Source organism: Excalfactoria chinensis, chromosome 5 (genome assembly GCF_039878825.1).
Source record: "Excalfactoria chinensis isolate bCotChi1 chromosome 5, bCotChi1.hap2, whole genome shotgun sequence".
In the NCBI taxonomy this organism is placed as follows: Eukaryota; Metazoa; Chordata; class Aves; order Galliformes; family Phasianidae; genus Excalfactoria; species Excalfactoria chinensis.
In genome coordinates, this window is record NC_092829.1 from 44,161,081 (window position 1) to 44,435,284 (window position 274,204).

General features: G+C 40.7%; 4 protein-coding genes across 5 annotated transcripts; 1 reads left to right on the plus strand and 3 right to left on the minus strand.

Moving 5' to 3' along the window:
• Positions 1-13,133: 13,133 nt before the first annotated feature.
• CAT (catalase) lies at positions 13,134-30,014 on the minus strand. Its single transcript, XM_072338642.1, has 13 exons — positions 29,768-30,014; positions 25,267-25,438; positions 24,015-24,125; positions 22,556-22,686; positions 21,770-21,874; positions 20,775-20,900; positions 19,624-19,815; positions 18,927-19,079; positions 17,979-18,117; positions 16,828-16,958; positions 16,074-16,181; positions 15,411-15,497; positions 13,134-14,965 (listed from the first exon to the last, which is right to left on the minus strand). The coding sequence occupies exons 1-13, from the start codon at positions 29,831-29,833 to the stop codon at positions 14,900-14,902; spliced, it is 1,587 nt and encodes a 528-aa protein (XP_072194743.1). The 5' UTR covers positions 29,834-30,014; the 3' UTR covers positions 13,134-14,899.
• A 14,162-nt stretch (positions 30,015-44,176) lies between these two features.
• On the plus strand, positions 44,177-174,084 carry ABTB2 (ankyrin repeat and BTB domain containing 2). The gene is made up of 17 exons (XM_072338589.1): positions 44,177-45,369; positions 125,451-125,597; positions 128,163-128,373; positions 152,453-152,605; positions 155,963-156,128; positions 157,732-157,821; positions 158,297-158,398; positions 159,885-159,981; positions 161,173-161,308; positions 163,101-163,327; positions 164,057-164,235; positions 164,849-164,954; positions 165,083-165,185; positions 165,847-165,937; positions 167,701-167,769; positions 168,561-168,674; positions 169,997-174,084. Exons 1-17 carry the CDS (start codon positions 44,505-44,507, stop codon positions 170,192-170,194), a joined length of 3,054 nt encoding a protein of 1,017 aa, XP_072194690.1. The 5' UTR covers positions 44,177-44,504; the 3' UTR covers positions 170,195-174,084.
• Positions 174,085-177,618: 3,534 nt separating this feature from the next.
• NAT10 (N-acetyltransferase 10) lies at positions 177,619-198,637 on the minus strand. Its single transcript, XM_072337572.1, has 28 exons — positions 198,402-198,637; positions 197,736-197,827; positions 197,080-197,251; positions 196,651-196,773; positions 196,005-196,066; positions 195,079-195,193; positions 194,318-194,425; positions 193,343-193,476; positions 192,880-192,973; positions 192,392-192,490; positions 191,872-192,008; positions 191,232-191,356; positions 190,742-190,892; positions 190,167-190,263; positions 189,198-189,314; positions 188,222-188,323; positions 188,043-188,117; positions 187,521-187,637; positions 187,199-187,332; positions 185,444-185,492; positions 184,724-184,817; positions 184,526-184,636; positions 183,310-183,482; positions 182,636-182,755; positions 181,563-181,661; positions 181,057-181,130; positions 179,259-179,342; positions 177,619-178,368 (listed from the first exon to the last, which is right to left on the minus strand). Exons 1-28 carry the CDS (start codon positions 198,507-198,509, stop codon positions 178,275-178,277), a joined length of 3,060 nt encoding a protein of 1,019 aa, XP_072193673.1. The 5' UTR covers positions 198,510-198,637; the 3' UTR covers positions 177,619-178,274.
• Positions 198,638-202,218: 3,581 nt separating this feature from the next.
• On the minus strand, positions 202,219-232,987 carry CAPRIN1 (cell cycle associated protein 1). Of its 2 annotated transcripts, XM_072337256.1 has the most exons (19): positions 232,802-232,987; positions 232,301-232,500; positions 224,238-224,300; positions 222,358-222,444; positions 219,836-220,074; positions 219,635-219,717; positions 217,600-217,737; positions 216,303-216,355; positions 216,130-216,216; positions 212,905-213,060; positions 212,014-212,122; positions 211,523-211,584; positions 210,429-210,539; positions 210,011-210,160; positions 209,666-209,816; positions 208,500-208,694; positions 206,668-206,768; positions 205,813-205,876; positions 202,219-204,888 (listed from the first exon to the last, which is right to left on the minus strand). In XM_072337256.1, exons 2-19 carry the CDS (start codon positions 232,496-232,498, stop codon positions 204,824-204,826), a joined length of 2,112 nt encoding a protein of 703 aa, XP_072193357.1. In that variant the 5' UTR covers positions 232,499-232,500; positions 232,802-232,987; the 3' UTR covers positions 202,219-204,823. The 2 variants fall into 2 exon arrangements, with proteins under 2 accessions (XP_072193357.1, XP_072193358.1); XM_072337257.1 differs by lacking the exon at positions 216,130-216,216 and having other exon boundaries at positions 232,802-232,936.
• Positions 232,988-274,204: the final 41,217 nt, after the last annotated feature.

Sequence of the window (274,204 nt, forward strand, 5' to 3'; positions counted from 1 at the left end):
GTGTTATCTAAAACGCACAGTCCACTCTCCTCTATGGGCCTGGATTTAATATGTCCAGTCAACCTAGTTAACAAAAAAGTAAAACTCAATTCTGAAATATATGTATCAAGCAATTACCACCTTTACCTACTAATTCCAACTGTGCAAAGATGTAGAACGACACACATTTGATGTAATTTTTTTTTTTTTTTTTTTTTTTTTCTTTTAATGAAGGTGAATTCAAGTTGCTTCTGCATTTGGAAGAAGCAGTTCTGGATGGGGTACAAGAATTTGCTGAAGTAGATTAGTTTTGAAATGTAAATGAATATTTGTGGAGAGGTTTCTAAAGAGCTTTTGCCCACATCTATGCAGACATCAGTCGAACACTTCAGAGCAGCTTACGACACAGTGCTGTACATGTACCAATAAAATTAACGTGTGGTGTGTGCCCTCAGCTGCTCCATAGATCAACCTTACAATAAGCAAATTTGTTAGACTGAAAGGCAGTATATGAGAATTCAGCTGCGGTTTTTCAAAGTATCATAACTTTCTGTAGTTTTACAAGGATTGCTTCTTCAACATAATAAATTTAAACTACAACTGTAAATGTATCAACCACTTTAGGATTACCCTAAGTGGCATTCAGGGAGGTTCAGTGGTGTTCTAATCTTGCTTTCCAATGGATAGATCTGCACACATTACTCTGCATAATCCAACTCCACCAAGGACTTCCTTAACCCTAAAGCCTTTCTCTTGCAACTCAGAAAACCATGGTATTATTTGCGATAGGAATTAGATTTCATGGCAAGTGCCTGTTGGAAGAATTGGGATTATTGAACCAAGCGCTGATGCAGCAACCCCCATTCCAGGTACCGCACTACATGGGAATAGTGGGTAACAGCTGGGATTTAGGTTACTGACTTCAGAACTTAGATCATGCCCCAGCACTACCAATAGCCATCAAAATTCACAGGAGAGATGACTACCAATGAGGTTTCTTCCAGAAATTACAGATATGTGTTTGGAAAGACTCCACTTTCTCCTATTTCACAGCCATTTGTTTGTTTTTATCTGTATAACAGCTACAGAGAATCTTTCTGGGAAATAAATTCCTTAGGGATAAAAACACAGCATAAAGGGCATGCTGTGAAAAATGCTCAACATTTACTGCAGCTGTCTGTTTCCCAATACGGGAAAACAACTTTGCTGAAGGAAAAAATCATCAGTCACAACCAAAGCAAGGCACTAAACTTGACATAGAAACACATGACATATTGACCGTGACAAAATGTAGAAGTGAGGGATGTTGATTTTCAAATATATCTAATACCTATGTAATTTAGGTAGTAAAATAAAGTACAAATATACTGTTTAGGCTTCTAATTAAAATAAAATAAAATAAAATAAAATAAAGAAATCAAGCCTTCAAACTCTTTAAAGCTAGCAGGAATTACCAATATTCCACCACCATTACCTGCAAAACACAGCCAGGTGGCCCTCTTGTGCCACATCCAAAGGAGATTGACACGCCTTTAGGCTCCAGTACAATTATGAAGATTTACTGTAGAGATGTCCTTAAAATGTGAACTGTTAAATACCTCCTCTTAGGATTGTAGATTTTCCTGCCCACTGCAACTTGTTAACAATGTGAATGAAGATGCATGCCTTTCTTCCTTTCAGGTTTCTATAACTCATACCAAGAGTTCCTAGAACCATTCCATGTCTCTTGTAGCCTGAGCCTGCCTGACCCATCACTTCCAAGTGTGGGCCAGGGCAGCACCAGACACCTCCGTGGGGCCAAGCCCAGGGTGAGACCCAGCCCTGATATCTATGGGGACAGGGCAATCACTGGGGCCTTGGTCAGGATCACCATGAGGGAAGTCAGGCGGGGACAGTCAACTCAAAAACATACAGCTGACTCCAGTTCTGCTATAAGAATGGAAATGCAGAAGACAAGATAATGCTAATCCAAAACTTTAATCCATCAACTCAATCTCCTTCTTGAGCAGCCAATCCAGTTACAGCAAACACAGTGTTTCAGATAGTGTTAACCACAAGTCTGAGCACACAGTGCAGAACAGTTTGGAAGGGAGCAGCCTGTTTAAGCACAGTTTAGAAACAATCTGATAAAAATCTGAAAGCCTTAAAAAGGGTCAACTACTGTAAATTGTTAGCATTGTAACTCTAACTGCACTGACTTAGCCAGGAAAAAACATTGCCCAGCTATTCCCTCATGCTCATGAATGCAGTATACAAGCAGCAAGGCAATTTAATACACTTCTCCCAAGGTGGATAACACATCAATTTCTAACACTAAAGCAGGACAGAAAAATGTGTGTTATTTTTCATACATTGCCTTCCTGTGCCACTGAAGGCATCAGTGGGCAACAGAATCAAGATCCTAAATAGCCACACGTGGAAACTGTTCACCTACTGACATTTACAATGCCAATTCAAATGTCCATTTTTAAAATGAGATCTCCAAAGAGATTGCAAAAGCCATTTTATTCAGTAAGAAATAAACCTTGCGTTACTACTAAGGCTCTCAGACTCTCAGACAAAAAAATACACCATCTTTTACACCCCGATGCCTATGCAGGACCATCCTAAGCTGTGGAAAGGGAGCACCCTCTAAGGCAGGCACAAGCACTGCACAGGATCATTGTACCTTCAGATAGCACGTAATTCTGCACACCATCTTTGTCACTTGGGATTACCTTGCAAAGCATCATTTAAGATGAATCAGAGCTTTTCAAGAGAAATCCCATACTTTCTGCATGAAATAACAGAATTTTCCACACTCCAGCAACACCTAGGTTAAACCTGCACTCTACCTGGTATGAAGCAAAAATCAAACCCAGACATCAGCCCTTCCACGTGCCAGAAAAGCATCTTACCCTATTTCAGCAACAAATGATACATATTTTACAATTGCAGCAAGGATTTCAGGCCGATTATGCCTCTAGACATCATATAAATGAAGGAGTTCAGTTTCACCATTTAGGCACGATAATTCTCACCTCCACCTGCTTCTAGCACAGTGCAAATGCAGAGGCCAAGGACTTTGTTATGAACCACAGCACTCACCAGTACAAATTGGAAGAGCCTTAGCTCTCACAGTCTGTTCCTTAAAATCCTGCCAAGTCTTAACAGAACAGATACCTGATTATAAGTCAACTACTTTCTGTCACAAATTGAAGTATGTGCATTGCATATTACTGCTTCAAGCTTGGAAAAATATTAGATTTCTAAGCAGTAGTGTCTCTGAAGGTTCACTCTACAAGTTCAGAAGACAGCAAGTTTGAGCAGTCTGATCTTGAAGAATGTGCTTTGAAAGTTTTAACCTTGTCCTGGAGGCACAAAGTGTGAGAAGTGAATATGCGCTAGTTTTTATCATAAGATCCAGCTAAATCATCTTCAAGCTGAGCTACAGAAGAATTAGGAATGTTTGTGTAGAACATTTCTTACTACATTTTCCCTGATACGCAAGTTCTCATTAAACAAAAAGGGAAATCAAATGTCTAATTAAATTATTATTCATAGTTATTATTTTTTCTTTTGATCTATTATTAGTAAGCAAGGATACAACCTAATTATATTACCTTGAATATGTGCTGTCACTTCTCAGAATAAATATTTCTAAGTAAGATTTAATTCAGACTGAACGTTGAAGTTGGAGTGACATTTTCATACTGACAATTTTCCAAATACTTATTTCTTCTTATTAAACAAAGCATTAAAGTCATTAAAGGAAAAAGCCTCAGAACAAAGTCAGCTGTTTATCCAGTGAAAATCCTGTAAGGGAAGATTTTCATTCACCCTGAGGAGGCCTCTTCAGCACTATTTATTCCAAAGAGCTTACACACAGGTGCTGTTGCCAGGCAAATATTAGAAGAATTGTCATCTGAAATGCTAAGTCAAAACAGTATGGGAACAGGAAGAAATTTTCTTTAACAGCTCCAAACACATTCTTGGTTGTTTCTCTATCTCAAGCTTTCTGTGCTATACGGTAGGTCAAAAAAGGATAGTAGTGATGAACTTCATGCAGGTCCAGCTGACCAGAATATCAGACCAAGAACAAGTTTTAGACATGGCTTTATGTCTTTGAGGGCCATATGTTGATTTTAGCAAATCAAGTTGACATTTGCATGGAAGAGAGAAGGAAGATGTATTCTATTTTTCTCAGCAGCATGCTCACTAGTAATCACAGATGCCAGCATCCTACCTACAAACATGTAGCACCTGCAGATTTCTTTGGAGATCTCTAGGACATTCAGTGCATTTCCAGACCTACGAAGAAATTATTTCCATCCACATCCATGGTGGGGGAGGAGGAAGGCACCAAGTGTTTCTCTATCACATTCTGCAGCAAAATGTGCAGCTCCTGGATAAGATGTGTGAGTAAGGCAATACTAGATAGACAGCACAGCATCAGAAATGAATTATTTTCTGCACAAAACTGAAACAAAGAAGAAAAGCAGAATAATTTTTTGTTATTATTATGATGATTATTATTTGAGTTACATGGTACTGAGCATTCCTTATATTAAGAGCTACTTTATATTTATAAAGAACTACTTTATATTTAATTACTCCTATATTACAGTAGGACCACTTGTTCCTAGGAGTGCAATACTTCATTTCAAATTCGTAACAGATGTTTAAGACAGCTTATTTGCAATGCCAGAATTCTCCATCAGAGGTCACAGTTGAGCTAAAACAGTTTGCACTGCGGTCTCAGCCAGAGCTCCAGCACTCTGAGCACTCACAACGTTTTCACGCATGCTCGTAACATTTCGCTTTAAATTATTTCTTCCTCCACTTTGAAAGATTGTTATGTGCCACAACTAAATTGTAATAAAAGGAAAACAGGCAACCAGGTCTGCATTCACTATTTGGTCTTAATCACTGACCATGGGAGAATAAGGGAAGGACAGGATCCAGACCCAAGGTTTAAGTGAGCTATAGGCTTGTCTCAGCATCAAGATGAAGGCAGCTTCAAGAGCTCAAAGTGAACCTGGATTAACTTGAATTAGCTCAGAGGACTTGGACTTTGGCTCTGCCAGTCAGAAAGCGAAGCAGAGAAAGGGGCTAATTTAGGTACTCTGAATCACCGTTGAGAGGAGCCAGTGTGTTTTCATGAATTAGTAAGGGCATGCATCCACTGTGAGTGCATCCTCAGACCCTGAGATAAAAGGGTAACTTCTAAGAAAGAAACTTCGAGAACAACAACAACAAAGTCATCTGAATATCGGCAGTTAAGACTGCTTACTTATAATAATGTCAGCAAAGAGGTTAATAAATGGAAATCTCGCCTGGTAGAAAGAAAGATACAAGAAAGCCTGTGATTAGATAATGAATGGACTTTGCATTGTTTGTTCAATGATTGCCTGAATTACTTACTTCCAACTAAGAAACACTCAGCACTGAGTTTTTAAATAAAAACCTTTAACCTGGTATGATCAGTCAGAACATAAGAGATTTGTTATTAATTAAACTATCTTCTGCTCTGGGAAATGTACAATCATGGTTAGAGGTTAATAGCACAAAGTGCTATTCCAGAACCACGGAAGTAAAAGAAGTGATTCTTGAAAACCATGGAAGAAAAAGAATGGAGCAGAATGCAAAGTGTTGTCTCTTTTCTCCGCTGTTGACCAACATTTACTCATAGAATCACATCATTGAGGCACATTAGCATTAATCTGCAAGTCACTACTTCTAATAGCCTTTTAAAATCACTTGAACTACTCATTTAAAATAACCTCCAATTGTGAAGAACTGCATTTGATTTTGGACCTTGGACATTATTGGGCTCCTAGCATGATTTGCAATAAGTGGAGGTTCAATAAAAAAGAATGAGCTGAAAATGTGTCCATTCGTTGAAGACCATTTGCACAGGACAGAAGGTTGAGTAATATTGTTATGGAGGGCTGTGGATAACCATGGAAGAAAGCCTTAGCAATATGGATCAGAGCCAGAGCAAACAGGAGAAGCTGCCAAATTCTTCCACAGCTATCTCCTATCAATCTTATCAGTACTTTTAAATGATAAGTAGCATAGGTTTGGAAAAAAAAGGCTGCCTCTATTACCTCAGCAGAAAATTTAATAGCTTGGTGAGATTTTACACACAAGATAATCACTGCAATGGCTAAACAATAAAACACGTACAAATTACAGTTATGCAACTCAACAGAAACACATGAAAAATGACTCTTACATAACAAAGTTATGGTACATGAAAAAAACTGAGTGGAGATAAAATTAGCACCACTGCGAGATTGCCTTTTCTGAACATCTGAAGAATGATGGATGCACAATATGGTCAATGGACAGTCCAAAATTTGTATCTTGTTGCCAGTGGTCATGTCTTGAAATGGGGAATGAAGGACTAATTCCATTATAAATGATGTTGAAAGTTTAAACTTAGTATTTTTCAGAGAGAATGTACAGGAAGAAAAAATTCTGTTTTAAGAAACACCGGTGTTGGTGCCAAGCAATTTATAAATGGTACCCCAGATCAACAGCTAGAAATTAATGAAACAAACATGTTCAGTGTCTTCTGTTGTAGTGCTGAACGGTAAATAACAGAAAACCTTAATACTCAAATGTGTGCTTTGAAGCAAAAAGCTGTATCTATTAGAGTACTGACAAATCCTAGTTGAGGTGAAGAGTACAACAGCACTTCTATTTTATAAGTGCTGAAACTATTCTTTATCCTGCATTCTTCATAATGTCATACATATTCACCCGTCATATGGAGAACCAGTAAAAAAAGCTTGTGATTTGTTTTAGACCTCAAGAAAGATGAGCCTCTGAGACAACCTCTGTGCCCAAAGTACCTTTGACTGCACAAAAACAAGCAACAAGTAAAGCAGGCAAAATGGCTATAAGTTTCTTCACTCTTTCCCAACTTCCCTCCACAACATTTGGAACACTGTCAAAAAAACAAACTGTATGTGGTGTGAGAGCAATTAGGTAGAGGTATGCTGCTGTGTGGTTTCTCCCTTTCTTAAGATGTGCCAATTTGGATTTTTACCTCATCTCAGTCCACCAACTTATTTAATCAGGCTTACCACCTTATTTATCTGCATTTAACTGAAAAACCACAGGGAAAAACAAACAAACAAACAAACAATGTGAGACAAAATATATTAGACTTTAGTCAAAGGTTACAGCTTTAATCAGAGCAATGGTTGCATAATTGAAAGCAGTGCAGGTTTGGCCAGCTTACTTGCCAGAGCCTAGCACCTTCTACTTCAGCAGAGCCTGGAGGGAACAGGTTGTACAGACCTCTGCCCAGACTGAGGGTTAGTTATTGCCACATCTGGGCAGACTTTCACTAAAGCAGTCAAACAAAAGGTGTTTGGTCAGGCAGTCAAATACTGTGCTTTGCTTCCTTTGATCTATTGTGTAAAGACAACATCAGGGTGAAGAAATGTTTCAGAGAACTATTTAATGTAGGTGAGGATGAACAACAAAAAAGTCTGGATACAATCTAGGAGGGTAAAGTAATTGCAGTGGACTGAATAAAGCAAGCTGAGGGGTAGTGGAAAATCAGCGATTGGGTTCTGACCACAAGGAGACTCATCTCCTAGAAACTTCCATACAGTCTCACACATCAGTGCCATCTGAACATAGACAGTGATATATCAGCTTCCACAAGAGCTCAGCTATCCTCTTGTCCACACATTTTCAGTGGTCATTCCAGATGGCCACTACCCTATGAGAATCTGCAGCTGAGAGACAGATGGACTTCAAGCTGAAAGTGCACACCTTCCACCCCTAACACTGAGCCAGGGAAAAGTGCTTTAAGGCATTTTATATTTTCAGTCTGTTTGGGAGTGTTGCAACTTAGTTTGTGAACACTATCTTCCATCACTCCTCAGTAATCCTTACAAAATATTTACACAAGGTCAAACAGGTTCTTGAGATCTAAGTGGAGAGAATGGAAAAGAAATAATGCTTCCCAGCCATTCGCATGTAGACAAACATACTAACTTCTGTCAATGCTGAAATAACCTCATGTTGAGACAAAGGCTTATTGTATGAAATAAGATATTGAAAAAAATAATAATAATAAAAAAATATCAGTAAAAGTCAGCTTAAAAATGGTAACAACTGAGAGGAATAAATAAAGAATAGGTACTGATGTTAACAGCCACAGCAAATATGTACAGAACATTTTTTATCATATACTATCAAACAGGGTGTGCAGTTTTGGCTCTGACTTGTTTTAGTATTTGAACTAAGACTGAGGTGAACACTTCAAGGTTTTCAATAAATTATCAAAACACTGTGCCCTGAAATTCCTCTGAAGGAAAGTTTGAAGTAACACACATCTAAAGTCTCCTTTCAAAGTAAACTACCGTCACTTAACAGAACAGGTCAGGCTGTGACTTCTAGGAGAGAAAAAATAAATAAATAAAAGTACAGTTATTCTGCTCTGGTAAGCAGGATGTAAAAAAATAAAGAAAGAAAAACACCTGCAAATAAGCTTCAGCAAAGCTCCTGAAGGCCTGTTTATTCTCAGCATGCAATGAAGTGAGACCTCCAATTGGACTAGAGTTGAAGTTCAACTTTGGGTGGAACTTCACCATGACATAGTTCAAGCTTTTATCATTCTACTGGGAAAACAAACAAACAAACAACAACAACAACAAAAATCAATGGCACTTTTCCCCCCTCCTCTCAGCACCTAAGCAAAGTAGGCTATAAAGGCCTGTTGTAACTCAGTGAACACATTTTTTTTCCATGACTAACCATTCGTTGTCTGGAATTCCTATCTGTGATGTTAAAAAGCAGCTCTTAGCACACCTAAAAACACATTTTGCAAGAAGGCCCAGTCAAGCTACATGCATCTTTGAAGAAGTTTTCCTCATGCAAACTTCTAGATTAAGGTCTCAAAGTTAGTATTAGCTATTCATACAGCCTATTACTTAACTTTGAAACACAGCAAATGGAAAACAGATAGATAGGTACAAGTTCACAACAACTTCATTGTTTACAGTCAATAAAATATTTTCTTAGTATCACAAACTGATGCCCATAATATTTAGTGAGAAAGTAGATATTTCTTCACATTCACTCACTCAATTATCTTTTAAATCGCAAACAACAATGAATCAGTTTAAAAAGAAGGATTAATAGAGCTCCAACTCAGAGGGTACTCAAGCTCTCACAGGTGAATTGTGGATTCAACTCACAACAACCATTTCCTCCTGTGGCATCTCATAAGAGAAGACTCTTGCTTATTTTGTGGGAAATAGTGGCTTGCATGCCTGTCAGCTTATGCGTCAGCTCTCCAAAAGAACAGTACACAGCCATTTTCTCTAAGATGAGCAGGTGTACAAAACTACTTTGCAAATCAGCAAGACTGATGTTTTGGATGCTAAGTCATAGGTACCTGCACCAAGCTTAAGCAGACAGTTCTCATGAGTGGCTTTCACCAGACGCTTCTCTGGTTGGTTCAATAATAGAATTCAGGATTTACTTTTTGTAACATACATGAAGCAATAACTACCCGATCAAAATCTACCTCACCCTTTTCCCAGAGAAGATGTAGCAATTCCATATACTCAGTCATCTCTTGCTATAGCTCACTTCAACTACTATCTTCTGCAATACTAGAATCTGCTACTTTGTTTTCCTTTTCTTAAATGTTAGCACTCTCCCATCTAGCAACAAAGGGAACAGACCCTGGAGAAGCTTTAGGTTTTGAAACTGTCAAACTCATTTCTCCTTCCATTGTTGCCAATGAGTATCTAAAAAACTACAAAGAAATTGAGTAATTCTTAACACAACCGAAAACTGTACTGCAATAGCCTAGAAAACAAATATTTAATTTTACTTGAGCAGAACACAAAGTCAAAATATGAATAAGATCGTGTCATGTCACATAAACTGTCACAATGTGTAGTCATAAATAGATCTATCACCTGGGTTACTTGTACAAATAGCATTATTGTTTGCTCAGTGCTGCCTATCTCCTAATATCCCACTCCAGAGCCTTTAAAAAAAAAAAAAAAAAAAAAAAAAAAAAAAAAAAAAGCAGATTTTACTTTGTAACACCCATCTTTGTTAACTTGCAGCACCAAAGGTGGTCACTCTTAAGCACAACTGCTCTGAGTTAAAGCATAGCTGCAACTGTTAACTATCTATCCCAGTCTACTGTTGCACAAGATGTTTCCTTGGTCTTCATGACCCAGAGCTTAGTTTTACTCTGACTTGATGACATTCAAGTTTTAGCCTATCCTCTACTCTAAACTAGTACAAACTGCAGCACAATTTATTAACTACAATCATTTATTCAGACTGCCTTTATCTGTCCATGCCACTGAGGTTAAGGAGCAGCTGTTTGTGTTAAACATTTTATTAAAACCACTATGAGTGCTGTGTCATAATGCCCTTTCCAACTCACAATCAATAGATGTGTTTAGCCACTGTTTTGCGAAGGTTATCTTACAAAATGTATGAGGCATGCAGTTCACAGAACCACAGGGGTTGGAAGAGACCTCAAGAGATCATTGAGTCCAAACCCCTTGCTAAAGCAGGTACCCTACAGGAGGTTGCACAGATAGGCATCCAAATGGGTCTTGATTATCTCCATAGGAGACTCTGCAACCTGCTCCAATGCTCTGTCACCCTTACTATAAAGAAGTTCTTCCACACGTTATTAGAGAATTTCCTGTGTTCAGGTTTCAGGCCAGTACTGTGGTTATTCCATCCCAGGAACAAGATTCTACACTTGCTCTTCTTAAACCTCATCAGGTTCCTCCCTGCCCAATTCTTCAGCCTGTCTGGCTCTTGCTGGATGGTAGCACAGCCTTCAGGGTGCGTAAGCCAACCCTCACAGCTTTGAATCATCAGCAAACTTTCTAAGGGTGGACTCTGTTCCCTCATCCAGGTTATCAGTGAAGATGCTGAAGAAGAACAGACCCAGAACCAACCCCTGCAGAACACTGCTAGTAACAGACCTCCAACTGGACTCTGCACCATTGATGACAACCCTCTGAGCTCTGCCAGTCAGCCAGCCAGTCCTCAATCCACCTCACCCCACCCACTCATCTATCCCACATTTTCTAAGTTTCATAACAAGGATGTTGTGGGAAACAGAGACTTCAATAAAGACTGAAGCAGAAAAGGCATTCAGAATCTTTGCCTTTTCAGTGTCCTGCTATGAAGGCACCCAGACCCTGTATTCCTTTTACTGTTGATATACTTTAAAAAACAACACAACAAATGAATAAATAAAAAAAAAAGCATAAACTTTCTCACTACCCTTTATTTCCTTTGTAAGGCTTAATTCCAAGAGGGTCTTAACCTTCCTTGTTGCACCCCTATAGGCTCTGACAACATTCCTATAATCTTCCAAGGTGGACAGGCCCTTTCTCCACATTTCATGGACTTTCTTTTTTCCTTTCAGTTTATCCATCAGTTCCTTGCTCACCCAGCAGGTCTCTTGCCACATTTCCCTGATTTCTTACTCTTAGGGATGCAATGATCTTGAACATGGAAGAAGCGCTATTTAAGTGCCAACCAGTCCTCCCAGGCCCCCCTTACCTTCTAACACTCCAGTCCACAGGATACCTCCAGGTACATCTTTGAAAAAGTCAGAATTGGCTCTCCTGAAGTTCAGGGCAGCAATTCAATTCACAGCTCTTTCTTCCACACAAAATCTGGAACTCCAACTCCATCATCTTGCAGTTTCTGCATCCCAAGCTTTCCCCCAACTACCAGCTACCCTGACCAGCCTTTCCTTTTTAGTTTAAAAAGAAAACCCTCCTCATCAGCCCCTCTCACCACCTGTCTCAGAAAGTTATCATCAACACACTGCAGGAACCACCTGGACCTTGTGTGCCTGGCCATACTGCAACAAATATCAGGCATGGTGAGGCTACTTCCAGATGCTTGTAAAAGGCCTCATCCACTTCCTCCTCCTGATCAGGCAGCCTATACCACACACCCACAACAGTATCACCTATGTTAGCCTGCCTCTTCATTCTTACCTATAAGTTCTCCACTTGTTCACCATTCCCCTCCAAGTGGTGCTCAATACACTCTAGTTGAGGTCTCACATAAAGAGTAACTCTACCACCTTGCCAGCCTGTCTTTTCTAAAGAGGACACAGCCATCCATTACAGCCATGTGAGCAGTCCCAACACATCTCTGTTCTTTGCCCACGAAGAAAAAGTAGCAAGTAAAATAAAAGGAAAATTTGGGTAATATATATTGAAGAACTATACTGACAGCCTTTCGAAAGGCTTCATGGTAACACTCAGACGTATTTCAAGCATTTTATTTCAACTGTCTGTGCTTTGTTAATAGAATCCAACAGAATGAGTTAACTCCAATGAAAAACTGGATGAACTTAGGGTTATTCTGTAAATTGTAACTGAAGATTTTAGATGAAAAATATCAAAAGGTTCCTTAATATAGAACCTTAAGGAAGACTCCATCAACAAAAACCACAGTGAAGTTCAAAAGCAATTTTCTTCACTTTCACAAGGCACGCAGTCTCAGGCACTGCTGTACCACAGATTCAAGCAGCATTCTCTTTTCAGAAGGCTTTACAAATTAAAGAGAAGGTTCCAAACAGGTAATTTGTCATATCAGTACTGAATAGAATTTACTCGTTGCCACCCTCGCATGAATTTGAAGTGTCAGTCTGAGTCTAAAGACTTTGTTTGCTTACGCAGTCTTCATCAGAGCTTGTGCAGTCCAAGTAACTTGTCTAAATAGACATGAACTCCCCTGAACTTCAACAGCTTCTACACGACCTCCAAAACAAAACAAAACACCCCTCAAAAAACCTGAATTAACAAATTCATACTTTCATTTAAAATAAACTGATTGAATAGATGCTCACAAAAGAGGCAACATGTAGCTAAGAACTTTTTAATCGTTTTATTTCAGAAATAAAAGAAAGGCAACATAACCCATTTACCAGAGATCACAAAAATTACAGACTAAGTCTTGCTCACTCTTTCCCAAAACTCATTCCCTGTGCCAGCAAGAAAAGCTCTTTCGTTTCCCACCAGCCTGATCACGCAACTGCCCAGACAAACCCCAGGATAAAACAGACCATCGTTTAGTATTATTTTAGTTTATCACACAGATATTGGAGTAGCTTTCTACAATGTTTCTAGTTAACTGTATTTTATCATTTTTTTTTTTTTTTTTTAAATCTATCTGTATCATTTCCCATAGAGCTAATTCATGCTTGAAATCCAAATACAGAAGTACACCTACTCAAAATATAATTCAAGGCAGATCTGCAAACGCACCAACTGTTGAAACTGGTATAATATTTGCTTAAAAGCTAGTAGCTGGGCTCTGAAATCATTCATCAGCATTTGTGCTTCTTCCAGTCCAAATGCTAGTGAAGCAACACTGGCAGGCAAAGAAGGCAAGGATATATTTCAAATTGAGGGCAATGTTGTGTAACTAAGATCTGGACTGATTACATATATGCACCGATCTTTCTCTCTGGTAAGGGAAGAAGGAGAAGTAACAGGCAGAAATATTAACACTTGATGGAAATATAGATACATGGCAAATCGCCTATTGAGCACAGTTAGAAAACATTTTTACTCTATTAGGAGTAGCTTAAATGTGTAATGAGTATGACAAACTTTTATTCTAAATTTCAGCCATCACTTTGAACACCAGTTACACCATAACTGGGTGATACTTTCAAGTTAATTGAGAAAAAATACTTGTTGAGATTTTGGCCTCTAGAAAAAAAATAGCTTCAGCCATGGCTTCGTTGTATGAACACACTGCATATAGCTAAAATATAAACACTTTCATTATGTCTCAGTTCTCACTACTGTAGGTCATACTCCAAAATCATAGATGAAACATCAATATGCTAAACAAACTCCTTTGAACTATCAGAATAAAGAATACTTCTTAATCCAAATGGTTTCAATTTCTTTTTGTACCAATTAACTAAATTGCAAACAGTGCACAACATACCAGCATGCCTAAAACCAGATTTTATCCCTTTTATTCCAGTATAGATACATGCATATTCATACAAACATACCATTTTCAATTAGACTTTCAATTCTGAAATCCAGCTCTGGCTTAAGCAACAAACAACAACATCAGATTACAGCAGTGAAATAACTTCAGGAGCTATTGGGAATAGTTTAAGACATCTAAGCTTGTAATTCAATGTATTCAGAGGTTAATATTCCATATGCTTGGAAAATCAATGTTTTTCAATCTAAATTCTTGTAAATGAGAAAAAACATTTTTCACCCCTTACAGAAGTAACTGCCCTCACTGTCTCCCTCAGATCAGTTATCTCTCACACCATGTTAATAAGTAGAGATTTGCTACCTTCAGTAAGTGTTCGAAATAAAAATTACATATATGAGATAAGCTTCCTATTCAGCCTTATTTTTGACAACAGGAATTAGAAATAACCGGTATTTTACCAGAACTACTCCATAGGTGTTATTTTAATTCAGGAAGACAAAACTGAAATTCAAAAGGAAGAACCTACAAATACACACATTACTAGAAATACTAAATGATCTCAGCTTTTTAACATGAACAAGGTTATCCATAAGGATAATCACAGTATCACTATTTAAGTCTTATTGTGCACTAAACTAAAAAAATGGAATAGAACTTTAAATTACGTTTTCTCTTGGAAATGAAAACTTTTTAATTAGTTTCCTTGAAAACACCATGTTTTTAGCAAGCAGTAAAGCACTAGTGTTGAAAGGCACTAGGATTGTTAGCTTGTGTTACTTACTGTTTCCAGTACAGATACAGGCACTTGAAAGCTTAATAAATCAAGCCTGTAAAAAAATTGTGAGGAATTCTGCTACATTCAATAACATTTTCAACAGGTTGTCCTGCAGTTGTATGGACGCAAAACTCATGTGGTAATTCTCTGTAGCACGCTTTACAAGTTGGATCTCTCTTTGGCAGATACACGAGAAGTGGCTTGTGTGTATGTCCTAATTACATCCTAGAAAGTGATACAAGAGAAATATTCAGAGCAAATTTCATTAAAGCAGTTGCAGAAATTGCAGGGGGGAAAAAAAAAGTACAATTGAGCAACAATATCTTATTCTGTATAGTCAGACAAGTCCCATTAAAGTGTCTTTTTTACCACTAAGGAAAATAGAAAATCATTTGGTATGAAGAATCAACCTGAACACCTTGCAAAGCATTTACACTTATTTTCCAAGCCTTTGAAAAGCAATTAACTACATTAAATTTAATGTTGATTAACCAGTAATTTTGTTGTAGAACCATGTTCCCTCATTTTGTAATTCCACACGCACTGACTTCTCCCATTTAAAATCAAATGCGAGTTAAAATAGATTCTTCATTCTGGTAAACATAAGAATAAAACTAAAATATTTGGTTCAACAAAATTCAGCAACACAAGTCACAAGTCATTAGCGCACCTTTTTCCCACTTTCAGCATTGTATTTGTCCAGCAGTGCCTGAATACGTGCGCCATAGTCAGGATGAACATCAGTGAAGTTTTTCACCTAAACAGGAAGATAACATGAAATACAATAACTTTATTTCTCTATTTGAGACATTCTTTAACATTTCCCCTATTCTGTGCGCTATAATCATAACACAGAAGGAAGAACAGAGGGATGGAAAAGCATTTTCAAAACTAACAGTCAGATTCTCAGCAACCAGAAAGGAGCAATGAACACAATGAATCATTGTTTCTATAAGGATATATAAAAGGCCTGTCCTGAATTTAAACAAAATTCCACTAGGAAAAAGCTCTAGACCCACCCTGAAACTCATCATCTCTTCCTTAACTAGAGGAAAACGTTAATAAACCAGACAACATCCCTGATGTTCAGCATACTTCTAATTTTTCTCATTGGGAATAAGTCCTTCTAACACACTCTACATTATTGATACATATTTACACATTAAAATGTTCTGTTTGCAATTCCTGTATAAGAAAGGTCTACAAATCATCTAGAAGCAGAATTCCTTATCTTCATTTCCAGGCATGCAGTGCTACTTTGGCAAAGTTGCTAAACTGCCTGGAAGAGTGTGGGGAAAAAAGATCGAAGACTGAAAGCAAATAGACTACTTACAGCTCTCTTCTGAATGAAAGGTTGAGCATCTTTAAGATGATCAGCGATATTTTTACACAGCCTTTGGCGTTCATCCTCTTTCAACACTTTGAGATAGAAGTCTCGCACCTTATAATTAGAAAATAAATTATTTTGACATTTCCAAAAGCAAGTCATTCTACCAGCAGCAGCCTGACATTTAGCTACTACTTCTTTGATAATAATGAATCCTACCTGTAGTAGGGCAATATTTAAATTCACCTCCATATGCAACCAATTTTTGCTGTTCCCACTCCCACCCCCTCGAGCAAATCCACTAACAACCCTTACCATTTCTAGCTTAAAATCACGGATACTTACCTAGTTAACAAAAACAAGTACATACTGCTGCACCCCAAATTAAGAAACTGGAGCTCATTACATTACGCGCATATTCTAGTTTTGGTATCTGCAGAGACCAGTTGCAGGAAAACTGAAAAACTAAGTATGAAGGCTCAGAATATGGTGCAGGAAAACTGTAAACTAAATATGAATGCTCAGAATATGATGTCAGAGTTCTATGAGAACTCATTAGTGGTCCTGTCAGAAAGAACTCAGTCATTAATCATTATTAAGCTGTACAGAGATCTTCCAAAATTTTATAAGCACTTAATTTTAGGTTATCCCAAACGCATCAAAGATATCCATGTTTGATTGATCCTTATTAATATCGTTCATACAACCTATATGCTCATCTTCTGTAACAAGCAGTATAACATCCCTTTATGCATCATACCTGAGACACGTTATCTTCATTTGCGCTACTGAAACGCTGCACATCTCCTGAAACAGACATGCTGCTCTCCTTCAGAACAGGCTGATCTTCTGGACCAGTAAAGCTATTTGGATAATAGTTCGGGGCACCACCTGAAGAGGGAACACAAAAAATATCAAGAAAAATAAAATAAATAAATAATCTAAAAAACAATTACCCAATTTTGATTCACCTTCTTGAAAAGAGTTATCCATATACAGTTATCAACAGTAGCATTCTTCCAGCCAGCATTTAAAAAGCATTTAGTACAAGAAGAATTTACATAGATCTCAGGATTAAAAAAAACCCGCTTTGTTTCAAAAATTAGGAGGCCCGACCACTTCTTCTACACCATTGCTCAGAATTTTAATAAAGTCATGGGAATCATTCAAGATTTTAGTCTAAAGGCAATGAAAACATACTTCCGCCTGCTTATTTGAAATCTTGTTGAATTTGACCCTTACACAGTTTATTTTAAGCACAATGAACTTGCAAAGTTTCTTAGAAGTGGGAGCTGTTCTCAAGTTCCTGTTTTCCAACACTTTCACTTCCTCCTTCATGAAGTTTTATTCATAGCCCAGAGGAATATGTGGATTTGGCATGAATTGGAGCTCAAGTACATACTTGCTTATATTTAGATACAAGTCAGTCAACAGTGGGCAAACACTGACAGAACGTATCACAAAGTAGAGGTGAATTTAGAATTCTAGTCTGGGGATTTACATTCCTGCCTTTCAGTTTCTTGGAAACCGGGAGAAAAAAAAATGGATTAATGCAAGAGATATAGAGCCATTATACATATGCATATACAACTTGTATGCAGGCATACAATGTACAACGTGTGTGCACTCAAATTGCAAATGAATATTTTCCACAAGTGACTATTACACACAACATCTGAAAACCCAATTTGGAACGATCAGCTTCTTGATACAAGCCAGAAGTTGTAGTAACCAAAATCTATATACTTCTAAATAGGTAAAAAAAGACATCTATGTTAACATAGTAATGTTTCTCACTGTGAAACAAGGAAGTAAAATTAAAATTGTTTAGAAAATATCTTCAATCTGCTGTGAAAATAAAAAGCTGCTGTACCTTCAAAAATAGCATATTTTAAGGATTTCTTTTAGTACCTTGGTTGTCAGACACACACATGGGCCCGTCCCTCTGGTAATTGGCTATGCGAGCCCTGTAGGGGCAGTTCACAGGAATCTGCAGATAGTTTGGTCCCAGACGATGTCTGTGAGTATCAGGATATGCAAAAAGACGACCCTAAAACACGCATCACAAACATGAAGAAAAGCTCTTTCAGCAAACAGCAGCTACGCAGTATATCCCAATTAAAATCGTTATACACTAAATAGTAAAAGGCAGAAGACAGTTTCCTTTGCATATTTATATATTCCTCACATAATTTACAGCACATTCAAAGTGAAACAGACAAACTGACTTCACAAAAATACCTGTGAAAAACAGCACGCAGAGTTGTATTTACACAACTTGGTATTTCTTACCCATTACCAACAAGATTTGTTTCAGAACACTAACACTATTCTGACACAGGTGAAAGGTTACATGTCTAGAACTGAAAAATACCACAACAGTGCTAAACATCAAGGAACAATATCAGTATTTTCTCACTTGTAAGCAATTTTTATATTTAATTTTAGATTTAAATTTAAGATTAGTTCTCTCTGTATTTCAGAGCACTTGAAGTCCACTTCTCACACTCAAGAGTTCCTAATTCCAAAGTATTCTATAAAAGTATAAGTAAGCAAGCATTGCTGCTAAGGCCTTACACAATTCTTCTTGTCAGACCAATAAATTTCGTAGCAAGAAGTTACTGCAGATGCCCTCTAAATTTTGGATTTTCCATTCCTTCAGTTGTTTCCATTCTGTTAATATTTAGACACTGGATAAGCATATCAACAAATTGTGATTATTTAAAGACAAAAAAAAAACAAAACAGTTGCTTTCTATCCGTCAAGTTATTTTACTGCTGTTACATAAAGTGACTGCAATGCTTTCATAAACAAAACATGAGATTTCACCCAAGGAGCACTATACAAATAGTAGATTACCTGCAGCATCTTATCAGGGCTAGGTTCAATACCAGGTGGCATGTTGCTAGGATCAAATGCCATCTGTTCTACCTCCGTAAAGTAATTGACAGGATTCCTATTTAACACAATCTTGCCCACCGGAATGAGAGGGTAGTCACTGTGTGGCCAAATCTATATGAGAAAATGAATGCGTTAAAATAAACATGATCAGTATTATGCAGCTTAAATAACAAAACAGGCAAGTGCTGCTTAATAAAGTCTCAACTGAGAGAAAGTACATTATTGAAGTATTTCCTACTTTGCTAACAGACATTCTGAGGAATTTGTCCTTTGAAATTCATATGGAGCATTTGTGCATATGATTTCTTCATGGCATAATCCCAGCACCTGATTGCTTAAATGAAATACCCACAGGCACTTGAAGAGATGCCTCGGAATGCAGTATTGTATGTGGAACTGGTAGCATGATTGTTCTCTGCTACTAAGAAAAAGCAACTGGATATACTAGCCTTTCTTTTGTCATGCTGCAGTTTCAAGGTCAGAAGTATTTAGACATTTGGGGAGGTCAATATTTGAGAAAAAAAAGAGTAAATTTATATTACTACCTTCCAAAGTGCCATTCTTTGGAACAGCAGCTGGAAGTCTGACATAAAACAAGACCAACATCAAGACTACACAGTGCAACTGTTTCAGCAAGGGAGAACAACAGAGATACCTTAGTCAAATCAAAAGGATTAAATGGGAACCTCTCTGCTTCTTCAAAAGTCATAACTTGAATGTAGAAAGACCAGGAAGGATAGTTTTCATTGGCTATGGCGTTGTAAAGATCACGAATTCCATAATCGGGATCAGTAGCAGCCAGTCTCCCTGCTTCTTCAACAGAAAGATTTTTGATGCCCTGATCAGTCTAAAAGCAACAAAAGCAGTAGAACCAGGTATGACATGCAGAAATTAAAGGAAATAAATAATAATAACAACAATGTGTTTTAACAAGACTCAAGAACTAAAAGCATGACTGTCCCAGTCGACAGTAATACCAGTCTGGGTAACAATACAGCTGGCTTCCAAGTAAAAGTGAGTTCTCTTATAAAACAGAAATAAATGTAATGCTGTACCACATAAAAACAAACATGAAAATATGATCTCTACATCACGTAAAGTGAAGATATTTCTCCTTTCCCCCCATAGGATGGAGTGCTCCTCTACTGTCCCATCACCTCATCTCTTCCCACAGATCACATGCCAAAATAAACTGATGGAGGGTTAGCAAATACTGAAAGTCCAAGATTCACATCTTTTTAGTCCATCTTTTTAGATATTCTTCTGAAATTTCTTTTCTTCTTCAATTTCTCTGACATCTTCAACAGGAACTATAGTGCTGTTTTAATAATCTTCTGACAACTCAAGGACTAAAATCTGCTATGCAGTCCCTCTTAGTTTAGAATAATGGTTTCTCAAGCCTTGCTTCAGGGGTAAACATCCAGGCTCCACTAGCTGGAGTTTAACAAGTTAAACAGCTCCACTGTTTTTAAAACAGAGAAGTTGTTTGCAAGTGGGATGTGCCACTGAGTTACTTCCCAACAAAGTAGGAAAGTTCTACAAGCTTCAGCCGCAGAGATCTCAGAAAGAGGATTATATTCTTTGACCTTACATACATCAGTGTAGTAGTTCTACAGAACATCCTCTACATATATTAAATGCATGCAATCAATTTGAAATCACGTGCACAAAATATATGTTAAGTATATGCACTAAGTAATTATCTTCTGAATTAAAGTAGAGGTAAAATACAGAGCATTCAGACAATCTTCAAGTGGAATTCAGTATGAAGTCTACTTCCAATAGTTAAGTGGAGAAAAAGCACACCTTAACATGGAATTTGCAGTAAACAGCTCCCCCACTAGCATTAACGAGTTTAAAAGTATGAGATCCATATCCATTCATGTGACGATATCCATCAGGAATACCACGATCACTGTATGTGAAAGACACCTAAAGAGAAGAATCCAACAACATTAGCTCATTTAATTGCTCAGTTAAACAACAACTTGAGAGTAGGTCACTTACTATATGATATGCATCACTGTAAATATTTAGTATTAAATACTGTATCAACATCATAGAGAAATTTCAGTTTCTAATAAACTAAGACTGCTTAGATTTTCCACATGCAACAAGGGTGCAAAGAGTTACACCCACTTTCAATATTAAAGGAAAAATACATCAACCTAGTGAAAGTGTTGTGATTTTCTCTGTAACACAGAGCAAAAAAGCATAGATATTTAAATAGAAATAAGATTTTCTATAAAATAAAGAAAATCTGAAATTTGAAGTCCTAAATAACTAACCCTTCAGTGTCTTTAGGCAATAAACATAGCACCATCGTTACTCAGAATGCTGTTTTTCTTTTGATTTACAATCAAACAATGCTTGTTGTATCTCTATTCCCAAGCAGTAGTAACTGGAAAACTTCCATGTATAGGAGTCCATCTCATTTTAAAAAACACAACTGCATATCAATTTTCCTTAGCTTTTCATATAGTATTCTTTTTCATATGCTGACACTAATATACAGGTTCGTTGTTAATCAGCTCTCCCATGGGCTTAGTATTAAGGAAACATACAAACCTCCTTTCCATCTCTATGTAAAATATGACCACAAAAATGAGAGAAATCTAGCTTTTTCATACTCTTTAAAAGAAAAAATGCAAAACTAGAAGAAAGTGCTAATAGCCTTAATATCAAGGGTATTAAAGGCCTTTGAACACTACTGTGCCTAAAATATTAGGCACAGGCTTCCAGAAAAAAGTTCCAGCTAAAAACATGCTGCCATAATATGAAATTCAAGAAGAGAAGCTTACTTGATGCAAAGACTCAGGGCGAAGACTCAAGAAGTCCCATACCATATCTGGATCCCTCAAATGAGTCTGAGGGTTCCTCTTCTGGCTATGGATGAAGGATGGAAACTAATTTGCCCAGGGAGAAAAGTGAAGAGATGAAAAAAAAGTTTTATTTCATATCCCCAAATACATGGGATATAATAAACAAAACCTTGTTCAAAACAGGATTGACAGTTTTAGTCAGTATTTTTAGCTATGAAAGGAACAAAACACTGAAGAATTATAAAGCTTTAAGAAAAATCTTCTGTTGCTATTTATTTCCTGCGATCAAATTTGTTACCCTAATTTTACTGATTTGACTATGAAAGCAGAATATTTACCATTAGGATAAACAGAATGTTCAAAGACAGAAAATGCTTTCAACTTCTGTCCAATGAGAGGCAAACGCTCTTAACTTTGCATATGAACACCAGTGAAGCTGATCAAACTGGAAGGTTAAAACCACTATTTGTTTACCTGCTGGCTGTTATCCTGTAGGATGTGCACTAGCAATAACTAGGCAGGCTTGCTATTGAAATAACAATGTAAGTAATAAAGTATTAGCCTTTTTTTTTTTTTTTTTTTTTTTTTTTTTTTTTTTTTTTTTTTTAGCATCACCTTTTCAAGGCAAAACCAGTTGGGAACACCAAACAGATAGAACTTAAAAGTATGTCTAAACAACTTTTGCTTCTCAGTAAAGCATGAACAAGGTATGAAAAAATTTTGGGTCTCTTCCACAAAATACCATCATCTTCAGTGCTTACTCACCAACATTGCATCCCGAATAAAGAAGATAGGAGTATTATTTCCTACAAGGTCCCAGTTACCTTCTTCTGTATAGAATTTCATTGCAAAGCCTCGAGGGTCACGAACTGTATCAGCTGACCCAGATTCCCCAGCTTGAAGAAACACAAACATATGGAAGTGTTATGATAAGTAACCAAAGAATAAAACTAAGATACTAAGAAAATGGTTTTTGTTGTTGCTTGTTTCTAACTAAAATCTATTGCATTCCAAGAATGTTTTGCAGACTTGCAATAATACTTCAGGGAGTGTCTGAAGCAACTGAATTAACTACAAGTACATTACTTTATAGCATTAAATCCCATTTTGAAAGCTCTCACTTAGAGAACAGCAATTAAGTAATATACCCAATGAAAATTCAGCTTCTTACAGAAGACTTGCAATGTTTCATTAACCCCTTGCTTTATCCAAAGTAATCTTTTCAGCAAGTGAATTTATACCACAGCAAAAGTATCCACCACATGTCAGCAAGTGTTCTGGAGAAATTCAGCAACTATTAATGTTAGCCATCATTAAGAAATAACTAGGACATCTATTTTCTCTTGTAAAATGATTCTGTCTGCTACAAAATAGAAGCATGTTCAAAGTCAGCAGGAAAAGGAAAGGTAACACTGCAACTCCCTACTTTAGCACTATCTATTTATCAAGCTCAGCTACATGCCTTTTCTCTCCGATAGAGCATTCCAGAGAAAGGCCAGTAAGCCAGAAACTACAGGTCCTTGAGATTTGTTTGTTTGTTTTTTCTTTTTTCCTTCTCTTTTCCAGTGCTACTTCCAGAACTAAATATTCATTAGAATTTATTTTAAATATAGATAAACTAGTCTAGTAATACACACCTTTAAAAAGATCATTTTTCTATCAGGTATACTGTATTGCTTTATAACGCATACGTATCATAGCCAGTTCATGCATTCACTTCTTTAGCAAAAGAAACAAGATGGTTTACAATACTGACTATTCCCACTTGCCTAAAACACACTTAGCAGCATTCCTCTCCAGAGCATTCCTACAGCATAAGAGATTTCAGGCTTTCAAATTTAAAGAGTAAAGCTGCTGTTTTAAAGTGTTGACCATGATCCCTCCAGAAACAAAGCTTTCATAAGAACCAGAAATAGTACAGCCCACCCTTTCTTTCATGCTCCAGTGGAAAAAAGTATCCACAGTGGGCTGGTGCCTGGTGCCGCAAGGCGTAGAACCAGTTTGCTATTGTTTAAGGTCTTAAAAATTAAATAAAATTCTCGGAGGAGGGATTTGGTAACAAAACATCTAAAACATCTTAAGGACAGCATAAGTGCTCTGTAACTCAAGCACTGAAATCAGTGCTAACTATGGGATATATAGATAGATAGATATAGATTTTATATCATACATACGCACACACATATATATATAAAAATAAAGATACACAATTTTAAAGTCTTACCAACAGTGGAGAACCTTATAGCAATTGGAGTTCTTTTTCCAATGTGTTCAAACACTTTTGCCTTGCAATACTTGGTAATATCATGAGTCACTTCAAAATAGCCAAAGGCACCTGAAGAAACATAGTTTCAAAACATCAGATCTACATAATTTCCTTCCACTCATACCACATATTATTCAATTATGGTTAAACACACAACATTAAGTAAAAAAACAAGCAAACAAATATGAAAATACAATGGCTTAAAATCTATGCACTAAACCACCAATTTGTTTGTACAGATTCAAATTTACAACAAAAAATCTAGTCTTCCCACTGCATACCCCTGCCCCCATCTTAACAGACTGCTAACAGTTCCTGGCAGCAATACAGATCTCACTTCTACTCTACATAACAATAAACAGTAACTCTTTGAGTGCTCTTCTGCCAAGATTTTATACATTTACCTCAGAGGAAGATAATATTTCTTTGATCTTGGTAAATGTTTCAGAATCAATGGTCTGTCTTTAAGCAAAACAAAGCAACACAGTTCTCCCCACCCTACAAGAGGACCATTTCTACAGATTTCTATTACAAGATTCAGTCCCATATTTAACTGTTTTAGAGCAACATGCAACAGAAACCAGTGGTGTCAGTTCTACATGACTTTTTTTCTAGTTCAAGTATTAAAGATCATCTATCTTCGGCAGATAGATATGTCAAGTATTAAAGAGTGAAGTTTTTAATCAAAAAACACAGAAACAAATACTAAAACTCAGATGCTTAAGACATCCTTGCAGAGAAGAAGGGTAGTTGGAAACAACAGACAAATGAAGCAGAGTACAGTGAATAGTATAATATATAAAAGAAATTAAAGGGCTATAATTACATTTCTATATTTTTTAATAGTTTCAGTGCTTCAAATTTCAGCTTTGACCCTTGGCATAATGACTGGTATAAATGTAATCAAGTACTGCAGACTTATAGCACTTTAACTGTTTATTATAATTGAATTACTACAGGTATTTTTTGTGGTTGGCTTTGTGGGTTTGTGGTTTCTTGTTTGTTTTTAAATTTCACACACTTGATCCATTTACCTTTGGATCAAAAACCTACACATAGTTTTTCTAAACCAGGCCTTACCTGCCGCTCTCACTGTTGTTAATTAAATGATAGATTATAATACAATTCAATCCAACTGTATTGATATGCCAACTCAAAAGCTTCTTACTACATGATCCCACAGGTAGAAAATCATACTTTTAAAACATACCCGCTCCTTTTGCATGCACAACTCTTTCAGGAATCCTCTCTCTGTCAAAATGAGCCATCTCATCAGTGAAAACAACATCTTGAACAAGAAGAGGTCCTCGTGGCCCGACTGTCATAAGATTAAGCTTATCTCCTATTGGATTGCCAGCAGCAGTGGTCAAGGCATCTGGCTTCTGAAAGGAAGAAAATTACTATCAAGACTAGAAATTGAAAGTCTTCTATCTAAACTACATAATGCATGTATCTGTTTAACTGTTGTGTCACAGGACACCAAAAAAAGTGTGTATCATGGTTTCAGCTAAGTTTTCTTCACAGGGGCTTATATGATGACATGGATTTTTGAGGAAAGCACTGAGAGCAGGTTGATGTTTCAGTTGTTGTACAGCAGTGCTTACTCAGAGCAAGTACTTCTTTAAAAACAAACTTCTCATGCTGCTCTGCCAGCAGACTGGGATGCACAAGGACCAGGGAACGGACCCAGCCAGTACAGCTGATCCAGACTGACCAAGGAGACATCCCATACCACATAGCATCATGCTCTGCAATACAAGCCACAGTAAAAGTGGAAGTGAAGCCATTTGTCCTCCCAGAGAACGTTTACACACAATGAGCTCTGCTTTCCTAAAGTAGCTGAATATCTGCTAGCCAATGGAAAGTAGTAAGTGAATTCCTTGTTTTGCTTTGCTCACATGCATGGCTTTTGCCTTAACTAGCAAACCAACAGCACACAAGTTCACTTTCCCAGTTTCCTTTCCAAACCCATTCAGGGAAAGAAAGCAAGTGGCTCTGTGGTACAGGGCTACCCACTTGTGACATACCATAACTCCATCTTTTCAGCCACCCAAAGTGGGGCATAAAGGATTCAAGATGATGACAGATTTGATAGAGCGGGAACAGCACTCACACCAGATACATAGGTGCTTCAGCTGTTTAGCTGCTAACAGGGCTTACTTGACTTACTGCATAGTAGGAGTTTGGTGCTTGTTAGTGGTTGTTTTTGCTTCTGCCATTTGCTCTACTCTTTATCAGTTTGTTTTGCTGTGCTTATGAACATTCTGATAACACCTACAGCCTGGACTGGACAGGCCGGGACTCCAGACTGAACTCTACTCAGAGTAATTATCAAGGAGGTGGTGGAGTCACCATCCCTGGTAGTGTTCAAGAGGTGTCTGGATGAAAAGCTACCAGATATGGTTTAGTGGTTTGTGGTAGCAACAGTAATGGAAGGACGGTTGGACTAGATGATCTTATCCTGTAGGCCCTTTCCAACCTTGTGATTCTATGATTGTGCCCTGCAGATGAGCCCACATGAGAGTACATACAGCCCAAAGCATCTGTGGCCATGGGGAAGCCTGAACCACTGCAAATACACCTCGCAGTGTCTGTGGATAAGGCCTTGTGAAAGTACCTCAAAGCATCTGTACACAACACAGCAGGCGTGCCAGAAGTGATCTCTAAAAGGACTGAGGCTCATTGAAAAGGCCACACCACAGCAGGTACTCCTCAAAGCGACTGTGGATAAGTCAGTGCCACAGGATGTATGCTCCTGAAGAGGCTACACCCTGTTAATAAGCTCACAGCAGAACAGGCAGACCTCAAAGCACCTATGGAGATGGATAAGTCCACAACATAGCAGACAGACATCCGAAGGGACTGTGGCTCATGGTAAGGTCAGGTGGAAGCACGTACAGCTCTAAGGGACTAGTGGCCAATAGGTAACAGTATAGCCTGGTTTGAAAGGAATGAAGGTGGAAACTGTAACAGACACAGCTTTAAACTGTTGCAATCTATGGGTTGAGTTGTGTGTTACAGTTACATCCAGCTGCAGGAATCACTCAAACCACAGGACTAGCCTAAGTACTTCAAGCTCAGCAGAGACCCAAGCAGAGCACCCATTGTCACACAGCAGCTCCACACATCAGCACCCCTTTATCCTCAGAGCTAATGTAACACACAGAAGCTTCCACATTCCACAGGAGCAGTCCACAGACCAAAGAAGTGGTATCTTTGTATTAGCAAAGCGTGGTCATTAGTGAGGATATGTTAAAAAAAGCGTGGGACTTGAGCATGGTATGGAGGAAGGGGCAGTTATGTCACGGTTTTGACTAGGATAGAATTTATTTTCTTTGTAGATATTCACGTGATGCTGGTATTCAGATGTTTAAAATGAAAACCTTTATGGCAGCACATCCATGTTTCAGTTGCTGCAGAGCTGTGCTTGCACAGAGCCATAGACTTTCTCCCTTCTCGTGTTACCCTGACAGCAGGAGCTGGGAAGATACAACTAGGACAGTTGACCCACACTGACCAGAAGGATGTCACACAACATCTGCTCGCCAAAGGGAAGCTAAGGAATGAAGTCCTTGTTCTGCTTTGCTTGCACATACAGCTTCTGCTTTACCCAGTAATCTGTCTTCATGCCAACCCACGAGTTCTTGCACTTTCACCTTTCCAGTTCTTTCCCCCATATCACCTGCAGAGTGAACAAGTGGTTGCATCTACTGGAATTCTACAGCACATTCAGTCTATACTTCCACTTCCCTAAATACATTATATACATACATACATATACGTATATATATAAATAACACATAAGCTTTTTTCTACTGTGTGTATATCTGCACTATGTATAAATACGCTGTGCCAAAGATGCCAGTGCTATTTTACTGAGTACTGCACAAAACACAAGAAAAGGAACATTAAGCCAAAGGAATAGATGCTTTAATTAAAACATTATCTCTAGCTCGTCAAGAGAAAAAAGGAAACGCAGAAACTGTTCTCAATATTATTTCTTCTGATTCTCATACTTATATCTTGCTCAGTTTTCAATCAAATAAAAGGATTTCACTGCTCGCTTTGAGAAGCCGCCTGTTCAGACTGCATAGGAAGTTCTCCTATCCTGAATTATTCTAAGGGTTTAGTTTCTTAACATGATGATATTCTAATATGCAGACCCCATACAATTTAGCACCCCTAAAAATCTGCAGGATAGAGCATAGTTAAGCAGTTTATAATTTGAGGTGATAGTTTAAGTTGTCATTACAGCTGATTTTTTTAACTACAATTTTAATACATTAAGTAAGTAGAAGAACACTGCCATATTCAAAGAACTTCAGGAAAAATTCACTCATCCATTTCAGTCATTCAGCCTAGTAAATGTCAAATACTCTGCTTCAAGATATTCACCTTGCACAAGTCAGTGCAATTTTCCAGCTCATTATCCTGAACCATTTTCCATACTTAAGATTTTTGTGACCGTAAGGTCTTTTTGTGCAGGCAAACTTTCCAAGAGGTCCTTTACAATAGCGACACTTGAAGTATAAACACTTCCAACTGGCAGGATATATATAGTCACCTTAGTTTCAGGATAATGGCATGCAGGGCACACAAAACAACCTCCATCTCTGTGAGGTGAGAGAAAGAACACCACTTTAGCTTTAAGAGAACTCTCAGACTGCTTCTGGAGTTGAGCTTGCCTGTATTTTCAAATGGTTGGGAGCTGCATACAGTCAAAGCCTTAAGAGATAAACACGCAGATTTGAAGCACAGAAAGGAAAGAAACAAAGCCAGGAGGATTTTAGCCACAGCTGTTGTAAACACCATACATCATAGTGTGTTCTCCCAGGCATTTCTGATACTTTGCACCTTATATATGTCACTTTAAAATTCTAATAAGTCACCCCTACCTTCTCTCTTGAGGTCTCATGACTCCTTATGAAACACAGACTCCGTGTTACCTCCCAATCTTCACATTAACCTTGGCCTATATTTAAATGCTGTTTCATTACAGAAAAGCTGGCACTAATACAAAAGGCATTAGCTGCAGTACATGAAAATACTATAAAACATGGTGGAATATGATGAAGCCACAACCGATCGTGGGAACGTTGCCTATATAGAGTGCTGTTTAGAACAGAAAAAAGACTACAGATAACTATGAGCAGTGGGAACTATGGCAGCCACCCATGTTTAGTAAGGCTGCCATCCTATTCAATCAGTAGGAGTGTTTAATACCATATACATATTTCTGTCAGCAGATACCGAGCAGCAAACTGGCACAGGGGTTCGCTGAAAGGGAACGGCAACCAAACGGTGCAACATTTACACCCTCAGCCAAGCACTCTGGCACACACTCTGCCTTTGGAAAGCAGAGTCCTGTAGAGTTGTTTACGTGATTTCAACCCACCTTTCACCCCAATCCAACCCCCCATACCCTACTTTCACCGAGTTCTACCGCTGTGATAACAGGACACTCGATCCCTGCCAGCCCTCCGCATAAGCAGCGTCCTCCAGCCCATTGCCGGGCACCGATCAGCTTCAGCCCTGCCCAGCGTCCGTGCCAGCAGCACCGGCGCCCGGCTGGCAGCCGCCCCTCCTGGCCGTTGGGCACCTCACCCTCCCCGTGCCCCGCAGACAACGGCCCGTGGGCCGGCTGGCAGCTCTCCGAAAGCCGCGCTCCGTAGCCCTCCGTAGCTCGCTCCCGTCGTAGACCCCAGCGATACCTGCGAGCCTCGTTGGCTTTGCCACCGCTTCAGCTGTTCCGAGGCAACGTCCCGTCCGTCAGCCATTTTGTTAAGCTTAGGAGACCCCCGAGCAGGAAGGGCGTTGCGGAGCGAGAGAAGCACGCGCAGGTCCGGCTACTAAGAATAGACGCTCAACTGCCAATCTCAACAAGCCAACCCAACCGAGCTCCGCTGTGCCAGCGAGTAGCGGGAGCAACCGCACCCACGGCACCTACCCCAACGCTGCGCCCACCCCCTCGCCGTGCCGACCAATAGCCCCGAGTCCAGCGGGCAGCGCGAGCTCTGAATGGCTGAGAGGAACGTCAGTCGGGAGAGGGACCCCCCCACCCCCCCGCCGCCCCCGGGCTGAGTCGCCGAAGGCCGCTCTCAGCGCCTCACCCGGGGGAGGCGGGGGGTCACGTTATTCCTCCCCGTGGGCTGTGAAGTGCTGCCTCGTTAGTTAAAGCGTCTAATTAGCTGTGTGTAGACACCGTTCTGTTACGCGTTTTTAATCTCGAGGTCCCCCAGCTCTGTAGAGTCACTGCCCTGGAGCTGTTAAAGGCAGATGTGATACTGCGGGACAAGGTTTAGAGCTGCCATAAGCATGGTCTGACTATTGGGCTATGTGAGCTTAATGATGCAACCTTGATGGTTCCATGATCCTATAAAGTGGGGAAAACACTTTTCTGCAAGGTATTACTTCTTAACGGATATTAAAAGTAGCCTAACTCAATATCTCAGTCAGAAAGCTCTCTATCGGGTAGATAGTTATTTAAGGCCCCCAGTTACAGTGATCATTTCAGACACTCATTCAGACTTTAGTACTAATCTCCTTGCAAGCTTGTATGTTTTTAAGATGACTTCCTCATATAAAAACAAATAAAAAGGTCTTCCCGTGGAGACTTAACATTAGGAGAGCATCTACGCACATGTTAAAATCAAGCAACTTAAATATGATTTTGCTTAACCAGCAAAATGGAAACGTGGATATCATGAAAAGCTTTTGTTTGCTTTTCCTTTAAAGTTTAACACTTTCTGCAAACAAACGTGTGTATATAAGCCTGTTGGATACAAACCTGCTTCAAAATAAGAGTAACTTTAAAAACAGTTCTCCTCCCTCTAATAAAACCTCCTTGTTATGGTTGTAATGCTAGAGAAAAAACACGTACGTATATATGCATGCATACCTGTCTACAGAAAGAACAAGAGGAGATGAATTATTGGCTTGTAAAATATGCCAAAATACAAGAGAAAGCATCTGGCACGTATTTTCATAAATGTTTGTTCTTTAGTTTTATTTAAATTAAGTAAATGCATTTGATAAGAAAGGTTATATCCAAGACTAAGTTAAACTTAAAGCAAGTATTTTTATCTCGCGTTATGGAAAAACAGTCTGTATTTTCAGTAAGGAAAGTGGTGAATACGAGTTTAAATTCCACAAGTATCTTGCTGTGGATACATTAATTTATTTCCTCCCCCCTTCTATTATGATATGTGATTCCTGAGGCATTTCATTTGCCTAGGAAAGCCTCCTATTATATATGTATTATGTAAACAAACTTCAAACAATTCCAAATTAATCATCTTTGTTTACCTGGGGAAGACCGGTTCTCTGTTGCTGTGTGTCTTTCTGAGACACAATCCAAACCACACTTCATCCTTAATTGAGATTTTCTGAGATTACCAGTCATAATAGTTTAACATTGGTAATTTTTTTCCATATATAAAGTGAGTTTAAACATGAATAAGCTAATCACATACTTATTTTTTTCTCCCAACTCCTAATGATACTCAAACTTCACATCTTCAAGGGAATCCAAATCATCATCTAGAGATGGGGCTTGGTTTTGTTTTCCACCTGAACTTACTTAACGCATCATTGTGTTTTGCAATTTCTTAATTTGCATAAGCAGTACTTCTGATCATCACTGACAAGAAGTTGTTTCACATTTAGCGCTGAAAAGAGCTGCAGTGTAATTCTAGAGATAACTAAAATAAAGGCAGTTGTAGATTAAGAAACACAACCCTTTTCACATGCTGAGGCTCTCAAACACATATTTAGTTGGATATCTCAGTTTTCTATTTTTATTCTTAGAAATGTAATAAAATCATTTTATTAAAACTATTTTATTGAGTATCAATAAAAATATCCCACATCACGTAAATCATATAAAAACAATTTTATTGTGTTAATGTGTTTTCTTGTCTTTGATTTTCAAGTTAAACATCAAAGAGTAAGCTTATGAATGTTTGCCTGCATTTGTTCTCTGTATTGTTAGCAGGACTGTATGAAGCATTTAGTTAATTATCAATGAAAAACCTATTTGGAAACTTGCTTTAGCCCTTTGATATTTCATTCTTTGTAAGAAGAGACTTAAAGCTGAACACAGTAATGATTTTTACTATTGTTAAAATCAGAAGCTCTTAATCTTTTAAATGGGTCACCCATCCAGAATGACTTGTGCTTTGAATTAGTCAAGTGCTTAATTGGTTTGCTGGATGTTTTCAGGTATTAATACAGATGCTTGGTGTAAGAGAGACCTTGATACAATAGTAATTTTATATGATGGTTTAATTCTGTAGCAAGAAGATGATTTTTTGTACCAGGAATAATACTACACCTGTTAGCAAGTGAAAATAAAAGAGTAGGCCAAAACCAAAGAACGTCATCATTTTACATCAGGAATAAAATAAATCAAGTAGGACTCAGAGAAGTTTTGAGAAACTCGGGTAATTGTAAATATTTACCAACAGTCCTTATATAAAAATGAATAATTCTGGTTGAGACACTAAAATTGAAATGTTGTTATATAAGCATAGTTATTTAATACAGAAAATGGTTATAATATTCTAAAAGCCTTAGCTACCTACCTTTATTACATGACTCTGAGTACTGCTGTGCAAAATGTGAACCAAACGAAAGAAGCTGCATATATACCTAATAAAGCCAACATTACTTATTATTTGAGCATTCTATCTATCTGGAAAGAAAAACCCACATTATTGGTATTCTCAGTGACTGATGTTTACGTTGTGAGGTGAACAACACCAGTAGTGATGACTGTAGGCAGGCATAGTCAGTGTGTCAGTTTTAAGTTAATTTTGGTACTATGACTATGTTAAAACTTATCATTTGGCCACATGGCCCTTGAGAGTGATTTCTGATTTATTTTTTTCTGTGAATGGTCATAGTTATGACTGGAAGAAACAACACTGTGATCACCTGAAGTTTATGAGGGGAAAAAAAAGATAATGAACCAGCCAGTGGAATGCCAGCAAATGATTCAGATTTGCTGTAACAAATCAACACTGGAAAACAAGAGGGGGCTGAGAGGACAGTACAAAGAATTTATAAGGGATGAATGAGTAAATGTGGCGGCCTTTAAAACCAGTAGGGAAGTATCTAGAAATTATATGATCTAGTCACCAAGTCAAAATTATTACACCCTAGGGATCTATGTTAGAAATCTAAGTAGCATTTAGGTGTCTAAATAAAGCCTGGATTCATTTCTTTTTTTTCTTTAAGTAAGCTGTGAGTGTCTGTGAGCAGAGATACACCAAGAGATTTCCATTGCACATGACAAGCACATCAGGGATATGTGATTTGTTTGCTAGAGTGTCACATAAACATTTTACATATATAATAATCCAATGTGCTGACTTGATGGTTCCATTTCTCATGAAATCACCCAAAGGTAATTGCTGCAGATTTCTAGTGCAGAGAATACCAGTCACAATTCCATTACAGATAATTCCAGCATGCATATAAACCACTTGTACTGTTCTCTTTCAACTTTTTGTCCTAAAAACACAAATACACTCTAAAATATTTCATGGAAACGAGCTGGTCACTCTGATTCATTTTCACTACCTTTAAAGTAGCTCATCAGTAGATGCTGAGCATAACTCATTTTTTAAGCTAGTCTCAATGAATTGTGGAAGAAAATGCACTTTCTAAAATCTGCTTTATCAAAGGGAAAGAATTGTGGCTGTCTCTAGTCACCCTATTTAAAAGGGCTAACAGCAATAGATATAAGATTGTGAGGTTTGCCCCCTTGAGATGGTTGCAAATAAGAACCAAGGGAATAATTAATCCTAGGGTACTAACACACTAATTAGTGTTCTTTGAAGAGATAGGAATTCTAGGTTCTCAATTCCTTTGAAAATCTGTTTTATTTTGGTGTGATTTTTTTAGTCTCTTTTCCCCCCATCTTAAGTAGCTGTCGTTCTCAGTATATTTTGCATAATAATAGGAGGGAGGAAGCTAAGGATGGAATACTGGGGAAAGGCCTGCATACCATCTGCTTACATATCTTAATTTTGACAATAAAATAGAACAAAAAAAATTACAGGGTTCTTATGAGATTCAAAGAAGCAAGTCAGAGTGAAACACAGTGGTGTTAGTAGCGTATTAGATAAAAATAAAATAGCTCTTCTAGCCTGGAATAATTGGTTCATCACAGTGTCTGCCATATGGCCAGCAGCTTGCTGATACCCTTTGCTCCAGCTGTCTTGTGTAATGACAGCGTTTGAGTCATTCTCATAAAAGCAGCTTTTCATATTGACTAGTTACGTATCATTATGAGTTGCAAAGATAGCCTTTATTGTTGTTTAAGATTCAAACAATTGCCAGGGTCTACTTCTGATATCTGCTGAAATAGAATAAGAGGCTTAATAAAAGTAGAATAAAAGCCTTTGACTGCTTAGGCTACAGATGAATGCATGCAAAATGAACAGAGGTGGTTGTTTTCCTTTGAGTTTAGTTCTCTTCCATAAGACTGACCAGAGTTATCTATGGCTTTCTGTGGTTCTCTATAAGAGAAATTCATCACCTCAGATTGGTAAGTTGAATGAGAGAAGCAACCAACAAACTAAAAAATGAAAATGCTTCAGTAACTTCAGCAGTCTTTACAGCATTCATGTAAGCACTGGGATCATCCAAAAAACATTCAGGTTTTGAAGTGTATGGAGAGTTATATCTTAAAAGCATGATTTGTTTTATAAAAGTTATTGGTAGGCAAAATAATTACTTTGACATATAAGCACAGAACTTTGTTTCATGACATTTAAGAAGTGGTGGAAAGTATCTTGTAGTTATAATAAATAATTAGAGTGGGATTGTGTTTACTGTTCCCCCCAGTGGTTGAATCTAAGATACTGGTTGGATTATACTGATAAGTTTCTAGCTACTAATTCTCTTAATGCACCGTGGAAACACATTTAGAAGATAGAGGTTTACAAGCCATTTACATTGTCAGGAAAATCACCACGTAGAGATACAGATGAAATGCACATTAACTGTTGTTACAAACCACTGTTTCTTTTGTCACAACAACAACCAGAAAAAGACTTCAGTGTAAAAAGGCTGAAATAAAGTTTTAAAGTTGTGCTACCTACGTCAATTTTTCACACTCAAAGGAAAGTTTTGTTAGAAAATATAAGAGCTTCAGCCCAGCTAAATAAGCTTGTGTCCGGTTATAGCAAAAAGGATGTAGTATCTTCAATTCAAATGCTCAAATATCTCAGAAAAGCAATGCTGGGGATGCATGTGTAACATCCATTCAGTACTTTTCATGTATTATAGTAGTAATGATATTTGATAATCATACTTATGTGCATGTATATATACACTATGTCTTACAGTCATCATTAATTACATGATCATATCTCTTTCTCCCATTATATTGAAAAACTGGGAGAGAAATTCTCTCAAGTTCTGACATGTCTTGCCAGAGTCGAGGCTGCAGAAGGAATTCCAACGTGAATTCAATTTACCCACAGCATCCCTCAGATCATACATTTTCTGAAGAGCCTGCCTTTTGGGACTGAATTTACCAAATGTTGGCTTCTAGCTGGAAACCAAAAGAATTCCAAAGAAGCCGAAGGACTAACAATAAATGAACCCCACTAGAAAAATGAACTATTTAGTACAGCAATATTAAGTTACAGTAATGCAGTGCACACACACACAACGAATGTGAATTATCCTACTTACAGTTTTAACAGAAAGAAAGACATCGTAGTACTGTGAGTGGATAAGATATAACATAATAAACACCAGTGGGTGACTAGCATGCTAATAATAAGTCTCATCCAAGTTTCAGAGTATAAGCTGCAAAGAAACCAATTATATCACTAGGGGCAACTGGCATACTGCACAAAGTTAAGCTTGTCAGAGAGAGGCCGCATGCTTTTACTAGCTACTACCCTACTACATTCAGTTCACTAACAGCAAAGATGTTATTTTTCCATTGTCATTTTATCCTCTGGCTGAGAAGATTAACTTATTATTATTATTAGATGTTTTTTGTTTTTATTAACACTGATCTAACTTACAAGCATTTTTCTATGGATAGGAAAGCCCTATATTTTAAGGCATTTGAACAAGGAGGTTTTTGTTGTAATACAGTTCTAATGACTTATCCTGTGACTTCCACCCAACATTTATCATTCAGTTTCATCATTTTGCCAGCCTCTGATACATCCCTTGTTCATCCTTTTGTTGATTTCTTACAGGTCCCATAATTAAGAATCCTGGCACCAGCCCTGCTCTTACTGAATCACAAAGACTGTTCTCCTGGTCGGTTTTTCTTTTTTTCAGGACAGGTTAACTAAGATGTGCTATGCATATAGGGCATTATACGGCACTGCGAGACTTCTATTACAGATGATGTGTCACAGGTATATCCTCCCAGTGACGCAGGTGGAAAAAAAAGGAGTTGGTAATTATCTACTTATTGCCTATAGTGTATGTTTCAACCTGAGTGGCAATAACAAATTGGCCGATGTCAGTGGTCTCCTTGTTAGAAGAATGTTCCTGTGCTATTATGAAGTGGTATAGAGTAAAAAGATTTGCTGAAACTCTTACAGAACCTTTGAGAGAGAAACAACCTCTTACTCTGTAAGCAGTGGTGAGAAGTGACATTTCAAATCTAAGAAAAATTAAAGGAGCATATATGTAAGTTTCATTGGCACAAGTTAAAGAACTCATGTTATTTAATATATAGGAGTACTGTATGCACTTCTCTCAAGACTATCAGTTGCAAGGTAACTGTACAGCACCTCATGAACTGGCATTGGATCTAGCATCTCTTCCTTTTCTGGCTGACATGGACTCAAGATAGGAAATTGATAATTTATAGGAAGGAATGTATAGGAGAAAATTTGATAGCTGTCAACTCTTTCAGGTACAAGTTAGTCTTGGGGTCTATGCTGTACAAGAGTAAGACAGCTACTAGGTATTATTATTACCACAGAGGAGACCAGCACCAGAGAAAGAGAGACCAAAACCTTGCAGCCTCCTAAGCTCTCTTAAGATACATAACAATTTTAATCAGCCAAAAGAAGAGACTGTGACCACACTAGATACAGTAGGATGCACATTCTGGAAAGAAACTCTCTGACAAATGCCCATACATTTCCATGCACATATGTTCAGCTTCACTGAAAACTTTTCTATACAGCCTGGGTACAATCCTCATTTCACCCACACATCATATAGAACCAACACCAACAACATGGAATGCAGTTTATAGAAACTATGTGACAACGTCAGTGTGGTGAAATGCCAGTCACTGCTCCTCCTGTCTTTTCCCACTGGTGTTTTCCTGTACACTTCCTATCAAAATCCCACCCCTCCCAAGGTTCCTAATTTTAGAACATATATTCTCGTGGTCCTCTCACTCTAACAGACTCCCTGAGCCACATACAGCATACCAGCATGGATAGGAGAGAGAAAAATCCAGGCATTAGAGAACATGTAGTGTAAAACAGAGTAGGCACTATTGACATTTTAGTGTAGGACAGTCTCAGAATGCAGACAGAGATGCAACAGTTTAGCACAAGTGTCTTCACTCCTTCAGCCCAGGATTTCCATTTCTGATTGGGATACTATCTACCAGGTGACTGAAAAGCTCACACAGCATAGAAGATTCTGGTTTATTCCTTTTACAGTAGACATTCAAAGTACCTGCATACACATGAGTTAATCAACAGCGAGCTCATGAAGGCTCATCAGACACTGTATTAGACACAATTGTTAGTCGACTGTGTAGTGACTACCAGCTACACAATAGACAAGAACATACCCTGCTAACCACCTCAAAGGCATGCTCCAACTCAAAGCAAAACACCTGAAAAAGTTTTTGATTCACTCTTCATTGAGGATTAGTTAAAAATAAAGCAGTGAAGTCCTATTAGCACATTGTACATCTCATAATATGCATCAGCTTGCTTTTCCTTACCTGTACTCTATTTTCCTGTACCTTTTCTCTTTGTTTAGCTGTTTCCTGCAGTTGTTTTTTCTTTGCCTGGAACATGCTGCTGCAGAGATGCTGAGGTCTGTAGACATCATTTCTTGTTGTTATGAGCCATCTTATCTGGTTCTCCTCTAAGGGCATGACCTATCAGAAAGTTTTAAGACTCCCACTTTTCTCATGCGATATCAAACGCTTTGTCTTTGCGAAGATGTCTGCAGAAAGATGGGCAGTGGTGCACAGTGTTGTTTTTTTCATCAATACATTGTGAACCAAAAGAGGTGCTACCTCATCCAGAAGTAGGGAATAGGGAAAGAAACCAGACCTCTATCTCAAACTTCCTATTTATAAAGTCAGAATCTTCATTACTATGCAGTTCAAATGTTATTCCAGGCAATCCTTGCAACTGTGCTAAGCAATTACATATGCAAGGTATTATACACTTGTTGACTACTCTCTGTGAGGCAGGGCAAGTTGTGTTTATAGTGCCATATCACAGAATGTGATCTGTATGAAACTGTGCCACATGCAGCATCTCATCAGTGTTCATGGGCAGCCCCATTACGTGGGGTGTGTCAAACAGCAATTGTTCACACATCAGTGGGAAACCTGCTATGCATCTTTCTCATAGGCAAATATGTAGGCATATGATGGACGTCCTGAAGCACAATACTGTTGTTGTGTTATTTCCATACAACGAAGATGGGGTAAGTGGGTTGCTGTGACACAGTGAACCCTTCTGATCCTACTAAGTTTGTTACTTTCAAGAAAAACAAAGCTCTAAAACCACCCAGAAAGAGAGGGATTTGTGCAGACTGTCAGTGTGGGCCATGATGGGTACCCTTGTGAGGGCTTGCAGGACCCATGTAGAACGAGATCCTGTATCAGCTAAAAAGCTATTGTTAGATTTATATATACCAGTGCCATGATAAATACTATAGCTATCATCCTAAGGATATAAATTGTCCACACAAAGTAGAATAGACTCTTAAGGTTTTGACCTTGCATTTCCCATTTTATTGCAGAGTTAGAAGATGAAGTATCATGAAGTATCCTGCTAGGGGATAGTGACAAAAACAATATTTAACCATCTATACATCTATCCTTCCCACTGACTCAACGATCACAGTTATAGACTCTTGATAAATGTAATTTTCAACACTATATTACTGACTAGTAAGAGAGACGTCAGGATATAAACATTACTTCAGTAAACATGTGCCAGGAAGCATGACACGCATCCGTTCCAATCTGTATATGTGATTTGTTCTATCAGGTGTCTAGTGAGACATAAATATTACAGCCAGTGAATGGCTACAGTAATTACTGTAATTTCGGTGCACAGAGTTCTTCCAAATACACAAGCACTCTGGCACACGGGATTGTAGCAGGTTTCTACATGTACAGGCTATGGTAGTGGAAATATGATGTGTGACCCCATTATTACTGCAAGTGTCTCGAAGGAATTATTTCCACTGGCAACAAATCACATGCAGACTTGTGAGATCTGGTGTTACAGCAGAGCTAGGTATCTAGGTAGCTATGAAAGTTTATCCTGGTGTCAGTTTATAGCTGGATCTTATGTATTAATAGCTGATAAAGAGCCAGAAAAATAGCATTATTTGCAGCTATTTTGGTAAAGCAAATAGTCTTCTGTTTTCTCCCCTTCATCTGGTTTCAAATTGCCTAGTATGATTGCCTGCCACCAAGCCTTGCTGTTAAGAGACCTTGCTGCTAGCGAATGAGAAAGTTTGATATTGCAATGAACCAGGAACATAATGCACTGTTCAAATGCTACTCTCTTACTCTAAGAGCTTTTTTTCCTCACCCTTACGATCATCTTATTCTGCAATTCCTGGAACAAAAGGATGAAACAGATCCATAATTTTCATATTTCCCACCTCCTAGAATAATCTACAGTAATCTCACTGTAACACTCGTCCAGCTGCGTGGAAGACTTTTAATGTCAGATACCGTATTCACTCACATGCAAAATGTGCAGCTTTTGGACAGAATTTTCCTGTTTGTCGAGGGTTACATTTTAAATTAGATGAGATCTTACTGGCTATTTCCAAGATTAATTTCCTTTTCCTATATCTACAAGTGGAAAAAGCATCTTCAATGTTCCTTTCATTCTTAGATATTAATTGGATTTTCTAAGGCATCTCTCGAGGTCATCAAATCCAACCCACAAAGCAGGGTCAGGTATGGCACTTTATCTAGGACTACATCCAGTGTGGTTTAGAATATATCAAGGTTGGGAAGCACCCAGAAAACCTGCTCCAGAGTTTGACTGCCTTCACAGGAAAAGAGCTTCACATATTTAAACTGATTTATTTGTATTTTAATTTGTGCCTGTTACTGGGCACTACTGAGAAGAGCCTGCCTAGCTCTGCATCTTCTTCTCTGCTTCCTATCAGATACTTGTTCACAAAGACCCAGCCTTGTCTTCCCAAGGCTAATCAGCTTCAGCTCTCTCACCTCTTCTTATATGACAGAAACTCCACTCCCTTAATCATCTGTGTCTCCTGTGGTTGGATTCTCCTGTACATCCATGTCGTTGCTGTACCGGAGAGCCCAGAACCGGACCCAGCACTCTACATGTGCCTTATCAGAGATGAGTAGGTGTGAAGGGTTCCCTCTCTCCACCTGCTGGCAGTTCTCTTATGCAGTTTCAGGATGCTGTTGGCCTTCATTGCCACAAGGATGCACTGCGGGCTCATATTGAACATGCTCTCCGGTGGCACTCTATTTCTTTTAATGCATGTTTTTCTTTCCCAGATGGTCCCAGCATGTACAGAGGCCTGGAATTATTCATCCCTAGATGCAGCACTTGGCACTTACCTTTGATGAACTTCAAGGGACTCCTTTCTGACCGTTTCTTTAGCCTGTCAAGGAGCCCTCAACATTTTTTAATCAGAAACTTGTTGTTTTAATCCATTTTCACAAATCTGTCTTTTTAATCACCTGCTAACTTTCAGCAGAAGGTTTTTAATGTTGATCACAACTCTTTAAGTGCAGCAGCTCAGGCAGCTCTCAGGCTACCTCCCTGACCACTTATCTAGGCCATACTTCATCAGTTTGCCAATGAGGACGTTATGGAACAGTGTGTCAAAAGCATTGACAGAATGAAGATAAATGATATCATCTGCTCTTCTCTCATCCATCATGAGAGTGGTTTCCTCACTGAAGGCTGTCAGGTTAGCCAGGCACCATTTCCCCTTCATGAATCAATACTGGTTAGTCTAAAGCACTTCCTTTTCCTAGTACATCTGCAAGTTGTTTCTAGGACTATCAGTTGTACCCAGATTCTAAGAGTAAAAGTGGGAACGACAGAGAAACTAATCGGTGCTAATTCCTAAACAAAGGTAACTTCTGGGGAAAAATAGAAGTGGAAAGATCTGCTTTGACAGTCTATGAATATCCATGAGACAAGAGCTGTGAGGGAAACAGTCACAACCAGACAGAGCAATCCCATGGGAAAGGTGCTACAACAGAAGTGTGGTGATGGAAGGACCAGCACAACAGAAAGGTGCTATGAAGGAAGAAGGTTGCTCACCCACATCAAAAGATCCCAGGTTTGCAGGAGAATTTCCTTTAAATTAAGGAAAATGGGGGTCCTAGAGCGTGAGGGTTTTGTTTATTATGGGATTTTTGCTGTTACATACTTGGAGTCCATGCCTACGTACTTGGGAATGTTTTGATAGCTTCTCCATTCTTAACACTTCAGTTCTAGAGAGAAAGTTGACTTTCAGTGTCTAAACCTGTGATCCTTGATGGCTCCAATCCAAAAGCATACATGAAGAGACCATAGTGCTTATTTTGTCTTTATAAATGAAGAAATGTCCACTTGTTCTTATCGGTGCTTTGAAGTCTGTTGCTTTGGTATTCTGGGGGTTGGCCAGAATAGTAATTGCATTCTGGAAGCATAACTTGGTTTTCATAATGTAGCTTGTAGTTGAGTTATAAATACACGTGTCTGGTCTGAAAGCAAACCATTTCCTTTTCTCTTAATGTAAAGGAAATAATTTGATTGTGTCCTTCCGTGCCCTGTTCTTCATTTAGCTGTTCTATGGCAGTGAGTTAACACTGGCAAACACAGGCAATGCAATGAATTTATTCTGCTGTGGATAAATAACCTGTGGGAAATTAGGAAGTGCTGATAGAAACACAAATACATCTCATCATCATTTCTTTTTCCCCCCTCTTCCCATGTCCTGTCTCAGAACATTTTGCTTTTATCACACGGGACACCTTCAGGTTTAGATCTCCAGTAAGGAATATCTCTTCTGCCTTCGAGGGGCTTCTGCTGTGTGATGTCTGCTCTGGGAGAAGGTTGATGCTCTCACTTCATTGAAGGGAGAGAAGGATTTACCTGGCGGAGTATTGTCCTATAAGGAAATACTGCCTGTGAAATTCCCAAGATGGCAAGGAGTTTAACTTCTAAAGGAGAGGAAATACTGCATGAGGGAGTGGAGAAGGCAGTTAGTGCTGTTAAGCTGGGTGATTTTTGTGGTGTTAAATTACTTGGCATTGTAGGAATAACAAACTGTGTGGGAGGAGTGGGGAAGTGTGATAACGAGATGTAGATGTAACATGCAGAAATGTAAAGCTGTGCACAAATGTACAAGCTGCATTTTCTTCAAATAATGAAGTTTCCACCGGTCAACCAGGTAGCAGTTCTCAGCAGTTCATGCTTGATTTTGTAATAGCATGAGTTGGTGGAAAGCAGACAGAGCCTTAGAAATGTAGAGCAAGCTTTGTGAACGGGCATCACAGGACAAAGCACAAAGGCCTTTTAGTGTGAGAGATGACAGAGATTGTTCTCCCTGTCTGATTTCTATTCCTACAGGGTTAAGTGAGGAGATGGGGGTGGAGGGGAAAGGAGGACGTGTATGATCTGATGCGTTGGGTAAGGAATTACTGCGTGGCTGTTGTTTTCAGGAGGTAAGGGATATGTAGGGGAAAGGAAGGGACAGAAGTGAGCAAGAGGACTTCAGTAGCCATGGTCTGAATGGGCCCAGGCACTGCGTGGGAATAAAGCAAATCTAAGGGGAAGAACTTTGCAGTTAGTCCATACCTAACACGCAGGATTAAATATGGATGTAAAAGTGGGAAGACTGTTTTGTGAAACAAGTGTACTGGCCGAATGCACAGGACCTACAGCAGTGTACTTTGAATCAGTAATGCCTCGTCTTACACTTAGGTGCTTTAGGTGCTTATCACCACCTGCTTGGCCAGCTGTGATGGCTTGAAGCTCTAAAATACAGCACTCAAGCCTGAAAAGATCCAACAGAAAGGAAGGGTTTGAATTGCTAACTGAGGCCTTAGAACGATGCAGAAATAAAAGTCCCATTTCTGAGCCACCCGTGGAGCACAGATGAAGCGCTGAGGTGTTACGGTAGTTCTTTTTCAGGGCACTGGAAGAAGGTTCAGGATGGCGTTCCGCCCGGCTGCCGATCCTCCCTTCGGGGTGCAGCGCCGCGTTCCGCGCCGCGCGCCGGGGGCTCCAAGCGGTGCTGCCGCGCACGTGGCGCCGTGCTGCCGCCAGGTGGCGCCCTCGTCCCGCGCTGCCGAGCAGAGAGGACTGGGGGGGCGCTGCCGAGCGCCGCTCGCACGGCGCGGTTCAAGGTCGGGGCTGTGTAAACCGCCGCACAAAGGCTCCTTTCTACGCCCGGCACGCCGCTCTCCCGCAGCCCGCACAATCCCCCATTCAGCCGCCGGTCCCAGCGGAGGAGCGGGGGGGGGGCAAGAGAGCGAACCGGGCGTGCGCGATCCTCGCTCCGAGACCCGAAGGAAAGCGAGGAAACAGCGGGAGCCGCTTTGGAGGGCTCTTAAGAGGGGATGGCGAGGGCGGAAGGCGATGGCCACAAAGGCGGCTTTCCTTCGCGGTTCGGACGGAGCTGCGCCGCTCGAGCCGCCCCGAGAGGCACGCGCCGCCCGACCGAGTGCAGCGGAGCATCAGCCTCGCGCCCGGCTGTCCTCGCGTCCCCTCGGCGCCCCGCCCACACGCGGCTGCTTTGCATACTGCCCGCCCAGCTCGGATTTCACTGGCGGAGACCATCCCCGTCGGCGCCTCTGATTGGTGCCTCTCCCCGCAGCTCATTTGCATGCGGCCGTGCGGGGCGCCCGGCGGAGGCGCGGCGGAGAAGTTGACTGCGAGCCGCCGCAAGTGTCCCGCCGCGCGGCTCTGCGCGCTGCCCGCCCCGCCCGCCTCGCGCCCACCCCGGAGCCTCGCGAGCCGCCCGGTGCGCCGCCGCTCCGTCCGCCGCCAACGGCCGCTCCGAGGCGGAAGATGGCCGAGCGCTGCCGGCCCGCGGCATGGAGGTAGCCGGCCCTCGGCGTGCCGGCGGAGCTCCTGCCCTCTGCGCCGCTGCTCGGCCGGCGGAGGGGCCGGCGGCTCCGGGTCGCTGAACGCGGGAGGGATCCGAACCGGCCTCACCTTTTCGTGCGCCTGGCGTTTGTCCCGCCCGTCTTTTCCTATGGCTGGGATATACAGCTCTACTCTGAAGACCCTGGAGGATCTGACTCTGGACTCTGGTTATGGGGCAGGGGATTCCTGCAGGTCCCTCAGCCTCTCCTCGTCCAAGTCCAACTCGCAAGCCTTCACCTCTTCTCAGCACAGGGGCAACTGGTGGTACTACTCGGGCTCCATGAACAGTCGGAATAACAGCTGGGATACGGTGAACACGGTGCTGCCGGAGGACCCCGAGGTGGCGGATATCTTTTCCAAGTGCCCGAGGCTGCCGGATCTAGAGGAGTACCCTTGGACCGATGAAGACATCGGCAGAATACTCCGAAAGGCGAAGGGGGACGGGAGCGGCAGGCCCTTCTCTCACGAGGCCGTCCGACGGCTCTCGCAGCTGCTGAGGCGAGCTCTGATCCGCGTCTCCAGGGAGGCCCAGCGCCTCAGCGTCATGCACTCCAAGTGCACCCGCTTCGAGGTGCAGAGCGCCGTCAAGCTCATCCAGAGCTGGGCGCTGGCCGAGAGCTGCGTGCTGGCCACCGTCAGGGCGCTCTCCCTCTACAGCATGAGCGCCGGAGACGGGCTGAGGAAGGGTAAATCGGCCAGATGCGGGCTGACCTTCTCGGTGGGGAGGTTCTTCAGGTGGATGGTGGACACCAGGATCTCGGTCAGGATCCACGAGTACGCGGCCATCTCCTTGACGGCGTGCATGGAGAACCTGGTAGAAGAAATCAAGGGCAGGGTTCTGGCCAGTCAGAGCCCCGACGGCGGTGCAGGGGAGATCTCGGCTGAGATCCTGGAGATGGTTATCAACAACGATGCTGAGCTCTGGGGAGTGCTGCAGCCCTACGAGCACCTCATCTGTGGCAAGAACGCTAATGGTAAGGTCCAGCCTTTGTGATTGTCCTTTGTCTCGGCAAATGTCGCATGAAAATAGACTCTTTCCACGGGCTTCTTTCTTTTTTCTTTTCTTTTTGTTTGTTTTGCTTTTCATCCGAACTGTGCCCAAATAGCATAGCGTGTTCTGTGCACGCGTACAGTGGATGTCTTTACCAGACAGGAATGGCACTGCTTTCTTAGGGCAAACCAGTTTGTATGAGGTGCAGAGGTGGTGGGAAGCCAAGCCCTGCTGACTTAACAGATGTCTCCTGACTTTCTACCAGCTGCTGCTGGGAGTGTTCCTGCTCAGACTGGCATGTGAACACGCTTCTTGGCGCTCAGGAGGCCAAATGTGCGTTGTGAGACCAGCTCTTCTGAAAAATACAGTTCGTGTTTGGAACAAAATTTACTTTGGTCTCCCGCCAATGTGCAATAAGTCACACTGACAGCTTCGCAGCTTCATCTTAAAGATGCTGTTCCCACATACGGCCTGGAGAGGGAAAACAACCTTGAGGTCCTTTTTTTTTCCCTTTGCGGTAGTGAAATTCAGTTTCTGAACAGCAGTGTCTAACTGCGTCTTACTTAGACTTGCTTCTAGCTCACCAGAAGTCTGTGTTATAATTACGCTCATGTCATAAACGAGCTTGTGCTTGGCTTGCCAAAATGAGTATGTGGGATGGTGCCCTGGTAATGGGAATAACACGGCATTAAGTTACGTCTGTAACTTGTTCAGAAAACAGTTTTGTGTTGTGTTCTTGGTTTTTTTTGAACAGTTGAGCAAATAAGCAGACAGAGGCCTCCTCGTGTGAGAATGAGGAGCAATTTGAAAGGCTTAAGTCTTGACAGTCCTGTTGCGAACCTGCCCTGTTTGTTTTGCATCGTCACACTGAGGAGCGCCAGTGTTTTTTCATGGAAAGTTTAGAGAAGCATTTAATTTGGACAAGTAGTCTGTGCACCACACACAGCTTCGTGACCTTTGCTGGCTCCGTTGTGATGGTCAGATGTTCCATGCAGCATACCTTCCTGTTTTAACTGTGTATAAAACCAAGTGTCTCGATCCTCTTCCAAAGGTAATCTCATAGAAGGAGACAAGTAAAGGAGCAGATTTTCTTAGGAGCAGAGATACGTTGGGTGAATGTTGCTAATGAAATGCTTTGACAGGGAAAGGTTGACTCCGTTGACTTCTGCTCCGTGGGTGCATTGACCGCCCACTGTTACCCCGTGTCCAAACAGTGATGCTGATCCCTGCTGTAGAGGTGCAGCGACTCCTCGGTGCTGCACCATCTCGGCATCAGCCTGCTTAGTTCTTAATGTATAAGAGGATGGCTGCTCACATACCCTCTCTCGTGTGCTCTGTCTTCACTCTGTCCAGTGGTTAAATGTATGTGAAATAAATGCCAGGAGCCCGGCTTGCACTCCTGGTGCTGGTACAAGATGTAACCATAGCAGACAGACAGACAGACATCTACTTTTTGAACTACAAGTTCTTTGATACGAGTCTATAAAGGTATGGGGATGTCTTGTCTTCTGCCAAAATGCTTACCGTAATCGTTTGCGTACTGTGGGAGTGTTTGTCGCCGGGTACAAAAATAGGACTCAGTTCTCTCTCTTGTTCATCGTAAGGTGGAGTAAAATACTATGGTTCTATAGGTGCACTCGAGCTGTTCTGCATTCAGTGCTCCTGCCTGTTTCTGAGTGTAAAAGGAAGTCAGTCCTTTGCAGCGATTTCTTCTTCTTATATATGTTTTTTTCCTCATTCTTAAGAGAGATCTTACTTGGAAAAGTGGCAGTGAATGAATGGAAGCTGGTGCTCAATGAAAGCGTGAGTGACTGTGCAGGGAATGCTTATAAATATTCAAAACAGCAAATGGTCAGTTATGATAACGCTTGTGTAGTGCAATACCAAGCAGTCGCTGGCCATGGGGGGGGGGGGGTTCAGCTTCTCTGCTGTCTTTTGTAGTTCTTGTCTTTCAGATCAATTCTGTCAATAACTGAATGCATTTTTTAAGTCTGAAAATTGGATAAGGTGGGTATGAAGGTACGCTGTGATTTCCTGTGACAGTCTGTCACAAGTATTTTACCTGACACAAGACAGTGAACCTTCTAAATGGCTTTCCTTGCAATTGTAAGGTCACAATGTGGATGTCAAAGGCTTGAAATAACTTGCTTATTCTTCCTCCCCATAGGAATTGTAAATTACTAGTATTCACATCGCTCTCCGCGGTGCTCTCTAATGATTTTGTCTCTCATTTAAATCTGAGGTAGATCTAGTAGTAAAATAACTGGATTTATTCCAGAGTAAGGAATGGTCTTCACTGCTTTACTGTCATCTTGGTTTCTTTTTACAGTAAGAACATTTTAATGGTGTACTTGTAAATTCCAAACTTGGCACATGTTTGTTGGGCTTCGTCTTTTAGTACCGAGTTTGATGCTAGAGATAAAAAGCTCTTAGAGGTTGAGTTCCAACTCCAGTCAAGCATTGCAATCTCTGTATGAAATCCTTGGCAGTGTGCTGTGTAGAAGATCGCAGCGGATTATCATAATGGACCTTTATGGCATTAGGTTCTGTTGAATACGATTTTCATTATTAGATCAGCATAGCATGCTTCCTTGGAGTCTAAGAAACAGTAAGTGAATACATTAATCTTTCTAAGTTCCTGAGAGACTGGTATTTAGACCTGTTCTCCTTCTGCAGCTCATCTCCCATCAAATAAAATAGTCCAGTAGATATTCTTATGGCTTTGGAGGCTGAAAGCTTAGTGTTTATTATAACAAACGTTTTAATTAACACCTGGTGTGTGAAGAGTGAAGCTTAACGCTCTCGATGCTTAAGGGGGATTTCAGCTTTATTTTTAAATAAACAATCATCTAAGGTTTGTTTATTTATTTGTTTTACCCTTTCTGTGAAGCTGCTCTTTAATCAACAAATCTGTAGCATCTCTGAGGTAGTTTCTGCTGTTTGCTTGAGTCCTGCCTTGGAAGGAGCAATGCCACCTGAGCTTGTGGGGCTCTGTGGAGTTCTCTGGGTATGCTTACCTCCCAGGGCTAAGTGTTCATGGAGCCTCAGTGGGATGTTGCAAAATAACGCAGTGGAAGTTGGAAGGAAAATGAAACATCTTTAAAGGCAACAAAAATGATAAGCAGCTGCTGAATAGCAACATAGCAACTGCAATGTTTGTTGTTGGTTCTTTTTTTTTTCTTCAAGTCTCATAACTTGGCATACATGTTTCTTTTTCCATTTTAAACTAGGTGGAGATGTATGATAGCCCTGGGTTGATAAAGTACAAGTAGAGAAGTGCATCCAGTAGTTTCACAGGGAATTTTACACGTTCTAATTGGAATATTAGAGTCAACTCGTTTAAAACATTTGCTGGGAGACAAGGAGAAATATGAACTGGCCTTGGAAATGTGATTCTTCTACTTGAATTGATCTGAACTGTCAATGCTTCAGATATGTTTTGATATTACTGCTCTATTAACAACAGCAATTAGGTTGTACTGAAGTCTCTGGTTATTGCTGAACACTCCTGTGGCAGCCAATACACCTGCTGTGCTATTTTATGCATCAGCACATCCTGATGTTCTGTAGATGTAAGTGTTGACAGATGTTGCAGCAAAAAGAAAAAGAAGATGAAAAAGAAGAATTTAACTCAGTAATGCTGTTTCTTCACATGCCTCTCAGCTGAAACACTTTAAGGTCTCTGTGGAGAATAACTGACTTGGCAGAGTTATTCCACAGATGAGTTTTTATTCTGTGATACTCAACACCACAGGACTGTCTACCAAGTATTAAGCATGGATGTTGGGTTTAGTCTCATTTACAAACCTGATTTTCTCTTCTATATCTTATTGTGCTTACATAGGTTAAAATTTAGTGCTGATTTTAACGTTGAGATTTTTATTTTTTTTTTTCTTTAGAGCAATGCAGTTCTGAAAAAATTACTTTCATAGTTATGTAGCTGGTGTGAAATAAGTTTTATTTCAGTGTCGCCTTGGTGCTGTGCTGAGATCCGGCGCTGAGAGAATAAATTTGTGACTTCTCTGTAAATGTCCTTTTGTTATCTGAACTGAACAAACCGGTGTGCTCATAAAGAGCCTCATCAATTTTAATAAGCTATCAGCTTCACAAGTACTGAGCAAAGCTGCATGCTGGGAGGGGGTTATTTTGGGGAGGAGGGCTGCAACTGCCGTCAGTAAGAAGGCTGAGAAGAAATACAGCTGTACCTCAGCTTGTGTACAAATCATTTAAAATCAATAAACCACCACATCTGTCCTTTGTGTCGTATCAGGCTCTAACAGAAATGTGTACATCTTAAGCAGTGGTTTGAAGCTCCCTGGTCTGTGTCTAATTTCTGCTCTGGCCTCCCCTAATACCTAATCAGCTTGCTTGGTAGACATGGGACAGGATTTCATTTGCACCTGCTGGCAAGCTTTAAGCCATCTTCTGTTAACATTGCAGTGGGTGAAAGTGTGCTCTGGGTTGGGGAGCCTCTCCTGCCCTTGCTAATGTGAATAAATGTCTTCGGTCTGGAACGCTCTTGGATTGTGCCTCTTACTGTGTGGGGGTACATTGGTGGAAGAGTGGATAAAAGGAAGGTGTCCTTTGAGTTCCTGGGTGTCTGGCAGCCTCATCAATGCATTGGCTGAAAGTCCAGAAACCCAGAGAAAGTGGTAGGATGAGAGGAAATGCTCTCAAGGTGCACCAGGGGAGGTTCAGATTGTTACTAGGAGTATTTTGTTCACAAGAGGATGATCAGGCATTGGAACAGCTGCCCGTGGAAGCGGTGGAGTCTTGGCAACTGGAGGTATTTGAGGCATGGATGTGGCACTAAGGGACATGCTTTAGTGATGGGACTTGGTTGGTCAGGCTGATGGTGACCTTGAAGGTCTTTTCCAGCTTAGCTGGTGCTGTGATTTAAAAATGACTGTTGACTTTTCAGCCTGTATACAGCACAACTGATGCATTGGCCTCACCATGCAACTTCTGTTCATTGGATCAGGTTGGGTGCACTGTACTCTGCTCACATATATTCCCTACTAGGTTTCCTAGGCAGGAAGGTGTTAGACCTTCATGCATGTTTCCATGGCAAATGAGATGGCTGTAGCTATGATCCTGTTTGAATTAGAGCTTCATTCCCCTCTGTACCAACATACTTCAGCATATCTTTTGTGCTTCTACTCCTACTTGTTCAAGAACCTGGATTTGTATCCACAAACCCACAGGGACAATTTCTCTGAGCCTAATGCTGGTGCTTGTATACACATGCTCGTGTCTGCTATAAATGCAAACCACTAGATGCACAATTAAAAACATAAGCATCTGCAGATATGAATCTTATGTTAAAGAGGGAGATCAAGTAAAGCTAAAATACCTATTACTTCTTTCTTTATGGAGGGCTTATGTGTATGTATGTATTTTTCAGGTAGTAAAAGAAACAACATAGTTATGCTGGCTTAAATTATTCTTTCAAATTGCTGATATTACACAGTGGCAATGAAATTTGGATCCTTTCAGTTCATTTGGTTGCTGATCAAGTGCTTAAACTCCCTTGGTATGTAGTTGCTATCTACAAATGCTGATGTTTGGATTTCAAGTGGAATCAATGTTGGTGACAACTGATTCCTGTGAAACTGAGGAGCTGGGTCTGTGTGGAAGGAACTTCTGGAGGAAAAAAAGAAGTCTATGTCTCGTGGTATTCAGGCTGATGTCTATTGCTGTTTGGATTGCTGCTAAAGCAAGGAGTATGAATTGAGTTCAGAATTTTCTTAATCATCTAATCCAGGGAGAGTTGATGATTGGCAGCGAATGTCCCTAATTAATTACTGTCATTACAAATTTCTTCCTCCTTCTTGAGCGCTCACCCAGTGCACGGATGTTATATATGTTAGGATTGTTCAAAAATCTTAATCCTACTTGGTTAGATTTTCCTAAACCAGTTTCAGTAGTACCATAGCAGGTAGTGCTTTTTGAATAAATTATGTTAATAGCATTGAGGTGAGATTTCAGTATTAATGTTGTAACACTTTCCTGCTTCAATAATTGATTTCTGTGCCTATCCCTGGTATGATTCAATTTGGTCCATCCAGAGCTTCCTGCTTCTTCTCTTTCATTTTTCTGTCACTCTCACCAGCTGGTGTTGGAACATGTGGGTATGCAACACTCTAAGGCAGTTTAAGTTCATAAAGCCTTGTGTTATAGGGAATATACACAGTGAAGTACTGAAAATACCTACTTAAAATAGACTGAGTAGAATTCACTTAAGCAGTTACCAAGTTGCAGAGGGACGTGCTTAGGAATGAAGTATCTAAGTTACTTCTGAAGGGAAGGAGGCTCAAAAAGTGCTCACATTTGGAAACTCCAACTGAAGATCTTAAGGTTGAACTAGAAGTGAATTCATGTTTGAAGATACTAATGGCAGTGTAAGAAAATGGAAAAATAAGGCTAAAGGTATTTTTGCTTTGCTATGGTGTCCTTAATATAAAATACAAAGTCAGTAGGTGTTTATCTTGACCAACTGTCTTGAGCCAATGAAATTTAAAAGAAGATTCTAAATAAAAAAACCCAAAAAACTCTCTAACTACTCAGAAGTGCCCAGCAAATTCCTCAGCAATCTGTATTCCCTTGAATGTTTGGAAACAAGCTCTTATTTAGTAAACGTTAAGCTTTTCAAGTTAATACATGTGGTCAGTGTTTATAAACACCTTCACACCCCCATAGGCTGAGAAATCCTGCCTTGCAGTCTTATTCTGGGCACTGAGTGGTAAACTACCTTGTGTAGTAAATTCTACTCCACCAGTTGGCAACATGAGAACAACGTTCACATTGAACGCTTAGAATGCAGGCTGATAAACAGTCGGTTATTTCTTATGCTCTTGTTTTAATGGGATTAATTTGCATGTTGTTTTGAACATGTAAGTGCCTGACACTTGACATCTGCTTCAATCTAAGTGCGTTTGTGATAATAGTAAAGCCAGGACTATGGTGACTTCATGATTTCTTAATTTATTTGTTGTGACTCTGATTGCTTCCCTTAGACACCATGAGCTTAAAGAAATACTACTGCTAGATATAGTTTGGAGCATTGGTGACAATTTAAGGACAAAGCTGTGCATTTATGAGTGAGGAAAGCCTTTTAAATGAAGTGTTGTTGACAGTTCAGGCCTTATCAAGGGAAAGCAACAATAGAGGAGAAGATGCACAAATGATGATAGAGGAAGTTAAGGTTTGTTCTTTCCACCCAAACACATCCAGACTTGCCTTCTGACTTAGGTCACAAATAAAGCTGGGGTTGTGATCTCATCCTAGTACTTAGGAAGTCTTTGGCTTCAGTAGGTATGATTTAGTACAGCTGGCTCATTGACTGAGGAGAGCTCAGCACTGGGACTGGCCAGTTGTGGGCAGGGCATGGCTGGGTCTCTAATTAAAGTGTCTGCCTGTGCTATACCTGCCTGTAGCCTGCTAAGGTTGTTGCACCTTTTGTGGGCATGAAGTATGTGAAATAGAATTAATAGTTTGAAAATAGCTTCTGAGGGAAGGATGTGCCGTAACTGCTGTCATTTTCATGACTGGAAACTAAGGCTCAGCCCTTTAAATACAAGTTAAATGGAACTGCAAACTAGTAAGTCCTTCTCTATTAAAACCTACTTGCTTATGTGTTATGTGCAGATGAAAGTAATTTAGAATTGTTAACTTCCTACTCCTTTGCTTGAAGCCTATTACTTACGTGATTTCCAGAGCTGTAGTCTGGCCAGCTGTTTTTGTGGTGGTCCTCTAGGAGGCAGTTGCTTAGAATAGATCTTTACTATGGTCTTATCTTTGAAGTAGATGCTCAGCAAAACCCAGACTGTGGTCTGTAATCCATGAGAATAATTAGCTTGGGTCACATGAATTGTTGTGAATGCATTTAATTTTCTATTGAAGAAATAAAAACTGTCTGGTGTTGTATATGCATTTACTTCAGATAACCCAGATCAGTTGGAAGCCAGAGCACATGTAGGTCTTGTGCTTGTTGTCCTATTATGGCACCTCAACCAATTCCTTTTTAAAAATTGTTTGATGTTTGCCAGGCTACTTAACCTGCTTCACGCCTCAGTTCACATCACCACCTTCTGGATCCTGCCGTATGGTTTTGTTCATTCAGTTGTGCAGAGAGCTTTCAGGAAAGATAGGGTCAGTAAATGGGAAAACACCTTCTTAATCATCTTAGGTTGGTGTACATGGCTCATATTTTATATGAGGCTTTCCCTCTCTGCAAACTATGCTGTCTTCCTCTTAGAAGATGCATCTTGGCTATTGACAGGTGTTCTGCTGGGCGTGTGGAAGTGAAATTGAAGTCTAGACATTGCTTCTGTGGAATGGTTCTTTTGTTTGTTTTTAGGGGAGAGCTTAAAAAACAAAGCTAAAGCTGATACATTTTTGTAACACTGCAGTCTGCCAGGAGGCTGCATTTCTCTCTCCCATTGAAGAAATGCAGAATTCTTGATGTAAACAACAACAACAAAAAAGAGAGAAACTGCATAAAAACATGCTTAAGTAATTGCTGTAGCTCTCCTGTAGTGACACCAAAATGCTTGTGATGGTTAAGGATATCTGTGGTATAATTGTGAGCTGAAGACTGAGGACTGGAGCCAAATAAACATTTCAAATGAGCTTTTCAGTTCATGCATGTAGATTTATAACAACTGGTGAATTTGCTAGGGGGTTATGCAAGATCAAAGTAAATACTGTTTATGATATTACAGGGATGAGAGGGAAGAAACACCATGAAAGACATAATCCTCTTGTCCTTTTCTGTCGTGATTATAATCTTGCAGCCCATGTTGGATGCTTTTATCACTTTCATTTTTAGCCCAATTTACAGACTTCTGACTGGGACCTGAAGAATAAAGAAGAAAATATGATGGTATGTTTATGCTGGAACTTCTGATACATTAAAAAGCTAAACATACAGAGACTTAATTATTATTTTCTTGGCTTTGTATAGCTTTGGATTTATTTTATTTTATTTCTTAGTTCCAAAATGAGAGTGAATTGATTTTCCCTAGTATTTACATTTTACTGCTGTTGAGAAAAACACATTACATTACTCTTTCAGCTGAAGGTCAAGAGTTGAGTATTGGCAAATTGCAGAAGCAGGGAAGTGGGCCAGTTTAGACTCTTATTCTTTCTTCAAAGTTTCTTTGTTTTGCCTTTTTTTTTTTCTTTGTTTTTTTGCTTCTTGTTGTTTTAATAGAATTTATGGATTTATTATAAATACAGTTTTTTGGTCTTTTTTTTTTTTTTTTTTTTTCCCTTTATTTAAATGGCTATCTAATACACCATATCATACAGACTGATGACAAAACTAGCAGATTAAAGCAAAAAATCCCTGAAGAACAGCAGTTGTCAAGTTGCTTTGGGACAGTTCACTCATCTTTAGCTTTAATTCTGCTTGAGTAAGCCAGTGGCTGTCCTGCAGTCTCTTTTAATCTCTTTCTCCCAGTTGAAATAGTGTGGGACTCAGGCAACCCGAGAAGCAGCATGTTTCTGCCATAAGAATGTGTAAGTTCAGGAAGGCTGAGAGCACCTGTCTGCACACTGTTACACTGGAGTGCTATCCTTGAGGGTGTCCTTTTGTCATTTGTGAGTCTGACTCTTGCTGGGTTTAATGTGGAACCCCTTATTGCCTTCTGAAAGTGTTGTCCCAGCCTGGGTAACTTTCTCTCAATGCTAAGAGGGAACCTTGCCTGTACAGTGTGTATTGCTGTAGTAGGAGCAGGGGAAGTATCTTGAATACAAGGAGAGTATTTTGTTTATCGTTTCCCTCTCTCAAGTTTTTTTTTTTAAAGCCAGAGAGGAGTGCTTGGCCTTTTCAGGTTTCTGAGAGGATTATTTGATTCTAACGATGGGAAAATGATTTCAAGCTCCATTGGCTCCTCATCCCTTTTAATTCTTCAGTGTTTGTGGAAGAAACCTTAGGAGGAGATCAATAGGAGCATACCAGATGCCTTGGATTTTACATTCATTTTTATCACAGATAATATTTTGGAGTGTTTTATTGTATGCTGAGATTGGGAAGAATCATTAATTGGAACCACGAGAGACATTACTGTTGTGCACCATAAATTGGTCCTGAGAAAAACTCATCTGTTCATGCATCACAAATGGCTGAGAGATTTCCTTTCTTCCCTCATTTTTTATTATTTATTTATTTTTTTTCCCCAGTTTCCTGAATTAGTACCACAGATCTAAGCAAAATGTTGAGGATGTAGAATAAAACAAGAGATCCTATATAACAAAATTTATTTCCTTTTTGGGCATAGATGTAATGTCTGGTTAATTGCATACTGAATTTCTGCTCTTTAATTCTGAATGTTGTCTTTCCTCACAATGTACGTGCCCTGTTCGTGTGCTGAGCTTAGACTAAACAAAACTGCCAGGATAAGGATCATAAAAACCTCTCCAGATTTGAACTAGTACAGCTTTGTTATGGTCTTAGTATGGGTCCTAGTACTTCTAAGTTGTTATTTCAAATTTATAAGGTGTCTTTGGATGCTTTCACTAAAGTGATTGTTTAATTTAGAGTGGGAGGAAGAACATGGAAAGCTATAGTAGTAAGCAATCAAGTCATATTCAAAACAACTAATAAAGATAAACCATTTCCTTCTATTATCAATATATGAAGACATCTAAAGCTTGTCTATGGGTTTATGGGTTTTCTTTCAAGAAGTGACATGCAGAGTTCTCTTATGTTTTGACAGTACATGTAGAAGTTTTGGCTTCAGTGAGTATTACTTTATCAGTTTTGTCTAAACCGATGTGATGCTTGAGGGTGATGACAGTAAGACCAGAAAGTAGGAAAACTGTCAGAATTGTTCACAAGGAGCTGCTACTGAAAGCAAGCTCAGTGTCTGAGAAGTACCACTTAACTTAAAGCTTAATTTTGACAGAGAGAAAGAAATTGCTTTCTATAGCTTTAATGGGCCTTTGATCAGTATCCAGAGTAGCAAGTACTGCCCCTTTTGTCCTGATTATTACTGCGGGTTTTTCTTTTTTTGAGGTAGTACAACTGCAATTAGGGGGAAAAAAAAAACAACAACAATGCAACTGCTCTGAAAATGTTCTATTCATCAAGAAGTTTCATGTTTCTTTTGACTTCAGCGGTGAGTATTCAGGACATGATTAAATCAAATTCTTGTTATTTGTGAAAATGAATTGAGATGTGCAGAAAAAGAAATCTGATTATTATTATTATTATTATTTTTCTTAAGAATGATCAACTAAATTATTGGTGAATCTGAGTTTGTGAGGCTATTTGATCTTGCTGTGACTCAGTTTACTGTGTTGAATATAGAGAGGATTTTCAGTTCAAGCATTTGGCATGGATAAAATTATCCTGGTTCCCTGCACAAATACAGGTCTTCAAAGGTACACTCATAAATCTCTTGTCAGTGTGCATAATTGCACTCATGACTGTAACTAAATTATGACACACTGAAATGTTTGTTTCCTGCACTGCGTGTGCATGAGTAGAAGAAAGAAGGAAGGATGGTTGATTTGTTTGTTCTTGTCTAACTTCTGAGGACAAACAGGCCTTGGGGAGGGTGCTGTGGACCTTGCATTTTCTCCCAGAACATAGTTTTGTGAACCTCTTGGTTCCAAATAATGATTACATCTTTAGTGGTGTAAGTAGAAGAAGGCGAGAAGTCAAGAAAATGGATAGGAGTTGAGAATCAAGCTTGATGGAATCATACGGGGTAAAAGCTGGTTCTCTGTACTTTGTTTATTTACCAGTGCTGTGAGACCAGAGACTTTCATTATGGAATATGGCAGTGGCTCATCTGTTTTACTCTGTAATTCATTGTAATAGTGAAGGTATGATTTTACTCATCAGAAAAGAGTAGATCGTTTCCTAAGCAGTTGCACTGAAATCAACTGGATTGAGGCCACCTGTCTGCCTGAGGTCGTTTTGTTTCAGTACTTTGCATCGAAAGCTGCTGGGCTTTACACCTTAAAGTGGGAGAAGCTTTGATGGTTGTTATGAGTAATACTTCTGTGCCAGGGGCTGGCAGGAGTTAAAGCATCTACATGCTGGTGTGGTTCTGTAGATTCACTGTGAGCAAATGAATCCAACAGTGTGTGCTTTTCTAATATTACTCCTTGAAAAACGTGTGTGGTTTTCTTTACACCCCCTAAGTTCTGTCAGGGCAGGGCAGTGCAGAGTCTTTTATGAAAGCCACTCAAGGAAGATTCATGCTAACACTGTATTTCCTGTTGGAAAGCAGCTCCAGAGTAGTATCTGGCACCTTTTCCCTGCGTATGTAGCCTTAGCTCTCAAAGTTTTGTTGCTGATATGAAATTGCAGGTTTCATCACAGGTTATTTTGTGGACTGATGTATGTGCTGTACGTCAATAAATCAGGGGAGGGGGGTATTTTGCTTTGTTTTTAAGTAGTCCCAGTGAGTTGTCACCTGCCGGGAGGAAGTGATAAAACCATGAGTTTCCTTATTCCTTGATGGCAGTTCAGAATATCATTTTCCTTTTATAGCATGATGATGTATTTGTAAGGCTGTGTGCTTGTGAATTGTTTTGATATATATATATATTTTCTTACAAACACTGCAAAAGGCCAGAGCTTCCCTAAGGCAAGCACAGTTTATAAATCAAAATTAATATAATTTATTAGCTGGAAGGTAACCCTTCCCTGTAGCCAAGACTTAGATAACACATATGTTACGGAAGAAGATACTAAGTTGGCACAGGGCATTGGGCCTAGCACCATCTGCAGAGCCTGTCCTCCAATTTTCTGCTGTTGCCATGGGCTGCAGACTCAGACAGGAAATCATGGTAGGATGGGAAAAGGTCCAAAATATACAGAGCTAGTATAAGGTTTGCAGTTAAAAAGAGAGTCAGAGAACAGGCTATCTGTTCTACTGAACAGGCAGGGTAAAGTAAAACTGGCTTGTGTGTGCACGCGCATGTGTACTTTAAATGTCTTTTTATATTTTATATGCTTATTTTTTGAAAGCTTGAATTTTTTCCATGTAAAGTAACTTGTATAATTTCAAATGATCCATTTACATATGAGGGGCCTGATTCAACCGGCAGTTAATTGGCCACATTGGCCTGACAGAAGAGTAAAGCAGTGGAGAATCAGGCCTCCAAAGTATATGAAGTACCCTCGGAGGCTTGTCTCTGCATGTCAAACAAAAGAGCAGTCCCTCACCACTGCTTCCTTTCTGCACATGCTGTGGAGACGCACAGAGGGTATTAGCTTAGCAGAGCTGAATCTCTCTGAAGCTGTCTGTCTTACTGTGGGCTCCCCAGGAAGCCCAGGGAGGCTTGTTGCCTCATCTGGTATTTGCACAAATGTTTGTCCTCAGCCTTAATGTGCGGCAGGAACTGCTGCACAGTGTGCAGAAAAATATCTTGTGTGTGAATTCTACCAGGGATCCTGCTCACCCGGAGTTGTAATTGGGTATTTGGACTCGCTAAATGTAATGGAGTAAGCTCAGAACTCTCTGTTTGCATGCTTGATCAGGATTTGTGTGGCAACATGGACAAGAAGTAGTGCTGAGCATTCCAGTGGACTCCAAATCTTATGAGAGTATTGTTCTTATGTGGATCTCATTTTTTAGCTTTTTAGCAGTGTAGCAGCATTTCAAATACATAGCAAGTCTTCTATCTCCTGGTCACTCTGCATCTCCTTTGTCACTCTGCATGCTTGACATCAACAACTGCATAAGCAAGATTCAGTGGGCAGTGTTGCTTTATTCTGTTAAACAGTTCTTCAGTATATGCAGTATATGTGGAGAGGAGTAACTCCTTAGCTTCCTAAAAGCACAGCAGTCTTCAAGGTAAATGTATTTGGAAACAAATAGCTAGGCTTCCAGGATTTCCCAGTCATAAGCATACTTTCTAGCAACTTTCTGTAGCAAGAGATGAAGGTGGAAGCATAGGAGATATTAGGCAATACTTACGTTTAACAGATGTAGCTAAGAAGTAGTGAAAGGCTCCTGTGAGTAGTTTCCAATATGTGATACTAATGTGATTTTATTAATCTCACTTAGTACGTTTTTCAATATTCTGTCCTTAGAGCCTGCATTTCAACTAAAGCTTTCTAGGGCTGGTTCATCTTCTGATCCTGAAGTGAGGTACCTTATTTTCACTTTTCGTAGCAGTTGAGGAGCTATTTAGTGTGAATGTGAGGACCTAACTCTTTAACTCTTAATGAATTTGTTCAAGGCTGGTGCAAAGCATAGTTTCAGGTACATAGTTTAGGGAGGAAACTAATGTTTCTTGCGAGAGAATAGCTCTCAATAGTAGATACTGAAGTATATTTTTACAAAGTGAACTTTAGATCAGAGTTCTAACTCCTAAGTTCTCCTATGTCTCAGGCCTGCTGTAGAGAATTACTTTTTGGAAGGAAATGAAGGACTTTGTAATAGTACATAATGTGACCACTTTAGAGCTTGTTTAAAGTTTCTGGTATAAATTTGAGGATGTGGGGGTCTGGATGATCACTTAGCATCACTCTGAAATATTTCTTTCATGGTGTAAGTCACCAGGGGAGAAGATGAGCTTTTCAACAGCAATAATTTTTATTTAATGGCAATTTCACATTCTTGAAAGAAAGAAAACTTAGGAGAAAATCAGCAAAGAGGAGAATAGTGTGTAATGTCTGCCAATATAACAAGAATATCACTGCTTACATGTGAAACTTGATTATTGGGAGCTATGAAGTAATTACCAGGTGGAAATAAAAGTGGACACTTAAGGGAAAACCAGTGTTGAATCCACTTCAGATTATTTGAAATTCAGATCTGCTGATTTGTTTCAGCAAGGCTGAGTTTTGTGTTGTGTGCAGCTTTCTGCAGCAAAAGCTGATAGTGAGTTTTGTTATCATTTTTGGGGGGATAAAGAAGAGTTAGAAGTAATTGACTGTACTGATAGCAAAGCTGCCAGCATGCCTGGAGAATAGAGCACAACTCTTCAACTTGCATTCTCTTAGCAGATGAAGGGAAGGAATACTTTCTTCATCAGTTTTTAATTTAATCTTTGAAAATATGATGTTTCTTGATTGAAAAATAACAATAAGACAAAGTGATGTGCTAGTGGCATGTTCTGGGCTGGCAGAATAGAAGCTCAGCAAACTTGTGATAAAAACTTGAACTGAAACTTTTCACAGGCCCATACATATCTCGTAATTCTGACAGAAGGGCACGATACAAGAGGCTGGTTCATTCTTCAGGCACTTTCCAGCAGTAGTTTTCCTCTGTCTGTAAGAACTGCTTCCTACTTGCCTTAGGTAGTATGCGTAGTCCCTTTTTTGCTTCAGGACAGGAGTACGGTGAGTTCTGCATGTTACAGTGCCAAATATTGCCATACAGCGCTGGATGCACCGGTGATGTATTTGTCAAGGAAGAGACTGAATCTACCAATTAATCTCTGTTAGAAATAAAAGCAGACCTAATCAGGGTATAACCCTGAGGTTGGGATCAGTGAAGAAGTCTGCTTCATGATGCCGTTCTTTCTAGCTGATGTATTTTTGAATGTGTTGATTTTTTGTTTGGTTGGCTTTTTTTGTGTGTATGTGATATAAGCTGGAAAAGGCTCACTGAATTTTTCTTTTTCTTTTTTCAAATTGCAAACTATCTCAGCCAAGCCATCTGCCTGAGCCTTCAGCAGCGTATTGTATTGCTGAAAAGTGCTCTAGTGAAGCATCCTAATACTGAAAAGTTTGAGCTGATTCTACATTAACAGAAGTGATCCAAAAAGCTGCTGATGATTTATATGTGAATGCTGCCAAGTATTTCTCTGATGAGAGTACATAACAAAGAAGTACTCGAGTGATTGAGTAAGGCTGATTTGAACAATCTGTTGTGCATTATAAGTCCCTCTGATATTCCACAATTGTGAGAAGCTACTGTCACTTGTATTTTCAATCTCTGTTTTGCTTAGGGGGGCAAGATCTTTTGTTCTCATGTCCCTTGAGCCAGCTGGAGGGGAGCACACAATACTTATTGCTTCAAAATATTCATGAAGCTGGCCTAGCTTTGTCTGACTTTGTCACCCATAGTGATTTCCACAAGAAGACAGTAAAGTTGTACTTGATATTTGTCCTAGCTAGGGACTGCTAGACAAATTCTGATTTGAATTTTGTGTCTGGGGGTGTATATGTATTAATAATCAGTTCCTTTCCTAGCCTGAATACTTTCCTGGATGTTTGTGAGGAAATCGCTCAGTGAACATCTGTGAAAATATATAATATTCATTGTATAGAACTGGTTCATCTGAGGACACTTTTCTGTTGCTCAGGGGCAACAGGTTACTTTCTGTGCCTGCTAAGTGATGAACAGTGTGAGCTTTAAAGGACTCGTGTGGGAGTGATTTCTTTCACTTCTTGTGATTTGCTGTTGAAGAGAAATGAAGCTGTTTATATAAAGCAGCTGCTTTCTTTGGAAGAAAATCAGCATAACACATTAAGGAACCCATTAATCACTAAGTTTGACCTTCATTTATTATTTAAAATACTTTTTGCATCTATTGTTCAGATCAGAATGCCAAGGATGCTAAGAAATACATTATGTATTCAGGTCTGCAGGTTAAGACCATTAAATTAGGATGCAATCGGTAGCAAACCTAAAAGGAGTTCCTTTTGAAGTGTTCGTTCTCCTTTTACTCATTTATAGGAGCAGAAGAAGGCTGTATAAATACCTGCAGTAATAGTGCTGCTGTGAGTTCTCATCTTGTTCTGGACTTGTCATGTAAACATTTTTGTCCTGGGATAGAAGCTTCTCTTTGTTCAGTCCTTGCCAACACAAAAGCCTTCTCTTTCTGTCAAGTATATCAGTGGAAAAAAAGAGGAATTAACCTCTCCTCAAAACCCCCTTCTTTCTATTTACAAAAGAGTTTGTTCTGTATTTAGACTCCAGGTTTTGCCGGGTAGCGCCTTTCTTATTGCTGGGTCTACTCAGGGAATACATATCACAAGAGGTTACTACCTTGTAATTGTGTTAACTTGTTGTGGAGATATTTTTGAATACTGTGGGTAAATGCTAGGTGATCAACTATTAAAGCACAGATTAGTTCTGAGATGGGGGAAGGAGTCAGTGGGCAACGCTTCGAAAAGATTGAATGGTTTGTGCAGAAACCTGTGCTGTGATTGCATAGGAGCAAAATACAGTCTGCTATTCCTGCAAATCAAACTGTAATGATGACCATACGATCAATCTTCATTCACCTCCAAAGGAAGGTACTCAGCATTTTCATTTTATTCGGAAGGTACAGTCAGGTTTCTGGTGCTGTTTAATATATAGTAGTTCATGAAACTGATGGCCTTCATTGGATGTAACAGTTAGTAGAAGCATATGGAGTGAGCCAGAATGAGATCTCTTGGGGTCTGAATTGCCTCTTCTCTTAAAATACTTACGGCTTGTTGCAGTTAGTAGCCGAAGTTAAGACCAACATGGTAATAATTTTGTTTGAATATTGGCATTGGTGTAGCCATGCTAATGAGCTTTTGTTTGCTGTCTATGCTACACATCGTGAACTGGGCTTCTGTCTGCAATAGAGGTTGTCTGGCTCTACAGTGATGTAGTAGATCAGAATCTGACCTTATAGCTCTGCTTTCCCACAACTGTTGTGCAGCAATAACACAGCTGTTGGTGCGTTGTTTTTTTTCCCAACTGGCTGCTTTGAGAGACATTATTTTTTTGGATTCAACTTCCTAATGCAAGTAATCAGCCACTCTTTGATAACAACACTCGGACAGAGTGGCCTGTGGTACTGAAGGCATTAAGTGTTGCTTAAGTATGTGTTTCTGCTCCAAATGTTCAGGCTCTTAATGAATATTAGGTTTATTTTTGTGGATTTCAAATACTGCACTTCCTCCCTCTCTTTACCCCTATCTTTTTTGCAGCCTGTGATAAACTAAGACAAAAGTAGCACTTGGAGAAGGAATGAAGTGTTTCATATTTATATATTTTGTAGTTTTTTTTCTCTTTAATGTCATTGATACACGCTGTTACATCCTGCATCCCCCACAGACATCAGAGAAGTTGTATGAACGAGCAGTTCTTGGCAAGAAAATCTTTTTAAGTACCTTTGACAACTACTTGGTCACATTAGAATCACTGGAATGCTGATTAGGAGGAACTCCTGCAGGTCATCTTGTCCAACTTCCTACTCAGATCTGCACTCTTACTAGAAGAAGGTCATATAAGCAGTGGTTTAACCTTGCTAAACCTTGAAAATGTCCATATGGAAGATGCCACAGGCCCTGAGCAGCCAACTCATTTTTTAGAGAAGTTTCTCCGAGTTCAGCCTGAGCCTCCAAAGCCGTGGATGGTGACTGATGCCCCTCAGTGCACAATTTGGCACTCCTGAGAAGAATTTGACTGCCTAATTTTTATAGCAACCCTTCTGGTAGCTGTAGGCTGCTTTTAAATCACCTATTAGTGTCATCATACTCAGCCTATACAAGCTCAACTTCCTCATGTTCCCCTTGAGGGCTTTTCTCTCTAGGTCCCTGGCCATCTTCAGGAAGAACCCTGTGCTCATCTCTCTGTGGTTTATCTGCATCCCTCTTGATATTGGCAGTCTAAACCTGTCATTTACTGAATGCCTCATATAGTGTTTTAGTGTCACGTCATCTTTGTTAATTTGGCATGCTGTTGTTTGTACCAGGGGAACACCCAGTAACCCTGGCTGCAGAGTATACTTGCCCTGACTTGGACGCCAGCCTTTCATTTGGCATCATCTTAGGGCCCAAGAATTTCCAGTGCAGTCAGACAGAAACAAGTGTGGGAGGATGAAGTGTCACAGCCCTGTGGCAAGGTGAGACTGATTGGGTCCATGCCTGCTGCTTACAGCCTCCTCCAGAGCTGGGATGTGACTTGTATGGTGCTGCTGAGTTCCTAGGCTTGATAGGCTGTGGTGGGCCAGGTTATGGCTTTGTGAACAGTATGGCAAAAGAAAAAGCCAAACAGGCAGAACTGTCTGTCTGCCTGAGCACAACACTGAGGCAGTGTGTGTCTCCTGAGAGAAATGAAATGAAATCATCATTGAAGTGAGCATACATTTGCCATGAGCAGTGTTTCCTGAGTTTTCTTGTAGCCTTTCATATAATTGAAGCTATTTCTGATATTCAAAATTTAAAGTTTTCTCAGTGGCAGACAAATCCTATTACAGACTCCTTGCAGTCTCCTTTACCTATTTCAGCTGAGTACAGTTATATTGTCAGTTTATTGCAGTGTATCATAGCATTTTTTTAGAAGATGAGGCTGCAATATCTGCCATCTTCTCTGTACACCAGCTGCTGACAAAAACAGGTACTGGTTTGTTATAGCCTCTTGTGATCCTAAAATATAGAATAGAATATCACTCACAGAAATGAAGTTGTTAATATATGGATAGGCAGGTGCAGAGAATTATGTCAATTGAAACAGCAGTACTGTGATTGTGCAAGTTACAGTGTACTCACGCCTCTCCCTTTCCATCTCCCTACTTATAAACTCATGCCCATCTTTCTCTAAATGAGGTAAACTCTCTGCGAAGTTGCTACTCAAGAAATGACCTCACTGAGGTTGTTTGCTCAAGCTCTTGGCAGTCGGTTTTGAATACTGAATGCGGTAGGCAGAATGCAGCAAAAAAACCCTATAAGCTAGGGAATAAATGAGGTGGTGTTGTCCGTCATCCCAAAACATTCTCTAGTTTTTCTCTGCTTTTGATTCAAGAAATGATTAAAATGGTATTTCTTATGTTGCGTTTACTAGTTGCACCCTACAATCCAAAGAAGTAGCTCTGTATAGAACACTAAAATGCTATGAGGTTAACTGTGTTTCAGTATTCTATATTGACCAAATAACTGCAGTAGGTTACTTAAGTACAAACATTAGGGAAAAAAAAAAAAGCCCTTCACTATTCTAAGTCTGCTGCCAGAAAGTCTTTGAATTTAGGTAATTTCATGAATCCAGAGGTAGAATTTATTTTTCCTTCATCAGCTAAAATAACAATAAAGCTGAACTTGGTGTATTTATTTAACGAAACACAGGATCCCTGCCCTGATGGTTTTAATCAGTTCCCTTGCTATGTGGTAATTAGGGGTTCTCTCCCATGGTTCTGTTTTTACTTAACTCTCAAAATGTGTAGCTGGTTTAAGTTCCCAGAGATGCTTGCAACTAATGTTGTCTCATTTACATACAGATTATCCAGAGGGGACTCTTAAACACGCACTCACATTACAGAAACACAGACTTTTTTGTCACTTTCGTATTCAGAGAATAATGTTTTTAAGTAAAATGCTGTCTTTTGTGAGCAGCTAATTCATTCCACTTGGTGGATGTGACCAGCTCTTTCATTTCTTGCTCACAAGGATTCAGAAGCTGGAGAGGGCTGAGAGCCAAGATTGGCTCTTTGGTGTGCCATGTGTGTAGATTTGCTAAGGAGAAACCCATATGCACTTCAGCTCAAGGAATGGTCTACCGCTTTCTCTGACTACCCGCATATCAGTGGAGAAGATGTTGTAGCAGGCTTCTCATCTTTACGCTTAATAGCTAATTCTCTCAGTGTGCCCTGAGAAACATTCACATGTGTGTACAGCTGGTGCTGTTTGCTCCTGGCAGTTATGGAGTTACTGAGAAGACCTGAGGAGGTAGAACAAATACATACGGTTTCAGGCTTGCTAGAACTGTTTCCTTGCTTAGTATGTTAATGCTAAAATACTAGGTGGTAGTTTGGTCCGATATAAAAGTTTTATTGGTATGAGTTCGGGCTTGCCACATTACTTGGGAAACCACTACTGAGTTTTCAAGTCATCTGAAGTGTGTGCTTGTAAAAGGTTTATAAAGCAATACAACATCATGCAGTCTCCCTGAATGACTAGTCATCTGTGTCCTGGGATTGAGCTAGTGGAATGTTTGTGATTTGAGTCTCAGTTGCTGGTTTATACAGGTATATTGCTCATAAAACCAGATGGAATAAGCTTTTCACAGTCTTTCCAGGCTTTAGCTAAGAGATTACAGAGAAACCTCCTTTGTATTATGCTGAAACCTACTAATTAAACATTTATTATTGCAGAACTGAGACTTGGTGCTAATTCCTATCCCCCCACTAGCATTAAGACTTAGAGGGAACTTATCAGAGTTTACACAGAGTGTTGTGCACTTTAAACTTCTGTGGAATCAGAAGCATGTCTCACCGTGGGCATCTGGTGCCATTGAGCCATTCCATTGAGCAGAAGTACCAGACTGCCTTTCCCAAGACATGACCACTGAAGTGATGAAGCTGAGATTGGGTAGGGTTTGAGTGTAACCATTTGAACTTTTGGGTTATGAAGAAAAATTATTTGGTTGTGCCCTGTGTGTGTGTCAGAATAAACTAATCTGAGAGATATAAGCATTTTGATTGCAAACAAATGCAAGTCAGCACCTAGAGTGAATTTAGGTCAGGACAGAAGGAGGCTAGCCTCTGTAACTGGCATGTTGGAACTGCTTCCGACATGCCAGTTACAGTTCCAGATTGTAGTGGGATCTCTTATTATTTGTCTGAGAAGGTATTTAGATTGCTATTTAAACGAGCCTCTTTCTAGGCTTTTCCCCCCACTGCTTTGATCTGTCTTGGCATGTTTTTATTCTGTTGTCATTTTTTTTCTTTGCAGCTCAGCAGCTTCTTGAAGAGCTGATGTGTAAATATAGACTGTAGCTGGGAAACCCATAACAAGCTTGAGATTTGGGGGGGGGGGGGGGGGGGGAAGCCCTGAATTCTTCTCTGCCTTCATGTTCCTCGCTAGAAAAGGAGATGAATGAGTGAGGATGAGAATTATTACAAGAGTAAGCAACCACCTGCTGGAAGGATTTTCTGTGTAGCATTGTACTGTTCTCTCTGCAGTGATTTCTGTAGGTGTGTTCCATGAAGAGCTCAGAACTGAGGGAAAGGACATGAATTGTTTCTTGCTTTGCAAAGTAAAGGATCAGGTATTGTTCCCACTTTTCTTTTGTTTGAATTGCCAGCTGGTCACTGGAATCAATCAAAATATTTGCAGATCTCTCCAGGCTTGTTCACATTGTTTCTAAGCCAGTGTATGTGGAAAGCTGTGTGTGGTAATAAATGTGACAGGTTACAGTCAAGACTTGAAAACATCGGACCTGTATTCCCTGATAGGGCTGTGCTGTTGGAGAAGTGAGATAGGAAGTAGACCTGTTTGAGAGGCTGATAGAAGCTCATTAAAAGAGAAATGGAAGTGAAAGTAAGACCACTTAATGGGATAACGCTGGTTGGTGTTAGCATTTTTTTTTTCTGGAGAGACTTGACTTCATTGGAGTATAGTAGCTAATAACACAGCATCATGTCTATTTTATTGTTGTGGCACAGAGTTTCCAAGGCTGCCTTTCAAGTCAGTGTTAGAGCTGGGATTGAATTCTGGATGTCCTGCCTGTTCTTAAAAGTTTTGAGTTTTTGTGCTCTCTGAGTTCTTTGCTGCCCAGCTGTAATTTTGCAATTAGAGAGTGTAAGACTCACTTGGCACAGCACCAGTTGGCACTGAGTTTCTTCAGCAATCCAGTGAGCTTTGAGCCTTCGTTGATACTACAGGACTTCACCGAAGCTTAAAATTGTTGATGTTTGGAGTACCTTCCACAAGTTCTTTTAACTGATGGATTATCTGATTGCTTTTTCTCTAGGCTTGTGGGCTGGGACAGTGGACTCGGGGAGCAGTGAAAATGCTAGCAGACAGTAAACTCAGAGAATTTACATTCTACTCAGCTGTGGCATTTTGTCAGAAACAAATTCTGTGTATCATGATAAAATGTTTTGAGGAATATTTCTCGCTGTGCTGTCACCCACATTTGAGTAATATTCCCATGTTGCAGGAAGGCAAACCACTGTGCGTACTCATTACAGAAACTTGTTTGTGCAGCTCACCATAGATTGTATCCAGCAACAACTTACACATACCCGTCTGGTGACATATGATTGCTCAGCCCTGCAGCAATCTGACTTCTGTTTTATGATAAACTGAGGTGGCTTCCTTATTTCACAGTATGGGAAGGTCTCTTTCTCTTTCTTTCTGAAGTACGTAGACGTCTATTTTTGGATTTGGTTTGTGTCACAATAATGATGACTCTTGCTGGGTACGTCAGAAGGCTTGTCATCATTCTTTTTTTAAATATTATACAGCTGAGTAGAATTAGGACATACCACACACATGATTAAACCCTCTCTCTTCTCCCTTTCAGCTCTACTGAAAAACAATATTAGTTCACTGTTTTTTGTGCAGGTCACCAAGCATTGTAGGTAGTGTAATAAGAGGTGGACAAGTTCTTGTGAAGATGATGCATGAGTTTCGGTATGCTGCTTCTAGTTCACACCCTGCTTACAAAATACTCAAGCCAGGAGCTGTAGTATAAAAATCTCAAGTTATTTATTAAAGTATCTTTTGTTAGTATCTTACAAATGCTAGTATGTCTTGTAGCACCTTAGAAAGGCAGAAAAATATGTTGCAGTTAAAATGAAAAAGATTAACTTTCAACCTGTGCAGGTGAAGGGATTTGTTTCAAGTCGCATCAAAACAAAAAAAAAAATCCTAAAGCTCATCTCAACTGATAACCACCCCTAATGGACAAGTGTGTTATCTGTTTGGGGCTTTGGGCTGGCTTCACCATGAGCTCCTCATGAGCTCAAGCAGATGCAGCCTGATTGTGTCATATTCTCTGTTCAGCACAGCAGCCAATGTGAAACTGTAGCAAAGGGGAAGATCGGCTCCAGGACTGCTTGAATTTGCAGACCAGTGAATGAGGGTTGGGGGTGGTAGCAAAGCATCTTTAGCATTTTGTTAGAATTCCAAGTGAGAAATGGGGTGATGTCTTCCTGGAATGACTTAGGATACTGAGTAGTTATTAGAGGGGGTGGTCTCTCTGAGTCCTATGGCAAAAGACTGTGTCATGTCTAGTTCATAGACTGTTCTATGGAATTATTAAACACATGTAATTTGGTTACTTCATTCTGTGTTGAAAATGGAAATTTGTATCCGTTCAGGTTCTTCTAGAAGAAGCAATCATTACATGGTAATGATTCTTTGTTGTGTTTACAGCTTCTTTGATGACCGGAATGCAATTTAGTGTTATGTTAAATGAAAACCACTTAACTTAGGTAAAAACAGTCTCTGTAACCAAACAGTTATGAAACTAAAATATATTTTTAACTACAAATATATAAAAAAGAAAATAAAAAATCCAAAGGCCTGAGGAGTTGACAGTTGACTCACATAATGTAAATATACAAACAAGAAAAAAGCTGCTGTTTATTACTTCCAAATCAGTCTTGAACTTCAGGAAGAGGTTCTGATGTTCATCTTAGTTACAGTGGCTTATCTAAAATCTGGACTCACATCTCTTTTCTGTGGTGAAACTTGTTTTAAGTAATGGTCCTTGAGACCAGTACAGAACCTTAATAAAGGTTACTTAGTAAAGTTGTTTATTTAAGGTAAAGGGCAAGTTTTACTTCCAGAAGCAGAGCAATTGTAGCTTTTAATATGGTTAAAGTGTAGTTGAAAAAGAAGTGATTATCTTCATGGAGAATATGGAGTGAGCCCTGTTATAAAATAGGGAAATTTAGGCTGATTCCAATGTACGTGACTGTAAACTTACCTGATTTAGTGAATTTATTTCTAAAGTCATATATGAGACATTTTGAAGAACAGATTTTAGTTACAATATTATCAACCTGGTAAGTAAGAACTTGGTAAGTAGTCTCATCCTCCTTGCACATCCATGATCCATGGTATTTCTGTCTCATAGTCTGTATCTGGGGGAATGCTTTTCCTAGTGAAAGTTTCTGGTGAGATTTCTTTCAGTAATATGTATTGAGCAATGAAAAACCCAGGTAAAGTTGAAGTAATAGGATAACAGGTTGTACTGTTCCTCTTCTGTACTGGAGGAGTTATTTTAAAGTAATGTAACATGATGTTAGTTTAGAGGGACTTACGTTGTCTGTCAGTATAATTGATGGTACAGGTAGGTTGCTCTGGAAGTAATGTGTCCTGTTTATTTCTGTGGAAACAACAACAGATACAAAGAGCACTATAACAGTATGAAGTCTGATAAGCGTCAACATGTTCTCATTCAGTTGTTCTGCTAACGGAACAGAAAAGCAAGAAATGCTTGATGTGTCATAACTGATGGTCTGGCTCAGTACATAGTATGAGAATGAACAGAGCTGTTGAGTAAGAGCTTATTTCTTTGTAGTAAATTTTCAAAGTAAAACGCTCTTCAGCTGACACTTCAAGAGTCAAATGCCACTGGAACCAAAACTAAAAAACCATTTCCAAAAAAATAAAGTGAGTTAACTGTGCTGCAAGTTGAACCTTGCTTTGAAATTAATGAATAGTAGGTTTTGTCCTTATAGCTCAAGTTGAGTTTGAGTACTGGTGAAATCTTTATCAGTGTTCATCATTGTTCGGAGTCCTTTCCATGTGGAGATTTTCAGTAAGCACCAGTAAGGCACTGAAACACATTAGGTTATCTTAAAGCAGTCTTAAGTGATGCTGCTTTGCATATTTTAGGGCTGTCCCCAGGAATACAATAATATACAGGTTACCTATATTTATGCAGCGGCTTGATGATGAATACTACTGTTTATACAGTGTAAGGTCTGAAATATAAGCGAACTCTGTGGTTGTGGGGGGGGGAGAAATGTCATTCAGAATATTCTTAATAACAGTGAACAAAGAGAAAAGATCAAAGCCAACCAATCAACCCTATTTTTTGTTTTGTTCAATTGATTTCTAAAGGCCCTTGTTACTATAGTAACTCCAGTGGGTCTTTTAATTACAAAATTTGTAAAACGCATCAATTATTCAGAACTGCTGGGGGGAAAAATGGTAGCAGAAAGCCTACCACTGCTAGTATTGCAAACAAAGCTTGACAGACTTCCCATTAAGCATGACAGGGAATAATACACCATCAGCATAAACACTTTGGGTTCAAGTTCTCGAAAGCAATCCCCTGACAGGGGTTTCCCCCTTTGGCTAAAGAGAAAAAAAAATCCCCATTGCTATCCAAATAAAATACTTCCCTCTCCACATATGCAGATGGTAAAGGTTGTTCTCCATAGACCTGAATGTAATTACAGTGTATCTGAGAGGGTTGTGTAATCACATTAATTAGCAATGTAGAGAACTGTTCACTACTGGAAGCACTGAATACCAGTGTGTGTTGCAGGTACTAGTTCTATCAAAGAGGAATCAGTTAGCTGTAATGAGCACCTTTCAAAGAATAATCGCATTCAAAGTAGACGCTGTCGTCATTTGTAGTCAGGTATATTTCCAGAATGGATTTATATATATGTAATGGTTAATGCTTCCAATTGATGGAGAGAGTTGTAACTTGATGGACTGAAAGAAAAAAATCTAGTAAATTTTCTACTGCCATTGAGTACGTATTTTTAAAGAAAGGAAAATGTACCTTATCTTAAAAGCATTCAGCATGAGCACACGTACCAAATAACCTCTGTCTAACCTTTAGTGTAATATTTAGCCACCCAAGAGTTTGTTGCTCTGAATTTCACTTGACAAAATAGTATCCACTTCCTGAAGGCTCCTAAGGATCTCAATGCTCCGAGTCTCTCTGGGTCATTCACAAGGGCTGTGGGAAGTAAGACACATTGCAGAATACTCCCTCTTTTCATTTGGGGCTGGGGCAGCCACACGAGATCTTCATTATTAACATCAGGGTAGCGGTGTGCCCTGACAAAGCTGTGAAATAGTAGTAATTAGTTTTGGTGCCACTTCAAGGTGTTCATATTTTTATGGTCTTGCGTTTGTTTGTGTCTGTGTGATTGCTTTGGCTTCACTTTTACTGTCCTGCTAATACTTTCTTTTGGGTGACAGGAAAGGTGTTCTATTTTTCTTTATGCACGACATTGTAAGCAAACAAACACTGCCCCTCAGAGTGGAGGAAACAGGTGGTTGCTGAGGATAGTAGTTCCAAGTAACTGCAGGAAAAATCCTTCTGTTTTCACAGGCCTTTTTTAGGCCCAGGAAGCTACAGAGGTATGTTTATTTGGGTGATGATGGAATCATTACTATCTCTTTTTGAACTGTTTTAAATCCTCTATTCTTTCCTTCATGTCTGTAAAAACCTCTCTGAAAGCAATTTTGGTACCTTGTGTTCCTCATGAAGTTCAGCACAGGGAAGTGCACAGTTCTGCACCTGCCCCAGTTTATGCTGAAGGCTGACCAGCTGGAAAGCAGCTTTGCAGAAAAGGACCTGAGGTTCTGATGGACTGTAAGCCGTCTGTGAGCCAATAATGTGTCCTTGAGGCAAAGAAGGCTGATGGCACCCTGGGATGCATTAGGTGAGGAATGTTGTGAGCAGGTGGAGGTGATTCTATCCCTCTCTAGTCAGCAGAAGAGGTACGTGGAGCTACTGGGAACAGCCCAACAAAGGGCCACAAAGATGATGAAAGTTCTGAAGCATCTGTTCTGTGAGAAAAGACAGAGGGCTGGAGCTGCTCAGCTTGGAGGACACTCAAGGGGTTCTGATCCATATCCATAAATACTGAAACAGAGGGTGCAAAATGCATGGAGGCACGCTCTTGTTAGTGGTGCCCTGTGCCAGGACAAGAGGTGCCATGGGCACAAACTGGAGCACGGCTTCCCTCTGAAGATTAGTAGCATTTTTATTGCTGTGTGGGTGCTGGAGCACTGGCATAGGTTTCTCAGAGTGGTTGTGGAATCTCCTTCTTGGAGAGATGCTCTTAAAGGCACTTGGATGCAGTTCTAGGGCAGTGGCTCCACTTGAACAGGGAACTGGACTTGATGTCTCCAGAGGTCCCTTCTCACTTCAACCAGTCTGTGATTCTTAATTATTTAAATTAAGAATATGTATCAAATATGAGAAAGGTTAGAAATTTTAGTACATGTAGTTCTGCTTATCAAGATTTGGAGTTTAATTAAGCTTTGTTTTCAAGTGATTTATATGACTAGTAACCTATTTGAATCCGTGAGGAAAGGGAAGAGGGAAGGAGAGACTTTTACCTCATGTTACTCACCCGCAAAACTGTGAAACTGGATTTATTAATACACAATGGTTTTTAATAATAGCTAGCAGTACTAAGTTTCAGGGCTAATTGCTAAAAACTCCTTGTCTTCCCTTTGTCTTTAAAAATGATATTTTTCTCCCTACGAGGTTTCTGTGTGAAGGTTGTAGTTGTTCTTGCCATGAAAGGAATGTACAAAAAGAAAGCAACCACTATACATCCAGAACAGTGAAAACAGCAAATGGAATTGTGACTTTTTACAGTTAAAAGGAGCGCATCTGTTGTGTCTAATAGCATGACATCTTTAGGTTCTAAGCTGCCATTAATGATGAAGTTTCCATTAAAGGATAATAAAGTCTAGATGTCAATGTGACAAAAAAACTCTCTTATCTCTCTGAAGTAAGAATCTTCTTTGAAGAGCTACATATAAAGGACTGCAGCATGAAATAAGTCAATGCTTATTTTGAATTTCTGTAAAGTATGTTAACCTAAAGGCTAAAGGGACTGTTGGTGGAGAAAAAAGCATCAAAGGTGGACGCTTTTCTTCTGTGTAGAGAATGACGTCACGTAGAAAGCACAGGTGTGAGTTGTTCCTTCCAGCAATGGTTCAAATCAGGTATAATTCACTGAAATTAGTGGAGCTTTTTAGATCTAAGTGATACATCTGCAACTGAAGGTATCAAATGTAAGCATATCTGCTACTGGGATTGGAACATCTTCCTCTGAGCTCTGTCAATATTTTTAGGTGAACTGAAGAGACCAGGAACAAGACTGGATGAGAATAAGCATAGCCATATGTGGACTTACTTAAGGACTGTTCTTCCTAAACTAACTCAGTATTTGCAAAGTTGAAAATTTAAATGGGTATTACTGTTCATGAATTAGCTAATAAGCAAGCTTTTTCGCAGAGGCAGATTCCAGTGATCTCTGAGTAACTTGGTGAGGCTGAGAAGAGAATACAGTTTTGCTAACTATCAAATGTATGCATAAATTGAGTGCATATCTAACAGGAAATGAGAAATTACTTTATTGCTTTTAAGATCTGGTGTGTTAAACATTTCATGACTAGGGATGTAAGTTTTTTTTTTCTGGGATTGAATATGGGGTATTATTATTATTTTTTGTTTTCTGTTGTTTGGGAAAATCTGTTTCCTTTTCATAATGCCATTTAGGCAACAGAAGCTCTTTAACGATGAACAGTTTGGCCAGTGAGCAGTGTTGTAGGTCTGGTGAATGGCTAAGTTTTGTGCTGACTGGTAGCTGGCCAACATTAAAATAGGGCTTTATCTGAGAAGCTGCGTGTTTTATGTAATGAAGATGATGGAAGGAAAATTTTTATGCTGCACACAGGAAGGCAATAGAAACAAAACCAAAAAGCTTTGGAAGTAACTGCCAAACGCTGTGCTTTTATTAAGTGTGTATCCACTGAAATCAAAAGGAATGTAAAACTTTCCTTGGGCTGAATGGCTTCTGTCATCACTGATGAGTCTGTATCTTTTCTGACTGCTCTGGAGCTCCTTTATCTTCTAATCGCCTTAGCAAAAAGCAGGCTGAGTTTAGCGGGTGAGAGGCTTAAGCACAAAAAAAGCCTCTGGAAATGAGCAGAAGGGGAGCAGAGATGGGTGGCACTGGTGGATTGCCAAAGCTCAAAGGTATTAAAATATTTGGATGCTTCTGGTGCTATTTCGTTCATGAAATGCCAGGGCTGTAGGGGAAAAATAAAAATGTGAGTGAAAGCTGCTGCAACTCAGATGTACAATCTCCTATGATTCCCAACTATGTTTGGCAAATTGTGGAATAATATGAATGATGCCAAATTATCTGTCTCTGCATTGTGTGATAGCTTAACTATTTTAGCTATTTCAGTGTTGTAAATTATGAAACTGATAGCACAATAATGTGATCCTTTCAGGTTTCTCGTTTATATTAATGAGTTTTAGTCATCTAAGGCAAACTGATAACTACTGATTAATAGCTCAGCAACTTTCAGACTAACATCAAACACTTTTCTTTCCCTCTTCTAATTCCTTGATGTCTTATGAGTTAAGACAGTTAACAATTAACTCCCAGCTTAATTGAAATCCAGATGTTAAGTTCTTGAATTTAATTTTGATCATAGCTTTAGCTGATTTCAGTCTGATTTTTTTTCTTTAGTACCTTTGAACTTAAGGAACGAGATTTGGTTCACTTTTTTTTAGCGTTTGCAGTCTGAAGAAGAGGGATTGCTAAGCTAATTCTGAACAAAGATAAATTATCACAGGAACATCAAATAGCTGCTAGCCAAAGCAATTAAAACCCATCAGAAAAAAGCTCAGTGATCAAGAAAAAGCAAATTATGAAGTCTTTCAGATGTTTTAAAATTCTGTATATATTTTCAGGAAGAAGAGATACGATTTTTTTTTTGTGCAGTTATAACAATGGAGATTAGAAAAAAGAGCTACAGGTATGCACACATAAGAAGTCAAGTAACCATCTATGGTTTAAGAAGACAGGTGAGAGAGTGGGAAAAAATATCAAGATTGAAATGACAAATACAAAGGCAGCCTCTGGATTGTTGAGTGCAGGCAGCTGCCTACAGGTAATATCTTTTGAAAGCCTCATTGTGTGGCACTCAGTCTTTAGGTTTTCTGTCATTCATGGACCATGGATGATCCAAACCTATTGGAACAGTCAGTGAGAATAACACACCACGTTAAAATGGGACAGACTGTGTTAATATGTACATGCATCTTCAAAGCATTCCAGTTCTGGAACAGAAGTTTTCAAAGACCAAGCAGACAACAAGTTAGTAGAGTGCACAATTATTATTACTAATGCTTTGCATTTACTCTGTAGTTCTTAGTAAAAATTATATTGGGCAGCTGTAATTCTTGTTCTGACGCTTAGGTAGTCCAGGTCAGTTTCTTCTTTTCAAATGACTGCTTTCTTTGTTTTCCAGAAGGAATATATTGTGATAAAACTATAAATAAGCCATTTCTCCAAATATAGAAACCTGATCTGCTGAGAAATCTTGGCCTAGAGATCAGAAGGTCTATTGAGTAAGCGGGATGACTTTAGAATATACAATAGCATTGACACTTCCTCCTGGTGCTTTTTAAGCTTTAAGGCTGTCCCACAGATGGCTCCACACATTTAGTGTGCAGTATGACTGGAACTAGATAGTGACAAACCAATGTCACAGAAGAAAGAAAGACACATTTTTATTCTTGTTGAGTACATTTTACAGTCTCTAGATACTCCAAGCAACATCTGCTAGAAAGATAAATCTATTATAGGTGTAATTAAATGCATATTTTAAATGCAGACAGTTTTCTATTGCTGGTGATGGGTAGGGGGAAAAATGATTTTAAAGCCATTTGAAAAGGTTGTGTGAAACTCACAGGTTTGTTACAGGGTGTTGGGCATTAGATGCTAAATCAGGCTTTCTTTGTCAGTTTGGCTGATTTATTTCTAATTTTGAGAGTAATTTTCAGCTTTAGAAACTGAGTTTAGAAAAGGACGTTCAGATATTGCAATAGAATGATGCTTCTAAGTAATGAGCATCTGCTACAGTTTAAGATTCCCATTTTGCCATAAGAGAGTGCTAAAGTTGGCCTGCTTGACAAGATTCTGTTCAGACTGTAGCCATCAGACTAGTGGTTCATGTTTGTTAAACTTGCTGTGGCATCCTTACCATATTCCAGCCTAGCTTTCAAAAACAGTGCAAAACTGCTGTCTTTACTCCATTTGCTACCAGTTTACCTATTGCTCAGTTTTGAAGAGATCAACCCAAGTTCATCATATCACTTAACTCAAGCTCTAGAGCTTTTTTTACTTTACTAGAAGTAAATTACATTAATTTGATGAGGAGTGTTAAGTGAAGATCTGCCTAGCCAAAGTAAAGGAACTGCAAAGTGAATTCCTGAATTCCAAGTTTTCTCCGCAGAACTGACGTAAGATGCAGAAACTAAAGCTATAAAATAACAGATGGATGACAAGATAAAATAGATTTCAGTACCCAGAAGATAGGAGTCAGAAGAAAGGAGCACTAATGCAAGGGGATTTAATGTAAGTCTCTGAAGCATTTCAAACCCAGATAATTTTAAATCCCAAATCCCAAATCCCAAACTGGTTATTCAAAATTAAGTGTTGTTTGTTAGTTAGTTAGTTAAAGTAAAATAATTAAATAAAGAAACAGTTTTAGCAATGTTTGCTTTCTGGTATTTTTAACTTACACTGTGTAGTTATTTTTCTCAAACATAAAGAATGGAAGGATGTTCTTTTTGTTGTTGTTTTAAGGAACATTGTTCTGCTGAATTAATGCAAAAGTCTGGGAGATGAACTTGAGAAAATCACCAACTTCCTTGTTTACAATAGAATGACAAGAATTGAGAAAACTGCTGTACTGAATCTTGACTTTGGAGGATGTTAACATGCCCTATTGATAATAATACATCATTCATTTATTTGTTTTACTGATTGTTAGCCTATACTAGAAAGATGCTATTTTTACAGTATGTATAACTGCTTACATACCAAAACTGTTCTAGCAGATTATTTCACATGCATCTAGATTTTCATTCGAATTGAGAGGAAAAGGAATCGGCAACATACAAACAGCTGCTACTTTATAGCAGTCTTGAGATATAATTCAGTATTCTGCCAGTCACAGAATACAGCTAGGAAATGGCATCTGTTGAAAATTCAACATGCAGGTTTGTGTTGCTCTGAATTCAGCCTAAGTCTGTGTTGCCAGTGAAATGAGATCCCGCTCTCCTCAAGCCAGCCATGTGCTTCCACTGTTTATGTTTGCTCTGGCACTTGGTGTGATTGTGGGTTAGTTGGATCAGTTTGCTGACTTAATGGAAAACTTTCTTTCAGTCATAAAAGATAGTTTTCCATTGGGTGAATTGCTGACCCGACTGAGATGTAAGGCTGCATAATCCTGAGCAAGACCAAGGGTAAGAGTATGTACCTTAGGGAAAAGGAAAATAGGACCTTCCAACAGCAGCCAGCATGTGTTAAAGTGTGTGCTTAGATGGAATCAGAGTTTACAATCTAGCTTAAATATGCAGAATGCTTAAGATCTTTTTAAAAAATCAGTTGGCACCTACAGGGTATTGATTTTGTGTTATTGGATATGAACTACCCTGTGTATTTACAGCATTGCTTGTCAAAACACTGAAGTGAGCAGAATGTGAATTGCCTGGTAACAGCCCTGGTATCACTGATTCAGGCATTGGTGATGTGTTACTTGCAGTACTGAGTATCTGTCATACTAAGGGTATTTCCCAAAGAAAAGGAGATAAACATAAAACTTCCCTTAACCTCTTATCAGAGGGTGTGGAACTAATCTTTAAACACTTCTATTTGACTCAGACTGGCAGGAAGGCCTGTCATAGCCTGGGTTATTGTTCTGGGTGAATGCTTCTCTTTTCAAGTTGATGACTGACTTAACCAGTAGGAATGAACTGGAGGCAGAGTCTTTGCATGGCTGTGTTGGTGATGTGACAGTATTGCTAAGGGATACGTTACAGGTTTATCAAAGTAATAGAAAAATTGGTTTGTTTTATTTCTAATTTCAGGAACAGATTTGCTTCCACTTCTCACTACAGTAACTAACGTGTATAATGTATTTATTAATCAATCTATTGTTTGAGATAGGTCAACAGCATAAACAGCTCTTCAGTGTTGAATAAGAAAGTCAAATAGTCTTGTCAGCTTGTACAGAAATGAAATTCATGTCATCTTACAGTGCAGCGTTATCTAGATGCTGTATATATTGGAATTGCTTCTATTGGGATATGTGAAATTGACTTGTGATTTGAAAATCATTCGTATACAAGTTATCACAGAAAGACTTGGGTTGGAAGGGACCTCAAGGATCATGAAATTCCAATCCCTCTGCCTGGCAGGGTCATCAAACTTCCACGTTTACTAGATCAGGTTGCCCAGGGCTCCATCCAACCTGGCCTTGAACACCTCCAAGGACGGGGCATCCACAACCTCCCTGGGCACCACTCTCCTAGAAAAGAACTTCCCCCTAACATCCAACCTAAATCTAGCCTCTTTCAACTTAAATCCATTTCCCCTTGTCCTGGTATTATCAGCCCTTTCAAAGAGTTTGCTCCCCTCCTGGATATAGGTTCCCTTCAGGTACTGAAAGGCTGCAATGAGGTCACCCCACAACCTTCTTTTCTCCAGGCTGAACAAGCCCAGCTCCCTCAGCCTGTCCTCATAGGGGAGATGCTCCAGTCCCCTGATCATCTTCGTCTCTCTCCTTTGGACCCTTTCCAACAGCTCCACATCTTTCTTGTACTGAGGGCTTCACACCTGGACACAGTACTCCAGATGGGGCCTCACAAGAGCAGAGTAAAGAGGTAGAATCACTTCCCTGTCCCTGCTGGCCACCCCTCTCCTGATGGAGCCCAGGATACCATTTGCCTTCCGAGCTGCAAGAGCACACTGCTGGCTCATGTTAAGTTTATTGTCCATCAGTACCCCCAGGTCCTTCTCCGCTGAGCTGCTCTCAAGGGTCACTCCTCCCAGTCTGTACAGATGCCTGGGATTCTTCCGGCCCAAGTGCATAACTTTGCACTTTGCCGTGTTGAATCTCATTAGGTTCACCCAGGCCCAGCTTTCAAGTCTGTTATGGTCCCTCTGAATGGCATCCCTTCCTCCCTCTGTATCAACCGCACCATTCAGCTTGGTGTCATCAGCAAACTTGCTGAGGGTGCACTCGATTCCATCATTGATGTCATTGATAAAGATGTTAAAGAACACCGGTGTTATAAGGAGAAGACCATCAGAATATAGAAAGTACTGAAATATTGTTAGAAGGAATGGGTTGTATATTGTCTTCAGAATCCATTTCCAAGAATTACACAGGTTGTAAATAGTACTTTCCATGCAGATGCTACAAAAGCCATCTTTGTTCTTTTACCTAGTAAGGGTTGCAGGGGTTTCAATAGGAGGGTTTTATGCCCTTTTTCCAGTTAGAGTTCTCTAGATTCCTGTACAGTAATGGCAGTTGTAACCTCTGTTATTTTATGTTGTGTTGTGTCAGGCCTCCTATGCAACAAGGCTTCAGCAACCAATCCAAGTGTAATAACCTACTCTTTCCTGGTCTCACTCCTGCTTTGTCGCTCCTGTTCTGTCTTCTCCTGCTTCTCCACTTAGTCATTTTCCTTACTTGCAGACAGTTGCATTTGCTGTAGTGCTGACAGCTGATCATGTGATTTCCACCACAACAGTATCTTAGTGTTCTGAATCACAGTTCTTTTAAAACTATTTCTGATAATCTCTGATTTTATTCCACAAGCATCAGTTGTTTGCTGGAAAAAAAAGGTGGGTCATCTGTGTCCAGTGTGGTGAGGATCAAGTGTGGATTGGTTTTAGACATCTGTACTCCATCAGCCTGGAGTGCCATGTCTTTGAGATTGTCACATAGCTTCCCTTATCTATTTCTACTGGTCTCTGCAGGCGGGGAATGTAAGCTTGGTGGTGTCTGGGAGTGGGGGTGGGCAGTGAGCACAGAGCTTTGTGTGGATTTTACATGGTTTATTATCCTTTAGCTTTATTCATGGAACCCTTCAGGTTACGTGCTGGGATATGCACTGCAGAATCAAACCTTGAGTCAGTGACATCTAAGGTTTGCTGGACTGAGTTGTATTTGTGTCCAACAGAAATACTACGAAAATAATATGCTGCTACAACCCTGTTACAGTACTTGAAATCGTTGCCTGTTGTAAATACTCTGCATCGTTCTGCTGCCCCTTGACAGTGGAAAATAGAATAGAGAAATTCATTTTCCACATTCAGGAGAGGAATGGCCCTACTTCCATCACTGACCTGTTCCCAGAGCCAGGCTGGTATGGCTCACCAGGGAAATTCTTATTGCTGTGAGGAGCAAAGCCGTCCTTGCCAGGTCTTGTTTTTTTTTCAGGAGGACCGTTAGAGAAATTCAGTCTGTTTTGTGCATTCAAGAGCTGGAGCTCTGCAGATCAATGTTCTTTCTTACAGTAGCTAATAAAAAGAGCTTTATCAGGTTACCTTGCTTTGTGGCTGGTTCTTACATCTGTCTCTGTTAAGTGTTTCCCCATTTTCTGCAAGGGCAAACCAGTCGTGTGTCTCTGAGGGCAGTTGTGTAGCAACAGAAGTATAGATGCGTCATGCAGGCTGAAGTTTGCATTGAACAGTATAGTGAGAGCTCTTTAGTAAATTGTCAGCTCCGCTTTTCAAATGAGATTGCAAATTTGCTGTGCCAAAGCGTTCATTTTAGCCATCCTGGACACGTAAATCTCTGTGCAAGAGTTGTCAAAAATGTCAAAACTGTGATATCAAATAGGAGCTGACTACGCACTGGAAATCAGTATATGCAGTCCCAGTTTGGTGTGTGTCTTTGCAAAAGTGTATTATGCTGATGGCTTAAAACAAAACAGCAACAAAAAAACAAACCAAGCCTTCTACGTAACTCCTTCCTTCAGTCACTAGAGTCAAGGAATCAAAATAAGAAACTGCCTCTTATGTTATTAATGTACATAGTCACATTTTTCAGGCTACATTTTAATGCTGTGGGGTAGTATCATTCATTATTGCTGCACAGGGAACAAATACAAATATGAAAGCCAAACTCCAGGCATTTTTATGATAGTTTTAAACAGAGAGGAATCAGACACGGCAATGTAAACAGAAGCTGCATGCATGCTTTTTCTCTTGAAAGAGAATAGTAAATTCAAATGGATTATTTTATCTTATTTTATTTAATCTTCTGCTCGCCAGAATATTGGGAGTACCAAATTTTTCTGTAGCATTCAAAATATATAACAATTGCATAAAACTGTGGCTTTCCCCGTTGTGTCTGTTTCATGAGTCTTTTCCCTTTCAATTGGAAGTTTTCATTTTTCCATTCTGGTCAATGAAAAGAGTAGGAAATATAGAAGTTGTTTTGATTTCTTTTATTTATAACCTCAAAGATGTGTGATGCTTCAAAATAGGAATTAAAGAAAATGAGAGAAACATGAAAGCTATTGATGTTCTGTGTGGAAGCCCTGCTCCCCAAAGAATAAAGTTATTTCACATTCCCCTTTTCACATGCAGCACTGCAGCATATAATGCAGCAATTATTTTGGGGGGTAGGTGTTTCATTACCAACCTGGACCTTGGAGATGATGGGAGAAAATTTGTCTTGACCTTCCAGGGAAGACATAAAAGAGAAGTGATGTCTAAATAATAAATGTCTAAGAGAAACATGAAATGCCTAATGGTGTTGCACTTAGATTTTATGATGTGTGCGTTGTAGTATAAAGAGCTGGTGTATGGCTCATTTCAAAACCAGGAATATTTTCCATCATTTCCTTTGCATTTTTGACCTTGCATCTTCTCCTGGTTCAGTCCCTCCCAGATATGGTCCAATTTTTGTTGCTGTTGATCTGGTTTTCACTTGAGACTGGAGCAAATCACAGAAAGCAAATTTGGAAACAACACTGATTCCAAACAGAGTGTGATGAGATCAGGGTTTTATTAATTGTATCATAGTATCATAGTATCATAGTATTGTGCGAGTTGGAAGGGACCTTAGAGATCATCGAGTACTTGTCTTATGTGCAGCATTTGGTATTGGTAGCTACACAAGCAAATCTTGCCTTCTCTCTTTGATCTTATGGCAATATGGCTGATAATAGTGTGGATGAGAACAGGTGGGAGTAGCAGCTTTGTCATGTGGCCCTGCTTTGTACTGCTGCTCAGGATTTGGGGGCATAAGTGCCAGGTTATGGTGTTGTGGGGGTGTGTTTCCTCATCCGCCTCCTTCCACTTTCCTCATATAGATTTTTAGCTCCCAGAACCAATGGTTGAGACTGCTGTTGATCCTAAGTTCTGATACTTTTAGTTCTGTAGTTGTGTTGATGCTTTCTATCTTCCTGCTATTTCCAGATGCTTTGCAAAGCTGGCTTTTTTTCATTTATGAAAAATCTAAAATAGAAGTGACAAAGGGAAGAGACAAAGAACAAAGACAGATAGCAAAAATAAATTGCTTTGGAATAAACAGACATTTAAAAATCTTTCCTTCTAAGCAAGTATGAGCGTTGCCATGTGTTGGTCTCCCTATTTTATGTTCCTCTAGATCTGACAGAGGTTCCCTTTTGCCAAGTGAGTGCAGTGCTTCCAGTGAATTGCTGATCCGAACAGATAAATGAGCATAATGTTGAGCTTTATTAATGTTCTGAAGAACCGTCATGTAACATCATCCGTCATACCGGAGCATTACTTCTGATTCTATCCGACTTGAATGATCTGCCTCATTTTCTATGAAACTTTACATCCTCAACAGTTTCGGATGCTGATTAATCAACTGTGGTTTTCCTGGGTGCGTGTGAATGCTTGACAAGTCTTTCTTTTACTCCTAACTTATAACTTAATTGTTTTTATTCTTGTACAGAAGCAGTCTATTACTGAGGTAAATGCTGAACAGTTTACCTCTGCTTTGCTGTACCCTTGTGTCTACTTAGGTCTCAGACTTTGTAAAGTTTGTAAAGGTATCTCTGAGGTAGAGGCTCTTTGCTGCTGAGTTCAGAATGTACCAACAGCTGAGAGCTGCTCTCTCTTGGAAAGACAAAGAACTATTGATAAGGAAATTAGCAGGATCTTGCCTGTTTTTGAAGTCAGCATTTTCCTTTATATTTCCTTTGGGAAAGAAAAATCTAATCTGGTACACTGGTCCCAAAATGTTACTTGCACTTACTCTAGTTCAGCATCTGAGAATAAAAGCTGCTGCTAAACATTGCCCCAGAGCCTCTTTTTGACACAGAAGCTAGTTATTAATCCTTTTTGCCAAGCTTGTTGTGATGTTAAGGTATTCCCCTCCTGCAAAAGTTGGTGTTTCCCTGCCTTCCTCTCCCTTATCAATCTCATTTTTCCATAGCTAGTAGTGGCTTCCCTCTCAGCACAATTACAAACCCGTTGCATTTTGGAGATGTTTCAAGCTATGTACCCTTAGTCTGAGCTGATCTCGGAGACCTTACCAAAGTTGTTCTGTCCTTAAGACTTAAAACTGGGATGCAGCTTTCCTTCTCTTGTAGGCTTCCTTTCTTCACTAAACTCTAACCTTTTCCTAGCTCTTTTCCACATATTGTTTCTGCTTTGTTTTGTTCTTTGTCTCTTCCCTTTTGGGTTCTCTTGCCAATAAAGAGCCCTCGGTGATTGTTTGTGTGAAACATGCTTACTCTAATAACACCTTCATGTGCCTGCCAGCATAAAGAGTAGAGATGATGTGCTTCTATGATTTCAGCCATAGCCGACAAGTGCTTGGTTTTGTACTGTTGGTCCAGTGGTGTGCTATTTTAATCTTCTACTCATTTAATTGGGGAAAAAAAAGATATTTAAAGTGATTTAATGAAAATTGGTTTGTTGGAGATTTCAGATGACTCAGTGTGAAAGGCAGGTCTGTGAAGACGCACAGACACGATGAGTTGAAAGGACAGTAAGCATGATACCTTTCTCGGTTTACATCATTGTCATACACCTAGAAAAATACATGAGGAGCAGCTGTAGCTTAACTGATCTCAACTGCAAATTGGTTTTGATCTATTTATGAGCAAATACACATATACGTATGTATTTTATATTTTGTATATGTATGTTGGTGAGTTTAAAACTTCTCTTGCAATCCTTTATTTCTCAACAGATTTGCCTTGCCTTACTGTGTCTCAGGGTAGCAGTACTGCTGTTGGAATATTTTCTCTGCTCTTTTCACTGCCTAGCAGTGTCTCAGTTCTGCCATAAAGAGGTGTCTTTAAAAATTCTAGCAGTGTCTATGTTTAGATGCTCACATCTATGCATGTTTCCTGTCAGCAGATGGTTGGGACAGCAGATGAATGCTCCTTGCGTCTTGTGATTTTTGGAACAATCACAGCAGTCTTTCAGCATTACAGTGGCAGTATGGATCATAACAGCAATTTGTTAGGTCCTATTTTGTCAAATTGGCTATGAAAATGCATATGCATATGTGTACTGTATTGATAACAGAAACAAAAGAACATGATAAATGTGGAGCATGGCCAAGCATAGCCCCCAGATGTAGAGGAGACGTGCAAGACTGAAGAACAGGATGGGGCATAGTTCTGGTGGTTGTCCTCTGGTCTGTAATGAGAATTGTCCCTAGCCATGCAGTTTGAATAAGGATGTAGCTGTGGCTCTGTCGCTCTACTTGCACTATCTATGCCTAACAACATATGGCCTAGTACTCATGTCAAAGGCTTGAGCTATGACTGGAAGCTGTCAAGGAAAAGAGAATGTGCTGCCTTTGGTGAAAACATGAAAACTATAAAACTGTGGTGATTAACCTAGGAACAACTCCTCACATTTTTGGGAACTGAAAATGAGGTCTTAAGGAACCAACAGAAGTTTCTCTGGTTTTCTGTAAAGTCATGTGTTTTTTGTACCCCTGCTTAAATCTTACTTTGTATACCTTGGAATAGTTTGACCACCACCCCCTTTTGGGCATATATATATGACTGATAATAGTCATATAGTAATAGTAAATTATATATGTATACATAAGGCATAACATTACCCAACCTAATTTACTATCCTAATTTATCTCCCCTCACACACCCCCCTCTCCCTTGGAATACCTATTAATCATAGGCTAATATGTTATTTGCTCAGAACGCATGTGGTTATAGATTATATACACAACAGCTTGCTTAGAATACACTTAATAAATTGTGTTGGTGCATGTGATCTGTGCCAGTAAAGTGCACCATAGTCAGTATCTTCTTGCCGGGTGAAAGAAGCCAGGGACAACAATGATTTCCTAAAATGTTAGTTCCCATTTTAAGAGGCCACTCAATTGTGTTCATGTATAACACATATGTATCTTGATCATGAAAACGCTAAGATACAATGTTACTCAACTTTAATACTGACTTAGAGCTGAGGAAGAATTACACAGATAATTTTGAGGGAGTGACTCATTTATAGATAGACAAAAAGACGTGGCTATATAGCTATAAATAGGCTATTATCTTCAAGTAGCTCATAGGGAAGTTAATGCTGGGAGTCAGACAGTCAGATACATTATAAGTTATTAAAAGTTAACTCTGTCTTATAAGATTCACCACAGCTCAGCTGGGCTTGCAGCCTTGCTTTGCTGAACTTCCTGAACAAACTGAAACTGCCTTGGTGTACATACTGAGACCTTTTCTTGAAAGTCATTTTATCCTAAGGTTTAATGTTAGAGCTCTCTTGTAACTTTATTCAGTAGCAGTCATGGACTCAGGTGCTGGGAAAATTTGGTTCTTTTCAAATGAGTGTCATGGAGTGTATTTGTGTTGTGGTCCCTGTTTTGATATGAGAATAGCAGAATTTGACCCAGGACGAGAGAAATGTGTGGAGTCCATCCATCTAGACATGGGAGGGATACAGGAAAGCTATTGGGAGTAAAAACACAATAGCAAGGAAGAATGGAGAAAAGATGAGAACCAGTTTTTAACCTATAGGGCCTGGCTACCTAACAGGTAAAGACTTGGAATTTTCCAAGTTGCTACTTCTCAGAAATGCAGTGGTGATTGCAGAGCCCCATGTAGTCCTGAGGAAAGAATTATCCATCCCTGCAAAGCCCTTCAGATGCCGTCTTGTTGCAGACTATAAGTCAAGATTTGTTCTTAATAGTTACAATAAGCTGTGGTCACATGCAGGATTTTAGTTATGGGTTTGTCCCACCTGTAAGGCTAATCAGAGCTATAGTAGAGTTAAACATCTGTTGTGAATTAAGCTGCTTTGTGCAGGCCAGCACTCTGAGTTTTACTTCTTTTTTTTTGTTATTTCTCCTAACTGTGTATGCACTTCTGTTTGTTGATGGTAAGCGCCTTCCACAGTATGTATCTCTGAAATGCAGTGTCAGCACAAAAGCCACTCTAGGATAGAAGGATAAGATTTAAAAACAAAAACAACACAAAAATACCCCACAAAAAATCATGTGTAGGCAGGAAGCATCTTCAAAGGTATGCTATGCAGAGCGTCCTTAAGACCTAACTCCCCTGATCAGTGAAGCGAGCATGGAATCAGCCAATTTTTCTGGTCAGTTCACAATGTCTTTCTGAAGTTTCTGTCAGGATCCTTGAAAGATGTGCTGGATGTGGACTACCTCGTGTGTTTACTGTTGGTTTCTGATAAAAACAGCAGTAAGTACTAGTGCTTCAGCTGCTGTCAGCGCCTCATCTGATGTTTGGCTTCTGTCTGCAGGAGTCTGATGGCCTACATAATTAAGCCAGTTCAGCTTTATGTACTGGGGTGCTAGCCAGCACGATTTATGTATTTATATCATATTGCCAGTGTCCTTTCTAGCAGACCGGTCTATCATGACTGGTGGTGCTCCCTTGGAGGGTTAATTTTTTCCTCACTTTCTGAGCAGAAGGGAGTAAACCTTCGCCTCCTTATTCTTTTGTCCCTTCTCTATTGCCCGTGTTAATTTAATTTGACAGCCTGGCGAATAGGATTTGTCAAATACTGTAACCTTAAGCAATGCAGATATTGAAAACTGTGCTTTAAATTTATATAATCCAGATGTGAGAACCAATAAAATAGTGTGATGAAATAAAATGTCAGGCTTTGTTGGGAGAGAAAGGGAGAAATAGTGTTTGCTGTTTATTTCTCCAAATGGCATGAAGTACAGAGCAGGGTTCAGTCAGTGATATTAGCCTCCAATAATAGAAGTATTATTTGTCATCGCAGTGCTGTGGTGGGTGTTAGTGAGTTGCAGGGTTTTTAAATCAGTCATATTTATAAGACTCGTTTAGTAAAAACAGGTTATGCTTGGGCAGTGAAAAGGCTACTCTTGCTAAGTTGCTGAAATGATCTGCTGCTCAAACTTGTAGTGACTAATTGCACAGACCCTGTAGTATTGTGTGTGAAATTGATTACCTTACTCTTCTCTTCAAGCGGTGCATTACATTAATGGGAAGATGTTTTTTGTCTTAGTAGTCTTAATATAAAAGCAATGGATGTAATGATTTTAGATCTGCTGGAGTTACCCAGGTGGATTAAAGTAAAGAACTCCTAAAAAGTAGCTGAAAGAGTGAAAGCTTGTAAGCATCTGCTCCACGTGTCCAAAATGAGTAAGCTGCAGCATCCTGTGTAGGAATTTTACTACTACAAAATTACATTCACAAGCTATGTATCTAAAACAAAACATAAAATGACAAATTATGTGTATAGAACAATCTCTGTTCCTACAGTGTTTCTTCTCTTCTGTGTTGGAAGAGATTGAAATATAATAGTTAAAATAATGTTTGGTTCAATCTCTTCGCTCTCTGGTTACCATTCTTTGGCAGAGGGGAAGAAATACTAACAATATTTTTCAAGTAATTTATTCCCCAAAAGTGAAATTCCTTGTTAGCTCAAAAATGGGCGTTAGAATTAGTATTCATCAAATTCAGAGCATAGGCCTAATATGTAGGACAAAAAGTTAGAAAATTTAAAGCATTTCAGTTTGATATTTACACTTTTATTTGTGTATTTTACTGCACTTAATATAAAAGCTGAAGAAACTTGCAATCAAAATCGCAATTTTTCATTTTTAATAAATATTCAGATAGTAAGACAAAGAAATCATGCATATAACTCAGATAATATGTGATCTCAACACCAATATTGGCTAACTTGATTTGACAGTTCCATACTGTTGTGATATGATAACATGAAATAGGACTGTTCATAGATTTATTTCAGTTCTGTTCCATCCGAATTAGGTGTCCAGAAATAGATTAGAAACTGAATTGTATTTAAGCATCACCCTGAATTCCATTCTGAGAAAGAACACTTTTCCTCTTTAACTAGAGCTAGACTGAATCCAGACCATCTCTGGCTTTGATTACGCAAAATCAAAACATATATAATCAGATCTTATGAAACAAACCCAACCACTGGCTTTGTGCACCTCTGATTTCCTTAAGTCGAAAGCTGTAGGAAAAAAAAAACCTCAAACATTATACTGGGATCTATTTATTTATTTATTTCCTTAAAGTGTGAGATATAAGCAAATGTATGCATCAGAGTTTTTCTTTATTCCCGAGACTTCAAATTAGAACTGCTGTGGGATGCAGCTCCTAATGTCACCTCAGTTAATGAAACAATTGCACACACGGGAGCCTTGTATATTATAGACCGAGTCATATGAAGCTAGAGAATTACTTAGGAGGCTGAGATGCAGCAAACCTTAACTATTACTGCATTTTCCATTGACACAATTCTTTGTCTCAATACAGAACAACCTGTTATTCTGTATCTGTAATGTAAGAGTTTGACTGCTTACGTTCTGAAGGGAAGCTTATTATTTTAAGCTGATGAGCCCAATAGGTATGCTTGTGGAAGATCATCTTTAGGCTGATATAAGGGTAAAATGTTATTTTTATCATCGTGCAAATGTTGGAATGCCAGTTTGGGCCAACTCTGTAGTTTCTGCCAGAATATCCTGGTAATCCACCTTTTCCAAGCTGTGCTTTTGGGTACACTTTGTATGCAGCTAACTTAGACATTCAAGATGATGTTATTATTAAAAGGGCAAAAATTGAACAGACGAAATTGTGCAGCTCTGAATATTTTCCAAGAGATGTATTCTGCATCTTGGACTTTCAACAACCGCTGTATTTCAGAGAGAGGATTCTCCCTGCTGAGTTATTTTGTCCAAAGTCTTGTGTATGCCATCAAAGAGAGATTTCTGCATCAGTCACAGCTAATTTGGATGGAGACAACACTGCTGAAAGATGTCAGGGAAGACAGATCCATTCTGAAGATCTTATGTTTTTTAAACAATGCAGTATCTGTCTGGATTGTAGCTCTTTGAAACTTTAGTATAACCAAGTGCGAAGACATAAGTAATAGAAGTTCCATTTAACAAACTCAATCCTGTTTAGTTGATCATATGATCTAGCCTCTTGGGTTTGTTTGATTCATTCATTAGCTGTGTAATCCATTTGTTTCTGCTTTGGTTCCATAAATCACGTGCTTGCTGGAGTAGAGAGAATTATTTGAAAGAGTGGAAGAGGCATTAAGTAGAAATAAGAGTATCTGTAAAATGCTCACCCGGTATAGCTGGGGGGAATGAATGCTGGCGTCTCTACAGTATGGAGCTGAAAGACCAGCTAAACCTCAGCTGTTTCCCCTCTTTCTGGCTAATATACTAAACGTGGTACTGGTCTGTTCCCAATAGGGACATACTGCAGCTTCCAAGACTGGCAATAGCTTTCTTCTGTCATGCTCAGCCATGGCTTTGTATGTTTTTACTCCAAATTACAACATGGTTTTAATCTAAACAGACATCAGCTCTCTACGCCAACCACATCAAATATATATTGCAAGGATAACAGAATGGAAGAAAGTAGTGTGGCAGAGTGGCTGTGTGATAGTGTGAGGCAGAGGAGGGGGCTGTGGAGGAAAGGATTGAGCAGAGAATGGACTTCCTAAAGCAAAGCAACTAATGGAAAAAGTGGCGAATGAATAGAGGTATTGTATTCAACTTAGTGAAATGGATTCCCCAGGGATAGGTTAGGTTCCAGGATAAATGAAATCTCCCTTCAAATAGCATTCTACTCTATCCAGATATAGGCATGACAATAACCTGTGAAGAAACGGAATTCAGAGCATTTATCACTTCTATTCTAATTTATTTGTTTTTAAAGGTGTTATTTTACCTATACTGGAAGGGAATATACTGGAAGTGCTATCAGGAAATTCTGTCTTTCTGGAATATACTTTCTTCTAGGATTTCTCAAACGTCTCCTCCATTATTATTATTTCAGTTCCAACTTTTTATACTTAATACTGTTTGGAAGATGTAGGCTTTTTCCACATTCACTGCAGAACGCAAGTCTCCATGGCTTGGTACTTCTCTTTCTTCTAGGGGAACCAGATAGCAAACAAAGTGGACTGAAAGGTCCATCATTTTATTTTATTTTATTTTATTTTGCTGGCTTCTTGGGGTTTCTTGTTGTAAGCATCAGAAAATAAGGGGTGGGGCTTCCCACAGGTAGACTGAAGGGTGTTTGCTTCTTACAACAGGGTTGTAGTTGTTGAATGAGAAGCACTGATGTGACAATGCTACAGAAAGAAAACAGTGTTTTAGAAAGAGAATGTGAACAGAGAATGCTGGTTTAGGAAGCCTTGAAACTATTTGCTTTGTTGTGAGGTCACAAATAAGAGCAGGTGGAGGATATACAAATGCTTAAGAAGGCTGTCAAGAAAACTACTTGAGACTGAGGTGGGAAGAGACAGATGAGACTCCTGCAAGCTGCTCCAAGGCCAGAAAGCTGTACAAAGTTACAGTGCTTTTCCTGTGACATTTTGTTAGGCTCTGCTACTTTGAGAGTTGTGTTCCTTTTTATTTAAGTGAGTGCTGCTGTAGTTAGTCACAGGACAATTTCAGTTTTCATTGCAGCAATGTGTTGGCTTTTAGTTCTTGTGATAGCGATAACAAGTTTAATAACACAGAGTGTAGTCTAGAGATGCAGAAACCTGCAAGAACCTGAATCTTATTTATAATTACAATAAATTCTGTATTATTCCTTTCATCATGATTTTTCAGCTCCTGACTGTGAACAATATTTGCAGTAATGAAATACATGTTAGACAGACAGGGGTACATCAGATGTGTAGCTTGACTGCCTTCTTCAGCCTTGGTGTTTGTTGTCATAGTTCTTCAGAAACTCATGCCATGCTTGCTGCTTGTGGAGGGCTTCTTCTGGGCATTCAATTTCTATTATCAAACATACAGATAGAATCATCTACTTAGGAAGTATGCAGTTGTAACTAATATGGTCATATTGAACTGCGATATTTCTCTTGTTGCTGTGAAGTTTTGTTAACGTTTTGGAAAAGACACATTACAGAAGTAGTCATACGTGAAACAGGCACAGAAAATATTCATTCTTTGAGTGAGCGAGAGCACAGAGGAAAGAAACAAACTGTGTAGAAGGTGTAGAAATGGCTTAAAAAGAATAAAAGTCAAGCTAAGACTTGTTCTCTTTAGTGCATAGTTTTATGCTACAGCTGCTACTTCGTCAGCCAGGCATGCAACAGTTCCACTGCAGAACTCCCTGAGGACTTGCTATTGCTTAGGCTGTCAAGATCAACAACAACACAGCACTGCTGAAAGTATGAACCGCTACTTGAATAGTGCCAACACTTTATTATGTTACAGTTACTAATGAAATAGAAGGATCTTGCCTTCATGTTGGGTTCTTTTTACAAATCTACACCTCTGATTTCCAGGTTTTGAAAAACATATTTACTTGCACTGTGGCTTTTCAGAGATGCTGCATGTTCTCAGTCTCATGCTTTGATGTACTATATTTTGACAGTTGCTTTAAAGCTTAAGTGGATTGGGCTGCTGAGGGTTGTAGATTCAGAGTACATGTTCAGATGGATGGGGATGAAGGAAAGAAGTCAATTGTCATAACAGCATCTGAATCCTGGGAATCAAAATGGTACTCAGTAGCAGAGCCCATGGAAGTGTAGAATTACAGGACGATTAAGTCACTACTTCATAAATTAAAAAAATCTCTGAAATTGCTTGGGTTTATTTTATAGAGCAACAAAAATGAAGTAAAGTCAAGACTCGGGTAAATGCTGAATTTCGACACAATTCTCACTCTGACTCTCTCACCTTGTGGCCATGGGTAGAATGTTTTGTTCCCAGTCTGTAAAACAGGTTATGTGCTTACCGTCCTTTGTCAGAGAGGTGATGTGGGAATTAGTTTTCGTTTATGAAGTTCTTTAATGTGCTTTATTTCTTTATGGCTCAGAATGGACTTCAGTCATATGGATTTTCTATGGCTCAGAAAAGACCTCCTCTCCTGTTGTGCTCTCAGCTTTATTCATTTGAACTGCCAGGAAAAAAAAAAAGCTAACAAATTGGCACGAGCTCCAAGGAGAGTAGCAAATGACTCAGGATCTGGCTGGAGGCATTAAATTAACAGTGTAAGATTAAAAAAGATAAATATGTGTAGCTTGGTGAAAGCTGTTTCCCTGGAGCTAATTATGCCATATTATTTTAAAGATGTAAATGTTGATGGATTTGGTTAGTGTGCTCCAGAGAGGTAATTGGCAGAGAATAGAGGAAGCAAAAAGGAATTTCAAGTTGAATACCAAGGGAAGAGGGTTTCCTGACAGTGTATCTCTTGCTCTGTCAAGTAGGTTTGCAGGGGGTGCTGAAAATCCCATTGCTTGGAACATGAAATTCTGCTATGAGAGGAAGAAGTGCTGAACTAGGATAAAGATTGAACCCACTGAGGCTTGTCTGTTTCAATTCTTGTAATTGGAGAGATTCAGATACCATTATTGATACAGCATTATTGTCCAGAAACTCTAATCTGAGAGGAGTGCTGTAGGAAAACACAAACAAGCTTTCTGTATCTTTTACTAAATCTGTAGAACAGTCAGAAAGGTCTAAACCAGCTCAAAACTGAGTACTGAGGAACCACAGCCAAGACAGCTGTAGATATTCTACCTTTTTCTGTTTCATACGCAGCAGAGATGTGAAGACAGCTCCTTGTGCACCCATTGTGGCAGGGATACCCTTGGAGTACCCAAGAAAGCAGCAGTGAGCAGCTTCTACTGGGCCACCCTCCTTGCACAGTGCTGCAATAGTATGAGCCTTTTGAGTTCACAAACACAAAAATACTCCCTGAGGCTTTCAAGGTCCTCCTGATTTGTTATTGTAAGAATAACTTATGGAAGGTTCAGCAACTGCAGTGAAACTTCAGTTCTTAACTCAAATGAAAACAACAGTTCAACTTACGTGTTAATTATGAACATATTCTTTCTTTGTTTCTCCTAGATTGCAGGTGTTCCTATGCTGCAACACATACCAGAGCTGATCTGAATATTTGAGGCAGAGTAGTTGTAGTACATTGGAGTTCCTTGCAGGCAAATGTATCTTGGTAGTCCTAGCGGCATGTGTTAACCCATATTTAGTGTTGTGCTATTGCAATTATTGTGCTTCCAGTCAGACTAACTCATTAGACTTACCACAAGTATCTCTACAATGCTCAACAGTCAGCTAAGCATTTTGCCTGGAAAACAGCATCAGCAAAGATAGCAGAAATAATGGATATTTCTGTCAGTTATTTGAGACTGAGACCTAAAACCAAAATGTCTTTCTTAGATCAGGCAAATTCTGAATTCTGGTCTGTAAACTTAAGGAATAAGTCAAGTTGATCATGGCACTTGGTTTGATCAGAGAACTGGATCAGCTGTCTTTTGTAAGCAAAACGGTGCGTTCAGAAACCTCACGTGAGAAACTACAATTAGGAGTCCCTGATTCTATTGAATGGGGTCAAAATTCTGCTAAGAATATGTTCTGTAGCTTGTTGATGAGTTGCTGCTTTGCTTAACAAGAGGCCTCTTTAACATGCATTCTCAATGAAGTGGAGCAGTCTCCTTCAGGAATTATCAGACATAGGAGATCCATGGACTTGTCAGACTATTCTTTTCACGTTTGCATTTTCTCTACCCTTTCAAAAAATATCTAGGCCTTCTAAAGGCTCCCAGAATACTGCTGTCAACATAAATGGATCCAAAATTTGAAAGCTATCATATTTTGCTTTTACTGATCTCTCTACTTCAGACTTGCTTCTTACAAGAAGAAGGTGCGGTGTAGACCTTGGACAAATTCAAGACAACACAAAAATTCTATATCCAGGAGCAGCTCTGGAAGTGAGGCAGAGGACCTGGCTTGTCTGGACTGTTTTAGCTTTCCTTATCCACACACTGCCACGCGTGCATCAGAATGCGCTCTCTGCATCCCATCAGTAACACGGCTCCAAGGAGAAATGCTGTGATAATAAGTAGTAATGTGTCTGTTTCATTCATTAGATATATTGTGACTTAATGATAACGTTAATTGAATTGGCTGAATAAGTGCTGTTTGGGCATTATGCCAGTGTTGCTGGGAGTTTGTGTGACAAACATGCTTCTGAACGAATGCATCTTACAGTAGGCACCAATTTAGCATCTGTTCTTGGGATTCTCATCATCTTACAACTCTGAAGTGATACATTAAAATAAAGTAAAATTGTATGGTTGCCTGTTCAATGCTCGCCAGCACTGTTTCATGTCACAGTGATGATGACTGGAATTAGCAAGTGATATTCCCTTCCTTGTTGGCATATTCACCACCAGCTAAATTCTTTTTATTTGGTTTTTGGTTGCTGTGTGCTCCCAGCCTTGGCCCAGAGAGATCAGCAGCTCTTACCTCCACCTCTGTCTTTACTTTCTGCCCACTTCAGGGCTCTGACATAAGAGAAATTAGAAGGCAGAAAATATTTGTTTTCTTTCAGGTGTTCCTGACAGCAGATGCTATCAATGTTCCTTTCCATTTATTGGTCCTGTGTGTGATGCCCTGCTTCTCTCTGTAGTTTTCACTTCGGGTGCAGGGCTCAGCCTTTCCCTCCCGTTGTTATATCAGTAAAGGATACGTTAACTTAATTGTCGGTGTTGTTATCCTTAAAAGTTAAGAAAGCTCTCTAGTCTGTGTAAGTGTGCAGTCTGTGTATCTTTTAGCAAAATCTGAGTTCTTTCATTATTTAACCATTATTTTTACTCAAGCATAGGTGTATATATATATACAATGAGATATTTCAATTATTGATGTTGCTTTAGTTGGTTACAATTTACTTGGCCTCAAGACCATGAGAAGACAGAGGGAAGGAGTGGTGTGTCTTTTAAGGTAATCTATTGTATTAGAACACAATTCCCCCTCCTGCCCCCTCCTAAACCCCTTTAGTCAAACTTGGAGCTTCGGCCAGCTGCCTCTAACTACTAGCATATGTCTGAGATGGGGAAAGAGATGCAAGAGGGAATACTCTGAGTACAATAGTATTTCTGCTTTCTCTAATCTAGTGATCAGCTGCTTCAGTTGTAAAGGCAGAAGAATAAAATAAATGATCTGTAAAGGAGCTGCAAATCTGAAGCAGAGAGATTGCCCCATCCATCTAGTGATTTTATAGCAGATTATAGTGACAGTATTTTTCTTCGTGTTTTCACTACAAAGGAGGATCTTGAAATACTTCAGTGATTTGCAGTAGTGATTCAGCAATGGAGTGGGAGTTGAAACTGTGTCTGTAGTGATGAGGAAGGCTTATCATAAATCTAAAACAAGGACCAAGATTTTTTTCTTAATATATTCTTTGAACTCCGGTATCACATTCAATTTTGTATTCAAAGACAAACCACTGCCTGTCAACAAACTGCACTGCTTGTTGCCACCAGACAGAAGCGGTTCTCACTTGAACTTCTTGAAGTGCCTTTGTTGAATCTGCCTTGACGGTGATCTCAATCAGCTGTCAGAGTTTGTGTTTTATTGCTTTTGTCACTAACAGTGCAAAGTACTACCTACAGGCCACCTTACCAGCTTATTTTCCTGCCTCTGTATTTGAAAACTCAGGAATATTCTCCCTGGCTACATCAGGGGAAGACAGATTGCTGTAGAAATAAGAATATTAATAGCTTTAAAATCAAATTACTTTAATGTATGGTATGTGTGCAGTCAGTTCCATTAATTTTTGGTATCATTTTCTGTGTGGGATGTCTGTAACAGCTCTATGACTATTGTAGGAAGTGAAAGGTGTGAAACAATGTCTATAAGGAATAGATATAAATCTTCCAGATTATTGCAATCAAGTCTGAAGTCTACCTTTACTGCAGAATTTAACTTACTGCTTCTGTGCATTCCTTCATTATGTGTAATTTCTGTGCTGCACGGAAACTGACTGAGGCTTTAATTCAAGTCTCATTTTGAACGTGTGCTCTGGTCTCTTCCCACCCCTGTTGTTTTGTTAGCCCTCCAGCCCCTAAAAGAAAAAAAAAAAGAAAAAAAGAAAAAAACAACAATACACACACACACAAAAAAAAAAAACAGAAGAAAATGGACAAAAAATAAAAGAAAAACATAACACTTCAGTTACAAATCTCAGTGAGCAAGTCTTTAGAGCTATGCTAATTGCTTCTGGAAGCTAATTATTGTGTGCTAGTAAACGAACCAGTTAGAAAGAATGTTAAATATATTCGACTTGCAACAACAAGTCTCCTGTCAAAAGGGAGAACACGAACTGCTCCCTAGTTCCATGTGAGATAGCAGCAGCTACAGCCACCAGCTGGCAGGAAGGTGAGAAATAAAGTAATCCAGGAATAGATTTTTAGGCATTATCCAGTCAGCTTTTTCATTGTATGAGCTCCCCATACCACACACTTGGTTGTGTGCTGCTGGTACAGTAAGCAAAGCCTCTTTCCCCTTGCTGCTCCCCCCCCAACCTGTTCCAGACTTCGTGAATGCTGAAACAAAACAGGAATTTGCATGCTGACTCACAGCCATCCCCATTTATTCTGTCCTGGTTGCTTTAATTCCTGCTTTTCCAGCTATAGCAGGATTTCTACAAAGTTTCAGGATCTCAAAATGCATCCACTTGTCCAGGGGGGAGTAATGAAATCCAGAATGTACCAATTCAAAACGTTCCTGATTCCAAACCAGTCTCCTGGGTCATTCAGTGCAAAGAACGCAGTTGAAGAGAGTGAGCTCAGTTCAAAACAAACCTGGAGTTCATTATCAATTTGGGTTGATTTAAGCTTGTGGGATTTTTTATTTATTTATTTTTGTCTGTTTGGTCTTTTTCCCCCCTTGGGACTCTCTGAGGTGAAAGCTGTATCTTTTACTGAAGAGAGAAAGTGTCTCGTGTCAGTGACATGCTGCATGGCTGCTCACATTTCACTGACAAACTCCAGGGCTTTGCAGTCCCAGGAGGAAACTCTTGTTAAGAATAGGGTGCTGGAAATGGTTTCCCAAAAGTCAGAAAGCTTCTTCTACCTCATTGTTTTTAATCATAAAATGAATGTGACAAAATATGAAGTGCATGACTTTGAGATTAAATACACTCCTCCCTTCCCTCTTTTTTGTTGTTTTTTTCCTGCTTCTGTAACTTGCCATGTGAGGTTTTGGCTTTATTGGGCAGATACTGTGCCAAGGTAACAGATGTTGAGATGGTATCAGATATCCACAAAGTTCTCTCTTCTCAAAAGAGCCTGGTCTTGTAAGAGTATAGCTGATACTGAATAGATCTCAGGTGTCAATGGCTGTACTGCATAATTAATTATAACTTTATATGGCAGAGAGAGCAGTGCTGTCTGAGTGTATCAGTGGTAATGAATGGATCTGTTTACTAGGCATCTAGTTTAAATGGTTTTAATCTTTCCACTGGCTTATCATTTTATCCAGGTCTTTTCCATTAATTAATTAGATGATAGTTCATCCTTGTTGCTATTCAAATATCTGTTCCTCCTGAGAAAACTGGTCTCACTAAGCTGACTAAAGAACCAAGGTGTTTCTGAGCACCCATCTATGCAAAAAAGTCATGCTTTCGATCCTCTGGGTGTCAGACACTTCTGCTACCATGAAGTACATATACTGGTGTTTCCACAATATGTCTTAATCTTTACATATATACTGCACATCTGTTTTCAGTGCAGCCTGGCTGAGATAATGTTAGTGTCAGCGAGAAGCAGATGCTGTGGATGTGGCATGCCACCTGCCCTTTGGCTGGAGTGATGGCAGGGAGTTAGGGGTTTCCCCTGCAGGTTTATCCTCAGTGTAAGCTGGAAAACCAGAGGACAGCACTCTTATTCCTGCGGGCATTGGGTGTTCTTCTCAGCCACAGGTTTATGCCAGATCCCTGTGCATGGGGCTGGTGGTAAGATGCAGTCTGCTGATGCAGTGTAATTCTTGCACATGAGCAGCAAGTGACAAACTGTGTACAGAGAGCTTTGACCCTAAACTGTGGCCCTTAGAGTTTAGAAGGTGGGGGTTATCATGGGGTTTGGATTAGGTTGTCTCTCAAAAATGTGATATATCCTTGCTTTAACCTGTCCCTCATCAGACAGTAAATGTATTTTAGATACAACCCAAGCTTTTCTAAGACTGGGAGACAGCTAAAATATTACGTTTACACCTAGGAGCTATGAACCATGTGTTTCCCAGTTGTAACCTAAGGATGTTACTTAATCTTTAGATTCTCCAGGTGCACAGTAGCCATGCAAGTCTCAAGTAAGAGTTTTATTTTCAATACAGAAGGAGATATTTGCATTATTCATGGTGCCAAATGTAATGTGGTAAATGGTATTTCTGTTTTCATTCAGGTGAGTTATTTGCCTCTCAAAAGCGTAACAAGTAGTAAGTTGGGTTTTTTCCCCCTCTGCTGATGACACTTTATCCTCTTTCTTTATACCTTTCTTTATCTATTCCTAATTCTGTACAGAAATGTGTACTGAACATCAGATAGATTTTTAATACTCAGGCTTTCTGCATGGGTTCTGACATTCTAAGCGGTTGCTTTTGAAGACCTATATGTTGATTTACTGTATAGGAATAATCTTACCTTAAACATTTACTTTTTATCAAGAATAAAGGCGTAAGAACTGTAAAGAAAAGTTCTTGTTGAAAATTGGAGTGTGAATCATAAATTACTTCTAAGGATATCTTAGTTTTCATTGTTTCTAGCAAGTGCTGCGTAGTCAAATTTTGATCTGATTTAAAACCCTGGTGAGCCTTTGATGTAATGCAAGGCTTACTTTGCCAGCCTTTCACCATTTCCTCCTGCCATTACAACCCAGACTCTCAGTCTCTTCAAGAGGAGCAAATAGTTCACTGGGAAATTTACTTAGTTTCCTCAGGGTTTTCCTGTGCTGTGTCATGCAAGTAAGGGAGAAAGGAACACCAGCCATTAAAAGCAAGTCTGATATGTTAATTCACCCCTAGCTGTTCTGGAAGCATAGTGCTGGCTGGCTGAATGCCCAATGAGTGAGGAGAGATGGGCAGGTGTATCTTTACACCTCCTCCCCACCTAACAGTGCTTTTAGGGAGATTCTCCAATTTTGAGAGGCAAGAAAAGTGCATCTTTAGCTTACCCTCATTTTGGATTTTTAGGGTAAGAGGTTGCTAAAGCTTTAACAAGCATACTTGCAGACAGCAGAATGTACTGCATAGTGCAACCACTACCTATGCTTTTTTGCAAAGCCTTTCATTTACTAGAAGAGTGTGTGAGCCGTAGTCTCATTTTGCTCATTCTGAGGTTGGTATGTAATTTGTGTAAGTTCATGGCATCACAGCATCCTGTTGTACATGTGAGGAAAAGCAGGTCTTTTATACCCGTGTTAAACATGAGCCTTCATTTCTCAAGCACTGCTGTTAGGTAGTCTTGTTGTTACAGTGGTCTGTCTTAAATGCGGTGATCTTTCTGCAATTAGCATGCTGCATAAATACATCTGTGGTTCCATTTTGGATAGGTTAGGCAACATGTTTAGTAGTGCAGTGTGCTCTGCTGTTGCAGTGGAGAAGGGACCATCAGTGGATTAGCTAAGCATGGCAGCACCATGTTAAAACATAAGCTGTTCTACACTGTAAGCAGGACCATCACAAGTTCCCCACCAAATCCAAAGCTTGCTTCGGGACTCTGTTGCTGTATATCAAGTCCCACAGTACAAAGCAGTGTTTTCTCTCCCAAAGAGCTCTTGGTGTCAGCTGAGCTCTGATACCCAGCTCTGACAACCACAGAAGAGGATAGTAAAGAAGTAGGTTGAGTAAAGATTGAGAGGAGAAGAGGGGGGCTGCATATACGGAAAAGCAGAATTCAGGGTGCTTGTTTGGGCAAAATAACTGAACTAATTGTTGTCAGTAGAAGTTAGTCTTGCTTTTTTCCAGGGTATGTCCCTAGCTGGTGTATGCCCCATGATCTTACCAGTGCTTGTATTGTAGAAATGCAGTCAGTAACTTTAATCAATCTCTAGCTTGCACTGCAAGCTCTCACTGGACTGTTGTATAAAGTGTAACAATTTGGGATTTATTTGCTTTTATAGCTTCTGGATATGGCCTTTCCTGTAGGACCCCCCGTGACTCTTGAATGTTCAAATACGAAAGCCTGAGGCCTCAGGGGCTGCTGATCACACTAGCCTTATAGTGTGGGCTAACAGTGGTAGAGTATGTATGTGATTTTGCTTGTAAAAAGAAGTGGAGCATGTTTTTTGGAGAATATTTCCTCTCTGCCTCCCCTCAGTGCATACAGATGTTATTTTAGAGAAAAACTGTGCAGCTATGCTGGTTTGTAGAAATCAGGCTGTACTGTTTACTAAAACCTTCTTCTGTGTCTCTTGCATTTGTCCATCTATATACTCCTGTAACTTAGGGCTGTTCTTATAGGTTCCACGATGAGATTTATTTTCTGGGGCTTACTGGAAACATTATCAGAGAAAAATAAACACCATAGAGAACTCATAGCTGGTGACCTAGCTACGTTGTGTTTTTTCTGCCTGTTTTTTATTATGCTTGTGGTTTTCACTAGATTTGCTTCAGCTGTGATTTATTTTAATGTTGTACTCTGGCTCTGGCATTTGCAGTTTAAGTGTGTACGTTCCTTGTGTTTTGTTGAATGTTACTGCTTTTCTGTTCCCCGAGTCGTGGGATAATTTTGAGGTGACATCCAGGCCTTTGTCTTTCCTTGGTATGGGCCTGGTTGGGCAGGTCTTGTTCAGAGCTGGATTCCAAGGGGCCTAAGTAGGGTGTCTGGGCTTTTACTTATCCTAATAAGTAACTTTTTGGTGGTGCTCAAAAGTATCCAAGAAGATCTTTAAAGCTTTTGTATTTACTTTATTATGTATAAGGTCTGGGCCAGCATCACAGAATCAAAGGGGTCTGAAGGGACCTCTGGCTATCACCTAGTTAAAGCCCCCTTCTAAAGCCGATTCCCTAGAGTGACTGCACAGGAAGGTGTCCAGGAAGGTTTTGAAGAACTCCAGAGAAGGAGACTCCACCACCTCTCTGGGCTGCCTGTTCCATTGATCTGTTATCCTCAAAGTAAGAAACTTTCTTTCATGTTTGTATGGAACTTTCTGTGTTCCAGTTTGTGCCCATTGTCCCTTGTCCTGGGGTGAAAGTGGAGCAAGATTTCTCCATAGATTTTTAGGTTTTTCTGGTTTGCAGGGGCAGCAAAACACAACTACTTCAGAGCCCCGGATATCCTTCATGTTCTGTTGTTAGATGTGTCTGCTAGGGGCTTCCATAATGCCAGTAATGTTGGCTTTTTCTAGCTCTCAATCTATGAGCTCAGAGCTGCTGCCTGCAAGACCTGTAGTCTAACACTGTGTGTATTGTTTGGGCAGGAACTTCTCATTTGATTACCATATGATTCACAGGCATGCTGTGATACTGGCTGATGTCATGTGTCCTGCTCCCACGCCCACAGAGCTCATACAAATCCTGTGCTTATATTTACTTTGCTTGTTTTGTAGTGAAAAGAGTGGCTGCAAACCTCAGTTGTGGAAAACAAGTGTGGTCAACTACAGCAAGGTTTTCTGGCTTTCCTTCCTCTCTTCCTTTCATGTGCATATGCTTTGAGAACACAGCCTTGTCTTCCCTTCCTGCGTTGGGACCTCATTATGCTGTATCCTCTCTCTGTTCTCTCTCTCGTAGCTGCTAATGCAAAACCAGTTATTAATATAAGCTTTGAGAGTGTTCTGTAACTTGCTGCAATCTCATCTACGAAACTTGTGCAAAAGATGCTGTCCCTCACTGCCAGTGCTTCAAAAGCACACATGCAGCCATTTAGCACTGCAGTGCTAAGCAGGCAGATGTCAAATTGGTGACATAGTCTATTTGTTTAAACAGCCCGTGCTACTCTTGTATCCAAGCTTAACAGCTTTATCCTCAGTCATTCCTATGTAGCAGGGAAGTGCAGTGTTTCACAGAATCAAATATTGCCTGCCAAGCCCTGTTATCTTGGAGCTTGAGCTTTGTACATATTGCCTGCTTGTCAGATGGGATCCTACTTCTTATCTTCAGTAAGCCAGTTGGCTGTCATTTAGGGCAACTTTAAACTGAAGCTATAGCCTTGGGAATGATATTGGTGCAATCAGCACAAGTCATGTGGCCACAAACCGTAAGTCTGCTACTGGTGGGGCTCTGGGTACAGTCAGTGTCATCCATCACAGCTCCAAGAGTCTTTCAGCTGCTGGCCAACTTCCATGTCTAATTCTGGATTCACTGTCAAATGTAAAGAATATTGGTGTAAATAGCAGGATGCCTCATCGGAAATGAGCAGCATGATTAGGATGGGCTATCATCTGCTACATCAGCCAGAGACTACCCGTAAGGAGATCCAGGCTTAGAGCTCCAGTAATGGACTTTAGGACAAGGCTCATGTACAGATTTACTGGCCTTACCTTGCCTAATGTGAACTCTCATTGGAATTTTATGGTTTTCTTATTTACGATGAAACTCCGTGTACCCATTTAGACCTTTTTATTCTTTGCAAGGATCTGTATTCAAGTATAAGCACAGAGAAGCTAAGTTTTAAAGCAGAAAAATGTAACTGGTGAGCCACAAAAAACTGGGAAAGAATTAAGGGTGTGAATAACACTTTTCTCTACTTTCTGTTAAGCTTCAGTTTGATACAATCTATTTAGTTAAATACAGCAAGCACTTTTTCATCAGGAGGGTTTCCCTCAATGCTTTTGAAGCTGTACCACTTTATTTTAGCAGTCTGATGTGGTATTACCAGCTGACTTTCAGGTAGACTTTTGTTGTCTTAAGGAACTTGAAGGGAGCCACTCATATTGGGGTTTGTTATTCAGAAGATACAAGGAGATCTCCAAGAAACAGTTTCACTCCTAGTTTCTGTATAAATAGGCCTGAACCGCACAACTCCTACCCGCTATGGCTTAGTTGGTGAAAGATTGTTTACCAACATAATTTGGCTTTTCTGTGTTTAATGTGTAGCAGAGACATTTTTTATTGGAGCTGATGTAGTGAGTTGAGTGTGGTAGCAAGTGGAATACACAGTTGTGACACTTGCACTGCCAGTGTGTGGCGTCTTGGGAAAGTGACAGGTTAAATACAAAGCCTCCAAAGTAAAGCATCATGAAAGAAAGACTGACATTCCTTGTGCCAAGCTGAGGAAGACTGACATCTATTCTGTCCTCCTCCTAAATATTTGCTATGGGAGAGTCACCAGTAATTGTTGGAATGTAAAGGAGGTGTTACAATTTTTTAAGTAACTGTGATTATTGTTATTATTTTGTGGGAAGGAGACATAACTTGACAGAGTATTGATCTCTTTCTGTTGTAGGAAATATGATGATTAAAATGTTACTGATATTTTGAAACACTACAGATATGAAAATAGCTGCAAGGACTTTCTTCTTGCCATTCCCTCAACCTTGGCTTCCAGTGGTATGAGCTGCAGCTAGTGCTTGTTCTTTTATTTTCCTTCTATTCGTTTACAGATAGCAATCCAGATGTTATACGTGGCAGGCTAAGCTGGTTGCGATGTTAGGCTGTAAAACAAATTAACAGTAAGAAAGTTATTTCAGACTATTTTATGTGGTGTGATTTATGGGTGTTCCAAAGTCACTCTGTTTCCATCATGCAGGATCAGACAGATGATGCTGAATAAGAATATGAACAAGGGATGTTTATTTAAAAAAAAACCAAAACAAAACAGATGACTGCAAGAGCACAATTGCTTTCGAGTTGGATGGGAGAATATATGAATGTTGAAAAGAGATTAGAGGCATTAGGGTGAGCCAAGATGTTGTGCTTTTTATAAGAGCAAGGAGAGGAAATTCATCCATTTCAGAGTCTGGCTGTGAGCCTGCCAGCCCTTAGTCATGGCCTTGTGAAAGGCAGCAGAGAGGCTGTACTGACCACTTGCTTGCCTTTTATTCTTGGAAGGAATGGGCTTGGAATAATTTAAAAAAATAATAATAAAAAAAAATAAAAATCAGTCTCTCTTACATGATGAAACAATCCATTTTATTTTGGCTATTATTTGAGAAAAGATGGCTCTGCCTGTCACAAACTGGGATGCAGTTCAGACTTGCTGTGCCAGGGAGCCCCAGGGGGAAAGGCCTATAGGCCCCAGCTGGCCTCATGTCACTGCCATCAGCTGAAGCTGCTCAGGGCCAGGTAGATTATGTAGTGTATAACTGCAAGGGAAGAAATAACTTTCATTTAAAGATGACAACCTAGCTCATGAATAAAGTAATGTGTAGAATAATAAGTGAGTGGTGCTAGGCAGTTTCGGTAGGGATTGGCTTCATGAAGGAGGTGACAGTGGAACACCTGAGCATAGCTCAGCCAAGTTTTTGTTGATGCCATCCAGTGAAGCATTGCTGGAAAAAGGCCTTTTCATCTGCTAAGAAGCTCTGTGGATCACATGCTTCCAGCTGGAAGCCCTGTGGGTTCATTACTTGCTGCAAAGTTGCAGTAAATGATCCTCTCTGGAGCCTCTGCTGTCTGAGTACCTGCAGGAACCTACTCCCCTGTGGGACACACTGGGACTTTTACTTAATCCACCCATGGCCCTCCTTCCAGGGTTCTCATTTTCCTTTCTCTATTTAACCTGACTCATCCATTTCCAAAGTAGTACAAATATGAAGCAGAAAAAGTCATTGGTCAGAAGCTGCTTCATAAATCTACAGAGAGTATCCTTCCATGTTAGGTGCCTTTGAATATATGAATATATAATAATAATGTCCATAGTATTCCCCATTTCAAAGGTGGGGGGATGTCTCCCTGAAAGTCCCTCTGAGCCAAAGACCCCCTTGGGGTTATGATCTGAGAAGTCCAACACCCTGCTGCTGTGCCTGGAATAATAACATCCTTCCATAGCTCACTTTGTGGCACACCCAGCCTCGTGCTCCTGCAGGACTGGGCATTTCAAACACAGTGAAGCTTTGTGTAAATCGTGGTGTGATGATGGCTGCTGAAGCTGTGTCTTTTAGTCTAACCACAATGGATTTTTTTCTCTAGTCACATGCCGGCAATGAGAATTTCCCTTGTGTGTAACTGGTGACATTACAGATGCATTGCCTGCTGCCATTGCTTGCCCAGACTTGCCTTTCATCTTCTGTCAGCCTACTAAAGGCCAGGAGAGCACTGAGGGGTTTTAGCCTTATCTCCCGGCTTATTGTAAAATGACTTATTTGTTGAATAAGTGGTTTTGGAAATGTTTTCAATCAGTATGAAAAGGCGGTGCTTTCATCAGGCCATAAACGTTACCACAAGCACAGAGGCAATGTTCAGCTACAGTGCCCACATGGTGGATCTGGCCAGAGGGCTTCTGGGATGATGGTGCCTGTTTGCTGAAGGTGGTCTTGCTGTTTGGGTTGTTTTTTCTAAGAATGCTTTCTGGAGAAACAGTGGAGTTATGAAGTAGATTTGAGGCTGATACACAATGCTGTGTTTTATATAAAGCACTGAACTGGCACTTGGCTTTTAGTCTCAGGGGACTGTGAATTCGGTGTTTATAACAATAGGATCTCACCTCTGTAAAGACTGCTCTGAGAGCTTTTGTCTGCCATACTGCTTCCTTCCTCTGCCTCTTAGAGCATTTTCCAGGCATCTCTGAGGCCTCATAAGTGGGAAGCAGTATTGTTAACTGTTTAGCAGATGAGAAGACTGAGGGAAATGCCTTAGTCACATGATTGAACAGCAGACTGGAATAAATTCAATGTTTCTGCTGCTGTGTCCCGTGAGCTATGTACTAAGCCTACTGTTGCCTTTCCAGCCTACTAAGTCTTTTCCCACTATAACCTCTGTTTCAGCACAGCTGGATGGTTTATTATGCTACTTCAAAATAGTTTTCCTTTTTCATTGAGAATAGCGAAGTTTTCCTTAAAAATATCTACCCTCCCCCAGGCTTTATTTTTCATTGTCCCCTGCTGAAAAACTCTACGTCAGTCTGATCTCAGCTTGTCCTTCCAGCAGGAGAGAGGGGTTTGCATAGGCCCCATTGAGAGCAGGGAATGTCAGCGCCTCTCGGGGTTATTTAAGATACATCTACAATCTAATAAATCTCATGTTGTCATTCTGATGGTACAATAACTTGGAAGTGAAAGAAGTCAGCTGGGGGAATATGTGTGCACTGGAAAAATCATCCAGAGGACTGTGCTGGGCTTGGATACTGTTGTGGAAAAATCTTAGAAGCTGTTAGTCTGGTGCACAGAAGCAATGAGGCTAAACAGCGACGCTCCTTTAAACAAAGGGAGTGAACAGGAGAAATGGCATACTTCATGTTTGAGTTCTTTCTAAACTCTTTTATTCTCTTTTTGTAGTGAGGCAGTTCGCGATAGCTCTATCCCTTAGGAGAAAGTGAACATAAAGTAAGCCAGGAGGTAACCAAGTTAATATTAAAGGGGACTTGAGGTTTGAATGACTTGTAATTATTGTTAATCTTTGTTTTTTCTTGTTGCTCCAACCCGTAGATGCTAAATAAACTACATATGCATAGAATTGTCCTGATCTTTTAGGCTGTAAACCTGGTACAATGTAGCATGCTACATGATGCTGCTCTGCAGAGATACATTTTTCCTGGATACTGATAACTGCCGGAGTAGTTAACAGAACATCTAATACAGCAAAATAGGAAAAGAGCTGTTGGATAACCCCTCCTGTTCTCCCACTTTCTTTTGTGGAGCACGCCTGACTTGCAGAGCACTGGATTTCCTGCTCTGCCTCAGTCCTGACAAGTGATGTCAGACAAAGTCTTTGATGCCTGTGCCTCCTTTTCTACAACTGCAAAACAAAGGTCCCATTCTCAGATTTGAGGCAGTATGCATGTGTGGGCAAAAACATATTTTCTTTTTCAGTACTGGGGAAAAGGGAAATACAAATATATCTAACAGCACTTCCTTTCATTATAAGATACAATGGGCAAATTTGGGAATAAAAACCTGGTGTAAAAGATGCACTTAACTTCTACTTCTTGACAAGATATCTGGCAGCATAAATCAAAAAGTCTAAATTAAAAATATGTAGCGTCTTTGAGATAGGTGACCTGTATATACTGCATGGCTCAAATATATATATGTGTTTGTGTATGGTGTATGTGTGTATGTATACACATACACAATATGAGCTGTGGTATGATTTAGACTTGACATGGACCTTAGGGATGGTGAGATCAAGCTTGTGAGTGACAAACTCTTTCTGAGTTGATTAAACAGCTCTTGACTCGAGTCAGAGCATGAGATTGCTTACCTGTAATTGGTGAAGGCCCAACAATTTCAGTAAGTCTGGCTGAAATGTTCTGCCATGCATACTTGAGAGCTGTATTTTTTCATCTGGAGATACTGTTGGTATTCATGGAGGTATTTGATGGAGAGAAAACCTGCTGATAGCTTGAAGGGATTCTCTTAGTCCTCAGCAGATTTCTGATGATTTTACAAAAAACTTAAGCTCAGATATTAAATGTTTTTGTTTCAGTGTTGTATGCTGGATCTTCTTCCAGCCCAAAAGGATTAAGAGGTGATTATATTCTTTTGCAAAATGTTGGCTCTCATGGGAGATTATTGAGCGATTACTGGAGCTTTTTAAGAGGATTCACCATTGTAGCAAGTGTATCTTCATAAGATGAACACTCCTTTCATCAGAATGCTCTAGTGTGCATGAAATGTGGGAGAGAAAGAGGGAAGATAGAAAAAAATTATCAGAAAACCCATTTTGCTGTTGCCTGGAGATCTTCTTTCTGAAGAATGATATATTATCAAATATAACTTATGGATAAACAGAAATGTTTGGAGAGGAAAATGTGCACAACTGATGCCAATAAGTTTCATGGAAATGGGTATTCCTTTATCCTGGCATTTGCACTGTGCTAGGGAACAAACACAAAAATCCTCTGTTGTGTGAACAGAGGATTTCCTACCTCCTTTTCCTTCATTGCAGACTTTTTGTTTGTTTGTTTCTGTGATGTAACCAGTGGTGTTTGTACTTCCACAGCTTTTTACCCAAGTATTGCAACATATTTTAAGATGATGAATGCATCTATATGAGTAATGTGAAAGGTATGTTTTTTGCTATGTGCTGCATAGTAGCAGGGCTTAATATAGCAGTTGTTAAAATCCATTCAGGCCAGGAAATAATGGAAGCTGTAAACTACGTGTGTCACAAGTGAGTTAAAGCAGTTGGAAAGGTACTGTTGATGTTAAACTATACCAAAATGCTTCATTAAAACTTCAGTTTTTGTAACATAAGTGACATGAGCTGAACAGTTGGACATCTGAGAATGTGGTATGCAAATTTACTACGTTAATAAACATAACTTTGAGTGATTAGATAAATTAAGCTCAGTTGTAAATCCTAAGTCTGTGCAATTACATGAAAGTTTTGACTTTCATGTGAAAATGATGGTATGAGAATGTGCTTCAAACTGTTATTGAGGTGTTGTAGGAACATCTGCCTGACTGAAGGTTATGAAATAATTGCTCTCTCCCAAGCAACTGTAAGATTCTTAGAGCATCATCAACACATTTTTGTGATGCTGGACTACGCGTGGCAGCCAAGTCTGTCTTGTTACTAGATGCACTGACTGACCATTGAACAGAGATGCTTCCATACTGCCATCTCTCTGATTATCTTTGTGTGGAAGGAGAGAGGAGGAGACCTGAACAGAGCTAGGGCTTTAATGAGCTGTGGCCTTGGGATATTCCTTGGATTTGCCATCTCTCATTTCTCAATGTTCCCCATATCAGTTCTTAAGAATGGCGTAACAGCTTATATGCCCATAGGGGATAGCAGTTTTCTTTTCTAGGTTGGTGTGTGTGTGTGTAGCTACTGTTTTTTTCTTTCACCTCAGCAGTGGGCTGTATTTCCTTTTTCCAGGAAGTACTGCCTATGAACTACTTTGCTTAATGCCTAAAGATAGCTCAAGATAAAAAGTATCTGTAAAGGTGTTATAGAATTAATGATCTCATACCAGCTTCTTCAGAAAGTTATGATTCTTGGCAACTTAGGCCCTCATAAAACAGGTAATCTATCAACTGTGCTAAATGAGAGAAATCACCCTGTAGCTTAAATCAGGAACATGCATGCTTTAATTGCATTGACAGGCAAAGATCATTATTGCATCAGCTGTTGTTATATTGCAATCAGTTCAGCACAGCATTTTGTTTTGATGTTTGATGTTACTTTGTCTGAATGTTGGAAAAGTGTGCTCTCGTATGATCCTTAAAATAATCAAGCATCAACTACCCTTTTTGCGTGTGTTATGTTGTGTTTTCCTTATAAACACAGCACCATACATAGAATTCCTTTGCACACTAGCACTGATGAGTCTAATTTCTCATCAGCGCCATCTAAAATGGCCACAGTATCTTTTGGATTGGAAGCACCTTGCATTCATCCATCTTTAAGCAATAAACAAGAGTGTTCACCTCCAATTTCATGTTTATAAGCACCCTCAAGTATTGGGGTTGTAAGTAGTCACTGCAAGTTAAAGTGGGAACCCTGAATAAGATAAAATTTTGGAAGTGGTATCAAGTTATACTGTATGTCCTGACTCTTTTAAGACCTTTTAAAATAAATAAATAAGTAAATAACTAAGGAGTAAAGAAAAAAATGTCTTTTTTTGCTGGCTACAGCTAGTAAGTTGAGGCAGACTTGCCCATGGTCCATAGCAGAGCAAGGGAGGGAACCCAAACCTGCTGCAAAACCCTCTCTTCCTGCCTGGTATGCCAAGCAACTTGCTAATTTGAGAGTAATATTGTTCCAGTTCTCAGGCTATCTAGGCTGATGTAATATTTTGGCTGCAGTCAGGTGGATCATAATAAATTTTCTGGAACTATTTCTAGTTCTGCTTCTTTTGTTATAAACAACTTCTTGTACTTGGCAAATTCAATTTGACTCAGACCGTCTGAACTGTGGGTAAGTTTTCTGCTATTTTCTAAAAGTAAATCTTTTCCTATTTTTTTTTTTTCTTCTAAAAACAAAACTAGTAAAGTTAAAGGACCCTGATTGTTTCTCTGTGTTTTGGCATTTTATATTGCTTCTGCAAGATGTGGTGGCAGTGTAGGGGTGTGCATTCACAGCAGCTGGAAGACAAACTAAATTGGAGTTGCTGCAGTCTCACCCATCCCTTTTTGCCCCAAGTGTGTGTTCCCATTGCCTCTTTTAGTCCTGCACTGGTATTTGTGCGTTTATACAGTACCCATACTGATTTGGGGAATTGATGTGACTAAAGCTAAGCCTTCTGTGTAGGGGGGATAACAAGAGAGACATCTTCTTGTTTCTTGAAGCATCTTCTGAAACAACTGCACAAATGCCAGTTGTGACTAAAGCAGATGGCAGGAGCACAAGCCCAGGGTCAGGAGAGAGAGCACTGCAGCTCCATTACTGGAGATAGTTCAATGGAAGTTTAAAACAATGTAGGTGGTAATGAGAGTCCCAAGCCTTCAGCTCATTTTTAATGCCATGGCTGTCTTTGAGATGCTACCTTTTATTTGTGGCAGTCTGCATGGAATGAGTAATGCAGTGACACATAGATGCAATCTGGCCTGAAGGATGTTATAACACTGATCTTTTGTCAGGCTGGCTCTTCAGAGAGGGTGAAAGGTGATCCTGTCTTCAGACAAAGATAGCAGGTTAGATGAGTGCCAGTTACCTTTGGGTTAGGTTGGTGTGAGAGCTGTGATCTGAGTCTTCCTTGCTGTTTGTTTGTACTGCAGATCCTGACTTGGCTGTGAGAACAGCAGAAGGGTAAAAAGCTTGTTTTTACTGACTCCAGTGTCCAGGCACCTCGTCTAAGACATAACACAGTGGCTCATGTTGCGAACACAAACATAAGGAAAACATGGCTCATTTCTGCTCTTGACAATTTTGGACAACTCTTGTTTTTTGGAAATGAGAATAGTAGAACATATGATAGCAGCAAGACTTAGAAGTATTTTCTGTTTCTGAAAGCTGCAGCTTTTCCAACCTGTCAGCTCAATAATGGTTTTTAAGCACTACATAATGCAGTTCTGGATGCTGCATATTTCAAAAGAAGTAGAGCTTTGGACTTGACTCACATGGATTTATTTTTGCTCTGTGTTTACCAGGTTTTGTAGGAGACTTCATGCTTACACCTGGGTGAGACACCCAGCAACATACAGATAGAATAACAGAGCAGGAGATCAGCATTCCTCCTGGCTTAACTGAGCACAGATATTTGCACATTAGTTGCTGTCAGCACAGAGACCTCTTGACTTTATTAGGTCAAAGAAAGGTGCTAATCCATCACAGAAAATAGCTCAGCACTTGATTTATATTAATTCATCTTTGCTCTGCACAAATGCTTTGTTCCTTATCCTTCTTTGAATCTAGGCAGCCTAATATATTGGCATCTCAATCATCATTTGGCTCCCACTGAGATGAAGCAGCAGTGATCAGGCCTGGAGGGCCGTAACAGTAGATCAGTGATTTATTAGCAAGAATGGGGCAGAAAGGTGACAACAATGTCAAAGAAAATAGGTAGTAAGGAGATTGTAGCATTTTTCTGTTAGTGTTTGGCTAATTATTTTACCCTGAACTGTAAAACAGTAAATAAATTAAAAAACAAAACAAACAAAAAACAAACCAAAAAACCAACAGAACAACCTATGAAAAAAACAGGTATATTCAGGGTCCAAAGCAGAATTGATTTCTTTATCTTTGTGTCATCTTAGCTGATCTTGAAATTAACCCACAAGAGGTGCATCTGGAAACTGAATGAATTTGTGCAGACAGCTTCAGTGGTTATCAGATTCCATCAGTATTAAGAGCCAGAAGTCCAAACACTGCTATATCACCCTTTATTTTTTATGTCACTTTTCAGAGAGCAATGTGAGAGGAAAGGAATGAAATGATACTGATGGTTAAAGGCTAGAGAGCATTTTAAGTTGTACAAAATCCTGAAAGACCTAGGAAAATAAATAAATAAATAAAGGTATATGCTAAGAAAGCAGTGGTGCTTTGTTATTCAACTGTTTTCCAGTGCTCTCCTGTTCTTTCATCAATTCTTTCATCAAGGAATGGTTTGTTTGTTCTTTTTCTCAGTTCCTTTCTTACTACTCTTCTTCCTCTCATCTATTCTCTGCCTCTTTGAGTTTCCTTTGCATTTCATTTTGTTACCCATCTCTGTTTTATTTCTGCTTTGGAAGAGATGAGTCTAAAACAAAATATCAACCCCACACACTCTGTGTAGCACCAAGGTTTTGGGGCCAAGTGATGTGTTCTTCATTCTATTCCGTCCTTTACTCATTCCACATCTGCATTTTTGAGTTCCCTAAATGGAATGGCAGTGGAGTATAGTTATAGCCTTTTCTAGCTTCACCTGTTTTAAAAGAACAGTCTCTTACTCAAATTGTTGCTTTACTAATTTGGTGAAGAGAGCAGAGTGCCATTTGAGGAGAAGATTTTTAGGAAGCTGAGCCTCCCAACACTTGCATCTCCCACGGCTGTAGCTTTTGCTTTCCTCCATGACAAATTTAAAAAGCATCCTAAGACATTTTCCTTGGCAATAGTCAAAGCTATTGTTAGTAGAACATAGTGCTTGCGTATAAACAGCTGGATCCAAAAAGTGCTTGCTTATGGAGTATGGGATTATTTATGTGGTATGGACCTTTGCTTTTCAAGTATTTCCATGCTGCACACCTCTGCTACGCAGCTGTAGAGATGCTGCACATTGTTGTCTGAGAGAGAATTGCATTGCGAAGCAGCATGGCCTAGCTTCAGCAGAGAACTGACAAAATGAAAAATAGCAACTTTAATCTTATGGTCGGATGAATATAGAGGCTTTATATGCAGTGAACTCATTTTGTCAGTGAAATTATCTAAGTATCTTCTTCTGAGATGTAGTTTTCTGTTACTTTCCTAAGAATCGTTGCAAGGTTCTCTGTAATCTGCTTGCCAGGCACTGTCATAGAATGTCTTCACAGGAATTTAGGAGCATCCCTGTTCATTGTTGGAACACCTCTGCCAACTGAAAAATGAAAGAGCTCTGCAAAATGAAGCATATCCGCCTGCTTTTTTGGTTGCAGCCAGTTTGTGTCCTCCATCAGGTTGTCCCTATTATTATGATTCAGCGTTTGACTGTGAGCAAGCTATTTTATCTTACAATATGCTTCAAGAATACTCAAAAGATTAATTGGGTGTTCCTGATTTTGCAAGTTGTGTAGAAGAACAGGTCTCACAGTCTCAGATAAGCCTGTAGGCACTCCAGAGGGTTGCCTACTACCCTGTGGATCCCTCAGAATTTGCCAGCAGTGATGGGCATGGGACTGAGCTTCTCTTGTGGAAGATGCGAAAGAAATGCCACCTTCTTTTGCAGCTAGCAGCAGGGATTCCACAGCACTTAAAGGAAATAAGATTTTGGTTCTCTCTCTCTCTCTCTCTCTCTGATAAAAATCACTGAATTATTTTTTCTTACTGTCTGTTTGAACAACCACTTCTGTGTTGGGAATGCTGGTGGCACTCTTGCCAGAGCTGTTATGGCACATGTGCACTCATTCTGAGAGCTTTTTGGTGCTACTGCTTCTGGGGTAACAGTGCCAGCATCCTTCTGTGAATGCAGTTGTGTTAAATAATGAGAACCTGTCTTCTGCTAAAAGAATACTTTCCTTTTCACTTCTGCAATCAGGCAGTTTTTCCTGTTTGTTATCATCTATCCTGAAGGAGGTTGGTCACCTCTACAAATCATTTTGTTCCAAGCGTCAAGAAAATAATTGCTGGCAATGGCCTGATTCTTCTCCCTGCTACTGAATTTGACTTTGTTGGATGCTGCATGGTGTAAAGTGGCATAATTGGAATTACTGTGTGCAAGAAGCTGTGGGAAGATAGCACACTGGCAAAATGAGTTTTTACATGGCTGAATCTGTTACAGATACGGTGCATGTGTGTAATAAAGATATAAAAATGCATCCTCCTTATTTAAAAACATCAGAACATGGAGATTCTAAATGTCATCCTCTGCACAGATGTAGTTTAAAAAAAAAGGAACATGTGGCAGTGTTTTGAGATTCTTTAGAGAACCATGCCCACCCCGTCTGAGAACTGTAAACTCTGCTGCTATTTATGCTTATGCAAAAAAGATGCTGTTCTATAATAAAAACAAAGGCAACCTGCTTTTCTTCAGAGCTATTTCGAGTTTTAAAACAATGCTGGGGATCCATCAATCTGAGCAGTTTTCTAACCAAGATCTTAATGTAAATTTCTATAAATAATATAATGGCAGCAGCATTTTGTTGGAAACAACATTCAAAGAGGTACTGTTTGAAAAGTGAATACTTGCTTGGGGCAGTTATATTTAGGGCTCTAATGGAAGTGTACAAGTTATGCTTTTTATACAAACTATAAATGGCTGCAACCAAGAGACTTTGAAATGCGTTTGGCACTTATACAGTGTGAGATACAGGGCAGAGCCTTGTAGTGGAGATATTTCCCCCCCCACACTCCCTCCCCTTATTTTTTTCCTGTGGACTTTAAAACTGTTGCCAAATTCTTATGTTGTTGCTACCCCCAAAGACTGCTTTCAAAAATAGGTTTTGTGTCTACCCTTGTTTGTAATTGGTGCTGAGCTGTAGAAAACTGCGAACGTGGTGATGATGAATAGATGATGGATGAGCTAGAAAGAAGGATGCAGGCAGCAAAATAGAGAGTAAAACAGGTGCTAGAAGCTGGAGCAAGTGGGATACGGCATTGAAGAAATCCAAGCACGAATGTAGATGGTAGGAGCTGGTTCTTGACTACAAGACCATGTGTGAAATAGTCTTGCAAAGATGGAAAAGAAAATTCAGCAGCTGTGGAATTCCGAAGTGGAATAATAAGTGGAATTCCTCAACCACACTTCTGCTGTTGGTCTTTAGTGCTAAATGTCTGGTAACACTACCAAAACACTCTTAGAAAATAAGCCCTGTCTGAAGGCACATGTCAAACACAAAGAACTGCTACCTGTGTGGTGGAGGTCTGTGTTTACACTTGTCCTAAAAACTTAGGCTGACCAAAGCTAATGTTAGGCAAAAATGATTAAGAAATTGGGGTAAAAAAATGGCAAAACGATTCATGCAAGTTAATATTGGTGTAGCCGGTACTTTATTGTAGCTGTGCTGATGACAGCATTGGAGATGAGGTCTACTTTGTTGCAAAATAGCAAGGATACCCATCCTATGTTTTGTGTTGTCTGCTCAGTGAGTCAAACCCTGAATCATTTTCAGCTACAAGCATAGTGTGTATGTGAGCAGTACTCCAGACCCATGCCCTCTGGAGGTCAGACTTTATGGTCTTAGGACTGAGCTTAGGTAAAATGTCAATTTAGAACTAAGTGACAGAGGCCTGTTTTGGCCTGGCCAAAGTCAAAACTGTTCAGATGTGCATCAGAGGACCTCTGTTGCTGACAGCTGATGGAGACAACTCCTGGCTCACATAAAAAGTCCTGTCCTTTAGAGCAGTAGTTTCCTTACCATTGGGTTCCTGTTTCCTCATGACTTCTTTAAAATAAATAGAACAGTAGAATAAATGGCTCTGATATTTTAAGTCATTGACTCATATAATTGCAGCCTGGATGTTTGTTAGTAAGCAGCCACAGTACCTAGAATTTTATCTTAATGACATGTTTACTACAGCCAGGAAGGTCTAATGGAGGTAGACTTTTATTGGGCCATTAGCTTACTTATACAAAGTTTAAGGGCAGGGGATGTGTAGAGTCCTACTTTCAAAAGATGACCCTGAAATAGCTGTATGGTGCCGTGTGGGCTAGTGGAGCACCAGAGCCTCCCTTTCACTACCCTGCCTGTGGAGGCCTACCATGGGCTGGACACATGCAATGTGCCCTGTTCACACAGCACAGGGCTTTATTCTGCTCCTAGGGCACTGACATCTGCTCTGTGCTCTGCTCTGGAAAAAACATCCTCCTACTAGAAGGAGTACTTGGTGCCAGTAGTAGATATACTGGAAGGGTTATTCTGGAGGACTGTCCTGGACAGATTATCTATCTAGAGATTTCCTGAGAAAAGGAACTGGGAATGACAGAGGATATAAGTTTACTATCTTCCTTGTATTTGGCAAGCATACAGATCATGGGATGTATAAATAGAAGAATTGAAGGCAAATAAAGAGGGGTCATTATGGCATGTACAAAGAGCTTAGTCAGACCACATCTGGAGAACTGGGCATGATTCAAAGACCATATTTCAGGAAGGACAGTGAACAATAAGGAGTGGTTTAGAAGGGAGTATTGTAAGAGGATATTGGGGCAGTAGCTAGTGCCTGCACTTTTATTAGGCATAAGCTACATTCCTCCTGGTTAATCCAAGTGAAGCTGTTTTTATGGTAGAAAGAACTAAATTGGAGACATCTAAGGAATTCCAAGGTGATTGAGGAAGTGATAGTAAACTCTTCTCACTGATGTCCATAGTAATGATGCTGAAGGATTCAGTGTTTGAGGAGATACAATTGTGTATATAAATATTTTTGTCATTTTTACCTTTCATATATTCATACAACATGTTTTGCCATGTTTGTCAGAATAACTCTCCCACCACTGTATCCACACCAGAATCTCTATTAGGTTAGAATCTATTTTGCCTTCCTTAACCCCATCATTTGGATAAAGCTTCTCTTCTTGTATCGTAAGCCCCATTGATGTGGAATTACATGTTGCTGTAATACTGTGTTCTTTCATCTCAGTAGCTGTTGTGTCTCAGAGCACTTTGGGATTGTTGAAGGTATAAAGAGCTACATAAATGAAAGACATACTGTCTTTCAAAAAAGTCCTATTGACACGTGCAGGAAATGGGGACGCTGCTGTTAAATAGCATAAAGGAGTAAGATCAGAAAGAACTGAAACAATAAAGTTGTTCTGTCAAAGTGCCCTTAATGGGAATGAAGCAATATCCCCATTTTACAGAAAAGTGAACTAGGACACTGAGTAAATTGGTTGGTTGGAGTTTACACAGCCAGTTAATGGTAAGTCTTCTCTGCCCGTTGGACTGTGCTCATTTTTTTGGCACAGCATTCTGGTTTTGTATTTCTTCTTTGGCTCAGTGCTGGACAGTTTCATGCAGGAAAGGTCTAATGCCAAAGATTCTGAACTGGGTGATCTGGACTTTTTGCAAAGACTTGGTTCTGATGCATGAGCTTTGGAAGTTGCTTCCCCTCCTTTTGTCTCTGTTTCCCTATTGAAGAAATGGAAATGAGGATAATCACCAGTTCATAAAACCACTGATACCTTTTATCTTGCAAAGTATGCTGCTGCTACTAACGATAAAAATTGTACTGTTTTTTGGCAGTCATTACAATATAAACCCAGGACATATTCCCTTGAGCTCGTGTTCAATTAAGCACTTTGAGTCCAAGCCAGGATAGCGGTTGTCCGGAAGACCACAGGGATATGGAAGTGGGATTAATGACTCAATAAGTACTGACTCAGTACTAAACCCAAGCATTTCTCTTGCATTTATATTTACTTTCAGTGCTGCTTGTCACAGATGAATTCAAGTGTAGTTGTTCTTACAGATACTTCCTACCTTCTCCACTCCAGCATTCAACCCAATCCGGTTGGTTTCCTAGCAAAAATGAGGCAGGTTTGCATCATGTTTGTAGATGTGGTTATGAATACACAGTTACTTAGGAGAAAGGAAACATTTAAAGATTTGTAGTAACTGTAACAATAGTCTTTTGCTCTTCCTCTGGTGGCATGTACAGAGTAGTGATTCCCTAGCTCTTGCAGTACTGGGAACTCCACTGCTCTGACCTGCTTTTGGAACATGATGTACTGCAGTGCCCTAGACTCCAGCAAAGGGGTAGTGGCGTGTGAGGGTACTTTAAAACTCTATTTTGGACTGTTTTGGTACTTAAGCAGTGCCTGCTGACACTGAGGAACAGCAAGGATCGGAGCCTATACTTTGAGACAGAGCATCTCTGGTAACAATCCTGAAGTCCAGGCAAACAGTGAGTGGGCATGTTTGTGTTTCAAGCCCAATGTCTGTGTGAGGGTGTTGTACAAGTTTCTGTATGTTCTTCTGCCTGACATCTAAGCTTTTGTTTTTCACCTCTTAATTGCTTGCTGCTGTCTGGGCTTATGCTGTGTATTTGGGCATATGCGACAGCTGAGTTGGTCTCATTCCATGACTTGCTATGCTATGGTGCACCTGAAGTCCTGGTTCTCACAGATGGCATCACAACTCTGAGATTTCCTTCAAGGTAAACTGATAATTCTGTCTAGTTGTGTTTGTGAATAAGGACGTGGAAAAATTGATTTGAAGGGGATGTTGTCCTTCTGGGCAGTTAGACCAAGACCAGGGAACTTGTGTTAAAGGCTGTGTGAGTGAATCCCTTGGATCCTTCCAGAACTATGCCATTAGGATAGTGGCTCTTCAGCAGGGAGATTCAGCTCAGGAGTTGAAGGGTACTTAAAAATCTTCTTTCTGTGTTTGGGATTTTTCTATTCTTTCTCTTTTTCTGCTGCTTTCAATTCAGTATTGCTGTTTAGTGTGCATGTAGATACAAGGAACTGTTTGATTTTTCATACTGCTGACAGAGACAAACTGAAAGGCTTTCCTGCCTGCTTTATAGCAGCATATTATTTTCCTATGTTAGTAATTATACGCATTGTTTCCTGATCAGAAGTATTTCTCACAATCTGTAGCATGACTGTACTTGATTATATAGCCTGATGTGTTTAGATTTCAGTATGCTCTATCAGGAACACTTTTATTGCTTGTTATTTCAAGTTTTTGTTTGTTTGGTTTCTGTCAGAACAAACCTGTCTTATTTCATAAAATAAGAGGGTCAATCGTAGCAGTGTGTGATAGTAGTTTGGCAAGGAGGAAACACAGAGTGTTAGGAATTGGCATTAATTCTAGGTAGTACTGTGTGCTCTAGGTCTGTACTGAGTGGATTGGCAAGAGGAAACTGCATGGCATTGTGTTGCTTGGTAGAATGGGAAACAAAAACCTGAGGAAAAGCTTTGAATGCTCCTTTCCATGAAGAATGATAGGACTTTGTGCAAGGTGACAGCCATCCTGGTGTCGCAGCCAAATTCCAATGTGGGAACTACAATTGCAGTTGGGTGAGATTTTTACCGAGTGCATTGAAATGAGTGAGATTTGGCTGTTCAGTGTAGTCAGGTCATTACTGTCTGCCTTCAAAATTCCAAATCACAGCTCAGCTCATTGGGAGCAGATATCATTCTCACCTCTGAGAATGTTTCTTACAGAATTTATCACAAGCCAAATGTTGCAGAAATATGTTGATGCTGAAAACTGAGGCCATATTTTTTTCCTTATGTTTAAGTTCCTAAGACGCTTCTGTGGCACTGCAGTCCTGCTCTTATTGACAGCAGTTCTGACTTCACGTATGTGACTTTTTGCAGTAGGGGCATTTAGAAACAATCCAAATGTTCCAATGACTTTCATTTCTAATTGGTTTTGTCAAATAGAATTGTGTCTCCCGTTCTTGTTTGCATTGTGGTAGCATTCAGTAAAAATTCCCACTGTTAGACGCAGTGCACATACAATTCACAAAGAGAATGCTTGCCTGTAGAACTCACTTCTGTTCTGGCCAAAGGGAAAAATCAATGTGCATTGTATTGTCTCATAGACTCTATTATGTTTATTATAGGGGGAAAAAATGTGTACTTTTCTGGCTTGGTAGTTTGCAGTGTGAGCTCCATCCTAATTATATTTCTGATTCTTTGCCTAAGCTGTCATGAATACAGCCAGCTCCTGAGATCTTAAGTTGTGCATTTCTGAAATAATGGAGTTAGTACCCTGGGCAATTTCCGTGAGGAATCCCAGACTGCAGAATTGGAGTGCTTTCCAGACAAGCCTCGTTGGCCCTTTGCCACTTGTGAGTGGCCCCATCTTAACCTCCAGACGTCTTGCAAGTGTTTGAAAGTCCTCAAACAGCTGACGTGTTAATCTTTAGGAAGTTGTGTCCCAGCGTGAAGGATTTAGGTTGAAGCAGAGAAAGCACAGAGAAAATGATTACAGCAAGGTAAAAATGATGGATAGTTCTTTTTCATGAACGTAACGTGCAAATAGCATAAAGTGTGAAGATAACATGGCTACTTTAAAAATTAATTGGATAAAGGTTTTTAAACATTCCAATTTTAATAGTAAAAGTGTTTGAATTTCTTTGTATTTAGATATCAAAAGAGCAGAAGTCAGTGCCAGCTTCTTAATCACCAGAGAGCGTTGGGCTTAATGCAGGGCACTTTACCAAAAGATCCTTGCTTGAGGGTTGGACCGATTGCCCAACTCAAGCAACATTGTGTGCAACCCTGGTCATCTCATGAGTTGTCACGTTACAGCCAAAGTGCTCGGCAGAGCTGCTGCATCTCTTGAAGTAGAAAGATGTCCAAGGCTGTGAACAGACTTTTTCCCTGGACCTTGCTCAGACTTTGGAAACATTTTGAGTTGCTGTTAAAAAGCATCAGATTACAGACAACAATTTCAAAATCTGTGGGCAAGCAGAATAATTTCAGCTTAAAGAACTGTTTAACTGGAATTTCACCCAGTTATGAAGCCTTTTAAGATCATTGGCATGCCCATGAACAGGTTTCATATATTAACTGTGGGAGAATAAATATGTCTTTATTTCCAGCTGCTATTTCAAAGGCTATGGAAATAGCAGAAGCAAATTGTTAGCCAGCTGTGCCTTCATCACAGCACTGCAAACGTGCTTTCAATCGGGCTGTGGGGTGTTGCTGCACACCATCCTGAGAAGTGACTTCTTAACTCGTGCTCTTTAGGCTTATTCCAAGTCTAATTAATTTAAAATTAATACTTCCCACTTACTTTGCTTGGGCTTAGATTCTTATTTCAGATCTTGAGTAATTAAAAATTGTGACTGGAATACCAGGATAGAGCCAGAGAAATGTATAAAGCACAACATAGCCCACATCAGATAATATAAGAAGGGGGGTGTACATGCCTGAATGGCTCATTCCTGCACAGTAATTAGGTGCTGTTCCACACTGTTGTTGTGTGGGGGGGAAAAAATGTTCTTGAATATCAGGATGTAAATCAGCAGTTCTGCCATGATCTGAAACATAAAGAGTGTTTAGATAATAATGGATGTATTTCAATTATAGTTTTCCTTATTTAGTTAACCATGATTGAGATTAGTGTTGCTGCAAATGTAAAATATACAGAAATGTGAATGCCGGGTATAAATAGAGGCTGTCTCTACAGTCATGATATCTTTTATCTACAAATTGTTTGGTTTGAGTGGGAGGAGAGCTGATAACACCATTTGGGGTACAGGAAGGCATTGCAATGCAATCGTTAATGTTATCAAATAATTTTTAATACCAATTGGGGGTGGAGGGAGGGAAGTTGTGTTCCTAATTATAATACCAGTAGTCCAGGCTTGACTACAGATGATCTTGTGCCTGAATTTCTGATCTAAAGAATGACTGTGATGCTTTTCCAACTCTGCAGTTAGTGGGAATATATGGAAAGAGAAATAATGATCACCTCACTGCAAGCTCTTCACCAGAAAGCTCTTCAGTAATAATTGTGGATTAAATTTCTGCTTTGCTGCCTATTCAGTGTCTGCTCTCAGCCCGTCTCAAATGCAGCACTGAGATGTAATTTCCACTTCCCGGGTTTGCTCAGAACCTAACAAGACCTGCCAGACTGGGTGAGCCTCCGGGAAGCCTTCTGTAAGGAGGGCCTGATTCATCCTCTACCACGATCCTATGAAAATCCTGGGTGACATCACAGGGCCAGAGGCTTAGTAACTTCCTTACTTCTCCTTGGTACATTGAGGATATTCCTCAGCGGTAACGCAGCAGGTGAGAGCATAAATCTTGTCCGCAACTATCTTGTATGAGCAATTTCTCCAAAAGTAAATAAATCATCCCTGCTTCCTCTTGCCCACAGCACCTGGAGAACAAAGAACCAAATAACTGAGGGTGTAGTTTCACATTTGGGCCAATCTAAACCATTCTGCAAATCTTTCTTTTACATTCCTTTTTAGAAAAAGGAACCAACTGAAACTGGCTGGCAGGGGAAATAACACCCCATTTTTTTTGCTCAGAGTGGTTTAATAATGTAACTGCCAGTTTCTGTTTTCGCCTCTGTAGAATTATATGCCTCTATTTGAAACTTTTGACAAATCAGTCTATTTTTGTTCTCCCTCTGCCATAAATCCAATCCATATGTCTTAAAACATCCTCTCATGGCTCTAACGTGGAAAAGGAAGTGGCTTAGGCTCTGTATAGGCAGCTACAGTGTAGTTAGCAAGCTCTTGTACTTTGAATGCATCGCTTCTGCTAGCTCTTAAAGCCTTGAATTCCTAATTATTCAGGTTACAGAGGGCATTGGCAGAGTTTTCCCCATTAACTAACAGTGGTGCACAGTGAAGAAACACAACGGGATAAATCATTCCCTTATCCTCAGATTGTCCAGGAAGTTTTTGATGCAGACTTTGGCTTTAGCACCAAGCAGGATGCGAAGAGGATGTGAAAAGAGTAGGAGAGATCAATTCAGCATACATACCGTTTCAAAAGAAAACTTCAAGACAAAGAAACAAAGGTCTTGCCCAATGCGCTGCAGTTCAGCTGGCAAGAGCTTTGTTTGACAGGCTCAGCACCTACGTGACAGGAGGTCACTGCAATATGAGCAAAGTGTCTCCACATCTAAGACTCAGCTGGGGTCAGAAGGTGAGACGGGAAGGAAATGTAGATTGAAACTGAAATATATTGGTATGGTTGTTCATGGATCAAAATGGAAAACCCAAAAATACAGGATGCGGCAGGGTAAGAGTGCAGGCAGAAGTGGCTATAAAAGCCCCCTTGCCTAAAATCACAGAAAATTTAGGCTCAGGAGATATGCTACTGCTGCAGTTGTGGGTTGATTCATAATTAGCAGTATGGCTGCAACTGCACACACTGTGTTACGAGAACACTGGCTGAGCTGACTGCAAAAAGCTTTTGCTCTAGTGTGGATGCAGTGTTGTGCTGGGTGTCATTGGATCACACTGCAGGGTGCCTCCAGAGGAAGCGGGTTTCCTCTCCCATCCTGCCATGGTCACATATCCCTGCTCCCTTCCTCCCGTCAGATGTAGAGGTCACAGTCCCCCTTTCTCTCTGTACCACACAGAACAGTTCTGTGGCCACAGGGCAAAGCAATTCAGCTCACTAATTTGAAGAAAAGCCAATCAACTGATGGTTTTTTTTTTGTTTGTTTGTTTTTTTGGAGGAAAGCAGGGTAGGCAATATATTTTGGGGATCTGTGTGAGCGCTGATTTGCGATGTGGCTGCAGATTTGCCATGCTTGATCAAAGATATAGGGCAGAAAGAGTGACTGGGGGAAGGAAAATGTCAGCCCCTTTTAGAGATAACTTGCAAATTAGCATGAAACTGTCTCATAGTTTTGTTTTAAGTATCCCTGGTCATTGCTACTACACTTCCCAGCCTGCTCATCTAAATACTCTCTAATTTGTCAACAATTCAAATGAGTTGTAAGGGCAGACACGGTCCAGGTAGGATGAGGTCCCACTAACAACTACACAAAACTGCTTGTAAAGCCTTAGTTCCATTTAGTTGATGTGCATTAACTGTCATGTATGCAAGAAGATGAAATCCTTCAGAATGGAAGGAGTGTGTGTGCAGTGAAGGCATGTGTGCGATACAACTACCTTCCTAATCTCTCTCTCTAATATAGGGGTCATTCATAGAGAATATAGTCAACCTCAGAACTTGTGGGCGTAGTTTGGCAAAGCCAAAGGTTCACGCTTGTAGAAACCACAGTCTGCATATTTGAAACTGCACGCAGGTTCAAAGAGCTGGCATGGCCTATGGCTTTATTTTTGGAGTTACAAAGATTACAGCTACTGTTTACCCCAGATGGACTTGAGGTTATCTTCTATACCTTTTAAAATTAGGCCCTTATATCTAGCAATCTGCATGCAGCTGTTCAAAGGCAACTTGTATGTGCACAGCTGAGTTTTTGTATAAACAATATGAGGGACTTCACTAAAGCTTTTCATGTAGCATTATCTCAACTACAGTGTCTAGTTTTTACAAGCTGTAGAAATGTCCAGCCTTGCTGATCCCAGTTGCTCTGTATCATCCATTTCAATGATTTTTATAGCACTGCTGGATTTTGTTTGGTCTGTTCTAAAGAGCTCAAGTCCTTTGACTGAAGAAAATGAAAACATGTTTGAGCTCTGCATCACTGCTATTGGTACGGGGACTTGCTTTTCTACTCCCAGAAGTTCACTAGTAACAACTCTGTTTCTTGCTCTTTCCCTAGGTGTGCTGTCTCTGCCTGCTTACTTCAGCCCTTACAACGATGGCTCTGTGTGCAGCGATGGACGGGCTGATGCTTATGCCCAGCTGGAACTCCGAACTCTAGAGCAGTCTTTGTTGGCAACTTGTGTTGGAAGCATCTCTGAATTGAGTAAGTTTCAGTTGTAACTGAGTGTGTGTTCCTTTCCATGAAGCAGGAGAGCCGGTCCCTCTGCTGTTGTGGTCAGTGGGAGTGTTGCCACTGTTGACAGTGTGAGGAGTATTTGGCCAATGCTGTGTAAGGTTTAATTGCTTTGTGGTGCTGTTTATGAAAATCAGGTTATTTCATTAGGCTTCCTTGTATTTAACTCACCTTGGAGATGCATAAGACGTGTTTTTTCCAGCCTCTTGGTAGTTAGTACAGCTAGAACCAATAGAAGACAGATGCTTTTGCCTGGATACCTCTAGAGGCTGTCTTGTACTTTTGTGGAACATAGCAGCAACACCTCCTTTTGTGGCAAAAAGGGTTCTCTTTATTGTTTATGCAGTGGAAATGTCAAGAGTGTGGGTTATTCAAGGAAAAGCTTTTTGGTTAATTAAAAAACAAAAAGTGGAGGGAAAAAAACACCTGAGAGCACTTCAGTAACAAAAACTTCTTCAAAACTTTTCTTTAATGCTAACGAAATGAAGTGTTCCATTCCTACACTACTCACAAAGCCCTTTTAAAGTAAACAAAAATGATTAGTGTTTTCCTAGTCTACTTCTCTCTTGCAGCGTTTCTGCTGGCATCATTTTCTTAGTTTCTACCATGTGAATGCTAATGAATGTCAGGGGCCAGCAAGGAGTTTGTGGGTTTCACCATTTATTTTGCAACCTGCCTTAATTTTGAGGTTTTGAAATTCCTTTAACACACCTCTATTTATCCTGAAACACAAGAGAACATTTGTAGCATGGGTCTATGATTGAATACAGCTTCCTCTCTCTCTTCCCCCAGCCCTGCTTTGGCCAACTTGGTCACTACACCTACTGAATGGATCTCCTGATACAGTTGCCTGCTGATTTTTTTTAAATTTAATTTTGCTGAACATTGCCAAAAAAATAAAGAGAGTGAGTGTGCAAAGGAGAAGGAACGTTATTCTGTACTGAAAATTTGAATTCCAAATGCATTTCTTCTGTAATGTTTCTGTGTTGGTACCAGTGCCAGAGCATTCATGATTTTCTTGTAAAATTAGAGTGCAAATAGTCTGGAGCTACTGACATGCAAAGGCAGAGCCGTTAGAAGGTTTTGGCATTCTGAAATGGGTCCTTAAGCTTGAATGTACTTTGCAATGAACAAGTGACATAACTGAATGTGGAGGTTTTTTAGTATTGCATTGATCTCAACCACTAGTAATGTTGTATAGACATACAGAACCGCTGTGGGGGTCTCCCCCTCACCTGTGCAACACTAGAACTCCATGGTTTCAGCTGGAGGTTGGTTGGCAAATTCAGTGTCTTGCTGTGATATAAAAGAACAAATGACTTCCTAATAATTTCAGAGAGAGGTGAGAATAACTCATATTTCACATGGGTAAGTTCAAGGCATTTTCTCAGGATCCAGCTTTGAGATGGGGTAACTATTTCAATTCCATCCTTTCCCAGTATTGTAACTGTAGGGCACAATGGAGTAACATTTCCTGTGAGAGTGTAAAGCAACAGAGGATTCTCTCGAGGAAAAAAATAGACTCTAGCTATGTATAGTAATCGTTCAGACCAGTGGTATGGTAGTCACACTACTCAAAGATGTAGTGTCAGAAGCCTTTGTTGCAAAGCTCATGTTGTTTGTAATGTACCACAATAAAAGGCGAATAAACAGGGTGTGCCCAGAGCAAGTATATTACACAAATGTCAGCTTTATGTGACTAAAGAGTTTCTGCATAGCTGCTATCTTGGGGTTACTGCTCAGTGAACTTTTTGTAAGTCTGTAGCCTTGAATTCTTTTCTTAGTAGAAACTGTGTAATGCAGGTTGTCTTCAAGGCCTCTCAAGTCCACCAGTACTCTGAAACAGAGGCATGTTGACTCAAATTCAAAGCCTGAGAGGACTCAGCAGCTCAGAAAGCTTCTGGATTGCAATTCTTACAAGACTTGGGGGCAAATTCATGGTACAGCTTGTGACAGTCAACATGATAAAGTTCAGCTTCTTAATAGGGGCAACATGTCTTATTGTTCTGGAGAAAGCTGAACTTCAGAGCCCAGCTGAAAGAAATGGGAATAATCTTTTAACATAGAATAGTGATTGTGGAGATTAGAAAAAAAGGGATTCCTATTGGTACCACTGGCTTTGCCATGTGTAAGCTATGCTCCCAACTCAGACAACAATGATTTTACTAAAATATAAATAGTTTTTGTAGGCAGGCAAGAAACATTTTTTACATGGTAGGGAAAGGGAGAAAAGCATTAAAACAGGATGGAGAAATCACTGGAAGGCTATTATTCTGAGTGCATGGTGTCTGAGAGGAGTTTCATTTTCTATTTTCTAATTCATCAAGTTTTGTTTGAAAGAAAGCTAGATTCCTCTTAGAACAAACTGCAAGAAGCAGCATCTTGGGGGCAGTTTTTAGCTTAGTGAAATAAAAAGAGTATCTGTACACAAAGAGCATTTCTGTAAGCAGTGAGAGATTTTACTTAGCTGAAGGAGTACTAAAAGAGGACTGTGGATGAATAACAGAGACTTTTGCATTCTTTCTCTTTTTGCAGGTGACTTGGTATCACGGGCAATGCACCACATGCAGTGCTTGAACACCATTCGCCCAGGCATGAGCCCCATTCGGCAAACTCGGCAGCAACAACCCATCTCCTGGTCCCCTGATGCTCTTCACACCCTCTATTACTTCCTACGTTGTCCTCAGATGGAGTCTATGGAGAATCCCAACCTCGATCCTCCAAGAATGACCCTGAACAATGAACGGTAAGTAAGCTGGTGAACTGTTAGTAGACGGGGAGTTGCACTAGGAAGGTTTCCTTTTGTTGAGGAACTGTGTGTGCCTGAGCAGCCCTGGCAGTTTTGCAGGATGCTACCTATCAGGCATCAGTTATTCCTGCAGTCAGGCCAGATTATGCTGTCAGCCTTGCCAAGTTTACTAAGCCTTGGAATTGGAACTGGAAAGTGAGCTGTTTTTTCATGCAATCTTTCCGAGCGAGGCATATCCTGAATGCTGCCAACAAGGCTCGTCTGGAGACACTGCCAAAAGCACATGTGGTTGCCTAAAGCAGTAAAGACCTTACCAAAGAAAATTTTACCTTCTGAATAGCACCAATTAACAATTGTCATCATTCTCAGGAAAAGCAATGTCATTTGCTGTGTGGAATTTCAAAAGGATTTATGGCCAACCTTACTTAAAGATTTACTTCAGTCGGTGCTGTGTGTCCGGTAGAGAAAGAAATTTATATAGGAAGCTAGTAACTAAATGGAAATGCAGTGGGTTGCCATGCCTTCTGCCAGCATCATACCTGACTCTGAAAGTAGGCTCATTATTAGAGTAGGTCAGAATATTTTCCAGTGGGACGTTTTTTTCTGTTAGAAACCTCCCCAGTTTCCTTCCTGCATGGCTCCTTGGCAGACTGCCTGACAGGCAAGTGGCAGCACAGAGCCTAGGAGCCCTCAGAGCCCTCACCACAAGTTCCTTGACAGGTCAGGCAGATTGTGCTCTTGTGCTCCTCAGTTCAAAGGTAGACAAATAACTGGTTAACTTGCAGTTGTTTCCTGCAGAGAGACCTAGGTCTTTCAGGGCATAAGTTTCCCCAGTTTGAAATGCATACCAAGCTATGTATTTATTTCAGAAATGTTACCTAAATTGCAATTTTTTGTTTCCAATGAACAATAGCCACTACTTAAACTAAGTTACTTTTTGGTTTTCCTTTAGCCTGCTGGACATCAAGCAGGTGGCTGTTTCCTGGTCCATCTCAAAAGCAGCCTGCGGTTGTGAAGTTTTGTAGGATAGTTGAAGCCTGGGGTAGAAACCACATTCGCAGACTAAGAAAGCAGGGTGTCCGTTGGATGGATGAGCAAATAGAGGAGAACATCTCTGCAGATTTATGAAGTGCCTGGTTTCTTTGCACCTTATGCTTTACCAACAGCCTCTGCTTCTAAAGTTGATTTGAAATCATGGTAACGTGTGTCATTCTTAAAATTTATTCTAAAAACCTAAAAAAAAATTAAACCAACTTTTTCTTCTTGCTCTATTCTATATGTACATGGGGATTATAATACTTTTTCCTCTGCTCCTTGCTGGGTGGCCTGTGGGTGTTGTTTGTTTCTTTGTTAATTATTATTTTTAATTTTTATTGAGCCAATTTGTTTTTGCTGTCAATCTTCACTGTCTTCAGTCAGTATGTTTCTGATGCTGCAGGTCAGTCCTGTCTCCTACTTTGGACTGTACCAAGCCTGCCTCATTTATCTGCATTCCTCACCAGCAGAGCTGTGGTTGATGGCTTAAGCTGTGGTCCTGATTGCTTAGGAGTGAGATGGTTTCCCGAGAATAGCAGTAGACTGAACTGTCTTCTTTTAAGGCTCTTTACAGACTGGGGTGCAGAAAAACCTGTTGGACAGAAGGTAGCTTCTATAACTGCAGTCTCAGTAAGTTACTTTAGTAAAGGAAAACTTGAGATAAGAAGAAAAGTACAAAGCTGTCATCTCTAGGTTGACTATTCTGACAAAGTATTTTACATGTTACTGGTCTGTGTAGCTACCTCCAGTTTACTTGCTTTTATTTTCCTTTGGTTGCTGAACTATCTTTGTGTACTTTCTCGCTGTTTGTAGTGGACTGACTTCTTTGAGGTCTCATCTGGGAGCTCAGCTGTTTTGCAGAGTAAAAAAGACTTCTGTTTCTGTCTGATCATTCCCCAAAAGAGAATGCAGTCTCAAAAAGATGTGGGCATAACTGCACATGAGAGAGGGAACTGATTACCTGTGTGAAAACCAAGGAGAATTAGGTAAATTTAAATAGAATAGATACAGGAAGATGTATGGCTGCACAATGAAGAGCCTCTTGGCAGCTCTTTTTTTTGGGGGTTCACTGATCAAATGCTCTCTCTAGTGCTAAATGATTTTGCGTTTCATGTTTGCACACTGCAAAACATGAGCTTTCATGGGGCTACATTCTGTTAAGTTTTACGACTAGTTTTCACAGTTGAACAGCTGAATCTGTCAAGCACCTTGTAGCAGAGATGTAGATTAAGCTTTCTATTACGCGCTGTGTTCTTTTCAATACTCTTGTTATAATGATATTACTGCAGCTACTTGTTTTGTACCCTGGTAATAGACCAGTTCAATCAGAAGGGCGGTCGTTTCTCCAACGGCTCCCAGCCATTTCTCTTTGCATAGTTTACTGGAGTTTTTCTGGAATTCAAGCTACAACTCTATTCTATTTAAAAATCTGTACTAGATCCTATAACAGCTGCTGTCAGGGAAATTTCTGCCATTTTTTTCTGACCAGTACTGAGCTGTAAAGGAAATTAAAGGGGATATATTGAAATGGAGGAAAAATGGCATTAGGGAAGAAAAAAAACACCAGAATCTGAGGCCCACTGAGTTAAACAGTTGGCTATGAGAAGTTTGTTAAACCTGAAAATGAAATTTATACTGCCCAGTATGTCAGAAAAGAACTTCCAGCCTTAACTTTCATGTGCTTCGGGGCATATTTGTATGTGACTTAATATATTGATCTCTGTGAATATAGCCAGTGGTAAAAATATTGCTGGTTCACTTTGTACAGGAGATAGTTTACTCATCCCTAGCTTAAGAGGAAAAATAGTTGAGGCTGCATACATGATACCTGACTTATGGCTTAATAGATGAGAGCACTGATTCACCTAATGTGGGTTGGCAAAGCTGTGCAGTTCTTTTATTCTTTTTTGAGCTACATCAGCTGCAAACTCTGCAAATTCTTTTGTGCGTTTGTGCCCCCTCTCTGGAATATTCTTGTGACGTACGTTGCAATCCTAGTTTGTTTTCTACTGAAAAAAACCTCTGTCACAAACAAGGGCCAGTAATGCTGACCTGATCTGTATTTGCTTGTGCTTCAGTTTGCAGCCTGCTTTGTAAGTCTCATTGTTGAACACGAATCTGAAGTTTAGCAAAGACAGGGACAGCTAAAATACTGAGGACAATAAATCACAGAGCCCTGCAAGAATGGGGTAGATGTAGTTGTCTATCTACAGCTCGGCAGATAGAGGATCTTTCTTGTTTGGCCTCCAGTATGTGAATGATTTGGGAGACCAGTAGACTGAAGCTGTGGGGAGTTTGTTGATTCTGACACTATGTCTGGTTCTTCACCTCCAGGTGAAGGCACTGAAATGGAAAGAGAAGAACAGGCAAATTTAGACAGAAAGCACCTAGATATACTTAGCAAAAGTTTGGAAGTATTTCCCTGGTTAATATAGCTGCTCATTCTATGGCCACACAGAACCCCAAACTGACTGAATTTGCTGCATGGGCAGTAAACTATCTGCTGTTTGGTGTCAAATAAAAGCTACCTGAGGAAGAATTTTGCAAGTAGCGTGCAACTTGTGCAATATGTTACCAAACGAATTAGACACTAAGGTTGAGACCAAGATGCTTTATTCACTAACCCAACTGCCTGAAGGCTAAGATCTTGTCTGTGCCAATAGAGGGTACATCTGTCTTTGCTGCTTTAAAAAGTCTCTCTGATGGGTGGTGCCTTATTTATTTATTTATTTATTTATTTATTTATTTTTAGTTTCTCGGGGATCTTGGTGTATATTGTATCAGAGATCAGACAGTGTGCTTCTGGGCCATGGAGAGCTAGCAGCCTTGTGGCACTCCCTCTCTCCTTGCTCTGTTTCTACTCTGCTTTTTCCCTACTGCTTATGTCAAGCTAGCTGAGCTTGGGAATGCTCTGCAGTGTGAGATCATGTCCCAGAGCAGTAGAGCATGTTTGCTGGCATTCTTTATGGGATACTATGATTTGAGAAGGGCCATCCAAAGGTAAACTAAGTTTTTTCTTCTCTCTTCATTTTTTCCCTGTGTGGAATATAAAGCTTTTGTCTTACTTTTAACAGTGTGTGCAGACAAGATTACTCTCTGATTGATACTTATCTCGTGGAATATTTGCTCCCCATGGAGCACAAATTGAGGTCAGCATTCTAGTTTCATTTTACAGCTGGATGGACTAACCTACCTAGGATTAATTGACAGCTAGGGCAATGGAGCAGACTTAAAGCTAGAAATAGAAGCCATTGACTGCCTTCATCCTATCTCTGTTTAGATTCAAGATCTCAAAAGTACAGATTACTGCGTGTGTACAGCATGTATAGTAGGAATGTCAGTGTAACCCAAAACCTAAGAAAAGGTTTAAAAAAGAAAAAGTTGGATCCTGCATTCCATTGTGTAGCTGATTATCTGCATCTTATAAATCACTTTTCTATAGCCAATATTGTTGGTCTGTAGAAGGTTCTGAAGGTAATGCTAGACTTGTCTATCAGTATTCATGCATCCAGTCACATCAGTTGGAGCAGATCCAGAGGAGAGCCATGAAGATGATCAGAGGGTTGGAGCACCTCTACTATGAGGACAGGCTGAGAGAGCTGAGGCTTTTCAGACTGGAGAAGAGGAGGGTCCAGGGGGACCTTATAGCAGCCTTCCAGTACTTGAAAGGGGCCTACAGGAAAGCTGGGGAGGGACTTTTTATAAGGGCAGACTGGGGAAAAGTGGCTTTAAACTTTTTTCTTTACTGTGAGGGTGTTGAGACACTGGCACAGGTTGCCCAGTGAGGCTGTGAATCCCCCCTCCCTGTAAGCATTCAAGGCAGGCTGGATGGGGCTGTGACTAACCTGGTCTAGAGAGAGATGTCCCTGCCTATAGCAGGGCGGTTGGAACTAGGTGATCTTAAAAGTCCCTTCCAACCCAAACCACACCATGATTCTATGATCAGAGCTTTCTGAGCTCTCTGAATAGCTGGCATGCCAAGTTTTACATGTCTGAGTTTACTGGTGTGTTATTTTAATCCAAAAGTCAGTGAACTAAAAACAATATACATCAGCAGAAGCACACAAACAGTACCCATCAGACTGGTAGTGAAAATCCAGCAAAATTCCAGAGCCAGTGTAGAATTGATCAGCCACCAACAGTAAAATTCAAGGCTTGCCAATTTGATGGAGTTCCAGATGGAAAAGTTGTGGACTTTTCAGGAAGACAGTTGTAGTCATGGGCAGCATGTATACCATATCTTTTAGGAAGGGTCAAGCAGGAGCAGTGGGCTAGAGTCTAATCTCCTGTGTTGTGTTAGCTGGGTAGAAAGAAGGAGCTGAGCTATCTATTTGTGTTCTGTGGAGAATTTCCAGAAATGCCTGCTCTAAAACATTATTTATTGGGAAGGGATCTGATGCTGCCAGGAGAATGACTGTAGTTCTTTCATGCTATTTTTGAGTACTGTTTGCTCAAAGGCTATATTCTTCCAGTATTTGACCTATTGATTTAAATGAAAACATTCGATATTTGTCTTGTGGCATACAGTCCGAATTTACTCTGGCCAGCATGGAAACCAGAGATGGGTCTACATTAAGAGTTCTTGATAGAACATCAAAATCCTGTCCAAGCATCCCTGAAATTGATGGTGTTCAAATTTGTATCTCAGCCTGCTCTGCTTTCAGATTCAAGCACTCATACTCAAACCAAATAGAGTGGAGCGGTGGCCTTATGATCCTGTTTTATTCTTCTCACTTTGTAAAATTCAGTCTGTCTTCACATACATCAGAGACATGCCACTGACTTGTATGTGGCCATTTCTAAGTCCTTAGTGACTACCTGATGAAGATGGCCTCCTCATATCATTTTTTATTTTTTATTTTTTTTTACAAAATTCTTAATTTGGAAAAGCGTTGCTTTGATCTTGGTATGTTTCTTTCTTGATGATCTTTAGGTTCATCGTTAGGAATAATTGGAGCCCTTAGCTCTTTCCTTCACAATTAGGTGCTTCCTTCCCCTCTGCTCATAAAAGGCCTGGAACATTAGATATTAATTCTGTGGTGGTTTGAGACAGGAGTGATTTGATCACATGGATTGATTTTTATAGCGGCTATCAATTCACATTAAAGAGCATACTAACAACTCAATTGCATGGGCATCCAATAGCAGAAAAAGAAGGAAAATCAGGAATAACCTGCAGAGCATGCTGCTGAGAACTGTGATTGCTTGAAATGCATCATCGACATCACTGGGAAGTATCACTGCTTTCAGAGCTAGTTAGGAACAAATCTTTTCTCCAGATGGATGTTTCCAGACTCTTGAGTGGTCTGTCATGAGGCTTTTTTCCCCTCTACTCTTTTAAAGTGCAGGTTTATGGAATTTTATTAAGTGGAATGGCTACATCATTGTCTGTCTTTTAGATTTATCTGTGGCCTAGCCTTTCCTAATTCAAATTTTATATATTTATGTCTGAATTCTTTTCTTTTACAGCCATATCCTATTGTTGCCACGATTAATCAGGAAGAGAACTTGATATACATAGTTCAGTGAGATGTGTTTTTTAAAAAGCCTGCAGTGAAATAAATTCTGGGATCTCTTGTCTGAGAGATCTTAGTATCTTCCTGCTCTTTCTGCAGCTGCATCACTAAACACATGAAAGACTTACTGCAGTTCTTCTGTAAAACCAGCTTTCTGATAAATGATCCTTCATTTACTTTTCAAGTCCAGTATCCTCCATTAAGAGTGGGGGCAGCAGCCTGCATTGCACTGTGCTCCTTTGGGTCCTCATCTCAGTGTCCGTCATGGCTACAAACAGTTAGCCGTGCAGAACTGTGTGGGTCTGCCTTGTCAGCAGTACTGTCTGGGGTTTTCTTTGTCACTGTGATTGTTCAGAAACACAGAGGTCACCATTTTTTTTTCCCCCAGCCCAAAAAGTTGATAGATTTTATTTCATTTTTCCTCTTTAAAGCAAAAAACAAACAAACAAACAAAACCCAACTTGCTATTGATGGGGGGTTTAATTTTGTAGGTTTAGTAAAAGAATAAGAGTTTATAAATGAGTAATGGTGAAGGAAACTGATGTTATACAGGAAAGATGCTGCTAGTATCTATTTTCTGCCTGTATGAGACATAGACCAGCTAATGTTGGATTCAGTTGTGATTGTAGGATATTCATTCACAAGGAAGATAGAGTGAATGGCTGTATTTCAGAGGCTAATAACCTACAGTTGGCATGCATCTATTGACTAAACTTAATTGTACATCAGTAGTGCTGTTTCTGGCCCACACTAAATCGCTACACAATGTATTTTGACATTTCCCACAGTTCTGAGAATTGAAAATGTGTATATTTTATCAGGAGGAGTCAAGTCATTTTATTGTGCTTTTGGTGAGTAATTTTCACCTTCCTGTTTTGTATGGTTATATCTCAGCACATTATACAGTAGTAACATCTAGCCAGAAAAAAAAACAACCCAACCCAACACAAAACACTCAAACTACTGACTTCTTGTTGGAGTGTTGGATCTCGTGCAGATGGGACATCTGCATATAAGCTCCTGACATCCTATCTGAAAGACTGAAGAGAAATTCAGGATGAAATCCTGGATCAGCGTGGGGGTTTTTTCTTGTTTGTTTGTTTTTTTCCTTGTCATGGTTTTGTAATGTTGCTGTCAGTATTCCACATCATAACATCATGTGCGGTATAGACCATTAAAAACCTGAATACTCAGCTCTCAGAAGAAAACTACATATCCCAGAGGACTTTGTGGTCAAAGATAAGTCACAGGAGGAGGACATATATAATCTCACTCCCAGGCTGGAGTTCTCTCTCTCTCGGACTCTCAGAGAGGGAGAAGCATTCCAGCCATGTCACCTAGAGTTCACAGTAGGCCTCTTGGTTTTCGGGGACTCTCTCTCTCTCTGTTTTGTTCGATTTATTAGCCTCAATCATATTGTATTATATTGTGTTATCTTGTATTCCGATATCATATTTAGTAAAATAAGTTTTCCTCCTTAGATTGTCGCTGCTGTTCTCTTTTCCCATTCCCCTTTTCCTTTCCTTTTTGGGCCGGGGGCCCTATGGAGCAGCTGCCCCCTGTCACAGGCACAGGTAAATCTAGGTAACCTGTGACATTTCTTTTTTTTTTGTAGTTCATTTCTTCATGTTCAAAGATTATAAAATCGAAAAGTGAGGAGTGACCTTGCCAGTAGTGAGGGGAATTAATTGCAAACCCTGAGGATCAAATTAATCCAAGTGTAACTGCTGAAGTTGGCAATGCAGTCTACTGGATTCTTTTTCTGTCTTTTATATTGTATGTATAAACAAACACTGCTCAGTTCTATTTTTTAACTTTGCACCTGGAACAGACTAGCCTTTCTCCCATATTGCTGGCTGTAAGCAATTTGTAACATTAACTAGAGCGTTTCTAAAGTAGCCTGTATCTTCTGATCTTCTGAATTGAAATAGGGGTGTGGTATAAACATAGGTTATTTAAATTCTCAGCAGAATTGCAAGAAGAACATCACTGTAATACCAAATCAAGCAGCACAGAATAGGCTTCATAGAGAGTAAGGGGACTGCCTTCCCATGCCAGCCTTGGCACGCAGGGAAAGTGTTACAGGTGAACAGTAACTTCCACAGTGAAACAAATATTTGGTTCTAATAACTGTATCTGAAGCAACACACCAAAAAGTCAGCCTATTGAAACCTTACTAGTGAACATGTATTGGATTCTGTGAACAGTAGTTAAGGATTAGTATATGAAGTCTCAGATGTGAATGTGCAGAGGCACAGATGACCTAGAAGATTAGAAGGTGTGAATATGTGACTTGATATTTAAACACCTTTAAGCAGATTATCTGACTTGCCTGGTCCTCTGACTTGGAAGGGCTGCTGTGTCTCTGAGGCCTGAGTGTGTGGACAGTCTGGGCCAGAGGAATGGATGTGTAGGTACTGCAGCAACAGCTGGTGCTGGTTTCATGCCAGCCAAGCGTTCATATTTCTTATCATAGATAATCCACCTCATCTCTGAGCTTGTTTGCTGCAATTCTCAAATCTCTTCCTTTGATCCCAAGAGGATTCAGTTCATCTGACACAACAGGGATTGCAGGAGGTAAATAAGGAGCACTCCAGTAGGGATTACTGACAGACTCCGTGAGAGTCACGTGAACTGCATTTGCTGATCATATCTCAAAATTGTTGGTAAATTATCAAGGTGCCTACTTTATATTAAAATGTAAATAAAAATATCTGATTTGTGCAGCTGCAAGTGATATTAAAATATTATATTAGTATATGAACTGAATGAATGTTAGAGCTGTGAATACCCAGGGTTGGACTGGCCAGTTTCCAGTGGTCCCTTTCAGATTAGATGGTTTCCCTCTGTTGGAGCACAGCGAAGTTTTAACAGAACACCTGTGCTTAGTGAGTGCTATGGAACTATCGGTGATGACAGATTGGTAAGGAAACAGTGGTTTCTTGCATAAAGATCTAGCATCCCTGGGAGCTCTTCTTGGAGTTATTTCACCAATATAACTTATGCTGAAATGCAAACCTTGTCTATCAATTTGCTGATCTGAAATGATGAGCCAGTTGGATAGAGCAGTAGAGGAAAATATACGCTGCATATCCACAAGATACTGGGCAAACAAAGGGAAAGTAAAGTGGAGGGATCTTAATGTCATTCCATTTTGCTGTGAGACCATAGTGCTTGGCTTGGTGGAATACCAGTGAGAGTTATACTGTGTTTTCTTAGGTGATTTTCAGTGAGAAGACTCTGATTAGCCTCATTTCAGACCCTGGGTAGGAGGAAATAATCATGGAAACTATTTCAAAACATGTTGATGCCAAAAGAGTGGGTGGGAGTAGTTGTGGATTGCAAAGGGGAAACTTTTGTGATAACTTGGTGAATGAGAGGAGAACAGTGGGCACTGTGTGTCTTTTACTTAGCAAGGCTGTCAACACTGTCTCCCACAACACTCTTATAGACAAACTTGATGAGGTATCAGCTAGATGAGTGGGAAGGGAGCTGCTGGGCTCAAACATTTGTGATGAGCATCACAAAGTCCAGCTCACTATTGATATATCCCAGGGGTCAATGGTGGGATCAATACTGCTTAACAACTTAATTAATGACCTGGATAATGAGACAGAGTGCATCCCTAGCAGGTTAGTAGGTGATATGAAACTGGGAGAATCTTTGATACATCTGGTGATACATGTGGTGACTGTGCTGTTGTTCAGAGGGACCTCAGTAGGCTGAAGAACTGGTCAAACAGGAATCTCAGTTAGGATAAGCAAAAGGAAATGCTCAGTCTTGTGTCTGGGAAGGAATAACCCCAGGCACCAGTACATGCTGGAGACTGATAAGCTGGAGTAGGTTTGCAGAAAAGGAGCTCGAGGTTCTATCACACAGCATATCAAACATAAGCCAGCAATGTGCTCTTGCTGCAAAGGTGGCTGATATTATCCTGGGCTAAATTAGAGGATTTACAGCAGGTGGAGAGAGAGATCCTTCCACTCTGCTCTGCAGGTACAGTTCTGGGCTCCCCTGTAAAGAAGAGAGGTGGATATACTGGAGAGAATCCAGCAAAGAGCCACAGAGATGATGAATGGAATGCAGTTTCTGTCATTTAAGGTGTGACTGAGAGAGCTGGGGTTTCTTTGTCTGGCTAAGAGAAGGCTCAGGGAGATCTTATCAGGCTCTATAAATATTTTCAGCAGGGAGGGAAATGAAGATGAAGCCAGACCCTTCTAATTGGTGTGCAGTGAAAGAACAAAGACACAAAGTAGAATACAGAAAATTCTACTTTAGTGTGATAAAGCTGTACCTAGCATGATACAATCATAGAATTACTCAGGTTGGAAAAGACCTCAAAGATCATCAAGTCCAGCTGCAGCCTAACTGTAGTACCCTAACTCTAACAGCCCTCTGCTAAATCATATCTCTGAGCACTACATCCAAATGGCTTTTAAACACATCCAGGGATGGTGACTCAACCACCTGCCTGGGGAGCCTATTCCAGTGCTTAACTACCCTTTCTGTAAAGAAGCATTTCCTAACGTTCAACCTAAACTTACCTTGGCACAACTTGAGGCCATTTCCCCTCATCCTGTCACCTGCCACCAGTGAGAAGAGACCTGTCCCACTCCCACTGTAAGCGCCTTTCAGATACTGGAAAAGAGCAATAAGGTCTCCCCTCAGCCTCCTTTTCCCCAGACTAAACAGCCCCAGCTCCCTCAGCCTCTCCTCATAGGGCTGATTTTCCAAGTCCTTCACAAGCCTCACTGCCTTTCTTTGGACCTGCTTTAGTACCTCCATGTCCTTTTTGTACTGAGGTGCCCAAAATTGAACACAGTACTTGAGGTGAGGCCTCACCAATGCTGAGTACAGGGGCAGGATGACTTCCCTAGTCCTGCTCACCACATCATTCCTGATACAAGTCAGGATGGCATTGGCCTTCTTGGCCACCTGGGCACACTGCTGGCCCAGCGCCGAGCCCTGGGGGGCTCTGATAAGAACACTGTAGCAAGTTGTTACTGTTGGTTGTATAATCTCTGTCCTTGGAAGTAACCAGAAGTCCACTGGACATGGTCCTGAGCAACCTGCTCTAGCTGACCCCAGTTTGAACAAAACCATCTCCAGGGGTGCCATGCAGCCTCAGCTGTTCTGTGGTTCTAATGGCAGTTTTTGTGCCTTAAAGTTGCTTGGTGTCTGTCACCTGGTAATTTCCCAGACATTGATAAGTGTCAAGAAATACTTTTGGAGATCTGTTCTCTTAGCAGGTAATAACTATTCCTTACCACCTACCTGGAGAAGCAGTACCACCTTTTGACAGTCTTTGCCCTGGTGGTTACAAAAGTTTCTTCTGAAAAACACTGTTACAGTAGATCATCATAGTATCATAGTGTCCTGCGAGTTGGAAGTGCAAGATGTCAGTGCTTGCATTGTGTCTTTGACCCAAGCCATTTCTGGCACATCCCTTACTTGTAAAAATGTTTGAGAACTACACAGCCAATTGTTGGCTCATTTCTTTAGTAACAAAAAGATGATAGCCGTTGTGTGTGTGTGTGTGCTACCACTCCACAAGTGCTGTAACTACAGCTACAGTAATTACCGTAACTGCTGTGAAGATTTCACTGTTACGTTCTTGGCTTCTGCACTTAAGTTTCCATCTGCTCAGATCAAAAAGAAGGTAGGAGAAAATAAGAGCCTGTTGAATTAGTTGCTTGTATTTTCCAGGCTAGTACAAACAAATGCTCAGTGCCTGTAGACCCTCTATGTTATGTGTTGTTTATTGTTTGCTATTCCATCATCAGAAGATTAAGCGGCAAAGTAGCATAAAAAAAATAAGGAAGGAACAGTAATGCAGGAAATGTTAGAACAGAACTGTTATAGTGAGTGTTAAGAAAAAGGTATTTTACAAATACAGAGGAGAATAAAGCAAGGTCTCCTGGCTTCATTTTTTCATCTTTGGGACAGAAGCTACCTGTTAAAGTTGTAGAGGACTGACTAAGACTCTATTTGTCATTTAATATCAATCTGTCTCCATTCTTCCTAGAGATGGTTTTTCAAAGATAACCACAGTGCTCCTGTAAGTAATATAAGCAAATAGTAGTGACTCTGCGGATGAAAGGTTCTGAAAATGTTGCCAAGAATGATGGTAAAAAGCCAGCAAGTTTCTTCTTTTTCAGTAATTGCTGTTTCCAATCGAAGTTAATATTATTTCCTGTTGGACTAAATTACAGACGTGCAGAACTTGCCTGTTTCCTGAGGAAGGAGTTAGCATGGCCCTTATTAAAGCATCAGCTAAATAAAGACACAGTTTGGGGTTTTTGCAGTGCAGCAGCCATGGTTGGCAGATTGTTGGGGTTTTCTCTCTTATTGCTCCTGACGTCTTTGTTACAGAGACCTGAGAGCTAAGCTCTTCTGAAGAGTAAACGTTTCTGGGTATAATTTATGATAATAGCAACAATCATTCTTTCTCTTTGACCTTGTGGGGATTAGAAACTAAGCTTTCCCTGGGGTAATCCTAGATTGTATGTCTCTGCTTTGTCTCCTTTTAAAGGAGACTCTGGCAGTTTGTGTTTCCTGGTCCCCTACCTACAAGTGCATGTACAGCCATGACCTGGTTGTCACTTAGGATGCTAAACTGTGCAGTTTTCATCAAGTGTTCTTATAGTAAATGCTGAGCTGACTGTTTTTAAAAGTATGCCTGCTCTGCAATACAAATCCTATTCAAATGAGTTACATGTCTAAGCAGATTCAGCTCTGGTTTGTGGATTCTTCTGGGGCTAAACAAGCACGTGCTGATACAATGCATGCTGGTCTGATGTGTTTGCTCAGAGAGGAAAGATGATGAACCGTATTTTACTCTCTGTGCTTATCAGTGTAAATCTAAAACAATGCTGTTGAAAGAGGTACATTAAGTCAAACTGCTGGGATCTTCAGTTCAACTGAAGACTTTGTATCTTAAGATCTTTCTTGCATGGTTTAGAAAGTATATCTTAAAGGCTAGAGAACAGGGCAGAGAAACAGAGGCTGTAAGTATTTATTCCTAAGCTTGCTGGAAAACTCTGCTACTATAAGAAATTCACTTAGCCATTCTTCACCTCTTCAGCTCCCTTTAGAGACAAGATATACTTCTGAAGAGGTGTAGGATCTTCTGATACAAGTGCTTTAGAACTGCTAAAATTTTTCAGTACAGAAGTATGAGTTATCCACAAGATAACACTAAGAGAAGATAGACAAGCTATTTGAGAGGAGTGTAAGTAGTTCGGCACGAAATTATAACAAGACTATTGTAAGCTGCTCAGAATGCATCTTGCTGCAATTATATTGCTTCCAGTATCCAGAATGTGCGATTAAGAGTTACCTTTGTGCAGCACTGCACTGTGCCAGGTAGCTGTGCTGAGTTCCCTGATGTGGCTGCCAAACTTTTTGGGAAGGTTCTCTCTGAAGAATTTTGATGCATTGGAACACCACAGAAACATATGTTCCTTAAGTGACTTTCCATCTGGGTATCCTATTCTTCCTTATACAAGAAATGTTGCAATAGTTTAATTAACTCACTTTGGATCCTCTTTTTGTCTGCAAAAATCTCTATGTTGAGTTGCTTATTTTGCTTAATCTTTGTTCAGGGGTAGATGACCAAACTAACTTAGTTTGACTACGTACAGAAAAGGCATTTACCCAGGTGTAGTGATGCATTGTCATTCTCACTATGTACAGTTCCAGCCATGTACTCAGGGCTCAGAGGTAACAAAGGTCAAGAAAGGCAAGTGAAAACTACTTTATTCCTCAGAAATTTTTGCTGCTTTGGTTTTCTTTCAGGTAAAAACTCTGGGAAGAAAGATTTTGGTTTGTCATCTTCCATTTGCATTTTATTCTTCCTTTGCATTTGAAATGCATAGCAATGAGTGTTGATAAGGAAGGCTTATTCAAGCAACAAGTAATGAAATGGAAAGTGGACCAAGATTTTGAATTATGTTTTTTAACAAGCTGAAGAAAAATAATTGTGCACATTGCACTTGGCATTAAAATTGATGCATATCATTCATTGATGTTTCTGTGTTTTAAGATCTGCTTTCTGACAGCAGAATTTTTGTGAAAGGAGTGCTGAAAGGAAAAAAAAATCCTTCTAGCTTGGTATTAGAAACAAAATATTCTAATATTGGAATGCCAGCCATTAGTAGTAGCCACAGAGCTGTATGCTTGGCAGTGGTCAAAATGAAGCAGGCTAAGCCTATTGCAAGAGGGAGTTTTAGCTGTGTATAGAAAAACTGCATATTTCAGCCTTCCACTAGAACATAAATCTAATTGCTTTATGTAAGATAATTGAAGTGTCCCTTATTGGAGAGAGGTGGGATTAAAAAAAAAAAAAAAAAAAAAAAAAGCATTAACATAAATGGTTGGATGACAGTTTTTTCAGTCTACTTCCTATCCTGTGCTGCACCGGTGCACTCAATCATTTGTAAACTCAGCATAAAATATGCAACTCTGTAGTGCAGAGTATATAAGAGGCAAAACTTCGGTAGCAAGATGTTGCTTTGTAGAAAGCATTGCTTATGCCACAGTGCATGCTTCCGGCTGCATATTTGTGCTAGCAGTCCTAGCAGCTACACATATGATCAGATCAAGATTTTGAAGGTAAGCGCCTTCACACTTTTCTGGTTTGCTAGATTGTCAGTCGTGAAGATTCCCTCAGTTTGTGATGTAGAAATGTATGTGTTCTGAGAACTGGTTGCAGGTTACCTGCTAGATTATGCAGGGATAACATTGTGCTCCTGGAGAAAGCGATTGAGCGAGTTATCCTTATGGGCTGACAGTGTCTGAGAGTAAAGAGCAGCCTTGTTCATGATGTTTTGTCAACTATGGCCATAGTGTGCAACACAACATTTCATTCTAATGGGAACATCAGACTTACAGACCTTTTCCTAAGAGGAAAGGACACTTCTTACAATTCAGCAGAGGTGAGTCACCATCCCTGGATGTGTTTAAGAGCCTTTTGGATGTGGTGCTCAGAGATATGATTTAGCAGAGGGTTGTTAGAGTTAGGGTATTCTGGTTAGGCTGCAGTTGGACTTGATGATCTTTGAGGTCTTTTCCAACCTGAGTAATTCTGTGATTCTATAACAAGAGACTATGGATACCTAAGGTGAAAAAAGATTTTTATTTTAACTTTAACTGTGTAACTTGTTCTTGATTGGAGCAGGCAGGTATATATTGAGGTACTGAAACACAGAATTATAATCTACATTCACTAAATGTGTATATACTCTATTTCTGTACAGCAACAGCTTGAGGAACAAAATGAAAGATCTTTGAAGGCATGAGAGGAGTATGTTCATTGAACAGCTTGCTAGTAAGGCTCGATTTGTGTTCTCTCACAAAATAATTTTTTAAATGCTGCAATTGCATCTATTTCAGCTAGCAGTGATGTAACTCCTCGTCATAATCTTTCATTAATGCTCTGTGCCATGTGTCTTACCTGGCACTGACTTAGAGAGGTGAGTACTGCCTATTCATTCACAAATGCTACACACTGTGGACTTGATTGCCTTTTATTCAAGAAAATGGGTTCTAAAATTTTGGTTATTTAGTGAAATCTTCTGTGATTGTAGTACAGCAGCCAGAACCTGAGTTACATAATTACACCACTGGCTGGAGTGAATGCCTGATTTTTGTTTACCTAAGAGAGCTCCAAAATCAGTTCTCTTCATCTGCACGTATTAGGGTGTTTCTCATGCCATCATGAGAAGCTTGCATGAATTGAAAAAGCCTAAAGATTATTTACATTTTCATTAGGAATACATTGACATTGGTGTCAGGTGAGATTAATTTACAAGGAGACCATGCGCACAGTACCATGACATAGCACAGAAGTATAACATCAGTCAAGCAGTAGAAATAGAAGTTTCATCTACTTTTTGGCTGTTCTGAAGTATGAAAGAATCATCTTTTAGTCTTTAAATGTTTAGCGTCTATCTACCTGTACAGTAACAATAATGAAAAGATGGTAGTTGTAAATACCCAAAAAGTTATTTACAGGAAAAACTCACCTGTATGGAAGCCATCAGTCTGCTGGGAAACACTGATGTAATCTCCACCAAGGAGCAATCTCCAAAAGATGCTGCATTAGTGGTCAGCCCTTAAATGGGGTCTAGAGGAGGTGGAGTCAACCTCTACCCCTTCTGGGGGCACAGCTAAATTACTCTCACCTGTGCTCCCACAGCTGACCCAACACTTGCCTCAGCTGATAAATCAGAGGTTCAGGCTGTGATTACCAATTTCCCATACACCACCAATATTTTATGCTTGAAAAATTGTCTTATGAAATATGAATCAGATTTTAGTTTGTGCTGTGAAATAAATGGAAATGTTTCCCTATTTATTGTTAAAACTGTGCTTTGTTCGGGTTTGTCTTTGTTCAGTGGAGCAAACTTTTACAGCTATAATTAAACAGTTCTGAGTATTCCAGAACTGCACCAAAAATATTTCTCTTACTGGCTCTTTGTTCCCACAATTGCAACTCAGGAGCTTCAGGCAATTTTCGTAAGCATGGCAATGCTCTGCATTCAAGATTTTACAACTGGGCCCTGAAAATTAGTTCTGTGATTGAATCTGGCAGATTGGTTTTGGCTTGAGAAATCAGCATATGTTTTTAACATATGCACATTGCCATGACTGAAGTTGTAACTAACAGGCCTGTTATCTCCATCTGAGTGTTTGTAGGAATTAACCATAATGGGCAAAAAAAAAAAAAAAAAAAGATGGAGGAGGAGTCATAGCACTGCATAGTGAAGAATCACACCGATCCCAGGTAAATCTTCTTGCAGGTAGTGCACTGCAGTTTGCTTTCATTTTGCTAGCCTAGCACCTGGAATGAACCGTAAGAGTACCTCTTGGTTTTTCTGGCCACAAGATCAAGGTTAATCCAGGAATAATAGACAGCCCATTCTGGCTTTCTGCCTGTGTTTATTTCTGCCTATCACAGAACATGTTGTTACAGGCTCTTTCAGTTAATGCTTGTAGTTTGCACTCATGTTTTGCTCCAAACTGGATCGGTGTTTTCTTTTGCAGTAGGAATTGTGCTTGTAGCACATGGCAACATCTTTTCAGTCAGTCTGCTTGGGTGGCTCCTGATTGTGGGGCCCTAAATATCAAACTGGTCAGGTTGGAACAAACCACACCAGCCTCTTCTGATTGTTCTGCAAATTCTCAGGGCCCCTTTTGACTGAATTACCCAGAAAATCCACAATAATTGACTCTCTCTTTTCTCATTTTTTGGTAGTCAGTGCTAATGGCTTAAAAACACAAGTACCAGGGCACAAAGGGAATTCGTAAGATTTTACACACAAATAGATTGTTAATGACAGCTGAAAGGTTGGGGCAGATTGTGACCAGTTGTATAACTAAGGACAAGCTGTATGGGCCTTCAGAAACTTGAACTGTAACACCACAAGCAGCAGAGAGTAATGTGTGAGAGGCATGCAGAAGTGATGTGTCCTTGCAGAGGGATGTAAGCTTCCTTCAGAGCAGCTACAGTGAAAGACCCTGTCCTGGCAAAATGGGGAGGCTTGGAAGCCAGCACGGTCACCTTTTTACAGGGGAAAGGCTCAACAGCTGTGATGCAAATGAGCAGTTCATTATGAAGTTCAGTCCTGACCAGAGCTGCTGATCTGTTGTGTGAAGAGCTGGGGAAGCTCACAGCCACTCAGATGCTGCATTTGAGACCCAGGGCCCTCAGGGATGTACAGAATTGGCCTCTGCATGTCTGGTGTTACAAGCTCACACATGCATCATTGGCAAGCGCTGTTTTCAGTGTGTAGTATGAGATTCAGCAAATCTGTCAACAAAGTTGCATCTAACCTTCATGCAAGTGATTTAAGCATAGAGCTGTCTAATGGTTAGAGCTTAAGACTGCAGTTAGGTTCAGAGTAATGCAAGAATTTGCCCCTCAGTTCACCTGCCTGATTGTTTGCAGTAGAGCCTTAGCATTTGGAGAACTTTAGGATGTCAAAGAGTGGGGAGGAGCAGAAGAGCACATGCAGTGGTATTTCATTCCATGATGTCTCCTCTGTTGAGGTGATTACTTGCAGTGACAGGGATCAAATGGCTCTGTGTGTTCTTGAGGCAGATGGAAGTAAGTCACATCCTTAACTACATCATTATGGCAATGTTGTTATACTTAAAGCTATTGTGTGTATTTATCTGACTCTTATCATCACCTACGTACAGTTTAAGTTGGTTTTAATTATTTTACATCTGCCTATAAACTGAGTTCCTTTTGCCACAGCATACAGATGTTACAAATGTGTTTCTAGAGTACACATGGCACATTCTAGAACAACAGGAGTATTTGCTTTCAGTCTGAAAATTGTTTATCCCTGTTGCTAAAACAAGAAATAATAAGGAAATCATACACTAAAGCATCTTTTTAGGATTCTTAGAGAGTACCCATGTACTTCATGCTTTTTTTTAGTGAGCTTTTTTTAGTGAGTTTTTTATTGTGATTTGTAGCTTATGTAGAATAAAACCTGTCTCATTTTTCATTGAAGCTTGCAGACAAGAACAGAAAAAATGATTTCTGTGGTTGCTAGTAAAGATCAGAACTGCCATTTCTAGATTAAAACTATTCTTTTACTGTTTTATGCTCTATCAGCAGAGGAAATTGTGGAGGCAGACTCAGTGCAGAAAGGATCCCAATAAATGTAATACTATCCAGATGTTTTTCATTCTGTTAGTGTCCCACTGAAGGATAACTCACTAAACTCTGGAAGTTAGTGTTGTGGCAGAAGCAAGCCAAGACCTTTGCAGCTTGATAATGATCCACTAAAATCTGAGAACTTTTTATCTTCTAAGACATGAGCCAATCATTGTTTCAAGGGAATTCAGAAGAAAACTTTCCCTTTAGGCCAGTTGGCTGCTATTAGATTTTTTTTTCCATTTCTGTGAAGTGCTGGGACTGTTTGCTTTGAAAGACGTGGCGTTAGTTGAGATGATCTTCGGATCAGAACCGGGATGGCAATTCCTGACTTTTCTTTGTAAATGTGGTAGGTTTTTGCAAATTCAATAAAATATCTTGAATATGAAAGGATGGCTCCAGGCTTAAGCTGGTTGTGTTTTGGAGTAAAGATTTTGTTTCTCTTGTTACTTTATTCACATAAAATTACATACCCAGTGAACTTTTTTTGCTGCAACTTGCAGAATGGTTTAGTGTTTGAGAATCCAAGCTTTAAGTTTGCCTCTGTTTTCTACTTTGACATTAAATGGTTTGGTTTGGGATACTCTGTCTTGCCTCAGAGTCTTTTCTTTCTCCAACACATTAGACATTATTCTTTTTTCTTTTTGACTCTGCTGTCATACTTGAGTTCTTTCTGTTTTGGTGTAAAGTTCAAACAGTGCATCATCTAGCTGCCTTCCTACACAAATCACCATATACCTGTAGATCAATCTTATTCCCATCTTTTTTTCCCCTGCATAGTTCTGCTCACTGTATGTCTGTCTCCCAGGACCCCTCATTAGGAGCTTGCTTGGCCACAGGACAGTCACCAGTATTCCTGCTTGGCACACTGCTCCTTTACCTTCCTGCACATTTGCAAAGTGACTTTTAAGCTCATTCCTTTTAAAAACAAACAAACAAACAAAAAAAAAGATGGGGGGAGAAAGGGAGAAACAAGTAATACTGAGAGCTGTTTCAGTATCGTATGCTGTAGCTAAACAGAAGGAAAGAGAAGTGGCAGCAGGCAAAACGTCTCCTCCTTCTCCATTCCCCCTTTATTCACACAGTCTTGTCACTGGACCCTCCAGGCAGGAGGGAGGAATTTGGCACCGTGCAAGTTCCCTGTAGGGAGACTTACTCTTTTCATCTGAAAAGCCAGGTGTTCCTCACCTCCAAAACTCCACAAGCATTTTCTTAGCATTCAGTGGTGAATGGCATACCAATGGCATCATCTTCTGAATCCTGTGGAGGTCTCGCCTTCTCTGCACACAATTAATTTCCCTCTGCCAAAAATGCCTTGGCCTTAGGGTTCTTAAAAATCCTGACTAGAGCTTGCTTTGGAGACTAGTTTCTTTGTGATGAATGACCTAACACTGAAAGTCTGTGATCCCGCAGCATATCCTCAGAGACTGCCACCCTTGGTCCCCACATGCCAGTCGTGTCCTAGGCAATTGTAACCAGTTAAGTGCAGCACATTGCCAGGGAAAAGCTACAAACCCATTCAACAAATGAACTTGCTGTAAGTTCTCTGCCAAGTGTGGCTGCCACCATCCTTCTTGATTATTTCTTCATAGAAGAATGCATTTTTGTTCATATGAAGGGAAAACAACAATAGGTTCCATTCTTTCTCAGAGCACATCTCCAACCTGATCCACTGGCAATGGCAGGGCTGACCGGTTCAAAGTGGAGCAAATGTTAAGCAAGTGATGGATAAAATAGTGGTGCTCATGGTGTTCTCAGATGCTACTGTGTTTCTTTACAAGGCATGTAGTGAACGAGGAGCGTTCATTTCACTTTGTACTGCTGTATACTATCTCAGTTTACATGTAAAATTGCTCTCTTATAAGGCAGGATGACAAGAAACTGAACAAAGCAGTGATGGCATTCTTCATAGAAAACACAGTGTGTGCCCCCAGTGAACTGCTGCTGGGAATACGACAGTTTCCCAGGGCTGGATCGCTTCATGTGCAGAATTTAATGAGCTGCCAAATGCTTCCAAATGTCAGAAAATTATGAGGATAATGCACTGTCCAGAACATGGCACAGACAGAAATACATAGATAGAAATTCATTTTTTAGCTTGTGGCATCTTCCCAGTTAATTTTCCATGGAGGTTTCACCCCTCCATCCTCCTCCAGTGTTTTTCAGACTGTGAAATGATCAGTGTTTCCCTAGAGGCAGACAGAAGCCCAGGTTAAGAGCCATAGGGATGACAGTTGCATTTATTTTCTAGAAAAAGAGAATAATTGCATTTATTTTCTTAGTGCAGTGCAACCCAGCATTGGCATTTACTTCAGCTGAACTGCATCTCTCCCTGCTTAGATCATGCTGCTTATGTAATGTATTGTCAGGGAGAAAATGAGTGAAAAAGTTCTGCTGCTAGCCTGCCCACAAGCATACTGTGAAGAAAGGAAAGAGTTGGGTAGAAGGGGGGGAACAGGAGGAATAACGGAAATTCCATCCTCAAGCTTGCAATTTTCTGGGGAAATAGAGCCTTACAGCAAAATAGAGATTGAGCTCATTACTGATAGAATAATGATTTATTTGCTTGCATGGTGATGTGAGTGGTCTGACTGGGACAGATTAGGACAGCAGCAAGAGAAACTCATCCTTTCTGACACTTATTGCAATCTGAAGTATGTTCTCCTTTGATGCAGGGTAACTAAACGGCATATTGAAATGAATTTTAAAGCCTTTGGGAAAATTTCTTGTGATTTAAAACAAACAAACAACTTTTCCTTCCCTTTCCTTCCCAGATAGACTTTTGTTGTTCAAGATCTGCATGTGCCTGCAATCCATTTAGGATCCTGGCACATGCCAGTGTTTAAAAAATGGAAGATTCAGAAGATTCTTCCTAGTACGTGTTATTTCTGGTGCAGACTCAATGGTATTTTCTGCTGGCTGAGCACAGCTTATTGCAGCAGCATAACAGCTACCCAGATCTGGCTCACTACCTGGGAAGGCAATCTGGTCTCTGCTGGATTGGCGTGGTTCTCTGTCCAGTGATGATCCCAATTTGAAAGCTTCAGGGATGCTGTGATGTGGCCAAAATTGTGCACAGCCACAAAAGGTTCCAGATACATTTACTTGTAAGATGGGTGATTAATTAATTGCTCTTGAGTATTTCATTCTAGTCCTTTTGAGCACGTCTTTCTGTGCTCACCATTTTGGGAGGAGACTAGAGGCTCTGCTAAACACTGAGCCAGTTTAGATACTGAATTTAGGCTCCTCCCTTCGATGCCTGAAGCTAAAAGGTGTAAATGCTGGCTCTGTTGTAGGCCAGAAAGAAGTTCTCTGGAGCCAACTGCTGAATACATCTCCCAAACACGAGTTGTCTGGATTGCTGTTCTTCCCTCAGGGCAGTCAGTCAACTCTGAGCTGGCCGTGCTGCGGATTGGCTGCAGTGATCATCCCACAGATCTGGAGTGAGTTAGTAAGCTTAAATGGGCTGGGGAATTAAAGCTGAGCTTCAGGGTCTCTCAGCTGGTGAGCTACTGCAAGGTTTTCATAGTGAAGGATGTAGGAGCCCTAATATTACAGTTGATTGATGTAGAAACACAGTGGTAAAAGCAGCAAGTCACGTTAAGTCACTTCTCTTGCACTGGCGGTCCTGGATTGATCAGATATTTAGACAGACGTGTGATTTTGTAGATATTTCCTTGCCACTGAGGAGAAGGAAAGGAGCAGAGGGAAAATAAGCAGGCTTGTTTGGGAGTAGCAAATAGCAACTTATTAGAGTGTGCTTCGCAACTGGTAAAATTGAAAGAGCTAGGACATATTAGATGGGGTAGAATTATTCCAGCCTGAAGGATGTTCAAAGCCATCCAAAGGCAGTTCTGCTTACAAATCTCATTATTGATAAAATGATTTCTAATGGGATCGGCGCTGCTCGCTCTCACTGTGATGGCAGATGTGCGCACACATATACGTGCGCTGCTTTGAAAATGCCTTTCATGGGTTCAGCTGCTTTCATTAATATCATTTTATATTTTCTGGTATGCATCTTTTTTCCTTCAGCTTTATAAAGGAACTCGTACCTTATCTCCTCGGTTATTTTCTTTTGAATGCTTAAATGAAAGGGGCTTTTTTTCAGCATGAGTAAATTCATTACTAGAAATGGGAGAGGTGTTTCCAATTACAGCTGGCACTTCTGAGCCTCACATCACAGTGGCAGGTATCCCTGGGGGAAAAATCAAGCAAATAACAGATCACTCTGGCTGTGTAGTGGGAGGAGAGATGAGATATGCTGTGTATGAGTGTTATGATACCCATATATTATTGGGTAATTTTAGTGTTGTTTTCATTCATGGGAGTGGAGAGGGCTGTTCATAAGCTAGCCCAAAATGGCTGTTGGCACTGTTGTTATTGCTATATTTATGTTGCTTTATTGCCTTGCAATTCCTCATATAGACTAAAACCTCACTGTGTGGGTGCTGTACAAATTAAGATCAGGTAAATTGTTTTTTTCTGAAAGATGCTTACAATTTGTTGTTTGTTATACGCGTTTTCTTCCTCAGAGTTGTCCGTTGGTTCTTTGATTCTACTCATCCATCCCTAAGTCCAAAGTGTTGCAAGTTTCGCTGGGGAAAATGACATAAAAGCCAAGCTGCAGCAGTTCTGCAGTGGTCTCAAAGTGTCAGCTGTGCATAAGTGGTCTCTTACCTGCTGACCTGCTGCATTGTCGAGCAGGAGGACAGAGCTACCTTCGCAGGATGGGCTTTATCTGACTGCCTCTCACACGCAGGCAGAGGAAGCGATGAAATGTGCTGATGCTGAATCCTAGTAGAAGACAGCAGACCCACATTAACCATGGCATGTTTTCTCCTTGTTTGTGTAGCCCCTTCATGCTTCTGCCGCCGCTGATGGAGTGGATGCGAGTGGCTATCACTTATGCTGAGCACCGGCGCAGCTTAACAGTGGACAGCGATGACATCAGGCAGACAGCCAGGCTGCTCTTACCTGGACTGGACTGTGAGCCCAGGCAGCTCAAGTAGGTGGACTGAGTGCTCTACTTTCCCTGTTTCATGGGAGTGGGATCTGAAAATACTCTATATGTAATATACAGTGCTCAAGGTTTTAGGAGGAGATAGACCTTTGGCCTAATGCCACAGTTGGGGTAGAAGGATTTTGTCTCGCCAGAAGTTGTGCAGGAAGAATGAGACAGAAAGATTGCTATATAAATATTCCATCATTTATGCCTCAGTCTTAATTATAAGATAATCTTTTGCTTTCTCAGATGCCCTGACGAAAAGCGTAAGTACCTATTAATATCCTCCTCTCACATGTATACTGAACAAGGATTTATAATTAGCCTGGTTCATTAGCACATCATAGGTATTTTACTCACTGTTTGTTGTCTTTCAAAGTTGCTGTCACTAGCACTACTTTTGCTTCCAGAGTTATATCTTGAACAGTACTGCAGGTTTTCTTGAGTGAATTTTATCTGCTATATTGACTATGGGTTAAATGAGTGGGCTGGACACATAAGTAATGATGAATGCCACTTCTGTCATGTTCTGCAAGTGATTAAGTGCTGTATATGTATCCTTTCTGATAATCATTTCTCTTAGAATTCTTTTTTGTGAAGCAACAGGAGACTTAATCAGGACTCCTTGATCTGTTTTTGTTGCTCTTTTTTCTTCTGGCAGACAGGAGGGCTCTTGCTTTTAGCTAATATCTCTGTCTCCCCATTTGTGCAACACAGGATACTCCTTGCTATCCATAAAACCTAATGCAAAGTGGAATTAGTTGGCAAGCGTGCTGGTGCAATTGAATGACTGAACTCTGTTCCAAGCTTATTGGTGGCATGTCTGCTATTTCCTAACTCTGCCTGATATGATAATACAGCTAAGACTGTTCCGCATAGCTGTACCTTAAGGGGACATAGCTATGGAAGCTCCGAGGTGGCACCCTTTTAAGCTTTATTTGTGCTGCATCTGCTCACGTAGCACTTCTCCCCATACTCTGCCAATGTACATGTGCTCTGTATCAACTGAAGCCCTCCTTTCTCAGGCTTGTGCATGGATGGTAGGTGCTAGCATAGGCTGGTTACTATGGGCTTTTTGCTTTCAATATGAGGTAAAACAAAACACTTAAGAGACAGCCTGTGCTCTCCATCCACAGGCAGGGGGAAGCCAAGCATACACAGGAGCTGCCATCTGGGCATTGCACGGGTGCAAGCTTTACCCTAGGAAGCGTGTGAGTTTGCCTCTCTCTGACAGGGTAACAACTCACGCATGGAAAACCTGCTGTGGGTACAGCTGCTGCACAGCAGTTGTGTGCGTGTGAGCTCTTTCCCTGGCTCATGGAGAATGCTGTAGCTTTTATCACACTCTAAAAGAAAAAGCTGCTTTGCCTCTACCACAGAAGTGCATGCTGTCAAGCAATTACTACAGACCAGCGTGTATACAGCATTTTTCTATTGGGAAGTTTTGCATGGGCTGAGCTTGCAGGTCCCTGAGGAGCAAAGCCCATAAATAGTAACTTCAGATTGCTGCCTCCAGATGTGCTCCCAGCACTTCCACACCAAGAACTGCAGCCCACCTCTTTGCTCTGTCCCTCTGACAGCTCTGCACAATGCCTTGCTTTGCTCTTTGCTTTGCAGGGCTCAACAGTGCATAGTGCCCCCATCCCCTTCCCCTTGCTCCAGCAGCGCAGGGTGGCTCATGCCTGTTAGCAAAATAGAATCAGTGTGCAAAGACAGATACCTGTGCTTAAAAAAACATCATTTATTCTGTAAGGATCAACAGCTTTCAAGTTTATAATGTCTTGTTTCACTTGTTTGCATAGGATAATAATAGTGATTATATAGAATATACCATTACTATATAATAATATTGTGGCATCATTATACTGTGCCAATTTCCTTACTAAAGCAAGATGATTTATTGCTTAGGCTCTATTTAGGATTCATATACGTCTAACAGTAAGCCTTACTGTACTGCATGTGTCCTAACCCAGGGTCTGGATAGCTGGGAGATCTTTTCTGATCAGATCTATGCTCACTGCCCGGGAGCTGCATTTTATTTATGGATGTATCTCCAAAGAGCGGGTGACTCCAAGGCTGTCACTCTGCTTCCCTGCTGACTGCTCCTCAAATTCCACCCTGATGCAGCTGCAGTGATGCTGCTTTCCCACATGCAATGGGACTGCTCACCAGGCTGAGGAGTGTTTTGTGAACTCAGCATGTTTATACATTGCAGCTGGGCCCCATTTGTCATCAGCCCTGATGCAGTTCAGAAGTATACATAATGTGCAGTTGAATTAATACTTGGGTTCAATTCATCCCAAGTCTTTCTTCTGTTTTATTTATCTGGCAGCCTATACAGAGTTTCCAGGTTAGCCTCCTTGAAAGAGTCTCACTTTTCAAAGGAACTTGGCGAACTACTATCTCGCTCACTGACAGTTTGCACAAGGAGCTTGTGCTGAAACCAGACAACTAGCGGAGAAGGCACTCACCCTGAAATAGCATCAAAGGGCTGAGCGTATCAGCTCACCTCCAGTTTGGGAGTGTTTGGTCAGCAAGGGAGATAGGCCTCCAGCTCTGGAACTGACAGCTCTCAGCACAAGCAGAGGGATTGACATTTCTGGACTACTTCCAAATGAGATGAAGGCTATCTGATAGTTACCTGGAGGATAAGGAGTTAACAGAGCCTCACAGAAACATTACCTCATTTCCTTTGAGGAACTGGAGAAGAGATGAGATTTGATAGTTTTTTAGGGGTTTTGTTTGAAATTTGTTTTTTTTGTTTTCAGAAAACAATCTGAAAAATAAGGATCTTCTTTCAGAATAACCATCCAGCTGTCAGACAGCCTAATGGTCTCATTATAATACTACTGCTTGGCTGGCGTTTTGTACATGTGTAACCTTCTCTACATCTCTTTCTCCTCCTTGGAATATGTTCTTGTCTATGTATGATGCACTGTGATGTGACAACCACGTCCTATCATGCAGCAGAACGAATGATAACTCAGTTGCTGCAGGTTTGCACCCTGTGAGCCCTCCCACATCACTGCTGCAGTAGTTTGGTCCACAGGTGCCTTTAAACTGAAAGGCTGAATGACAGGGAATAAGGATTTCTTTCTGCCCTTCCCACAGAAAGCACTGATGAAATTCCTCTACTTGGCACCATTTTTTCCTGTAATATTAAAGGAATTTATTGTTTGTCCCTAAGAACTGAAACTGCTATTTCCAGTATGACTGAAGTTTAGCCAGATTGCTTCAGAAATGGTTACATGGTGCGCAGTAGGTAAAACCATGACATTTCATATGCCTGATTTCTGTAGGAGATGATATTAAAAAAAAATAAAAAGACAAAAAATCCATAAGTTGTTTTGTCCTTCACAGACCTGAATGCTGCTTTAGTTCCTTCCGGAGACTGGATGCTAAGGCTGCTACTGAAAAATTCCAGCAGGATCTGGGTTTCCGAATGTTGAACTGCGGAAGGACGGATCTGATCAATCAAGCAATAGATGCACTGGGAGCTGATGGAGTTAATACCATGGATGATCAGGTATGTCATATAAACATAAGCACGCACAATTTTTGCATCAAATTATGTGTTCCTTTCCATGTAGGTCTTAAGCATTAGTCGCCTTTCCAAAACTTCTCTAATTCTAGCTGATGTTTTATTGTGGAAAATTTAGCTCTTCAAAATAAATACATAAATGAAAATTCCCCTCTCATGCAACCCTCACAAGCCAGTCAGAGCCCAGAATGAATTGTTTATCAGCTGAAATGCAGGTCTGCTCTCTGGCTGGTCTGTCTCAGAACAGAAGACCGGTCTGATGTTGTCTTAATGTTAAGACTATGTCTAAACAAAGTGGTTTTTGCCAGCATCACTCTTTTCTGGTTTAACAGCCAAAATCCCATTTGGTTCAGTGGTGAGGGGCCAAAAGGTATTGCTGTCTGATGGTTGCCTGTTTGAAGTGAACTGTCTGTTCTCAGTGCAGTGTGGTAGATGAAACAGCACAGAGAATCCCAGTAGCACTGATATCTGAAAGTATTAGCTTTGCTGAAAGCTCATTGTACTTTATTTTCACCTGTTCCCTCCTCAGCTGCATTTAATCTGGGAAGTCTTTAGCTGCCTCTGTTTCTGCTGTCAGTCCCATCAAGTAACAGCAGTTTGCTCTCTGGGACATCATTCAATGGACTGATTTACCTTCTAATTAAAAATAATAATAATAATAAAACAACCATCCACCTCCCCCAAATAAACATTCATTATAGATGTCACAGCAATGAGAAAAACCTGTCATGTCTCAGAAACAATACGTTATTTAACAGTAGGAAGGATTTACATGCAAGTAGAGAGGTTTTCAGAGCCAGCTGTGAAATGAGTAAATCTTCCACTGTATTTTCTAGCATCCTGCAATTTAAAAGGTATATGAAAATGCATACAAACATGGGCAGAACTGCTCCTGCAGAAGACTACATTTAACTATGCAGTCACCTTATTTGCATATCCCACATCAGTTGTGTGATCACAGACATGTATCATTTCACTGGTGCCCTTGACATCGACTTTGTTAAAGTGGCAGATTTATATTATGAAAGTCTGCCGTTTACTTCCCTGATTATTTTTTTTTCCTTAAGTTTTTGTAGTTTCTGCTCATGTAGCCCTAAGGACTTCTGTACTTTCAGAGCAGAACTGCCCTGTTCTCTAATATTTTGCCCTGTGAACAAGCACTGTAGTATCATGGCACTCCTCTGCAGCCAGCCAGCAAACTGGGAGAAGTTTTGCTTTTTTTCTGTGTAAGGACCCTGCACTGTAGGCAGCTTTGGAAAGGTTGAGGACTTGCTGCTGTCATTTATTTGTGGCTACAAATGATACAAAAAAAAAAAAAAAAAGAAAAAGAAAAAGCTATTTCTTTTTTGCAGCCTATGAAGCTCAGTAATTGTAGCAGTCTTGACCTCTGATTTTTGACCGCAGTGCCTTTCCATATTAGCATGTTGAGCCAGCCCTACACTGAAACCAAAACGTTTTCAACATATACCTATGCACACACGCACACACTCTCTCCCACACCCACACTTTGTATCTATCGTTCAAAATCTGTGTCCATGACAGATCTGCTGTTGATATAGAAAGGTAACTTTTTTTTCTTCCCCTAAAGGGTATGACTCCGCTGATGTATGCCTGTGCTGCTGGAGATGAAGCAATGGTCCAAATGCTTATAGATGCCGGAGCAAATTTAGATATACCAGTGAGTAATGGAGTACCTCCTCATCATCATCATTCATCCTTAGTCTGTAAATTAAGGAGAGCAGTAATTAAATCACTATCAAATTTCTCCTACCAACTGAGGTCTTTGTTTCTGGAAGATTCTGCCACAATCTGACGGCAAGGCACTTCTTTCAGAAGTTGCTGCTTCAGAGGTTTGGGAGAGGGGAAAATACCTTCAGGACTTCTTGGAGCGCGTACTGGCAAGCCTAATAGGCATGGTGGGGGTGAAGGGGCCTCCTTCCTTAAAGAGTTGCCACTAGGAGAAACCAGTAAGCCCATTAAAAATGCCCAGCGGACCGGACAGAGTGAGTTGTGCTGGCAGTGTTTACTAAACGGTATTTGTTACTGTTCCCTGGGGCCATCACTTACAAAGGGAGAGCCAGTTATGTGGAAATCTGAAGATTATGGAAGACAGATGCTGCAGTGGTTAATAACTACCTGGTTTCCTTGCCCAGGTTCCCAGTACCTCTCCACGATACCCTTCTGTCCATCCTGACAGCCGGCACTGGACTGCTCTCACCTTTGCTGTGTTACATGGGCATATATCTGTTGTTCAGGTAAGCAGAAGAAAGTCTTCGGTCAGGAATCTTTGCCCAAGATACTGAGGGACTGAAGTGCTTAAGCATTCACCCACCCTGCTCCCTCTTCCATGGAATGAATGCAAGGGCAGCAGAATGGAGTGGAATCCTGGATATTCTGCTCAAACTCCAAGGGGAACTCAAAACCAATACCAAAACAAGACAGTGACTGCTGAATTTAATTTACCTTCTGCTCAAAGGGGAAAAAAAGTTGTAAGCAAATGGAGGTTGTATAGTCACGTTTTGTACATGTTTGTAAATAATTACAAAGACTGGATCCCAACTGGCAAATTGTCAGCACAGCCTTTGGTACTGCAAGGGCTGGGCAGCCTTAATTTACATGAGAGATAAGGGTGTGATTCTCCTAGGAGCTGTAGCCAGATGGATCACAATTCCTACAGGACTGCATACCCACCATGTTTGTTTGCTTTAAAATTATTAAAGATTATACAAAATCGTTCCTTTGGCAAGCATCCTTTAAAGGGTAGATGTGAGCTTTCTCTTGATTCTGTGTATGAAATCACTGTTCCAGGTAAGGCCTACCATAGGATAATTACCTGAAATAGCTGGCATCTCAGCTATTCATTGGCAAACCAGACAATGAACCAGTTGTCATGCCCTACAAACACTTTTAGTTTTATAATAAAAATGTGAATGTATGTGCCAGTGCCATTAATCAGGGATGGCTGAAACTGCTGAATTGTGACAGCGTTACCTGTTACAGCCATCTGGACACGCACGCTCAGAGGAAGAACCTCTGCTGCTGGCTGGAGCGCAGTGCTCATCACTGTTGCTATAGTGGTGCTGCTCTGAGTGCATCTCTGCTGCTGAGTGCCAGCACTGCTTGGCCATAAGAGATGCATAACCTCTCCTTTATCCAGGAGATGTGCAGTTGCCTTTGTGAGTAGCTTGGTGTGTTCAAAGAAAGCCACTTCTGTGCATGGCAAATCACTAAGGCTGCTAGAGACTTCTTAGACAGGCTCTGCAGGGCTTGGGAGAGACCAAGGGCTATGTTTGGCCTCCAGGGCTAATTCCCTGAAGGTGCACCCTGCTTCCTGCCCACATCATGAAACTAAATAAGACAAACTCCCTATGCTCAAAAGACACTCTGACTGCAGAGCTCTTTTGAGTTGGGAAATTACAAGTAGTAAAACCAAGTTCATAATAAGAGAAGTCAGCTGAAAATTATTATTTTTAAGCATAAACTCAATGCTGAAAGTACAGTAAAGGAAAAGAAAATAAATCTCTGAACTGACATTTGTGTAGAGGCTTTGACCCTAGGCTGATCAAAGACACATATGAGAAACTTGCCCCACAAAAGGGCTTTCGCCTTTGAGATGTTCCCTTTGTGTGCCTGCATGCATCATGAATCTTCTGGTTTTCCTTCCTAGCACACAGCCTTTTCTGGTGTGCATCGCTGAACTGCTGTTTTCTCAACTCCTCGTTTTTAACATGTCTGTTGCAGCTACTCTTGGATGCTGGTGCCCACGTTGAGGGCTCTGCTGTCAACAGTGGAGAAGACAACTACGCTGAGACCCCACTTCAACTGGCTTCAGCAGCAGGTAAGTTATGCGCAACCACGGCACGCTCTGTCTTTTGCTGTCACAAAACAAGCACTACTGATTGATGCCTGGCTCAGGGATCTGTAAAATGCGTTAGGATTTGCCCTGCACTGTGGTCTGCAGGTACTGTAAGATACAGCAAAAATACCAAAGGGGCAGCACCAGGAGCTATATAGTCAGCATTTTTTCTTTGTCATTTCTAAGCCACTAATATGAACTCAGCCTGAGTTGGCAGTGACTGACAGCAATCATGTGCAACAGCTGATGGGCACTAAATGAGTGCCCACTTCTGCCAGTAGTACCAACTATTATCTCCTGCCAGCAGCCTCCATGCTTAAGCTGAAACAGCTCCTCCTTTGCACAGGGCTCTGTGAAGAAACATAAAACAGCTACTGTCTAGCCTAGGCACGTCTTGGATCTAAATAACTTCCAGATGCAAAAATTAACAAGTTTAAATTCAGCCTGAGGAAAGAAAAACTGCTATATAAAGGCATTTGTTTGATTAATTTATTAAATATGAGTAAAATTCTGCATTTCTTCTACCTAGCTCTGTAAAGATTTTAGCATTCTATCAACAAGTCTGTGCTAGTCTAAAAGTACCTGTTGTTTTTCAGCATGTCAGTTCTAGCCTTTTTTCCCCCTTTTATTTCCTTCTGCTTTATTTTTGTGCCTTAAACACAAATCTCTGCCTTATCTGCTCCAAGCTTTACTAAAAGAATAAAAAAAAATGGTCTCCTTCCCCCATGCCATAGTGAAAGACACACATTGTGCAAGGTCTCTTGCCACCACTCACTGCTGTATCTTATGACAATAGTGGAAAAGAGCCCAGGTGAATGTGAACTGCACCAATATACCTGTCTGCAAGGTGGCTTTATGGAAGCTGTGGTCAGCAGCCCCCTTCTGGCCTTCTCTGTTAACCTCACCCACCAACTGAACAGCTGGGGCTGCTTGTGTGCACTGGAAGTGCCAGACCAGTTTCTGCCTGTAGCTAGTTGCACATTCTTGTGTTGTTTAGCTGCTTTGTGACTCCATTCTTCTCAGAGATGTCATGAAGCCTAATGCATGCTTACAGGGTGCTTTGAAAGCATTAGTTGGTAGCCTAAAAGCTGCCTGTACACTTTGTCTGATAACAGTCCTGAGTTACGTTTCAAAAAGGTAAGAGACATGCTACTTCTGTTAATTGTTCCCTAGGGAACTACGAGTTGGTCAGCCTATTGCTAAGCAGAGGCGCCGATCCCCTCCTGAGTATGCTGGAAGTCAATGGCATGTCATCTTCACTTCACGAGGATATGAATTGTTTCAGTCATTCAGCTGCGCACGGACACAGGTAAAGCTCCATTCATGTTCAGGCAAAAACCTCTTGTAAGGCTAACATGCTGTAGGTGTATTGCTTATCTTATGCCCAAATCCATGAGTGTGCAGATCAGAAGATGGTGTTAAGGCTGTGTTGATAGCAACCATTTTTTTTTAAGCACTGCTTAGTTTCTTTGATTATTCCAATTATGATGCAGGTAGTACTGGGGGGACTGAATAATTCTTTAAGCCAGTAGCTGTTTTCTGTTGCATCTCTTTGAGGAAAAATAAAAAAATCATGCAAGATTTTCACTATTCAGTAACAGTAACTTTGAAAAAGGAAAGGGGTTATATTTTGATCAAAAGCACAAAATGCAGCAGCAGAAAGGTCACTTGTTTTTTCTCTACTTTGCTGGTCAAGCTCTGCAGCACTGGGAGGGGGGTAAAGAGAGGAGCTGGTTCTAGCCCATACTTGAACAGATTAAGTTCCACCTATGGGTTAGCTTCAAAGATAACAGTTCATGATATTAAGACAGATACCAATCATACTAAGTAGTGACAAAAATAAACAGCTACAGAATTCAGTTGAATGTATCATTGGTTTCTGGATGACCGACCAAGAGATCAGTCACTGAAAAGCTAGACTAGGCCTTCTAACCCTGCTTGCAGGGTGGTTATTTAGAAATAAGACATTATGTACAAACTCATCCAGAAATTCTTCAATTCCCAGAAAAAATGTCAGCATAACGAGCCAATTTAAACAGGCTCACACCGCCCACAGAGATGGGCTGAATTGATATCCAGGGGGCTCCTGCAGTGTTACCACACGCCTTTATGGCAACGTGCTCAGTAGCAGCTACCTTGTTGGCACACAGGTGTTCTTTACAGCAGAGCCAAAAGCGCACCTCCAGGCACACCACACATCTGGCTACACCAGGGAAAACATCCCAAGTTCAAATGTGGCCCAAACTCAGCAGAGCTGGAACAGCCTAATGCTGTTAGTTACAGTGTAAAACTACGGAAGCACTGTTCTGATCCCAACTCCGTTCCCCTCCCACAACCTGCTGTGACATCCAACCATACAAACTGAAATTCAAGGCTTATTCTCCAGTCGGGTGGGAGAGGGGTGATGGAAAGCCTGCAGTTCTGGTCACATGGAGTCGTGTGGGTGCAAGGAGAGCACCAGCTAGTGGCAGTGCGGTGTCACGGCTGCGTGTCTGGGTGGACTCCCAAGGATGAGAATGTCCGCTGCAGATGGCTGCAGCTGTCTGCAGGGAGACCAGTGATGCAAGCAGCCTAAAGTGGGTGTCGGTGAAATTCCAAACCAGAAGATTCTCTCTGGATTTAGTGAGGCAGAACTGTCTTTTTTTTTTTTTTAAATGGTTTCTATTTACTGGTACAGAAAGCAATGCTAACTAAAACAACAATGCTGAAGTTGGTCAATCAGTAACAGAGAGCTTAAGGCATTACCACAGATAGAGTTGGCAGAAGGAAGCGTGCTTCTAGAAGTTTGCCAAAGTGTAGGCTGCAATAAAAATCAGTTTGCCCCAACCCTCTGAAACGTGCCCTGCTACTGCTAAGGTACAAGAGCATATTGCATTAATTTGTCCCAGCTATAGGGGCATCAATTTCTATCTTGTGGCTGGGGGAAGGAAAGAGTCTTAAATGCTGCTCTGTATCAGTGAGATGCCTGTCAAAGCCCAACTCTTATCTTCCGGAAGATCTTCCATTTGCTAAGCCATACCTCTAAATCCAAATCACATCAGTCCTGCCTGAATTACTGCTGCTTCATTTATTAATAAGCAATACGACTCGTTCCTCCTCAGGAACGTTCTGCGCAAGCTCCTGACCCAGCCTCAGCAACTGAAGGGAGATGTCCTCTCACTGGAAGAGATTTTGGCTGAGGGAGTGGAGAGTGACACCTCCAGCCAGGGCAGCTCCAATGAGGGCCAGGTGAAGTTATGTAAAACAAGAATGAAGGCCCTGCAAGAGGCCATGTATTACAGTGCTGAGCACGGCTATGTAGACATCACCATGGAGCTCAGAGGACTTGGTAAGGTGTTCTCCTCATTTATTAAGTCTTTTGCACACTTTGAAGCGAAGCTTATTTCCCCATTTCATTTGGACAAATGCCTGCAACCCCAACTGGAAATCTATCCTAAGTTTCTGGGAAACAGCTGTATGTAATTTTAAACAAGATTTAAGGCTTCTCACTAGTTTTTCAAATTCCCACTGATTTGCAATGTCACTTCTGTTCCTAATAATCAAAAGCAAGGGGCATCTCTCTCCCTCATGTACTCTGTTTATAAGGCTAGCCCCTTTAATATAAAGGTAATGTCAAGGGTTAAATTGGATCTGATCTACAGGTGAAAGAACAGATTTGATCTGAAGGCAGAAAAGAGAAGCTTTTCTTGTGGTTGACAGTAGACACACAAACGTCAAAGACCTCATGCTATATGTAGAGTCAAGTATTCAAACAAGTTTAGTACAAATTTTTCCATGGTTCTGACCAATGATGAATCAAAATACACAACAAAGAACATTTGGTACTGAGCAGTCAGCAGAAGGTCCTGGACCAGTTTACCAGTCCTCTGCTGATGTAGACAAGTTGCTTAATCTGTCAGTGACCCAGTTCAGTCACCATTAATGACAAAACAAAAATGTATCTGCAATAGGTAAAGATCTACTTCAGTGCTAACACTTCAGTGTTATTACATCCTAACAGAGGTATCCACTCACTGTTCCTTCCATATTCATTACTTTTCTTTTGGTCTGGCTACAGGAGTCCCATGGAAGCTCCACGTGTGGATTGAATCACTAAGGACAACCTTCTACCAGTCTCGCTATTCAGTTGTACAGACCCTCTTACGGGAATTCGTCACCATTAAGGAAGAAGACTATAACGAGGAGCTGGTTAACGAAGGGTTGCAGCTCATGTTTGAGATCCTCAAAACCAGCAAAGTAATCTTTAGTTTTGTAACAGTATCAAAATCAAGTGTTTGAGCCAGGTCTTTTGCTATTGTATAAGCCAGGACACATCGAACAGGAGCGAGCGCATACACCAAGTACCTGTTACTGCAGCGTGAAGATGGCCCCGATAGCATTTATCTAAATTCACACACAGCCTAGTGCCAGGCAATCATAAAAACAGCCCTCACAGTTCAGACATTTATTTCTGTATCACTGAAAGCTGTTCTGTTAAAAGTGCAGTTCAGCAACTGGATTTTGAAACTGCAAATAAAACAGGAAGCATTACCAGTACAGTACCGAGCAATTCAGGCTACTTCAGTAGTGTCTTCTAGGAGCTTTCTGAACAATGCTTTTGTTCAGCAACATTTTCCTTCTTTTCTCTCATTTAAAGACTGCCTACGACTATTTCATGTCAGAGGGCTGGCCTGTAAGCTGTTGCTGAGAGCATTCTTTCAGAGCACATTTAGATCATGTGCTGGTCCTTCTGTTTTGAGGCTGTTCTTATAGGGAGCAGTTGCTATAAACCTTGAGAGAACTGTTACAGAATGCTTGAAACTTTCTCAGAGCAAAGTGCTGATTGTTATCTGTTCTGTTCTCCTCACAGAATGATTCCATCAATCAGCAGCTTGCAACCATCTTCACCCATTGCTATGGCAGCAGTCCTATACCCAGTATTCCTGAAATCCGCAAGACACTGCCAGCTCGGCTTGGTAAGATGCTCACCCAAACACTGAAGCTTTTGTAATATTTCTTTTAAAGCACATATGGTTTAAAAAAAATAAAAATAAAAAAAAAAAATCATCAAAAAAATCTCATTCATGTTTTCTTACCTTACCAGATCCCCACTTTCTAAACAATAAAGAAATGTCTGATGTGACTTTCTTAGTGGAAGGAAAGTTGTTTTATGCGCACAAAGTCCTGCTGGTTACTGCATCTAACAGGTAAACAGCTCACTTTCTACAGCTCTGTATGTAATACAAAAGGAAGCTCTGGCTCTTCTTTATTTTTTTGTGACTAATTCTTAATCAGTCACTGCAGTACTGCAGCTGCTGCAGATACAGAATACAGACATAATTCAGGGCTGCAGGAGCAATCCCTATCATATTTGCTAATGTTAAGTACACAGGAAAAGGACGAGTTTTTCTAGCCATTCAATTTTTCCTTGTCATTCCTAATACATGTTAAGGAAGTCCTGGGCTGCTCTGACATGGACTGACCAGTAATAACCCCGAGAAACCAGCACAGTAGTTGGGAGTACACAGACCCAGGCATTCCACACCTTTCCAATTCCCCCCTCAGTTTCCTAGCTAGAGCCACAATTGTTCCATGTTTCAGTCATGGCTGGTACACACGCATCTTTCTCACACTGGCAAAATAAGTGTTTTCAACTATTATGACGTGGAATTGAAGGAGATTTATGCAATTTACTGGGTAATTTGCCCCTGAAGTTCCAAATCAATTATCTTTAGATTAAAAGAAATGTGTCAGTTGTCAGCTTAAAAATGGTAACAAAGGAAGCTCTTTCACCTTGCTTATGCTGCTTGTCAGAAGGCAGTGAGTGTGCGAAGTAATAATACAGAAATCTGTTAAAATTATTCTCAGGTTTAAGACTCTGATGACCAATAAAACGGAACATGACAGCCACGGAAGCAAGACTGTTGAGATTAGCGATATGAAATACAATATTTTCAAGGTATGTAGCATATCCCACCTCTTCTTTACTCATCATCTTCTCATGTACTTGGAAAGCTGTGAGGGCTGAGACTTAATATTCATGATAATCTACAACTAGAGATGGGCTTAAATTCAACCTCTCTCTATTTCACGAGTCTGATGTCTGTCTAAAGCTTTTCAGCTAGGACTAAATCCAAACAAAAACTTACAGCTTACATTTTTGTAGTCTCACTAGACAACTGGCTCTTCCATAAAGCCGGTGGAACATTCTTCACTTACTTGTAAAAGGTTTCTGAGCAAATCTCGTGTTCTTTTAACCAAAAGGTAAGCTTACTTGCAGGCAGACTACCAGGCTTCATATTAATTCAGATCACATTATCAGAAATTAGCGACATCCTTTTAAAGAAAGGCTCAAAATCAAAAATTTCACTTCACTTTTGTGACATTTCTGGGTTTAATGGGCCTAAAATTCATGATGGAGATTAAGATGGTTACTTAACACATACCCAAGGACAAAAACAAGCAGAGAAGTGTGCCAGTTAAATTATTCAGGCTTTCCAGGTCTGCACTTCAAATTTGGATGAAAGGTACAGAACAGAGAAATCTAAAGTGCAGAAAGGGTTGCTTCATTGCTTCACGACAGAGCTGAGGCTCTTTCTATGATGCATGCAAAGCTGTTGTTCAGCAGTAACGTCACCTCACATTGAGAGAATGGAAGTTTCCTGTTGGAACATCCTGGTCCTACTTGAAAGGGGGTATAGAAGTTTGGATGTCATCTATCCAACACCAAACTATGCAGCTCCAGAAGTAACAAGAAGTAAAATAGAAGCAAGGGAATTAAATAAACACCCTTAACAAATTTTTACATCAAAAGGTTTCTGAAGATAAAACTTCTGCTTCACTGAATAGCACAACTAATTAAAAAGTAGTAAACCAGTGTAAATACTTCCTGAAGCTAGATGATTTGATGGTAAATAAAACCAGACTAGTTAAAGAGGTTCTGACATTCTACAGTAATCTCAATTACATTACTCAGAGAATGGGAGAGCAAACTGGATCACTGGAGCTCTAGGTTCTGTTCAGGGCTCTGCCAGAAAACAGCTTGTCTTCCCTGTGCTTGCATTGCTCAAATAAGAAAACTTTACAAGTACAAGCTTAATTTTGTTACCACCACTGTCAGAAGTAGTAAGCACAGCATGCATCCATACCTGCTTTCACAGTATAAGAACAGGGGAGTGACTTCCCTTTCCAGTACCAAACTGAGCTGTTCCCTAGATAAGGCGGTCCTGGTTTAGCTGGGGTACGCATATGGAGATCAAAGAGCCATTGCTGCAAACAATTAGGCTTTTTCCTCCTGCCCCAATGGGGGTTGGAGGGGGAGGCTGGAAGCTGATTAGAAGCACAGCAGGGGAGGCAAGTGGCTGGGGGGTCCCTGCAACACACATGCTCATGGCATGGCAGACTCCATGCTCCAGCTAGCTGGCAGCTGTGTGACCAGCCTGCAAGGTTTTACCAAAGAAGAACGTTTGTACAAGGATGTTCATATCGGAGATGCACTATCACTCTCTCAGCTTAAAAGCTTCAGTAGGGCCCTCTTCAAAGCCCAAGAAGAAATAAGTATTAGAAAGTAGCAAACTTGCAACACCAGAAAAAGAGCCAAGTGGAGATTGGAGCCAGCACACTATGCGATCCCTGTCTGCTCAGGAAGGGGAGTGCAGTCATTCACAGCCCCCTGTGACTTCAGTGATAACAGCTTCATGGCTGGCCTTCTTCCCATTCCAGATGCTGATGCAGTACTTATACTATGGAGGAACAGAATCCATGGAAATTCCCACCACTGATATCTTAGAGGTGAGAATATTTTCTTCTAATCTCACGAAATGCACTGGGACATAAACAGGTTTTGAAAGGCAAAAACAAGGAGCTAACAGCAAGCTTGCAATCCAAGAGTAGAGAAGTTCAAAGTTTCAGTGCAGCTGCTTGGAAATGATAATTAGCAATTATTTGAGCTTATGTCCACAAGATGCAAGGGGGAAAAGAGACAAACACACCACTGCAGTGCTTTTGGTACTAGAGCTGGGTGAAAGCTTCCTCTACAGGTCCTCCTCTCTGTGCTGGGAAAAGGAAGCAGGCAGCAATAAAGCTGTGGAGCATCTTTGGTGGGGCACAGAGATGGTGTAAGCTGATGCCACAGCTCTGCTGCCTGCAGCAAGCCAAACAGTACAGGGCTTAAAGATCACAGAGAAACAACTGAAACAAGCGGAATTTCTGCAGCACTACTTAAGATTCAGCAAAGATCAGGCTAAGAGCACTTGCCCGTTACAAACAGGCCCTCTTACAATAATGCTGTTTAGTCACAAGCGGTCTGGTGAGATTGAAGTTTGCTGCTAAGGACTACGCACAGCTGTTCCACTTTGTTTTGACAAAAGGGGGTGTTCAGCAGTTTAGGTCTTGTCTGTCATAGTGACAAAAGGCAGCACCGATGCAGGAGAAGCAAGCCTGTGCTAGTGGCCTTTCTGCTCCTTCGTGAGGACTGAGCCTTTAAACGAGGCAGTCACAGACTGTTCAGAGAAGAGATCGTCAGTTGTCTGTCCACGTTCCTTAACTCTTTCAAGGCTCACGAGCTTCTCTCCTCCTAATAGCTGTTGTCGGCTGCCAGCCTGTTTCAACTGGACGGCCTCCAGAGACACTGTGAAATCCTCTGTGCCCAGACGATCAGCATGGAAAACTCTGTTAGCATCTATAAATATGCAAAGGTACATGCCAAACTGTCTTATTTAAGAATCACAATGAAGCAGCAGTCTAATTTCAGTGACTAAATATAGTGGGCGTAGAATAGGTACCTGCTATGCTGGTAACTGCCCCAGCCACAACCGCAAATGAGATGATGTATTATGTTTCAGCCTGTGAAGTCCTACACAACACTAGTATGTTTTTCCATCCAAAGCACTCATGTATGAAATCGATGAGAGATCCCTACAGAGCTGTGTAGGGATGACTTGGGGCGCTGAAACAGCAACATTATCCAGCAAAGCCTGAGAGATTCACATCCTCAGAGCAGCAGAGGCACTTGGTACTGCAATTAAGCAGGAAACCCTTTCCCTGCACTCCCACTGAAGTATGTGTTCTATAGCTCCAGAACTAGCAGAAACCTTTATATCAAACAACCCAACCTACATTATCAATAAAATCATTGAGGAAACAGCTGCCATTCCCACAAGTTTGTCAGACACAGGATCAGATCTCTTCAAAGACAAGCAGAAGTATTAGGGGCAGTGATGTGCACCCTTACTTTGCCCATTGTGGTGCATGGATTTTTTTTGTTGCCTGGCTATCAGTCTTGGCCTTTCCCTCCCCACCCATGGAACTCAGGCTGGTCCATTTTACAGCCTAAAATGTAACTTTATGCAACAGCGGAGAGGTGGAAAGGACCATTCTTCCCTTGCCTTTAGTACTTTTCATTAAATAACTATTTGCACAAAGCTCCCAGAATCCCATTGTGTGTACACAGTGCTTCCAAGTACTGAACACTTCATTTTTCTTCTGTTACCCAGCTGCCCCCAGCAGCTCTGAAGGAAACTGGATCACAGCCAGACTGCCCCTCTACCATGTTTCAGAAGTGCAAAATCCCTGTTTTCCTACAGTCTCCTCCTTTCTGTAGCAGAACCATATTTCCTATTGCCACGAGTTGTGCTCACCATCTGGCAATGCATTACTTTATGTTGTGGCACGCACTCCTCGCCTGCGCAGCAGAACAGGTACCTTGGCCACTTCATCAGCCAGCTGCTCTCCTCCTTTAAGAGGAAGCGACTGGCTTGCAGGCCCCATGGCTCTGCCAGCAGCAGGCCACCAGGGGAAGAAATTAAAAAAAGCTTAAATGCCTCTCTGCTCACACCTGTGCCTGCAAAAGGCATCAAAAGAAATCACCAGTCATCACTGGTCCTTCCAGAGTTCTTTTCCATAGTCATTACTGTTGTTTTTTTTAATCTCAGCAAACACTGGAAATGAAATTAGGTCCAGGCACGTTCTGTAGGTCTGTGGCATAGAGAAAGAGCTAACTGACTGTACTCTTCTGCAGATTCATAACGCACCTGAACTAGCAGCTTTTTGTGAAGGCTTCTTCCTCAAACATATGAGCTCTCTTCTAGAGCAGGACTCGTTCAGACAGCTGATCTACAGCAGGAACAGCAAAGTGCAAGGCTTGGACCCTCTGCGGGACTTGCAGACAGCCCTGGCTGGCCGCCTGCATTCTGTGTATGTCACCTCAAGGGTATGAAGCAAGAACAAGGCTGTGGCAGAAGCACTGGTTCAAACTGCACAGGGACATGGCCTCAGGCAGAGCTGAGGCTTTCCTGTCTGCCTTCTGGAGTCATCAGTTCTCGCTGGAAGTCCCCTACAACAGATACCCCATCGGCAAGGGGGGGGTGCCTTGTCCCACTGAAGGAGGGGAGCTGGCTTCTCTGTGCTACTACTGTCAGAGCTACACTGTGTGAACAGTGTGATCAAGAATGGGGGATGCAAGCAAAGAACTCCAACTGAAAGGATCAATGCTGCCATTCAAACAAAGTACAATGCAGGCCTGTAGAGAAGTGAGGCAACTTACCTAGATCTAACACCTAATATGCAGTCTTAAGCATCCGTCTACATACCATAATGGCCACCATGTTCATATGCGTAGATATTTTACTTGTAGAAAGGCTGCACAGAAGGAGTTTTCTAACCCTATGGACCACTGCCCATTCAACAAGTCATCAGTCTGAACACAGAAGCTGATGTATGCAGACCCCTTCACTGCAGTAATAAACACCAGTTTCCACACATGGCAGGAGACTCTGGCATAAGTTTTCCCCCGAACTGTTTGCACCTTGAGGGAGAAATTGTGTAGATGTATGAGGCTGAGTAGGAACTACTAACTCTGGAATTACACTCTTCACACCTAATATGAAGAACCGAGCTGGGGCAGGGAAGGAAGAAAACTTTTTACAGTATGGTTTCACTGTGCTAATTGTTTAATCCGGATCCAATTTGAGAGGAAAAAGTACTGTCTACCCTTTCACTGTAAAGGTGTGATAGCCCAATTCACTGTTACCTTAAAAACACATTTGTGAACATTATCTGCGAGACCTGACATCACAAGAGATACTTTCTAAAAGACTCAGGTGTAGAAGCAGCTATCGCTAAGCTGAAAAACTGCCTGATAGCACAAATAAGCAATAAAACTCTCCCCAAAACCATGAGAAACATACAGCTTGATGCTTTGTTCTCTCTCTGGAGAGAAGCTGGGGGTACAAGCTCTGAAATCAAGTCTCTGCCTCCACATCCTCATCTGTGGGGTGATGTTTCCGCTACCTCAGGGAAGACTGTGCACAGCACACTGCTGACTGCTGCCTCGAGGTAGGCTGCACTCTGACATTTGGGCTGCAGCACTTACACGAGATGCCTCAACCGAAATACTCAAGATTCACGTTTTTCCTTGCTCACAGCAAGTGGATGTTTCTGTTCAGAAAGACCTTGCGCTAAACGTTCTCCTAGTTGACTTAAGTGGAAGGAAACAGTTCAAGATACAGTTTTGTGTCTGAGGCCACTTACTTATCTTTCTCTTTTTAAATAAGAAGCTGGTTAGTTGTATACAGCCACACACCTTGCTCTCACCAACCTTCTGCTGCTCCCCTGATCTCTGTAAGCACCCTCCAGAAGTATGTGCTAAGATGTGCTCGTTGGCTACAGGTGGATGAAGAAGAGAAAGCAACACTTCAGGTGGGAAACTACCACTTAAAAATCCAACAATTAATACTGTCACTAAGCACACTGGTAGAGGTAGGCTCAACTGGGCACAAGCTCCAGTGCAAGGTGTGGACTTGGTTTAAATAGATGGAGAATGAACAATAGCATCCTTAAATTCACCAAAACCTGCCATCCCTGCTTTCCTGAGGGGTTTGCATCACAGGCAAACTGCACGCAAGGAGAACACAAGGAGCCCATGATCAGTCATCTGACAGACATGCTGGTCAGAGCACACACACCAATTTGTGTACACATCCACTTTTGAAGATCACCAGCTTCAGTAACCCTATTTATTACCAGAAAGCCATAGAGATGCTACAAAATTATCACTGTTCTGCCTGAAAACCACCACAAAAGGTTCTATCTTGGAAGGTATTTTCAAGCAGCTGCTCCAGCTACCTGTACAAAAACATAGGTCCTCTTTTGTTGCTGTAATGTTACAATGCTTTGTTAATTGTACATTCCTGTTGTCATTTATGTAAATGTACCGGGGTTTTATTAACAACATAACTTTAAAATACAGAGCTGCTGTTATTTATTCTGCTTCTCTAACAACGACAAAAACGTATTTAAAAACTTCTGTGGAAAAGGCAGTTGCACTTCTACCACCTTGCATCGCTTTGGTATACGTACCTAACTTGCTGCTTCAAAGCAAGGGATGAAGAGGCATTCATTCCCCTGTCCTGGCTTCACACTTTTTTTTGGCATAATAAATGAAACTTGCATTTTTCCTTGCTCAAGAGACGTTTACCTAGGTGCCCTTCATTGAAAAGAAGCAGTTGTGAAAGTGAAACCCTAATTCTGGGATTCTTCTACACATTTCAGTCAGACCTCGGGACTTAAAGGTCTGACCCACTCCACTCTAACAGTAACAAAGAAGAGGCGATGGTGCAGGGAACACTTCCTCTGTCAGCCCCTGGCACCCACAAGGCTGGGATTGCACTGACAGATGTGGGTGGCTGCTGTTTTGTTCTGGTGGTAGCAGGACTCATTCCAGAGCACAGTGTTTGAAGACCACACTGGCAACCACCTGCAGTCAGGTAAGCAACAGCACAGGGAGCTCTCCTGAACTCTGGCCACAAGCATCACCCACACGCAGTTTCCCCAGAGACAAAGGCTAAGGAGGCAGCCACAGCTGCATGGGTTTCATCCCTGACAATCAGATGACAAAGCCAGTGATTTCAGCAATGACCACGAACAGAATACCTGAAAGGAAAGCTGCTAGACTCACTCACAATCTCTTCCTCTTATTGTACTAATCAGAAAATAGTGGCTTGCCATAACCAGGCTGCAAAGAGCAAGGGCATTTACTCATCTGTGAAGTCAGACGTACAGAGGTTTCTTTCTGCTGACAGCAAGAATTTGACCCAGAAATAACTATTTCTTTCCCTCTCTAAGTCTGCCCCATAAATCTTTCAGACCCCTGTGGTGTTCGGATAATGCCTGAACTGTAACTCTGGATTTAGTGTTACCCTGCAGGAGGACTCAAATACTTTGCTTCTTAAAACACTGATTCTGAGGACTTCTTCAGAAGAAGCCATTAGTACAGCCAGAACGTGTGTGCAGCTGTCGAGGACCCATTAATGGTTGCTTCTTTCCTTCAATTTCCCAGCACACACCTAAACAAAGGGTGCTGTGCAGCACACCTCTCTGCTGAGGCAAGACCGGAAATCCAGTTCTACAATACATGAGCCAAATAAGCAGTTCTAAGCATTTGATTGACATGATCTAAAAGCATTCTGCTGGGAAAGATGCACGAGGGATGCTTTCCCTTGTACTGCACCCTTACACCAACCAGTGCAAATTCTGAGTTGTTCTCAAGAGTCACAGAAGACAAAGATCTAAGATTCCCTTCGGAGCACTTCTGCTCTAGAAAGTAGATTAAGCAGAATCATTTCATCTAACTAGTTCACACACCTCTATTTTATGCAGCGCTGCTCTTGGAGTCCTAGAACACGTTGGCACAAAACTTTGCTGGTCGTGGTTGTACAGTTTCACAGAGCAGAGGAAATAGCATTTACACACCTGCGTGAACACTTCTGAGAGGCAAATAAAACCTTACTACTTTATGATAAGCCCTTACACAGCAGGTAAGCACCAGTTAATGTAGTGCTGCTACCAGCTGGCCTTCTGCCCTCCCCAAACACTGTGCAAGCAACCAGATACTGCTATGTGCACCTGCTGTAACAGACACAGCCAGGGAACACAAGAGGAGAGTGACAACTCCTTTGAAGAATGGGGGCTGTAAGCTGCCGCCTCCACTGCTGGTGACAGGGGATGCAAAAGGTAGATTTGGCTCCCCCAAGAGGATCTGAGTAAAAGGTGCACAGCAAATACAGTATACTGCTCTCAGTACTATTTGCCCATGCAGAAGAAAAGGACAAAAACAAACAAACAAACAAACAACCCACAAAGCTGCTGTTGCATGATGAAAAAATCACAGCAGAGCAAGGAAAACAGCCTTACTACTATGGGTTGGCACAGTCTCAGAACTAGAGCCATTTCCAGCTCCAGAGCTGCCTGTTTTCTTACTGCTCATAACTAGAAAGCAAACCAGCCAGTTCAAAGCCATTCCTACCCTCAGTCGGAGGGCTCCAAGCCCATTGCTTCACAAAACACTTACAGGACAGGCAGTACAGAACAACACACAGCTCAACTCTGCCTCCAGTGCCAGCTCAGCCATGAGGGTACAGCTGTGTTTCCACATTCAGCCTTTGCACACCCAGTACAGCCACCTTTACCTTCCAAGCCATTCACAGGAGCAGTAGCACAGCCATGGGAGCTCACCCTCCACCCACAATGCAGAGCCAGCTCCCAGCAGCAGGGAAGGTCCTCAGCTTCACTGCTTTCACTTCCTCCTAGATACCTCACAGAGGTCAGCTCCTTCCAGCTGTCAAAACAGCTCACAGGCTCCAGCGAGCAGAATGATTCCACTGACAACTAGGTCACAGCTACCCACCACCTGCAGGGTGCTGCTCACTAAACGTGGCTTTTCCTCTTGCTTCCAATTAGCCCCAGCACTCTGTCACTGCAGGCAAACAAGCTGGTGTGGGCACAGGAGAGAGCTGACTCACAGCAACATGCCAGGCACTCGATGAGCAGCCTGGGAGCAAGGCTAAAAAGCTTTAAGCTGACCTGGTGTGTTTAAAACAGCCTGAAATGCTACCGCATCTGGTTACAGTTGTCCAAGAAACCATCCCCTGCACAGGAAACATGGAGCACAGAGAGCCAAGAGGGCTCTGCCTTCAGGTACAAGCACACACTGTGACAACAGCTTGCTTCAGACTTCTTCACACATACACAGCCACTCTGTAGGGGGACTCTGGTACAGAAGTAACATGATCTCAGTCAGAGGAAAACTTATTGCGACAAAACAAAAACAAAACAGACCCTAACATCTGGAGATACAGAACCCCCTCCCTTCTCAGCTTCCATGCTGTGTGACACCTTGCTGCACCCCAGCTACTGAAGGGACAGACAGGTAGCCCTGCCCTGCTGCTGGAGCACATCCACCTGGCCCTTCCTCCAGCTGGGATTGTAAACCAGTTCATTTGAGCTAAAGCACAGACAGAGGAAAATGTGGTTTGACCAGAGTTGGTAAAACAGAATTTAAAGAGAAAAAATAAAACCACCTCTCTCCCTTATTTTAGAATGTGAGATCTTTTTTCCATTTTGCTGTTCAAAGAGCAATTGACAGGCAGAGGAATCCAAGAAGCTGCCAGGAATCACAAAGTGTACACGGAAAACTTGAAGGAGAATGGTTCAGCTCTGAATAAAGTCATTTTTGTAGAAATAGCGTAATTCTGCTCCAGTACAACTCCCACTCTGGCACGGAGGGGCACAGTCATTAATAACCCGAGAAGTGCAAGTACAAACACAAAGCTCAAAGCCCTCAAGTCCTTTCCTCCAGCTAAAGGATAAACTCACAGGTAACAGAGCAAATACGACTGCAGCCCACAACAGACAGCAAGCATGAGAGACAGCTGAACACAGATGCTGCTAAATAGTAAAATCCCCATTTGCTTGAAGAATCCATTTTAACTTTGCCTACTACCTTCTATTTTGACTTAGAACTTACAAGAAGCTTTGCCAGACTATGTGAATACATTCACAGATCACCTCCTAGCTACTGGCAGAACACACCAGTTTCCTATTTTCTATTTTGTGTCACAATACTCAGTAGTAAAGGTTGGCAGAACTTGGCTTGAGGGGGAATAAAAAGCATACAAGGGGACATGACAGGACCACCTTTCTAACATCCTCACCTCTATTTCAGAAAGCATCCCACACCTCCCTCCCAGACCTCTGAGCACCCCTGGACTTAGATAGGCTCAAAAATCGCTTGTTTCTTCCCCACTGCCAGTCTGGCTCCTGCGTCAATAAGTAAATGTACCTTCCCCAAGACGGTGCCAGTAAAACACACAGCCAAGTTTTTACAGGCGCTTGCAGCCTACCAGCATGAGACCGTATTTCCTGAAACAACCACCGCCTCCCTCCGCTTCAGGCATGGGAACAGCTTTGTATCAACCACAGATAAAAGAGGGGTCCCCTGAGCTGTGCAGGTCACAGCTCTGGCACAGTCACAGCAGAAGCAAAGGACAGTCAAACAATTCCCAAGCCTTAACAACATGCAGATACCTGTAATAAAAATCCCCCTAAAACTTCATTTCTTATCTTTAAGTAGAACCAGACTTTAGCAGTACTCACAAGATACACGTTGTAATTTACACCACTTTGACATTTTAAGAAATTGATGTTTTCTTACTACCAAAGTTTAACACGCAATAAAAAGAAAGCATTCTGACACCATCATCTGTACCCAAAGCACAACACTACCACCTACATGAACAAACCAACAGTCCACACAGAATCCAATTAAACTGCTGATGCTGCGTCAATGCTAAGTTTTGGTGTGCTTTGAAGGGACTCTACAAGCATCAAAAGCTTTCTCCTGCAGCCTGTTAGACCACTGCTGCATCTCTCAAAGGAGAGCATTGGAAGTAAGCAAGCCGACATTATCCCACTGCTAATGGCAGCAACAGTAAAAACAGACAGAATTCACACTCACCTTCCTGAAGACTTTCCAAAGACAAAAAGGCTCACACTTCCTATCTGCTCCTTTCCCAACTTCTTCAGAGCCCTTTCAAGGCAGGCAACCACCCCCCCCTAATTGCTGCCAGGTGCTGCAGCCACTTGGGCACAGCTGGCTGATAATCAGGCTCCTCATTAAGCCTTTAAGAGCTGCAGCTGCAGATCTCAGCTGCCCCCCAGTGTGGGTGATGTGCTGTTGCTGATTCTCACAAAACAGTCTGTTAACCAAAGGTAGACGCAGGCTGTGTTGTACAAGGCCTACACTTAATTTAGATCTTTTATAAAAATCATCCTAGAAAACAAATACTGTGTTAACTAGGAAGAATTTTCTCCTTTAAGGATATACTGGAAAAAGATGCTCTGAGATCTACAAGTACACAGAATGCAGCTACACACTGCCTGTAGGTCTTTTCTAAATCTTGGTGCTGGTACATCAAGCCAATGCACCAGGGCAGTAAGGTTCGGAACAGGGAGAGTTCTTTATCAGAAGTCAGCCCTGGTTCTGAAGTCTCTGGAGTCTGCAGTCACAAAAAATCCTAGTTCCAGACTGGTGCACATTTATTGCCAAGCAGATAGCAGAGCTGGAGCTTACCTACCCCTTACAAAGATGGCTGGGATCAGGTGTTGGTATGATAGATGATAGTGCTGATTTCCTGGCAACCCTCACAGAAAACTTTCCAACAAAACCAAGTAGCATCACTCGGTGAACAGACAGCAAGACAGACAATAGGCAAAGACACTTTTCCAGCAACTGTTAATCACTCTATCCTGTTTGAGAGCTAGGAAATGTAGGTTACTGAGCAATGGGAATGCTGAGACCTTGTAAGCAAATGGGAATGTAAATGAGCCTTTTATTACAGCTGTTTGAGGAGCACAGTATGCAGAAACTAAACACTGTGTTCCAAAACAGAAGTGTTCTGAAATTTTTTGAGCAGGGACCGCCTCACTAACAATATGGTTAGGGCTCAAAGTAGCCAGCCCCAAATGAAATGTGTTTCCCATGGTGGCACCTCCCCACAGCTACAAAGGAATGGTTTTACTACTGACCAGTATCTGAATATATCCAGCTGTACAGCAATGCTACACCACAGTCGTGTACCAAAGGATAATGCATTTCCATGCTTTGTTATCCAAACTCTATTTTTAATAGACATCAACCATTAAGAAGCAGGAAAGTTTAGAGATTGATCTGTCACTCTGAATGGAAACTGTAGCTCCTAAGGCACCCCTCATAATATCCCAGTGTTTTGCAGAGTGCTTCATGCAAGCCCTGCAGTCACACTTCATAAAACATCTCCACAGACGGTCTCCTGACAGTGTCACTGCTCTTCTCTTAAATACAAACACTTTGAAAATGCCTCTTAGGCTTTTCCTTCCCTTCAGTGCTCACCCTCCTGCTCCTCAAGAAAGTCTTTTGGTTTGAAAGGAGAATGGTACAGACCCGTCACTTGTTATTTCAAGTTCACTGATTCATTTTAGAGTCATTTCTTCCGCTTCTGCTTTATATCTTTAGTCTTCTTAAACTTCTTCTGCTGCTTGTGTCCTCTTACTGCTTCTAGTTTTCTTTTCTTCTCACTGGGAAATGGGAAGAAAATATCTGTTAAAAGTACACTGGATGCCCACCTAGTTCTTTGGAGAAGTGGGGAGAGCCTACACAGAAATGTTTGCCTCAAGACTTCTGGGCCAACCCCAAGAAAGTGGCTGGAAAGAAATAATTCCCGTTTCATGGGTCGCTCAGAGTCTTTTACAGAAAGCATGAACAAGAGTACAAGCTCTAGACACTACAAAATCTTTAGCCTGACTTCTATCTCATAAGAGATCTTTATTTTTAGCTGTATTTTGTCATTGCTTTTGAATACTGTAAGACATGTTTCCTAAAGGCTATTCACACAGGGCATCTGCAAGTTAGACTGACTAAAAAAACACACTATTATCACTGACAGTTGTAGATGTAAGTACACAATTTCACTCTAGATTCTGACTAGATCGAGTATGATGGAGCTCCAGTCTTTATAAGTATTGATACGACTCCCTCAATTCTGTAAGGCTTCTAGAAATTCAGACCTTCCAGCATTCATGAAAAGAATATGAACACACAAAAGGTGAAATAGAAATGCAAGAAAGATCACAGTTATTTAAGGTGTCAGTCACCATGGAAAGGGGAAACAAGCAAGGGGAACAGACAAAGTTTATAAACCCCCAAGGTGAAGGAAGCCTCCATGCTGTGCAAGGTAAAAGAAGATGGACTAAAAAGAAGGAACAAACTGCAGAAAGGCAGACTCAACATCTTGCAGGCGTAAGCTCAAATTTGAAAGAATCCTCCACCAATTTCCCTTTTTCTCCAATGGGAACATCAGAGGCTCCTACAGCAGCAGGACAAGGATGTGGAATGAGTGCTGTTCATTACACTAAAGCCAGCAGGGAAGCCAAGAGAGACCTTTCCACAGTATTTCAACTTTCCTAACCTTTTCACACTGACGATGGAAGCGTTCTGTCCTGCTTTGCTGAGCACCTCATTCCATTCTTCATCATCACCCTGGATAATGTATCTAAGTGAAAAAAGGTAAAAGAAAATCAAGTAAAATTTTCAGGTCTAAGTAGAATGGGACAAAAAGGCAATTCTGCGTTCATACACAGACAGTACTCAACTTCAAACAAAGCCAGGGCATCGCACCCAACCAAATCAGTATTTGGAAATACATACAGACAGTATATAGCTTGTCATGACTCTGTTAGCAAACAAACTAGTCCACAGGTTAATAGCAACCAATACTAGTGTTCAGCCAAAGCTTGCCAGTGGCAGATGAAGCTTTTTCTCTCAGAAGACAGTGCTGCAAACATCACAAAATTACGCTTTGTTCATACAAGGCTGAACAACTCTGGACAGAGCCAAACCAAACAGCTCGGACTTTTCTTTAGCTTCCTATGATCTGTATTCAAGTGTTCAAAATAGATTTTTGAGAGAGCAATGGATTTATGAGACAAAAAGGGTGGAAAGGAGAAGAGAGAGAAGGGAGATGATCCAAACAGCAGGTGGAATTCCTGTTGGTTCAGAGAGACATCTGCTGACATTTCAAGGAAGTTCAGCAAGCAACTCAGTGTTGTAAAAGCATCCGTGCACACTGCAGTGAGCGAAGGAAGCTCTTGTTGGTTGTTCTTTTCTGTTGGCTTTGGGGTGTTTTTGTGTGTGTGGTTTTTTGTTTGTTTGTTTTTGCATGGGTTGTTTTGTTTGTTTTCCTTTTTAAATACTAGAATACTAAAATTAGCCAGCTACTATTTTTACTGGAGTTGAAGACGGCTGCACATGGAAAAGCTGGCCATCACACAACACAACCCGCACATCCAGATTTGAGGAAACTAACGACTGTATCAAATTATAAAGAGTCCACACTCAGGAAGCTTATTTTATTACTCCCTATTATAGTACTAGGTAAGTTATATACATATAACACACATTCTCTACACAGCCAGGACCAAGAGCTGCATATGGATACACAGTATGAGTTCTTGCCAGAGTAACATAATTTACCATATAAAGAGACAAAGGAGACTGGAAGCACTCAAGCTAATGCCAGAGGTACTGGGAATTGAACCAGCATTTCCACATCTTCTATGTGCAGCAGTATAATGATGAGCTCCACCTTTAATAATTCAGTTCTACAGTTCCACAGACAGACCTTACTGTTGACCAACTGCTGTTTGCAAACTTACCACCTCTTGCTCTTTGTTCAAAACATCAACAGAAAAAAGGAAATCAGTACCTTCACGCTTGGCAAAAAGTAAAGTTGATGCCCGTGCCACATTTTTGAGGAAAACAATGAATGTACTGAGTTATACAGGTGAACGACCCTGAACAAATAAGCTCTGCTGCTGAATTTACCTTCTACTGCAAATTATGTAATAGGTGAATAGGTGAACGGTTGGACTGGATGATCTTTTAGGTCTTTCCAACCTCGGTGATTCTATGATTCTTTGTTTTGAGTGTGAAACAAAGCAACTGCCAAGAGAGCTGATGAAAACAATGACTGTCGATCAGGACAAAAAACCCAAAGTTTTCATCAGAATAGAGGCATATACCTATCCAACCTGGACAATACTGAAAGACGCTCATTGCTTTTTCTCATTTATAGATGGTTTGCAATCATATTGCAACCACAGCCTTGCGCACAAGTCTCAGCAAGATGTGCCAGAGCTGGTAACCCAGCATTCAAATAACTAGCAGGGAAAAACTGGGAGTTGAGACTCATACAGATAAATTCTTACTGTGTAAGGTCCATTTCCTTCAGCTTCACCACTTCTTGCTTGTGTTTTTCTTGGAATTCCTTTGCAGCTTCTTCCTACAACAGGACAGAACACAGATGTACAACTACGTGTAAAGTGCAACACTAATCATGCAACTAACCATGCAATACAAGCAAAAATCTCTTCCCATTCAAATGGAACAGCACCTTGTAAAACAAATATCACATGGTCTTGTAGTTTTTATCTTTTATGTACTTTCATTTTGATTTAATGGCTATACATATAGTTGTAATACATCACTCACTCCAAGAACACCTTTGTACGTTCTATGAAAATCAGTATGGCTGATTAGCAAAGCGTGACTAAGAATGTAATATAAAGCTGGCTGGTTCTATAACTACCAAAAAGTGACAGACGTGACATGGAATATTTCTAATCCAACAACATTTTGATTACAAGGTTTCTATGCTTGAGAGAGCACCATGAAGAGTGTTTATGTGTGTACTAGGAAGAAAATTCATAATTACCAAATCATCATTTAAAGATTTAATTGTTGGCTCCATTACAATGTCCTTTGTTGCTACCATCTGTTCTTCCACAGCCTTTTCCTGGACGGTGTTGAACAACTGAAAATGAAGTAAGCCCGCACATGTAAAACACTGTATCTTCTACATCGATGCTTTAAAATAAATAAGAAATGCTGGTTGTCCCCAAAGCAAAAACTCTTCTAACCATGCAAATATTTCAGGCAGTTGTTTATTTCTGATGAATACATTCGGTCATACTGAAATAAGAAGCTCAATGTTGCTTTCTTAAGAAAAAATTATGTAACAGCTTTCATTGAAAAGTATAAAAACTAAGAACAGTTAGCTAACACTGCCACTCGCACAAGCTCAGAAAGCTGACAGTTAACAATACTCTTTATTAATACACCATGATTTGATTACAATTTGTAACTAGAAGTTGTATATTAATTTTCTTGTATGTTACTTTCGTTATGCTGAGCAAATCACTTCTCCAGTGATCAGTGTGGTAGGCTGCAGAAGCTTTGCTTCTGTTCCTTGAGAAGTAGAAGCCCTAGGCTGAGCAAGCAACAGCAAGCGGTTGGCAATTTTTGTCTTGCCATTTGGCAACTCATCACGCTTCTTACTTGATCACAGACTAGGGAGAAAGAAAACCAGACCCAAAGTTTCTATAGTGATTTCATTGGAGTTCGAGTCCATCTCTAAATGATACCGGAAAAGTCTCACATTTGTTTGTTTTTTGTTGTGATGCCACCAATGCAGTGAACCACCAGAAACAAATGGCTAAAGCTCAGCTGGCATCATGGGCTGCACGCTCAGCATTTTGTTACAAGCACTTCGATATTTAAAAATATAACAAGCACTCTCACTTGGGAAAACAAAGTACAAATCAATGACATAAATACCGAAGTTTCCACAAGGATTTTCCCTTCTCACAAAACAGGTTAACAATCATTTTTTGTGGCCACATTAAAAATACACCGTTCTAATTCAGTATTCTACTGGCACCATGCTTGGTACTGGAATTACTCCTTGGACTGATACTACCAAGAGAAAGATTGTCACGATGCAATTACCTGGACTACTTTGCGGATGATTCTGTTGAAGAGACCCATCAGCTGACTGCTAGGCAGCTCCACCTCCTTTTCCAGCTGGTCTAGAGATTTATGCTGTAGGCCAATCCCTAGAAGAAGGGCCTGAAGAAATGAAATATATTTCAGTTGCAGAGGCTTTTAGAGCAAACTCTAGCAAATCAACAGTATCCTTTAACCCCCTGCATTTTACCAAGTCCTCACTCTGCTCAGACAATATGAGGCTTCTCTGGTACACGCTGAAGCTTTGCTCAGATGCAGTGGAACACCTCTAAATTATTCTGTAGTCAGCGGGCATCATTCCATACTTAATACAGATGACTACATCTTCCCTGAGGCATAGGCTCAAGAAACAAGACTTTAAGGCTTTTTTCAGCCATAGTTCACAAAATATTACAAATAAATGGGATGCTTCACTGAACATACAACAGAATATGATTCTCTACTGATTTTATTCAAAGCAAAAGCTAAAAGTAGAATAACACTATAAGCAGAAGAAATCATGAAAAGGATCACAGAAACAGCAATCACCTAAAGCAAAGACTTTTCAAAAATGCCATGAAATGGGAAACCACTCCAAAATTAGGAGACAGCAGGGAAGTGAAAAGGGGGGAAGTGAAAAGAAGTGAAATATGGCTTGTTCTCATAGTGAAACATACCGACTGTGCTGCAGAGAGAGAGATATCACCCAACTGGTTGAGAAAAAACATCCTGGCAATGGTAGGTACCATGTCCATGATAAGATGATAGTCCACCATGTTGCGAGAGTACATCTCTAATCTCTTCAGGTCATACGGGATGAAAGCAGATTCTAATTCAGCACGGCTGATGGCTGAACAATAAAGAGACATCAGTATCAAGACTGTTCCTCATAGCTGTCTACGGTCTCAGTATTTAACAAATTCCTTTTACACATCATTGACTGAAGTCCAAGCACTACCCCAGTATACTTGCAGAAGGCAAGACACTAGGAATACCACTGCTGCTCAGACTGGCTTGCTTATTCAAGAGCATTGCAACTGTCAAAACAGACCAGTTGATCAAGTCAAACATGCCAGAGAGACTAAAAGCAGTGAGAGCTGACTGAGCTTTGGTTTGCTCTGTGTTTCCCTGCTTGCTATTGGTTATTGCTGATTACAACCTTTTCCTTGTAACGACAACCAAACCTCTTTCAGCAAGACAGATACTAAAAACCCACAAGAGGCAAATCACCAAGTTCTCTTCAGAGAACTCTTAGGCTTACAGAGAAAACAGCAACTTGCTTTTAAGGAGGACTTTTAAGCCTTGATGCTTAAATTAGAATTGTCTTATCTGCCTTTTTTATTACGTCATCTACATGTTTTCCTCAGCAGGTGTTGCACTGAATCCCACAAACACGCAGCTGAACTAAAGTCTCTCTTTTAGAAAGTCACCAAATTCTAATTTCCAAATTTCTGATGATAACGTGCTCCCTGCTCTGCCTATTGACGCTTGCTACTCAAGGCTTCCATTTCAACTTCATACTGGATTTAGCAGGCCTCAGTGTTTACCCACTGGCTTTTGTTTTCTTGTGCCTTTAGCTGCTAGCATCAAGAGCCCTCCACTATTGGAGCACTTAAATCTTTGATTAAAAACAAACAAACAAAAAAAACACTGGAGAAAAAAAAAAAAAAGCAAAACAGCACAGAAATGATACCTATTTTCAGTTGACAGAAAATGTTCCAATAGGTTTTAATCAAAAATGCAAGCGTTATATTAGACACAGAAAATGACTAAAAGCAATGCATAGCGCTTCACAAGAGACTTCATATAATGCATAGATTTGAGAACTCTGACAAATCTATACAAAGACTTTAAACTGCGATCTGGATAAATATACTGAGTGTGGGTACTCACGGGGTTGTGACTGCTGCTTGATATTTTTGTTCTGTAGGATATTCAGTGCAAGCGAGGGAGAGAATGTGCTGAACTGGTAGGAAAGCAGAGAAAGGAACCGCCTCCTAAAATCTATACAACAAGATGAAAAAACAAATTAGTCCCGTGAACCTTCAGAATAAATATTGCAGCATTTTTTCCTAGTTTTAGTTCAGTTACCTTTCCAGAAGGCAGTAAGCCAAGGTTCCTGTTCAGCATCCTCTTCATTCAGCATCTTCATCATGATGCACGAATGCTCACCGGTCAGATCATTCTAATAATGAAGATGCATTTCCCATCATCAGCATCAACTGTTTGCATTCTATGCTAAACTGAAGAAGGCAGAGCTCTTCTAAATCAACAACTCAAATATCCATTGCTACTGACGACCACCACAAAACGATGAACTTCTACAATTTGGTAAACCCCCATGCTGAGGGATTTTGGCTCCTTGAGATATTCAACTAATGTTGCAAATCCAACGTACAGCACAAGAGCCAGGAAAACTGAAGCAAAACACAATATGAGACAAACAAACTGTTGTCTCCAAACATACAATAATCACTACAGCTACTTTAGGCAAATATCTAGAAAAATGATGGCAGTCAGTTCAAGGACAACTTCCATATTTTACCCATGACTACAGTAATAACCCTGACCAGCTGCACCTTTGCTCTATTTCTTTAAGTGCAAATTACTTAGAATTCCACATTCACAACCCTAATACTTGATTCCTTTAGTAAACAATTAGGTCAAAAGGACAAAAAGGAATATAAAACAAACTCCAAGTGTAGTCTCAAAAAACGTTTTTGCCCAAATGAGACCTCACAGAAACCAATGGAAATATGCCCAGTGATTTTAACAGGGCTGGATTTCATTCAGAAACAGTATGCTACTTACTGGTGTCTGCCTTAGGTAAACTGGCACAAATCCAGCACGTTTCCAGAACCTAGGGAAAATGACAAGAGAAAGCACACTGAGAAATATGGAGCTGTTGATTTTGCAATAATACTTGCATTTAAATAAAATCTATCTACTATACAACAGCAAATGTTGGAAGGTAGGCACTACCCAACCAAATAATAAGAATTAATACTGACAGAAAATACCAACAGGATATCCTGGGGAAAGTGTGAAGGATTTATAGTTCACTTCAGAGACTCCACTCCTCTTCAATAATCACCTAGGGACCAGAGAGAGCCCCAGACAGACTTGAGAAATCCTGCTGATATCCCTTTCCATCCTCCTCTCCTGCATCTTGGCTGTGAACTGATACTAATTTCATTTTGCCCATGAAAAGGAATACTAGTGTAAAAGTCCTGCTGAGGTGAAACATATGGTGTCTCAGACAAAAGAAAGAAGTCAGGCCCCAGAACAACTGTCACTGGCAATCCACCTCCATGGCCTAAAGGATGACTACTCATCAGCCATACAGGTTGTTGCAAATTTCAGTAGCAAGCCCTGAATGTGCACCCCAGCAACTCTATGCCATTATTCCTCTTTGTTTTACCTATTCCTACCACACCTAACAGTCAAATAATGCAAAAAGCAGTAAACACTTTATCCTTCCTCCTGTCCTGAAAGGAAATTGCTCAATAATGATAAACCATTTGCTTTGTAATTTACAGAGATTAAGACTTTTTCAGAACTATTCAGTTTGGATGCTCTATTCCACTAAATAAGTCACCCTCACATTTTGGTATGAAGACTGCAGTGTGCTTGTCATGGAACAAAGCCAGCTACAGTCTCTGTATCTGAAATGCTGACTGGCACACAGCTGTCTAACAGCACTCTGACTGGGACGGTCACAAACCCGCCTCCATGGGACTTCTTCTGTTGGACTCAGTCTCATCTTTTGCGAGACGGTCCTCTGTTAAAGGGGATAGGCCAGCACAGAACTGAGGTTTCAGGTGGTAAATTCCTGCTTTGCTGTTAGATTAGTAACAGGAAGAATTCTACACAGTTTTGAAACTGTCTCCCAAACTGTGGATTCACAACTTTCCATACAGAGTCTCAGAAATGTAAATGTGTTACAGAATTGCGTAATATTTTCGTTAAGTTAAAATTTATTATAAAAGTTTAAGTTCTTATATAAAACTACGACACAGAGAGCAAACTTTAGTAAAACTACTCAGTTATTTATTGCTGCAGTAACTCAGTTCCTCCTTGGTGAGAAAAATGAGAAGCAGCAGAAATTTCTGTTGAAATGTATTTACACTGAGAAATTGAAACAAACAGGTAACTTTGAAGTTAGCAGCAGCTCGTGTTTCTAGAGGTCACAAGAAGGAGCATTTAACTCATCCCTTCTTATTACAGGTTGTTCTCGCTGTTCTAGTTAGAAAAACCAAGCAGTTCCTGAGCTGATAGAGAAGAGAATGGGTTTTCCTTCACAATGAGTTTGAGGAAAAACTACTCTGGAGGACGCACTGAGTGATTAGGTTCAGCTACACTGCACAAGAAAAGATCTTGCAGGAGTACAAGGCTTGGAACTGCCCAGATTGTGAAATCAATGGAAGCACGGAAAAAGGAAAAGAATGCCTGAGAGGTAAAATATTTGCATCTATATTTATACTATTTACAAATTATAGATGTTCTACTATCTACATAGATACACTTTTACACTGGGTGTACCTAGTAAACAAAACAAGATCTTACTTAAGTAATCTTGGTGTTAGGCCATACGATACCCCAAGGTAATCCAGACTCTCAGCTTGTCTCTCACTCAGTTTGAGAAGTAAAGGTGGCAAATCTTTCCGAGGTGTCACAACTTCTTCTAACAAACTAACCGTCTGAAAGAGAAAGTGGAAATGAGTTAACAGCATTGCTCAGGGCAATCTGCAAATTAAATCCTTTATTCTGCACAAAGGATAAATAGGAATATTTTGTATTTGCTTAGAGAAATCAATACTGAGTCTCACAGTGAGAAGTAGATAGCTTAGCACAATGGGAAATATGATATATGTACTGAGTTCCATACCTCACTGCTTACAGTTGCAATTTCTTTTGGCTTTTGAACTGGTTTTTCTTCCAAGCATGGGAATTTGCCTTCATAGTACATCTGCAGTAAATTCAGAGCTCTGCTGCCATAGCCCATCTGTGAAATAGGAAAAATACACTATAAACAAAAAGACAGATCTATTTCCTAAAGCAGAACAACATATTCCCCTTACAAATCCATTAACAATCTAAGTTTAAAAATTACTCAGCCACTGCAAAAACGTATTTTGATTACAGCATAGGAGCTCCGTGAGTAATAATACCACAGAACCAGCTGGATGACCAAAATCACAAGAGCCCAGTCAGGAGTGTAGGACAGAACAATAACTGTCACTGCATACCTCTGGCGTTCTGAAAATATCAAACACCAGCATGAACATTTGGTACACTCACAATAAGTGTAATGGGATCTACACTGCATACTGGGACAGACAAAGCTCTGGTCTGCCTGACTGGTAGTACCTCTGCTGGCTATTAATAACTGGGTTTCAAAATACTTTACCCCTTGATAATCTGGATGAACTGCAATGCGAACAACGCGCCCGCCAGACAGAGCCCCAAAGTCTGGATCCTGGAACTGCGTAAGAGACAAAAGTCAATGTGAATTACTCAGGACACTTTGGAAACAAGCAATAGTGATGAAAGGCATCACTGGTACAAATACACAGCCAAATTATTTACCTGCTCTGAAATGGTCCAGGGAATAAGATCGCCAGAAGCTTTCTTTCCCCTAGAAAGGCTGTTCATGATAGACTGGCGAGAGATCTCTCCTTCCATGCACACCTGCCAGGAAAGGTAAAAGGCCATGAATGGAGAAAAAGTTTTTCTCCCACCAGAAAATACCAAAATCTATCCTCAGCTGCTGAGTTCACTATGCAGAACTGACATGTCACCCGATGCCTATGCTGCAACATGGCGAGCTAATAGATATGTGCCACTGAACTGGCTCTGTCCCTAAAACACTGTCTCAGAAAGCACACTAGTGAGCAGGCATGACGGTATGGTACAAAAGAAGACAAAAGAGATTAAAGCACAGGATGTGCTCTATGTATTTTCTGTAGTCTGCCAGCAGCAAACATTCAATCTCAGCTCCCAATCCTTCTCTTTAAGTACCATGTATCTCTCATGTAAATGGGCCTTTTTTTTTCTTTTAAGATACAGCCAATTTAACTAGCTGCACTGAACACTGATAATTAAGAATCTGTGTTCTCAAGGAAAGAAGAAAGCATCCTGTCAAGTACAGTCAAGGACAAATATTTCTACAACTGTGGGCATCTCTATCTGAGGAATTTGTATTTTTGCGGTTCTATTGCAAGTAAAAAGAATGCCAGACACACAAAGGAAGCATAACGAAGCAGTGAATCAGCTCTCCTTGGCAGGGGTTCGAAACAGCAGGATGATTTATTGAGCCAGCAACTGAGCTTCTCAAAAGGCACAAAAACATTTTACAGCATCACAATGTACTCATGTAGCAATTAGCGTTAACAGAACAAAGTAAAGAAAACCAAAAACAACCCCAAACATCCTTAATACACTGTTGTGGTCCTTAAAAACGCAGCCTTAAGCTACCTTCTGCTCCTGGATAGTACACTGCTTCCTCACAGCGTGTTATCCCTGCTCCATTACACCACAGTTCACAGATACAGAATGCACTCACCTGAACAACAGCAAGTACTTCTGGTAACGAATTCTGGGTAGGTGGAACAGGAGGCAAAAGGCAAAAAAGATGATGGGCAGGTGCATCAGATAGCATCTGGAGGTCATTGGGAGAGTTCTAGAAGGTAAATGTGGATCAGAAAGCTCAAATATTATTTCAAGAGAAGAGCTCTAAACAGTCCTCCACTGTCTGTATTTAGGGCTATTAAGAAAGTTGGAACTAGAACAATATATATTGCTCAGAGATATGACGTAGCAGAGGGTTGTTAGTTAGAGTACTATGGTTAGGCTGTGGTTGGACTTGATGGTCTTTGAGGTCTTTTCCAACCTGGGTAATTCTATGATTCTATGATACTGGCAGATGAATCTCCTAACAGGGCAGCTTGTGGCTGTTATGCTACCAAACAACATCTCTTTTGCTAAAGTGAAAACTCATGTTCTCTCATATATTAAGCTGAGCTTTCTATTTTTATATATCTACATATCGTTTAGTCTACAGAACCTGAAATATTTTTTTTTCCATGGGTCAGATTTTTAGTACTCAGTACTCCAACGCTTCCTCACTTCACCAGCCACGTTACTAGTGACCCACGGTCCTGAAACTCAAGCGATGAGTTATTAATTTGTCAGTAGTACAATGATACCGCTCTTTTGCTTAGTTTGATGCTACTAAAATATTGTGAAGAGAACTGCAGAAGAGGGTTCATCACTGTTACCCAATAGTAGGGTAGTAGGCTCACCTAGAGTTTAGCCTCCAGAATTTCTCACGAAAAAATATTTCAGATAAATCCAGTGCATTCAGCTAAGGCTAAAGATTCTCTTTCTCAGGAGAATACAGTTATGTACATAACAAAAAACAACTGACCAGAAATTCTCAATAGCACCAATTCAATTAGACATCCTGAAACAAGCAGTGCTCCCTCCACAAAATTCCTAGGTGAAATTTTGACAGGAGTAGCTGGACCTTTACCTTGTAGTGCGAAGCCACATAGAGGGCCATCAGTCTCTGCAGAAAAACTTCTGATGCTCTGTGGTAACAAAAGAGTGTGTCTCTGTTTACGTAATATCTAAACGCAGGGTTAAGGAATTAAACACCCTGGAAAACAGGGATAAAAAAACACCTCCTTGTTGGTTTAACAGTTATATTTTCCATTTAGCCCCAGGTTATGTGCTGGCTTAAGCAATTAGGAGTCTACAGCTCTATCTACATGAGTGAATAAATGACTGGGTATCGTTCATACTTTTCACTCCTTTAATCTGTAAAGCTTAACGCTGCATAACTCTAATCAGGATTTCCTTCTGCTCAGCCCTTCCTTAGTTACTGCAATGATAATGAAGTTTAGTAATGTCCTGGTAACACAGACATCGTATCAGGCAGTGATAAGAGCTCAACTCCAGAAGCATGGTCTTAGTTTACTTCTGCCAAAAGATCATGCTCTGAGGTTGTCACGTTAGCTTGAGAATTCACTATACGTCAGCTTGTGAAAGCCTGTATCACCCAAAAGCAATATATTTTACCAGAACACATCACTTGAGTAAGGATACAGGTCACAGGCCTCAGGCAGTGGGCAGCCGGAGATAATTCTGGTGATGTTGAGACAGTCCAAACACAGCAGATCATTCAGCCACTTTTCAACTGGATCACCAGGTGCATACCTGATTGACTCATGGAGGGAGACCTCATGCAATGTACGAGCTGCAAGAAAGAGATTAGAAACACACCCAAATCTGAACAGTAGAGAAACCACTTGAAAAGTAACTGCTCCAGCTGGAGCCTTCACAGCCTGCTTCTTCTTATAACATCAGGAGGAAGGTACAATGATCACTATTTGCATAGCTTTGATCCCCCAAAATGCCTTGACATCTGAAAATCATGAGGAAAAAAAGATATGAGAAGAGCTCCCTCATTTTCCCATACCTCTACCTTCCTACAGCTGCACAGTACACGGACATATGGGACACCCACAGGGTGTTGTTGAGCAGCGACACCAGACATCAGTGTTGTACAGTGTAGTCCAGAAATCAATGGAGTTACCTGAGGCAAGTTTGGCTGTAGCTGTAGATTTGTTCTCAGCTGTCATGGAGACTTGGGCTTGCGCACTCTGTTGCCGGAGCTGCTGAATAAGCTTCAAAGACAGTGATCGACCAGTACCCTCATACCTGCAAAAGAGAAGACAAAGGTCTGTAGCAAATGACCAAATGGCAATTCTGTGCCATGAGGAAGCTCCAACACAGAACTATGCTGATATGCTGAACTATGTGCCATTCTGAGGTCTGTAATGGCTTCAGCCATCTGTCAGAATTGCTGGGTTTTGTTGTTGTTGCACATATAGGACAGAGCAACCTACTCCATCACATTTTTAGTCTCATCATACTGGAAAGAAGTTTTCACTCCTCTCCTAACAGACTGTGTAATCTCATTCATATGCTCCTTTCAGCAGAACAGAAGAGGTGTAAGACAAATACTCAATGAACATGCAGTGGAACCAAAAGGAAAGCAGCAAGTGTTAGTACTGACTTTTTGTCATTCTGAAGAGCAGTTCCACATGATCAGAAATCAGCAAGACCCAATTATGATAATGTGTAGTATAAAAAGAAACACAGTAGACACAATACGGTCCATTAGCAGTCACAAAACTGCTTTCCCAGGTAGACCAGCGATGCTCAAGTCTTACCCATTGATTGTAGAAGCCATGAAAACAAGGTAAGGGCCTAGCAGTTTTTTCACCAGGGGGAGAGGAATGGCAGCAGCTTCATCAATCACCACAAGTTCAGCCTGACCCAGTTTCACAGAATCAGCTGGGTGTATGTACTGCAAGGAATGAGAGGACACCGTCAACAACACAGGGAAATATCAGAGATGGCGAAGCTTGAGATCTGACAATCTGTTTGTTATCCCTATTCCTCATGAATGAAGAAAACCCACGGGAAAGGGTTCATGTTATCCTAAAAAGGGGAGCATCGATCACACATATTGTTTTAAACATTTCCACACACGTTTACCTGCACAGATCACCAAAATACCTCAATGATCTAAAATATTTTGTGACAGTCACACAACAGATTCAGGGTCTGTCTCAAAGCAAAACTATCCAAGATAGTTACACGTTACATAGAACAAACTACAGCAATCAATAAAGCCAACAGTCGTGAACCAAAAGACAGAAAGGCCAGCGTGCAAAGAAGGCCAGCTACCTGAATGGTCTGTCGGTGCTCCTTGAACACATTCACTCTGACAACAGCTTTGTTAAACTCTGGGTTTAAAGACTGAATAATCTCATAATCTAGGTGTTCCTAAAAGAAAACATTGTAAAATCATATGAACAGGCCAAGAGCTTAGAAAAATACTGTTTATCATTACCATCAAAACACATTTGCTACATGTGCCCTGGTATTTCAGATTACAGTTGAGAAATCTCATAGCAAAACCTTCAGGAGCCCAAGAACTGAGAAGATTCATCTGTTAAAAACTATTTTTACACAGAAAGGAACCAAATTTCCCAACCTATAAATACAGAGGTAAATGCAATCATACTATGATTCGCTTTCACAGAGCATTACTAAACAGGCTGGTGGGGGCAAAAGCTGATAGCCAATATACACAACAGACAACGGAGATAAGATGCAAGATCATTCCTAAACAGGGACTATGAAAGCGTTGTAAAACTGTGTGCCCTCCTTACCTGATACTGCAGTGCATCAAAGCCTTTAAATATGAACTCAAAGAGAGTGTGAAGGTTATCAGGACTTGGAGATGTGACAAAAATATTGGAGTAACTGCAGAGAAAAATAAAACAAGAATTTAACTCTTTTTCTACCAAATTTACACACAAAGGATTTATTTTAATACGAGGGGTTGATTTTACTTAATAATCAGATTTCTTTCCTACTTCATAACAGCAGATTCTTTTATATGCTTATCTCACTATTTACTGTGTGATAAATTTTGAAAGACTGAAGATTTCTGATTACTATAAAACAAAAAAACTTGCATATCAGTTTACACAGCAACTAAAAGATATAAGAACAACAGAAGGGAAGGATGTAGGACTGGAAATTGTAAATATATTAAAAATTTATCATATATATATATATTTATAATTCAATGATGCAAATAAAACTTGGGACATGGGGGACTTTCCTCACCCAAAAGCTACTGCTCCAGCAATAGCCAGTCCCAAAGCAGCGGATTTACCACGTCCCCTGGCTGCTGTTAATGCCACAGTGCTCCTCAGGGTCTTCTCAGAAATGGCTTCAATAAATTTCAGAACTGCTTTTGCCTGATGATCAGAAAAATACAACAAAAATACAACAAAAATTTCACTAAATTGTTTTCAGCATTACTCAGACCTACTGCTACTGCCACATGGATTTTCCTTAGGGAAGGAGGAGAATTAAAACAAGATGAGAAAGCTGAACGTTAAAGCCCAGACAAATGATATGAAAGAAGCTTCTCGACCCATTGAGTTCTTGAATTTGGTCAGGCTAAAACACACATGAACAATCAGTGCGGCTCAATTACTACTCCCAAGCCAATGACCACAAAATACATTCAGAAAGACAGGAAGAGGTACACTGCTAAGGAGTTATCAGAGGAGGAAGATGAACGTATCTGGACAGTGAGAAGGCCAACTATGAAAAAGCCTTAAAGCAGTGCATAAGTCTCGGAAACTCTTTGCTGAACAGCAACTTCTCAGTGTCTATTCTGAAACAGGAAAGAAATTACAATGCTGCCTTCCTTTGCACTAGTCAGTGATTCTCAAACAGGACTAACAAAAAGTGTCAGGGAAGCAGTTATGAGAGTACATTAATACAGACCGTTAACATTTATTTCCTGCTTATTTCAACCCTTGAGTTATCATCAACTTTTTAAATGCTGACTTCTCCAGATCAGCTTCCTGTCTCCATTTTAGCCCTCTCACTTCTTCTCAACCTCATACAGAAAGTCACCAATATAATAGAGCTATTCTGTCCAAACAATTTTTCAAGCACTCTTTCTAAGACAGCTCCCATCGACGTTTGTGCTTTCAGACTTGGTTACTTGAGAGATGAGACACAAATACCTGCTCCTACCGTGATTTGTCAAGCACACAGGATCTTGCATTTAAGTACTACACCAACCTGATCCAAGGTTTTACAGCCATCCACCAGAACTCCTACAGGCTGTGTATCCTGCAGGCTCTCCTTCAGCTCTTTCAGCTCCAAGTCTTGTGGCCGGAGACTATCTTCCTATAAACACAGAATTTTCCATAACAGGATTAGTACGGGACACCTCAGCGCAATTATACTTTTGTGACGTCCAGGGATATCTTTCATCAGGTAAAGAAAGATATCTGAAAGAAAGCGTTACCGCAAGTTGAATATGTTCTCTAAAGACAGGAAAGTTTAAACGTGTAGACAGATACTTAACACTTCACGCCTGGTTTTGTACTCAGCGAATGTTTACTGAGATTTGGCACGTATAACTCACTCAGAGACTGAAACAAGTATCACAGCTTGGAGATATCAGGCATCCCCAACCTTTTAATATGCTTCTTTCCAAAGAGTTTTCCCACCTTCCAGCCTTTGAGAGGTCTTTTTATTTGCCTCATCCTAACCGTTCATCAGCTTGTATCTCTCTACGCACTTCTGAAACAGTAACCACAGCAATTGAGCTTTAACTCACCAGGTGAAGTGAAAAAAAAAAATGAAAGAAAAAACAGCTTCCCAGTGCTTCACTCATACAAGGTACATTCTTGGCAGAACATTTTGCATCCTCTCTACAATGCCATTATCTGATAGCAGTCAGTGTGAAAGGAAAGCTTCCTCTTTTTCAGCCCTTTAACGCTTTTCAACTCAGACTAGTTTCTCCCAGCAAGAAGTGTCTGTCATTGCTTACTGACCTGTGACTGTGGTGGAACGGGTGTGATGTTTGCAACGTGACTGGAGATGGGCAAGATATTCAGCTGATCATCAATCACGATGCAATTCTTGCATGAGGCCAGAGACAGAATGAACCTGAGCAGTCAAGCAAAGGCAACTCAGTAAAAGCGCTAGCAACACTTCTGCATCTTGATGATTAATTAAACCTCTGTTCTAAGTATTTACAGCAACAGCAGCTTAAAGCTGAGACAAGTTCACATAACTGGTCACGTGCCTTTCATCAGGATAGTCTACGCAGAACAGACATCCACTCACAGGGGAACACGCCTCCAAAGAAAACTGCTAACATACGATGATCCACCAAGAGAACTAGGAAGCAACTTCCAGCATTTAAGCGGGAGGTAGCTGCATAGAAGTTCAAGACAACAACTGTGACAAACACTGACCAGCAAAGACTGCGGTCAGTGCCTGGTTTATTCATCCTTCTCATTTCAGACACCACAAAAATATCACCTGCGTGCAAAAGAACAAATTTTTCCAGTGGCTAGAGCAGGGGCTCAGTCACTCAATAACAACTTCATTTATACAACAAAAGGAGAGGAATCGCCTTTAAAAGGAAGTTCTAAAGCCACAGAGCAGACTCCACAGTGAGCAGTTTCATGTTATCTAGAGTACATGTTTCTACGTAGCATTTCAAGAACGGAACTCAGAAGATTTTACAAATCTGGGCACATTTGCACATCCTTTGTAATATACTGCTGACATTTTGTATACAGTTCCTCCAAAAAGATATAACATTCATTTCCAGGATATTACATACAAACTTCACAGAAGCAGCAAAGAAGCCTTATTCTCATGTAAACTTACAGGATACTTTCCCGATATGAACACATGATGTTGCTCTAAGGAACATTCTTAGACACGCTTTGAGTGCCCGATAACATACCTTTCATTAAAGCGTCCTACCACGTCCTGGTGTGCCTCTGTTCTGTATCGAGAGTGTACATCCTGAAACAAAAAGTCAGTCTGGAGAAGGAGCAGCAGTAGCAGTGACACTTACAAGATTATTACCTCGTGGGACAACCCCATATGTTTTCCACCCTTGTGGACTACATTCACTCTCTCCATCAATGCTGCATCCCAGACTGGATTCTGACTTTGTTTGCTGAGACAATCAGATATTCCAAATACTGCTTTAAAAACATGCTTCTCCCAACAAGACTTTTCAGTATGGTCTTATGTCTTCTTGTCTGATTTAAAGGCCACATCTACTACATACAGAACATTTAAAGCAGCACAGGGATGCTAAGTAGAAATAATGCAATGCTTTAATTCGCCTACTAGCATTATAAATACAGGAATGGTGAGGCTCATCTCACTTAGCACTGGGCCAGAAAACACAGCTGTGTTTGTTGGCAGCACGAGGGTTGGTGTAACAGCACAAACACAAACCTCATTCCAGGTTAAATGAAAGAAGGAGCAGCAGAAGTAATGGAAGGAAGACTCCAAGCCGTAACAAAAGCAAAAAATAAGCACTTAACATCACCAAGTGTACCTGCCTATGTAAAACAGACACATTACTTTGAACTTACCATGGTCATTGTATAGAGCTGCTTCAGTGAGTTCATTGTCCTCAGCAGAATTACTACAATTCCACCCCCTTCCACTGTTTCTACAGTTCTAGCCAGCAGGTTTGGAGTCAAGGCTTCAAAATCCTTGGAAATGAAAAAATAAACCAACAACCTTAAATTTGCCTAGAATTCTCAAGTGCAATAGCAGCTACTAAAAAGAAGAACTATAAACATTTATCAGAGTTTGAATTAAACTTAACATTTGCATTAACCAACTTCCCATTAAAATTCTACCCCGGAAGGCTGTGACCCCCCACAAAATGCATTTAAGATAAGTAAAGCCATCAAAACTTTAGTAAAAGAAGCAACAAACAGAATTACTGCAGCTGTTGAACTCAAAGCAATCAATTTTAGCACTGCATCCTTTATGTAAAATGCTGAATTCCGTACCTGAAGCACACACATGCCAAAAGTGTTACCAAGGATCTTATGAGTTTCATTGTAATAGCAGTAGCGAATGTTTGTGGCTGCTATAAACAATTCGAAAGGATCGTCGTCTTTTATGTTCAAGGTTCCACTTTTAATCTTCTTCTGTAGCTGCCTCATTCTCTTCTTCCGGTGGCTGGAGAATAAAAACCTCACGTAAGTTTTAATGGGAAAAGGTTTGAGAAGACTCTGCGCTCATTCCTAGGTTCAAGGCTAAATGAAATTCAGAGCTCGGGCTCCAAGGAGAAGTCTTGCATTACACACACTGTATTCGGGGTATGTTTCCCAGTGCCTTTGGCCCAGAGTGGCACAAACCACACCAAACCAGCTGTTTTGGGAAGAAATCATCTGGTTGGAATCACGCAGTTTCAAGTCACCCTTCCTGGCTTTGTGCCCGGACTGCAAGTATGCTTGCAAATCTAAGAACTGACGTTTTAAGCCCCTTTTTCAAATGAAAGCGACTGTAATGCCTAATCTGTATGCCAGCTGTACAGTGAAAGTAAGACTTGTTTACCCTGATGACCAAATCAGGCCATGCTAAGCAGAGCAGCCACAGAGCTTTGCCTTCACACAGAGCACTCAGACTTCTACTGCAGCACAAGATGCAAAAGGCCTCTTACCTGCTAAAGCCCAGCTCCTTTTTGTAACACCACAGGACGGACGGCCTGGCCTTGACAGCTGCTTTAGACAACATGTGGTGAAGTATAACCACCTGCCAAGACACAGAAATATCAATGCATGACTGTACTCATGAGCTAACAAGGAGCAACGTACTTTTCAGCAGGGTCTGCTCAGACAAGATTTCTCACCAATAGACTGGATGAAAGAAAGGTTTTTACAGTAAGGGCGGTGAGGCACTGGCACAGGTTGCCCAGAGAGGCAGCAGATGCCCCGTCCCTGTAGACGCCAAAGGTCAGGATGGATGGGCTGTGAGCACCTGATCTAGCAGAGGTGTCCCTGCTCATTGCAGGGGAGCTGGACCAGACGGCTTTAAAGGTCTCTTCCAACTCAAAACGATTCTATGAACGTTCTATGACACCTTATCCTTGAATTTACAGCCGTGAGAGCCACCAACCAACGCTGGATCGTTAAACGCATTGCGAAGGTTCAATCAGGTTTACGCAAGCCTGTGTGACCACAAACCATCACCAAGGCTGTGCTGCACAGAGGACCCCGAATTACTCCTCTCGTTTGCCCGACCTCCTTTCTCCAGCTGTCTTCACCTTCAGGCAGCCCCGCCTAATCCCCCCAACTCCCTCCCGGCACGGCGGTCAGGAGGCGCTCACCTGGTCCTTGCCGCGGTCGCCGACCACCACGAAGAGGCCCCTCTGCCGCTCCGCCACCCCGTTCTCGATCAGCACCCGGATGCGGTTGTCCACCTTGCGGCGCTGCATGGCGCCGTCCGAGCGCTCGGCCCTTCCCTACCGACGGCTCCACGAGCGGCGGCCGCGGATCTCTCCGCAGCACACGTGGGAACCGCGCGGCGCAGGGCGCGCGCGCCGCCGCTCAGCAAGGACCCCGGCGCGAGGCTGTCCCGGCGATCGCCTGAGAGCGGCGGCTCCCTCAGCGCGGGGCGGGCCCGGCCCTCAGCGGAAGGGCAGGCCGCGGGGCGGGACGGCGTGAGCGCTCGTGATGAGGTGAAGCTGAGCGACTCTTTCTGCATAGATACGGCTGTTCTCAGCTTTTCGTACCGCCAAAGATAAAAAATAAAAAGGTTTTGAAGCATTTAAAAAGCAGGTGTCACGTCACAAGAGAGCGTGCTTCGTACCGCTGCGGGGCCGCTGAGGTATTTTGTTTCAACCGCCAGCAGAACAGAAGCACAGCAAGGCAATCCCTAAGGGATAGCTATGGAGAATTGGCTTAAAAGGACATAAAACATTCAAGTTATTTATTCTCCAGGTGCTTACATCAGCCATGAGTCGGTTTGTTAAGCAGAGAGGGAAAGAACTGTGAGGACGTGGCTGTGATTAAGGCCATTGGAAAATTGGAACCTGCGAGTTAACGAGAAGGTAATTCTGAGAGCTGACTTAGTGCCATAGATGCCTTACTAAAATCTGTTCTAAAATGGAACAGCCTTATAAATTGATGTCTTTTCATTAGTACAAGCGTCAAGGGGACAATAAAATCCACTAATTAGGTATCTGAGCACATGTATACAAAGCAGAAACTGGACACGATTATTTCATGAACACGAAGAAATAGGGGAGGATGGGGGCTGAAGGAACATGACTTTTGGTGCAGCTGTTATCCCATTAAGAGGGATTAACACCATTAACACTCATCAGTTTCACCCCAAACAAACACAACTGTCAGGTTTTGCTAATACAGTTCTCTGAAGCACTGCTCAAATTGGCTTTAAGATGTGAATCTGGAAAACAATTTTGCTTCCTTCCATTAAGGCTAGATCTACAAAACCACAAACAACATTGTTTACATATTAAAATGCCTAAGAAAACAAATAGAACAGCACCTCCTAGATAAACCATTTAGGAAATTAGTTTCTCATCAGAGGCTCTATGATACCACAGCAGAAATTCAACATATTCAGTTCATGAAATTCTGTAGAAACAGAGACAGAAATCCAAGATGCTGCCTCTAAATCATATAAGTAGATGAGGGTCAGAGCTTTCTTTCAGGTACAGGAAGAGACTTCCAGCTTCTTTAAAAGCCCACATACAGCTTTCCCCTCAGGTTACATTTCTTAATGTTAGATGATTTGAATGCAATATCAATCCCCAAACAGCCAGGTGTAGTGCTGTAAACACTACATAAACATCCTTTTTGCGTCCTGTAAGATGTGCTGGTTGGGATGAAAAACATTTAATATGCCAGAGAATGCAAGTAGTTGCAGCTGGGACAGCTTGAAGGACCTGCTCCCACTCCCTCTGAAAAAACATCACGGCCAAACAAAAGTAGTTTAAGTCACTACCTTTCTTCATGAGCACAGAGTATGCCCATCTCACATTAAAGAACGGAATATTCCCAAAGGTAATGTAAAAGCTTCTTGTGCTTAATCCTGCCATAAGAAATGTGACATTAGTATGAGACTAATTGCACGCTTGGTTTCTGATGTTGCGATGGAATAGTTGAAGTAGTCTTATGATTTACCAAAAGAATTACAAGGATCCCATAGCAGTTTTGCAAGGCATTTTCCAGAAGATGATCATAACTATATTTAAGCTCAAGTTTTAAAAAGAAAACCACTATCTTTTGAAGTTCAGAAGGAACATTTTCTTGTTTAGGACAACTTCTTGCTTGCTTCTCAAAGCACTGATTTTCTGGTCACTCAGAGGTAAAAGATAACTACCCATCTTATCTGCAGAACTGATGGTGCTGGCTCAGCTGATTAAATGCCTTCATTGTTCCACAGGGAAGGCAGATGGAACACTGTAACAATAAGGTACACAGATCTGAAAGACTGAGGCAGTTCTGTTCATTTAGTTGCAAAGCTCATCTCCATCTATAAATTCCTATCTTTAGTTATGTTTGTAGTCCTTAAAAAGTTCATTCAAGATGAGTTTTGCATGGACAAGAGGAAGGAGCTTCATCTTTCAAAATGTGACTCCGATGGTCTTTTTAACAGAATTTAATAACAATCAGCTTCCTCACATCCCTTATTATCTACAGCAGACTTGAGATAAGGAGAAATCAGAAGATCACAGCACGGTTTTGCCCACTGATGCTTAACATGTGCATCTCAGATAAGCATTTCTAATGAATAATAATTGCAAAGAATGGTAAAAAATGGAAATCAGCTATCTTGCTCAGCTACTGCCCGACCTTCAAATAAAGACCAGGAAGGTAAAGACTCTTCTGATCATTTACCTTATTCTGCTGGATTACAAAGTTTTCACCCTATCTGTAGTTAATCACAGGAAGTTTTTGTTTTCTCAGTATTAGCCCACTTTCAATATTTGCCTAGAGTTAAAGCCATTTCAGCACCTCCCTTTCCAAAGTCATTACTCAAAAGCCATTTGGGAAGAGGACGGCTCGCCCATTCTATAACGACAATATACATGAAGGTAACCTCAAACCCAATCAAATAACCTGCCTAAACTGTAAGCTATTTGGGACACTTTGAGAAGACTTTTAAGGTCCTGAAATTCTCTGAAAGTTACAGAGTCCCAGCAGAACACATCAGTAGCTCTTAGCCAGCCATCACTATCATTCTTACAGCTACTCTGGATGATGTCTGATCATAAGACTTCAATACTTCACTACTATACCCTGGAAAGAAAAATCACAGTTAAGCCTAGAATTAACTCTATAGCAAAATACAACATTTGTATTGGTGGGCTGTTCTTTAGAAGAGAGCCAATATACAGGGAGAACTAAGTAGGACAAGGTTGACCTTAAGTATGACAAGCAGCTCAAGACTGTCCAGAAAGGTCTCAAGTGTCCCAGATACAGCAACATTAGGCAGAAACATCTGGGAAACTCTGGAACCACCTTACATGTGATTTACTCAAGAAACCTTTTATTACAGACTGCAACAATAAAAGCTGGTTCTCAAACACATTGTATGTTATCACAACCTTGCTATGCTGGATAATGAAGTCCCAGTTTGGAATAAAAACACCTCTCCCATAATAGCTGCACGTGCCAGAAGGCAGTCATTACTTGTTTGTTATGCTGTGAAGAGACCAATTCAGAGAAAAATAAAGTTAACTGCCATGGAAAGCAATTGGTGAATCTAAATACAGACTCAGAAGTACAAAATTTGCCCACTGGTGTCCAGAAAGGGCTCTGCAACAGAACCAGGCCAGAACTGCTCCCTATTTCACCTCCTTACCATCACTTTTTGTAACTGTTCGATGTTCAGAAGACAGATTTATTTCTTTTTCCTAAATGAAAGTGGTCTAGAATTGCTTTTGATCTGAATGCAGCTCAGATCTAGAAGTCATCTAAGCAGTGATGGTACTTAAAAGCTCTCAAGTCCTCTCTCAATAGTTTTTATTTAAAACAGGCAGCACCACACTTGCACTGCAGTGGACCAAGCAAAGAAAACAAGCTGGGCCCTTACAATCAACCATGAAGCTGACTGACGGACCCCCTGAACAGGCCAGAAAACCAGTTAGTGAATCTACGTGCCATAGTGTGACTCGAGGCAATTTTTCAGTATACTGTTTATTAGCTGCATGTATTGAGATTAAAGGAGTCAGTGCAAATTCCCAGATTAAACATGTATTAAGTACTTGTTTTATAGTTATTATCGCAACACATCTCCCTCTATCAGCATACAGTAGAACAGCTATTCTAAAGACCATTTTCATACACGAAAAGGCTTACAACTTTGCATCTCAAATAAGAGGCCTCTCAAACACCCAGGTTTTATTAATAAATTTAAATTATGCTTCAAAATAAAAACTTCAGCGGAATGTTCTGATCAATTCAGTGGTCTTTAATTCAGTATGCTGCAAGTTTACTATCCAACTACAATTAGCTATTGAATTAGCATTTGGTGTGCAACAGAAAAGGCTGAATAGCTTATATTCTACCAACCATTTCAAAGTAAGCTGATGCACACAGGAAAAAAAAACAAACAAATCAACTGCTTCCTACATCAGTTCAGCAATAAAGGGTTTGTCTTCTATTTTTTTTATTTTTATTTTTTTCCAGTTAAAAAAAGAAAACCAATTGGGACTATCATCTCAGTAATAGCTTCCTAAAAAAGACACACAACAGCAACTTCTTACCGGACTGCAGGTTTTATCTCTACACTGGTTTGGAATGTTCCTAGGCCTTGACTACAACTGCTGTGCTTCTATAGCCATCAGCATTGTTTCAAGATGTTTGCTGTGGAGCATCGTCTTCAAAAGCTTATCACTCCTCAGTAAAAACTTGTCTTGTTTGTGCTCTTCACGTGTAAGATGGAAAAGTGATATTACCGCCTATTTGTATGGAATTCCAGACTATTCAGTAATGAAGTCAAAAAAATACAAGAAGTTCTGAAAGTTCAGTTGCGATACAAAGTAGAAACGTCCCTCTGAGCAAACCTCTCAGCAAAAACAACCTTTAGTTTTGTATACAACAGTTAAGCAACGGGTAACTGTTCCTTAACGTCACCCTTCCACACGCAGGAATTATATATGATGAGCAACACAGCACTTTTCTTCTTGCACATGCTATAAATGCAACAGAACTACCAACACCTCTATGGAGGCAGCTATCAATATATTCTCCCCACTGCAGAGAGCGTGCATGTGCACAAAAGTTAGGCACAAGTGATTTTCCGAAGGTTATACCGCAAGTGTACAGTAAAAACTTGAGTAAGACTTGGTAATTTCCAGCTCCTAGTCTTATGCCTTTTCTTCTAGACAATGCTGCCTTGATGAAAAGGAAAGCCTCCACACCAAGAACAATTTCCTACACGTCACAGATATAATATAATCAAATCAGAAAACGAGAGTTTGACAACTATTCAGGAAAATCTTTCATTGAGAAAAAGAAAACCTTACGTGGTGTAAAACCCATTACATCAGATTTGTTTCAGTCGCTGAAAACCAGTGTTCGGGATACAATTTTTATAAACATGTTTTATTTGTCTCGCTTATACCATTAGAACTGTAACTGCTGGCTGTCATTTCCCTTAAAAGGGGAAATCAATTCAAACACATACTGGTGCTTTTCAAAAGATAGCAATTAAAAGGGCAGCAGCAGCGGGCATTTGAGATTTCTTAAAACCTTCAAGGCTGCAGGAAAGACAGAAGGACATGTGACCAAAAGTGTTATGATTATCCATTAGAGATTTCCATCAGTACCGGCATCAGTTATTTAGGTGATAATACAGCAAAGTCAAGTATTAGTGACAGACAATGTGCAAGTCATAAGGAATGATAGAGAGTACCAATCCTTACAAAAGTCATTGCTATCAAAGAAACTTAAACGTGTTTCAAAGAGATACCTAAATACTTCACATCAAATATACAGTGGCCATCCAGATTATAACTCGCGTCTGTTGCAAAATTTGGTTCAAGTGCCAAATCAAAGCTTTTTTCTTTAAAAATAAAAATTACACAATAACATTAGCAGTTACGCAAGCGATCTTAAATCCTTAGCCACAGTAAACGGGGCCCTTGGTGATGAGCAGCGCTGTAGCTAAGGGCGCTGCTTCTTTGTCAGAAACTGGCTATAAGCCTACTTAGGGAAATATGCATCGCTACACATCTTTAACTGTTCAGTGCTTCAGTTTAATATGAAAAAGCTGAAATGCAGTTGCTCTACCAAGCTACACTTCACTTTTTCAATCCTTTCATGGGAACGTTAAGTTTCGTCACGTTAGGTTTTGCCACCACAGTAATTCTTTATGAATTTGCAGATTACATCCAAATTTGTTGCATCACTTTTAATGTCAGAAGTGAGTCTTTGCCTTTTCCTGCCACTTCGGTTAACCATGGAGAGACTGGATCACCCTGAAAATTGCCTTTTTTGCATTATTCTTAGCAAGGGTGAGGAATCTGAATCTCATGTGCAAGGCTCAAGATGATGCTTAGGACAGAACATGCAGAGTAAACGTTGTTTCGTTTCTTTCCATATCCAGGTAATATAAAGCTGGCAACTGTAGTCCTGTCATTATGGGTAATGAAAATAGTCCCTTTACAACAAACTTCCTGTAAGGGAGAACAAATAGATGATAACTCTTCTGGTAACATGTATAGTACACTGGCCAGTGTGTTTTTGGCGTTGTAACGTAATCCCGTGAATTTGTTTAATTCACTTGCTGAGCGTTCATTTGAGGCATCCCTCTGTTTGGTCTCGGGGGCCCTCCACGACCTACAAAATATGTGAGAGGCACGAGAATTATGCATGGAAACAAAACAAATAACAGCAACAACAAAAAACACAACACAAACCAAAGAACTACAGGCTCTGGTTTAGATTTGGGCTGCAGATGCTTTTAAAAGTTTCTTTACATCAAAATTCAAAAGCATCCAGCTTGCCTTTATGTGTTACATCTGTATCTCAGTATCTTCCCCCAAACTATGAAGCTGTATGAAAAAATTTAGTCATGAGATACAAGGAGTGAAACTAGAAGTTTTGAAGTAATATAAGACAATCATTGGTTTACTGCAGTTTTAAATACTGCAAGCTAACGAATCACATTTTTAATTCCATTCTTTCCTAATTAAGAACGGGACTGTCTGCAGCTCACAGTGTGTGAGAACAGAGAGCTACTGGAGAGGGTCCAGAGGGCCACAAAGATATCAGAGGGCTGGAGCACCTCCCCTAAGAAAACAGGCTGAGGGAGCTGGGCTCGTTCAGCCTGGAGGATAGAACCTAACTGCAGCCTTTCAGTACCTAAAGGGTACTTACAAAATACTCAAGCACCTAACTAAGCAGATCTTAAATTACAACAGATCCAGAGAAACAAAATCATCAAGTCTTTCATTATTAACTGCTACTTGAAAGCACCAAAAGCAAATATCTTTTTAATTTCATCTCAAATAATTTCTCATTCAACAAGTAGTTCACAGGATAACAGTGTAACTCAAGCCCGAAAGGACCTCAAAAGACTCTCCAAGTCCAATCCCTCCTTCCAAAGCAGAGTCAACTATGAAGTCAGGGAAAAGAAAGCTTATTGTTCAACTGTGATCTACTGGAAAAGGACCGAGGTTGCTTTTTTTAATAGCAAACTTCAGAAATTCAATCAAAAGATTCCATTCAGCTCAAGTCAAATACACTCTACTCAGGAATTACCTCGAGGAGCTCCCCGAGGCCCACTTTGTCCAGAACCACGTTTGAAGTTCTGTTGATATCCATCCTGAAACAGAAAAATGGACAAGTTGTGACATAAAACATGGGCATTTTCTTGGTATAATAGTTCTCAGTAAAACAGTTTTTAAAACAATCTACACTGATGAAACATCTGCGACATCAGCATACTGTGCTGTTAGATTTAATTAACATGAGAAAAACAAGTTCTTACTCCAAGTACCTAGCAGCTCTAATAATGCAGAATAATGTTTTCTTCAATATAAACAATAAATGCAAATAGAACTAGTATTCAATTTGTCAAACTACACAGAGGTCAAACACAGATGGGTTTCCCATAGGACCAGTCAACAAAATGAAGATTCTAATGACAGTATCAAAATTAGCCATCTCATCTGCTTACAAATACATGGCTGAGGATGAGCAGGTCGCTTTCCAGTCAGTCAGACTAAGCTTTGAGCAGACTGTACATTTCCTAAAAAAATAATGGAAGTCTATACAAATTTCAGAGTAACATCAGAAATGCAGAAGACGGGCAGCCCCTTACAAGCTTGAGAAGTTAATTTCAACAGATGGCAGTTCTGAGTGTCCTTTCTCATGGAGATGTGAAAACTTGAGAGAGTCTTTAATAACTCAACTAACTTTGCTTTAGCTTCTTCAGAGACCACACAGCCAAACAGTGCTCCCAATTATAACCAGCCATGTCAAATCCTGCTATTTTTAAGTATCTGTAACTTCTGCCTTCATTAGCAATAAAAAAGTCATAGGAAAACTTTTCACTAATTGACTTGCACTTGTGCTTTTGCTGATGCATACATGTTTCTTGCAGTGTTTTCTTACCCGCTGGTAGTTTGAATAATCTCGAGGAGCATTAAATTGGGGCTGCGTGTAACCACTGTTCGGAGTGTTAGAAAACGAAGGACGGTAGCCATCATATCCTCCTACGGAAAAATATACAAGTCTTTCACTTGGAAATGACAATCTGTTACACAAGGCTTTTTCTTATATGGTAGCATAAAGAGCTTTTAACCTAAATCTAAGGAAAAAAAAAACAAACATTTAGTAATCTGTTTCTGCAAGGCAAGCGTTTGCAACATCAGCAGTAATATTATTTATTACACGGAACACAAATGACAACTGGGAGGGGAAAACCATTATGTGCATTTCTTCAGTACCTTAAGATTTAATTTACAAAACAGAAATCCAAAGCTAAGTGTAATACTGGGATCGAAATCTAACAGCTGCAACCTGCAAGGTCACAACAGCCAACTCAAGCTGCTTCTGAGTAAAGGTTCTCCTGAGAGGCAGAAACAAGCCCAAGAATGGTTTCAGTCCCAAGTCTAAAATCTGAAGTCCAGATCGATTTTAAACAAATGGTGCACACAGTACTGCCAACTATAATCAGCTGTCTTTTTATTATACAAGTTCCTCCTCTTTTTTCCCCAGTCACTTAAGAGGATGAGAAAAGGGCAAGAGGATCCAAACCCACCCAAGTGCTATATTCCCTAGTCTAACCCCCTAACAAACAAAGAATAGGAAAGATGCAGTTTCCAACATACATACCCTGGCTATCTCTGCAATACTGAAAGCCACATAAAATTATCTCCACAAATGTTTTTTTGTTTATCCACCCAGATCTACCACATCATTCTTCTGCTCCAGTTAATTCCTTCAGAGTAATGACTTCTGCATTTCTGTTCTTCTATTACTGTATAATCAAACCCATTCTCAATATGATGAAAGAGAAAATTCTTTCAAGTAGACTACTTCTACCAGAACTGGGAACAAAACATTCCTGAAATATCAATTGGCCTTTGAATTCACCAACTGATGTTCGTGAAATATTCAGTTAGATAATTCCATGTTTGTACTTGCAATAGCAACAAATGCCTCAATAAACTGTAATGCTATAATGGGATAGCAGGGTGGCAAAGTCTTTGACTACAGCAAATGTGAACAAACCCAAATGCAGCAGTCATAGATGCAGAAATGAAAGAAAAAAGCTGCTTACCTTTGAAAGGCCTCAGGTAGGCAGGGATCTCCAGTAAGAGATGCCCTTGCCCATTTAAGGGTGGGAAAGGTGTGGATCCTGGCTCCACCCTTGTTGGTCACTTGAGTGTATCACACTGCACGCACCTAAGTTCCCTGGGTTGGCCCTGCCTTCCCACCAGGTGCTCAATCACTACTTTAGGCCCTGAATTAATATTTCCTCTACACAAACTAATCATCAGCCTTCAGTGTAGAACAGAAAAAAGACTAACTGCCCCCAGTGGCGCAGTGGTTTAAGCTGCTGCTTGCGGCACTGGAGGGCCCGGGTTCGAATCCCCCCTGTGGCGCAGGGGTAGAAGTGCCGCTTCGCTACACAGGGGGCTCGAAACCCGGGAGTTGGACTCGATGATCTCTAAGGTCCCTTCCAACTCGCACGATACTATGATACTATGATACTATGATGATATGATATCCTCAGAGTCTAACCAAAGACCAAAAATTTATCTGCTTAAGTGTAGCTTATTTAGCTGCTTAAGCAAGCAAAAGTAAACAGAAATTTCATGTTTCAATAGGTTACAGAGATACTACTAGAGTATAAAAATCACAGTAGGTCAGTTTCATAGCATCTTGACACAGTGTATCCAGAAAGAAGTCACGTGAGAGTCTTTAATTAAGCTGTTTACCTCTAAATCCATTTGCAGGTCCCCTGTAACCATTCATCAAGCCACGAGTCCCACGTGATCCACCACGAGACACTCCCCGGCTGTTGTAATAAGGCTGACTGTTACGTGGAAATCCAGTATTCTGTTGCGGAGGTTGCTGGTGGTTACCTGCCACTTGATGAGTCTGGTCCGGAGAACCATGGTAAGTACCAACCACTATATTTGAAGTGAGGAAAAAGTACAGTACAGAATCTTGAGTTTCTCAATTGACATTCCCACATATGCTTATCTTCTAACTCAGCGTACAAAGCTTTGAAGTACCACTGAACACAATGAATGCTACCCATTTGAAGGAAATCAATATGCAGAATTGTGTCAAATTTCACTGTGAGATATACGACAGTGAAGGTAAATAAGCTCTGTATCACTTTGACTCAATGCCGAGAATTCTCTGGCCTAAGCTCAGCAACAAATATTCCTAATGCAGATAATATTTTTCTGTGTGCCATTTCGATTCCTTTAAAAATCACCAACACACACACATACTGCTAAAAAATAATGTGAGCTAATCTGTTTTTGGAGCTTCTTTCCCTCTGAACTGGCAGATAGCCATTAAACATCTTTGCAATCACTCTACATTCTCTCTGCTAGGCACAGTTGTGCTGACTAAAGGTGAGACGGTGGGAATGTTTTAATAGAGCTGCCGTTTTGACTGGACAGGTTGGGGGTTCTTTCCTCCTACAGGAGGCATAAAACAAGTGGCAAAAGCTGGATAGATAGCTTGAAACTATTTGCTTCTTGAAAAAAGGTATGCCACGTTATCTTCACATCACAGGAATCATCAGAAATGGACTGTGAATACAATCCAAGGATTACAGGCTCAACAAGTGTAATGATAGTTATAATTCTGTATCTAAGAGTGAAAGAGCTATAAACCTTAGTTTGACACCAAATGTCAAAGCAAGATCTCAACATATAAGAGATAAGATTCGCCCTCCCCTTTCATATGCAGGAAAAGCAAGGCTTCATTATTCAACACAAAGCACTACTTCAGTTCAACCTCACTTAGCCATACAGCGCTACAAAGTTCTCTGTAGCTCTCTGGATGACTACTTAAGACTTCACAGCCTTGATTATCTGCTCTACCAAAGCTAAGACCATTTTAATTTTCTCTAAAATTAGTTTACCTGTCTGGAGCTGTTCTTGCTGAAGATCTGATTGTTCTACTTGGTGTGGCTGATTGGAGAAGCTCTGGTTGTAACTGGCCTGGTACTGATTTTGTTGCTTAAGGGTTTCTGGCTCATTAACAGGAGGAACAGGTGCATTCATGTTGAATACCTGTAGTGTTAGAAAAACAGCGCTCTGCTCCAATCCATTGTTTTTAATAAATTCTCATTAGATCATTTAAAAAAATAATGCAAGACAGTGAAATGAGAATAATGGAAGACTACATTATGCAACTACACAACAAAAAAAACAACAGAAGGAATGACCACCAGAATAAAGTAATTCAAAATTCATTTGCTACTTACTGTTTGCATGGATTGGAATGGAGCTGCATTAACATTGATTCCACTGCTATGCAAAGGTTTGCTAGATCCAGCTTGGAAAACTTGCGGCTGGGATGCAGTGGGAAGTGACGATGATGACGGGGTCTGGTCTGCATTCAGTGACATTGAAGCCTAGTAATTAAAACAGACAACATTCTGGTAGCTTTTGAATAGTACTGGGAATTTTTTTTCCTTAAAGTGCAAAGGCCTTCGTTTAATTTCAGAAAGGGAACATTTCACTATGAATGACAGACTCATTCAGTATTTTGAAATTAGATGGAACTGAATCAGACCTATCGATAAATGAGGTCACAAAGCTTATTTGTTTTCAAATAAACAAAGATTAACATTTGATCCCATTTGAAAACATTCATTCCCACCCCTATGAAATCTGACTTACCTGAATCTGGTCAATTGATTCCTTCTGTGGCCGTTGCTCTGTGGTGTGAGAAGGCTGATACATGGGTTGGGAGGCTGTATATCCCTCACTTGTAGAAGAAACCAAGGGAACCTGACAAAATTAAAACCAAAAGTCCTCCAAGTGAACTGATGCTCACTGACACTTCTATAACAAGTATCAAGAACTCTGGAAAGCATCATAGGTACTCTTTAGTAAAACTATGCATTCAGCAAAACGTTACAGCCATTAAAAATTTACTACTTCTTAACTAGCAAAGGACTACCCACCTCATCTTGACATAGCCTGACTTGTCATATCACCCACCCCCACCAAATTTTCTTCTTTGGGTACTTATTAATCAGCTGGACACATCCGTCTTAATGCAAGAGACGTTATACATAAATAACAGAAAATCAGGAAGTTCTTATTAATTCTGTAATCACTAGAACATTCAGTAAGAAACTGACACATCATGAAGAGAAGGAGAATATAACATGTGTGTGCTGCAGAAACAGGCAATCCTGCTTAAACAGGAAATGCAGGAGCTCAACTGAAAACAGCATTCAAATTTATTCTGACTCCTTTCTAACTCCAGTATCAAATATTTTCCAAGCAAGCAGCTGGGACAAATTCCTAATAGAACAAATCAAAAATAAACACAAAACTTATTTAGTTAAGCTATAAAATCTGCTTTTAGTCTGATCATCACCAGAACAGATACAGACCGTGATTCTATTCTTTGCCATTTCTATTGCAAATAAGCAAATAAAAAGTCACTTGTTTTTATTTAAATTAAAAATACTACTCGACACAGTTAACATGGAGAGAAAACTACAGGGCAAAGACAAGTCAAATTATTAATTCATTTTGAAGAGAATTCAAAGTAATTTTAAACTCTATATGTTAGAATGACTACATAGCAGTATTCCAAACAGTGCTTCCTCTAAATAAAATAATAAAAACTAAAAAAAGACCACCTTTGAACTTCAGCTTTGCATTTCTGCTATGGATAGGAATGACGTATATCCTGTTGTAACACTAAGAAAGACTCAATTAAATTTTAACTACGAAATACAATTTCCTAAACATTTTACCTGTGTAGCTTCTGGTTGCACAGGAACTTGATTAGGCTGGGCAAGTCTTGACTCCGTATGAACTGAAATAAAATAACTTCACTTACTACACAGTACACTAAAACCTTTTCAAGAATAGCATTACTATCTTATCTAATTCAGTTATTTGAGACCTCATCATCGTAGATAATTATTCCCCTAGCTTCGCAGAACTACGATCGAAATACTAATTAACTTTTCCATACAAAGTAACCCTGCAGTTTCCAGAAGACTGAGCAGAAATGTATCTCATCCATTTAAAAAACATTCTATGTTCCAACCAGCAGGAAGCGAAGATCCAAATCTATAAACAATACGCCTCAGAAGTACAATCACATTTCTTTGAAATACACCTAAAACGTACCACTATATTACTCACGATGATCCCTTCAACATAACAGTAACTGAAACATTTCTAACAGATGACTTGCAGGCTTCCCCAATATTTATATTTAGTATTTTCCATTACAAACCTGGAGGGCAGACCATCTGCGGCATGTCCAAATTCTGTGCTGGATTCATGGGCTGTGCAGATACAATGGCAGGATCAAGTGTCTGGTTCTCAAACTCCAGCATAGAGTCCTTAGAATAAAAACAGTGATACAAAAATTAAATCCAGTTGATTGGATTTTTGAAGGATTTAATGTTTAGACTCCAGAAATGACCAGCTCACAATATAGGAAGCCTAGGCCCACTGTTAGGCAATATCTAGTTTTGCCATATATTTTAAATGCATATACTAAGTCAGGAAGATTAGGAGATGATCTGGCTCTTTATTCTTTACCCAAAGCTAGTATTTTCACTTTGTAAGGAAAAAACCGAACCGAAATCCCAACAAACTTAAGTGTATGCCTCATTCTGTTATCAAGTTGATTATTCTTTCTTTATGGAGCAAGAAGTTAAGCTTTTCCTGATGCATTTGCTTAATTCCCAATGCATTTCTAGTTGTTCACAATTTTAGAGGTTAAAAGATGCTAGAAACTTCAGGAAGCCTTTATGTTCTAGAAAGCCTCCAGAAAACTATCCAAAGTTTTATACAATGATTTTGTAGCACAACATTTTAAGCTGGCTTAAAGAAAGGCTATTTTATAGCTTTCTCACTTAGGCACAATACAGTACACACTCCAATGTCTACAGCTTTTCACCTTCTCTGTTGAGAGCAAAAAACTGAAAATAGCATTATCATCGTACAGCAATACAGGTTAGTGGGCTTTGAACGAGACGCTGCCATACAGCACTCTAAGGCTTCTAAGACCACTGTATTTTTCAACTGATCCACACCAGGCTCTTTGAGTAACTAAAAGCCAGGCAGAAGCTGCTATTTTCTTTTTTCATTTGTGAATACCACAGGAGCTTCACCATACCTGCATGAAGTTATATGGACCCTGCATCTGGGCCATAAGGTCCTGTACTCTCTGTCTTCTAACAAGAGGATCTGCTTGAGCCACAGTAGTGAGTGTATGAGGTTCAGGAACTGGAGGAGATGTAGCTTGTGTTTGTTGCTGCAGTGAATTTACAACCTAGTAAGAAACAAACAACTGAAATTTCAGCTTAAGGTTACAATGCACAGAAACAACTGAGACAGTAGCTACATAATACAAGAAACATTTATTCATTATGCACAGTTACTGTAGTGTTCTTAAAGAAAAATGTTATAGCCTCCAACAGACTTCATCTGTGCAATTCATAAGGTTTGAAAGCTTAGGCTGCATTTGATCTTTCTATCTATTCATCATTAAACAGATTCGTTAGCACTGTTCTTAACATTATAGATATGTATTTTTTAGCATGGGATTTATCAGAATGACTTATCTGGGAAGTTCAAAGAAAGTCAGGGAAAAGCTAGATTCAGAAAGACCAACACATGCAAAACAAATATTTTCTTATATCTTTTTAGCAAACATAAACAGAGTCTGAACTCGTGAGTCCATGCCCATGTCCTTGTCAAGTATTCCTAGAATGGCCTGGGTTGAAAAGGACCATAATGATAATCTAGTTTCAACCCCCTCTGCCATACAGAATGGCCAGGATTACCCTAGCTTAACTATTATGGTCTCAGAGAACAGCAGGCTGCATCAGCTGGTGGAAAGACCACAAGACAAGCCATGAAGCAGTACAATTCCCAGCAGTAAAGTAAGGTCAGAGACTGAAAAATGCTAAGAACTTCCTCAGATGGCAAAGCATGTATCATCAAATGTAAACAAAGATGACAAACAGCTAGAAGCTTTCAAATACTACCATACTGAAGATGATAGAGCAACCAGGAAAGCTGAATACAAGCCTGTAAATGTAGCCATCAAGAAATTTAAAAACAGACAGTTACAAGGATGACTGAAATGCACAAGAAGCTGCAGTAGTTCTGCTTTTCTAATCAGTTTTGCTTTTCAGTTAACTCCCATAATATACAAGCATCATTTGCAATCTGCATTCCCATCTACAACTATCCTTTTAGAAGACAAGAACTTGTCTACTGCTTCTTTATTCCCACGAGCTTAGCTAATAATCATCTCCTAAATATAAAAGCAAAGCTAAAACTTACAGTAGAATAGGATTTAAATTAACATAGATGCACCTGGAAGTTGAAAGTAATTAGATTTACCTAAAACAGCTGGATTCTCACGAGACTTTCAGAAGACATTTTGTACAGCAGTCACGGTGAATCACAAGACCTGTCCTTTTATCACTGGTCTGAACTTTAAACTTCAGCTCCCTCAATTCAAGCTCACAGCCCAGAAGTTATTTTTTGAAAGCTTCTCAAAGAAACCTCGCACATCTTCCCACATGACCCTCCCTTGCTCAGATATGCACATTTGCACAGATATGTTACATTTTGCACAAGTGTGACAAACTGCGCTGGGTCTTCTCTTTTACCAAATCCCTAACAACCTGTGATAAAAAAACAGATAGATGTTTTGACAAATGTAAAAGCCAGCCACAACTCTGCGTTCTTCATGAGTCCCTTCGTACCGAGCTCTCTATTATTAGCATACAACCATACAACGAGAAACTCTAGGGGATTCCCTTAAGTATGCCCTAAGGCTGTCAACGTTGGAAAACAAGCATGACAGCTCCAGTCTATTACACTATATCATCCCCCAACTGCAAATTGTGGTTAACTGCCAAGTAAGAAAGCCCCATGACTGAAAAAAGTATTTTTGAAAACACTATCTAAAGTACATGTGTGGTCTTGTTGTATTATAAAGCTTTAAAATGAAAGGAAAAAAAGCCAACCAGATGACTACATGGAATCCAGGAGAACTAGCAGCTACTCACAACCAACGTATTTACTACTAGAAAATCTTATCACTCAAAGTGATATAAAGTCCAAATCACTCTAAAGCATTTAATATCTTCATGAAATAAAACAGCTGATGAAATAATAAGAAACACAGAATAGGACAATTTTGTCTGTTTTACTTGTTCACAAATAACACGGCCATAACTTCAGAAGATAATATTTTCCACCATACTATGACTACTCCATATTATGATTCCCAAGAGTAAGTGTCTCAAGTTTTCAACCGTGTAATAATCTCAGTACTTGGAGAGCACAAGGAAGCACACCAGGTTTGAATCATAATGACAATTCCTACTCTCTCATGTCTTCGTCCATACTACTTACCTTAAGGACTACAGAAAACCTCTGAGCTACACTACACACTTGGTATAAACACAGATTTGATTATGCTTCAAGACAGACTGGAGCTAATTAGGCATCAGCATTAAACTAGTGTCTTCTCTGAATACCACAACCTGACATCCCTAGAACCATTCTTTCTGAAAGACTTCCTCTAGTTTTCAAGAGGTTTCTTGGACCATATTCAATAGCAATGGTATCGTAGAGTACATTTAAGTGGAAGAATGGAATAGGGTGAGAAGGTACTACTATAATCTTTCACACATGTGGCAAAGTACATAACAGAATACTGACATCCATCCTAAGTATTATTAAATTTCTCAGTGGTCCACAATGCCATTAGACATAAACTTCATTAATACACTGTAAGATCAGGCAGAATAGATAACAATGTCAAAATAACACCTTTATTCATCATCTCTTCAACTGATGAAAACATATTCCTCTCCAACACTTTAAGAACCTAAAGGCACCAAAGAACAGTCTAAAAAAGTAGCCTTCTGGAATTTGCTGCTGCAGAAAACTATAGTGACTCAAAAAAATAAATCTCCAGCATCTGAGAAGTGTTGCCCCTATTTGGTCCTAACAGATGTTCTACATCAGCACAAAAGTCATCTTAGAGAGGAAAAAAATAGAAAACAAACAAAAAAAACAAAAAAACTCCCCAAAAATATTATAAGTCTTTCTAAGTCAAATCCTTATCCTCTATTTTCCCAAAAGCCACTACTGAACAAAGCAACATCTCCACAGACTTAGCCAGGCTGCATCGTTTTTATTTTAATTACTCCTGAGCTAAATATACAACTGAAAGGTGAGTAGTCATTTCAAGCCTATTTAAATATATACTTTTATACATGTTAAGGGAGAGAGGGTAAAATACTGTAACTCATCATGAACTGTGAGTCAGTGGAAACAGGGATTACAATTTTACCTGCAGTACACAAGATCTTACCTCAACCGTTTCAACTGTCCACTCATCTACCTGTTCCTTCTCACTACTGCTGAACTGAGTCTCTGCCATGAATTGTCTGTTTACATACTAAAATAAAAATAAGAAAGGGTATGAAAGTAAAAGTAAGTGGCATTAAAGCTATATAATATGACAATCTTTCCAGTGAATAATACCTCAGTTGATTCAACTTCAGTAGGTTCAGTAAATTCTTCTGCTGGATCAGGTTCTGTGAGAAAAATAGAACATTTATGTAAAGGAAAACAAACAAAACAAGCCACAAGACATTACCAAAAACATATACTTTGAAGACATGAAGTTAACTAGTAAACAGGAAGAATGACTACGTGTAAGAATGAACAGAAACATTTACACTTATGTTAATACCTAACATTAGAAGCCTGCTATATGTTAAGGAAAGAGCTGCTTCACACACCCTTAAGCAGATAGGATCCTAATTAGATCTGAAATTAGAGCCTCAACATTCTATAGTTAAGTATCTGCTGGGCTCAGAAACAAACTTAATGATGAAAGAAAGATAAAGAAATAACTTCCCCAGAATGAAGAAAATAAAGTCAGGACAGAACTAAGCACTAACAAAGATTTCTGAAGTTCTGAAAATAATAAAACAAAATACAACAACTCACATAAAACTCTTACTATGAAGAATTACATTCTGCTACCTCCAAATTTATTATCCTCCACAGCATATTCAAAAGGACAAAAAAGGCCGGAATCTTTTCTTCAAGTACAGAACCACATTTTCAAATTCCTTGTGTGTAAACATGCTCTACTTCAAATGCTTCTCCCTTCTAAAAAAGGGACTACGTGGTGAAATGACAGCAAAATGGAAAGGCTCCAGCAGCTAGAACTTACATCCTTGATAGCTTCAATACTACAAACAAAATGTTCTCTTTAAGAATTTGCAAACTGTAAGTTCAACAGGAAAAATATAGGAAAGAGATGTTGGAAATAATTCACATCTGCATAAAACAGCTTCTAATTCATTAAGTTTTGGCTTCAGTTCTTCTTTCAGCAAGTGACATACTGGGCAAATGCTGAAGGATGTGTTCAAAAAAGAAATCCTACTAAGTGACCTTGTTTCTCCATTCAGCTGATGCTCCACAGCTACAATAGCCAGCTTTGTGATGTGGTAACTGAGGACATTTAGCAGTGTGATCGTTATTAAGGATTACGGTCCTTTCAGAAAAGTAGCTAGCAAGAGTAACCCTTACAGAATTCTTCTGAACACCTGCTCTGCTCTTCCTTCCTCACGTCTCAGAACACAGTCTAACAAGTGGTCAAATGTTCCTATATAGGTTGCCCAGACACTTGTATACCTGATAATCCAATAATTAAATTTCTATTCAAAACACTTTGTACATAAAATTACATTTGCAATTTCATTAGCCTGATGAATCCAAAGATTCTGGCAAAAACATGCCAGAAAATAGTGGATCTTCACATTCTTACCAGCTTCTGCTACAGTGTCTTCTACTGCAGGTGTGGGCGCTGCCTCTTCTTCCTCACATAATCCATTCTGATGGTTATGGGTGCTATCAAAGTAACTAGTCTGAAGAATACGTTCAACAACCTCCTTTAGGGATTTATCTGGAAAAAGAAGTTAAAAATTAACAGCCACTCAACTCTAATCCTTATCCTACTCATTTTCCTTTCTTACCAAAGATCCTATGTACATTTTACTGCCCTTTTGCAAGGAAGACACTGCTGCCCCAAACTAGTCCACAGACACTACTGTTGTTACAGAACTGATGGCGTATACAGATCTGTATTACCAGATCATATTAAATAAACATACTATCTGCTTTAATTCAGACAAATATCTGAAGGGCAAAGAGAAGCATATGCAACACCCTTCAGTAAACTAATGAAACACTTTGAAGCGAGTGTAAGGTATTCTAATTTAAGTATACTTTTACTACTGTTTCAAAAATCTCTGGTTGCTTAGACTTGACTCTGAAAAGTTTTCAGAACCGACTGAAGTATCAACCCAATTTCTTTCTGATTTTGTAATTAAGAAACATTACTGCAAGTCAGTTTCTCAAGAAACAGCCATCGGTACCAATCTACAAAGGTACCGCCATCACAGAGATTGTTCCCCTGAGGAAAGTGACTCAGAACAGGCTCTGCAAGTGAAACAAGAACAAGCCTTCATTGCACTCAGTGCCCCATATGAACGCAGCAGCATCTTAACCTAGAACAAATTTGTACAGCCATATTGGAAAGGCAGCAATACCTACTGTCTCAGTCCCAAAAAATAAATTAAAAAACAAAACAGACTCAGAAGATTCACAATGCATACCTTGCAAGTGATGATTATTACTGATGATTATCAATACACATAGAAGTACACAGAAATGCATTAATATTGCCCATGACACCAGTAAAATTTCATCCTGAGATCCAGATAAAACACACAGCTTAATTGCATCCAGTAGGAAAATGACCAGGCCTCTCTCTTGTGAAAACTGCTCCCACACTTTTTCTTTCTCTCTCCCCCAAAAAGAAGCACTACGCATCTACCAGCTTCTCACAATGATCCAACACCATTTGTTCTGCAATAACCTTAAGTCTCAAATATTTATATTAACTGAAAAAAAACAACCAAAAAAAAACCTGGTGTCTCCCCATAAAATTTCATTTTAATTGTGTAAATGGTTTGAGGTTTCCTGTTCTGACACTAATAAGCAAAATCTTATATTCATTAAAGCCAAAGTATTTTACTGTTTTCTGTGAATCATTCACAGTAAACTAAGTTAAATCACTGCAAACAAAAGCCCATCCAACAGCTTAAAATTGCTGCAACGTAGTAAGAATTATGGAATTTTTAAAAAGCAAATGAGAAAAGCTGCCAGCCGTTTTACCTACGGACAATCTTCCCTACAACCTTCCAAGTCACAGACTTCAAAAGAAATAGATAACTAAGACAGCCATTTTCTTAATATATAATGTTATAATGTTAGAAGTTATGTATCTGTGGAAATTGACATTTCTGCAAGAATGCAGTCCATGGGAATGATCGTGCACCAATTACAGTTAATTAATTGTTTAAAGTTAGGTCAGAAATAAAAATAATTTGTTTTTGTAGGAAGGGAGTAACAGGGGAGAGTAACACATCAAACTAAATAAGGTCACGCAAGTTTATATATTAGATCATGTTTCTGTCTAAGCTCCTGGTCCACATACACATTTCCAGAAAACAAAGAATTGTTACAACACATCAACAGTAGTAAAATACTGCTGAAACAGTAGGCATGAACTATGCTTAAATACTGAACAATGCTGCATCAGTGAAAAAAAATACAGTACATGCTAAATTTGTACTTCAGTGAGTTATTCCAATACAGTTTAGACAACGACTGAGAAAAAGTAACGACTATAAAATGCTGGAAAGTCATTTAACTACCAGAATTCTTTTACATCAGACACTAATTTATGTCAAGCACAAATTCAGTGCCCTGTCTCTTTAAACAGAGACTATACTTACAGGTTGTTCCACAAACAGGTTTTTCCTTCCCTTCCAGTAAGTCCCACAGGTGAACAGATGCTTGCTCATACTGCTCATTCAACCTTGAAAATTAATAAGGAGTTAATTTCTTACTAACTTTGTGGTAATTTAATCACAAAATAAATAACCATCATTAACTGAACTACAACTGTAAAGGAAAGTACTTTCCTATAAGCTCACCTCATGTTCATGTCTCTTTCAGGGTAAACTAGCTTGTAAAATTCATCCAGCATTGTCAGTTCCTCCTCTGTCAGTACTGGTACTCCATTTGATCCTTGTTTCAAGTCACTACGCACTTCATCATCGCCCAACTTGTCCAAAATAAACTGCAGCTCTAGCACAGTCTTTAAACGCTTCTGCTCAGCCTCTTCTCGCATCAGCTGCTCCCTGCGAGCCGTCTTTTTTATTGTTTTCTGGATCTGTGCAGATTCAAAAAGGAATTAAAAAAAACCAGATTGGAAATGTATTTTATTGGTAAGAAAAGATGGATGTTGAACCGCCCCTTATCAATCTAACATTACACCAGAATTATCAGTGAAGCATTAAATTATCTTTCAAGCAAAGTCAAAAGCCTGCAAATTAAGCAAAATTTTAGAATCTATGCCACAAACCTTAGATTACATCGGATTTTCATTATATTCTTATCTGAAGCCTGTATTTCTCTGCATGACTTATGAGTCATTTAGTCAAGCAACTGCAGCCGCAATGTATAAAGATTCAGACACGAAGGTGCTGTGTGAAACAAGCTCAGATTAATAATATCAGCCTTCTTTATGAATTATTCTGTAAAGCCTTAATGATTTTGATCTAGATGAAAGTAAAGGAACGTATAAAGCAAAGTACCTTTTAAACAAGCATTATGGCTATTTACAGCCCAAGTTCAGGCTTTACAATTTGGAGGTATAAAAGTGATCCAGATTTTTTTGATTTTTTTGATTTATTTTTTTTTTTTTTAAGAGTCCACAAAGGTCACCAGCACTAACAGAGCAGTTATTCACCATATCCCATCACAGTCGGCACAGGGCATTCTCTGGAACTACTTGGAGGTCAACTTAAAACAGATAAATATTATGTACTAATGGGAGAGAACTCGTGGGATGTGTTGCCATGAAAGGCTGGGGAGACTATTATCAGCAAGTTTAGGAAAAGCATTAGAACAAATTCTTGGACAAATGGTCCACAAATACTAAGGGGAGCACAAAGGAATCAGCTCTCCAGCATTCTCAGTTTGAGGATGATGAATGCTGGCAGGGAACAGATCATAATTAGTTCTGTAATCTATATCATATCTTCTACAATTGCTGTCATAACACTGGTTGAAATGCATTATTAGTCTGAGCCCACAGGACACTTTCATTTTTATTCTTTGTTCCAGCCTCCAAATTGAACTTGTTCCCATCCCAAGTACACAAAAATCTAACCTTCTTTTCCAAAAAAATGTAACTAGCAATAGCAACTCTCTCACTCTGAAGCATCTACATTGTTTCTAATCTGAAACAAATGCAAGCAAGCTTTAAAGCAAGAGATCAACTTCTATTTCCTGGAGTCCCCCTTTCTGTTGGCAGTCAGCTAACCAGGAAACATTTCAGGACATACAGGTTGGAGGAAGGAAGCTTTGTTACAAATGTTCCACGAAGATACATGGAAACCTGATGCAAGCAAAGCAAAAAACAAACAAACACACAAAACAAAAACCAACAAAGGTTTGGCTTACATGCTTCTAAGTTTACAACTGAAAGAAATGTAGAGAGCAGCCTATAATGCCAGGGTGCTGACTGTCCTTGAAATTGCCACATAGCTTGTTCTTCAACTGAATACATTTGTTAAATGCAGCAGACTGGTTTAACATTGATGACTAAAAGAATTCTAACATTGTTATTGCTCTTTCTGTAACTCATCAATTCTAACTACGTTTATAATGTTCCATTCACGTAGGATGGATTATGATTTCTGTTAGCACCTGCATTAATTCTTCCTTGAAATGACATTGAATAGGTCTGAACTGTGTCTTTTGAAGTTCTTCGTGAAGAAAAAAAAGCTGCTCTTGTAACTGGAATTGTCTTGGAATTTCAGAACTTCTTGCTCACACTATCATTTTACAACCTGGACATAACAGCAGTTCCAAGGATTATCTACTTTAAGTAGTATTCAGTTACCCTATAATCTATGAACGTTATTTTAAGTCTTGAAACTTGTCCCATATTGTAGTTTCAGATTGTATTTGCAATTCCTAAGACAGGAAAAATCTTGAAAGAGGAACTGCAATACCTTCCGTTGCTGAAGCTTGATAAGCTACGATAAGGAAATAAAAACATTCAGCCACTTCCCAAAGAAGTAAGCCTGTGAAATCCCTCTCGTCTTTTAGGAAAAAAAAACGACTTATGGCAGTAAGAGGCAGGTTATGTTGTATGACAGGCCTGTCCAGTGATCAGTGTCTTAAAAATGTCTCTTTTGTCAGGAAATCACATTATTTTTGTTCCTTTATCTTCAGGCAGTGCTTCAGAAAACATCTTCTAGGAGTAGTTTTTAGGAAACCTGTCACAAGCCAGTACAACACTAACAGAAAATAGTCAAACATAGATACAACGAGCATTTCACCTTCTGTAATAGAGGTTGCTGTGCTTGGTGTTGGTGAAAGTCAATTTAAATCCCAAGTGCTACAACACTGCAGCTGAAAGCCCACACCGGACTGCTTTACTTACATCTTGGCTCAGTGCCATAAAGCTCCTCTGCAGTTCTTTAGCAAATTCCAGATTATTTGTCACTTCCTGGTATTTTGACACTGCATCCTGAAAAAGCAAAATAATAAATAAATAAAAAGCAACCAATCAGAAGAAGAAGAAAACACATGCTTCCAAAAAACTATTTACTGCACTTTCAATTTCTAAGTGAAGCAGCGCTGCACAGGTAACCGTCTGTGAACAAGCTGCAGCAATGTCAAGTTTTGAACTCTCACTGGCCAAAATATGGAAGGGATGTGCATGTCTTGGATGCCTTCAGGGCCTGTGTTTCTTAGGAAGTACACTGAAACACGTGCACAAATATGCTGACGCACCGAATAGCATGACACACTAGTTTAATGTCCAGCTCTAGACAGTTTCTGAGGAAAAAAACCTAACAGGCCTAGAGGATGGGGGAAGAATAATTGCCAACTCAGAACTGCTTGAGATAAAGGTCTGAGAACTCATGCATTGCAATCAAATCAGTATACGTAGCATAATGTTCCTCTGTCCACAGATTTTTGTATCTTATATTCTGTTTTGCAGTTTATCTTCTACCACCAAGGCCATCCATACTCTTTAACTCCCTTACTTTGTAGTAATGACAAATTACAAAGTCAAATTACATTATGCTTCTGTTGAGATTCATTCAATAATGGACATGTTAACAAGCTAGAGAAAAGATGTTACTTTCTTTGAAAAGCAAAGAGCATGAACTATTTTGTTTTTCCAATCTCCAGGTACTTCTGTTTGCAATACAAGTAAGAAACTTATGAGCTGATGCGCAAAATCATCATCCTTGGCTCTTTAAAGCAAAAGATGTAGTGAGCTTTCAGCATTTCTCTACTCAAAAACAATTTCATAGTTATGAAGTGCTGTAGTCAGATTCTACTCATTAAATTTAACTCCAAATTTTCTTTTCTGAAGATGACATTTCAGTTATCTTCCCTGCTCAAGCAATAAACTTCTCATGGCTTACTTTCACAATACTGCCATTAAAAGAGTAGAAATAAATCAATCGATGCCATTTCACTAGTCTAAGTGAAATAGAATAAGACTAAACAGATGAAAAGATTGCATGTAACAAGTCACTGATTTTGGTAACATGAACAGCTACAACTGCTGTTGAGTGCACTTTTTTTAGTCTTGTCCATGCTGAAAATCATCAACAAAATATTGCTGATTACTAAGCACCTGGCAATCTCTAATATCAATACGCATGTTTATGTAATACAACTGAATCTGATACTTGCTTCATATTTATTACAACTAGAAAACAGCTGTTAAGGTGAGCTCTACAAGCTTCTACTTTAACAGCCTGAACAGGAAGAGAACCATTTTCCACAGATATCTAGAGATATACACACACATACATACATATACAAGCAAGCCCAGTTTACCTAGCGGGTCACAGCTCCTTAGAGACCTGCAGAACTCAATCTAAGCTAAACGTCTAACTAGACTGCTTATTTGTAAGTTAAGTGTGATCAAATGACTAAGCTCTTCTCCCTGGGCACATTTTCTAGGAAGAAAAAAAAGTGATGTTCAGGGAACCTTCAAGGCACTGTTTAACTCTTTCAACAGTACCAGATTACAACACAGGCCATTTCTCACCACAGCCTGCTTTCAACCTGACCTCACCAAGCATAACAAAGCATTACAACAAATTCCTCTACAGATTCCCGTCAGTTTCTTATGAACACAAAAACTAAGACCTTCCAGACAATAAGAAACAGAGGTAGAGTCTGAGCTCTTAAAAACCTAGCTTTTAACAAGCAGAAGAAGGAAGTGAAATTCATCTCTTCCCTCCTCAAAATTACCCAACATTAAGAAAAATCAAGTTATTATTTCATTCTTTTTACCAGTTGATCTTGATTTAGACGTTCTCCCTTGTTCATTCGTTCCTGGTAATCATCAAGTTTGCTCTGAAAGGAAAGAAAAATGCTATTACAAAGAGACAAAATCAGTTACCGCTTTTTCTGCTAGCAAAATCAAGTACTGTCATATTACAGTAAATACAGACTGTAGCATATTACACAAACATGCAACCATCATCTAGAAATAGTACCCAAGAAAACTCACCTCCTGGGTTAAAAATGAAAATATACGTCTCTTGGAAAGCATTTACAACTCTTACTTAGGCTAGAACAACATATCTTCATGAACGGTCTCAGTTTCCAAGCAAGGACACGTTTTTCCTCATGTGGAGAATGTTCTGACTGCATGCATCCTTCATTCCTAATTACAGAACTGAGTCCTGAGCCACAGTAATACCAGTACAACACCAAAAACATGACTGTAGAGAAAACCACTGCTAGTAAGATTCAAAACTCTAATTCTTCACACTTGTACTAGTTAAGATAGTGCAAAGAATGCCCATCAACACAGCTCATGTTAACAACAGTAAAATACTTCTATTCAAAAGCAGGAAGATTTCTTTCTCAAGGAGAGACACTGAAAGGGGATCATTAGCTTAATTTCCAGCAGGACCAAATCTCTAATCTGATAAAATACAAAGCTGTGCAAAACACTGAGAGTAACCAAAAGCAGGTATAACTTATGCAGGCCCAAAAGGACATAAAAGATTTACAGGCTGTATTTTAAGGGTCTTAGGCACGAAGCAAAGTCTTACATAGAGATCTCTAAGTTTCTACTATTTCTACGTATCACAACTGATCATAATTTTATGAAGCTTGCCTTGCACTTATTAAAAGCTTTTAAATGATCCTTATTCATAATCTACCTGATCTAGTATAAAAACAATATAAAAATGAGAGCAGGCAAGCTTCTTTATGAACACAGAAGAATTAAAACCCTGATTCAACCATACTTTTAGTTGATACTTCTCACTGAGTGACATGGGTTTGTTTGGTTTTTTTTTGTTGTTGTTCTTTGCTTGTTTGTTTCAGTGGCAGCTTATTTGTGGGTTCTTGTTTCGTTTCTTTACTAGTTTTACTTACTGATATTTCACCCAAAATATTTTATTAGAGTTTTTCTAGTTAATTCACCCCCTCTGCTCAACCCCAAACCTCTTAGAATGGACTACGAAAAAGCTGAACAACAAAGCTATTATTTGATGTGTAGCATCACTTAGTCAAACACAGAAACACATTTCTGTGACTTGGTTGTTTCAGTGTCACCTGGAGACAAAGCAAAAAAAAACTATTATTTGAAAACTCTACCCACTGGATTTAACTACTTTGCCTTACAGTGCAGTAGAGCCAGTAATGGCCTAAGTGAAGTCCAAGAAATAAGAACTTCCTGAGCTCTAACAACATATTAAAGGGAATTTCATGCTGGAGACAGATGCTGGCCCTGTAAAAAAGCTGTCAAATGCAGCAGCCACAGTTGGAAACACATCAACAGAATTGCGCTGAAAAGCATTCAGTGCATTGAAAATCTACAACATCAAGAAACAAGGAAATTCAATTCTCATATACATTGCCTAGTATTAAAACAGATGAAAATGTGGCTGGACAAAAATGTAAGTAGAGAAGTAGTTTACATGATTTTAGAGACAACCAAATAGCTGGAACACATCTCCTATGAAGAAATGCTGAGGGAGCCAGGATTGTTAAGCTTGGAGAAGACAGCTCTGGTAGAACCTCACTGCAGTCTTCCAGTATTTCCACGCTTCCTCATGCTTATAAGCATTTATGCAGTCTGATAGTGACAGGACAAGGGGAACTGCTTTAAACTAGAAGAGAAGCCATCCGGAAGTTGGAAAGAATGGCGAGATGCTGGAACAGGTTGCCCAGAGAAGCTGAGTGTGCCTGGAGGTGTTGAAAACCAGGGTGGACAGAGCCCTGGACAGCCTGAGCTGGTGGATGGCAGGTGGGCTGGAATTCAATGATCTTTAAGGTCTCTTCCAAGCCATTCTTATAAAACTTTTGTTGAACATGCTGCAAAACTGTGCTGCAAAAAACTCAAATATGTGTTTTGCTACTATCTTCACATTAAGAACACTGCAATAACCTAATTAAGTACTGTGAAGTCTTTCTTCAATGGTCAAATATTTTAAGTCTAACATAAATATTTTGTTTATATGGTTTTCATTCCATGGTTGTATCAAATGAGAAAAAGAAAGGGTAGTATGTCTGTTCCTGAGAATTGAAGAGTTACTTCTCTTTTTCTACCCTAAAATGCATTCATATCAGAAATGTAAAAGCAAAAGAAGGAAAGCCCTTTCAGCTGCAATGCAGAGGAGAAGCAAATGCGTATTCAGTTGCTTACTTGGCACTTGAAATCTTTGTGATAATGTGCATTTTTCTATCAATCCCAAGAAACTATAAGATCAGAACGTTATGTTACAGAAGCTCAAGGAAGGACAATGCTTTTAATCTGCACTGTGAACTAACAGCAATCTAACAGCAGCATTAGTGCTGTAAAGTAACTGCAGTAAAACTCCCACTCCATGACCTACTGCAGTGTCTGGAAGACGCAAGGATTGTCTTAACTTTATGCCCATTCCACAACTTTACCTTCACTCACATTGAAGTATATAAGCTAAACAGGCAGAAAAAATACTTAGTAAGCATACAAATAACCCACTGAACAGCTCGTGAGTCAGAAGACCCCAGTTCTGCAGATAGAAAGCCACCTCACTTCAGCTCTTTTTCCACTGAGATTCTTGAAGTACTCGAGAGTTCCCTTGGAGAAAATACTACATACAGGCCCCATGTCCAGGCAGAGGGAGGACAGGAAGATGGTGGTGTCGATTGCTTAAGTATGCCCTACATCTTATTTTAACAGGCTACCAAAATTGATTTTCTTTACTATGGCAACAGATGCTGTCCTCTCACATTCAGGTGAGAGGAAACTCATTCACTCATTACCTGCTCTGAATGTCAGAGCCAAGTGACAAAATGTGCAGTTATGTGACATTAGTTTCAAAATCAATATGGGTTTCAGAAATGCCTGACCACTCAGCTGTGCTGTTAAGAATCATTTACAGTGCTATGCTATAAACTGGATCATTGGAACGATCTGATTAAAAATAACCCTTAAAAAGGGTGGAGGCCAGGAGCAAGGAGGCACTATATTTAACCAGGTACTTTCAACGATATCATTTATGCTAGTTGTATCAGCACATGCATATATTAAAAGGTGCAGTGTGGAAGGAAAAAGGGTGAACACCAATGCACTGAAGCAAACTCTCTAACGTGCACTTCACTAAAGCAAAGAAAAGGTAGAAAGGACTATTTCAAATCTGTTTTCTGAAATCTCAAACACTGCAAGTTTTTTTAAACACGAATAAAGGAACTGAGAGAATCCAAATCAGTTCCTGTTTATTTCCCACTAAAACAAACAAACAAGAAAACAAGCTACAAAATACAAGCTTATCAACATGTTTTATATTTGCATGTTATAATTTATTTCTCCTCTACCACCATCTCTACAGTCACACATCTTAATGCCCCTACAAAGTCTGTTCAAGATTTTGTTAAAAGCCTATTTTCTCAACAAAAAAGGAAAAAAAAATAATCAAAAAAGGTTACATACTTAAAGGGTATAAAGAATCAAATAAGGAAATTCAAAAGTTCCCAAAAGCTGCTTCAGTCAGAGGTTTCAATGAGTTTCAGACTTCCAACACGCAGCTTCAAACAGCCTTACAAGCCCTCCCTTTTTTAAGTCACATCTCATCTCCAAAGATAAATTTGAACTAGCCCCATACTTCATCCAGCGCAGATGGCAACAGGACCTTTCTGAAGCAGCACTTGTTTTTCAGTAACTTCTAGATCAGCATTCCAGAAGAATCAACTTACATGTGTGGGTGAAGAAAAAGAGAAAGAGGAGGTGACAATTCCTTCTTTGAAGAACAGTGTGCAACAGCAACAGACCATAATAGCTGCAGCAACCAGCAATGTATCCTTCATGCTTCCACTGCTATAGAGATTGCAGAGAGAAGACACCTGCACCGTGCTGGCAATGGGGACACAGTTATGTTCATCTTAACAGGACAGGACCCACACAGGCTGCAAACCCAGACTAGCCCTAAGGCTGATCTGTTCCCTAAAACAAAACAGCCCACTTACAGGGCAAACTACTGGTAGAGCCAAGCTTCACAAGAAGGGTTCTGGGAAGACCGAAGATGTCCCTGAACATGCAAGTGGCCCAAATAATGGTACAAAAGCACTTAGGCATGCTGACGGGCAACTTGGAACATGGCACTTTCCTGCTATCACAAGCTGCCATCTACAGGAATAGAAAACTGATCTCAGCTTCTACTATAGACCGCTAGCTGTTAATCCATCATTTTACTGAATAGGGAGGACAGCTGCCTCTTAGGTCAGAACAACCTGAATACTCAGGAATTTTGTCTGGAACAGTAGCTGGGTTAACAGTTACAGAGGCAGTCTAAATTTTTCAACCCAATTGGGATTACATGTATTCAGAAATTCAGAGATAAGCTGATAAAGCAACAGCATCTTACGTTACCAGCAACAGCTACAATGCCCCATCTTTACAACTGTAAATCAAACACACCAAGGCCAGCTCACATCAAGTCGTTTAAGCTAACATGCTTCATATCTGCAGTGCCCCAAGAATAATCTTGGTGACCACCTGCCCATCTCTTAAAACATGTTAGCAAATGAGAGATTTTGTCCCTCTTAGAGAATATTTGGTTTTAAAAATTGTTTTTATAAGCTGAAATCATAAGGGTCTTTGTTTTTTCATTCCCCATTGTAAGAGGACATGGGTTTGTTCTGTATTCAATCAGCTTAATTTGGAAAGGACCTACTCACCTAACAAAAGAAAGAAAACAAACAGGCTGGCATTCCTACCATTTCCAAATACAAAGAGATGAAGAGAACGCAGACATTTTCAGGCCATGTTTCTACATACATTTAGGAACAGTAATTCAGTTTCTCTTAAATCCCTTTAAACTAAGGCAGACTTGTTTGAAGTAATAAAGTAACTTTTAAGAGAAGAACATAAAACCGTAACACCCATATGGTGACAATAATGGAAGGATGGTAGCTGTAAATACCCAAAAGGTTATTTACAGGAAAAACTCACCTGTATGGAAGCCTTCAGTCTGCTGGGAACCACTGAGGCAATCTCCACCGAGGAGTAACCTCCGAGAGATGCTGCCTCAGTGGTGGTCAGCCCTTAAATGGGGTCTAGAGGAGATGGAGTCGAGCTCCACCCCTTCCGGGAGCACAGCTAAATTACTCTCACCTGTGCACCCACAGCTGAGCCAACACTTGGCTCAGCTGATTAATCAGAGGTTCAGGCTGTGATTACCAATTTCCCATACACTACCTTACTATTTCCAAAATACTCAGAAACATTCAAAACAGTACAAAACTCAGCAACATTCTATACTGTATTCTGCTGGTCATGCAGTTTTGTGCTCAGAGCTTAAAATGGAACATGACAACAGTTCACTTCAAACTTTGGAGTTCTTTCAGAAGGAATGACCTTTATTTAACTAAAAGCTGCACATAGCATTTCAGAGTTAAGACAGTACTTCTTACTCTTCATCCACCAGAAGCATGTCTTAGTCAAATATAAGTTTATAACTGCTCTCAAAAACGGAGCCCTCAAACTAATCTGCTGACAAACAACTGCATGTTGCGTGATTTTACTTTCCATGTGGATAAAAAAAAACAAAAAGCTCATGGAAGATTAATTGAGGTGCTTTGGTAAACTTATTAAGTAATACAGTAGAAATACTTAAGTCCACGTGTACAGTAAGTTACACATTTACTGTTCGCTTCATTGAAAGAATGCTGATCTACTGAACAACTGTTGCTTCCCCAACTAAAGGACAGGCTCAAGTCCACAGATTAGAAACTCTTATTTAATACATAAAGATCGATAGGGGGATGGAGGGGGAGGCAGAGCACTGATTCTCCCAGAGAGGCCTTCTAAGTAATTTTAATGGAATTACCTTTCCAGAAAACAGCTACTTACCCTGCAGTCAGCTGCTGTGACACCAGAATGACAAAACACATCATTACAGCAGCCACAGACACAAAAAATAACAAGAAGCGGGTCGTTAATGAGCAATAACCCTTAATTTTCACTGTGCTCCATTGAAATAATGGCCTTCCACACACCCTTTTAACTTCAGGTACCACAGAAGCCCTCCAGAAGGCCCGTTCAAATAGAAGGGAATGGACAAGCCAAGTGTAAATTAGGTGTGAATTATTTATTTGAAAAGGTAAATAAAAACACTGCTGGAAAGGAAAGGTGCCTTGCACCATCAGTAAGAGCATGCTTATCCTCTCCATTTCTTCTGTGTACAGAATAGATCAGAAGGCATTCTGATTTAAAAATGCTCATTTTCAACATCATAGGAAACTACTTTCCTGCCTTTCTCTTAGTACCATACTACATGATGTATGTTCAACATAACTGTTCCAAACCATTTTACCAGACTCATTTGAGGTATGCACTGAAAGACTTGTATTCCTTCTTATGATGAGGGCCAGTGTTCTTCTGCAGGCACACATTTGTACACATCAGCACGTTTAAGAAAGACGTTTTGTCCCATCTATACACAACAGTATGCAGACAAGGGTCAAGAAGTGATCCTTCAATTCTAAGCTTATCTAAAAGCTCCCAGCCCATTTCTTTTTGTTTCTTAAATAGTAGGAAAATCCGATGTTGTGGGCTTTTTTTTTAAGTGAGAAACCACCACACACACACACACGTTTACAGCTGCAAAATAAAGCATAGCTTGCTTCATTCACAACTCATCTGTAAGGGCTAACGTTTTTGCTTGCTATAGTCTAGTCGTCTAGACTACTAGAACCTAAAACGCAGGTTAAAAAGCTTAAGTATAGCTGTGCTTATTAACTCTTAAGAGCTAAAACAGATTTAGGGCCTCAGCACAGACCTCTATCCAGGAACTCCCAGACTTCAGTTTGGCGATGCTGTTTCCCAGTAAGTCTGCAGGCTCCGTGTCTGTTGGTGCCCTAATGAAAGACCCCTCGCGCTCGGCGGATTGGGAACCCCTCCCCGCATCCCACAACGCTAAACACGGAACGGTACCGTGTAAATCCCCATTAACCACGGCATCATCTTCTCGCTGTCACAAACCCGAACCCGCCGAGGATCACGGATTTAGCAGCGGCTCTTTCTATAAATAACCTCCCAAAGGCCGCTCTCAGCTGACCCGGGACTCCCGAGGGGCAAGCGCGGAGCGAAGCGAAGAGCTGCGGGCGGGGCGGCCCGGCTTTGTGCGGGCTGCTGGCACAATGCAGTTCCGGCGGGGAGGCTTAGGCGGCCTCGCCGCCGCCATGTTAGCTCCCGCCTCCATGTGCGCGGCTCGGGGGGACGCGGAGCTCCGGCCCCACGGCTCGGCCAGCTGGAGCGGGCAGGGGAAGCGCTGCCGGTGGGGTGCGGGGCCGCGGGAAGGCCGGGAACGGCGGCCCTTCCGCAGAAAAGGCGGGCAGAGACCCGCCGCGGCGAACAAAAGGCGGAAGGGGGAGGGGGCCGCGCCACTGGGGGCTCTCCGGGAGGGGGCCGCAGTCCGCAGCGGAGTTACACACCCGTCGGCCCCCCACCCTCAGCCGCCGCCCGGCGGGGAAAGGCCGCGTCCGCTCCTCGGGGCTGAGCGGGGCCCGACGAGGGGGCAGCCTGCGGAGGGGGCCTGGGGACCCCCGAAAGAGGAAGGGGGGAAAGGCCTAAAGAGCGCGGCTCGCCCTTCTGGAACCTTCCAGCGGGCGGCCCCTGGGGGCGACGCCGGGAACAACCCGCGCGGCCGCGGCTCCCCGGCCCGGAGCGGGGACGTGGGGGACACGGCCCAGCTTGGGGAAGGGACCGCGGCCAGCCGGCTCGGCGTCCCGAGGCAGCGGGGTACGGGCTGCCCGCACACCGCAGCTGCCCGGGGCCCAGCGGGGAGCCCGAGGGGCCCGCGACCTGCCCCCGGGGGCAGCCAGGTTTGGGGAGGAGGGAAGGGAGAAGGGAGCACCTTTTTCTTCTCGAGGTTGCGGAGCTTTTTGTCGATCACTCCCAAGATCTGCTTCATGGCCTCGGTCTGAACCGAGGTGATGCTGCCGCCCGACGCCTGCGGGGCCGCCGCTGCCGCCGCCGGGGCCTGCTCGTTGCCGCCCGGTCCCGCCTTCCCGCTGCCGCTGCTCGCCATGGTGCTGTTGGTAGCCGAGGGCATCTCTGCGCGGAAGAGAGCGCGCGTAAGGAGAACAGGCCGCCGGAGGGGACACGCGGGAGGGCGGGCGCGTACTCGGCCGCTTCCCCACGCCCAGGACGGACGCGCGCCAGCCGCACCTGCCGGCCGCGCGCGCCCCCGTTCCACTCGCTCGGCCTCGGGTGCGCGCAGGCCGGTCACGTGACGGGCAGACTCACGCCGGCGCTCGTCCAGCCAACGGTCATTGCCCGAGCGCGGCCATTTCCATCCCCCCCCTCCTCCCTCCCCACCCCGCCGGTGTCCGGAGGGCCTCGCCGCCCCCCTCACCGTGTGCGTGAGTGGCCCGGGGGAGGGGGGACTCGGTGCGCTGCGCTCTCGCTAGAGGAATGACCGCCTCAGCCGACTCCGGCCCCGCGCCGCTCCTTCCACCTCCGCACAGCGCTACTATGGGAGAGAGCGAGAGCGCGCACGCGAGCGCGTAAGGCAGGCGGCGCGGGAGCGAGCGACGCGGGGTCCTCGGCGACCGCGAGTGTCCGCGGAGAACGCCTGAATCCGCCGCGCAGGCGGAGGTGGTGCCTTCCAGCCGCGCCGCTGCCCTTCGGCTCCGCTCGCTCGGGTCCTTCAGGCGCGCGCAGGGCGCCCCAGCGCCAGACACAATAGCGGGGCGGGGCGACCGCGGCCAGGCTGCCGTCCGCCATTGGCGGCCCTGCTGTCTTGCGGGGCCGGGCGGCGGTGTTGGACGTCGCGGGTTGAGCTCTGCAGAACAACGGGCGGCGGGATGCCATGCTGGGTGTTCTGTTTGTTTGAAAACATCAGCACGAGTGAGAGCAAGAAGTTCTGCTTCGTACCACCATTAAGATTCGTTTTTTATGCTGTGACATACTTCTGCGAGCCGTACTCAGCAGCTGAAATCACTTCTCCCCACTCACATTCTTCACGAACGTTGAGTCCCACTGAGGCATTTTGACCATTAAATGTAATACCTGAAAGTATGAAGTTATTCATTGCCACAAGGATTGGTCCCTCAGTCTGTTGGCTCAGAATACAGATTTTGTCCGCCAATGTAAGGCATTGATTCTTAGTGGGAAAGCACAAGAAAATAGCAAGTCTTCAGTCCCGCAAAAAGGCTAAAAATACTGCTCCTGAGAGCAGTTATTACATGAGATTGCACAAGCAATAATTATACGACAATTACCGAATCAAAGCTCTTCATAATTACAGTGGGTGCCTTTTTGTTAGCCAAAGATAGAACTCTATTGCTGAGCTTATGTACTAAAGCATAAACATAAACAAAGCATTACATACGTATCTTATACAGAACTGCAAAGGGACTCTCATACCACACTGCAAAAATGACATTGGTGGATTCAGCCTATGCGTCACCACCAGACATGAAAAAATATTTAACTTGGTTGTGTTCGGTAGTAATTTGAGATACAATGGCAATGCGAAGTAAATTAAAGGATTGGATTTTAACAGCATATAATCATGAGCTAATTGAGAGATTTAAGACGATGTAGGGAAATAAGTAATGATTAAATAGCAACTTGATTACGAATTCAGAGATGACAAGATTCGTGAACTTACTAACAGGATATCCTAAATCAGTTTTCATACGTACGCACAGATGCAAAATGCATACATGCAGAATCACAAAGAATGGAAAAGACCCCCAGGAACATCCCGTCCAACCACCCACCTGCCACCAGTATTTTCCCATTAAACCATATCCCTTAGTACCACATCTAAGCATTTCTTGAACACCTCCAGGGACTGTGATTCAACCGCCTCCCTAAGCAGCCCATTCCAGTACCTGATCAGCCCTTCAGAGAAGAAAGGTTTCCTAATAACTAATCTAAACCTCCCCCTAGGACCACCCGATGCCATTCCCTCTAGTCCTATCACTAGTTATATGGGAGAAGAGGCTAACACCCACCTTGCTCCAGTGTCCTTTCAGGTAGGTCTCCCCTGAGCCTCCTCCAAACTGAACAATCTCAGTTCCCTCAGCTGCTCCTCGTAAGACTTGTGCTCCAGACTCCTCATCAGCTTTGTTGCCCTTCTTTTGGACAACCTCCTGGGCCTTGATCTCTTTCTTGTAGCGAGGGGCTCAAAACTGAACACGGTGCTCAAGATGTGGCCTCACCAGAGCTGAGTACAGAGGAATGATCTCTTGCCTGCTCCTTCTGGGAGCTCTGTTTCTGACACAAGCCAGAATGGGAGCTCTGTTTCTGATACAAGCCATTGTACATACATACCATTGGTTTTCTTGGTTACTTGGGCAAGCAAATGGCTCATGTGTTGGTGAACATCAACCAACACCCCCTGGTCTGTTTCTTCCACATAGTCTTCCAGCTTCTCTGCTCTAAGGTTGTAGTGTTGCTTAGGGTTATTGTGGCCAAAGTGCAGGACCCAGCACTTGGTCTTGTTGGATTCATCCCACTGGCCTCAGCCCAGCGTCCAGCATATCCAAATAGCTCTGAAGGAGGGGAAGCTACCCTCAGACAGACTGATGCTTCCTCCCTGTTTGGTGTCACTTGCAAGCTTACTTGAGGTTCCTCAATCCCCTCATTAAGGTCATCAGAGATTTTAAATAGAAGACGTGCTGATACCAGCCCCCAGAAAACACAGCTTGTGACCCACTGTCAATTGGATTTAACTCCATTCACCACTGTAGTGAAAATGCTAAATGATTGAGCGCCTGGTAGGAAGGCAGGGCCAACCCAGGGAAGCTCAGGTGCATGCAATGAACCTCAGTGACCGGAAAGGGAAAAGCCAGCATCCATCCCCTCCCTGACCTCATTTAAGGGTTGGCAATGGAGGTAAGGTTGTTTTGTTGGAGTTCCTCACATACCTGAGGCCCTCTGAAGGTAAGCAGCTTCTTTGTTTTTGTGCTTTTTAGCTGTTGCATTTGAGCAAATTCTCACTTGCTGTAGCCTGGTACCTTGCTGCTCTGCTATTACTGTGGTGCTTTCTGTTGTGTTACATTTTTCAGGCCTAGCTATCCAGTTTTTTTATCTAATGAAGTGCATACTTTTCTAAGCTACAGACTGCTAGCTTTTTCAAGGTAAATGCTTTAAGAGACAGCTTTTAAAGGCATTGCTGAAGTTTAGGTAGATGATAGCAACAGTCTGTCCCTCACCTTCTAGGTGGGTCATTCAATTACAGAAGATCAGGTTGGTTAAGCAGGACCTGCCTTTCATGAACCCCTTGTTGTCTGGGCATGGTTATTGAGCAATAAGCAAGGGGGTATGTGTATGAACTTAAGCATACAGAAGTACATGGATCCAATAAAATAGTGAAATATGTATGTATTTATAGAATGCTTATATAGGTGGGGAGGTGGAGGGAGGAAGAATAAACTAGCTTAAATGTAACATCTCTCTCTACTTGAGTATGGAGCAAATACTCGCTATGTATCAGCATTCCTCCGTGGGCTACAATAGAAACTGGCTTGAGGCAGATATCTTTGTCTTGGCCTCATTGATAGACTGCCTTGAGAATTTGGTAGTACTGAGTAGTGTCCCAAGCCAGGGAAGATGCTGGTCACAGCTTACTGAAATCCAGGAGAACTTCAAGGGCCTTACATTGTATTACTATTTTATTAGTATTATACTACTCTTTGTAGGGTCTGTGCTGATTGACTTTTGTCAGGTAGTTTTCCAAACTAGCTCCTTTTTATGGAAAAACATTCTGGTACATTTCAGCAGTTGTGTGAACACCTAAACTTGTTGGATTTGCAAATTTCATACTACGCTCCTTCAGCCATGACCTAGGTACAGATGTGTGAGACTCTGGGGATTATTGTTTCTAGGACACAGAAGGAAAAGCAGGAGCCAAGTACAATAAGAGGGTGCATTAACACTCTAAATTGCTTCTTGCAATTTACAGGAAAACAGGGACCAGGAATGAAAAGTGCCTTCACTCACTGGGTTTCTGTCTTTCACGATTTATGCCAAGATTGGCATGCAATCCAAGGAGAAGGATTGCAGGAAGAAGCCTAATAGAAAAGGGATAGGAGGGGAGGCAGGGAGATCTGCACCACCACAACAGGGGAAGCTTTACTAAGTTAATTTAATGCATTCTAACCAGAACATAACTTTCTGCTGAAGGCATCTGTAACTGTTGTATTACAGCACAATTCACTGGCTGTACTATGCTACAGCCTATGCTACAGCTCGTCCAGATCTCTAGAACAGGCCTGGGTATGTCTGATGTGTGGAAGCGTTACTTTGGAAGTAATTTTTTTCTCATCTTGAAATAAGAGTTGAAACTTTACTGTTTTTACTTTAGGAAAGTGTTGAAACAGTTGTTCTATAGAAGTACTTCTGTGAGTAAACCTTATCCTAGTAACTTCTGGTGTGACCAAGTTGCCATTGGAACACAGGTCTCCACCTTTGCAGTTATTAGAGATGTGGCCCTCCCCCATTGCTTATTGTGAAAGAATAAGTATTTTCTTCTTTGAATTAAGTCATATACCTTTATGATTTGTATTGCTGCTGAATGAGCTGAAGCAAAAGTTCTCAGCTCCATCCCTTGTTTAGCCCTTTCCACAGCTGGTTTAAAACTCAGTCATGCTAATAAACAGAAAGGCAGGTTAACAAAGAATGAAGAACTAGCTTTTACAGGTGTGCTTATTTGAGGAGTGGACACAGCTGATTTTTTTTTAATAAACTGCCTATTATGCAGTCTTTACATGGAGCAGTCTGTGTATTTTGGAGAATGGAGACATCTGTGAACTTGAACTCTACTGAAACTTTTGTAACCTTTAGGTTCTATGTAATCAGGGACCCATGTTGTATGTTGTATTAATGCAATATCTCCCTTTTACATTTACCATTTAGTTTGGTCTTTTCTGGTTTAGGGTTCAGGTCTTTTCACCAGTTAGCTATCTGGTTAAAATCACACTTATGTGTAGTTTTGGTTTAGTTAAAATTTATTTGAAGCAGACCAGGCTTGCATTTTATTATTGCAAACTGTGTAAGTGAAGGTCAGATCTGGAGCTGCTCATTTTGGATTCACATTTGTTTAGTCACGTTGGAAAGTGAAAGTCCTGAATGAGTGGAAGTACAAGCAGTGCTTTCACAAATGTGAACCTCTAGACAACGCTGCACAAGATAAAGGAAAGCTTTCAGTGTGGCAATCCAGAGCGAGAAGATATTTAGTTTTGCTCTTTGTGTTTTCAGGAGACTTTTCCCATGCTAGATATCTCCAGGTTTTATTTGCTATTATTTTACAATACCTTTTATTAATTTCTCTGTTTGAGTTTCTAGCCCTCAGAAAAGCAAATGAGCAAAACCAGACACAGGTGTAGTAAAAAAAAACAAAACATAACCAACCTGTCACAGGGGGAAAAACAAATGTTGGAGGAGAGATCAAGTCTTTAAGCTTGCTGCTGTACCTGTAATCAAGGCTCTGTTGTAATGTAAATAGTCTGTGGGGATGTAAAACCTCCTCACTGAAGTGAGGACTCAGCAGTGTTTTCCTCATCAGCCTCAGTATGTCAGTTCTGTTAGTCCTGACACACCTCAGCCCTTCCTGTTCCATGTTCCCCTCATGGCCAAAGGGCTTGGTGACTTTCCAGCAAGGTGTGTTGTCCTCATTCCAGGCCTGTGTTCTTACATCTGTTTCCTGCCTCTCTGGGATAGTAGTCAAACTTCTGTCTCTCCAGCATTCCCACTCAGTACATCAGTATGCTGCCTCCCCAAAATGACCTAGCACATTGTTCTCTGCTTATTATTTTGTAGGCCTTATATTCAGAACTTTTCTGAATAATCAAGTAACATAATAACATCTGTTTATTGTACTTCCCTGCCCTTAAATAGAATACATAAGACTAAGATGAAGATATTCTTGCTCGCTATCATAGATCTATTTGTCAGTCAGTTCCTGAATGAGACCTAAAAATGCTGCCTAAAAATGGGCCTAATCTGCATATTTCAAAAGCTGCAGTTTCTACTGCTTATCAGGCAGCTTTAGAAAGTTATCACTTCGTTCTTATTTAGTTTTTTCCTTTCCCGAAGGAATTTTCTCAAGGCAGAGAAATTCCCATTCTACCTAATGCCAAAGGCTGACTGAAAGAAATTAAACACCATTGCAATAAACCTCTCTTTGAATAAAGATTAAAAGGTCATTAGGTGTTTTTATCTGAATAATATTAAATTACAAACTTTGTACAATGGATGCCAAACACTGAGTGTAGCATCCAGATCAATACATTCAGAAGATATTTGGGTTCAAAGGAGACTAAATGATGTTTGATGACACACTTAGTCAAAACTAGCATGGTTCCATTCTAATACCAAATGCAGCTGAATTATATATTTCTCTATGAAATCATTGATGGAAAATCATTAAGAAATGTATTTGTTTCTACTGATGTCACAGTTCTTTGGCCTGGTTACGAAAAATATTTCCTTACAAAGACCTTCAGCTTTCGAAAGTAAATAACCAGGGTGGGGCAGTACTTTGCTTTGTATACTACATGCAAAATACTGCAAGCATTCCATTTTGTAGACAGTGCCTACACAGGATGGTTGGTCATACATACCAAAGTCTCTGCACTGAGGAGTAGATCAAAATTGCTCAAAGCTTTCTATTTGCCTGAATTAACTAATTTGAGTGGATCAAGCTTACCACGTGATCTAGGTTATTTTATGCCTATTCCCCCTCTAATTATTTTCCAAAGATCTTGAGTAAATTTGTGTATTTCTTTACTGCTAATGGCTGTTTTGGGTATTAACATGACAGGTGTTGCAACTCCAACCAAAATGCGTTCCTAAACAGCAGTTTCCTATTCACTATTTCTATTTGCCAGCCACTTTCCTCATGCTTAGTGTCAGCTCTTTCTCTTTGAAGCCATCTTTCTAATACAGTATGATAACACAGTTACATTTCTCTGTGGGTCAAGCAGCCCCTGTTCCTTCAGTCTTTTCATACTGGTGATGTTTTTTTATACTTCTGATCATTCTTGATGTTTTTCTCAACCCTGTCTCCTATGGGTCTGTACATACCTTCAAATACAGTGCTTAAAACTGAGTACATTACTTCAGCAGAGTCCTTAATGATGACAGCATGGTGCAGTTACATTATGTGCTTCATAGGGTAAGTTATTGTTCATGCATCTATATATGCTGCTTGCTTTTTTGCAACAAACTCACACTGTATGCTGAGCTTCAGCTTGTAATCCATTATCACCTCCAGATCTGCAGAAATACCAGCTAGCCCATTAACCTCCAACATGAATTTATGAAGCTGCTTACTGTTGCCTAAATTGATTTATCAACACTGAGTTAAATCTCTTGTGATGACTTCTTTGTTTTGTCTCCGAGGTGTTTGATATTTCTTTCCAGCTTTTATATCCTCTGTTCCACACCGAGGTCATAATGAAAGTATTTAATGGTGTAGAAATATGAACAAGTTCTGGTGATATCTTGCTTGTTGATACTTCCATTCATTTATTGAGGAATCGCTAGCAATTATTCCTTAAGTAGACCAGATCTGCTTCCGCTTTAGAGTACCTTCATTTAAGTCATATATTTTTATTTTACTTGCAAGCTGTGTGAGGAAGTATTAGAAGCCTTACTGAAGTCAAATTGTCACCTCTCTCTCCTCTGTCCACATGGTTTTCTTCAAGGAGAGAGATTAAATACCTTGACATATCTTGGTTATGACAAATCTATGTAGATTGTTACTCATCTCCTTTATTCCCAATCACTTTGGATGTTTCATTAATAATAGCATAGCATCTCTAACTTAGTTTAGAAAGTTATAGTATGCAGCTACAAGTGGCTTGCAGTTTGCTGCTTTTATTTCAGGAGTTGGACTAGATGAACTTCAAAGGTTCCCCTTCTCTGCATGGAGGTGGGAATGTACCCCTCTGACATTGTGTACTTGTTTATTCTGACCTGTCTATCTCTGGCTTTATCATGCAGCTAATTATTTTAGTAATGTCTCTTTCAGAACAACATAGTCAGATAAAAACAGAGAATACCGAAAACCTCTTACACAAAATATGCTTGGATGGAAAAGTCAAGTGTGCTTAGTGTGTTTGAAAGACCTGGAAGTTGCTGTAAACAACAGTATTTGAAGCCTCTGTGGTTAACAAAGAACAAGTGCAGATTGCACAGTACAGTCTTTAAATATAGGAATGTAACTGATGTACAGGGATGCTTTACAGTTCATTTTATATCATGTTTAAGTCCTGACTTTCAAAGGCTGTGAAGAACTGCAATTCTCACTGAACATGGGTGTATTTTAAGATACCCAGATTACCAGTCATATTAGATATTTTCTATCTGGTGTTGTAATGTCTATAAAGTGGTATTGCAGATATAATTTCCTCACAGTAGATAGAATTGGATCTCACAGTGAATATTTGCAGGAAAAGAGTACAGAATGTAGGTATATAGGTATAAAAAGTCTCCAGTTCAGAAGAGAGCAGAATGGGTTGACGATTAGCAAGCTATTGTCATTTCTTGAGGCTCAGTTGCTCTATTTCTGAGAAAGACTCGTCACAAACCTTCTGTTCAGGTACAGGTACTTTAAGGAAAAACTAATGGTTGCATAAAACAACTGTTTCCAAATGTGCCAGTATTACAGCTGCCTTTTGAAGACACATTGTCTTTAGCAGTGCCACTGGTGTTGTAATCCTTTTCCATCTGACTTCTCAGCACTGTAGTAAGTGTACATAAGTATGTTCTTCAAAGCTACATGCAACCCACGTACACTGAACAATTCTTCCACTGAAGAATTACAAATTCTTCTGCTCAACTAAGCAAACAAACCGAACTAACCAAGCAAACAAAAACCTAAAGTACTAAAAATCATCTGAAAGCAAGTGATCACCTACACAGTTTCAGGCTTATTGCTAATTTTTCCTGACCTTTAGTATCTGTTTTGTTTTTAGGGAGGGAGAGCACTGAGCCTGAACTATGTTAGAAAAGGCCTGTGTTCAAGCCTTCCTGAACATGGATTCAGGTTGGATATCAGGAGAATGTTATTCTCTGAGAGGGTGGTCAGGCACAGAACAGGCTTGTCATGGCTACAAACTGCTAGAGTTCAAGAAGCATCTGGGCAACAGTCTCAGACATGGAGGTTGACTTTTGGATGGCCTTGTGTGGAGTCAGGAGTTGGACTCAGTGATCCCTTCAAACTATGGATGTTCTGTGATTCTGTTGGACATGGATAGATCTGGTCTTTGTCTCCTCACCTCAGCTGATGTTCTCTCAGTGGAACTTGTCTCTGTCCTGTTCTGATGCAAGTATTGCAGGGTTGTGGTCTGGTCAGCAGGATCAGTACCTTCTCTCAAGTCCTGGCTCTGCTCCCTGTGTGAAGCAGTTGCTGGCAGCCTATGCATGACTACGCTCAGTCACTCTTGGAGTGATGGTCTTTCCAGTCATGAAGCCCAAACTCTTCATCTTCAAATCCTTGAAGTCCCCTGGGCAATTCTAGAGAAGCCAGTGAATAATGAGCTATAATTGTCTTTGAAAAGCAGCAGAGCTGCTTATCAGGCAACTATTTGAGCTTGTTATGAACATGTAGGTTAGGACTCTAGCACAGCTGAGGAAACGTTTAAGATCAGCTTTTGTAAGGAGATTGTAGCACAATACTAAATTATCTGGGGACCAACTCAAGATTTCAAGGTTTAGAAAAAGATTCATTCACTGACATTTGTAACTAACATATTGTAGTAATAACGTATTGCACTCCATGAATTGCAAGGCAGAACAATCATCTAATTAGAAAAATAATTACATCATGTTTTAATTACTTAATAGCAGAGAAATTTTCATTAGGATGAAGGCTGAGAAATGTCATGAAGAATTAACAGGGAATGCAATTTGGCTGGTATGCAGAATACTTTCATTACTGTCATGGTATTTGGAAGCATGCTTGCAGCAGTTCCTCAGAGGCCTACCAAGATTCACTGCATCACCACTTCTGAAACAGGAGGCCTTGTTAGACCTGAGGAGCTCACTGCAAGAGCCAAGACTTGCATTTGGCAGTATGTGGGACGGCTGCTGGAGAAGGAGAAAGCCCTAATCCAACAGCAAGCTAGAGAAAGCATTTCAATGATGAAGCAATTTAGATTGCCTTCTCTATTTGCAAGTGTGCTGAGTGCCAAAAATCTTAGCAAGATGCAGCACTGCAGCTTGGAGGCCACAGATCCTCATACATCTTCTGTTATGGGGAGGGGTTGTTGGCAGAGGAATATTCCCTCTGTGTGAGGATTTGCTACCAAGGAATCACAAGGTCTTTGGAGAAGATGGATAGTGAAATTGGAGGAAGGAGAATAGTTTAAGGATAACAGCTTCCTGTGAAGGAAACTGTTGGAGAAGAGGATGTTGTAACTTGGAGAAATGCTGGATGTGCTCTCTGCTGTCATGACTCAGCATGCTGGAAGTGCTATTATTTGGCAGGTTATGACTTGGAGTACTTGTTATGGAAGAGTTGTATTGCAGTGAACAAATACTGCATCAAAATATAAATTGCAAAATATGTGATTTGGAATAAGCATTGGGGGTATACAACTTACACAAGACTTCATACAACCCAGTATTTAGGTGTAGGGTGTTTACTGGGCGAGCATTCCGATTTCCTTCAGACTACTTGAGAGGCAGTCTAATGGTTGAAAGGATGATGATGTTTAAGGTAGTAACTGTGACAAGAAAGCCAGGCCAACAAGAAGACATTGTTTATAAAACAAACAGTGTAGGCAAAAAAATGAGAACATTCAAATGATGCGTCTGTGAACAGGGGTGCTTGCTTTTGCAAGACTGGTTGCAATTAACATTTGAAAAGGTTTGTAAATAACGTTTCATGCAAATATTCACTTGGACGCAGGCTGGAAAGCTACTAGTTATTCAAACACAGCGCAAGCATTTTGTCGTTGCTGTCTGCTGCCTGTTCCTTGCTTTAATCTGTCCTTTGGTCTGGTGGTTGCTAGATTTCCATAACTGGGTCACCCAGTTCTTTCTCAACTTCTCTTTCTGCTGTGAAATGAAAATTAGCGTCGTCTGTGACATATATTTAGATATTCTGTGAGGAGCTTGAATGGCTGTTATAGGAAGTGTGTCAGTAAGGGTACCTAAAAGATGTGGTAAGAAAGTTGTCAAGGAATGAATGTGTATCTGTGGATAATGTCAATTTTCACTGTGAACTGACCCTTGGATACACACTGTAGGATGAAAACTGCAGTTTGCAAGCTGGTCAAATAAAAAGGAGAATATTACTTGATAGGCAGCCATGATGTTAGATTCAAAGACTCAGTGAGTAACGTTGGAACGGACTTCTAAAGATTGCCTGGTCTAGTCCAGCCCCAGTTTAGTCGTTGAGCTTGTGTAGTGAAAAACCCTGTTCGAGTACCCGTTAATAGTTTTATTAAAGTAACTATGGCTACGATTTAAAAGCTGTGTGCGACTCGGAGATGCACGAGTCGTTAGGGGAGATGGATTAATTGTATTGAGGTGAGAAGGCGATAGGTGACATTGGGAGTGTTTGGAGTTTGAACCACAAGAGGGCGCTCCGGTACAGCTTTAAAATCTACTTCGTAACTGCAACCGCTGCAGGGCTGGGAATGTTGGGGGGGTGGAGGAGTTCGGAACAGTCAGTTCCCCCTCTTTTACACGGGAGCATGAAACCGCTCCTCTGTCCTGCACAGGAGAGTACAGTATATGCAGAGGGCCTAAGGGCCACACTTCAGCCCCGCTGAAAGTGATGTCTAAGTATTCCTGATAGCAAAGGAGATGGGCTTCTTCCTGAAGCCTTTGAAACTCATCTTCTTGTCTGCTTGAATCAGTGAAGGAGTTGATAGATAAGAATCAGAAAGGCCTGTCTTCCAGAAGAATATCCCCAAACTCTTTGACTCTAGGTAACTTCTATGATCTGAGATACCTCAAATCAGATCATCAGAGAATAGCTCAGGTTGGAAGGCATTAGATGCTCTCTGGGCCCATCTCCCAAACCTCCAAGGCTGGACACTGAACAACTGCTCTGTTGTTTATGTCAGTTTATGTTTATGGCAGTTTATGTTCCTCTTAACAGAACCCAGGATGCCTCTGATCTTCTTTGTTGCCCGGCACAGTGTGAGCTGATGTTCACTGAGTCACTCAGGTTTCTTTCAGCAGAGTTGCTGCCCAGATAGTTAGACTGACTTTTTATTCTCCTGTATGACAAAGCCAATGTATGCATCAGAATACAAAATAGCAAATATCTTCTTTTTGTAAATAGTTCCAGCGAACTTTAATGTGCTCTACTCATCCAGAAACCCTTGGGCTTCATCGTGATTTCTAGTGTGCAGTCATGTATAGATCTGGGGATGCATTCATCAAGCTTAGAGGAGTCTTTGCATTTGCACTCATTGATTTTGAGGTGATGTATCATTAGTCTCATTTGAAAATTTACAGAACATCAGCGTAAGCTGCAGATACTGAACTTATTTGGAAACCAAACTGAGCACTGATTGCTTACCTAAAGAAAAATCAGGTGGCAATCTGCATTTCCTATGTGCTGCTACTTATGCCAGATTGAAAACCACCTTCTTGCAAAGCCTCCTGGCAGAGAAGGCAATTTTTTTTTCTGTCCTTCATATTAGGTTCAGAATTATTTATAATGTGGCCAGGAATAGATGTGGGACTTGTCCGTAGTAATTAAAATCAGTTCTGTACTGAATGTTTCAGAATTCTTGGCATTCTGTGTAGGGCTGGGTCAGTTTTAAAAGAGAAGAACTCACTTTCGTACCATTGCAGTCAATGAAAGTATCATAATGAGCTTTAGTGCCAAGGGAAGTGAGAGTGAGAACTGAATGCAGGAGTTATTGCTACAAGTATCATTGTGGTTAGACTTTTGATGATCTTTAAGGTCTTTTCCAACCTGAGTAATTCTATGATTCTAAGTAACAAATACCAGTTTGTCTGAGTCTGATCTTCAGGTCTTGTTACTAATTATGTTGTGGAAAACAAAACTACGTATTTTTGTCTTCCCTTTTTCTTGCTATTCTCTTCTCTGTGCTATCCACTAGAAGGCAGAAGAGGGGTTTAATCATGTTCACAAAAAAAACTGCACAGTGGGAAGATATATAGCAAGGTGACTACTGCTATTTTTCTGCGGATTCATCATCTTTGGCCTACTGAGCAATTCCCATTTTCAAGGGTCCCCAGGCCTTCAGAAGTGTGACCTGACATAAGAATTGCACACAGAAATCATGCTAGGGCTCAGCGGTGGGCTGTGACACTTCTCAAGCTCATAGGACACGCAGGGAAGAACATATTATCTAGCTGAAACTTCAAGGGAGTTTTAAAAGACAGATTTGTAATTAATTGAGTTGGAGTTTGGCCAAGGCAGAGACTTTAATATGTTGACTTTCCTACCTCATTTGTGCAAACTCAGGGGTAGTATAACATCCTTGTCTAGAGCTTATGCCTCTGTCAAATGCAATTCCATCACCTTCCTGTAGGAAATGTCCAGCCATTTGGTTGCAGGCCAGTTTCTGCACTGCACAGCCCTTGGTGGTTTTGATCTGTGAGTGTCATTGTCATCTATGTCCCTTCTCCCTCACTGCCATGTTTTTCCACTGTAGCTCTGTAGATCTCAGACCTTGACTTAACATCCTTTCCTGCTTCCTGTTTCTCTGCCATTCTTACTTTGCATAATGCCTATTTCCTTTTGAAGAACTCTATCAGCAGCAACCTGAATAACAGACGTTGCTATTTAATACCATTACTAACCTAATATCTGTTTGAAGTATTTGCTGAAAGTGTTGGTGAATTCATGGCCATTTGTTTCATACCAGGCTGGGTTTGAACCAGTTGTTTAGTTTTCTGCCAATTCCTATAGCTCTGCAGGAGTTTCCAGCATTTATATTACCAATATGCTTGCCTTACTTGGATCATTTCTATTGTGTTCTACAATAGTTCCTTCCAAACCAAATGCAGTGCTTTCATGGGATCGAGGAAGGTAGCAAACACTTTTGAACCTCATTCTTCCTTTTTTTTTCTTTTTCTTTCCCATCAGCTGTAAAAATCTGAATATCTGATTAATGCAACTTCACCCTGCTCTGAAGCAGTGTGGTTTTTCTCTCACTGTTCCATCTAGAGCTGGCTTTGATCTGTTGACTGTTGCTTTCATCAGAATTTTTCTCAGTCCCGACAATAAGCTTACACCTCCATAATTAGTTTGATCAGCAGGATCTCTTTTGGCCAGGTTTAGTATAGCAATTGCCTTCAGCTAGTCACCTGGTATTTTCTCTCACCCCCACAGCTGTTTGTATTTTTGTACAAGCTCCAAAGCCTTTCTCATTTTTGACTGATTCACTGTGTTGCCTGTTCTTCTGATCCTGGCTAAGTACTTATTCAGCACTACCTTACAGGTTAACATGTCTGCTCTTGCAGAGTGCCTTTAAATCATTCATACACAAACATGTTCATGTTGGCTATGCTGTGTCTTATCATTAAAGCTTAATGTATAACTATAATTTCTACTACTCACAGTAGCAAATGTGAACAGGCGGTCTTGGAGTTTCTTCTTTTTATTTTGACATGTGAGATATAACAAGGTCACTCTACTGGAAATTGTGGTTTGATTCATAAATTTCTGGCTGCTATGAACACTTTTATATATGTATGGATCATGCTATGTCAGCCCTTTGGATTTCAACCCCCACATCCCCACTCCCTGCAGCCAAAGGATGAAGAGATCTGAGTGGAAAGGGTTATTCACAAGTTATCCTGCTGCAGGTGATGGAGGGAATCTTAGGTCATCCATTGCAGGACTTTGGCAACAGGCAGAGTTGAAATTTAGTGGGCAACTCTGAGATGGGAGAAGATGAAAAAAAGCATTGCCAGGACACATTTTTCTCTTAATTTCTATTGGTTAGTTGACAGATGGGTAGGAAAACTGTGCGGCTCTTTTATTTTCCCAGGTGTGTTTGGGAATGTTTTTGTTATTTGCACAAGAACTGAAAATCCAGCCTGGAGTTCTTGTATATACTAGATTTTAAACGTGATGGCAGTGCTTTGCATGGCTTGGCTGTTCACTGGGCAGAAAATAAAAGTCTTTGGATAATGTGAAAGAAGTGCCTTTTAACATCACAAAATGTTGCCTTCTTTTTGTACTACGGAGACAGGAAAGTTGACTCGTTTGACTTTACTGCGACTTTTTCTGTTGTTCACTGTTCGCATTTCTGTTACAGGCAAAAAAAGTTAGCATTAAGTATTTATGATTTGAATTTTAAAGCCCTTCTGTGTGTTGTTCCCATAAAGATGGGCTGTTATGTTAACGGATGCACTCGAGTGCTTCCATGACAGTAAACCATGTGGTTTCTTGTCACTGTGTTCCAGCTACGAGTTTGGCCTTAATCATATACAGCATCTCATTCCTCAGCTTTCCTCTCTAACTTCTTTGCTATCTTCCTTCACTTTCTTTTGTTTTCCCTCCTATGAACCCTTTGTATTTGCGCCTGGTTTATGATATTCATTGTGCCTTTGGTGAAGTTTCTGAGTCCCTCCTCCTCCCACTGCAGCAGATGTGAAGAAGTTCAGCAGCTTGCAGAACAAATCCTTAGGTCATTCAGGTTTGTTGTGTCCACTGCAGTCGTGGTGTAGAATCAGTGATGAATATGACCCATTGAATCTTTCAGGGTGTGTAAAATGTATTTATGTTCAGCTTCTCTCAAATACGAAATAGCTTGAAGATTAAAAACTAACCAGCAGATGATTAAGCACTTTTTCACTCCCTATTACTCACCCTGCTTGCCCTCCTACATGAGTTTCCCAAAGCTCAGTACATTTTGTATGTTTCCTTTTCTCACTGTACTCTGGCACACGCTGTGGCATTTGACAGAGGTTGTGTTGGGGGCATTTCCCAAAAGAAAGAGAAAAGCAGTCCTTGGAGGCGACTTGCTTAACGCAGATGTTTTGGTCTGCTGGGCTGCAGACTCTGTGCTCAGGATGGGTTTGGAGAAAAGAAAAGCAGAAAAAAACAACAAGTTTTTGTTCTTTTTCTCAGGCCTTTTCTCAGTTGGTTCCGTTGCTATCACTTTGAAGACTGTTTTACACACCCTTGTGAGAGGCGTGTTTGGGTCTCTGTGATGGCCGATAAGGATGGTGCGGGGTGGTGGGCTCACCCCACCCGCTGACCACACAGCCTTTCCCTTTCCTCTGCCTCTGCTTGCTCTTTCCGAGTTGCTGGAACATGGGAGGAGGGATAGCTGTGTCTCCTCATTATCATTGCCTTGCAGAGAAAGCACTCAACAACTTGTGTCTCAGTTTCACTGCCTGTGTTTGTACCTTGTGTTTCTTTCTTTATTGTTAAGCAACTTTATCAGCTCCTTCAGCTGCGTTTTGGCAACATGGAGCCTGCCCACCTAGAGCATGTTTGGAAAGCTCAAGCCTAGAGCCCTAAGCATGAAAAGTTTGGGGAAAGATTACCTCAGGTGAGGTGAGGTGTCAGCAGAATGGCACCTGTCATTAGGCTTTCAGGAGACCAGGCTGCCTTCTTGCAGCCCTTCAGCAGTTGGGGGTGTGCCAGCAATCTGTTGTCTTTTAGTTCTCCATCCTTTCTTCTTTAAAAGCTTTTACTCTCTAAGGAAGACCCTGAAGGGAATACCATCCTTCTTAGAGCTGGTTTCCTCTCAGCTCCCCGCAGCTAGGATCAGTGGGAGTAACAGCCTGTTTCTCCTGGCAGCTCATCCTCATGGGTACCTACAGCCTTTAAGAGGGCCAACAGGCAGCCAGGCCTGTTGTGGTTACTCCAATATTCCCAGTAACCTGCCCTCTGTGCTAAGTCTGGGCTCCTTCCCTGTGTACAGCATTTTTCTGCAACCATCCTTTCTGAGCATTCCTCACTCCTTGCGGTTGTCACTGCACTTTTATTGGGTAGGTGATTTTATTTAAGTTGTGACTATTCAGCATTTCTTACAGGATTCTGTGTACTTTGCACCCTTTGTGTAGTTCTGGTTAAAGCATACTGGGAAGAAAGCTGATGTTTTGTACCACATCTGCTCTTGATCTGGAACCTCTTAGGCACATAACTAACGATGAGGTTTTGCGCAGCCCTATAGTGTTCTGCCAGAATATTTCTATGTTATAAAGATCTCTATAGAACTAGGCTTTTGTCTACAAATATTTCAGGCCAGCAACTGCTTTGTGGCATGCTTAGAGTAATAGGGGGTACACGATGATAGATAAGAAGCTCAGGGAACAAGGAAGGAGCCAAAACATGTCTGAGGTGATGTGAATGCTCCCTCACATAGAGAAACCTCTCCCCTTTAGCTTACAACAAATATTGTTGTATTCTCAAGGGAGCTCTCTTAAGTTAACACTGCACAGTTTGTGTGCAGACAAATTTGTGTGGGTGTTTCCTGCTGTCTTATATAACCATCAGAAGGCGATCTATTTTACCATATGTTTATGCACATATTAGCCTGTGTTAGTGAACATTTATTTTGTTTTGAGGTTTAGCACTGGGTAGTCTTTCAAGTAGTGCTACAATTGGGCAGATGGTTAATAGCCAGGGACAAGTCTAGCATTGAAGAAAAGACATTTACAAAGTAATTTCGGAGAACCTGACAAGAATCTGTTGCAACAGATTACTAATTGTATTTTCCTATGCTTTGGATAGATCTGGTTGTATCAAGAGAAGTCTCTATAGTCTTCTTTAACAAACGCAAGGTGGATCTGACCCTGCATACTTTTTGCTATTGAAGTTAGCTTTTCGCTCTTTTGTTATCTTGCCCAGAAAGACTGATTTTTGTATTTCAGTAAATTAAATTGTTACCCAACTGGGTTTGTATTTTTTTCTTTTTTATCCATGTATGCCCATTTTTTTTCCCCTTTGTATTACCAGAGACTTCGATTTATTGTGCCTCTGCCCTTTCTGAATTAATGTTATTATCCTGAAAGAAGATTTTCTTGATTAGTTGCCATAATAAACAAAGGTTTCATTTGCAAAGCTGCCTTGGGTTGTTATAGACATTAAACACATTCAGATCCCTAATGCTCATGATTTATTATGAATGAGGATGTCTATGAGATGCATAGCTAGCAGATTTAGAGTGAAAAAGATCATCTAGCCAAATTAGGTTGGTGAAACTAAGTAGATTGGAATGGCGATAGATGCTGAAACGCAGATGTTGTTTCTGGTATTCTAATGAGTAAGGAGGATCCTTTTAAATGTTCCCCCAAAGGTTCATTGTTTATTTAAAATGTGCCCACTTGGTAGGAACAGCCTCTCAGTCGCGGTGATACTGCTGTTACGCAGCACTGGCTCACCTCACAGAAAGCTGTTAGGAGAAAGGTTAAAGATTTTGATTGTTTAGGTAACGTTGTGGCAGCAATAGTGAGTGGGAAGCGTTTCTAGATCCTGCTGTTAAACCAAGCCCTGCAGATGGCAAATTCAGTGCTGCTGATGAGATGGAGAGTGACCTTGTCCCTATCTAATGCGCAGAAAGGAGGGAGTTACCAGGCAGTCCTCCTTTGGATACCACAGTGGAAAGGAGAAGTCACAGCTACTGTCTTTTTATTCTAAATAAGGGCATGTTTGGCCATGCAGTCTGGGTTGCTCTGCATGTGGTGATGATACAAAGTAGCTCAATAGAGCATTACTGCCTCTTTTCCAACTTGGAGAGGGTTCAGACAGGGATAATAAATGGGATAGTCGAGTCTACTTAGACTCAAAATCACCCTCTTTCACCTTCCTAAAACCCTGAGCTAGCTCCGCAAGATGCTGACTGCAGTCTGGGTCAGTGAGATCTTGGGTGAGACAGCTACTGGATTTATTGTTTATCTAATTTGTTTTAATGGCTTGATGTTACATGGTTGTAGTATGGCGAAAGATTGAGGCATATCTAGGCTTTCCTGTGGTGTTTTTTCTGCACAATTTCCATTTGAATATCAAAACAAATTCTGGAAAGCCCTGCTGATATTCTTGATGCTTGTTTCTTTGTTTCATTGAGCTTCTAATGAATTGCTAACATTCTGGTGGACGTTTCTAATGATGAAATTTTAAGAAAGAATTCATTAAAGAAATTCTCTTGCTTTTTACCTTCAGCACAGAATGTGAGAACAATCCATCTAAGGAAGTTAAAATGGAGAGTAACAGTGCAGTACGAAGTATTCGATGTTTTGCTAATTGACCTGCTTGTTCTTTCAAGCAATATTTACTAAGTAATGTTCTTCCCAACAAACTATGATTTCCATTCACTCCTATGATCTTCTTGATAATTTTGCCTCAGTGTGGAGTCCAGTGTGACAGGTGCTGCACAGAGTCCTGTATGAGATGGATCCCACCCCAAGAGTTTCAAGGACAAGCTAGAGAAAGGTGGTAGGAAGGAAGCAGGGATTTGTTTGACTACGCGTGTGGTAAACTTCCACAGGCAGATGAGGCAGTCATTCCCAGAGCACCCTGGGAATCTCTGGTACAGCCAATACTTGAAATAATGTCTCCCAAGTCCTTCAAAGACCATCCTTCCTTATCCCATCAGTTTATTTCCTAATCCAAAACTAGTGGAAAGAATGCTTTGATTTTAGTGTTTTTTGAATAGAATCCCAAATGCAAAAATGTCTATTGTTTCTTTTTTCTTTTTTTTTTTCTCAGGAAAAGTAAAGATAAGACCTTATCCAAAGCAGAAAAGAATGCTAACCTCTGTTTTTGTCAGCTGACACCTCGAAGTTCAGTTAAAGCAGGTCACAGGAGAGCTATACCCTTCATGGCAGTCAGTGCAATAAGGAAGGGATTTATTTTTGCCACTTCACATTATTAGCCATGTCTCACATTTAATTCATTGGCGCCATCATTGTCTCTTTTAAAATCTGTGGCTTTAACTGAAGTCTAATTTTGTTGCAGGTTGTCTTATTTGTATACAGAGTACTTAAAAGTCTTTTTTTTTTTCCTTGGCAAATTCTTTGATGCTATTCTTGCAAATTTAATACAAAGACTTGAGCATCAGATATGCAACACTGCTTCTACACTTATCCCCTCAGGATTATTATAGAGTGGAAAGTTTTTAGACAGATTTTCTGAGTTGAAATAAGACATCACAGCTGTCACAGTGCCATCAATACCATTCAGCTTCATCATGTGTAAAATAGCCTGAGCATATGGTGAGAATCTGCAGTGACTGCAATGAAATTGCTTCAGCCGTAAATTTAGGCCATTAGTTTCACCTCTTGCGATGAGGAGATCCTCATGTATTGATTTTGCATTTTTATCATTTCCCACTGAGGCATTAACCAGAAACCAGCTGAGATAGAAGCTGAAGTTTGTACCATGCATTTCCTGGAAAAGTAGAGGCACGTGTTCTTTTCCACTGTCCTGTTTCTGTTTTACTCCTTGTGTGTTTGTATCATCCAATCCATTTGGTAAAAGACTCCAAACACTAGAACCAAACCCAGACCCCAAGGCCGGTGCTATGGTTTTGTTTTGAAACCTCCGAGCCAAAGCTCTGCCATGGCAGTCAGACTTCTGTAAGCCCATGGAGTCTGCATGGAAAGACTTCAAAGCCAATGTTTACAAAGCATATTGAGATGCCCATATTAAGTCTGTTTGGATATCAGCTAATTTATTCTCAGGAGCAAAGCCCACAGTGATGAAGTAATTCTGGGTAGCTGGCCATCCTCAATGTCTTCTTGGACACATAATTATCTGACTGACATACTCAAAGTTCATTTTTTGTATATCTAAAAATTCATTTTTTGTTATCTTAAAAAAAAAGAATCTTGCAGGTTTTACTAGCTAAGTTTTTTGCATCTTGTTTGAGATTACTTTGCGTATTTGAAAGCTTACACATCAAAATTAACACATGCAAGAATACTTTTCATCCAGTATGTGTTTAGCATGCTTATTACTCTAAACTGGGTAACCACTGTTATTTAGCATTTATCCAGTCTTGTCTTCTGTGTTCACCTGTTCTATCCTGTCTGATAGTGCTGTGATTGCTCCTCAAATCAAAGTCTGCTTGCTGTGTGCTTACACAGGGCCAGCTACAGTAGAGTCTTGGTTTTTACATGAGAGTTTAGGTCCTTCCATAATTTCAAATGCAGCAAGCAGTAGATGTGACTATAAAGAACAGAAGCTTCTGCCCCCATCCAGGGTATGAGTTTTACTGTGGGATGTGTACAGAACCCTCCATGCTGAGCCTCAGAGCTGGCTGGTTGACAGCCGTAAAAGGGAATGGTGAGAGGAGAGGTGGCTACAAGTGGCATTTTCTTGTCGTATCATGAGCTTCTCCTCTATCAAATCAAAGAAGAACAAATGACCCATTTGTTGCTGAGATGCTGCACATCTGTGGCTGTGTCTAATCAGAGTTAATTATGAAGAGCTGAGTCTCTGTAATGCTTCTGGTCCCTGGGCTCTGAAGGACCCATTGCTTTATTCTATAGCTTCTGCTGCCAATTTCTGTAGCTGCCTTTTATCAAGCACCAAAAGGTAGAGATTGTACATGGTTCCTGGCAAGCAGCACAAAGTATCCCAGCTTAATTCTATAGCAATGACTAATCAGGGTATCCCAGGAAGGAGCTTTGCAATAGCTCTTGCAAGGGTAATGAGGACAGTGTTCATAGCTATGGCATTTTGAGCCAAGCAAAATGCAAGCAGTCTGGTTTATTCTTTGCTGGTAAGAAAGACCATGGAAGAGTGGTAAGGCAGCTCTAAACTGAGAAGGACTCTTGCTGGGAGAAGGATTGCAGCAAGGTGGGCAGTGGGATTAACAGCTGTGCTTGTTGTTTTATCATAGCAGGACTAATAGGTAAATTATATTAGTTGTGGAGTGCTGTTGTGTGGAAAAATACAGATCGTGGCCTGAATGGGTGATTAGCCCGTGAGAAAGGGCTTGTGTTAGCTTGGGAATGCAAGTAAGTTGCCTCTAGCTTCTGCAGAAGAAGCTTGCCTGTGAGGAACTGCTCTGTAGCTGTAAGCAAGTCTCCTTGCCTTCTGAATGATTTTGCTTACTTTGATATGTGGTTCTTTGTCTCCTGCTGATATATACATATGCACACAGACATATATATGTATGGTTGCCGTAATAAGGGATGTAGGTGGACATCTGGCTGTCCAGCTACCTCACCAGTATCTGCTGGGAGTAATCCCAGAGCAGATACTGTACTGATCAACTGGTACTGAGAACTTGATGGAGACCAACTGATAGGCTGCCCCCAGTAACGTGAGTAGCTCTATGAAACTGGTGAGCGTTAACACAGAAGCACTGGCACTTTTGCATTGCAGCTGTTTTGTTTGGCAAATACAGGAAGCAGTTTACATGGCTACGCAGTGCTCTGGTTCACAGTCCTTCTGAAATAGTGTTATTGTAGTGGGATAATACTGATTAAGGATAGTTCCCTGAGGAAGGAGGGCCTTTTGATGACTGAGTCATTTCCTTTCTCTGCTCTACTTTAGTGAGATAGGGCTTCTTTCACCACAGACACACACCCTTTGTATCCAGAGAGTTCTCCACTGAGGAGCTTAGAAGCACACACTTCAGCCTCAGCGTGGAGATGTCTGGGCACACCAGAAATGCACAGGAATCCAAGCAAACTGTGCCACATTTCTGACTTCATTTCTGCAGTCCATTAAGCACCAAAACAAGTAAATGAGGGGTTTAAATGATATTATTTCCCAGATTCACACTGAGGAGCAGAAGTAGAGCTAGGAATAGAACTGGGGAGGAAATGCCAACCACAGTCAAGTCAACAGATTTCAGTTGCATCTTGTACAAATTTAGCTATACAGTGAGACTGTGTTTTTTTTTCACCAGCTGTTCTGGTTGCCAGTACACTTCCAGAACTACAGACTAGTGCTGTCTTTGGTGAAATCACTCTGCTGGAATAACCTTTTGTGAGGGTAAGATTCAAAGAATGAGCTTCTTAAAAATTGACGCCATGAAATTATTAAGTAAATCAGTTCTGTCGTTGAGAAAACATTGAGCCAAATGACATAGCACTCAGTGCAGTAAGACCAGTGTAAAAACTAAGCTCAAAGTGCAAGTTCCAAAAAGACCTGACCACCAGTACATGAACTTCAAACACTGGTACTGTTTATCACCCAGCATTGCAAGACCACTGTTGTATATTAGAGATGCATTGGACTAGTAAGTGAAATTGCTACCTTACAAGAAGATGCACATAGGAAGCTAAAGCAGTGCAATCTCATTCCACATTCTTAGCAAGCTGCTGCAGCCCCATCCTAGTAAGACTGTCTGTTGTGAAAAAAGCCACATATTCCCAGCCCCTTAAGCTCTTATTTTGTTCTGATGCTAATTTGCCTAATTCATTTGAAAGTAGGCATGGATTTACTAGCTAGGCAAAGGCAGCTCTAGCAACATCTCTGCAAGCCACTGAAGGACAGCCCACTCCTTTTGGAAGCGATTACTTTGGCCATGGTCACTAGCTCCAATAACATGGATTACTGAAAATAAATCAATAAGAGCAAGCGCTGTTTACACCTAATTATAGATATGGAGGTAAAATATTCCATGTTCAATTACAACTGATGAATGTATGCAAAATCCCAGCTCCCAAACAATGCAAGCAACAGGGAATCTTGATCATATAGGATGGTGGTAGATAAGAACAATCCTTTGCTTCTCTTCTCTCTTTGATTTGTGTTGTATGTTGCCATGAGAGGTGGTTGAATGACCTCAAATGTAACCACGGACTTGCACAAAAATGTTGCTGTTATCACTCCTGAGCTAAAACTGGGTTCTTCTAAATGTTTTCCCTTTTGAGGTACAATAATTGCTCTATGATTAGGCAGGAAACTGTACCACCATTATTGCTTTAAAGGAGCCAGTGTTATCAAAAAACAACACATCAGGGCCTGTCCTCACAGGAAGGAAATCATAAGTAATCAGCAGTGCTATAATCCAATTGGCTGCTGCTCTCTTTTCACAGATGGTGCAGAGAGCAGAAAAATGCTTTAGGACTTCTGTTTGTGGCAAAAGGACTTTAAAAGAGCCCTGGCTGCTCTTTGCCTCCTTCCTCATCTTTTCCAAATATTTTAGTCTTTCCTCAACAAAGTGTAAAAAAAAAGAAAAAACTTGATAAGTTTGCAGGGCGCTTCCATAGAAAAGATGTTTTGCAAACTGGTGCCATTGCTTTCCTGAGAGCCCCAGCACTTTACACTGGTTTACTCTATGGCCATTTGTCCATATATAGTACACCCACCCATACCTATGGATACATGGTCATCCAAACTACTTACGTCTGTGTTATGTAGTGAGAGCCAGCCTGCTCTCAACATGTTCTACAAAAGAAAGCAGAAACGCTGATTTGGTTAAATAATACAGAATCTGACTGGAAATCTCATCTTTGAAGCTAAATTCTATGGAAGTGCTGGTTTGTTCTACAATTGCAGGCTGTATATTTGGGGATTCATAGTGATTTGTAGGGATGCAGTCTCCTGTTCATCCATCCAAGTTGCTCTGTGTTTTCAGGATAGGTGATTATTTTGTTTTTTAATAACATACACCATTCTAGCTGTGGGAGTCAAACATACCTTTCATTCTTAAAAAGTGCCGACTCTATAGTGTTTGATTTGATGGCAAATGCATCACGTGTTCCCACTGTAACACAGGTGAAGAGGAACGGTCACTCCTCACTCATCACAGTATCAAAGTGACACTGAGGTCACCCACAAAAGGGAGGTTTTCACAACACTACTTTGGAGCCTCAGCCCCACAGTGGTCTGGAAAAGACCTTTAGAGAACAGTAAAAAAATAAATAAATAAAAATTAATCTTCATGATGAGCTGCGTGAGGAAAATGTCAGGATATTAACTGAAGCAGACAAAGCAATGTTATGGAACTCACTGCAGCGCCAGCACCCTGGAAGTATCTGATAAGAGACACCATATAATGATTTGAACCCTACTATGAGTTTTTATGTCTGCTGAGAGCGATATTCAAGATCTTTACAACTAAGAGATTCCTTAATACTTTAACATCCTTGTTTAGCAGGACTAGCATTGGTCAGTGAGCTTCTATTTGTTTGTTGTCCTGTTAGAATAGGACCCCAAGACTCCGGAGTACTGCCTGAGCCTCTTGGATCTGCAACATTCTTCTGACAGGACTACCTAAATTCTCAGCCCTGTCCATAACAAGTAAGCTGCTTCTGTTGCTTCTGGTGATGCAGCCAGGGAGCACAGTGTAAAGTTGAAGGCCATCAGTTCAGAAGGGGTTTCTCCTCTCCCCTGACTAGAGGTGGGGATTTCTAGGTATCAGCCTGATCAGGTGGGCCCCGGCATTTGGGTGTTGCTGAAGGATGAGCTGCCTGTGCAAACAAATGCAGAAGAGCCTTGCAGAGGAGTGGTTTAGTATCTATATTAGTATCTAATATTCTATTCAGCTGTGTCTGCCTTCAGCACAGTCCTTCTGACAGTGATGGATCAGAAAAGGAAGTAATAAAATAATAACAGTAATAATAGGTAATGAACCATTTTGGAAAGTTGCAATATTTTGCTGTTTTGCCTGAGTTCAGCTAACAAAAGGAAAATATGTGAGCCTTGAACTGAGAAAAAAGCCAAGAAAATCAGATAGCACTGGGGAGAAAGCTTACAGGTTTTTGTACTTATCAGGCCACAGGAATAGAATTATTTGTCTTATCTCTACCTTTTCCTGCTTATTCATAACTTGTTTTATATTTAAGTGCCCAGTGCTTCATGGTGCCCTAATGCTAGCATAGTGGCAGTAAGCAAAGGAGTGCAGTCACATCACACCATCCTTCACATCCTGTTAGCTTCCATCTGAGAAACCCAGAATGTTAAGAGTCCCTAGTTATAAACTCCAAAGAGCCAAAGTAAGAATATTTTCTTCACCAGAGTCATAATTTCCATGTTTGGTCTGATTTTGGGGTTGTCGTCCTTCAGACTGTAGAGGAAGGCTTTTACTTCAATGACTTTGTGAATACTGAGTTGCTTTTATGTCTCATCTGCTCTCCCTGAGATGGCTTTTGTCAGTTTGGTTGTTTGGTTTAGTGGTGATGTTTTTAAACTGAAACCTCTGTGCCCACAAGGCACATAAAACAAGAGGCTTTTAAAAGCCAGAGGATAAATAAAACACAACCTTGAATAAACAACAGGCTTATGTCCTTATTCCCTTCCCTTCTTTAATGGATGCTGATAAACTATCTGAATTTCTCAGTGTATTAATGCCACAATGACAGTAATAGGAAACCCACAACCTCACAATAGCAATGATTTGACCAAATTATTAACTTTTAGACAAGCAGTTGTTTCATTCATGATGATTTGTAGGCTACTGTGGTCTTTTCAGGCTGCTCCTTTCTCTACACCATTACTATTTCAGTAGAATTCATTTATCAAAGGCAAGTGCTAGGTTCATTTTGGGCTGATATATTTTATGGAAAATAAATAAATACATATATATATATATATACATATATGTTTGACCAGGTGAGCACTTATACGTTCTGCTTCATTACTGATCTTATACTCTCAATGCTACTAGCAAATAATACTGTTTATTGTCTGGATCAAAACATTTCTTGCTCTGTAAGGCTGATTAACAGAAGTACTAATAATTTCTCTTTGTTTGGGGTTGGGTTGTTGTTGTCCTAGGAGCATAATTTTGTGGAAAAACAGGAGTACTGGAGGAGCACTCCTAGGTGATAGGCACATTACACAGCCTACACTTGATGTGGTATTCCATGTCACTCCTCCAGTCATCAAGCACTTCAGGTCTGATTATTGTGCATAGTAATTTTATGTTTTTCTATTTGTTAATCATGGAAGAAGCTTGAGAATTACTATATAAAGGAGACTGGAATTTTTTACCTGCATTTCTGTCCCTCTCTTTATGTGGATGAGGATAGAAAATTCCCCTTGTCTGAGAACAGTTACAGACCTATGTGAATACAGCTGCTTTCAGTTTCTGCACGCCAGGTACAAGATCCACTGTGCCAGCGGAGCATGGCTCCAGCGATGACATTGAAGCTGCTTATACTAAACTAATGACAAAACCTGTACTTATCTCTGAAAAAAGGTAACAAGAGTCATTAATGTAGAAGCTTCTTTCAGTTGTTGTTGGCACTGTGATCAGCAAGGCTTCATTTCCTGCATCTGCTTTTTATGCCTTTCATCCTGTATCTGCCATAGTCATACCCAACCCCTTCTCTGGCACTACAGGAATTTTGGTGTCAGTTAAAAATCAAGCTTTGTACATTAAGGCCCTGAATAGACAAACTCTGTGGGGAAACTCCCTTTAGGATGTTCACATGCCTCTTTTTCTTTCTGCTGGAGTAGACTGGTGCCTGTATCCAGGATTTCTGCTTCTCATAGCTATCATCTCTGAGTTTACCTTCCCCATTGCTCTCTAGACTGTATATTGGGGTGAGTCAAAACCAACTGAACACCCACCCAAGCTTTTGTTTTGAGAACGCTCCCAGAGCAAGTCATACCCAATCCATCCTTCTTTCTGAAGGTCTCTAAACAAAACAGGTTATGGTTGATAACATACACACAAAGGCAGACACACTGCTGAACATGCCCAGAAAGAGGCAGCAAACAAAACACACTTGCAGAAAAACACAACTTCAGGCAAGTCAGGACACAGACAGTGTTCATTTTGCATATCCATGCACTTAATGTTTATTGCTTGGCAATGGGCTGCGTAATAGAAAGTTTGTTCATCCTCTGTATTGATCTATTCACTTCTGTCTATTTCATAGTATGTGTAGCTTTCACCAAAGGGTGGTGATAATTTTCCCAAGCAGATTTAGCTTTGCTTCAGAAACAACCAAAATACTTAAACAGGCCAATTCACAAAAGCACATTAAAGTTTTACCAACAAAATTACTACGTATCCAGGAATGAAAAAACAGAATTCAGAGGCATTTGAAAAGCATATCTTGTTATGAGAGGAGCAGATGAACATTGTACTAAAAAAGCAGTAATATCTGTCCAGCTATTTGGATTTTCTGGAGAATCCTTTCCTCACATGGTAAAAAAGATAAATAAAGTCAGACCTTACATCATGAGAAACTCAGTTTCTGAACATCCATGTGGGAATCAGGCAAGATATGGATTCCAGTATCAAGAGGAAGGTAGTAGATGTTTATTGAAATGTGAGTTTCCAGAATAAAAAAGGAAAATTACTCAGTTTCTGGACATATAGGAAAGGCTCAGAAAAAGAGATCTGTGGTCTAAGATGAACATATTTTTCAATTGTGAAAGTGGGTTGCAGCTGTGAATTGTGAAATTCGGAAAAATACTGAACAACTGAAATGTTGAGAATGGCACCTCAAAAGTCAGAAATCTCCTTCCATCACCTATTGCTGTTCTGTTTGCTGGGGTTGAAGCTAGATGTTCTTTGAGATCCTTTTCAGCCCAGGCCATTCTGTGATGATTCTATGATTCTTTTTGCTCCCTACGCGCATCCTGGACTTTGCAGGGTGCTCTGAGTTCTTCTCTGGGTGCTAATAGCTCACAGTGTGACAAGGGATCAGGTTGTTTACAAGCAGATTTGGCTGGGTTTTGATGAATTCTCTCAATTATAATGATGGGAAGAAAAATATTGTTCATGGGCTACATAAACAATTTTAATTGGCTCAGGAGCCCAGAATGTGCTATTTTTGTTTGGCTGCCAAGGTTGCTTTCTCACTTGCTAATTATGCTTCTTTTCAGCTTTCAGCAAAAACAGGAAATAAGACATCCATTACTTGAATGACAAATTGTCAACAAGCCAACATTTCAACATCCGTTGTGTAATTTCCGACCTAGAGCCAGCTAGGAGCTAAGCACCTTTAGATATGTATGTCTCCTCTTACAAGGGCCTTATTGGTCCCATGTGTTGCTAAATAATAGCATACTATGTTTGTGCTGAAATGTGGTCCAGAGGCCTTCACCACTGGATATTGGAGTTAGATACACCCCAGTGTATGTCTGATGCTGATTTTCTCTGCCGTGCATTGCCTTCACAGGTCCATTCTGATGAATGAGCTCTTCATGTTCTCAAGAGAAGTTTAATATAAAAGCATTTGTAACTTGAAAGAAACAATGAACATCCAGGTGGGTGTACATTTGGTACAAACAAGATGTCTTCAGAACTGGGGTTATAGAAGCAGTTTTTCTTCTGCAGCCTCTTGGACATAAACACTGCAGATTTACCTAGGATATCTGAAAGTTAGACTGGCAAGGCTCCAGAAACACTGATGATACAGTCTCCCTTCTGTTACGTGAAAATACGGTGGTCCCAAGATACAGCACCAGCAAAACAGGGTTAGACTGAGAATCGTATGTATTTCCTTTATACATCTCTATTTCTTTAGTCCTGTTATTGATTTTAAGTTCTAATGAGCTTGTTTTGTTTGTTTAGGTTTTTTTTAGACAAGTCTTTGATTTTTTTATATAAATATATATATATATTATTTATTTATTTATTATTTATTTATTTTCCCCCTGAGATGCCCAGCCTTTTTTTGGTTTCAGGGCACAATATCACATCCACCTAGAGTAGCTGCTGTGTACCGCTTCACAGTTTGAGTGTGGAGAAAAAGCTCTTACTCCTCTTGTTCAGACAGCTGAGCTGTAATTGGCAAAGCAAGCAATAGGTATACGCCACATTGTGGGAGTGAATGAGAATGCCCTTTAAATTACCTATAAAACCCTTTGATTCAAACTGCTGATGTTGCCATGGGCAATTTGCTAAGCGTATTGATCATCTTCTGTTTAAATTAAAGTTTGATGTCCTGGAACAGGCTATTCAGCACACAGAGCTAATGGGATGGGATGAGATATGAATAGTGAGAGAAACACATGCACATGGGGGAAATGGACTGTGGTCAAAGGAAAAAAAAAGGGGGGGGGGGGGGGCTATATACTGAATGGGTTCTATGGGTCAGTTAGCAATAAATATTGTGATAAGAGTCCAGCATGGATACTGAAGGAAAGGATTTTTGGTATGTAATTGAAGGAAAATGGGCAGTTTGATAGAAACCTAAAATTTCAGAGAAAGTGAGTGAAATAGTTAAGAAATATTATAGATGTGCAAGCTTAATGATTTCTGCCAAAAATATAAGAGCTCCCAAACGTGTAATGATTTGGCTTACATACGAGCCATATCATCACTGAGCCAACATGGGCAAAAGCTGATAGGCTTCAGGTAAATGTTGACCAAGAGAAGAAATAGCTCAGAGGGAGGTTATCTCTAATAGCTTCCCTCTGGCCATGTGTATGTCTGCTCCTCTGTCTATCAACCATGCAATCATTTGAGCTCAAACAAAATTAAAACTTTAGGAGGAAGAAAAATGAGGTTTTCATGAAGAATGATATCTGCTTTGCTGTTATAATGCCTAGCAGGACTGAGGGTTTGTTTGTTTGTTTTCCCCCTTAAGAAAATGACAGAGAAAGAAGATGATGAAATATTAAACCTGTTCATGTTTGTCAATAATATTTATACCACAGGAACAAGAAATCCAGGCAAGAAAAGCAAAATGCACATTGAACTGGTCAGATAGCTACAGGATTATGAATTTTGCCCAGCTCAGCATCAATTTAATTAGATATGGGAGCAAACAGAAATTGGTCAGACAGAAGTCTAATAAAGTGTATTGAACTAGAGGAGATCTTCAGAGAATGACAAGAAGAGACTTCTCCTTGGTGATTAATTATTTCAGGTTTTCTGGGCTTCTTTTTAGTGTGAATGTAAATTACTTTGCAGAAGAGTAGCAAGGAGCTTGTACAAAACTCGTGGGTGCTGTTGTCTTTGAGCTTTGGGTTAGAACTTTGAGTTTTAACAGGAGCATGGATGATGAGGCTATGGTGTGGAGCATCTCCTAGCAATAGGAAGTTAAGGTCAAGAGTGCCTACAGTATCTACTGATACTGGAATCTCCTTTGGGAGCAGCTAGTAACAGTTACTCCAGCAGGTCTTCCTATTCAAAACCAACATGTAAAGTATCCAGGTATCACATTTCCATATTTTCTAAACAGAAAAGACAGTACAGGTTAGTGGAGAAGCCCATCCACATAGCATCAATTACAGCACACCTTTACAGCTTTATTTTGTTATAGGGGTGGAGATCTTGTTCCTCTATGCTAAAAGCCATTGAGGGGGAGCTGTAGACTTGGGTTTGCCTTGAATATGCAAGTGAAGTGAAATTGAAAGTGATGAAGCCCTCAAGCTATGTGTGTCTACAGTCATCTCCAGACCTTCCCCTAGGAAAGAAGAAAACAAAGGTAATGACTGCTTCTATAGAGTGTTGTGTAATAAGAGAGGCTTTGGAACACGGTTGCATGTTCACGGTTCAAAAGAATATTTAAGAATTTCTGGATAACTGTCAACCGAAGAATTATTCTTGACAAGTTAGTCAAGACACTATATTTACTAGTATTTATTTGTAGATGTGATCTTATTTCCCCCTACTATTGGCAGAGCCTGATGTTTAGAATACAAGTGAACTATAATTGAGTTTCATCATTTCATGCTTCAGCAGAGCTTCTATAGTTTGGCTTTCCTCTTAGGTCAGTTATCCTTACCAAAACCATTCCTATTCAGGATCTCTGTGATCTCCTCTGTATCCCTCTGGGCTGGGTTGAAAAGCATCCTGAGAATCTTAAATGTAGTCAGACTACTAAGAATTGAGGATGTATGTTCTAAGTTCACACTTTATTTAAACGCGTAAAATTTTTATAGGAAGATTATTAATGTGAAATTCAAGGTCAGCACAAGACTTATAGCCCTGAATGCTTGTGGTTAAATATATGGCATGATTCCATGCTGTACCGATGTCTTTGTACTGGATGAAGATTGAAGTCACAGAAAGAAGCAGGTACCACTCCTGAATCTGAAGGAACAAAAGCACAGGTGTTGCTCTGCTCCAGTCTCTGTAGCAGTACTTACAGACCTGATTACAGCATGCTGGAGAGTTGTCATGACTCAGAGCCCTGGGAAAATCATGTGGAAGAAATGGCTTGAAGAACAGACAAGGAAACCCAGATACTGACATCTGAAAAGCAAAGTATGGACTGCACATCATTGAAAGGTGGTTTTATAATCTCTGTTGCTTTTTATAAAGTTACAAGGTCCAAGCATCCCTTTGATGTATTTTAGTCATGGTCATGCTTGGTGGCAGAGAGATATCTGTCCCACTCCCAGCCAGTCTGGGAGAGTGCTGTAGAATGGCTTGTGTTGTGAAGAGAGCATTCTTGCTTTTAAATGAACAGAATTGCCTTTTGTCTGACCATGATACTTACATTGCAGCAAGCAAGAAGGAGTCCCTTGCTAAACTGCACTTGTTTTGTAAAACTACAAGAACACATGGAGGAACAAAACTGTTGGGAGAAAAGATGCGACGACTTGCAGCAATAGCAACATGTCCTACTATCCTTCACTCACAGCAGGGACACAAAGAGGCAAGTGGATAACCAGAGCATGAAGGGAAAGCATGGTGGAAAGAAGCAGCCCAAGCTTCTGGCTACCACGCTGCACAAAAAAGCATAGCTCTGGTACCCAGCAAGCAGTGGTGCCCAGGAAGAGCTATCACAGGAAACCATCTGTACCGGGCAGTGAGGGAGGCACCCCACGCCACAGAGGCTGCAGGAAGGCAGCTCTGCAGGAAGTCAGGCCAGGCCAGCTGCCTCTGCAAACATTTATTTCTCTCCCTGACAGTCTTCTCCTCCACGCTCTCCATAAATGACATGGGGAGGAAGTAAGTTGTCAATGGAAAATTGTCACCTATTATTAGCTGCGGAATGCAAAGTGCTTTAGTTAAGAAACCAATGTGTAACAGATTTGCATTTATTTCCTGTAACCGTAGTTAACAGGAAATTTATTTGAAATAGAACTAATTAGAAAACCAGTGTGACCCTTTCCTGAGAAATGTAATTTGACAGCCCAGAAATTCATGCTCAGTGTTTTGCTGAATTCTAGAAAACACAAGAGGTTTGAAAGGAAGGGTGAAGAGAATAAGTCAGAAAAATAAATTAGTGGGCAAAGTCTGATTAAAAAAAAATGTTAAACAAGTCATGGAAACCAGTGGTGCAGAATGCACTTTTACAACCACAGTAGAGAAAGCAAAGTCGACTCCTCCCTCCAAATTCAATTGATGTGCTTTTTGTGGCTAAATTATGACTGACATCTGCTATATTTGACCAAAGGCACAGGGTGGTGGGACGAAAATGCAGAGGATTGTGTTGAGATTGGGACCGCAAACTGTCACATTGTTCATGGTAATTATTTCCCCATCCCCGGAGGTGTTTAAGACCAGGTTGGACGGTTCCCCAGGCAGTCTAGTCTAGTATTAGATATGGAGGTTGGTGGCCCTGCCTGCGACAGGGGGTTTGGAACTTCATGATCCTTGAGGTCCCTTCCAACACAGTCTGTTTTATGATTCCATGATGATGATTATTAGAGGATTTCTCCCACTTTAGAAATATTCTTCTGCCCCTGGCCGCTGATACGTAGTTATTATAATTCCTTTTAAGTAAAATAACTGAAAGACCTTTAGAATATTCCACATGTCTACATTACACACTTGGGCTGACTCAGCCATGTCAGGCAGAGGTATAAGGAGGCATGGTGCCTGATCAACACAGCAGTGTCGGCGAAAACTCCTAGCACAGAATAATTTATACCAACAGAATTGTACTTTTGCCAGCACAGCGTATTTCATCCAAGTAAGGCTGGAATAAACTCTTCCAGCAGAAGCTTAAGGTTTAAGGCACAGCTACAAAATCTTGCATTTTGCTGGTAGAATATAATAACATGGCAAACTATTCCCCATATAGGTCTGTCCCAAGTCTCCTACTCAGCAGGTAGCAAAGAAAATAGGAAACCAGACGTCAAGAAGGCAGCAAACAAACTTCTGAATCTAAAAGGGAATCTTCATAAGCTGTGATCCTTCCAGCAAACAGGAACAGTCGGTGTCTTCCTGCCAAGCTGCTGACCTGCGACAGCAATGACAGTCCTTGCAGGCTGCCAGATAGCTGCAAAAGGGGGAGAAATTGTGAAATAAGCTCAATCGGTGCCAAAATGAGGAAGGAAATGCTAAATGCTAAATGATTTAATTTTCTAAGTTCACTTTGTTCCCTACAGATAGACCTAGAATCGGAGCTGATTACAGTGCCTTGTTTTGATTAACAGACAGAGGAGAGAGATCTGAGGCAGAGATACTTCTATCAGTTTCAAAGGGTTTCAACATCTTGTAATTCATTTTCATAGAGGGGTCAGGAATTCAAAGGATGTTTATCTTTCATGCTTTTTAGCTTAAAAAATAAATAAATGATTCTTAGTGATGCTAGTTTGAATCTAGCTCACACTACTGACCTTACATTTCCTATACTTCAGTGTAATTATTCTGGATTTACACCAGTGTGAGCAGGTATGCTTTACCCTATGCTAAATGAATTTATAAGCTTTGAGCAGTCTATGCATGCTGACTCAACTTCTTTGGGAGCTAGATGAAGCTCACTGGTGATAAATGATTTCAGTTGTGTTTCAGCTTTATATACTCCATCAGGTGGGGCTACTGCATATTGTCGACAGAATTTGGAAGTTAATGGGCCAGCTGCAGTCCCAGGAGCACCCTGAGATGCTGTTGAGATCTGGGTCCCACAGACCATCACTCCTTCTGTGGTGCCTGACAAATACAAGCACCTCTATACTGCTGCAGGAGATTAAAGCAACATTTCTTTTGTACTACCCAGTAAGCTTTATGCTCGGTGGTAAAGTTAATGTACGGGTTTGTCATTCAACTCATTTCACGCAGGCTGCCAAAGAGCCTTCAGAGCACAGTGATGTCCTGTTACTACCAGCCTCGAGCAGATCTGAGCCAGCGATCTGGAGGTAAAAGAGCTACACACCCATTTGTTTCTCAGTTTCAGAGAGGCTGTAATGGAGAAAACAATCACTGAAGAGCAAAGGCAGTCACCATCGCTTATAAATGAATCATATAAAAGCACCTAGGATTCCTGATGCCCAGTGCTGTTGTGAATACTAGAAAGCATCTCCATCCCCAGAAGTCTCTAATTCTTGAGAACTGCAACTCTCCTGAGGCTTGGAAAAAAAGGGAAAGAAGAGAAATGTGTATCAGACAGCTCCGTCCTTTACTGAGTGTGTTCCTTTTAAAAACGAATGAAGACAGGCTTACAGAGCCTATTAGTTGTTCCACGTATACATTCATTGGGAAGGGAATTAGTTTCTGGCTAGTGCACAGTCACTGGGTGATACAAAGGAAAGACTCCTTTAATCTTCTGTGGCAGTATAGCGGTGTCCAAGCTTGTCAGAAGCTGCAGGAGAGTGATGGCCCTGGTGCTGACAGCCTTCTAATTGGGTACTAGAAGGGATCAGCAGAAAGCAGCTATAAAGGCTGTGTTTGTGCCAAACGTGTGGCCAATGTAAAGAGAGATCCATGGAGGAATGGAAAGGGAGAGAATGGCAGTACTGCAGTGCTGGATGCTGTCCTAGCCCAGCAGGGCTCACGCTACCCAGACAACGCTTTGATGGCACTGAGGCTACCAACAGCTGTGGAGAGATGCAGCAGAGTAGTCTGGCTGGAGTCAACAGCACTTGGAGCCGGATGGCCTGGCAGCTCTGCAGTGGAGGGATTTCTGTCCTGGCGGCAGGACTCATGCTCACAAATTGTCTGGGAGATAGGAGGCACCAGACCTGCAATGACTGGGAAGTGAGTACACTCTGTTGCTTTGTGTGCTGGTAGTTCATTTCCCTCGCTCTGTGCTATGCGCTCCCAGTACAGTGCAATATCCTGCTGGGGTCTGGCAACCCGTGGTCACCAGCACTGTCTGCATTGGCTTTCTCAAAGACGTCGTGAAACAGCAGCAGAGCTTTTGGAACCTTTAAGCTGGATAACACAGGTGGCTTCCTAATGCTATTGTCACTTCCACATTAACAGGAAATGCCAGATAATTCCGCTCTGAGACCTTGATGAAACTCACCTGAGCTAACACATCACTTGAGGCTAGTTGATGTGCATGAGACATTCACGTGTTTACTTGTGTAACTCTGCCTGGCCAGCTCCAGAACTGAGTGAATGGGAATAGGAAATGGGGAATTGAAACCACAGTTCAGTCTGAAAATGGTCAGACCCTGTGGCTATGGAATGAAGTGCCTGATCTAAATATAAGTAAAGGCTGAAGAACTCACTGCCTGAAATGCCTGGAAGCAGAACTGGCAGGATGGGATGGGCACCCTATCCCAGCTGGAGCCTCTGGACAGAGGATGAAATAAGAAGAGAGACTCCATGGTGATAATTAGAGCAGGTGATACAAGTGAAGGAGGCTAAATGTCCCAAATGGGCTAAGAAATTGGAAAGTAAAGCTCTAGGGAACAGTGCACTCAGGAGGAAAATGTTTGTTTTTCTTCTTCTAGGCTTGTTTCCAAACCTAGAGTGGCCATAACTGCATTTCCTGAGTCTCCCAGCCAGCCAGCATGAGGTCCAGGCAGAACTTCTGTTGGTGACAGCAGAGAGGCAAATGCCAGCATCTGATGGAGGTGTCCAGCAGAGGTAGGAACAAACTGCCAGCAAGCTTCCCAGAATCCCAGCTTTTCTCCCTTAGCATACACATGGCCTCTCCACAGCCTGCAGAGTGAAGGGGGGGGGGAAGCTGACCCCTGTATGAGTGCCATTGGGATGAGAAAGGCACTTCAGGGCTGTGGTCAGTGCACAGAGCAGTGAAGAGAGCAACAAAGGACATCCTGCAACAGGATTCCCATGGCCATACCCTGAAGGACTGTACTAGGATAATTCCAGCCCTCATGGGATGTCACCAGGGCTCTAAGGACCGGGTTGTGTCAGAACTGATAAATATGCTGACGAGCAGAGGAGTTTGGTGGGGCCACTGTAAACAAGAGATGTTGTGGCAGCACAGAGAGATGCCAGTTGGGTCGCAACCAACTCTGTTTTCTCATTTAAATGATTCAGACTTGTGTGCGTGGAGAGGGAGCCAGACAATTGGTGCCCATAGCACTTAGAGGCAGCGAATAATTTGGTCAATGGTGAGTGCAGCATGTTTGACTAACATCTGCGATAGCTGGAAATTTACCCATCCAATTTTCTCCTCTACCCCAGCCACAAAGGGAGATCACTCCAATTATTTTTCAGACAGAATTAAGGCTGATGTTTACCATTATCTCCCTGGTAACCTTCTTCTCATGACTATATTATGCGACATAATTGCTGAGCCTCCTCAGCTCACTGGGGCTGTTATTAAAGGCACTCTGCTTCTTTTTTCCCAAGGTCAAGGTTAATAATTAGGTGGCTGGCATGCCTGCAGTGGAGCCTTGTCATGTTGAAAAGAGAAGCAACTTAAAGGTTACATCCAAGTCCAAGAGGAAATTCCTACAGCATGTTACAAGATCTGCTGTAGGTGGCCCAGTGAAGTGGGGTAAGTTAGTGAATAAGAAGTGCTCCTGCACACTGGTTCACAGGTAAAGCTTGGTTAGGTTCATGATATAAAGCACACTAGATGACTTTCTATAGGATACATGATAATGTGCACGATGAGATTTGGAGCTGCAGCTTCTGGAATGAGGAGGTGAACTCAGTACAATTTTTATTTGAGCTAGTGTAACAAGAATGCATTGAGCTGGAATCCAAAAATCCATGGTACTTGCACCTGAAGTGGAAGAATATTATGCAGTACTCAGGCCGTGTATTTGGGGAATATGCATGTGCTATGAGTGTTAAGGGAGGTGGTGGAGCTGCTGTCCCTGGAGGTGTTCAAGAAACATGTAGATGTGGCAGTGAGGAACGTCGCTCAGTGGGCATGATGGTGATGGGCTGGTGGTTGGACTAGATTATCTTAGTGGTCTTTTCCCACCTTAATGATTCTGTGATTCATTATGAACTTGGGGAAGCCAGACTTGCTCATCAGAATTACCTCCCATTGCATTTATTTTGGGAAGACTGACCCGTTGCACAATGAATGCCCAGAACTAATTAAGAGCAGAAATGACACTGCATAGTGAAACAGTAAGACCCAATGTATTCCTGGAATGATGTTAGACTTCCTCGTGTGACACCAAGGTACTATATCTACCTGGTGACCCTCAGGTAACATGAAATAGTACATCAGCTAGACCAGTGGTAATCTTGAAAGGCTACCTTTGTTTCAAAAACAGCTTGGAAAGCTACAAAACACTGAATGATGTTATTTACAAGTCTGGATGCATCTCTGTGCATTTACAAATACGTACACGCATACAGAAATGCATAATTATATACACATCAGAAATACAGGCATAAATGCATATACATAGACAGGGAAGCCTGGGCTGAAGTTTCTGGTTGGTCATTGACTCCCTGTGAAGTTTTCTCTGAGGGCATTTCTTTCCCAGTCAATGCTTATTTTCTAAAAGGAAAGCATTCGTAGGTCAGACTCAGAGCTTCTGCAGGTTAATATGTGTATTTCTTTTGGCATGTATGGACTTTGGATGAGATAGTTAATTCTGAAATAAAAACTAGTGGTGTGCTGCTGCATGAATAGTAAGCACAGAGGAGAGTGCTTAGCACAGAAAAGGTGCAAATTGCTTGGAAGAACTATACTGTAGAGCAGTATATGGAAAAAATGTAATTGGATCTGGCTGGTATGCAAGGCAGCAAGGGCTTGATGGGAGCAAGGGAAATCAATGACAGAAAAGAGAGGAAATGGGGAAGGGGAAACCTTTCACACTTCTGCAGTGACGCATCCCTCCATTTGACTGCCTGTAACTTACTTGTCATCATCTGCAGTGAGACCTGAAGTCAAAGATTTCTCTCAGCTATAAACGCAGGCTGGTTTTTCATCTTTATTGCTTGCTGAAGAACATAACTCAAACTTTTTTATGCACCAGACTTCTTATCTGAAAGTCCGGACCTCACAATCCCAGGGCAAACCTCACCCTCACTGTGGTTTTTATTGTTCTGGTATGTTTTCTTCTAGTTCAAAGGAAAAGTTAACCCGTCAAAAGAGAAGTGCATCCTTATCCTGGAGTCTTTAAAGTCCTGTGAGTCGCACTCTGCTAAGTCTCCAAAGACTTTAAGGTTTGTGCCTTTGGTCATCACTCAAGAAGAACTCTTTACTTTTACCACTTCCATCCCCTGGAAAGTTAAACAATGTTCTAGCTAGCTGGGAGAGCACTGGGAGCCTTTGCTAGGAAGAAAACTAGCACTTGTGGAGACAGGATGCACAACAGAAATTATTGTCTAAAAAAAGATTTCCAGGTCCATGAAAAGGCCAAAAAACCAACAGATCCCCAAATATTTTTTTCTTGTAGTGATGTATTGACTTGCAGGCCTATTGTGCATTATTGATATGATACTGATTTTCCAGGGATGTCAAACATTGTCAGAAGTAGCTGATTTTTACTGAAGCATTCTACTTTCACCAGGGAGATCAGAGATCAGCAAACGTGATTGCTCCTAAGCCTCCCAACCTGCTACAGAATGTCAATGTCATGTCAGAAAAGCCTGAAACAAAAGATTCCCTTATTTATTTATTTACTTGTTTGTTTATTTATTTTTAATCACCAAGGCTTTGGCTTATCAAAGCTTCAGTTCAGTGAGTGGCAGTGGGAAAGAGATTTTCTATTTGGCAAATAGGTGAACCAAGTATGGAATAAGGCAGGGCAGTGATTTTTCTAACACCGCATGGTGGGGTTGTGGCAGACAATAACCCAAAATACAAAGATCCATATTCCCCTTTCTCTGCCACCCTTTGCATTAGTCATTCAGCTTCAGCCATGGTCTTGACATTACTATCCTATAGAAGGTCCTAACAGAAAATCTAAGCCACTGGCACTAAGATCTAATTCTCATGTCCATGCAGAGACTTGAGCCCTCATAAAGTACATTTTAGGCAAAAAGAAATAAATATTAGCTATGGAGGACAGCAAAGTTAGTCTTCCCTATACACAAGCTTCTCTAAATGAGAGAGACCTAAAATTATTCAATATTATCCATAAGCTCTAGAGAGAATAAAGCTAGGGTATACCAAAGAAGTACACGCAGGAGCAGTGATCCTGGGATGTTCTCAAATGAGCAGAGTTCCAAAACAAAGCTGAAAATACTCAGTCCAGGAGGGGCTGGCTCTTTGGAAATAGATGCCTTTTGCTATTTCTTTAGATGACAACATTACAGTTGTAGGTGGAATGTTCTTATTGAAAAAATACAGAGAGAAGTCCAGCCCGTTTCTTCTAAGCACTGAATACTTAACACAGTAGCAATGGTTTTGATCTCAGCCATGCTCCAATAATTAGTCTGTAGTAGGATCTACATTAATAACATTTAATTGAAACCAACAGTCATCCCTCATGATTTTTAATCCGTCAGTGAGCACAAAAAGCTGCACTAGAAAATGCTGGAAAATACAGCCTCCCAGAGAAAGGGACAATGGAAAGAAAAGCCCTCACTAAAAATAGTACTGGTCTTTTTGTCCCTGTGCAGGAAATGTAGGCACCACGAATTCTAGCCCTGAATAATGCTTTGTCTTTGTGAACATTATTCAGCAGGAGGCAAAAGTAAATCAATGACCGTTTCTGCTGAGGGAAGTAAACATTTACAGATGGGAAAATTGAGGCACAGAGATATTAAGGGACTTGCTCAAGATGAAAAAGAGAAGCCACTCTTTGTCACTGTTCTCATCTGTTGCTCTGGGACATGAGACCCTTGAGTGGGCATGCCAAGATTCACTGTCTAAAGTGAGAGCCTATTAAATACAAGCCCAATAAAGGAAAACTGAAATGTCTCCCCCCAGAGTGTATACTTTTGATCCCCAAAGGTGTTAGAAGAGATGGATCTTGCTGTTTTGTTTTGTTTTGTTTTCACAGTGAATCCAGTGGAAATCGACAGCCAAGGCCAGCCCAGAAACCTGGAGAGAAGGTTCTTGAGAAATTACATTCAGGAAAACCCAAGAGCAGTTTAACTTTGTACTTCCCATCAGGACAGGACTCTGCCTCCTGATGCACAGGGCTAAGCACTGCCTGGTGCCTTTGCTGTGCAAGTTTATTCAAGGTACTGTAACTTTAATCCCTATTGCTCTTTGTTTAAGCAGATTGAGTTCAAGCACTGTCCCACTAAGCATGGTGGAGCAGCACTATTTGTGGTTATGCATCAGGAGACTGATGTATTTGCTCCTATTAGCTCTCCCCATACTGTTTTGCCTCCCTCCCCCCCAAACATGTTTGAAGGTTTGAACGTGGTTGTTTTTGGCACACCTTTAAAGCCAATATAAGAAACGAAATGTTTATCATTCTGTCCATGAGACCTGGCAAAGGAGTTGCACTATGACAGGAATATTTGGTTGTGAGAACAGCTGCCATACTGTAACAGCTTAAAATACATTGGAGATAACTCTTTTAAAGAATAAGAAAGATGTATTCTAATGATCAGTGTTGGCTCTAAAGCATTGCAAGAACTCAGTTCAAAGCCCTTGAAATGAATAACAGCCCTTCTGCTGACGTTACTAATCTCTGGATCGGGCTCATTAATGTATTTCAGATATTATAACCCTGGTGCCAAAAAGATGAAAAAATTAAAATGTACTCATAAAAATAGACATCAAATGTATTTCTGTTCTGGGAATTAATATAGAAGCTAAATGCTTCTGCTAGTGCTTTACTGCTGATCTTTTCTTACTGTTTCTGAAGGAATTAGTGGGGTGAGTGGCTCATTTCAGCCAGGGCTCTGCCTCCAGCAGCCACCCAGATCTCATGCCACTCAGACTGGGAAAATGCTATAACCACTGTAATAGTTTTCACTCTAGCCCTGTAAATCAGCTCTTTCCGGGACGTGCT

What these genes read in the sequence shown, in the direction of transcription:
- ABTB2 (XM_072338589.1), top strand. Translation starts at nt 44,505, where the DNA reads ATGGCTGGGATATACAGCTCTACTCTGAAGACCCTGGAGGATCTGACT. An exon ending in GAGCAAATTTAGATATACCA is followed by an intron (nt 157,822 to 158,296) that starts GTGAGTAATGGA and finishes TTCCTTGCCCAG; the next exon opens with GTTCCCAGTACCTCTCCACG. An exon ending in TGAAATACAATATTTTCAAG is followed by an intron (nt 165,938 to 167,700) that starts GTATGTAGCATA and finishes TTCCCATTCCAG; the next exon opens with ATGCTGATGCAGTACTTATA.
- NAT10 (XM_072337572.1), bottom strand. Translation starts at nt 198,509, where the DNA reads ATGCAGCGCCGCAAGGTGGACAACCGCATCCGGGTGCTGATCGAGAAC. An exon ending in ATGTGGCTTCGCACTACAAG is followed by an intron (nt 189,315 to 190,166) that starts GTAAAGGTCCAG and finishes TTTACCTTCTAG; the next exon opens with AACTCTCCCAATGACCTCCA. An exon ending in CAAGCAGCAGTCACAACCCC is followed by an intron (nt 183,483 to 184,525) that starts GTGAGTACCCAC and finishes TTTATTGTTCAG; the next exon opens with CCATCAGCCGTGCTGAATTA.
- CAT (XM_072338642.1), bottom strand. Translation starts at nt 29,833, where the DNA reads ATGGCTGACGGACGGGACGTTGCCTCGGAACAGCTGAAGCGGTGGCAA. An exon ending in TGTGCATGCAAAAGGAGCGG is followed by an intron (nt 24,126 to 25,266) that starts GTATGTTTTAAA and finishes ATGTTTCTTCAG; the next exon opens with GTGCCTTTGGCTATTTTGAA. An exon ending in ACTGCAAATTCCATGTTAAG is followed by an intron (nt 19,816 to 20,774) that starts GTGTGCTTTTTC and finishes TGTTGCTTTTAG; the next exon opens with ACTGATCAGGGCATCAAAAA.
- CAPRIN1 (XM_072337256.1), bottom strand. Translation starts at nt 232,498, where the DNA reads ATGCCCTCGGCTACCAACAGCACCATGGCGAGCAGCGGCAGCGGGAAG. An exon ending in GTCTAAATCAAGATCAACTG is followed by an intron (nt 222,445 to 224,237) that starts GTAAAAAGAATG and finishes TTGCTTTTTCAG; the next exon opens with GATGCAGTGTCAAAATACCA. An exon ending in AGACACTGTAGCAGAAGCTG is followed by an intron (nt 216,356 to 217,599) that starts GTAAGAATGTGA and finishes TTTTTCTCACAG; the next exon opens with AACCTGATCCAGCAGAAGAA.